This window comes from Megalops cyprinoides, chromosome 8 (genome assembly GCF_013368585.1).
Source record: "Megalops cyprinoides isolate fMegCyp1 chromosome 8, fMegCyp1.pri, whole genome shotgun sequence".
Classification (NCBI taxonomy): domain Eukaryota; kingdom Metazoa; phylum Chordata; class Actinopteri; order Elopiformes; family Megalopidae; genus Megalops; species Megalops cyprinoides.
Window position 1 is genome coordinate 16,624,028 of NC_050590.1, and position 288,358 is coordinate 16,912,385.

Genomic DNA, 288,358 nt, shown 5'->3' on the forward strand with positions numbered 1-288,358 from the left:
TAGTTGAATAGCAGCATGTACTGTCAATAAATGATCTTTTTTTGTCTGTACAAAAAGTGCCAGGTGCAGCATGGCAGCATGAAATGGATTGCACTAGTGCAGAATAGTGTCTGCCTGGTACTATTGGGGGATTAATGGTTCAGTGAGGAGAGGGGGGGCAAGATCATGATCATGATCTTCACAGCCTGGGGTATGAAGCTATTTAGAAGCCTGGTGGTATCGAATGAAATGATTTCTTTAAATAAATAAGATTTGATCTTCAAGAAGTCTTTTGCCAAAAAAAGGTGTTAAAAAATGAGGGGTCCTTTTCTAATCGGGGACATTTTATTATATTCAGCTAATATGGTATGTTCTCTGCCATTTTTCCCATGATTTTGGATTTTTTCCAAATACCCCAAAATTGCACTCCTCCAGCAGCGTTGGCACTTCTCATTGCAATGTCCCAAGAACTGCACACTGCATTTTATGGCACTGCTTATGTTCAAGCTTGACATATATGTAGTGGGGGGCAGTGCAATGGTGCAAATGGGTAGCAGTACTGCCTAACATTATGGAGGTTTCAAGTTCGGGGTGCGTCTGCATTCAGTTTGTACCTTGTCCCTGTGTTCATGTGGCTTTCCTCTGGGTATTCTGTTTTTTTACCACAGTCCAAACACATTCAGGTAATGTCAATTGGATATGCTATATTGTCCATAGGTGTGAGTGTAAGAGTGGATGTCAATGTGTCTGTTCAGCCTGGGATGGACTGATGTCTTGGTCAGGGGTTGTTCTCACTAGTTGTCTACCTGGTGGCCCTGAGGTGCTTGGCCCCTTCATTGCTGCTTGCAGCTATATTTTTAATTGTGATGCTTATGTAACGGGTGGTATCTTGCGTTGTGTTTTTAATATGATGTTACGTGGGTCGGCGAGCGAGCGAGTTTCGAACTGAGGTTCTTACTGCTCGCTGCCAACCCCTTACAGCCAGCGTCGTTGCCAGTTGAGCTAAAGGCAAATTGCCGTTAGCGACAACGCTACTTAACCAAGTCTCAGAGGGAGTGACGTAGCCGCTGCAACCACTCGGCTACCTGCTACCCGCTACCTAAGGCTTTACGCAGGACTCACACGAGCTAATCACTTCAGCTCTGCTACACTCACCCCCCTTTGACCTCCTCTGACTCCTCAGCGACCACTGGCGGCCAAGCTGTGCTTTAGCCAGTGATCCGGGTCACGGCACCAATGTAACGGGTGGTATCTTGCGTTGTGTTTTTAATATGATGTTACGTGGGTCGGCGAGCGAGCGAGTTTCGAACTGAGGTTCTTACTGCTCGCTGCCAACCCCTTACAGCCAGCGTCGTTGCCAGTTGAGCTAAAAGCAAATTGCCGTTAGCCTGTCGGCGACAACGCTACTTAACCAAGTCTCAGAGGGAGTGACGTAGCCGCTGCAACCACTCGGCTACCTGCTACCCGCTACCTAAGGCTTTACGCAGGACTCACACGAGCTAATCACTTCAGCTCTGCTACACTTAGACTACATAATATAGGCTATTGTAGCTGTTGATAGTTAGCCACTGCTGCTAAGGAAGTGTGTGTTCCCATGATTCTTTTTGTTTTTGTCATTACCTTTTCTTTATGATTAATGTTCTTCTTTAAGACTTAATGTAGGCTATGTTACTTTGTTGGGGGTTGGGGGGAGAGATCCCATGTGTTATATGTTTGTTCCGTGTGTTTAGTGAACTACCGTATGTGTGACAGATAGCGGGGCCAGTGACATGCCTTCACTGTCACTTTACTTGTAGTCACTGCTCAAATCATAATGTGTTTTGGCCAGGTTAGTTCAAAACTTGTAAAATGAAGTTGTTTTTTTTTTTGCTTTAGATATAAGTGTGGGTCTTGTTTTCTCAGTGCATTTTTTTTAGTTTTAGCAAATGACATGTAGTGATGGGAATTATGGCTCTATGAAGGGAGCGGGATCTTATGGCACCATTCCTTTCTGTTCTTGTAGGGGGCGGGGATTACTAGGTTTATCTGCGAAATAATCATATTGTATATTGCCAAACCTAATGGCATTGTGTATTTGTGGTTTACAACGTACCCGCCATTACACAATCAGAGGGTGAAAATATTTTTTCTCTTGCGGGGATCAAACCAGCAACCCTCTACTTACAATTCCTGCTCCATAACCACTATGCTACACTAACTGATCTTAGAACATGCAGTGAAATTTGGGCACAACGATAAAATGAGCAGCAACAGCACTATGCTGCTTCCATGCGGTACATGGCTACAAAGATAAAGAGTGAAAACATATGCTATGTATTTTTCAAAGTTAGTAGGTGAGTTAACCATCATATAGATACACATACAGATTTCACTGAAGGTGGTGTGCTCCCACATCAGGTATGACTAAAGGGAAAAAAATAAGGGAAGAAACCTAAAGCTACATACCGGGGATAGCTGTTATTGTGCTAAAAATAGCAATTCAAAATATTGCCTGCCCCGGACTCAAACCACCGCAGCCTAATTTCTCCAACTATCAAACATCCGAAGTAGCTATAGCCAGCCCACACTAACAAATCAACACAAAGGTAGCTTACACAGTATGTCGATAAGCATAGAACAAATAGCCATCAAGAACAGCACAGCAACTCATTATTTGAGTTGAGGAAAAAATTGACTTCACGCAAGTTATCACAAATGACAGGGAGCAAGGTCATTGGACAAACAAATTAGCATTTCCCAGCAAGCCTTTTTCCGTCGTAACTTTTGAGAAGAAAGCAACCAAATTAAAGAAGTGGTGGGTAGAAATAATATTTATTTTTAATAAAACATGTAGTTTTGGAACATTTCAATAAGGATGTTGTTCACCATCTCTGGCAGGTCATAGATGGTGATGGTTGTTCCTGGATGGCTCCGGTGCCATTTGTACATCTCATTGTTCAAATGTCTTTTCAGTGGCCTGTAAACAGTTTTATCCAATGGTTGGAGATGGTGTGTGCAATGTGATGGAAAAGACAAGAGAACCACTCAGTTTTCCGGACATAAATTGATTGCTTCAACTGATACATGGAAGGAGTGGTTGTCCAACAGGAGCAGGACTTTGTTGTCTTCTGTTGCCTGGGTATGGCGAACACAAAGTCCTGCTCCTGCATCCAGCCACTACTGTTGGCTGTGCCAATTGATCCCTCTGGACCGCCTCTGATAAAATAGGCAGGTAGTTCTTCCGGGGAAAGACAAAATGGGGGGGGGGGGGGGGGGGGGAGTAATGTTACCAAGGGCATTGCCTGCCATTGCCATGGTAACTAGGGCCCCCCTCTCCGCTGATGTCACGCTCCCGACTCTTCTCTCTCCCTTTGTAGCAACAATTCGTCCAGGATTCTGGACTGTTGTGAGACCTGTCTCATCCATGTGCCATATATCGTTTCCCTCAAACCCATGCCTAGAAAGGACTGCGGCCAGTTTATTAAAGAAGGGCTCCACATTTGTTGGATTGAAATTTGTAGCCCTTCATAAGCTTGTTGCCTGAGGCCTTCTAATAGAAAGTTGTGGATTCTCATGAAACTGGTGAACCAACTTTCGCTTGCCATGCCATTTTCTATCCATTTGGAAGGAAAAGGCAATCCATAAAAACTAGCCAGTTCAAAGGCCAATTTGTGAACCTGAAACAACAAAGAAATAACTGAGTTGATAATGCAGTTGTACTAGTATAATTGAAGTTCTTTCAGTTTATAATTTAATAATCTCATATTTAACTTCAATGCAATGGTTCATTTATTTACAGAACACAACATTTCTGTATAACAAAAACACTTCTATGTGTCTTTGATGCTTTGGCTTATTAACAATGGCTTCTTAACATTGTGCTTAATCCTGGACTTTTCCTGTTGGTGCTTTAACTTTTAGTCTTCACTGTATTCCTACTCTTTTGGGGTGAGTATAAAGCTGCTGCCTTTCTGACATAAGACTGCAGTTTGAGCTCCTGCTCAGCAGTAAAAACTGCATTGCAGCCCTTGTACCCTACTGAGGGCAGCATGCTTGAACCCTGCTCGGTAAGGTCCCTTTTCTTTTTGACGTATCGGGCCAGGGTAGCAAGGGGCATCCTCAACTCCTGTGCCATGCTCCTAATTGACTTTCCTTCCTCAACTGCTTTTGAGGCCCTCTCTAAAAGATCTGCTGGCACTCCCCTATTTGTGCTCCTAATTCTGAAACAGGGCATCCTGCAACAGGCATAACACACACACATAAACAAAAAAGCCTACATACTATACTACAGTTGTATTTTGCTTGTTAGTCTGTCTGTCCAAACAAATATATATATATATATATATATATATATATATATATATATATATATATATATATTAAAATTTTATTCTCTTTAAACAAACTCTGTAACTGCATACCTTACGAACATAACCACCTAGAAAGGGTGTGCCAACTGTACCCATTTACCACCTTGCATACTTCACAACATGCCATAATATCCTTATATCCCTCATGTTAGAAAATATGTTAATTATTAGTAGACGATTCAAATATGACATACATCAAATTTTGTTTTAATTTGTCTTCCCACGTTGTCTAAATATGACTCTTAACTTGTAGTCTGAAACCGTGAAACTAAACAGCATGTGACGCAATAGGATTCTACCGCGGGTACAGTTGATACATTGTGTTTCAACTGTACCCCGCTGACCACCGCTCACATTTCTCTAGATTCTACGATAACCTTGAATGACACCAAGTCATGAAATATGTAAGTTTTTAGAGCACAGATTAAAGATTACAATAATCTAAATTCAGTTTAACAGTCATATAATGAAAAGAAACTATTCAACGTGAAAGGGACACGGTGAAGTGAAAAACTTGTGCGTACGTGAAAAGCGCACGTACTTCAAATTTCCCACGATCAGAGGACGCTAATACGCATGCGCTGAGGAAAAATCACACGCGCACGCAAGTTATTTAACGTGTTTCAACTGTCCCTCTGTTCCAACTGTGCTCGGACTACTCTACCCCAGGGGCAAACTCCAAAAATGTGCATCATATTAATATCTGTGTTTTAAACATCAATTTCACCTTATATAATTGATTTAACTGAGAGTTGCCATTCCCTTAAGGGATAAAACATACTTCAATTCACAATATTTTAATATATGCATACAATATGACTACATGGTTGACATCTTAAATTTACCAGTGCTTCAAGAGAAACGATAGGTATGTCTACAGGTATCCAAACCTAACTCAATCGGACAGCTTTTTCACATACTACTGTACATATCAACTATTTTGGCAATTAAGTCAGACGTTATAATATCTCTTTCGCTGTGCTGTGCCAAATAGCCTAACATTACCTGTACAACTGCAATATTACTCGCAGTGAACCTACACCCTCTTGACGCTTCCGACGGAAAGTGTATATGGTATAGTTTATACGTATACTTTTCCTTGTTTGGATGGATCTCAAGGCATTTTCCCACGGCGTCACAATAAAACGGCCACTAGGTGGAGCTCCTTATGAAAGTGGCCTCAATGTTCTGGAAAATTCTACAGGACTCACGAACAGAAGACAATGTTTAAAGTTCAATCCTTTTTCAAATACTAAAAAACAGACAAGCTCTTCACATTTTGTTTTACGTGAACCATGTACACAGAAGTATTTAAAAGACTGATCTTGTTTCCAGAACGACTTTATTGTCCTTGAAGAACCTGTTCATCTTTCATAGTTATAGTAGCCTTTAAAGTACATACTGTTTAATACTACTTCTTTTATTATTATAAATGTGATGCATTATACATGCAACATTTGCCAGTGCGAGTATATGAAGGCACCACACAGTAAAGGGGCTTTCTTTCAGTAGTGATGTAACCTTTAACGTCGCCATTTTCTCGTAATCCTGTTATGTGTTGAGAGAAAATGGCGGACAGAAAATTTGGCTCCGCTCCAATACACGTTTCGGTGTTCTGCTTAGTTAATTGTTACCGAGAATACCCAAAACAACGTATGGAAAACTAGGCAATAGAGGAATGTGGAATACATCAGTCTATACGTTTCAGTGTTCTTACCTTTTACGAATTTCTTTATAACGGAGCTAGAGATCCTGTGTAAACTGATCGACGATGTATTGTGTTGTATTATACAGATTATGTATTATAACTCAGATATACGAGGGCATTCTATACAAAAGTATTTCTTTAATTATTTTGTCATTCAGAGAAAATTGTCATTGCGCTGGCGTGCATTGATATGAACAGAAACATACGCTATCACAGCTTTTTGTTCATGTACTTGAACTGAATTACGGACTCCGTACAGTCGTATTACGTGTTTGGAGAAAACGCGGAGTTGGAGAGGCTACGTAAACTGATGGAGTGTGTATTATACTATATAACGCACTTATATGCGTGCGTTTTATAGAATACTACTTGCTCAATAGTATATAACGCACTTATATGCGTGCGTTTTATGGAATACTACTGGCTTAATAGTCTATAACGCACTTATATGCGTGCGTTTTATAGAATACTACTTGCTTAATCATTTTCTTATATACTCGGTTATGACAAGTTGTACAAATGCCGAGTTCATATGTATTGATAATATGGGAAAGCAACTATTCGTACGGACTCTGCAGCCCGTCTCATCCTTTGTTAAGGGAAAACGCAGAGCTGCTGCATTGCACCATCCAAAGCATCTGAGCTGGACTGACTGCGTTTCCTTTGCTTCGGGGAGGAGCTCACTGTGAAGTGTTACACCTACTCATCCTACTTCACAACGACAGGTTGAACACGGCCACGTGATCCGAAAGTGGGCAGAGTTTTGACGTCACAGATTTACAGTACCGCCCTCATGCGCAAGCTCAGTCTTACCATTAGAGAACAATCACGACTCTCTCTCTCTCTCTCTCTCTATAACCCCACCCACCTTCTCCAAAGGCCGATCGGCCCATCGTATGACTTCTGTAAGAAAAAGCTTATTCAAAAAAAAAATACATGTATCAAATTGATATCTGTTTTAAACATCAATTTCCTCTTATATAATGGATTTATCTGAGAGTTATCTCAACAATTACCCAGACACAGCTCAATGGCACGTTCTTCTCAAAATACTGTATATTAGGTATATTGCTAATCAGCACAAGATTCGGTGCCCTCAAATTGCAATCTCACCTTCAAAAAACAGAAAACATTACAAAGGCATTTTTAATAACACAGGAAACGAAGAAGTAAAGCAAGTGTTATACTATATTAATGGATTGAGTCAGACGTTATAGTATCTCTTTCGATGCTCTGCCAAATGACACTACCTGTAAGATTGCAAAATTACACGCAGTAAACCTATACCCTCTGACGCTTCCGACGTAAAGTGTATATGGTGTAGTTTATACCATATATACTTTTCCTTGTTTAGCTGGATCTCAGTATTTTTTCTCACGGCGTCACAATAAAACGGCCACTAGGTGGAGATCCTCGTGAAGCTGACAATGTTCTGGAAAATTCTACAGGACTCACGAACAGAAGACAATGTTCAAAGTTCAATCCTTTTTCAAATACTAAAGAACAGACAGGCTCTTCACATTTTGTTTTATTTGAAGCATGTACACAGAAGTATTTAAAAGGCTGATCTTGTTTTCAGAGCGACTTTATTGTCCTTGAAGAACCTGTTCATCTTTCATAGTTATAGTAGCCTATAAAGTACATACTGTTTAATACTACTTCTTTTATTATTTTAAATGTGCTGTATTATACATGCAACGTTTACAAGTGCGAGTATATAAAGACACCAGACAATAAAGGGGCTTTCTTTTAATGATGAAGTAACGTCTAACGTCGCCATTTTCTCGCAGCCTTGTTGTGTGCTGAGAGAAAATGGTGGACAGAAAATTTGGCTCCGCTCCAATACACGTTTCCGTGTTCCATTTAGTTAATTTTGAGTTTAAATAGCCTATCTAAAACAATGTATGGAAAACTAAGCGATGCAGAAACGTCGCATACATCACTGTGTTGTAGTTACTTAACGTGCTGCTACAGTAGCCATTGTTACGCACTTTACAGGCATGTTAGCTGATAACTTTTACAAATTTCTTTCATATCGGAGCTAGAGATCCCGTGTAAACTGACCGTCGATCTATTGTGTTGTATTATACAACCCAGATACACGAATGTATTCTATACAAGAGTATTATTTTAACTACTTTGTCATTCACGCAGTTGTCATACTTGTTCACGTGCTTTGATGTGATGGGATAGAAACATACTATCACAGCTTTTTGTTCATATACTAGAACTGAATTACGGATTCCGTGGGAAGTCGTATTACGTGTTTGGAGAAAACGCGGAGTTGGAGAGGCTACGTAAACTGATGGAGTGTGTATTATACTATATAACGCACTTATATGCGTGCGTTTTATAGAATACTACTTGCTCAATAGTATATAACGCACTTATATGCGTGCGTTTTATGGAATACTCCTGGCTTAATAGTCTATAACGCACTTATATGCGTGCGTTTTATAGAATACTACTTGCTTAATCATTTTCTTATATACTCGGTTATGACAAGTTGTACAAATGCCGAGTTCATATGTATTGATAATATGGGAAAGCAACTATTCGTACGGACTCTGCAGCCCGTCTCATCCTTTGTTAAGGGAAAACGCAGAGCTGCTGCATTGCACCATCCAAAGCATCTGAGCTGGACTGACTGCGTTTCGTTTGCTTCGGGGAGGAGCTCACTGTGAAGTGTTACACCTACTCATCCTACTTCACAACGACAGGTTGAACACGGCCACGTGATCCAAAAGTGGGCAGAGTTTTGACGTCACAGATTTACAGTACCGCCCTCATGCGCAAGCTCAGTCTTACCATTAGAGAACAATCACGACTCTCTCTCTCTCTCTCTCTCCCCTCCATAACCCCACCCACCTTCTCCAAAGGCCGATCGTATGACTCCTATAAGAAAAAGCTTATTCTCAAAATATAAAAAAATTACAAATATATGCATCAAATTAATATCTGTGTTTTAAACACCCATTTCCTCACATTTAATTGATTTAACTTACAGTTATCTTTCCCTTAAAAGTCTACAACAAACAGTTGAATATACAATATTTTAATATATTCATACAATATCACTCGAATTAATGTTTGATATCTTTAAATTTATTGGGATTGGTACTGTTTTAAAGAGAAAGAGTCCATCTTTTACCTGTCATGCCAACAAGCATTCAGACACTGCTCATTTGCAGTTTTTTGGTAATCAGCATGAGATTCGGTTCCCTGAAACTGAAATATCACCCGTTAACAACAGAAAACAACGCAGACAAATGTATGTTTGAAAAAATAAAGCAGTAAAAAAAGCAAGTGTAGGGTATATTATCATTCATTAAGTTAGATGTTAAAGTATTTGTTTTCATTCTCTGTCACATAACAGTACCTGTACAATTGCAAAATTGCTAACGATAAATTGATACACTGAGGCCTCCAATGCAAAGTCTATTCCATGTACTTTATACGGTATACTTTCTCTTGTTTCGATGTATCTCAGTATATTTTCTCAGGGCGTTACCCCAATACGCCCATTAGGTGGAGCTCTTCATTGAAGGTGACCTTGGGGTTTCTGGAAAATTCTGTAGGAACCACACACAGAAAACTGTTCAAAGTGGAAAGTCATTCAAATAATACAAAAACATATCTGCTGCTCACATTTTTTAATTTACACCATGTATGCAGAAGTATTTAAAAGGCTGATCTTGTTTCCAGAACGACTTTATTGTCCTTGAAGAACCTGTTAATCTTTCATAGTTATAGTAGCCTATAAAGTACATACTGTTTAATACTACTTCTTTTATTGTTATAAATGTGATGTATTATACATGCAACATTTGCTAGTGCGAGTATATGAAGGCACCACACAATAAAGGGGCTTTCTTTCAGTAGTGATGTAACCTTTAACGTCGCCATTTTCTCGTAATCCTGTTATGTGTTGAGAGAAAATGGCGGACAGAAAATTTGGCTCCGCTCCATTACACGTTTCAGTGTTCTTAGTTAATTGTGACCGAAAATATCCAAAACAACGCATGGAAAACTAGTCGATGCAGAAACGTAGAATACATCAGTCTACATTGCAGTTATTTAAAGTACTGCTACATTACTCTGTTACGTACATGGCAGGCTAAGCATGTTAGCTGATTGCTTTTACGAATTTCTTTATAATGGAGCTAAAGATCCTGTGTAAACTGATCGACGATCTGTTGTGTTGTATTATACAACCCAGATTAACGAATGTATTCTATACAAAAGTATTTCTTTAATTACTTTTGTCATTCAGAGAAAATTGTCAATGCACTGGCGTGCTTTGGTGTGATCAGATAAAAAAACATACTATCACAGCTTTTTCATGTACTTGAACAGAATTACGGACTCCGTACAAAGTCGTGTTACGTGTTTGGAGAAAACGCGGAGCTGGAGAAGCTACATGAACAGATTGTATAACGCACTTATATGCGTGCGTTTTATAGAATACTGATTGCTTAATCATTTTCTTATATACTCGGTTATGACAAGTTATACAAATGCCGAGTTCATATGTATTGATAATATGGGAAAGCAACTATTCGTACGGACTCTGCAGCCCGTCTCATCCTTTGTTAAGGGAAAACGCAGAGCTGCTGCATTGCACCATCCAAAGCATCTGAGCTGGACTGACTGCGTTTCCTTTGCTTCGGGGAGGAGCTCACTGTGAAGTGTTACACCTACTCATCCTACTTCACAACGACAGGTTGAACACGTCCACGTGATCCGAAAGTGGGCAGAGTTTTTACGTCACAGATTTACAGTACCGCCCTCATGCGCAAGCTCAGTCTTACCATTAGAGAACAATCACGACTCTCTCTCTCTCTCTCTCCCCTCCATAACCCCACCCACCTTCTCCAAAGGCCGATCGTATGACTCCTATAAGAAAAAGCTTATTCTCAAAATACAAAAATACAAATATATGCATCAAATTAACATCTGTGTTTTAAACATCAATTTCTTCTTATATAATGGATTTATCTGAGAGTTATCTTTCCCTTAAAAAGTCTACAAAAAACATAGTTGAATATATAATATATTCATACAATTTCACTCTACTACATGTTTGATATCTTTAAATTTATTGGGATTGGTACTGCTTTAAAGACAACGAGTCCATCTTTTATCTGTCATGCCAACAAGCATCCAGACACTGCTCATTTGCAGTTTTTTCCCCCTCATAATACTGAGGTGTTTTGGTAATCAGTACGAGATTCGGTTCCCTGAAACTGAAATATTACCCGTTAACAACAGAAAACAACGCAGACAAATGTATGTTTAAAAAGACAGGAAAAACTAAAGCAGTAAAAAAGCAAGTGTAGGGTATATTATCATTCATTAAGTTAGATGTTAAAAGTATTTGTTTTGATTCTCTGTCACATAACATTACCTGTATAATTGCAAAATTGCTAACGATAAACTGATAACACTGAGGCTTCCGACGCAAAGTCTATTCCATGTACTTTATACGGTATACTTTCTCTTGTTTCGATGTATCTTAATATATTTTCTCACGGCGTTACACCAATACGTCCATTAGGTGGAGCTCTTCATTGAAGGTGACCTTAGGGTTTATGGAAGATTCTGTAGGAACCACACAGAAAACAGTGTTCAAAGTGGAAACTCATTCAAATAATACAAAACAAATATGCTGCTCACATTTTTAATTTACACCATGCATGCAGAAATATTAAAAAGGCTGATCATGTTTGCAGAACAGCATTGTTGTATCTGAAGAACCCTTTCAGCTTTCATACTTGAAGTATTAAGTACATAATTTCATATTGCTTCTTCTACTGTTATGAATGTGCTGTAATATAGCCTACATACAACATTTACAGGTGCAAGTATATGAAGACACCACACAATAAAGGGGCTTTCTTTCAGTGGTGATATAACTTTTAACGTCGCCATTTTCTCGTAATGCCATTATGTGTTGAGAGAAAATGGCGGACAGAAAATTTGGCACCGCTCCATTACACGTTTCAGTGTTCTACTTAGTTAATTGTGACCGAAAATCTCCAAAACAACGTATTGAAATGTAGGCGACACAAAAACGTATAATACATCAGTCTACATTGCACTTATTTAAAGTGCTGCTACATTAGTCTCTGTTACGTATATGGCAGGCTAAGCATGTTAGCTGATGGCTTTTATTAATTTCTTTATAACGGAGCTAGAGATCCTGGGTAAACTGATCGACGATGTATTGTGTTGTATTATACAACCCAGATAAATGAATGTATTTTAGACGAGTATTTAATTATTTTCTTGTTCAATCAGTTGTCGCACTTCATAAAATGCAGCGGTAGCATGTATTGATACGATGGAATAAAAGTATACGGTCCCAGCTTTTTAATTCATGTAGCCTACTTGAACTGAATTACGGACTGTGTACAAATTCTTATTACATGTTTTCAGAAAACGCGGAGCTGGAGACCCTACATGAACTGATTGACGGTGTATTGTAGTATATAACGCACTTATATGCGTGCGTTTTATAGAATACTACTTGCTCAACAGTATATAACGCACTTATATACGTGCGTTTTATAGAATACTACTTATTCAATAGTCTATAACGCACTTATATGCGTGCGTTTTATAGAATACTACTTGCTTAATCATTTTCTTATATACTCGGTTATGACAAGTTGTACAAATGCCGAGTTCATATGTATTGATAATATGGGAAAGCAACTATTCGTACGGACTCTGCAGCCCGTCTCATCCTTTGTTAGGGGAAAACGCAGAGCTGCTGCATTGCACCATCCAAAGCATCTGAGCTGGACTGACTGCGTTTCCTTTGCTTCGGGGAGGAGCTCATTGTGAAGTGTTACACCTACTCATCCTACTTCACAACGACAGGTTGAACACGGCCACGTGATCCGAAAGTGGGCAGAGTTTTGACGTCACAGATTTACAGTACCGCCCTCATGCGCAAGCTCAGTCTAACCATTAGAGAACAATCACGACTCTCTCTCTCTCTCTCTCTCTCTCTATAACCCCACCCACCTTCTCCAAAGGCCGAGCTTATTCTTAAAAAGAAATTACAAATACAGGCATCAAATTAATACCTGTATTTTAAACATAAATTTCCCCTCATTTAATTGATTTAACTGACAGTTATCATTCCTTGAAAATGTCTAAAACAGTCATACTTGAAAGGTATATTTTAAAAACACAGAAAATAAAGCACTACGTAAAACAAGTCTAGGCAGACGTTAAAGTATCTATTTTGACGCTCTGTCAAATGACATTATCTGTACATTTGGAAAATTGCTAACGGTAAACCTATGCACTAACTCTTCGGGATTTACACGGTATGCTTTTCCTTGTTTAGATGTTACCATCTCAATATATTTTCTCTCGACATCACACCAAGACGTCCACTAGGTGGAGCTCCTTATGAAGGTGACCTCTGTTCTGGAAAATTCTGCAGGACTCATAAACAGAAGACAGTGTTCAAAGTTCAAACCTTTTTAGATACTAAAAAAACCCCATGTGTGCCGCTGATATTTCTCAATTTAAAAAGAATTACTGAAAAGGCAGGTCTTGGTTCCAGAATAGCGTTATTGTATCTGAATAACCTTTTCAGCTTTCATACTTTAAGTATGAAGTACATGATGTTTAATATTACTTCGTTTATTATAAATGTGCTGTATTATACATGCAACGTTTACAAGTGCGAGTATAAAAAGACACCAGACAATAAAGGGACTTTCTTTTAATGATGATGTAACGTCTAACGTCGCCATTTTCTCGCAGCCTTGTTGTGTGCTGAGAGAAAATGGTGGACAGAAAATTTGGCTCCGCTCCAATACACGTTTCCGTGTTCCATTTAGTTAATTTTGAGTTTAAATAGCCTATCTAAAACAATGTATGGAAAACTAAGCGATGCAGAAACGTCGCATACATCACTGTGTTGTAGTTACTTGACGTGCTGCTACAGTAGCCATTGTTACGCACTTTACAGGCATGTTAGCTGATAACTTTTACAAATTTCTTTCATATCGGAGCTAGAGATCCCGTGTAAACTGAACGACGATCTATTGTGTTGTATTATACAACCCAGATACACGAATGTATTCTATACAAGAGTATTATTTTAACTACTTTGTCATTCACGCAGTTGTCATACTTGTTCACGTGCTTTGATGTGATAGAAACATACTATCACAGCTTTTTGTTCATATACTAGAACTGAATTACGGATTCCGTGGGAAGTCGTATTACGTGTTTGGAGAAAACGCGGAGTTGGAGAGGCTACGTAAACTGATGGAGTGTGTATTATACTATATAACGCACTTATATGCGTGCGTTTTATAGAATACTACTTGCTCAATAGTATATAACGCACTTATATGCGTGCGTTTTATGGAATACTCCTGGCTTAATAGTCTATAACGCACTTATATGCGTGCGTTTTATAGAATACTACTTGCTTAATCATTTTCTTATATACTCGGTTATGACAAGTTGTACAAATGCCGAGTTCATATGTATTGATAATATGGGAAAGCAACTATTCGTACGGACTCTGCAGCCCGTCTCATCCTTTGTTAGGGGAAAACGCAGAGCTGCTGCATTACACCATCCAAAGCATCTGAGCTGGACTGACTGCGTTTCCTTTGCTTCGGGGAGGAGCTCACTGTGAAGTGTTACACCTACTCATCCTACTTCACAACGACAGGTTGAACACGGCCACGTGATCCGAAAGTGGGCAGAGTTTGACGTCACAGATTTACAGTACCGCCCTCATGCGCAAGCTCAGTCTTACCATTAGAGAACAATCACGACTCTCTCTCTCTCTCCCCTCCATAACCCCACCCACCTTCTCCAAAGGCCGATCGTATGACTCCTATAAGGAAAAAGCTTATTCTTAAAAAAGAAATTACAAATCCATGCATCCATCCAAATCCATCCACAAATTAATATTTGTGTTTAAACATCAATTTCCTTTGATATAATTGATTAAACTGAGTTATCATTCCCTTAAAAGTCTACAACAAACATAGTTGAATATACAATATTTTAATATATTCATACAATATCACTCGACTAAATGTTTGATATCTTTAAATTCATTGGGATTGGTACTGTTTTAAAAAAATAGTCCACCTTTTACCTTCCATGCCAACAAGCGTCTAGACAGAGCCCATTTGCATTTTTTTTTCTCACAATACTGTACATGTTAGGGGTTTTTGGTAATCAGCATGAGATTCGGTGCCTTGAAATTGCAGTCTCATCCATTAAAAACAGAAAACAACACAGACAAAGGTCTGTGTCTGTCAAATGACATTACCTGTACAATTGAAAAATTGCTAACGGTGAGCCTATACACTCAGACGCGTTGGAAGGAAAGTACATTCGTTATAGCCTACTTGTTTACACGATATACTTTTTCCTTCTTTGGATGTGATTGTGTCAATATATTTTCTCACTACGTTACACCAATACGTCCATTAGGTGGAGCTCTTCATGAAAGTGACCTCAGGGGTTCTGGAAAATTCTACAGGAATCACGCACAGAAAACAGTGTTCAAAGTGAAAACGTATTCAAATAATACAAAATACATATATGCTGCTCACATTTCTTTTTTAAATCATGTATGTACTGACAAGACTGATATTGGTTCCAGAACAACTTAATTTCTGACGAACCTGTTCAGCTTTCCTAGTTTAAGTATGAAGCACATACTTTCATATTGTTTCTTTTATTACTATATTACCTACGATATATTGCGGGGTATATATTACCTAGACGTACGAACGTATTTTATACAAGTGTATGTGGTCAATTACTCTACTATTCACTGTCCTTTGATTGTATAAAAATGTAGCGCTCGGGAACATCACAACTTCTTGTTCATGAAGGCTACTGGAACTTAAGACTCCGTAGGAGGTCGTATTACGTGCTCGGCGAAAATGCGAAGCAGACACACGGAAACTGATCGACGGTTATATATACTGTAGTACCCTATATAACGCGCTCATGTACGTGTTTTATTTAGGAATATTCCCTTAGTCATTCAGTTATATACTCAGTTATCACAATTTGTACAAATACAGAGTTCATATGTATTGATAATATGGACAAGAAACTATTAGTACGTGCTCTGCAGCCCGTCTCATGATTTTTCAGGAGAAAATCTGGGACTGGTTTACTGAGTTACTCAACCCCTTCTAGGCTGGACTGACTTCTCCTATACTGCTTCGGGAACAAACTCGATGTGAAGTGTTTCTGGCAGGTATCCTACTCGACAACGAGAGGTTGAACACGGCCACGTGATCACAAAGTGGGCAGAGTTTTGGCGTCACAGCTTTTCCGTACCGCCCTCAAGCGCAAATTCTCTCTAAAAAATAGAACAATCAAGACCCCCTCTCTCCTCCATTACCGCACCCATCTTCTCAGCAAGCTGATCTCATGACTTACAAGAAAAAGCTTATTCCTAACAAAGGAGTTGCAAATACATGGATAAAAGGAATATGTGTGTTTTAAACAATAATTTCTTCTTACACAAATGATTTAACTGAGAGGTGTCATTCCCATAAAAGTCTATAAAACACATACTTGAATGTACAATATTTCAATATATTCATACAATATGACTCGACTACATTGTTGTATCTTTAAATTAAGCTGGATTGGCAGTGCTTCAAAGAGAAAGGGTCCATCTTTTACCTGCAATGTTTACAGTCATCTACACAGCTGAATTCCACAGCTTTTTCTAATAATACTGCACATGTTAGGTGTATTGGCCATCGGCACGACATTCGGTGCCCTCAGATTGCAATCTCACCTTTTAAAAACAGAAAACATCACAGACAAAGGTATATTCTGAAAACACAACAAATAAAGGAGTAAGTGAAGCAAGTGTAGCATATATTATAGATTAAAGCTCCGTCAAATAACATTACTTGTACAATTGCAAAATTACCTGCAGTGAACCTATACACTCTGACACTTCCGACGGAAAGTGTATTCGGTACAGTTTATGCCGCATACTTTTCCTTGTTTGGATGTATCTCGATATATTTTTTCACGGCGTCACACCAAAACGTCCACTAGGTGGAGATCCTTATGAAGCTGACCTCAATGTTCTGGAAAATTCTACAGGACTCACGAACAGTGTTCAAAGTTCAATCCTTTTTCAAATACTAAAAACAGACAGACTCTTCACATTTTGTTTTATCTGAGCCATGTAAGCAGAAGTATTTAAAAGGCTGATCTTGTTTACAGAACTTTACTGTCCTTGAAGAACCTGTTCATCTTTCATAGTATAAAGTACATACTGTTTAATACTAGGCTACTTCTTTTATTATTATAAATGTGATGTATTATACATGCAACATTTGCCAGTGCGAGTATATGAAGACACCACACAATAAAGGGGCTTTCTTTCAGTGGTGATATAACCTTTAACGTCGCCATTTTCTGGTAATCCTATTATGTTGAGAGAAAATGGCGGACAGAAAATTTGGCTCCGTTCCAATACACGTTTCAGTGTTCTACTTAGTTAATTGTCGCTGAAAATGTCCAAAACAACGTATGGAAAATTAGGCGATGCCAAAATGTAGAATACATCCGTCTATACCGCAGTTATTTAAAGTACTGCTACATTAGTCTCTGTCTCCTACGTGGCAGGCTAAGCATGTTAGCTGATTGCTTTTACGAATTTCTTTATAACGGAGCTAGAGATCCTGTGTAAACTGACCGGCGATCTATTGTGTCATATTATACTACCCGGATACACGAATGCATTTCATACAAGAGTATTTCGTTAATTACTTTCTTATTCAGGCAGTTGACACACTTCATAAAAATAGAGCATGCATTCATACAATGGACCAGAAACAAAACTACAGTATAACACCACGTTTTGTTCATGTAGCCTACTGGAACTGAATTACGGACTCCGCCAAAGACTTTGGAGAAAGTGCGGAGTTGGAGGCGTATTATAATATATACCGCACTTATACGCGTGCGTTTTATATGAGAATATGTTTTAAAAGTTCTGTTATTTATTCAGTTGTCACACTTTATACAAAGGCAGAGTTCATATGTATTGATTATATGGGAAAAGCAGTTCGTACGGACTCTGTAGCCCGTCTCATTGTTAGAGGAAAATGCGGAGCTGCTGCATTGCGTTATCCTACGCAATTGAGCTGCACTGACCGCACCTTTGCCGCTTGACGGACGAGCTGAACCGAAAGTGTTTCGCGTAGATATGCTAGTTCACAACGAGAGGCTGGACACGGCCACGTGATCATAAAGTGGGCAGAGTTTGGACGTTACCGCATTCAGTACAGTCCTCAAGTGCAAACTCTAAAAAATAACCACCACTCTCTTTCTCTCCTCCATAACCCCGCCCACCTTCTCCAAAGGCCGATCGTAAGGCTCCTACAAGAAACAGCTTATTCTTAAAACAAGGAATTACAAATATATGGATAAAAGGAATATCTGTGCTTTAAAAAACAATTTCCTCCTATTAAATAAATACAATTGAGACTTGTCATGAGCTTAAACGGTCTAGGGAAAAAACATACTTGAATGCATGTTTACATACTAATAAAATGCAACTAGAATACACTCTGAGGCTTCCACTGGAAAGTGTATTAGGCATGATTTAAACGATATACTTTTCCATAGCCTATTTGGACGTGCATATCTTCATATATTTTTTTCATGGCGTTACACCAAAACATCCGCTAGGTGGAGCTCCTTATGAAGGTGACCTCAATATTCTGGAAAATTCTACAGGACTCACAAACAGAAGACAGTGTTCGAAGTTCAAGCATTTATATATATATATATATATATATATATATATATATATATATATGTGTGTGTGTGTGTGTGTGTGTGTGTGTGTGTGTGTTTTTTAAGAAGTATTGAAAAGTCTTGGTTCCAGAACAGTACTTGAAGTATGAAATTATACATACTGTTTAATATTAAGCTACTTCTTTTGTTATTATGAATGTGCTGTATTATACATGCAACATTTACAAATACGAGTATATGAAGACACCACACAATAAAGTGGCTTTCTTTCAGATGTAACCTTTAACGTCGCCATTTTCTCGCAGCCCTGTTATGTGCTGAGAGAAAATGGTGGACAGAAAATTTGGCTCCGTTCCAATACATGTTTCCGCGTTCGACATAATTTTGTTTTGTGCCCGGACATGTCTCAAACAACGTATTAACGTACTTTCTTTCACGCAGTTGTCATACTTAATAAAAATGCAGCGCTCGCATACCTTGTTACGAAGGAACACAAAGGTATACGATCACAACTTTTTGTTCATGTACTTGAACTGAATTACAGACTCCGTAGGAAGTCGTATTGTATTCGGAGCTAGAGACACTACGTAAACTCATCGACGGTGTATTATTGTAGCCTATATAACGCACTTCTCCGCATGCGTTTTATGTAATATTTCCTTAATCATTCTGCTATATACTCAGTTATCACAGTTTATACAAATGCAGAGTTCATATGTATTGATAATATGGGAAAGAAACTATTCGTACGGACTCTGCAGCCCGTCTCATCATTTGTTAGGGGAAAATGCGTTGAGTTACTACATTGCGTTGACCAAAGCATCTGAGCTGGACTGACTGCGTTTCCTTTGCTTCGGGGAGGAGCTCATTGTGAAGTGTTACACCTACTCATCCTACTTCACAACGACAGGTTAAACACGGCCACCTGATCCGAAAGTGGGCAGAGTTTTGACGTCATAGTTTTCAGTACCGCCCTCAAGCGCACACGCTCTCTAAAAAATAGACCGATCAAGACCCTCTCTCTCCTCTATAACCCCGCCTATATTCTCCACAAGCCGATGGTATGGCTAACAAGAAAAATCTCATTCTTAAAAAAGCAATTACAAATACATGAATAAAAGGAATATTTGTGTTTTAAACAATATTTCTTCTTACACAATTGATTTAACTGAGAGCTGTCATTCCCTTAAAACATACTTGAATGTACAATGTTTTAATATAGCTATTCATACAATATGACTCGACTACATTGTTGGCATCTTTAAGTTTAGTTTGATTGGCAGTGCTTCAAAGCCATGTTTTACCTGCAATGTTTGCAGTCATCTACACAGCTGAATTGCACATCTTTTTCTAATAATACTCTACCAGGTGTTATGGCAATCGGAACGACATTCAGTGCCCTCAATCTTACCACTTAAAAACAGAAAATATCACAGACAAAAGTTAGTCTTAAAAACACAGAAAACACAGGAAATGGTGTTGTACTCTCAGAATTGCCAGAATTGCAGAAAATCAACCTGTATAAATGGGTAACGTGTAAAAAAACTAACGTGAACATCATTCTCTATGAGAGTTTCTGTTAAATGCCAATAATGTAATGTAATGTCATGAGTAAGTAAAGCAAGTGTAGCATATCATGGATTAAGACAGGCGTTAAATGATCTGTTTTGATGCTCTGTCAAATAACATTACCTCTGTAACTGCGAAATTGCTTGCAGTAAACCGATACACTCTGACGTTGAGTCTATTCGATATAGTTTTCAGTCTAGTTTTACTGTTTTAGATATACTGCAAGTACCTCAATATATTTTCTCATGGTGTTATACCAAAACGTACCGTTAGGTGGAGCTATGAAGATGACCTCAATGTTTCTGGAAAATTCTGCATGAATCACAAACAGAAAACCCGTGTTTCACTGTTCAGTGTGTCTTCAGTATGTCTATACCGATATACTGGTATGTCTTCCTGGAACACAGAAAGAATGTACTTGTAAATCAGGACATTGACAAATGCAATCCTGAGCGCAGTATATCATCTAATTTCACAGAATTTAGAACTAGCAGCACTGAAAGGGATTTGTATTGTATATTGCAAATACAACCATGATGCATCTCTAGGCTGCAGGTAAAAGAAATAACAGAATCCAAATTGTAGCACTACACCATCATCATATATGATGCAAACCATATGCTTGCCTTTTTAGATTGACTCACTGAACCTCAGCTAGGTCTCCTCCGATTGAAACTTTATCCTCATTGTCTTCTTGAGAGGGATAGAGGCATTTAAAAGTGACATGATTCCCCAGGCCTGTACTGTCTCGTGTGTAAGAGCAGGCCTACACTGGCCTGGCCTAAACACAATAAAATCAGTGTGAGTTCTTTTCCAACCATTGTGCTCTTAATGGTTTCATATGAACCCCCACCCTCACCCTAAGACCATCAACTATTCTGTCCCAGCGGAAAGATAATCGTGCTGAAGATCATAGTTATTCATTGAAAGCAATAACTAGCTAGTAAATACAAAATTAGATCATTTTACAATGTAATACATTGTACTTTGGAATTGTCATTTGAAAACAGATTGGCATAATGATTCAGTCCTCCACTTGACAACAATGCTCCCTATTATTTAAATGGTGGCTATAACTCCAGACAGGATGTGGCAGCCTACCGTGACATAGCTGGCACAATCAAAAAGTGTCTCCAACCACTTTGCTAGCTAGCTATCTAGCTGTGGAGAAGCAAATATTCTCAAAAGAAAAAAAATCTCTCTGTGGGACTGTAGCGAAGGGCAAGAGCAGTCACTGCACTCAAACCGCCTCAAACCTGGGTCTACGGGGTACCAACCATGCCACCTTGACCGCGACGCCAAAGAGCCAGGCTCGTTGGTATGGCAGTCGGAGCGCATACTCAACCGTAGTGACGGCACTCCGTCACACTGCCCTCCCCTTCGGGAAGTGCGCCCATGCACTTTACGCACCATGACGTCCCTCACGAGGTGCTCTCAAAATGCAATCTCACCTTTTTAAAACAGAAAACTGTATATTTTAAAATCAGGCAACAAACGAGCAAGTAAGTAAGTGTAGCCTATATAATCATGGATTAGGTCAGAGATTAAAGTATCTTTTGATTCTCTGCCAAATAACATTACCTGTGTAATTGCAACATTGCAGCCACGACACATATTAAACATATACACTATAGACGCTTCCAAGGGAAAGTGTATTCATTATAGTTTACTCAGTATCGCCTACTTTTCAATGTTTGGATGTGAATGTATTTTATCGTCGCATGACACCAATGATGTCCACTAGGTGGAGCTCTTTGTTAATGTGACCTCCGTATTTCTTAAAAGGAAAAGAAGATTGTGCTTCACTGCTCAGTTTATCTTCAAGAGAGAATTGCTTGTAAATTGAGGCAAAGACTAGATCATGTCTTGAATACAATGTAACGGCTAATTTCACTGCATTTAGACGTAGCAGCATTGAAAAGCTTTTGTATTGTATATTGCAAATGCAACCATGATGTGTCTCTAGCCTGAAGGGCAAATAAATAACAGATTAGAAATTGTAGCCATACACCATCACCATGTATGATGGAATTCCGCATGCTCACCTTTTTAGATTGACCCATGGAACAACAGCTAGGTCTCCTTAAACAGAAACTTTATTTCCAGCGGAAAGATAATCGTGCTGAAGATCATAGTTATTCATTGAAAGCAATAACTAGCTAGTAAATACAAAATTAGATCATTTTACAATGTAATACATTGTACTTTGGAATTGTCATTTGAAAACAGATTGGCATAATGATTCAGTCCTCCACTTGACAACAATGCTCCCTATTATTTAAATGGTGGCTATAACTCCAGACAGGATGTGGCAGCCTACCGTGACATAGCTGGCACAATCAAAAAGTGTCTCCAACCACTTTGCTAGCTAGCTATCTAGCTGTGGAGAAGCAAATATTCTCAAAAGAAAAAAAATCTCTCTGTGGGACTGTAGCGAAGGGCAAGAGCAGTCACTGCACTCAAACCGCCTCAAACCTGGGTCTACGGGGTACCAACCATGCCACCTTGACCGCGACGCCAAAGAGCCAGGCTCGTTGGTATGGCAGTCGGAGCGCATACTCAACCGTAGTGACGGCACTCCGTCACACTGCCCTCCCCTTCGGGAAGTGCGCCCATGCACTTTACGCACCATGACGTCCCTCACGAGGTGCTCTCAAAATGCAATCTCACCTTTTTAAAACAGAAAACTGTATATTTTAAAATCAGGCAACAAACGAGCAAGTAAAGTAAGTGTAGCCTATATAATCATGGATTAGGTCAGAGATTAAAGTATCTTTTGATTCTCTGCCAAATAACATTACCTGTGTAATTGCAACATTGCAGCCACGACACATATTAAACATATACACTATAGACGCTTCCAAGGGAAAGTGTATTCATTATAGTTTACTCAGTATCGCCTACTTTTCAATGTTTGGATGTGAATGTATTTTATCGTCGCATGACACCAATGATGTCCACTAGGTGGAGCTCTTTGTTAATGTGACCTCCGTATTTCTTAAAAGGAAAAGAAGATTGTGCTTCACTGCTCAGTTTATCTTCAAGAGAGAATTGCTTGTAAATTGAGGCAAAGACTAGATCATGTCTTGAATACAATGTAACGGCTAATTTCACTGCATTTAGACGTAGCAGCATTGAAAAGCTTTTGTATTGTATATTGCAAATGCAACCATGATGTGTCTCTAGCCTGAAGGGCAAATAAATAACAGATTAGAAATTGTAGCCATACACCATCACCATGTATGATGGAATTCCGCATGCTCACCTTTTTAGATTGACCCATGGAACAACAGCTAGGTCTCCTTAAACAGAAACTTTATCATCTTGATGGGGATGGAGGCATTGTCACGTGACTTCCCAGGCCTGTGATGGCTTATGTATAAGAGCAAGCCTACAGAGAGTCCCCAATACCCACATCATGGGATATAAAAAATAATTACAGCTTTACAAACAAAGAACCATCAGAAATTGCAGTCAGGTGGTAACTGATCTCCAAAGGTTGGGTGATAGCTTTAAAAAACAAAAGCAGAATCTACCAGTACACTACACTGTACCTGTACTTCAAGCAGTTTCTGTGTCGGACAATAAAATATCTCTACATTCCGTTCTGAAGTGAATGTTTTGTACAAATAATTTACCAGTATGTTTAAACATTGCATTACGAATTCCTAGAGCGTATATACAGCCTTCCACATTGTGTATTGGTTTTGCTGTATTATCTATCGATGTTTGCAGAAATAGTGAAAAGGCTCATCTTGATTCCAGAACGGCTTTATTTTCTCTGAAGAAACTGCTCAGCTGTCACAGTTAAAGTATTAATTGAATACTGTTTATATGGTTTTTTTCATTGTGCGTTTGTGTATTATACGCCCAAGATAACATAGAGTTAAGGGTGTTGGAAGCCACCTACTGGTCAGAGGGCGTTATATCAGTGTTGATATAGCCTTCATCGTTGCCATTTTCTCGCAGTCCCATTACGTGTTTGGAGAAAATGGCGGATGGGAAAGTTTTCTCCGCTGCAATAAAACTTTTCCGTTTTAAATCTGCTTGTAAAATGTCACCAAAATGTCTAAAGCAACCGATTGAACATTTAGCAATGAAGTAACATCGAATAAATCACGACATGTGTTTGTTATGATTAAGTGGGTACCTATTTCTGGTAACTGCTAGCTTGGCTATTATGTCTAACATAGCTACTGCACAGTAAGGAGTTGACGTGCTGCCAAATGATCCATTGTTACGCACATGACAGGTTAGACGTGTTACCTGATTTCGTTTACAACTTTCTTCTGTTGCGGAGCTGAAGATCCTGTGTAAACTGACCGACGATGTATTGTATTGAATTATACTACCTAGATACACGAATATATTTTACAGAAGAATATTTCGTGAAATATTTCATTATATACGCGGAATTGTCAATGAAATGGTTACCGTTTACTTACGGTGAACATTACGTAATATTCTGAAGGTGTAAAGTGTGTAGCCACAGAAATCAGAGGAAATCCATCACAGTGTGATGAACGCCGTTGATTAGTGGACATTTGATAGTTAACTAAATCAGTGTCAGTTTTTTCCCCTACCCTAATACTCTTACAAATATTCTTAAAAAAGAAATTAAAAATATATGGACTAAATGAATGTCTGTGTTCTAAACAACAAGTTCCAAGTATTTAATTGATTTTATTTAGAGTTGTCATTCCTTTTAAAATACATCATTGAATGTACAATATTTTTACACAGTCATACAACTTGACTTGATTAATTACATCGTTGACATTGTTGGGATTGGCACTGCTTTAAATAGAGAGTCCATCTTTTACATGCCAGGTCAACATGCATTCAAGCACTGGCCTCAATTGTACAGCATTTTCTGAAAATACTGCAGATAAGTAAGTGTTTTGATACTCAGGACAAGATTCGGTGCCCCCAGAATACAATCTCACCTTTTAAAGCAGAAAACAACACAGGAAAAAGTATCTTTAAAAGCAGGAAACAGAGGAGCAAGTAAAGCAAGTGTAGCCCTTGTAATAATGGATTAAGTCAGAGGTTAAACTATCTCTTTTGACGCTCTATCAAATGATATTACGTGTAAAACTGTAAAATTGCTCACAGTAAATTTCTATACTCTGATGCTTTCTGTGGAAAGTCTATTCATTCATTGTACTTTACACAGTATACTTTTCCTTGCTTGAATGTGAATTTCTCTATATATTTTGTCCTCACATTATAGCAACATGTCCACTGGAGGGAGCCCTTTATTCATTAAACCTCTCTACTTCTGGGCATCTGTGTTTCACTGTTCAGTGTATCTTCGAGATAGTGATAAACCTGTAGGTCATTGCATGAAAACATCCGGTGGATGAAGCTCATTCTTTTAACGTCCATATTTTTGGAAAGTCTTACAGGGAATCAAATACTGTCTTTCACTGTCCAGTGTATCTTTAGGATAGTGATACACTGGTAGGTCTTACTGTAACACAGCAACAATGTGCTTGCAAATCAAGGCAATGCCTATATGCAATACTCAGTATAGTACAACAGATAATTTCACTGGAATTAGAACTAGCGGCACTGAAAAGCATTCGTATTATAAACTGCAAATACAACCGTGATCTATCTCTAGCCTGCAGGTCAAAGGAATAACAGATTGGAAATTGTAGCACTACACCATCATCATATATGATGCAATTCCTCATGCTCCCCTCTTTAGATTGACCCATAGAGCCACAGCAGATTGAAACTTTATCATCGTCACAGGGGTGGAGGCATTTAAATGAGACTGGATTACCTGTGTTAGGCTATCATCTGGGAATACTGGTAAAGTTTTTCATGAATGTGATCATTTAGAGGCTGATTCAGACTTGAGATACGTATGTGTAAATCCCACTTAAGTGCTTCCAGAGCTGCGCGAGTTACTCCTAAGATAATTCAGATGTGGGCTACTTAAGTTGCTGTGTCGGAGATGCACGTTTTGGGTGGTTTTCCCAAAATGGTGACGTTTTCCTTGAAATGATGTTGCTCCCAATCATTTCCCAAACACACGTTTTTTTTTTCTGTAAGAATAAGTCACCATGTGTCTCACACTATACACTTTTATGATCCTGAGGTAAGCGATTCAGTGGTTAAGATCGCAGGTTTTCCTTGACAGAAATAACAGCCCAATAAATACAAAACTAGATGATTTTGTTGAAATATATTGTACTTGGGAGTTGTCATTTGAAAACAGATTGGCATAATGATTCCATCTTCTCTTTGACAACAATGCTCCCTATTATTTAAATGTTAGCTATAACTCCAGACAGGATGTGGCACCTACTGTGAAATCGCTGGCACAGTCAGAAAGTGTCTCCAACCACTTTGCCAGCTAGCTACCTAGCTGTAGAGAAGCAAATATTCTCAAAAGAAAAAAAAATGCTCTCTTTGGGACTGACAAAATCAGTGGCGATTTGACACAGCTCACAGTGGGTGAGATGAGGGTGAGGCACTTATGTGTCCAAAGGCCTTGTTTAGTTGGTGTGGGGCTGACAGGTGTGTATCCATTGCTTTTCACTGGCCTTTTTTCTGATGTCCTGGAAGTAACATATCCACAATGGAATTGCAGTTATACTGAAAATAAGCATCACTCTTGGTCCTGGCCACATAATCATTCCTAGAAAGTCCTTGCTCCCAAAATAGTCAGAAAGTAAGGGCCACTACACAAGCAAGCTAACTAGCAGAGGGGATAAATTGAATTGTTCAGACCATGGACAACCTCTTATCCATCACTGTACATGTACTTCAAGCAGTTTGTGTGTAGGACAATAAAATATCTCTACAATCCGTTCTGAAGTGAATGTTTTGTGCAAATAATTTACCAGTATGTTTAAACATTGCATTACGAATTCCTAGTGCGTATATACAGCCTTCCACATTGTGTATTGGTTTTGCTGTATTATCTATCGATGTTTGCAGAAGTAGTGAAAAGGCTCATCTTGGTTCCAGAACGGCTTTATTTTCTCTGATGAACCTGCTCAGCTGTCACAGTTAAAGTATGAATTAAATACTGTTTATATGGTTTTTTTCATTGTGCGTTTTGTATTATGCGCCCAAGATAACATAGAGTTAAGGGTGTTGGAAGCCACCTACTGGTCAGAGGGCGTTATATCAGTGTTGATATAGCCTTCATACAGTGGAAAAGACTATCCAGGTGTACCCGAACCAGAAGCCGTGGATGACCAGCCAGGTCCGCTCACTCCTCCGGGCCCGCGATGCAGCCTTCAGATCTGGTGACAGAGCGCTCTACAGCGCAGCTCGCGCCAACCTGAGGAAAGGCATCAAGACCGCCAAAGCAGACTACAAGGAGAAGATAGAAGGGCAACTCAACAACCCCCGACAGGTGTGGAAGAGCATACAGTCTCTTACCAACTACAAGGGCTCTGCAGCGACGCCTGGGGTCTCAGACGCAGCACTGGCAGAGGAGCTTAACAGCTTCTTTGCACGCTTTGAGACCCAAGCTCAGAAGCCAGCCACACCACTCCATCCCCCACCACAACCCACACCAACCTCAGCCACCCCCCCACTCACCGTGGAGCTGGAGGACGTGAGACGTGTGCTCCGCGCCGTCAACCCCAGGAAGGCCACAGGACCGGATGGAGTACCAGGGAGAGTACTCAAGGCATGCGCTGACCAGCTAGCTCCAGTCTTCACTGACATTTTCAATCTGTCACTGGAACAAGCCACCATCCCAGCCTGCCTAAAATCGGCCACCATCATCCCAGTCCCCAAAAAGTCACCCACAGCCGCCCTCAACGACTTTCGCCCCGTTGCTCTCATGCCAGTCATCACCAAGTGCTTTGAGAAACTGGTGCTGAGACACATCAAAGCTTGCCTTCCTCCCACGCTTGACCCGCATCAGTTTGCATACCGGCCAAACACATCCACTGAGGATGCAATAACCACCGCACTCCACTCTGCACTAAAACACCTGGAGAAAAAGGGGAGCTATGTCAGGATGCTATTCATTGACTACAGCTCAGCCTTTAACACAATAATTCCGGACATTCTTATCCCCAAGCTGGCCAACCTGGGACTCCCACCCACCACCTGCTCCTGGATAAAGGACTTTCTAATCAACCGTCCCCAGCATGTGAAGCTTGGTCCCCACCTCTCATCCCCCCGCACGCTCAGCACCGGTTCGCCACAAGGGTGTGTATTGAGCCCACTGCTCTACTCTCTCTACACACATGACTGCAGACCCACCCACCCTGAGAACATCATTGTGAAGTTTGCAGACGACACAACAGTGGTGGGGATGATCACAGAGGGGAACGAGGCGGCCTACAGAGATGAGGTCCTTAGACTCAGTGAGTGGTGTGCCTTGAACAACCTGGCGCTGAACATCTCCAAGACTAAGGAACTCATCCTGGACTTCAGACGGAGCAAAGCCGCCCCTGCCCCCCTGTACATCAATGGCGAAAGCGTGGAGCAGGTGGAGACCTTCAAATTCCTGGGGGTCCACATCGCCGCTGACCTCTCCTGGACAACCAACAGCACTGGTCAAGAAGGCGCAGCAGCGACTCCACTTCCTGAGAGTGCTCAGGAAAGAGCAACTCAACACTGACCTGCTGGTGTCCTTCTACCGATCAGCCATTGAGAGCCTGCTGACCTAGGCTGTGTCAGTGTGGCACTCAAGCTGCACAGGAGCTGACAGGCACAGACTGCAGAGGGTAGCCAACACCGCACAAAAGATTATTGGCTGCCCTCTACCTACCTTAACCACCATCGACAACTCCCGATGCCTAGGCAGGGCCAGAAGCATCATAAAGGACTATACACATCCCGGCTTCCACCTCTTCAACCTGCTGCCATCGGGCAGACGCTACAGAGCCATATCAGCCAAAACAAACAGACTCAGAGACAGTTTCTTCCCAAGAGCTGTCTCCATACTCAACTCAAGTTTGCACTAAGAAACTGACATGCCCGCTCACCACTGGCAATGTCATCACCACCACAAAGCTGCTAAGAACTTGCACCGACTCATCATAGCAGATTTGCACTATTATACCATAACTACCTGTTAACTGCCCTTTTGCACAATCTGTTTTAGTTGTCTCCTTCCAAACTGCATATCTAGCCACTTAGTCACTTTAGCACAACCTTTGCAGAGTTTATGTACAGTTGTTTGTAGTTTTATATTTTATGCTTTTATAGTTTTATATTCTACTATAGTTTTATATTTTACTTAGTCTTATTGTATATTTCCCTATGTTTAAGTTATGTGTGCACTGTATAGAGAAGCTTTAAATCTCATTGTACTTTGTATAATGACAATAAAGGCTTTCTATTCTATTCTATTCATCGTTGCCATTTTCTCGCAGTCCCATTACGTGTTTGGAGAAAATGGCGGACGGGAAAGTTTTCTCCGCTGCAATAAAACTTTTCCGTTTTAAATCTGCTTGTAAAATGTCACCAAAATGTCTAAAGCAACCGATTGAACATTTAGCAATGAAGTAACATCGAATAAATCACGACATGTGTTTGTTATGATTAAGTGAGTAACTATTTCTGGTAACTGCTAGCTTGGCTATTATGTCTAACATAGCTACTGCACAGTAAGGAGTTGACGTGCTGCCAAATGATCCATTGTTACGCACATGGCAGGTTAGACGTGTTACCTGATTTCGTTTACAACTTTCTTCTGTTGCGGAGCTGAAGATCCTGTGTGAACTGACCGACGATGTATTGAATTATACTACCCAGATATACGAATATATTTTACAGAAGAATATTTCGTGAATTATCCCAGATATACGAATATATTTTACAGAAGAATATTTCGTGAATTATTTCCATATATAGGCGGAATTGTCAATGAAATGGTTAACGTTTACTTACGGTGAACATTACGTAATATTCTGAAGGTGTAAAGTGTGTAGCCACAGAAATCAGAGGAAATCCATCACAGTGTGATGAACGCCGTTGATTAGTGGACATTTGATAGTTAACTAAATCAGTGTCAATTCTTTCCCTACCCTAATACTCTTACAAGCATTCTTAAAAAAGAAATTAAAAATATATGGATTAAATGAATGTCTGTGTTCTAAACAACATGTTCCAAGTATTTAATTGATTTTATTTAGAGTTGTCATTCCTTTTAAAATACATCCTTGAATGTACAATATTTTTACACAGTCATACAACTTGACTTGATTAATTACATCGTTGACATTGTTGGGATTGGCACTGCTTTAAATAGAGAGTCCATCTTTTACATGCCAGGTCAACATGCATTCAAGCACTAGCCTCAATTGTACAGCATTTTCTTAAAATACTGCAGATAAGTAAGTGTTTTGATACTCAGGACAAGATTCGGTGCCCCCAGAATACAATCTCACCTTTTAAAGCAGAAAACAACACAGGAAAAAGTATCTTTAAAAGCAGGAAACAGAGGAACAAGTAAAGCAAGTGTAGCCCTTGTAATAATGGATTAACTCAGAGGTTAAACTATCTCTTTTGACGCTCTATCAAATGATATTACATGTAAAACTGTAAAATTGCTCACAGTAAACTTCTATACTCTGATGCTTTCTGTGGAAAGTCTATTCATTCATTGTACTTTACACAGTATACTTTTCCTTGCTTGAATGTGAATTTCTCTATATATTTTGTCCTCACATTATAGCAACATGTCCACTGGAGGGAGCCCTTTATTCATTAAACCTCTCTACACCTGAGCATCTGTGTTCCACTGTTCAGTGTATCTTCGAGATAGTGATAAACCTGTAGGTCATTGCATGAAAACATCCGGTGGATGAAGCTCATTCTTTTAACATCCATATTTTTGGAAAGTCTTACAGGGAATCAAATACTGTCTTTCATTGTCCAGTGTATCTTTAGGATAGTGATACACTGGTAGGTCTTACTGTAACACAGCAACAATGTGCTTGGAAATCAAGGCAATGCCTATATGCAATATTCAGTATAGTACAACAGATAATTTCACTGGAATTAGAACTAGCGGCTCTGAAAAGTATTTGTATTATAAACTGCAAATACAACCGTGATGTATCTCTACCTTGCAGGTCAAAGGAATAACAGATTGGAAATTGTAGCACTACACCATCATCATATACGATGCAATTCCTCATGCTCCCCTCTTTAGATTGACCCATAGAGCCACAGCAGATTGAAACTTTATCATCATCACAGGGGTGGAGGCATTTAAATGAGATTGGATTACCTGTGTTAGGCTATCATCTGGGAATACTGGTAAAGTTTTTCATGAATGTGATCATTTAGAGGCTGATTCAGACTTGAGATACGTATGTGTAAATCCCACTTAAGTGCTTCTAGAGCTGCGCGTGTTACTCCTAAGATAATTCAGATGTGGGCTACTTAAGTTGCTGTGTCGGAGATGCACGTTTTGGGTGGTTTTCCCAAAATGGTGACGTTTTCCTTGAAATGCTGTTGCTCCCAATCATTTCCCAAACACACGTTTTTTTTTTTTCTGTAAGAATAAGTCACCATGTGTCTCACACTATACACTTTTATGATCCTGAGGTAAGCGATTCAGTGGTTAAGATCGCAGATTTTCCTTGACAGAAATAACAGCCCAATAAATACAAAACTAGATGATTTTGTTGAAATATATTGTACTTGGGAGTTGTCATTTGAAATCAGATTGGCATAATGATTCCATCGTCTCTTTGACAACAATGCTCCCTATTATTTAAATGTTAGCTATAACTCCAGACAGGATGTGGCACCTACTGTGAAATCGCTGGCAGAGTCAGAAAGTGTCTCCAACCACATTGCCAGCTAGCTACCTAGCTGTAGAGAAGCAAATATTCTCAAAAGAAAAAAAATGCTCTCTTTGGGACTGACAAAATCAGTGGCGATTTGACACAGCTCACAGTGGGTGAGATGAGGGTGAGGCACTTATGTGTCCAAAGGCCTTGTTTAGTTGGTGTGGGGCTGACAGGTGTGTATCCATTGCTTTTCACTGGCCTTTTTTCTGATGTCCTGGAAGTAACATATCCACAATGGAATTGCAGTTATACTGAAAATAAGCATCACTCTTGGTCCTGGCCACATAATCATTCCTAGAAAGTCCTTGCTCCCAAAATAGCCAGAAAGTAAGGGCCACTACACAAGCAAGCTAACTAGCAGAGGGGATAAATTGAATTGTTCAGACCATGGACAACCTCTTATCCATCACTGTACATGTACTTCAAGCAGTTTGTGTGTAGGACAATAAAATATCTCTACAATCCGTTCTGAAGTGAATGTTTTGTGCAAATAATTTACCAGTATGTTTAAACATTGCATTACGAATTCCTAGTACGTACATACAGCCTTCCACATTGTGTATTGGTTTTGCTGAATTATCTATCGATGTTTGCAGAAGTAGTGAAAAGGCTGATCTTCGTTCCAGAACGGCTTTATTTTCAATGATGAACCTGCTCAGCTGTCACAGTTAAAGTATGAATTAAATACTGTTTATATGGTTTTTTCATTGTGCGTTTTGTATTATGCACCCAAGATAACATAGAGTTAAGGGTGTTGGAAGCCACCTACTGGTCAGAGGGCGTTATATCAGTGTTGATATAGCCTTCATCGTTGCCATTTTCTCGCAGTCCCATTACGTGTTTGGAGAAAATGGCGGAAGGGAAAGTTTTCTCCGCTGCAATAAAACTTTTCCGTTTTAAATCTGCTTGTAAAATGTCACCAAAATGTCTAAAGCAACCGATTGAACATTTAGCAATGAAGTAACATCGAATAAATCACGACATGTGTTTGTTATGATTAAGTGAGTAACTATTTCTGGTAACTGCTAGCTTGGCTATTATGTCTAACATAGCTACTGCACAGTAAGGAGTTGACGTGCTGCCAAATGATCCATTGTTATGCACATGACAGGTTAGACGTGTTACCTGATTTCGTTTACAACTTTCTTCTGTTGCGGAGCTGAAGATCCTGTGTGAACTGACCGACGATGTATTGTATTGAATTATACGACCCAGATATACGAATATATTTTACAGAAGAATATTTCGTGAATTATCCCAGATATACGAATATATTTTACAGAAGAATATTTCGTGAATTATTTCCATATATAGGCGGAATTGTCAATGAAATGGTTAACATTTACTTACGGTGAACATTACGTAATATTCTGAAGGTGTAAAGTGTGTAGCCACAGAAATCAGAGGAAATCCATCACAGTGTGATGAACGCCGTTGATTAGTGGACATTTGATAGTTAACTAAATCAGTGTCAGTTCTTTCCCTACCCTAATACTCTTACAAGCATTCTTAAAAAAGAAATTAAAAATATATGGATTAAATGAATGTCTGTGTTCTAAACAACAAGTTCCAAGTATTTAATTGATTTTATTTAGAGTTGTCATTCCTTTTAAAATACATCCTTGAAGGTACAATATTTTTACAGAGTCATACAACTTGACTTGATTAATTACATCGTTGACATTGTTGGGATTGGCACTGCTTTAAATAGAGAGTCCATCTTTTACATGCCAGGTCAACATGCATTCAAGCACTAGCCTCAATTGTACAGCATTTTCTTAAAATACTGCAGATAAGTAAGTGTTTTGATACTCAGGACAAGATTCGGTGCCCCCAGAATACAATCTCACCTTTTAAAGCAGAAAACAACACAGGAAAAAGTATCTTTAAAAGCAGGAAACAGAGGAGCAAGTAAAGCAAGTGTAGCCCTTGTAATAATGGATTAAGTCAGAGGTTAAACTATCTCTTTTGACGCTCTATCAAATGATATTACGTGTAAAACTGTAAAATTGCTCACAGTAAACTTCTATACTCTGATGCTTTCTGTGGAAAGTCTATTCATTCATTGTACTTTACACAGTATACTTTTCCTTGCTTGAATGTGAATTTCTCTATATATTTTGTCCTCACATTATAGCAACATGTCCACTGGAGGGAGCCCTTTATTCATTAAACCTCTCTACTTCTGAGCATCTGTGTTTCACTGTTCAGTGTATCTTCGAGATAGTGATAAACCTGTAGGTCATTGCATGAAAACATCCGGTGGATGAAGCTCATTCTTTTAACATCCATATTTTTGGAAAGTCTTACAGGGAATCAAATACTGTCTTTCATTGTCCAGTGTATCTTTAGGATAGTGATACACTGGTAGGTCTTACTGTAACACAGCAACAATGTGCTTGGAAATCAAGGCAATGCCTATATGCAATACTCAGTATAGTACAACAGATAATTTCACTGGAATTAGAACTAGCGGCTCTGAAAAGTATTTGTATTATAAACTGCAAATACAACCGTGATGTATCTCTACCTTGCAGGTCAAAGGAATAACAGATTGGAAATTGTAGCACTACACCATCATCATATACGATGCAATTCCTCATGCTCCCCTCTTTAGATTGACCCATAGAGCCACAGCAGATTGAAACTTTATCATCATCACAGGGGTGGAGGCATTTAAATGAGATTGGATTACCTGTGTTAGGCTATCATCTGGGAATACTGGTAAAGTTTTTCATGAATGTGATCATTTAGAGGCTGATTCAGACTTGAGATACGTATGTGTAAATCCCACTTAAGTGCTTCTAGAGCTGCGCGTGTTACTCCTAAGATAATTCAGATGTGGGCTACTTAAGTTGCTGTGTCGGAGATGCACGTTTTGGGTGGTTTTCCCAAAATGGTGACGTTTTCCTTGAAATGCTGTTGCTCCCAATCATTTCCCAAACACACGTTTTTTTTTTTTCTGTAAGAATAAGTCACCATGTGTCTCACACTATACACTTTTATGATCCTGAGGTAAGCGATTCAGTGGTTAAGATCGCAGGTTTTCCTTGACAGAAATAACAGCCCAATAAATACAAAACTAGATGATTTTGTTGAAATATATTGTACTTGGGAGTTGTCATTTGAAAACAGATTGGCATAATGATTCCGTCGTCTCTTTGACAACAATGCTCCCTATTATTTAAATGTTAGCTATAATTCCAGACAGGATGTGGCACCTACTGTGAAATCGCTGGCACAGTCAGAAAGTGTCTCCAACCACATTGCCAGCTAGCTACCTAGCTGTAGAGAAGCAAATATTCTCAAAAGAAAAAAAATGCTCTCTTTGGGACTGACAAAATCAGTGGCGATTTGACACAGCTCACAGTGGGTGAGATGAGGGTGAGGCACTTATGTGTCCAAAGGCCTTGTTTAGTTGGTGTGGGGCTGACAGGTGTGTATCCATTGCTTTTCACTGGCCTTTTTTCTGATGTCCTGGAAGTAACATATCCACAATGGAATTGCAGTTATACTGAAAATAAGCATCACTCTTGGTCCTGGCCACATAATCATTCCTAGAAAGTCCTTGCTCCCAAAATAGCCAGAAAGTAAGGGCCACTACACAAGCAAGCTAACTAGCAGAGGGGATAAATTGAATTGTTCAGACCATGGACAACCTCTTATCCATCACTGTACATGTACTTCAAGCAGTTTGTGTGTAGGACAATAAAATATCTCTACAATCCGTTCTGAAGTGAATGTTTTGTGCAAATAATTTACCAGTATGTTTAAACATTGCATTACGAATTCCTAGTACGTACATACAGCCTTCCACATTGTGTATTGGTTTTGCTGAATTATCTATCGATGTTTGCAGAAGTAGTGAAAAGGCTGATCTTCGTTCCAGAACGGCTTTATTTTCAATGATGAACCTGCTCAGCTGTCACAGTTAAAGTATGAATTAAATGCTGTTTATATGGTTTTTTCATTGTGCGTTTTGTATTATGCACCCAAGATAACATAGAGTTAAGGGTGCAAGAAGCCACCTACTGGTCAGAGGGCGTTATATCAGTGTTGATATAGCCTTCATCGTTGCCATTTTCTCGCAGTCCCATTACGTGTTTGGAGAAAATGGCGGAATGGGAAAGTTTTCTCCGCTGCAATAAAACTTTTCCGTTTTAAATCTGCTTGTAAAATGTCACCAAAATGTCTAAAGCAACCGATTGAACATTTAGCAATGAAGTAACATCGAATAAATCACGACATGTGTTTGTTATGATTAAGTGAGTAACTATTTCTGGTAACTGCTAGCTTGGCTATTATGTCTAACATAGCTACTGCACAGTAAGGAGTTGACGTGCTGCCAAATGATCCATTGTTATGCACATGACAGGTTAGACGTGTTACCTGATTTCGTTTACAACTTTCTTCTGTTGCGGAGCTGAAGATCCTGTGTGAACTGACCGACGATGTATTGAATTATACTACCCAGATATATGAATATATTTTACAGAAGAATATTTCGTGAATTATCCCAGATATACGAATATATTTTACAGAAGAATATTTCGTGAATTATTTCCATATATAGGCGGAATTGTCAATGAAATGGTTAACATTTACTTACGGTGAACATTACGTAATATTCTGAAGGTGTAAAGTGTGTAGCCACAGAAATCAGAGGAAATCCATCACAGTGTGATGAACGCCGTTGATTAGTGGACATTTGATAGTTAACTAAATCAGTGTCAGTTCTTTCCCTACCCTAATACTCTTACAAGCATTCTTAAAAAAGAAATTAAAAATATATGGATTAAATGAATGTCTGTGTTCTAAACAACAAGTTCCAAGTATTTAATTGATTTTATTTAGAGTTGTCATTCCTTTTAAAATACATCCTTGAAGGTACAATATTTTTACAGAGTCATACAACTTGACTTGATTAATTACATCGTTGACATTGTTGGGATTGGCACTGCTTTAAATAGAGAGTCCATCTTTTACATGCCAGGTCAACATGCATTCAAGCACTAGCCTCAATTGTACAGCATTTTCTTAAAATACTGCAGATAAGTAAGTGTTTTGATACTCAGGACAAGATTCGGTGCCCCCAGAATACAATCTCACCTTTTAAAGCAGAAAACAACACAGGAAAAAGTATCTTTAAAAGCAGGAAACAGAGGAGCAAGTAAAGCAAGTGTAGCCCTTGTAATAATGGATTAAGTCAGAGGTTAAACTATCTCTTTTGACGCTCTATCAAATGATATTACGTGTAAAACTGTAAAATTGCTCACAGTAAACTTCTATACTCTGATGCTTTCTGTGGAAAGTCTATTCATTCATTGTACTTTACACAGTATACTTTTCCTTGCTTGAATGTGAATTTCTCTATATATTTTGTCCTCACATTATAGCAACATGTCCACTGGAGGGAGCCCTTTATTCATTAAACCTCTCTACTTCTGAGCATCTGTGTTTCACTGTTCAGTGTATCTTCGAGATAGTGATAAACCTGTAGGTCATTGCATGAAAACATCCGGTGGATGAAGCTCATTCGTTTAACGTCCATATTTTTGGAAAGTCTTACAGGGAATCAAATACTGTCTTTCATTGTCCAGTGTATCTTTAGGATAGTGATACACTGGTAGGTCTTACTGTAACACAGCAACAATGTGCTTGGAAATCAAGGCAATGCCTATATGCAATATTCAGTATAGTACAACAGATAATTTCACTGGAATTAGAACTAGCGGCTCTGAAAAGTATTTGTATTATAAACTGCAAATACAACCGTGATGTATCTCTACCTTGCAGGTCAAAGGAATAACAGATTGGAAATTGTAGCACTACACCATCATCATATACGATGCAATTCCTCATGCTCCCCTCTTTAGATTGACCCATAGAGCCACAGCAGATTGAAACTTTATCATCATCACAGGGGTGGAGGCATTTAAATGAGATTGGATTACCTGTGTTAGGCTATCATCTGGGAATACTGGTAAAGTTTTTCATGAATGTGATCATTTAGAGGCTGATTCAGACTTGAGATACGTATGTGTAAATCCCACTTAAGTGCTTCTAGAGCTGCGCGTGTTACTCCTAAGATAATTCAGATGTGGGCTACTTAAGTTGCTGTGTCGGAGATGCACGTTTTGGGTGGTTTTCCCAAAATGGTGACGTTTTCCTTGAAATGCTGTTGCTCCCAATCATTTCCCAAACACACGTTTTTTTTTTTTTCTGTAAGAATAAGTCACCATGTGTCTCACACTATACACTTTTATGATCCTGAGGTAAGCGATTCAGTGGTTAAGATCGCAGGTTTTCCTTGACAGAAATAACAGCCCAATAAATACAAAACTAGATGATTTTGTTGAAATATATTGTACTTGGGAGTTGTCATTTGAAAACAGATTGGCATAATGATTCCGTCGTCTCTTTGACAACAATGCTCCCTATTATTTAAATGTTAGCTATAACTCCAGACAGGATGTGGCACCTACTGTGAAATCGCTGGCAGAGTCAGAAAGTGTCTCCAACCACATTGCCAGCTAGCTACCTAGCTGTAGAGAAGCAAATATTCTCAAAAGAAAAAAAATGCTCTCTTTGGGACTGACAAAATCAGTGGCGATTTGACACAGCTCACAGTGGGTGAGATGAGGGATGAGGCACTTATGTGTCCAAAGGCCTTGTTTAGTTGGTGTGGGGCTGACAGGTGTGTATCCATTGCTTTTCACTGGCCTTTTTTCTGATGTCCTGGAAGTAACATATCCACAATGGAATTGCAGTTATACTGAAAATAAGCATCACTCTTGGTCCTGGCCACATAATCATTCCTAGAAAGTCCTTGCTCCCAAAATAGCCAGAAAGTAAGGGCCACTACACAAGCAAGCTAACTAGCAGAGGGGATAAATTGAATTGTTCAGACCATGGACAACCTCTTATCCATCACTGTACATGTACTTCAAGCAGTTTGTGTGCAGGACAATAAAATATCTCTACAATCCGTTCTGAAGTGAATGTTTTGTGCAAATAATTTACCAGTATATTTAAACATTGCATTACGAATTCCTAGTGCGTATATACAGCCTTCCACGTTGTGTATTGGTTTTGCTGTATTATCTATCGATGTTTGCAGAAGTAGTGAAAAGGCTGATCTTCGTTCCAGAACGGCTTTATTTTCAATGATGAACCTGCTCAGCTGTCACAGTTAAAGTATGAATTAAATACTGTTTATATGGTTTTATTCATTGTGCGTTTTGTATTATGCACCCAAGATAACAGTAGAGTTAAAGGGTGCAAGAAGCCACCTACTGGTCAGAGGGCGTTATATCAGTGTTGATATAGCCTTCATCGTTGCCATTTTCTCGCAGTCGCATTACGTGTTTGGAGAAAATGGCGGATGGGAAAGTTTTCTCTGCTGCAATAAAACTTTTCCGTTTTAAATCTGCTTGTAAAATGTCACCAAAATGTCTAAAGCAACCGATTGAACATTTAGCAATGAAGTAACATCGAATAAATCACGACATGTGTTTGTTATGATTAAGTGAGTACCTATTTCTGGTAACTGCTAGCTTGGCTATTATGTCTAACATAGCTACTGCACAGTAAGGAGTTGACGTGCTGCCAAATGATCCATTGTTACGCACATGACAGGTTAGACGTGTTACCTGATTTCGTTTACAACTTTCTTCTGTTGCGGAGCTGAAGATCCTGTGTGAACTGACCGACGATGTATTGTATTGAATTATACGACCCAGATATACGAATATATTTTACAGAAGAATATTTCGTGAATTATCCCAGATATACGAATATATTTTACAGAAGAATATTTCGTGAATTATTTCCATATATAGGCGGAATTGTCAATGAAATGGTTAACGTTTACCTACGGTGAACATTACGTAATATTCTGAAGGTGTAAAGTGTGTAGCCACAGAAATAAGAGGAAATCCATCACAGTGTGATGAACGCCGTTTATTAGTGGACATTTGATAGTTAGCTAAATCAGTGTCAGTTCTTTCCCTACCCTAATACTCTTACAAGCATTCTTAAAAAAGAAATTAAAAAATATATGGATTAAATGAATGTCTGTGTTCTAAACAACAAGTTCCAAGTATTTAATTGATTTTATTTAGAGTTGTCATTCCTTTTAAAATACATCCTTGAATGTACAATATTTTTACACAGTCATACAACTTGACTTGATTAATTACATCGTTGACATTGTTGGGATTGGCACTGCTTTAAATAGAGAGTCCATCTTTTACATGCCAGGTCAACATGCATTCAAGCACTAGCCTCAATTGTACAGCATTTTCTTAAAATACTGCAGATAAGTAAGTGTTTTGATACTCAGGACAAGATTCGGTGCCCCCAGAATACAATCTCACCTTTTAAAGCAGAAAACAACACAGGAAAAAGTATCTTTAAAAGCAGGAAACAGAGGAACAAGTAAAGCAAGTGTAGCCCTTGTAATAATGGATTAAGTCAGAGGTTAAACTATCTCTTTTGACGCTCTATCAAATGATATTACGTGTAAAACTGTAAAATTGCTCACAGTAAACTTCTATACTCTGATGCTTTCTGTGGAAAGTCTATTCATTCATTGTACTTTACACAGTATACTTTTCCTTGCTTGAATGTGAATTTCTCTATATATTTTGTCCTCACATTATAGCAACATGTCCACTGGAGGGAGCCCTTTATTCATTAAACCTCTCTACTTCTGAGCATCTGTGTTTCACTGTTCAGTGTATCTTCGAGATAGTGATAAACCTGTAGGTCATTGCATGAAAACATCCGGTGGATGAAGCTCATTCGTTTAACGTCCATATTTTTGGAAAGTCTTACAGGGAATCAAATACTGTCTTTCATTGTCCAGTGTATCTTTAGGATAGTGATAACTAGGGGCACTGAAAAGCATTCGTGTTATAAACTGCAAATACAACCGTGATCTATCTCTAGCCTGCCGGTCAAAGGAATAACAGATTGGAAATTGTAGCACTACACCATCATCATATACGATGCAATTCCTCATGCTCCCCTCTTTAGATTGACCCATAGAGCCACAGCAGATTGAAACGTTATCATCGTCACAGGGGTGGAGGCATTTAAATGAGACTGGATTACCTGTGTTAGGCTATCATCTGGGAATACTGGTAAAGTTTTTCATGAATGTGATCATTTAGAGGCTGATTCAGACTTGAGATACGTATGTGTAAATCCCACTTAAGTGCTTCTAGAGCTGCGCGTGTTACTCCTAAGATAATTCAGATGTGGGCTACTTAAGTTGCTGTGTCGGAGATGCACGTTTTGGGTGGTTTTCCCAAAATGGTGACGTTTTCCTTGAAATGCTGTTGCTCCCAATCATTTCCCAAACACACGTTTTTTTTTTTTTCTGTAAGAATAAGTCACCATGTGTCTCACACTATACACTTTTATGATCCTGAGGTAAGCGATTCAGTGGTTAAGATCGCAGGTTTTCCTTGACAGAAATAACAGCCCAATAAATACAAAACTAGATGATTTTGTTGAAATATATTGTACTTGGGAGTTGTCATTTGAAAACAGATTGGCATAATGATTCCGTCGTCTCTTTGACAACAATGCTCCCTATTATTTAAATGTTAGCTATAATTCCAGACAGGATGTGGCACCTACTGTGAAATCGCTGGCACAGTCAGAAAGTGTCTCCAACCACATTGCCAGCTAGCTACCTAGCTGTAGAGAAGCAAATATTCTCAAAAGAAAAAAAATGCTCTCTTTGGGACTGACAAAATCAGTGGCGATTTGACACAGCTCACAGTGGGTGGAGATGAGGGTGAGGCACTTATGTGTCCAAAGGCCTTGTTTAGTTGGTGTGGGGCTGACAGGTGTGTATCCATTGCTTTTCACTGGCCTTTTTTCTGATGTCCTGGAAGTAACATATCCACAATGGAATTGCAGTTATACTGAAAATAAGCATCACTCTTGGTCCTGGCCACATAATCATTCCTAGAAAGTCCTTGCTCCCAAAATAGCCAGAAAGTAAGGGCCACTACACAAGCAAGCTAACTAGCAGAGGGGATAAATTGAATTGTTCAGACCATGGACAACCTCTTATCCATCACTGTACATGTACTTCAAGCAGTTTGTGTGTAGGACAATAAAATATCTCTACAATCCGTTCTGAAGTGAATGTTTTGTGCAAATAATTTACCAGTATGTTTAAACATTGCATTACGAATTCCTAGTGCGTATATACAGCCTTCCACATTGTGTATTGGTTTTGCTGTATTATCTATCGATGTTTGCAGAAGTAGTGAAAAGGCTGATCTTCGTTCCAGAACGGCTTTATTTTCTGTGAAGAACCTGCTCAGCTGTCACAGTTAAAGTATGAATTAAATACTGTTTATATGGTTTTATTCATTGTGTGTTTGGTATTATGCGCCCAAGATAACGTAAAGTTACAGGTGCAAGAAGCCACCTACTGGTCAGAGGGCGTTATATCAGTGTTGATATAGCCTTCATCGTTGCCATTTTCTCGCAGTCCCATTACGTGTTTGGAGAAAATGGCGGATGGGAAAGTTTTCTCCGCTGCAATAAAACTTTTCCGTTTTAAATCTGCTTGTAAAATGTCACCAAAATGTCTAAAGCAACCGATTGAACATTTAGCAATGAAGTAACATCGAATAAATCACGACATGTGTTTGTTATGATTAAGTGAGTACCTATTTCTGGTAACTGCTAGCTTGGCTATTATGTCTAACATATCTACTGCACAGTAAGGAGTTGACGTGCTGCCAAATGATCCATTGTTACGCACATGACAGGTTAGACGTGTTACCTGATTTCGTTTACAACTTTCTTCTGTTGCGGAGCTGAAGATCCTGTGTGAACTGACCGACGATGTATTGAATTATACTACCCAGATATACGAATATATTTTACAGAAGAATATTTCGTGAATTATCCCAGATATACGAATATATTTTACAGAAGAATATTTCGTGAATTATTTCCATATATAGGCGGAATTGTCAATGAAATGGTTAACATTTACTTACGGTGAACATTGCGTAATATTCTGAAGGTGTAAAGTGTGTAGCCACAGAAATAAGAGGAAATCCATCACAGTGTGATGAACGCCGTTGATTAGTGGACATTTGATAGTTAACTAAATCAGTGTCAGTTCTTTCCCTACCCTAATACTCTTACAAGCATTCTTAAAAAAGAAATTAAAAATATATGGATTAAATAAATGTCTGTGTTCTAAACAACAAGTTCCAAGTATTTAATTGATTTTATTTGGAGTTGTCATTCCTTTTAAAATACATCCTTGAATGTACAATATTTTTACACAGTCATACAACTTGACTTGATTAATTACATCGTTGACATTGTTGGGATTGGCACTGCTTTAAATAGAGAGTCCATCTTTTACATGCCAGGTCAACATGCATTCAAGCACTAGCCTCAATTGTACAGCATTTTCTTAAAATACTGCAGATAAGTAAGTGTTTTGATACTCAGGACAAGATTCGGTGCCCCCAGAATACAATCTCACCTTTTAAAGCAGAAAACAACACAGGAAAAAGTATCTTTAAAAGCAGGAAACAGAGGAGCAAGTAAAGCAAGTGTAGCCCTTGTAATAATGGATTAAGTCAGAGGTTAAACTATCTCTTTTGACGCTCTATCAAATGATATTACGTGTAAAACTGTAAAATTGCTCACAGTAAACTTCTATACTCTGATGCTTTCTGTGGAAAGTCTATTCATTCATTGTACTTTACACAGTATACTTTTCCTTGCTTGAATGTGAATTTCTCTATATATTTTGTCCTCACATTATAGCAACATGTCCACTGGAGGGAGCCCTTTATTCATTAAACCTCTCTACTTCTGAGCATCTGTGTTTCACTGTTCAGTGTATCTTCGAGATAGTGATAAACCTGTAGGTCATTGCATGAAAACATCCGGTGGATGAAGCTCATTCGTTTAACGTCCATATTTTTGGAAAGTCTTACAGGGAATCAAATACTGTCTTTCATTGTCCAGTGTATCTTTAGGATAGTGATAACTAGGGGCACTGAAAAGCATTCGTGTTATAAACTGCAAATACAACCGTGATCTATCTCTAGCCTGCCGGTCAAAGGAATAACAGATTGGAAATTGTAGCACTACACCATCATCATATACGATGCAATTCCTCATGCTCCCCTCTTTAGATTGACCCATAGAGCCACAGCAGATTGAAACTTTATCATCATCACAGGGGTGGAGGCATTTAAATGAGATTGGATTACCTGTGTTAGGCTATCATCTGGGAATACTGGTAAAGTTTTTCATGAATGTGATCATTTAGAGGCTGATTCAGACTTGAGATACGTATGTGTAAATCCCACTTAAGTGCTTCTAGAGCTGCGCGTGTTACTCCTAAGATAATTCAGATGTGGGCTACTTAAGTTGCTGTGTCGGAGATGCACGTTTTGGGTGGTTTTCCCAAAATGGTGACGTTTTCCTTGAAATGCTGTTGCTCCCAATCATTTCCCAAACACACGTTTTTTTTTTTTTCTGTAAGAATAAGTCACCATGTGTCTCACACTATACACTTTTATGATCCTGAGGTAAGCGATTCATGATTAAGATCGCAGGTTTTCCTTGACAGAAATAACGGCCCAATAAATACAAAACTAGATGATTTTGTTGAAATATATTGTACTTGGGAGTTGTCATTTGAAAACAGATTGGCATAATGATTCCGTTGTCTTTTTGACAACAATGATCCCTATTATTTAAATGTTAGCTATAACTCCAGACAGGATGTGGCACCTACTGTGAAATCGCTGGCACAGTCAGAAAGTGTCTCCAACCACATTGCAGCTAGCTACCTAGCTGTAGAGAAGCAAATATTCTCAAAAGAAAAAAAATGCTCTCTTTGGGACTGACAAAATCAGTGGCGATTTGACACAGCTCACAGTGGGTGAGATGAGGGTGAGGCACTTATGTGTCCAAAGGCCTTGTTTAGTTGGTGTGGGGCTGACAGGTGTGTATCCATTGCTTTTCACTGGCCTTTTTTCTGATGTCCTGGAAGTAACATATCCACAATGGAATTGCAGTTATACTGAAAATAAGCATCACTCTTGGTCCTGGCCACATAATCATTCCTAGAAAGTCCTTGCTCCCAAAATAGTCAGAAAGTAAGGGCCACTACACAAGCAAGCTAACTAGCAGAGGGGATAAATTGAATTGTTCAGACCATGGACAACCTCTTATCCATCACTGTACATGTACTTCAAGCAGTTTGTGTGTAGGACAATAAAATATCTCTACAATCCGTTCTGAAGTGAATGTTTTGTGCAAATAATTTACCAGTATGTTTAAACATTGCATTACGAATTCCTAGTACGTACATACAGCCTTCCACATTGTGTATTGGTTTTGCTGAATTATCTATCGATGTTTGCAGAAGTAGTGAAAAGGCTGATCTTCGTTCCAGAACGGCTTTATTTTCAATGATGAACCTGCTCAGCTGTCACAGTTAAAGTATGAATTAAATGCTGTTTATATGGTTTTTTCATTGTGCGTTTTGTATTATGCACCCAAGATAACATAGAGTTAAGGGTGCAAGAAGCCACCTACTGGTCAGAGGGCGTTATATCAGTGTTGATATAGCCTTCATCGTTGCCATTTTCTCGCAGTCCCATTACGTGTTTGGAGAAAATGGCGGAAGGGAAAGTTTTCTCCGCTGCAATAAAACTTTTCCGTTTTAAATCTGCTTGTAAAATGTCACCAAAATGTCTAAAGCAACCGATTGAACATTTAGCAATGAAGTAACATCGAATAAATCACGACATGTGTTTGTTATGATTAAGTGAGTACCTATTTCTGGTAACTGCTAGCTTGGCTATTATGTCTAACATAGCTACTGCACAGTAAGGAGTTGACGTGCTGCCAAATGATCCATTGTTATGCACATGACAGGTTAGACGTGTTACCTGATTTCGTTTACAACTTTCTTCTGTTGCGGAGCTGAAGATCCTGTGTGAACTGACCGACGATGTATTGTATTGAATTATACGACCCAGATATACGAATATATTTTACAGAAGAATATTTCGTGAATTATCCCAGATATACGAATATATTTTACAGAAGAATATTTCGTGAATTATTTCCATATATAGGCGGAATTGTCAATGAAATGGTTAACAGTTTACCTTACGGTGAACATTACGTAATATTCTGAAGGTGTAAAGTGTGTAGCCACAGAAATAAGAGGAAATCCATCACAGTGTGATGAACGCCGTTTATTAGTGGACATTTGATAGTTAACTAAATCAGTGTCAGTTCTTTCCCTACCCTAATACTCTTACAAGCATTCTTAAAAAAGAAATTAAAAATATATGGATTAAATAAATGTCTGTGTTCTAAACAACAAGTTCCAAGTATTTAATTGATTTTATTTGGAGTTGTCATTCCTTTTAAAATACATCCTTGAATGTACAATATTTTTACACAGTCATACAACTTGACTTGATTAATTACATCGTTGACATTGTTGGGATTGGCACTGCTTTAAATAGAGAGTCCATCTTTTACATGCCAGGTCAACATGCATTCAAGCACTAGCCTCAATTGTACAGCATTTTCTTAAAATACTGCAGATAAGTAAGTGTTTTGATACTCAGGACAAGATTCGGTGCCCCCAGAATACAATCTCACCTTTTAAAGCAGAAAACAACACAGGAAAAAGTATCTTTAAAAGCAGGAAACAGAGGAACAAGTAAAGCAAGTGTAGCCCTTGTAATAATGGATTAAGTCAGAGGTTAAACTATCTCTTTTGACGCTCTATCAAATGATATTACATGTAAAACTGTAAAATTGCTCACAGTAAACTTCTATACTCTGATGCTTTCTGTGGAAAGTCTATTCATTCATTGTACTTTACACAGTATACTTTTCCTTGCTTGAATGTGAATTTCTCTATATATTTTGTCCTCACATTATAGCAACATGTCCACTGGAGGGAGCCCTTTATTCATTAAACCTCTCTACTTCTGAGCATCTGTGTTTCACTGTTCAGTGTATCTTCGAGATAGTGATAAACCTGTAGGTCATTGCATGAAAACATCCGGTGGATGAAGCTCATTCGTTTAACGTCCATATTTTTGGAAAGTCTTACAGGGAATCAAATACTGTCTTTCATTGTCCAGTGTATCTTTAGGATAGTGATACACTGGTAGGTCTTACTGTAACACAGCAACAATGTGCTTGGAAATCAAGGCAATGCCTATATGCAATACTCAGTATAGTACAACAGATAATTTCACTGGAATTAGAACTAGCGGCTCTGAAAAACATTCCTATTATAAACTGCAAATACAACCGTGATCTATCTCTAGCCTGCAGGTCAAAGGAATAACAGATTGGAAATTGTAGCACTACACCATCATCATATACGATGCAATTCCTCATGCTCCCCTCTTTAGATTGACCCATAGAGCCACAGCAGATTGAAACTTTATCATCATCACAGGGGTGGAGGCATTTAAATGAGACTGGATTACCTGTGTTAGGCTATCATCTGGGAATACTGGTAAAGTTTTTCATGAATGTGATCATTTAGAGGCTGATTCAGACTTGAGATACGTATGTGTAAATCCCACTTAAGTGCTTCTAGAGCTGCGCGTGTTACTCCTAAGATAATTCAGATGTGGGCTACTTAAGTTGCTGTGTCGGAGATGCACGTTTTGGGTGGTTTTCCCAAAATGGTGACGTTTTCCTTGAAATGCTGTTGCTCCCAATCATTTCCCAAACACACGTTTTTTTTTTTTCTGTAAGAATAAGTCACCATGTGTCTCACACTATACACTTTTATGATCCTGAGGTAAGCGATTCATGATTAAGATCGCAGGTTTTCCTTGACAGAAATAACGGCCCAATAAATACAAAACTAGATGATTTTGTTGAAATATATTGTACTTGGGAGTTGTCATTTGAAAGTGGAGATTGGCATAATGATTCCGTTGTCTTTTTGACAACAATGATCCCTATTATTTAAATGTTAGCTATAATTCCAGACAGGATGTGGCACCTACTGTGAAATCGCTGGCACAGTCAGAAAGTGTCTCCAACCACATTGCCAGCTAGCTACCTAGCTGTAGAGAAGCAAATATTCTCAAAAGAAAAAAAATGCTCTCTTTGGGACTGACAAAATCAGTGGCGATTTGACACAGCTCACAGTGGGTGAGATGAGGGTGAGGCACTTATGTGTCCAAAGGCCTTGTTTAGTTGGTGTGGGGCTGACAGGTGTGTATCCATTGCTTTTCACTGGCCTTTTTTCTGATGTCCTGGAAGTAACATATCCACAATGGAATTGCAGTTATACTGAAAATAAGCATCACTCTTGGTCCTGGCCACATAATCATTCCTAGAAAGTCCTTGCTCCCAAAATAGCCAGAAAGTAAGGGCCACTACACAAGCAAGCTAACTAGCAGAGGGGATAAATTGAATTGTTCAGACCATGGACAACCTCTTATCCATCACTGTACATGTACTTCAAGCAGTTTATGTGTTGGACAATAAAATATCTCTACATTCCGTTCTGAAGTGAATGTTTTGTACAAATAATTTACCAGTATGTTTAAACATTGCATTACGAATTCCTAGTGCGTATATACAGCCTTCCACATTGTGTATTGGTTTTGCTGAATTATCTATCGATGTTTGCAGAAGTAGTGAAAAGGCTGATCTTCGTTCCAGAACGGCTTTATTTTCAATGATGAACCTGCTCAGCTGTCACAGTTAAAGTATGAATTAAATACTGTTTATATGGTTTTTTCATTGTGCGTTTTGTATTATGCACCCAAGATAACATAGAGTTAAGGGTGCAAGAAGCCACCTACTGGTCAGAGGGCGTTATATCAGTGTTGATATAGCCTTCATCGTTGCCATTTTCTCGCAGTCGCATTACGTGTTTGGAGAAAATGGCGGATGGGAAAGTTTTCTCCGCTGCAATAAAACTTTTCCGTTTTAAATCTGCTTGTAAAATGTCACCAAAATGTCTAAAGCAACCGATTGAACATTTAGCAATGAAGTAACATCGAATAAATCACGACATGTGTTTGTTATGATTAAGTGAGTAACTATTTCTGGTAACTGCTAGCTTGGCTATTATGTCTAACATAGCTACTGCACAGTAAGGAGTTGACGTGCTGCCAAATGATCCATTGTTACGCACATGACAGGTTAGACGTGTTACCTGATTTCGTTTACAACTTTCTTCTGTTGCGGAGCTGAAGATCCTGTGTAAACTGACCGACGATGTATTGAATTATACTACCCAGATATACGAATATATTTTACAGAAGAATATTTCGTGAATTATCCCAGATATACGAATATATTTTACAGAAGAATATTTCGTGAATTATTTCCATATATAGGCGGAATTGTCAATGAAATGGTTAACATTTACTTACGGTGAACATTACGTAATATTCTGAAGGTGTAAAGTGTGTAGCCACAGAAATCAGAGGAAATCCATCACAGTGTGATGAACGCCGTTGATTAGTGGACATTTGATAGTTAACTAAATCAGTGTCAGTTCTTTCCCTACCCTAATACTCTTACAAGCATTCTTAAAAAAGAAATTAAAAAATATATGGATTAAATGAATGTCTGTGTTCTAAACAACAAGTTCCAAGTATTTAATTGATTTTATTTAGAGTTGTCATTCCTTTTAAAATACATCCTTGAATGTACAATATTTTTACACAGTCATACAACTTGACTTGATTAATTACATCGTTGACATTGTTGGGATTGGCACTGCTTTAAATAGAGAGTCCATCTTTTACATGCCAGGTCAACATGCATTCAAGCACTAGCCTCAATTGTACAGCATTTTCTTAAAATACTGCAGATAAGTAAGTGTTTTGATACTCAGGACAAGATTCGGTGCCCCCAGAATACAATCTCACCTTTTAAAGCAGAAAACAACACAGGAAAAAGTATCTTTAAAAGCAGGAAACAGAGGAACAAGTAAAGCAAGTGTAGCCCTTGTAATAATGGATTAAGTCAGAGGTTAAACTATCTCTTTTGACGCTCTATCAAATGATATTACATGTAAAACTGTAAAATTGCTCACAGTAAACTTCTATACTCTGATGCTTTCTGTGGAAAGTCTATTCATTCATTGTACTTTACACAGTATACTTTTCCTTGCTTGAATGTGAATTTCTCTATATATTTTGTCCTCACATTATAGCAACATGTCCACTGGAGGGAGCCCTTTATTCATTAAACCTCTCTACTTCTGAGCATCTGTGTTTCACTGTTCAGTGTATCTTCGAGATAGTGATAAACCTGTAGGTCATTGCATGAAAACATCCGGTGGATGAAGCTCATTCTTTTAACATCCATATTTTTGGAAAGTCTTACAGGGAATCAAATACTGTCTTTCATTGTCCAGTGTATCTTTAGGATAGTGATACACTGGTAGGTCTTACTGTAACATAGCAACAATGTGCTTGGAAATCAAGGCAATGCTGCAATACTCAGTATGGCATAACGGATAATTTCACTGGAATTAGAACTAGGGGCACTGAAAAGCATTCGTGTTATAAACTGCAAATACAACCGTGATCTATCTCTAGCCTGCCGGTCAAAGGAATAACAGATTGGAAATTGTAGCACTACACCATCATCATATACGATGCAATTCCTCATGCTCCCCTCTTTAGATTGACCCATAGAGCCACAGCAGATTGAAACTTTATCATCATCACAGGGGTGGAGGCATTTAAATGAGACTGGATTACCTGTGTTAGGCTATCATCTGGGAATACTGGTAAAGTTTTTCATGAATGTGATCATTTAGAGGCTGATTCAGACTTGAGATACGTATGTGTAAATCCCACTTAAGTGCTTCTAGAGCTGCGCGTGTTACTCCTAAGATAATTCAGATGTGGGCTACTTAAGTTGCTGTGTCGGAGATGCACGTTTTGGGTGGTTTTCCCAAAATGGTGACGTTTTCCTTGAAATGACGTTGCTCCCAATCATTTCCCAAACACACGTTTTTTTTTTTTCTGTAAGAACAAGTCACCATGTGTCTCACACTATACACTTTTATGATCCTGAGGTAAGCGATTCAGTGGGTAAGATCGCAGATTTTCCTTGACAGAAATAACAGCCCAATAAATACAAAACTAGATGATTTTGTTGAAATATATTGTACTTGGGAGTTGTCATTTGAAAACAGATTGGCATAATGATTCCATCGTCTCTTTGACAACAATGATCCCTATTATTTAAATGTTAGCTATAACTCCAGACAGGATGTGGCACCTACTGTGAAATCGCTGGTACAGTCAGAAAGTGTCTCCAACCACATTGCCAGCTAGCTACCTAGCTGTAGAGAAGCAAATATTCTCAAAAGAAAAAAAATTCTCTCTTTGGGACTGACAAAATCAGTGGCGATTTGACACAGCTCACAGTGGGTGAGATGAGGGTGAGGCACTTATGTGTCCAAAGGCCTTGTTTAGTTGGTGTGGGGCTGACAGGTGTGTATCCATTGCTTTTCACTGGCCTTTTTTCTGATGTCCTGGAAGTAACATATCCACAATGGAATTGCAGTTATACTGAAAATAAGCATCACTCTTGGTCCTGGCCACATAATCATTCCTAGAAAGTCCTTGCTCCCAAAATAGCCAGAAAGTAAGGGCCACTACACAAGCAAGCTAACTAGCAGAGGGGATAAATTGAATTGTTCAGACCATGGACAACCTCTTATCCATCACTGTACATGTACTTCAAGCAGTTTGTGTGTAGGACAATAAAATATCTCTACAATCCGTTCTGAAGTGAATGTTTTGTGCAAATAATTTACCAGTATATTTAAACATTGCATTACGAATTCCTAGTGCGTATATACAGCCTTCCACGTTGTGTATTGGTTTTGCTGTATTATCTATCGATGTTTGCAGAAGTAGTGAAAAGGCTGATCTTCGTTCCAGAACGGCTTTATTTTCAATGATGAACCTGCTCAGCTGTCACAGTTAAAGTATGAATTAAATACTGTTTATATGGTTTTTTCATTGTGCGTTTTGTATTATGCACCCAAGATAACATAGAGTTAAGGGTGCAAGAAGCCACCTACTGGTCAGAGGGCGTTATATCAGTGTTGATATAGCCTTCATCGTTGCCATTTTCTCGCAGTCGCATTACGTGTTTGGAGAAAATGGCGGATGGGAAAGTTTTCTCTGCTGCAATAAAACTTTTCCGTTTTAAATCTGCTTGTAAAATGTCACCAAAATGTCTAAAGCAACCGATTGAACATTTAGCAATGAAGTAACATCGAATAAATCACGACATGTGTTTGTTATGATTAAGTGAGTAACTATTTCTGGTAACTGCTAGCTTGGCTATTATGTCTAACATAGCTACTGCACAGTAAGGAGTTGACGTGCTGCCAAATGATCCATTGTTACTGCACATGACAGGTTAGACGTGTTACCTGATTTCGTTTACAACTTTCTTCTGTTGCGGAGCTGAAGATCCTGTGTGAACTGACCGACGATGTATTGAATTATACTACCCAGATATACGAATATATTTTACAGAAGAATATTTCGTGAATTATCCCAGATATACGAATATATTTTACAGAAGAATATTTCGTGAATTATTTCCATATATAGGCGGAATTGTCAATGAAATGGTTAACATTTACTTACGGTGAACATTACGTAATATTCTGAAGGTGTAAAGTGTGTAGCCACAGAAATAAGAGGAAATCCATCACAGTGTGATGAACGCCGTTGATTAGTGGACATTTGATAGTTAACTAAATCAGTGTCAGTTCTTTCCCTACCCTAATACTCTTACAAGCATTCTTAAAAAAGAAATTAAAAATATATGGATTAAATGAATGTCTGTGTTCTAAACAACAAGTTCCAAGTATTTAATTGATTTTATTTAGAGTTGTCATTCCTTTTAAAATACATCCTTGAATGTACAATATTTTTACACAGTCATACAACTTGACTTGATTAATTACATCGTTGACATTGTTGGGATTGGCACTGCTTTAAATAGAGAGTCCATCTTTTACATGCCAGGTCAACATGCATTCAAGCACTAGCCTCAATTGTACAGCATTTTCTTAAAATACTGCAGATAAGTAAGTGTTTTGATACTCAGGACAAGATTCGGTGCCCCCAGAATACAATCTCACCTTTTAAAGCAGAAAACAACACAGGAAAAAGTATCTTTAAAAGCAGGAAACAGAGGAGCAAGTAAAGCAAGTGTAGCCCTTGTAATAATGGATTAAGTCAGAGGTTAAACTATCTCTTTTGACGCTCTATCAAATGATATTACGTGTAAAACTGTAAAATTGCTCACAGTAAACTTCTATACTCTGATGCTTTCTGTGGAAAGTCTATTCATTCATTGTACTTTACACAGTATACTTTTCCTTGCTTGAATGTGAATTTCTCTATATATTTTGTCCTCACATTATAGCAACATGTCCACTGGAGGGAGCCCTTTATTCATTAAACCTCTCTACTTCTGAGCATCTGTGTTTCACTGTTCAGTGTATCTTCGAGATAGTGATAAACCTGTAGGTCATTGCATGAAAACATCCGGTGGATGAAGCTCATTCGTTTAACGTCCATATTTTTGGAAAGTCTTACAGGGAATCAAATACTGTCTTTCATTGTCCAGTGTATCTTTAGGATAGTGATAACTAGGGGCACTGAAAAGCATTCGTGTTATAAACTGCAAATACAACCGTGATCTATCTCTAGCCTGCCGGTCAAAGGAATAACAGATTGGAAATTGTAGCACTACACCATCATCATATACGATGCAATTCCTCATGCTCCCCTCTTTAGATTGACCCATAGAGCCACAGCAGATTGAAACTTTATCATCATCACAGGGGTGGAGGCATTTAAATGAGATTGGATTACCTGTGTTAGGCTATCATCTGGGAATACTGGTAAAGTTTTTCATGAATGTGATCATTTAGAGGCTGATTCAGACTTGAGATACGTATGTGTAAATCCCACTTAAGTGCTTCTAGAGCTGCGCGTGTTACTCCTAAGATAATTCAGATGTGGGCTACTTAAGTTGCTGTGTCGGAGATGCACGTTTTGGGTGGTTTTCCCAAAATGGTGACGTTTTCCTTGAAATGCTGTTGCTCCCAATCATTTCCCAAACACACGTTTTTTTTTTTTCTGTAAGAATAAGTCACCATGTGTCTCACACTATACACTTTTATGATCCTGAGGTAAGCGATTCAGTGGTTAAGATCGCAGGTTTTCCTTGACAGAAATAACAGCCCAATAAATACAAAACTAGATGATTTTGTTGAAATATATTGTACTTGGGAGTTGTCATTTGAAAACAGATTGGCATAATGATTCCGTCGTCTCTTTGACAACAATGCTCCCTATTATTTAAATGTTAGCTATAATTCCAGACAGGATGTGGCACCTACTGTGAAATCGCTGGCACAGTCAGAAAGTGTCTCCAACCACATTGCCAGCTAGCTACCTAGCTGTAGAGAAGCAAATATTCTCAAAAGAAAAAAAATGCTCTCTTTGGGACTGACAAAATCAGTGGCGATTTGACACAGCTCACAGTGGGTGAGATGAGGATGAGGCACTTATGTGTCCAAAGGCCTTGTTTAGTTGGTGTGGGGCTGACAGGTGTGTATCCATTGCTTTTCACTGGCCTTTTTTCTGATGTCCTGGAAGTAACATATCCACAATGGAATTGCAGTTATACTGAAAATAAGCATCACTCTTGGTCCTGGCCACATAATCATTCCTAGAAAGTCCTTGCTCCCAAAATAGCCAGAAAGTAAGGGCCACTACACAAGCAAGCTAACTAGCAGAGGGGATAAATTGAATTGTTCAGACCATGGACAACCTCTTATCCATCACTGTACATGTACTTCAAGCAGTTTGTGTGTAGGACAATAAAATATCTCTACAATCCGTTCTGAAGTGAATGTTTTGTGCAAATAATTTACCAGTATGTTTAAACATTGCATTACGAATTCCTAGTGCGTATATACAGCCTTCCACATTGTGTATTGGTTTTGCTGTATTATCTATCGATGTTTGCAGAAGTAGTGAAAAGGCTGATCTTCGTTCCAGAACGGCTTTATTTTCAATGATGAACCTGCTCAGCTGTCACAGTTAAAGTATGAATTAAATACTGTTTATATGGTTTTTTCATTGTGCGTTTTGTATTATGCACCCAAGATAACATAGAGTTAAGGGTGCAAGAAGCCACCTACTGGTCAGAGGGCGTTATATCAGTGTTGATATAGCCTTCATCGTTGCCATTTTCTCGCAGTCCCATTACGTGTTTGGAGAAAATGGCGGATGGGAAAGTTTTCTCCGCTGCAATAAAACTTTTCCGTTTTAAATCTGCTTGTAAAATGTCACCAAAATGTCTAAAGCAACCGATTGAACATTTAGCAATGAAGTAACATCGAATAAATCACGACATGTGTTTGTTATGATTAAGTGAGTAACTATTTCTGGTAACTGCTAGCTTGGCTATTATGTCTAACATAGCTACTGCACAGTAAGGAGTTGACGTGCTGCCAAATGATCCATTGTTACGCACATGACAGGTTAGACGTGTTACCTGATTTCGTTTACAACTTTCTTCTGTTGCGGAGCTGAAGATCCTGTGTGAACTGACCGACGATGTATTGAATTATACTACCCAGATATACGAATATATTTTACAGAAGAATATTTCGTGAATTATCCCAGATATACGAATATATTTTACAGAAGAATATTTCGTGAATTATTTCCATATATAGGCGGAATTGTCAATGAAATGGTTAACATTTACTTACGGTGAACATTACGTAATATTCTGAAGGTGTAAAGTGTGTAGCCACAGAAATAAGAGGAAATCCATCACAGTGTGATGAACGCCGTTGATTAGTGGACATTTGATAGTTAACTAAATCAGTGTCAGTTCTTTCCCTACCCTAATACTCTTACAAGCATTCTTAAAAAAGAAATTAAAAATATATGGATTAAATGAATGTCTGTGTTCTAAACAACAAGTTCCAAGTATTTAATTGATTTTATTTAGAGTTGTCATTCCTTTTAAAATACATCCTTGAATGTACAATATTTTTACACAGTCATACAACTTGACTTGATTAATTACATCGTTGACATTGTTGGGATTGGCACTGCTTTAAATAGAGAGTCCATCTTTTACATGCCAGGTCAACATGCATTCAAGCACTAGCCTCAATTGTACAGCATTTTCTTAAAATACTGCAGATAAGTAAGTGTTTTGATACTCAGGACAAGATTCGGTGCCCCCAGAATACAATCTCACCTTTTAAAGCAGAAAACAACACAGGAAAAAGTATCTTTAAAAGCAGGAAACAGAGGAGCAAGTAAAGCAAGTGTAGCCCTTGTAATAATGGATTAAGTCAAAGGTTAAACTATCTCTTTTGACGCTCTATCAAATGATATTACGTGTAAAACTGTAAAATTGCTCACAGTAAACTTCTATACTCTGATGCTTTCTGTGGAAAGTCTATTCATTCATTGTACTTTACACAGTATACTTTTCCTTGCTTGAATGTGAATTTCTCTATATATTTTGTCCTCACATTATAGCAACATGTCCACTGGAGGGAGCCCTTTATTCATTAAACCTCTCTACTTCTGAGCAACTGTGTTTCACTGTTCAGTGTATCTTCGAGATAATGATAAACTTGTAGGTCATTGCATTACATGAAAACAGACAACAGATAAGTACAACAGATCATTTCACTCGAATTAGAAGTAGCGGCACTGAAAAGCATATGAATCATACACTTTAAATACAATCACTATGAATCTCGAGCCTACAGGGCAAATAAATAACAGAATGGAAATTGTAGCACTACACCATCCTCACATGTGATGCAGTTCCACATGCTTTATCATTACCTGTATAACATACACTCTGACGCTTCGAATCGAAATTGTATTAAATGTAGTTGGACGTGAATTTCTAAATACATTCCATCATCGCATTGCACGAAAATATCCACTAGGTGGAGCACTTCTGAGCTCCATATTTCTTGAAAATTATACACAAAACATAAAACTGTACTTCAATGTTCAGTGTATCTTCAAGAGAGATTTTTTTTCCCCTAAACGCGGGGTTTTGCTTGAAATGAAGGCTTCCCAAAGTATTTTCCAAGGCAGACGAATTATGACTTGTCTTTTTTGTACACGTGCCTATACCGGTTTTGGTGTAAGACAGTAAAATCTGTCCACATTCACTTATAAATGGACTTTTTCATATAAATAATTCATTAGTGTCTTCAAACATTTCGGTAAATTTGATTCGTATGCATATACAACTTCCACATTGTGCATTGGTTTTGCTGTATTATTTATCTACCTATGTATGCAGGAGAATTGAAAAGACTCATCTTGGTTCCAGAATGGCTTTATTTTCTCTTAAGAACATGCTCAGATTTCACAGTTAAAGTATAAAGTAAATGCTGTTCACATTATTTTTTTCATTATGTGTTTTCTGTATTATACGCCCCAGGTAACATAGAGTTACGGGTGCAAGAAGACACATAGCCTACTGGTCAGAGGGCGTTATATCAGTGTTGATATAGCCTTCATCGTTGCCATTTTCTCGCAGTTATGTGTTTGGAGAAAATGGCGGATGGAAAAGTTGTATCCGCTCCAAAACAATTAGTGTTATATTTAATGGTTAATTGTGATCAAAATGTCTAAAACAATGTATGGAACATTGAAAATGTAGTAACGTCAAAAAATCACATCACATGCGAGCCTATTGTGTTTGTTTAAGTGAATGAATATTTCAGTTTGCTGCTATATTGGCTATTGTAGCTAGCAAAGCTATTGTAGTTAGGGTGCTGCCAGATTAGCCATTGTTTCGCGCAGGGCATGCTAGACATGTTAGTTGATTTGTTTTATAATTTTCTCTTTTAGCGGGACTTGAAATGCTATGCACAATATATTTCATAGGTATGCAAATGCATTGTAGCCTATAGAAGAATATTCTGTTAATTATTTTGTTATATGCAAAGAATTGTCTATAAACGGTGAGTGTTTACTTTTGTCAAACATGGCATAATATTCTGAGGGTCTAAAACGTGTACCCAGAGAAAGCAGATGGAATGTATCATCATCGAGATGCACGACATTGCTTATTGGACACTGGATTATTAATTCAATTGGTGTGATTTGTTTGCCAATCCCAATGCATGCAGTGGTCATACGTGCACACACCCCGCTCCCTAATCGCTTCTCGCTCTTCAAAATAATGTCCCCTGTCATGTGGCCTTGTGCAAGAACAAATCATTACCTGTCCAATGCTGTTGTGTTTCTGTGGAAAGTGAACCAGTATTTAAGATAACAGGTTTTCTTTCAAAACAATACATTTTTAGCAAATACAAAATTAAATACCCTTATAATACACTAAACTTTCGAGTTCTGTTTTGAAGGTACTTCAAGACCAAGACACAGCGATGTTTTTCCTTTTTAATATAAAAATACGGAAGCTGAGAACGGCCGTGCTTGCAATTATTTTTTTAATGCTGCCATCGAGTTAATTATTTCGTTTGTTTATTATTTCGTTATCTCGAGAAAACAAAAGGCCGATTTCTCGAGATAATGACATAGTTTATCACGAGAAAACGACTTTTGTTTTCTCGAGATCACGGGAAAATGATGGAGAACTCGAAAATGAGTGTCTGGTTCATTTGACCACACCTGATTTCAGCCTTCAAGATCAGAAAGCCACAATGCAATTTCTTCCTGTGTTAGACCTTGACTGAAGTACAGTCTGATGCATTGATCAGTAATGGGTACTCCTGACATTTTCATCTTAAATCAGTTGCTACAGTTGTCAAGATGCCATCATATCAAATATATCAACTACATATCATATCAACTACATCATATCAAAGGACTTCTAATACAAACTCAGCTGTGAAACATGTTTAACACCAGCTGTGAGGGACAATACGGAAATATTCATTCAAGCAAACTGAAATATTCATTCACTTAAACAAACGCAATAGGCACGCATGTGATGTGATTTTTTGACATTACTACATTTTCAATGTTCCATACATTGTTTTAGTCATTTTGATCACAATTAACCACTAAATATAACACTAATATATAGCATAACATAATATATATATAGAAATATAACATGCTGGCATGGCACTCCTGATCTCTGATAAACATTATAAGCAGAGGTGGACACCCCAGCTTCAGAAAGTAAAAGTCCTGCCACCTGTTTGTTCCACCCATGCACTACACCAGCTGATTTTAATTAGCACATCTCTTCAGGCAGGTAGAGGAGCTAATTAGTGAAATCACCTTTTTTAGTGAATGGCTAGAACAAATACATGGTAGGACCTTTGCTTTCTGAAGCTGGCTATAAGTAAGGAAATACTTATAATATAAGGAAGCAACCTTTTGATTTCTTGTGATAATAAAATAATTAATTCGTTATCATGAGAAAATGAGCTTTGTTATCTCGAGATAATGAGATAAATTAACCCGTTATCTCAAGAAAACAAGCTTCGTTATCTCGAGATAATGAAATAGGGTAGGCCGAGTACCGTTGGAGCACTTTTTGCTTTTTGCATTACCACACAAAAACTAGTAATTGAAAACATGTGATTTTTCATATGATATTTCCTTTGCTTGTCTACTAAAAAATTAATGATCAATAATATCTATACGTAGTTCATATTTTCCACAATTAGCTCATAAACACAAGGAGCATTTTTGTTCCAACTGTACCCATGACAGCCTCCATCGGTGCATTCTACATGCGACCACATGCCACAGATGGAGCAAGAAATCCATTGCTCCCCCGGCCGGGACCTTGAATACCATTCATCACAGACAAGACACTGAATGTCCTCTGTACTTTTCTTTTTTGCTTTTTTCCTCCCTCCTTTTGTTCTGGTAAGATTTTACGTTTCACCTTTTGGGAACACTTTTTTTCCCCAAAGTCTAAAGCTGCTGCCTTTCTGACATAAGACTGCAGCTTGAGCTCCTGCTCAGCAGTAAAAACTGCATTGCAGCCCTTGTACCCTACTGAGGGCAGCATGCTTGAACCCTGCTCGGTAAGGTCTCTTTTCTTTTTGACGTATTGGGCCAGGGTAACAAGGGGAATGCTCAACACTCTGTAACTGCATACCTTATGAACATAACCACCTAGAAAGGGTGTACCAACTGTACCCATTTACCACCTTGCATATTTCACAACACGCCATAATATCCTTATATCCTTCATGTTAGAAAATATGTCAATTATTAGTAGACGGTTCAAATGTCACAAACATCAAATTTTGTTTTAATTTGTCTTCCCAAGTTGTCTAAATATGGCTCTTGACTTGTAATCTTAAACCATGCAACTAAACAGCATGTGACACAATAGGATTCTACCGCGGGTACAGTTGATACATTGTGTTTCAACTGTACCCCGCTGACCACCGCTCACATTTCTCTAGATTCTACGATAACCTTGAATGACACCAAGTCATGAAATATGTCAGTTTTTAAAGCACAGATTAAAGATTACAATACATTTTAACAGTCATATAAGGAGAAGAAACTTGTGAAAAAAAAAACTTTTGCCGATATCTTCGGACCAGGGAAGCGCACGTACTTCAAATTTCCCACGATCAAAGAGGACGCTAATACACATGTGCTGAACAAAATCACAGATCAGGCTTGTCGCACACGCAAATTATTTAACGTGTTTCAACTGTCCCTCTGTTCCAACTGTACTGGGTCTACCCATTAACTCGCGACCCCTAAAGACCTGTAGCTCATTAACATCTGCCTGCATGATGAGTTTGACCCCAGGTAAGTTAAATTCTGAAGGTCCCTTGTCTGACCTGAGGACCTCTGCTGACATTGATTTATTGTCAACACTTTTGCATGTCTCCCCCTGCAGCTGAGCTGCAATGGACTGACCAATCTGACTGCCTGTGTAATGTAAGCTGCATAATGAGATTTCCCATATCAACATTATTAGTGGGTGAAGATATCTGTACATTGCTGGGAGGGACCTGTACATGAGTAGAGCTAAACGTACAGGTTGTCAGTGCACCCACCTAGGGAGTCTGCACATCTTTGAAAAATCACCCTCTCCCAAAGCCTGTAGTGGTGTATACCGCACTCTCTGGAACCTGAGCCACTGACCCTTGACTGTTGCTGAGTCCATGTTCAATGCACAAAGGAATACAAAGAGTATACCTCCTCATAATTATTCAGACTTGACCCTAACTTACTGGATTTGGTTATTATTTACAAATATGTATGTATTACATGGCCAAAAGTGACCAAACTGGGAGGCAGTATTTGATGATTGAGCTGGTGTTGATGCTTGATTGAGGAATCCAGAGGTCAGGGTATCAGTGTGGCTGGCATGCAGTTCCCATGTGTGGTGGGGCTCTGCATTGTGCTCAGGCGCTGGTCAAATGGGCAATAGAAATACACCACACAGTGTAACAGCTTTACATTGTGTTCATTCCCCTGCCGTTTACACAATTAAAACTTTAAATGAGTTCCTGCACGCGAGGCTGATGTCATACCAGAGCCCATAGCAAAATAACAGGCAGGGATTCAACGGAAACAGGATTAATAAAAGAGGGGGTGATTTTGTGAAAATGCATAACATATTTACTCCTGTTACATTTGGCAACAACATATGGAGCTCTGTGAAATACAAAGGAGGAAATGTTTTGTTTTAGGGATGCTTTACATATTCTGATGTAAGGTTCAAGGAATGGTGGATTCAGATGAAGCTCTTAAAATATCCTTCAGATTTGTATAAATTCATGCTTGCCAACACAAATGATTATCCTTTTTATCTGGCCACTTTACTGTGACTTTGTTTTCAGTTTTTCTTGTATTTCTCCACCAGGGGATGCATGTGTTTCATAAGAACTGCCTCAAATAGTACACTTGTTTAAAGCAAAAAATGTGAAGGAAATGCAGAATATTTTTAAGGAGTTTTGAAAAACCTCTCTTCAGAAATCTGTCAAGTCAAATGGATTTGACAGTCTGATATTTAATTACCTTGTGCAGTATTGGTAGTATAAAAACTACAATCTTTACAATCGGTTGTGAAAAAAATACTTTTTTGTTACAGTTTACCAATATCAAATGTATGAATGCATTTGGAGGCCAGGGTGTATGTACAAATCATCATAGTTATAGTCCCTTAAAATTCATACAAATGGTTCTTTAATGCTTTCATGACTACCTAGTATGCAATACATCATTGGGGAAAAATTTTAGATTTCTCTCTATAATTCTTGCTGTACCCATTTCAGAATGTTTATTTTTTTTTGGCCTCACAATTCTCAAGAGATAAGACAGAATATTATGTTCATGCACTGGGTTCCACGAAGGTGTTGTAGTAATCTTGCTTGATAGCACTGGTCTGCCTTATGACAGGGGCATTACTTTACAACTGCTAGCCATGTACTTTTTGGAAAAACCTGAGAAAATAAATGTGTGCGGCTCTGCAGTCAAGTCCTTTCTTCAGCTGTAACACTGAGAGGAAAAGAGGTTGATACTGCAGGCCTTGAAGAGGTGACTCATTTTTTTGACATATACATTTAAGTATTTAGGATTGGTGAATTAACAGTAGTTTTGTCTATTCCAGGTGCGTTGCTATAACTGCTATACAAATGAACAAAGCTGTAGGGTCAGCAGTGACCAGACAAAATGCAGTATGTATCATCATATGGTATGCAAAACGATAAAGGTGTTTGGTAAAGACCAATGCATTGCCTACTGCTTGTGCAAGACCCAGCCTGGGGTTCTGAAGTTTTGTGGTTAAAGTATCTGTTTTGATGTTCTATCAAATTATATTACCACAACACAATATGACTCGATTACATTGTTGATGCCATTAAACTTGCTGGGATTGGCACTGCTTCAAAGAGAAGGAGTCCATCTTTTACCTGCCATGTCAACAGTCATCCAGGTGCAGCTCAATTGCACAACATTTACTCAAAATATTGTACATGTTAGGTGTTCTGGTAATCTACACGCGATTCAGTGCCCTCAAGTTCCAATTTCGCCTTTTTAAAAAGGAAAACAACACAGAAAAAAGTAAGTTTTAAAAACACAGGAAACAAAGGAGCAAGTAAAGCAAGTGTAGCCTATATTGTGGTTTAAGTCAAAGGTTAGAGGATCTCTGTTGATGCTCAGTCAAATTACATTACCTGTAAAACTATAAAATTGCTCACAGTAAATTTCTGTACTCTGATGCTTCCTGTGGAAAGTCTATTCATTCATTGTACTTTACACAGTATACTTTTCCTTGCTTGGACGTGAATATCAAAATATATTTTATCGTCGCATTACTCCAACATGTCCACTGGAGGGAGCCCTTTATTCATTTAACCTCTGTACAACTGTTTCACTGTAAAGTGTATCTTCAAGATGATAAACTTCAAAATGTACACTAGATGGAGCTCTTTATTCATTTAACTTCCATAGTGCTGGAAACTGTTACAGGGAATCAAACAAATTGTCTTTACATTTACATTTGACAGACGCTTTTATCCAAAGCGACTTACAACTGAGATAGAGTACAACACACTCAAACAACCATACGGAGTCAACAATATTAGAAGCACTGCATGACCATGTTTCTGGTTGGGCAGGCAAGGTACAAACTAGCAGGTAAAGCTAGCGAGAGCGTTATACCATTGGATTACATTATTATACATAATATTATCATTTTATAGTTTAGTAGGAAAGCGTTTTGAGACATGAAAAGTTCCTTTAGGGAGTAGTTTTTCAGGGGCTCAGGTGAGAGCAGAGGAGGTGTGTCTTCAGATGTTCCTTGAAGACAAAGAGGGACTCAGCAGAACAGATGAGGTGTGGAAGTTCATTCCACCGTTGGGGGTCAATGGCGGAGAAAGTCCTGGATAGTGATTTAATGCCACGATGCGAGGGGATCACTAGACACCAGGGGCGGAGCCGATGGCTCAGTGCAGATGGGGCGAGGGCCTGTAGTGGTCCCTTATAATATACAGCCTGTTATAGGCTGTATGGAGATGCAAGACAGATCCAAGGGGAAACTTACGGAGACAGAAGGGCGGAGGGGAGAGAAATGCGGATTACAATGAGGTGTGCTATTTAAGCACACCTCATTGCGTGAGACCATTTTTAAATACCGCGGCTCCGTCAGCAGTGACGGCGATGGGAAACAAGACAGCCGGCGATCGCCTAGTTCCTATACTTTGGGACTCGAACAGATTTTTCTGTTTGTAAACTTACACAAGGACACTGGACAGCAAATAAAGTTTTCTGTAACTCTATTATGTGTCTGCTCATTCAAAATAAATATCGCGGCGAGAAATTTAGCTAGGGGTCGGTCGAAACCATTACGCCCTCAGTCTGACTTTTCTTTTTTTTTGCCACAATCAACACACACAAACAAACTTTATTAAAAAAATATTCAACTAAACAACAAAAATGCATGTTCAGTCAGGCAGATGTGGCCCCTTTGTAACTGGAAAAACCGTGGGCCCGGGGCAGCCACACCCTCTGATCCCCCCTCCATTCGCTAAGCTAAAGCCAGACACCATTTGGTATAGTAGAGCGTAGCGGTCGGGAGGGAACATTGGGTTGCCGCAGTGAGTTTAGGTAGGTAGGTGTAGTTTTGTTGGTCACCCTGTACGCAAGAATCAAGGCCTTGATCATTATGCGAGCAGCTGCAGGGAGTCAGTGGAGCGAGACCAAGAGAGGAGTAACGTGAGCCCTTTTTGGTTGGTTGAAAACCAGATGTGCAGCTGCATTTTTCACTGTTCAGTGTATCTACAAGATGGTGATAAAATAGTAGGATTTACTGGAACACAGAATGAATGTCCTTGCAATGACAATGGCAATGACTCTATGCAATATTTACTACAGTATGACAGTTATTTTCACTGGAATTAGAACTAGTGGCACTGAAAAGCATTCGTAAGGTATACTGCAATTACAACCATGGTACATCTCTAGCCTGCAGGGCAAATAAATAACAGATTCCAAACTGCAGCACTACACCATCATCATATGTGATGCAATTCTACATGCACCCCTCATTAGAGTGACCCATGGAACCACAGCTGGGTCTTCTCAGGTTGAAACTTTATTGTTGTCGTCCTCTTCACAGGGTTGGAGACATTTAAATGTGAAATGATTCCCCAGGCCTGTAATGGCTTCTGTATAAGAGCAGGACTACAGTGAGTGCCCTATTCCCCATCATGTGTAAAAACAACATTTTAATTAGACAGGCTACGTGCTCTGAAAATACATATTTCATCACACTGGACAGAACTGAAGAAAGTGGTGAATGCTTACTTTTATTGAACATGGCATAATATTATGAGGGTCTGAAATGTGGAAGCACGGACAACAGACGGAAAACATCTTTGAGATGCATGCCATTGATTAATGGACATTTGATAATTAGTTCAATAAGTGTTAGTAGTTTGCTTACCCTGAAGTACTCAGTTGTAATACATGCACACACCCTGCCATATAGTGTCCATTGCCATATGGTGTTCTGTAAAAGCAAGTCACCATGTGTCCCACACTATGCACTTTTATGTTTCTGAGGTAAGTGATTCAGTGGTTGAGATTGCAGTTTTTCCTTGAAAAGAGTAACTAGCTAGTGAGTACAAAAGGAAATAATTTCATTGTAATACATTTTCCTCTGGAGGTGTCATTTGAAAGGGGAGATCAGCATAATGATTCAGTCGTCTACTTGACAACAATGCTCCCTATTATTATTTAAATGTTAGCTATAGCCTGTTAAATCGCTGGCACAGTGAGAAAGTGTCTCCAACCACTTTGCCAGCCAGGTACCTTGCTCAGCGGGAGCATACAATCTCAAAAGAAAAAAATTCTCTCTGTGGGACTGGCAAAAGCAGTGGCGATTTGACACAACTCACACTGGGTGAGGCACTTATGTGTCCAAAGGCCTTGCTTAGTTGGTGGGCTGACGGAGAGTATCCATTGCCTTTCACTGGGCTTTTTTTCCTGATGTCCTGGAAGTAACATATCCACAGTGCAATCCAAGTTATGCTGAAAATAAGAGGCACTCTTGGTCCTGGCCACATAATTGTTCCTTGTAAGTCCTTGTTCCCAAAACAGTCAGAAATTAAGGGCCACATTGCAAGCAAGCTAACTAGCAAACAGTATATACTGAATTGTTCAGACCATGGACAATCTCTTATCCATCATTGTATATGTGCTTCAAGTAGTTTCTGTGTTGGACAATACAATATCTTTACATTCAGTTTTAAATGGACTGTTTCATCTATATAACTCATCAGTATGTTCAAATATTGTACATATGTGCTCGTATACATATGGCTCGTATGTATATACAAAATTCCATGTCATGCATTCTTTTGGCTGTATCATTTATCTTCTAATAAAATAAGATAATCTTTGAACGAAGCACACTGTGTTTTTCCTTTTTAAAATTAGAAAAATATTTGATACTGATATTTTTACTTGAACCATGTAGAAAAGACTGTAAATACTGTTCATATGACTTATTTCATTGTTATGTTTTCTATATTATACATACAAGATAACATACAGTTATATATGGTTATGTGAAGACACCTAATTGTCAGAGGGCATTATTTCCATGCAGATATAGCCATTAATATTGCCATTTTCTCCTAGTTCCATGATGTGTGCAGAGAAAATGGAGGGTTGAAAAGTTGTCTCTGCTCTAATACAAAGTTTTAGTCTCATATTTAAGACTGTTAATTGTGGTCAGACATGTGTAAAAACAACAGACAGAACATTCAGCAATGTAGTAATGCTGAATAAATGCCCTTTTATGCCTGTTTGGATTGAATGAATATTTCATTTTGCTGCTATCTTAGCTATTGTTGCTAGCATGGCTAGTAGACACGCTGCTGGAGTTGTCATTATTACACACATAGATAGCATCTTAGACATGTGAGCTTTTTTGCTTTTTTAATTTTCTTTCATAACAGAGCTGGAGGTGCTATGTCAGCTGACCATTCTAAATTCTATAGAAGAATGTTTATTTAATTATATTATGACATGCAGCTGTCACACTTTATAAAAATGTAGAGCTCATACACATTTATAAAATGGGATAGAACCAAAATTGTATGATCATAGTATTCGTACAGTCAAATTCCCTTTCCAAATATCTACATAACACATACTGGTTGGTTATTTTTGCATTAGAAAAAAGTTAATCCTTTTTGAGGATGTCCTTAATACTGGCAGTCCTTATATAATTCAAGTTAAGGTCAGTGGTGCAGAGGATGAATATGGATGTGCTGCGGGCAGAACAGGTGAGTTCAGCAGTGAAGCAGGAACAGGTGGGTGTGCTGCAGACAGAGCAGGTGAGTTCAGCAGTGAAGGGGGAGCAGATGGATATTTCTCAGGTATGTCAATGTATTTATGGCATAATATTTAGTTAATTATTTTTTACTTTCACACCGTTTGTTACACTTTATCAAAATGTACAGCTCATATGAATGGACAAAATGGGATAGAACCAAAACTATATTATTCCTTCTTGTTCATGTATTGCAGTTGGAATATGGACTCAGTAGCCAGTCCCATTATCTGTTGGGAGAAAATGTGGAGATAGAGATGTAAACTCTACAGTGTATTGTGTTGTATTATATTGTCCAGTACCCAATAAATGCATTTGAGCTTGACTGACTGCGTGCCTGCTACTTCCTTGATGAACTGAGTGACAAGGGTTACATTCAATTTGTTACAGCTCTCCATTGTGACCAATACCCTCAAAAAGTGTGGATGTTCCTGGACCAGCCTCTTGGATATCATTCAGGCTCTTGGGGATATTTTTGAGTGTCACGACAGATGACCAGTAATCATTGATACCCACTGGTATCAGCTAGGGACAAGGTGGATTCTCTAATCCTGTCTTTGCAAGATCCATATGCAGGATGGATGTCAGACTTGAAGAGGCTGACAGGAGACTGATATTGAACTCATCAGAGGCAGTACAGAATGGATATCAATGATTACTGGTCATCTGTAGAGTCATTGATGTAACACTACTTTCTCGCACTTTTTGCCTCTGACGTATGATCTCTGGCACAGCAAAACACTGGAAATGCAACACAAAGCATGACATATGCATGAGGCTACCACAATGTTGGAAAACTTGCTGAAAACATCTACAATTTGTTGAAGGTATTGTCCACAACAGGGAACTAAAACCAATTGAGCAGCTTGTGTGTCACCTCTATGTCACATCAGTTGAGTTATCAGATGTTGACCATGCAAGGCTCCAGTTTTTGTTGAGAGGAAATAGAGGTCCAGAAAAGTTACCATCACCAGAGATGCTTTTGAGCTACACACTGTTCATGTAAACTATCTGGTAGCAAACCCATATGGGGGCAAGGAGACTACACTGATGTTTCAGCTCCAATGGAAACCTCAGCCTGGACTAAGGTTACCTGCAGGCTGTTTTGACAAAGCTACTCTCTCTTCCAGAAACCTGAAGGTTGTTGCATGTGGTAAAGTCAAATTGCAGGACAGCAAAATGCAAATGTGTCAAGAAAGGTTTCAAGTACACCTTCTATATGTGCACATGTACACATGTATGTATGTGATGCAATTAATTGTTGCAACCTAAATGAAAGAGAAACCGTTATTAAGGCAGAATAATGCAGACAGGTGGAAGATTATTAAACATCAACCACAACAGAAAAACTCACAATTAATAAATAAATCAGTTTCATGCAGTTAAAGTACAAGGAAAGAGAATGTAGAAAACAAAAATTAAAATTAAACTTTGTTCCATGCAGGTTTGGCACAGAAATGCTTCTCTGCTTAACATAGAGACAGATTCACTATTCTTACAAAAGTTTGTTAGCGTATAATGTGTGTACACTCAAAATGGCAAACATTTTGGAATTCATAAATTACTTCTTCCCTGGAATTTTTTACTACGTACAAATGAGTTTCATGTCTGATGCACACCACTCATACCACACAAGCAAGCAGACAACTTTGAGAAAGATGACGATTTTACTCGATTTAATTAAAACTCGATTTAATTTCAAATTTCAAAAAACAAACCAAAAATATACTGACTAAGCATATCTGTAAATTTCTATTATAATTAACTAAGTTGCCACATTATACTTGGGAATCTGTGTATACTGTGGGTGTCAAATGTTATGTGTTGAAAATTCAATTAGGCCTATGCACTAACAAATGAACACTGATCTTAGCACTTACTACAGGATGAGGGAAAACAGCTAAGATACAATAGAAAACCCACACACCATTACTAACTGCAGTGTTGTGCAAGTTCACACTCCACAAGAGCTTGCTCAAAGTTCAGTTCACACAGATTAAAATGAACAAGTTCATGTTCATAGTTCACAATTTTGAGTTTTGAACAAGTTCACAGTCCCAGTTCATTTCTTTCATTTTTTAATGGGATCAGGATTCTCATGTTAAAGTAATTAGAAAGATAAATGCGGGACAGGACACAATTTTTCAAAATTCCATGTTGTTAAAATCCACTTTCAGATTAGGCATGTGTTTCAACAATGTCAGCTGAGATTCCACTGTGATTTCCAGATGTCACCACTTCTTATGTTTCCATAGTTTCATGTAATTGCTTTGGAGTCAGTCTTGTTTCATCATGAGCCATGGTACTGGAATGATGACAGCAGAATGGGTCTCAAACACTTTCTCAAATAACACCCTTCCCTTTCCTACTTAAGTAAATGCTTGCGTGATGCCATATGAGGTATGCACTTGCTCAGTCACTTGCAGATAGGCTGCAGCTCTTGTTTTAACTCTTTGTTACAAACAATAAAGGGAGAATTCTCTAACTGTGATGTGTTACAGAGAGGGAATAGGTGGAACCATATGCATTGTTAAAGCATACAGCTCAGTTGTGCCATAGAGACGACACAATCTGCTCACATAACAAACTGAAAATATGTTGTGTGCAGCTTGCCAAAATACCGTTCATATCACTTATGATCGCTGTCAGGCAGAAACCTTGTATGTCCAAAATCATTACTTTACAAGAAATGAAAAAAAAAAAAACATTGTGTTTTTAAAATTGAACACCGCGTTGTCAAAGTTGTTGCTGTGTCTTTATACAATGTATGGTCAGATATTTGCATGTGTCATTATATTATTAACATTTTACCAAAATCAAGTTCAAATGGAGTTACAATGTTTTTGACCAGCGAATGTCGACATACGTGTTTTGTCTGTCATTGATTATAACGTCTGAGGCAGTGAGTGCATCGCATTACGTTATCATCAACTTACAGGTTATAAAGTTTACTGTAGCTATGTGTGCGCTCAGTTTTTCCTGTCATTGAATACATTTGGCCAAAATCTCTTGTTATAACAGATTAAGTGCTATGAACAGGCTACTGAGGACAGTATTGGCTATGCCTAGACGGCAAATGCTAAACTAAACTGCACTCTAACCTACCGTAGTTTGCTTGCACTATTATCCGCTCCCTCATGTCCCAGCCCTTAAATACATAAAACATTAGCCTTTATAGACTTAGTGTTTCTTGAGTAAAGAAAATGCTGTACTTATTCAAACGACAAGTTCTTTATTTAGCCTTGCATTGCAAACAACCAGAGACTGTCTCCAAACTGCCTACTACTGCTGTGTATTCTTCTACAGTATAGCTAGCTGCTATACTTCATTTATCATCGCCGTTTCAATAATGGACAGAGTTTTAACTGAGTTTTCTAATAAGTATTACTTTCGATGAAGTAGGGATTGATTTAGCTAGCGAGAGAAAGGCTAATCTGATAATGGATAATGGATAATCTGATCATTTCTTGTCATATCTTACCACCACTTAAAAATCCCATAGAGACAGTGTCTGTTCCACGACCCTCCGTCCCAAACTTCTTAAAAACATCCAGTAGGGGCATTTGTGCTGATAATTTGATAAAAATTAAGTCTGCCAAACCTGAAAGTACTACCTGTAGACAAATGGTCCTTAAGATTGGGTTAATAAATATCAGATCGCTACAACCTAAAGCTTTATTAATAAACGAATTGATTACTGATCACCAATTTGATATCTTATGCCTGACTGAAACATGGCTTAAACCTAATGACTTGGCCCTTACAGTGTTTTCTTATCGGAATTTGCCAATTTTCTATCTGACCTGGTTGTCAATATAGAAAAAGCTGTAATAGTAGGCGACTTTAATGTCCATATGGATAATGAACATGACCCGTTCAGAACAGCATTTTTGTCCATCATCGAATCCATTGGACTCTATCAAGCTGTGGACAAACCCACACATTACCGCAACCATACTCTTGATTTGGTCCTCACATATGGAGCAGACATTAACCAGGTGGAAATCATGCCACACAATCCTGTGTTATCCGACCACTATCTCATCTCTTTCAATTTACCACTAACGTGCTTCACATACTCGGAGCCTAGATTTTCTTCCAGGCGCACGTTTTGCTCTCTTACAGCAAATGCCTTTATCGACGAGCTCCCTACATCATACTACCTGAACATAAATCTCCTCTAGTTTATGTTCAAACCCCAGCTCAACTGAAATTAATCTACTCGCGGACAGAATCGACTCTACTTTGCGTAAAACTCTAGATGCCGTTGCTCCCCTCAAAAGGAAGAAAATCACAGACAAGAAGCTAGCACCTTGGTATAACGACCATACTCGTGCTCTCAAACAAGCCACACGAAAACTCGAAAGAAAATGGCGCTCCACCAAACTACAGGTTTTTCTCCTGGCGTGGAAGGAAAGTCTCCTAAATTACAAGCATGCCCTCACAGCTACCAGATCCAAATATTTCTCTACTCTAATTGAGAGAAACAAGGACAATCCTAGGTACCTGTTTAGCACTATCGCCAGATTAACCAAGAGTCCTGCATCAGTTAACCCTACCATACCAGCAATTTATAGTAGCAGTGACTTCATGAACTTCTTTGACAGTAAAATCTTAAAGATAAGAGACACAATACAAAAATTCTCATCAACTTCTGGTTCCTGCCTGGCCAGTCCCGTTCCAGATTATGTAGACATGTCTATTAGGCCCACCTCGCGCTTTGACTCTTTTATACCCATTGAATTTGGCGACTTTTCTTCTCTTCTTAATTCATCTAATAACTCTACCAGCCAACTTGACCCCATACCAACTGGCTTCCTAAAACAGCTATTGCCTGCAATTGGCACACCACTATTAAATCTTATCAATGCCTCTCTTATGTCTGGACACGTACCTCAGCCCTTCAAAGTAGCAGTTATCAAGCCTATTCTGAAAAAGCCTAATCTTGATCCCAATGACCTGTCAAACTATAGGCCGATCTCGAACCTTCTCTTCCTCTCAAAAATTCTGGAAAAAGCGGTATCAAAGCAACTCTGTTCCTTTTTACACTCTAACAACATTTTGGAAGTTTTCCAGTACGGAAACCGCTCTCCTGAAAGTGCTCAACGACCTTCTACTCTCCTGTGACAATGGCTGTATCTCTCTTCTTGTGCTACTAGACCTAAGTGCAGCCTTTGATACCATCGATCATTGTATCCTCCTTGACCGCCTCGAAAACCTGGTTGGCATAAGTGGACATGCCCCATGCCCAGGCAATCAGACACTTAACACCGGGCATCACAAGCACAAAGGACATACAAACAAATAAAAAAAAAAGAATCTAAATCCCAGTACTGTGGTACATCACTTTTTTGTGCCACCCTCAACACTGCAATCTTTACAGTAATATACAAAATTAATGAGGAAAAAACCAACACCAAACCACGCAAAAATGTGTGCTAAAGGAAATTATGTGCTCTTACCCAATACAGCGAGATGGCTTCAACAAAGCTGATATTGCTAATACTGTGGTTCATCAACCTGCAATTTACTGCCATTAATCCCTAAAACACAAAACCTTAAAATAAATCTCCAAATTGCACAGCAGGGAAGAAATATATATGCATATATAGACACACACACTCCAGACCACTGCTTACATACAGTAACATGTCACTTAGCGGGGAAGAGAAATCAAATCAGTTTAAATTCAACAGATGGCAGCAGCTTATCCAATCTTGTGGACTCCTTACAAATTTAGCCAACCGGCTGGTCAACCAACCTGAACACCCGCATTTTAAAAGACGTGATTCAGTCGAGTTGCTGTCTAATTGTCTGAACTGTCACGCCTACTCTCCCATCATTTTAATAACACAAATTATTCCAGTGAATAAACTATTTTTAATCCAATCCAGTTCATCCATACAGTTCTGTACAAATAATGACATAAGAACATAAGAACATAAGAACATATGATGACGAGAACAGGCCATTCGGCCCAACTAAGCTCGCCATTTCTTAATTAAAGAGTATCCAAAACTGCATCAAGTCTAGACTTGAACACAGCAAGGGTCTCTGCCTCAACTACACGACCTGGCAACCTATTCCATGTATTGATAACTCTTTGTGTAAAATAATATTTCCTTACATCAGTGCGGAACTTACTCTTAACTAGTTTCCATTTATGTCCTCTTGTTTTACAGACTGAACTCACCCTAAAGAATCTATTATAGTTAACCTTATTGATTCCTTTTATAAATTTAAATACCTCAATTAAATCACCCCTAAGCCTCCTCTCGCTTAATATAAATAGGTTAAGTGACTTGAGTCTTTCCTCATAGCATTTATATTTCATGCCAGGAACTAATTTAGTTGCCCTTCTTTGAACCTTTTCTAAAGCTTCAGTATCTTTTTTAAAGTGCGGTGCCCAGAACTGCACACAGTATTCCAGGTGCGGTCTGACTAAGGCATTGTATAATTTCAATATAACCTCTTTAGATTTATACTCAATAGTTTTGGCTATATATCCCAGCATCCTGTTGGCCTTTTTTACTGCTACAGCACACTGCCTAGATCCTGTTAAACTTGGGTCAACCATTACTCCCAAGTCCTTTTCAAATTGAGCACATTCTAGTTTTTTTCCACCCATGAAGTAGTCTTGTTTAAGGTTCTTATTTCCTACATGCAAGATTTTACATTTATCTAAATTGAAAGTCATCTGCCAGGTATCTGCCCATAGTATTAGCAGTTGTTATTGTAATGAAAACAGACTGGGATCCAAGTGCAGTCAATAAGATTTAATCACAGAAGCCAAAAACATAGTCATGGACGAAACAGGTCGGTAACGGGAAGCAGCAGTACAAAAACCAGATCCAAAAACACAAGCAAGGTTCAAAGAACAGGCGAGGGTCAAACACAGCAGTCAAAACACAGAGTGGCAGAGAGCAGGCTTGGTAGTGTCACAAGAAACAATACCTCACAATGGGGCAACACAAACTGAGTCCTTATGTAGCCAGGACCTGATTGAATAACGAGTCACAGGTGCGCTTGATGAGTGGGTGAGGTTGAGCTGGGCTCAACTAGGTGTGGCTGAACTGGCTGATTGGGAGCAGGTGTGACAGTTATACATTTTAGTTTAGTTCAGAAGAGGTGAGCCTTCAAGAGATTCTTGAAGATAGAGAGGGACGCCCCTGCTCTTATAGCCTTTGGTAGCTCGTTCCACCAATGGGGAACTGCCTGCGAGAACTGCCTGGTCTGGGCTTGCCTTGTGCATAGGGAAGGCAATGCCAGGTGATGTTCATGTGAGAAACGCAGTTATCGATTGGGAGTATAAGCTATTAAGATGGAGTTCAAGTAGATGGGAGCGGAGCCGGCAAACACTCTATAAGAGAGCATTAGTGACTTTATACGGGCGGCTACTGGTAGCCAATGGAGCTCGATGAGTAGCGGTGTGACGTGAGCCTTTTTGGGATCATTAAAAACCAGACGTGCTGCTGTGTTCTGGATGATCTGTAAGGGTTTCACGACGCATGCTGGTAGGCCAGTCAGGAGAGCATTGCAGTAGTCGAGGCGAGAAATAACCATGGCTAACCATGGATAAACTGCATTACCTGCACCCTAGCTGACATGTTTCTATTGCAAACATTCTCAGTGTTTTGTGGAGGAATCCCTGTAGAGGTTTGTGTACATTACCAACAATGTTAATCTATGAGGTGGTGATTATCAGCTTGGATGATCTGGCCATTGAATGTTTTTAATAGCAAACATAACTCAAATCAAATAGGTGTAGAGAATAAATGAAACGACAGTCTGCAAGGAAGCTGAAATAAAAATGCAAATATTAAGACTCAAAAGATTACCATTCTTAAAATGTTTAAAAAGATAGATTTTTAAAAAAAAGTTCATTCAAATTAGTGTGAAAAATTTTGATTTTTTTCTTACATATTATGTCTGTACTCTTCTTTAAAATGATACACAAGCTTCACTAGAACAGAAAGACCTGTAACAGAAAGACCTCAGGCCTGTTGGGAAAATGAAAAAAAAAAATTCTATGACCCTAGGAAAAGGTAGTTGAGAGACTCCAGGAAAATAGTAGGCAAGTTAATATTGGGATAACACATAAAAGCATCAGTCATTGCAACAGTTCCATTCAACAGTCAATGTGAAGGACAGGGGATGGTATGGTGGCCTCAGACAGACTATGAGTGGGGACCCTCTATGTGACAGTGGGTGGTGTATCAATGGTAGCTGGTAGATCAGCAGGTGGTCATGCCATGCCATAAGGCTTTGGAAGCATAACCAAAGGATGGGATGGAGATGACCAATACAATCATGAGGGTAGATCTGAGGTCGTCACCACCAGATCACACAGGGAGTTACCATGCTGTGATATAGTGATAGGTAGGATCTGAGGCTTGACAGAGATCATCTGCTGAGGCCAACAAGGTTTTCAAGTCTGTTTATTAGGATAAGTGTGACCATTGTCATTAATCTCTTTATTGCTGATTCAGTACTGTGATGACACCTGAAGCCTAACTTGAAAATGTCTGTAGTATTGCTGGAGTGCAGGAATGGGTCAAGTTGTTGACTAGGAATGGAAGTTTTGAGATGGGCCTGTAGTTCATTAAATCATTGGGTCAAGTTTGGGCAAGTTGTGCGAATTACTGGTAGCAGTTCATTCAATAGCTTTGTAGGTATGGGGTCTAATAAACAAGTAGATAATTTAGAAGAAGTAAGTAAGTAGTAAATTAACTAAATTCAACTGGAGCAAAGGATTTTGACCTGAAACTGGTCTTGGGGACATCTCAGTATCTTTCTGTTCTGAGATCAGTTTAACTTAACTTATATAGAGGGTGGTGGGAAAGCTGGAATGCAGGGATCAAATTATGCATGACTTTTTTGTTAGTCCAGCAACGGCATTGAACAGGTATCTGTGGTTATACATATTTTCTTCTATTAGGGTACAGAAATATGATGCAATAGTAGTAGAGACAGCATCTGTATATCTTATAAGACTAGCTATCCAGACAATAAAGAAGACTTGTAGTGTAGTCGATTGCCATTTGCTTTTAAGATGACGGGCACGGTACAAGGCTACCGGGCCTAGTGTGAGTATGCCCTAAGAATACAAGTGTAAACATTATAACAGGGTAATAGCTTCTTACGACAAACTTTATTTCTGAGGTTTGAAGCAGTGTCCAACTTTTCGCATGAACTAGTGTTACGATGTTTGCCAGTCAATCAATTGCTACTGGTTAGTCTTGTGCTGGAGCTGAGAGACTAGCCCAAGGAGCTATTAGTATGACTGAAAGAGTATTTATAAAGTAAATGGTGTCACAGAACAGACCAATGATAAGCTAAATGTAATGAGAGAATAGTAAAACTGATGTATGCATGAGGAAATCCATGTTCATCCACCAAAAAAAAATGAAAAAAAAAAACAATAAATTAAAAATAAGAGCAACCTTGTTAAACACAATTATAATGTCAGTGTGAGCATTTCACCCATTAATTTATTTTATTTAATACACCACTTGGTGCCCACTTGTTGCATTACTCAGAGAGATCCTCATTTATCGTATAAAACACAATCTCTAGCAGAAAACTAAGAAAAAAACCCGCTACCTATCTAGTACTTCGTGTGATCCACTACAATAATCTTCAGATTAGGGTTGCCAGGCACACTTGGAGTTCCATATTGTGGAAATCACATTTGACAATTTTAAGATGTTTCCCAAATCTAACCTTTTCCCAAAGAATGGTCGACTAGTTAAACATTTGTCTGTCTATATGATAACATAATATCACCAGCTGTCATCTTAATAAAACAGCTTTTTAAAATGCGGGTTAACCGTAGTTTTTTTTTCAATGAGATATTTGCTAATTTATTGGAAAGGAAAAGTGTCCATTTACGAGAGAAAAAGTTCTTCTGCAATATGGTTTGTTTTAATTAAGGAATTATGGTTGGTGATAACTACTCAATTTAGAAAATGTTATTGGATCTCAACAGTTTGCATCTACACACATCCCTAGAGAATGTTTCTATCAGAAAGCTGTACCAGAAGAACCTCAATTGACCGGTTTTTTAACTTTAACGTTGGAAAATTAAAATCCCCTATAAAGATGTTTATAAACCAACATGGCAACGCCGTCTCTGCTCATGTGACAGGACTCTGCCTACTTTTCATCACTGACGCGCCTGCGTCGAGAAAGGGGGAGTGACTGAGAGAAAGGAGGGACGTATCTCGGCAGTTGCTAAGTGTGGACGTGTTGTCAGTTCAGGTGAAAGGAAAAGCAAGAAAGACGGTTATGTACTCCGGTGTTATAGCATACGGTTGAGTAAAGACACGTTAAAGTTTTTGCGAACTTTTCTATTTTTATTTCCTCAAATTTTATTCCTTTTATTCCTCCTGCGATACAGCGACAGCCTGCTAACTAACGTTACGTTTCTTATCAAGAGGGTGTCCGATTTCCCCTCCTCAGAGGCATTGCGATGCCCTCTGATTTCATATCCCTACTCAGCGCTGATCTCGACCTCAATTCCCCCAAATCCCTATATTCTAAAGGTAAAATTTAAATTCCTATTTAAGCGACGTGTGTGTTTGCTGTTATTATGAGCTGAGTTATTGTTTGTACTAGTAGAGGCCTTTTCTCTGTAACGTTCCATTTGCTCGGAATGTGTGTGTCTGTGTGTGCGTCGGTCAGTCACTGAGGGAGTGTGTGTGTGTGTGTGTGTTTGCGCGCGCGCACCCACTTACGTGTGCGTTGTAGTTATCTGACGTTAACCATCAGCGTCTTGCGGAGATGTCGTTTCTGTCTCAGCCCCAGTTGGCAAACTGTCTACCTTACCAATATTTTCTCTTGTCTTAACTATTTAAGTTTGCCAGCTGGCAACTTGTGACGTTTTCTGATGTTAAGCTCGCCAGGTAGCTAGGTATCGTTAGGTATAATAATGCTATTTTCAGTGGCTAGCTAGACCAGCAGCTAGCCAACCTGCTTAGTTAGCTGTCGGCCACGACCCCATGTACTGGTTAGCTGTAGGTAGATGGTTGACCAGCTACCGTTAGCTATCTAGTTGGCAAGATGGAAAAACGACAGCTCAACTGATGTTAGTCAGTTAAATTCCTAATTTACACATGTTGTATACCTGTGTTGCTAGGAAAGATGTGGATAGTTCAGGGTCAGTGGTTGAATAGTTTGTGTTCTTGTCTTTGTGCACAAGCATTACTGGGACGTTGAAAGTAGAAAATCAAAAATTAAAAGGGGTAGCTGGTATTGGGTTGCGTTAGTTTGTCATTGCTACGGCTAGCTACCGTAACAGTGGCTTATTTTAAACTCATTAAATCTCTATCACTTAATGTAGCTGTGGAATTATGAAAGAATTGCAGGTAGATACCTGGCGAAGGTAATTATCCTAGATATCTTGTTTTGGATTAGTTACACATAGTATTATCACCAACAAGCTGGCTAGCTTGTTATTGTTATTACTAGTTAGCGTACTAGCAGTGAGGCTCAAATGAATCATTCTGATGCATGTCGCATTGCATAGACAAGCCAGACAAACATTTCCTTCACTAACTTATGATAAAACTACCTGCAACACATCGAAAGAGGGTGGAGAGTCAGCTATAGTCAGCTGCCCATATTTATAAAAGTAAAAAATCCTACTCCTCACACCAGCAACCAAATAGGATGTTGTCACGCACATAATTACATTGAATGTTTAAAACGTAACCCGCATTTCAGACTTGACACAAATTGTAAATACCCAGCCACATCATCTGAGCTGGTATCAACATTACATAGAGCAATTGCATTGACAAGTGGGTGCCACACCTGGCTGCGTACGTATGGGTTCAGTGGGCCAATTTGCCCAGAGTGTAACAGTACGCTATAGGTTGTGAGTAGTTTGTCAGAAAATGCCTGTTGTCAGTGGAGACACTTGCTGAGGTATGACAGAGAGGCTTGTCATTAGGCCATAAATGTGTTCCAAGGCAGAAATATCAGTGTTTTAAATGTAGTATTAATGGCTTGTTTTTGGCCTATGTCTATTGATACTTTGGTATAAGATGAATCATAAAACTAAGGGTCCACAAGTATGAACAGCATGTACTGAGTCCTTGGCATTCTTTCTGGTAAGAAAACCTTACATTAATGTTGTACACAGAGCTGTGAAAGGCTTCTCCAGTACTTTGACTTTAGATGGAATGCAAAATTGAATTTGACTGATGTCAGTTGTCTTGTAACAGGTGTGCAGACAAGTTCTGATGTTGAGATTTCAGTTCTCTAAGGAAAAAAAGAGGTCTGGTAATTTTACACAGAAATGTGATTGTTCACTATCTGAAGGAAGGGTTCTTCTGCTGATGTTCCTGTTTGTTAGATTATTTGCTTGGAAAATGTGATGTGGTAGGTTAATATCCACATGCATCTGCACATGCTGCCCGTTACAGCAGACATGTACTGTGCTGTATGCATATTGAGTGTAGACATGTGCAGTGCAGGCTTTGGAAAAATAGCTATGAGACACACACAGAAGCAATAACAATAACTGTCACAATAAGACAGTGCAAGGGGTAGCATTTTGAACTTTTTAAAAATATCACAGGCTTCAAAGACTGTAGGTCTCTGCATTGCAGCCGTGATTGTTCTGTGAAATTTAGGCCTAGGCATAGATCACAGAAAGCAGGACAGAACACAGAGACAGACATACAGAATTCATGTGAAATTTTCACAGCTGAATAGGTCTTAGTTTTATTCAGGTTATACTGCCCAGTCAGGGCTCAACATAAACAATTGCTCAGTTGCCTGGGGCAACCAAATTTCACAGATCAAGAGGCTTTGGCAACCATTTCCTGTTGCCAATCTTGGCAACCAAAAATAAAACAAATAGTTTGCAGTCTTGGTTTTTTTCTTAATCTATTTTTTATCTTTCTGTAAAAAAGTTTAACAGTGCACAAATCCTGACAGGTTACTTCCTCCTGTCTTCCCTAAAACACAACAATATGTAGGCTGTTTTCATCTGAAAATAGCAGCATTCATAAGACCTTATGAATTCTGTGTATGAGTTTGTGATTGCAATTTCCAGGTTGCACATTGGAAGTCGCTCTGGATATGACAAAATGTAATGTATTTCATCAGACTACTGTGTGACTGCAAGCTACTGTGTTAGCCATGTTGGTAGTTTTGAGACTGAATAGTGGTGACTGTTGCTGCTAGTAGCAAGTTGGCTAGCAAGTGTGGCCAGAGGCTAGTTTACTGTGGGATTGTTGGCTTGATATTGTAAAGTGTTGAGAAGAACCCAAAGTTTGGTCACACTTTTATTGCAATAAATGCAATAATAACAGTAAAAAGTACAACTCAGCTTGACCATCTGGCTGAAACAGATGCAGATGAGCATTCTTTTGTCAGCAGCTACTCTTTCAGGGTTTTTTTTTTTTGGGTGACCACATTTTAAGCATTCAGCCCTGTTTCACTGCCCCAGTAAATGTCCAAATGTATAAATGGATATGTTAAAATGTGAAAGTACACCTACTGCTGTCTTTTAGGTTCCATTTGAAAAGAAAGTTTTCTTTCCTGTACCACCTTGCTGTGGTAGCTATGTTTGTTCTGTCTTTCACTATTCCCCTTCATGAATATCTGTAATGGGGTAGCAAATCAACACAACCTTAGCAGTGGCAGACAGAACTTTCACTTTTAAGCATACAGATATGATGATTTGTGGCCACTGACTCCAGTGAAGGCAAATGAAAGACAATGGGTGCTTAAAGGGGTTCAGCAGGAAAACAGGGTTATGCTTAGAGCGTAATCTGACAACATGGTCAACAACGATGACATACTCTATAGACTCAATGCAGAAAGCGGGGTCACCATTAACAGCTCTTGCCTTGTTGTAGGTCAGAAGACAGACAACGTAGTTTGAGAACTCATGAAGACCCGCATAAGTACAAATCTTTGTACAGTATCAGTGATTCAGCTACAGACAACGTTTTAATTACCTATTTGTTTTGGGCTATAAATATCTTCATTTTGTGCATCAGGGTGCAGTGAAAATAAGTCCAAAGATAAGACTGACTTCTCAGATGATTCATATTCAGTGTGAATGTTATTGATGACACGTGACTATTGCACTGAAGATGGCGCAGCAGCCTGTCTTCATTCACTGCAAAACAGCTGCTGAGGCTGCTCGAAATGTGGTTTATATCACTTTTACAAGTTAACTTGTTTAAGTCAGTGTGTAGTTTTTGCATCCTATTTTTTTTTAAGTGAATAGTGATGTATTTAGTTCTGACTTCCATGTGTAGATATGATTCTAGGTTTCTTTGTTCTTTATTATGTTGCTGACTTTGTTTTTAGACTCAGTTTTAATAGCCCTTGGCACTATTGTAATCTCTTCCGAATCCATGAGAAGAATAGTGAACAAACATGAAATCTGAAGCCTGCAGTGATGGATGTCTACTGTTTAGACCAGTTTGTGTCTCTTTGCACTTCTGTTCTTTTTCTTTTAGCTGCTGCTGCTGTGGCGGAGTTATTTTTAAGATCTACTGATTTTTATCTTGCTTTTAATGGTCCCTGATGCCCTCTGTTGCTGATTACAGATTCTGATTGCTATCCACCTCTGATTTTCTTCTCCGTCAGGAAACGGGAAGAGATTTTCAGTCAGCCAGTTGTTGTGGCATGGTAGGGATCCCACTGGTTTATGTTAAAAATTTTATTTGCTACAAAAGTAAAATTTTGCTGCTTGTTTACTCTGGGTCAGTTAATTTACTTTAATGTACTAGTTATAAAATTGCTAGGGAGATGGAAGTACAGATAACCTAGATTTTTTAAATTGAATCTTAACTTGGAGAATAAACTCTAGCATTCACTCTGTTTATTAAGCTCACTTGTGTTGCTAGGAGGAACATGAGCCATCAGGGGTGTACATTTTCCCAATACAAATATCTTAGTATCTCTGAGAATGAAGCCCCTTTGTAAAGAGGTTAATATTAATAAAATAAAGGTATAAACATACACAGTTGGTAAAAATATCCAGAAATAAACCATTTCAAAGCAGTGCAAATATATAATAGTAACAGATGTACGTGTGGTTATTTATTTTTCTGGCAACTGTATTCCTGATCATGCAATGTCTTTAACTGCATCTTCTTTGATCTTCGTTAACTGAGGTATCCCATTGGTATCTGGTTATATGGTTGGGGAAAAGGAAATTTTGGTGTTGACCCACAAATATTCCTGCACCTTTTTTATTGTCTTTAAAACCTTTGTAATGAAGAAAGTGAGTTGAATGCTGTCCTTGTAGTCAGGCAAAATGGTTCAGGTTACTTATTTAGGAAGGACTGGTCTGTTTTTCTAAATTTGTCTCTGTGGAAGATTTTTATTTTTGAAGGATATTACTTTGTCAGTTTCATGGTTTTAAATGTATAGGCCCATGAGATGCATGGGTGTTCAGCTTCATACAGAGAATTCCATTATTTAATTTATTTAACCCAAAAGAATCTGTAGTAGAAGGGAAAGAGGCTGTTTCCATTGGCAACAAGAGCAGTCTGTGACACACACTGTCATGTTTGTGTCAGGCTTCCAAAACCTCTGTCTGCCTGACATTGACTCCAAAGCCAGTATGAATTTGTATGCCTAAACTGTCTAGTGTCTGCCTATGCATATTAACTGTGCACTTCCTCAACATAAACACTTCAAAAATTAACCATCTTTCAAGAAGTTTTGCCAGTCTGGAGATTTAGGAACAGTGGTAACCCGGTGAGATTTTAAATTGTTGAAAATAGTTTCGTGGCATTATCCCTGAAATGATGATATGGCGATGGACAAACCAAAGCTTGGGAGGCACATACCATTTACCTCTGACCATTCACTTATAGTTGCTGCATTGTGTGTCCACCAGAATGATGCAGCTGACAGTTTTGGGGTAGGTCTGTGTGTTAATTTGTCATCTGGATGGTGCTGTAGAAATCGGCAAGCTGCAAGAAATAAATTGCAGTAAGCTTAACAAATACGGGAGAGAAAAAATTCTGTGGCGACAGCAGGGGTGGTGTTAAAGACACCATTGACTCCAGTGGAATGTGATTGTATTTTTTTAAACTCAGTGAAAATTGCTTGTTGGTCTAGAAGGCATGTAGTGTGGCAAAGCTGTTGGAGCCTGCTTTTCTATGAAGGGACTATGTTTATTGTCCTGGAATGCAGTCATTGTGGTATAGACATTCTGAAATGGTTGTTATGGAGGTTTTTCGTCTTTGAGCTTTGTGGCTAGAGGACAGAAACCCCACTTTAGAGCTAAACACATGCAATATTCTAAAATTATGATATTCCTAGGTATGGCAGAAACATCACTGTGGAGCAGCTGGCGTATTCCATTGCAGACCTGGATTTTGACAACAACCAGCAGTAGACCTAATTCAGTTCATATAAAAATTGGATTAGGCAGTGTCTGGCTATGAAGATTCACACCATCAGTCTCACATAACTGTGGTGTATTGTTTTACTACACAGTTTGATTAAGATTTTATTTCATATCACTAAATCTTGACTAACATTGAAGTCTCTCCCACAGATCCTCCCCTGGATCAAGGGAATGCTACTTTGAAGTATATACAAAACCAGTAAGCAATCACAAAAAGATATTGCACTTGTCTTTTGATCATCTCAGAATTAGCTAGATACTGTGCAGCTTTTCTCTGCTACCACCTGGCTGATCTTTCCACCTTGCCACCAACCCAACGATATAGAATCACAACTCAAAGAATGTGGATAGTGAGCTAAGCTGCCAACCAACCAGCTAGTTACCTTGCATATTAGCTAGCTATTAAGGATGCTAGAAGTTCGTAGCTAAATGCCAAGACTGCTGAGCATTGCACTTGCATGCATGTAAGTGTGGGTTGGAGCTGCAGACACCTCTGGTTAATGAACCACAAGTTACTGTTTTGCACTGCTGCTATTCTACTGTACTTTGAAAGAACAGATATGTTTAGTTAAAATGCTGTTGTGGTGTTTGACCTTGGTCTTAATATTCTGAAACTACAATTGCAATACGTTAAGGCTAGCCAGCTAGTTAAAGCTGGAGTTTAGCCAAAGACTTGGCTGGTTTTGGAAATTAAGTCATGCTCTCCTTTCTGTTTTTCCTCATGTTAGTGTAGAAATTAGCTTCCCAGCTAACTTGCCACACAGTAATGTCCAGTTCAATACAAAATTATATAATTTGTAAATCTATCCTGGCTAGCTGGCTATTAGTGCACATCCATTTAAAACAAGGGCGTGGCTTCAAGTCACGTAAAGGTTATAGACTTTCACAATTTTCAAAATGTGTACCGTCTAATTTATATTTGGCTGCTGGCTTTGAATACGTTGAGCTCTGAAGTTTTTAAATGGCCTTTTTCATACATGGGTATTACTAATTCATGTTACTGGGTGCATTTCCCCCCTTTGTGCATTTCTATTTATTTTTTGTGTGAATGTTACATTTTGTACAGTCTTTGCATCAGCACAGAAATGCATCCTAAATGGGATGAAATAAAAAATAAAAATCTCTCTACTCATTTGTTTTTTAATGCTTTTTGTAAAATATGTTGTGTGTCTTCACTGGGGAAGATTGTTGGATATAGGTTCAGAGTGATATTTTTGTCTTTTTGAAAGATGATGTAAAGCATTAATAAGGACAAACACTTTTGGTGTAAAAGTGTGACGGAGTGCCGTCACTACGGTTGAGTATGTGCTCTGACTGCCATACCAACGAGCCTGGCTCTTTGGCGTCACGGTCAAAGTGGTATGGTTGGTACCCTGAAGACCCGGGTTTGAGGCCGGGTGGGGTGACTGCTCTCGTCCTTCGCTACAAAGTGATACAGTAAAACAACTGCTTTTCTTCCTAGTAAGCTTACATGTATCACTTTGTACATCTGCTGATTTCCATATTTCTACATAGAAATGGTATGCATTAATTCTTGCCCCACTTCCCCAGTTCTAGCCTGGGCTTTGCAAAACTCTCAGGACCTGTGTGTGATAATGAAGTTATGAGTCATGTGATTCAGTGATGCAAACATAACTACTGAGATGGCATTGAGCATATGGCCATACTGTCCTAAATGATGGCGAACTGCCCTGGAGATGGTGCTTATAGATATATTTTTAGCACTTACTCATCTGAAGGGTGTGGAGGGTGTGGAGGTATGTTTCTTTTAATCAACATTTCCAGCCTCACGAGTAACTTGGGGTGTAAAGTAGTTTATGGAAACACCGGTGTATCTGCTCTACAGTCTAATGATGCTGATGGTAAATTATCCAGAGAAAACTTAGTTCCAGGAAAGGCACAGTCTGGATACAAATAAAATATGAAATTTTCCTAATTTTTCCTCCACGTTGCCCTTTTTGTTGCGTGAAGTGCACAGCTGCATGAAGAAAGCCGATATTTTAGGTGTGGGTGAGATAGGAATTGGTGCCAAACCACCAGATATGGTGGGATTATTTTGTTGCGGACGTCAGGTTTTCAGATCCTGAGCTGAGGGTGTCTCTGTCTGCTGGACCAGTTCTCCCAAAGCATAACGATGGTTTATCATTAACCATCACATGGGAATTGGGCTGGGTGGTGTGTAAATCTGTACGTGTGCTCTAATAATATTGACTCTGCTTTGTCAAACAAACTCAACACAGGATTTACTTGACTGTCCACAGATCCTCACTTACTGCTGAAAGTCTTGAAATAGTTTTGACTGGCAATTAAAACAAAGCTGCTTTCATCCGACAAGACACAGGCTTACCCTGTGATTGGTATGTTTGTTTCCAGTTTTTGCTTCCTTTCATTTCCTAAATCTGTAAGCATGCACTAAGAATCATAGGGAGGATTAGCTGTGCCCTTCTTTTCAACCTTTTGAATTAGGCTGAATTTTGAAAGAGGCTTATATATGTAATAAAATGGCTCTTAGGTTTGCTGTGTTCCACAAGGGCTTACTCAACAGTTAGTGGTTTCATACTGTATTGTTCGAGGCAGGACAGTTTAAGTGAGCTGTAACTTGGACAGCTATTTTTTGATTTTAGTTTTGTATGTATGCCTCTGCCTTTTTTTTTGCTTTCTTCTTCAGCTGTTTTGAAAGGCTTGCTTCTCAAAGAGCAGTTTTGCCTGGATGCTACTTTTTGTGACATGACAAAAAGGTGTACCACCACTCACTTTTTATGCTTTTTTAATCTTGACAGATGAAATTGACTTTTCATAAGACTTAGTCTTTATTGAGATTTACTTAAGAATATCACTAAATTAGGCTGTGATTACGTAGCGGAGAGACACAGTGCACTATATGCAGAGTATGACGTATTAGTAAATCTGTGTCAGCTGAGAAAGCAATCCATGAGCAGAGGTATGCTGTGGAGGGGACACTGGTGTAAGGGAGGTATTTTGCATGTAGGTATCCCTATCAAGCCCTCAAAGGAGGTCTGTCAGTGTAAGATTAATGCTACTTGCTTGAAGCAAATACTTGCCTCTCTGCCAAGTTATACTCAGCTGAATCCTCTGGCTATGATTTCCAAGCCTGGTCATGTGATCAGCTTATGTTCTCATGGCATGCACTTAAGTTTTAAGACTGCAGGGAAGGAAATGAGAGATTTTTGGTCCTTGTCAGTCAAATTTCTACTCCCTTGGCTCAGATACTACTAGCTGAGGTCCTTACCCAGTGCCATGCCAAAAGCAACATTTTGAATGAATTAAATCGACAAGTAAATTATTTGTTCAAGATTTGTATTTACTTATGACTCAACATTTTAATGTGCCATCAGGAAGAAAAAGGTCAGTAAAGAAAACATATGCATGTACATGATTTGCAATGGGTGATGATTTGCAACACCTTAATGAAATGGGGGTGGGGTGGGGGGTGGGTAGGAGTTTATAATTTCTCAATGATAAATAATTCCCTTGTTTTTTAGCTTCATGGTTAATGTTCGCATTTATTATGAAGGTAGATGATCAAGATGTGAAAAAGGATGTCAAAATCAAGTCTAAATGCTTTACAAATAGAAAGGAAAGGGAAATTGCACGGGTTTCTACTTTGAGTTGTGGTATTTTTCTCTGAACAACGTTGTGCTGTCTTCTACATTTGTGATTGGTTACTTGTACATTTAAGGTAAAATCAGTACAAAATCCTGATTCTAAACAGTTTTCCTTATGTCAGGCTGTGATGCCCTGTAGGTCAGTGGATGATTCCAGCCATAGAACCACAGCATGACACACTGGTATGGAAGAGGAGAATGCAAACAAATTTGTAAAAGCTAAAAATTTAAAAAAAGGAAAGTTAAACTATAAAATGATAAAAATGGCATTATAAAAATATTGCTTGAAATGTGTGTTGTTTTGGCATTCCTCGTCTTAATGTTTAAGCTGTGATTATTCTTGTATTGTTTCTGCTACCTCTCTGGTGTAACAGTTGCATCCATGTGGTTGTGTGGCAACAGGGCATACATTGTGGTGAGAAAGCTGCCCATTTTACCCTTTTCCTGAAAGAGAACATTTAATGAAATGCCCAGAGAATAAGGAAGTAGGTTATCATGATCTACTGTGTCCACGGCAAAATTGAACTCCTCGTGTTTATCCAGTAATGGTTCACAGTCCCCTCCCCCACAATCATGGTTTTCTGAGACTTGATCATATTCAGTCACTACAGGGGTTCCTGGGTGACAGGGACTCCTGCTGGTTATGTAGCTTTGTGTTTGCTCTTGATCTCTAGGTCTTAACATACAAAAGAGAAATTACAATCACTGTTAATTGGAGGAGGTTTCACTGAGAAACTGGAGTTCCAGGTCAGGGCAGGCTAAATTAGACCATCTGAAGAACAGTATGGTCCCCATGAGCCATGGTGATGGATTTGTATCCCCCGTCCCTGTGCACGCAGGCCCCATTAATGGGTGCGGTTCTGTTTCCTGAACGTGCTGTTGCTTAGGAAACGTGAAACAAGCCTGGAATGATTGCAGTGTAAAACTGGGCGCTATGGGTGAGCGCCATGTTGTGACCAGAGGCTAAATAGCACTTTGGAGGAATGGCATACGTCATCTACGGAGGTGGCAGAATGCCCTGTTCGACCATCAGTTACTGTAATTGAATCAGTATGATTTGCAGGTGTTGATTCACTTAACTTGGTGTGGCTGTGATGTGGTTTGTCAACTGAAAGGCAAGGGCACTGTTCTATGTGGAATATAGTTGTCCATCACCTGTGCCATTAAACGTTAGAACTACAGAATATAGTATCTGTTTATTTAATCATGTGATGTGTAATTGTACATGTGTATGTGAAATCCTTGTGGCAGAAAAGACCATGTAACACAATGGATGAAATAACGAGTTCTCCATAAACACTGCCCAGTATTTCAAATTTTCTTTTTAATGTCTGCATAGATTTCTTGAGAATGTGAGACTGGTGTTAGTGGTGAGAGAACTGAAGATGTCTTAGAGAGATGGCTAAATGTAGCTTTGGCTTTCTCTTGTGACTTTTGAAATGGTCTCAGATAGTTAACTGTTAATGCATTTAATTAAATAACAAGGTTTGAGTTTCTAAGCATATTAGTAGACATCTGAAATGCTTCCACAGCTAACTGCACCTCAAGATAATGTGAGAAACTGCAGGTTATTTTTTAGAGGGGACCCATATTCACTTAGGATGGACATGGGTCCCCACTTCAGCTTGGTAGGTGGAAACAAGCCATTAGATTAAAGCTCAGATAAATGGTGAAGTATGGATGCTAATCCTCTATAAAGTGCAACTGACACAATTTCAGGGGCACAGGTGGTACTGGTGCCCCATCACCAAGAAAGGAAAACCCCAGAGCACCACCAAATTTTTTTGGTGGAAATACTCAATTTAAAAACTTTGCTTCACCAATCTTAGTGGAGGGAAGGAATTTATTACCCACTTGAAACAAGTTAAATTGCTGGTGCAAAATAATGTGGTATAATTGTAACAAATTGCCATGAGGCTAATTTCAGTGCAGTACGGTCTGTATGTCACCAAATGTCATAATAGAATGGCACTCAGGTATAGTTATTACAGTTAAAACGGGTTAATGGAACAATTTTTAAAATAATTTTTGTTGCAAGCTTTGTCCTGTCTAAATTCATAATTCATATGAAATTGCTAATGTGATGATTCAAATGCTAAATCTAGATTTATAAATGTTGGTAATATAGCTTTCCCATTTCCAATGCTGTCACACGCATTCATCGGATAGTTGACAGATTTCCCAGCTGCATACTATTTAATAGGTATTTCAAAGGTCTCTGCTTAAGGTTGCTCCTTAAAAGTATTGTAAACTTGGTTGTGCAAATTCTGTTTCTGTGTTTTCATTTCTTGTCCCTGAATCATCTGTACAAGTGAATCACAAAAGAGGATCAAAAGGTGGCCATAAAATATAAATTCATGAATGGAGACTGACTCCATCATCATCAGTCCTCATAGCTAAAGTAATTGTGGCAGTAATTCCAATTACAGTTAAAGACTCATTTGCAAATAGTGTTGGTGTGTATTTTTCTGTGGTCTCGAATTCTACCTATAGTTTGTCAAAAAGGTTTTTTTTAATCTTTCATGTGTGTGAAATTTATTGATTCTGTGTGTTGGCTATGGTCAAAAAATATACCGGTTGTTTCAGTATAACACTGCACAAGTGTACTAGGTTGTGGTTTCTGATTCATGTTAAGAGAGAGTTTCCTCCAGCAGTGCAAATACAAGATGGTTATATGTGACAACCTGTTCATGGTGGACGAGTGGACAGGATGAAATGTGGTTCTTGGCAGGACCCTATTGGAAAGCACAGTAATGAGTGTTTATATTTAGTAGACGCTTAATGGGGACCATGTGATGTTTATAAATTAATGCCTTTTGTAGAAAAATGGGTTTGGTCTTATGACCACTGAATGGTGGCACATAGGTGATAAGCTTATCTGGTTGTAGTTTTGTATTTAAGAATCATTTTTGCTCCCCTGTTCTATTTTTGAAGGGTTTTTGCTTTCTTCCATAAAATCTAACCTTGTTATATCCCAAGACATAACAAGCACAACATAATTTTACAGTGTATTTACAGGAAATTTAATATGTTTCTGATTGTTTCTGTAGTCTTTCGTTAAAGTTTTGTAATTGGAGAAAATCTCCATTCAAAGCTGGCTCCAGTACACTCATGGTAATAAACATGCATTGGCCTGAATTTTGTCTCACTAAAAGATGGAGATAACAAGTGAACATTCCTTAAATTATACATTTCAGAGATACATATCCTTTAACTTTATTTTAATAAAAACTCATCATGCCCACACAGTGGTCACATCTTTGTGTCTGGTCCAAAGTTTCATCCCTGATGTGTGTTTGGAAACTAATGCATCTAAGCATCAGGAAGATTGCTCGCTTGTGGGTTTCCTGCTTCAGGCATTCAGAGATATGAAGCATCTATCTCTGGAAAGGTCATTAATTCCCACTTGCTGTATTGCTCCTGTTTCTGTTAGTAAAGATTTAAAATGTGTTATCAGCTAATGATGTAGCTTATTTATTGTATTATAGGTAGTTATTTTGAATGAAGTAAACTGAAGTACACTGAAAGTGGATGTTACAAAATAGACATATAATTTATATGATGAACATAAAAACATGTTTAATATATTTATATAGTATAGTATAGTGTTTTCTTTTACCAGTCCCATTTCTGGCAGAAAATATGCAGTAAATAAGGAGTAAGTAAGGATCCTCAACTCTTGGATGGCGTTAGCCCCAAAAAGGCTTTGGGGAGCACAGAGAGCGGGATAACCTGAGGCTTGGTTTCTGTTTGTATTTCACTCACTTGGAATGGGATAGTCAAGTGTATATACCTACAGAGTATGATCACTGTGATTTGACTAATTAAACTTTATAAAGTTATTTCTGCTAATACCACATCCAATAAGGATGGTAAGGAAGTTTGTTCAATTTGTGCTGCTTTTCATTTCAGTTTCTTTAATATTCACTTGCTAATCTGCTGATGAGTGTTGAGGCTGTGTTGTAGAAGTTCAGCAGTGCTGTCAGTTAGCCAACTGATCATTGCTGTCAGTTAGCCAACAGCAGCAATCATTGTTGCTTAACTGCTCTGAGTGAAAGAAGTAACAAACAGTATTTGCTAGATTTGTTGTTTGTTTTTGTTGTTTCTTTATCAGTACCCCAAGGTCAGGTAAGACCTGTAATTCTTGCCAGTTTTGAGCGTCAGTCAAGTTATCTGATCCGACTGGGTGGTGTCCAGTCATCTTTGGATTAGAGGGAAGAGAAATGCAGTGGTCATGAGCACTACCTAGTGAGGCATCAGAATCCCCTCATCGTCTAACTCTTGGCTGCTGTTCATTTTGGAGCAACTATTTAAGGGGTGGGCTATTTAAGACTTAAAAAGATATTAATGATATCCAGCCATCAATTTCTTATGAAGTTACTTCTGGATCTTAATGGTTTGTTATATTACATTAAGTTGTTTGCAAATGGATGCTGCAGAGTTTCTGTTTTCTTTGCTTGTGTCAAGAACAAATTACAAATAAATGGAACCATATGGCAGAAACTGTGGAATGAAATAAACATCCCCCACTCACCCTCTCTAAACCAGTGCTAGTATTTTTGTTAGACACAGAGCAGGCCTGTTACCCCAGCTTGTGTCTATGTATTAGGGTAAAATTTGACTGAGAAGTCATGTGTAGGTTGATGACAGACCTGCTGGCAGGACTAGGTGGTACACGCTGTATGGTACACGTCATGCATAGTAAAAAGACTGAGTTCAGCAGCCACCGCCGCACTCCAGGGTTCTTCCCAGTCAGTCATCTCCCTTAAGCATGTGAGATGTCAGACAAATTTGGTGATCATTGATTGCTGTTTTGGGACATTAAACCACATTAAGCTTTTTCCTTATAATGGGAGTCAATGGAGTGGAAAATGCTTAACGTGAGATAACGACCAAACTCCTAGGATTTCGGTTTTTGACAGGAGGAAGTGTTTCTGACAACAGATGTCCAAGAGAAATTTGGTGATCACTGATTGCTGTTTTGGAACATGAAGCCACGTTAAGCATTTTAGAATGTCCAGGCTTTTGTATGCCTTCAGGTTTTACTTTGTGTACTCCCGGTTTCCCCCATTAAAGGCAGCTATGTTGCAGGATGTTTTGCCACTCAGTCCGACTGAGGGGGTGTATTCTTGCGGGAAAGTGACGTCAGTGCATACCCTCTATACTCATATGAAAATGCAGAACATTCTGATCAAGTTCTGTGAGTTAGTTTGTAAATAATTACAAATTATTTATCTACATTTTTGAATTATTATTTATGCTTACACAATAGGTTCCATCTCATAGAGAATTACAGAAAAGGTAATTGTCATGATATGTTTAGCTGATTTTTTTGGTGGGAATCTTTTTATATAAATGCTGTTGTCATGGGCATCTTATCTGTATCGGTATGCCATTCATAGGAGACTAGGACTAAGATAAAGATTGAAGATTCTTAACAGAAACCTTGTTCAGTGGAAAAGTGGTTTGTTAAATATTCATTGCACAGTGCATTGCAATAGGGAGAAAGGGTTCATGTAACAGACCGCGTTAAAGCTGTGCTTCAGAAAGTTTGAAAACCAGGCTTACCCTGCACTCACACCGGCAGTGACAACAAGTGACAATGCAGCCAGAAGTCATTCATTTCCAATGATCGCTGGGCTACACTGAGCGACATGGCGCAGCGAGGCGCCTGGCGACAAAATCACCGCGACTTGGTGATAAAAAGTTGAGCAAAGTTCAAATTTATGCAAATGAGCAGGGACAGAGTTGAGCGACGGCCAATCCGAGGGCAAATGTGTTCCTCTGCATCCACAAGCATCTCCGGCAGCGTTGTCTCTGCACATAGATAGCAGCGATTGTGAATGCTACTTTGCGGTCCATGGTGAAATGGTAGTGTTTGAAGCAAGATCACACTATTTATAGGAAGATAAATTCCCTCCAAACATATTTTTCAGCGGGAATTTGTGGGTTCATGCATATATTGGGTGATATATTAATAGGCCTGCTTCCTTAATAGGAAAATACAAACATACTCCATGATGAATATAACAAAGACAATGTAAATATAACATAGAAATATATATATATATATATATATATATATATATATATATATATATATATATATAATATTTAGTAGTATATACATTTTTTAAAGAAAAGTGATGCATCTCCTGTCAATACATTTGTAGCCCACTTCCTCAAAACTACATTAGCAACACCCACAAGCTGGCTGCAAGCGACAGCAACACAGCGACTTGGCGACATACAGCGACAGAGTCACTACCAGTGTGAGCGCAGGGTTAGTGTGTAGAAAGACTTTATCTGTGCATGTATTTTGTGTCTCTGCTGTGTTTTGAGGTCAAGTGTCTATGGAATGTGTTGTTTTGCATTCTGAGTACATTGTCTCTGCAGCTGTCTAATATGCCAGAATGCCTGTTCATCTGTGAGGGTGGATGGGCATAGGGTGTTGTGGCAACCTGTGGGAGATAACCAGTGTGAGAAAGAACCCGAGGTACTTGTTGGATTTGTATCTGGGTAATCTTTATTGAAACTTGTTCCACAACACTGATTCTGTCCCTTTTTCAAAGTCATTGCTGGCTGTATTCCACTGAAATTACATTTTGTCTGAGTGAGATAATCGATTGATTTTTTTTCTCCCTCCTAGGGAGTTAGTTTATAGCATGATTTCAAATGTGCTATTGATAGCATGTGCCACATATGATGGCGTCACTGGACAATGTGGTCTTGCTTAGGTCTCTGAGAAATCATGCGGCAGTGAATGGAGATGTCGCTCTATGAGCTGGTCATATTGGAGCAGCTTTGGCTGCATACTACCAAAGTGACAGGACCATGCAGTCTCTGAAATATGGATACATATGGATACATCATATTTATTGCCGAAGTGCCACACCCAGTTTGCAAGAGCTAGTAGGAGCATGTAGGAGGAATGTGAGCAAAATGAGTGACAGAGAAAAAGTTGTCTTTCATATTCTGAATGGTGACACTGTACTGATGCCTCAAATTCACTTTATTTCATTGTATGAAAGTGATGGCAAAACGATAAATGCCAGTTTTTTTTTTTCTTTTTCCATTTTCTGTAAATGCTAGTTCTGATGCTGCTGTGCTGTTTGCTAAAGTAGTTAGTTATTCTCACATGGTAATTTAAATGGCAGATTAAAACACTCAAATTTGCGATAATATGTAGTTTGTACATATTTGTTGTAGTGTGTCTACTTTCAAGTAAGAAGCAGGTCAGATCAAATTTCTTACAGGGAAGCCTGAAATAAACTACAATGCTCCACAACAGATCTCTTGCCATGCAACTGCATTTTGTAAAAAAAAAAAAAAAAAAGAAATGCCCCAGTCTTCTCAACTTACCAGGATATTGTCTATAATTCATTTTGTAAATAAAGACTGCAGCATTAAATGTTGTTAGCAACTCTTAACATTTAATTTTGCGGTGAGACTCATTATTGTGCCAAATTTACTAGCCTGAACTTTGTACTAGTGTTCTTTATCTGTATGTACCTGTTGGCTTATTCAAAATGTGACAACTATATTTCTTAAGGTGGACTGCTGTATTCTAGGCTCCTCTGCATTTACGGTTTTTTATCTGTATGTGTCTATCATGCCATTGAGTGATTACATTATAGCCTGCTTTGACGATAAATTTGACGGTAACCTTAGACTGTGGCCACAGTGTTTGTTTAAGCTGCTCCCATGACTTTAGACAATTTTGCCCTTAGTTTCAGTTTCTGGTTGGTGACGTACAGGCCAGAGAGCAGTCATTCCAGAATGCTTATAAATTCTGTTTACAAGAATTTGGTTGGTTTAGAAAAGCTGTGTTTTTGAGTTACGTTAGTGTTAAAGGTGCTAATGTCAAGCTGTGCAAAGTAAGGAAACCTTGGTCTTTTATTAAATCTGTTTTCTATTACTTAACATGAGGCAACCATGAGTTGTAAAAAGCAAGTACAATTGGTTTTTTTTTGAGACGGGAAACGATGCAGCAGAATTGGAATTTTTATTCAGCATTGAGGAGACTTTGGAAACACATTGAAGAGGCCAGGCTTTGTTTCAAAAGGACCACTACGAGCCGAGTACATATTTTCTGTCTGTGCAGTTGGCAGTCTGCTCACTGAATAGGCCTGTGCTGGGCGTACATGCTCTTGCATGTGCTGAAAGTGCAAGAAAGGATTCAAGAAGGCAGGAATCAGAGGGGAGGAGAGAGAAAGTATTTCTTTCGGAAGACACTGACATTTCCTATGCCGAAACTCATATCAAACCTTGTCATTCAGATACAGAGAAATTAGGGAAAAGTGTATCTTATGGCAAGAGAAAAACTGAGATTTTAGACAGGCACAATGTAGTTTAGAAATGTTTACTTCATACACAATGGGTTTATGACTCATGAGGCTTGGTGCTGTTGTAAACAACTAGCTGAGCTCTGTGTGTCTCACAGGATTGCTTGTTAGGCAGCCAGTACTTACTGAAAGCATGCTGAGTATCACCAGTCCTTGGGACCAGTTGCAGTTAATTAAAGCTGGCAGTTGGCAAAGATTCAGGGGAGTGTAATTTCTGTAGTAAGTACATACCATAATAGTTGGATCATGAGCTCAGATGGCAATAAAAGTATTGTCATATCGTATTAAGACGTCTAACTTGTCTCCTTGCATCTCATTTACCCAAAGCATTGTTTTACATGACATTATCTTCTGACAGAACTGTGCCAAGCCAAGGTATGGTGGAACCTAGCTGGGTCTGGGTGATGAGGGTTATTTGATTTTGTGTTGCTGTACTTAGGCTGTAATATGTCACATTTATTTGAATAGGAGAAACACATGCTGTCCATGAGACCCATGGTTTTCAGCAAGCTAGCAAGATGGCATTGTAAAAATAGTTCCTGTTTATTTTGTGTGAATCCTTTCTGGAGTGGTGCTATTTATAAGTGTTTATTTGTCTGGGCTTTCTGTGATGCATTTTTAAAAAAATGTACAATATGTTCATTGTGAAACACAAGAATGAATATTTGATGAAAGAAAACAAATTATGGAGTTATGGAGTGAGATCTACATACAGTCTTTGAATAGCTTAATAGCTGCGTAGCCGTCACTATGTTTTTGGAAGACATTTTTGAACCATGGGAGTACTTTCCATACTGATGGCAGTAGGTAGGACAGTAAGCTGTGTTACTTTTGCTGGGCTGTGGGATAAACTCAGAGCCAAGATTGGACAGATTCATGATGGATGCTTCCATGCCAGAGGGGGACATACGTTGTATTATGGTTATTGGAAATCGGAAGTGGTGAAAAGTAGTCATGCTTATTTATTTGTAAACTGGCATTTTTTGCTTAAATTGTTTGTGCACATCCAAAAAGGAAACTGTCGAGAACATAGCCACATATCACATCTTTGCAACATCTTTGCAATTTAGTTTTTCCTTAAAAAAACTGCTGATACAAAACCACTAGCTGAGTGACATGCAGGTTTAAATATTCTGCCATATGATAGGCTGAACATTTATTGAGAATGTAGCACAAAGGCCATAATTCTCCCTCCCCTACCTTCTTTTCTTTTTCTTTTACCGCAGAATCAGTCTATGACCTTCTCCCCAAAGAGCTGCAACTGCCATCCTCCACTGAGAGCAACACAGCAGCCATGAGTCAGAAGAGTGGTGGAGAGGCAGGTCCCCCTCCTCTGACAGCTGTTGCTTCAGGTAAGAGCTTGTTGCCTCTTTCATCTGCTGTGGTATTTTAGTATTAGTGAGCAGTGCTCGCAATGGTTCCATACTGTTTCCTGGAGTTTCCCCTTCTTTAGGCTACCTGCAAGACCTTCTAATGATAGACATGAACTGAATCCCGACATGAGCGTAGATAAGGCTAACAGGTTTCACTGAAAATCATGCATTTATTTTGAATGATTATCAAACTAAAAGCTGACAAGACTTGGAGTGATGAAGCATTAGTACCTTCTCCCTGGATTGGTCTGCATCCCTCAGTAAATACGCAGTCCACCTCACTTTGTGGCCCTGGATTTGGTAATGGACTACAGTTCATCTTTAACCATTTTTGAAAACACAAATACTGTGCTATCAGTTCTGATGATGAGTAGTTTTGTGCTGGGTTGAAAGGTATATATTGTATTTTGGTTTGTTTGTGTTTATGATTTTTCCAGTGAGGCTTACAGTACAGTTACTGATCAGATGAGCACCCTATTAGTTTCTGACTGTTAGGGTTTTTTGAATTTCAGCAGAAAAGTTGTACTGAGCAGGCTTGACTGGCTACCATCTGAACCAAAGTGCCTGGATTTGTATTGTTAATGCACTGTGATGCAAAAGTGTTAAAGAGAATGTATCTGAAAATATATTGCGTATATCTGAGGTTGAAACACACAGGTTCAAAGTAGAAGGTTAAGGTCATCAAGGCCAATTTTTCTATCGGAGTAGTGGCATTATGTAAAGAAGATTATGATTTCTCTATTGATTCACCTAAATCAGATCACTTTTTGTGTCTGTAAGTAGTGGATTGTGACTTTACCCTGTTCCTCAGTATCTTGTGTGAATACTCAGCCTTGCAGTTGGAGTCTAAGGAAATGCTCCTTTAATTGTTCATATGGAACTTTATTCCTGCAAGAATGCAGTCCTTTTTCTTATGAAGTCTAGACGTTCCATGTCATGAGGCTGCCAAAAATGATCATAAATGGCAGCTGCATTTGTTTGGGCTAAAATAACAAAAATGAAACTATAGCAAATTCCATAAATTCATCTCAGCTTCCCATGAATATCGCAGTTGCAATTGGATCACACTTAAGTGAAACTTACCATGTGCCTGTATTTGAATGCATACATTTTCAGTTAAGCTGAACTGAACTGAAGCTGTGAAGCGCAAGCTGGATACAAAACCATTTCGGGACTGCTCACAAAAACATTGTTTGTGATCCAAAATTGTTAAGCACTTGATCAGACCTTTTGAAAAAAGAAATTCTATTAATGTCTTAAACCATATCTGGTGCAGCTAATTTTGTATTTGCCACATTTTATCTTTCAGTTTGTCAAAATGGCTTTTTATATTCAGATCTTTGAATTCGATATATAATCACACAATACTGTAATTGTTATTTATAAATAAATGTTATTTAAATGATACAGTGAAGTAATTTGAAAAAAAAAGTGAAAACATTTGCAAGTATTAGGTTTTGCTTAACAATATTTACATGTCACATAGCTCAAATGAGTTTAAGCAGTTATGTCATTTTCAGTGTTACCTTACACATTTTCATAGTAAATTGGGAAAAAAATTGTACAAAACAATATACAGGCAGAAAACCCCACAATCGTCACAGTTCTGATTTGTACAATATGAAAATTCCAAATGCAATTCACTTTAGTTTTCTTACTTTGCCCCTTATCAAAGTGCCCAGGTTTAGAGTGAGTTTCAGTAGAACCAGAAGTCTGTTGCCTTTGGACACCAGTACCTAACTGCAGCCAATTGCATCCCTCTGACGAGGCGGGACATTCTGGCTGTAGCTGAAGGAAGGTGAAGTATTTTTCAGTTTAAATAAATTGAAATCGGGACTGCAGGTGGCACAAATTGGCCTTATTTCTCCTGGCTATTTCCTCCTCTTTTTTCTTATTTTATATCTTTTCATCCCAAATCCTGCAATCAAACATGTGTATGTGTGGCTTTTGTTAGAAGGCTTTTAGTGTTACAGCTGGAGTACCTTTTCGTTCTTGGGTTCTTAGAGAGGACGAATCTCTCAAGTGTTAACTGCAGTAGGTTTCATAAACAGATTTTGGGAGGGGGGCAGAGAGGAGAATAGATTGAGGCCTGTCCCCGCTGTTTGCCTCCCCAGTGTGAGCTTCTGCACTCCTCCATGTTATTATGGCATCATTCACACTCCCCTCACTGCCATGCTCCTCAGTCTGCCCCTTCAGTCTGTTGGTGGGCAGCTCTCTGATGATGCACAGTCTCCGCACTGTAGTTGCTGCTGCTCCTGCATTCACCCTGCTGTGCGAGGCTGCCCGCAGTACTGCGCTTCTGATGTATGCCTGCATCCATAAGCATGTCTCTCTGTCCGCCTTACCTCCTAATCCCTCATTCATGAATTCAAATTTATGGCTTTGCCTGTTGCCACAAATGCATCACACATGTAACCTACACCTGTATGTGTAGATCTTATTAGTTTTTCCCATCCTTGCTCCCCCATCCCTCCTTGAACCCTGTCCCAAGCTTTGAACCTTGGCTTTCATGGCCCAGTCTTTAGTCTTCTTCCTCTTTTGCCTTTTCTCTCTGAAAGACAGCGAAACAGTATTTATAGTAGCTTCCTATGCTATTAAGAAACATCCACCTCTGCAGTTCGTAAACTGTCTGCTATTATTTTATTTTATTTTACTGTTGCAGTCCAGCTTGGAATACCTGATACCCTCTTTGATAAATTGCTACAACATGTTACTGATGCATGAATTTGTTCATGTCAAACTCTCTCCTTTTCCTTTCAGCCAATTCTTTATTGGTTTTTCAGAAATTAAAAAAAAACAACCAGCCAAAATAGGTTAGGTTAGGCACTTCAGGGAATGTGAGACATGACATAAGGAGTAGTATTTTATATGGAATACAGAATTTGTCTGGCAGATCATTTTTGAGCTGTGGGTGCTTGTAGGGGAGCACTGCTCTGACTCGATGACAGAGTAGACTGAGGTTCTGTTTAACAGGTCCTGGCCAAGAGAATGGCTCTGTTCTCACTGAGCTTACTCTGGTGTCTCTGTTGACTGTGGGTCTTCCACGGCATCCTGTGGGTCCTCCACATTAAGGTCACATATCGATGCAGCCTTCTGTACACCCACTTTTACAGGACCAGGGTTGGCTGGTGTCAGGTAGAGGTGCCAGATGGAATCAGACTTTTAGTTCTTCCAAGCAAGGTTTGTTGCATGAGTTACCAGCGAAAATACCTTTTTTGTATATTTTGCAAGTTCCAAATTTTCAAAATGTAAGTAAGATAATACATTAACAATGGCGCAAACGTATCATAACAATCACCCAACAGCATAGTGAATGGGTTCAATTATTTGAAATACCTTTAACAATATTTATGAAAATTACACGTATGTTTTAGTTATACTGAATTATTTTAACTGCATTGATTTAATGTTTTAGGTGTAAACTGAACATGTTGGAAGGGAAAATTAATTGCTTTTATGTTAATGGGATGTTAGTTGTTTGCTATTAATACACTTGACTTGCATTCTAGCATCGATCCTGAGAAACAGGCCTCGTGATGGGTTGTGTGACAGTGTCTGTCTATCAGTAGTGAAGACATTTAGTCCCAGGGACTAATAACCCATCTGCTCTCACCCAGGGTACCGAATAGGTCGGTCTAACTTTTTGTTGTAAAATTTTTTTCATTTTGTTGCATTTTTTGTATATTATTGCATTTGATCTCTTATTATTGCTATTGCTGAATGAAATTTCGTCTCCCAAGCTTTGAAATTATAATATGAGAGAGTAAACTTTGTGTCTTGTAAGCAATAAGGTCTGCCTGCATTGGGTAGTTGGATACACCCACCATCCTGGTACAGAAAGTGACATCATTGCAAAGACATGGTCTAGCTTACCTTGTTTAGCAACAGCTCATAACTGAGATAATCTGGCAATTGTAACAGAACTCACATTTTCTCTGTAATGTTTGTAATCACTCACTGGCTAAGGAAGTCTTTGAAAAGAATCTAAAATGGGATGCAGTTTACTCAGCAGATAATTTACACATGGGCTGCTGGTCACTGACCTCTGCTCTGTTCTGCTCAGTGAATTAAAAGTCCCTCTCAGTAAAGCAGCTTCATAGCTGTCTGTAAACAGAGTTGCAACTGGCCATTTTGTCTAAAATATAATGGCCAATGTCAAGTACACAGGAAATCTTAATATACAGATATCAACTGATATAATGAAAGAAGTATTGAACAAACTTTGGAATTATCTTCAACTAACTGTTTAACATATTTTCAAGGTAGCTGTTGTTTCATAGTGTGGCCCAGTATTACAGTACAGTATTTCCCATAGGCATGGTTGGTGGTGACCACCCATCCTGTATCAGACTGTCTTTATATAACCAAATATCATATGTATCCAGCTGCCTCCTGCAGGCAGACCTCTGTTATAAAGGCAGTAAGGCAGACAGTGTTATCTGCCATTGGACACAGCACAGGTGAGACCCCATACCATAGGTGTAAGCAAGTGTTCTTGGGAATGTGGATCTGGAGTGTCTCACAGTGCTGACATAAACTGTCACATTTAGTAGATGAACTATCCAACAGAGCATTGCAGGAATAATCTTAAACTGTAACATGAATCAGTTTTAGTAGTACACAGAGCCTTCTCATCTGATGCAGAAGTACAGTTTTGCTCCTGCTGCCTGATCTAGTGTGTTTGATCTCCTTGAAAACATTGAATTGCCAAGTGCCAGTTGGTTTGGACTGTCTGTCACACTGTGGGAGTCCAGCCTCATGTGACCTTGTAACCCATTGCTTCCATCTGTTAGGGCACTTGGAATGATCTTACAGGTTGCAAGAAGGTTTTTTTCTTAACAGTGCACCAATGGTCTGAAGTAAAGTTAAAACAGGAACAATGTTTGCAGCCACCTTGAGCTTTTGAATTTATTTCTTCTGTTATATTTTTGTTTGCTTAGAGCCCATGAGAACATGAGAAAAATGTGGTGCAGGAAGTGCCAAGTCACTTTGGCACTTCCTGTACCACATTTTATACTACTGGCCCACATTTTTGCTTGTTGAGTATCCCTACCACTCCCTCTCACACGAGCCAATGGAAGCAATGGATACAACACTGACTGTTGTTTTGAGGAAAATGTACCATTCTTAATGTGTTAAGGGTTTCATTAGGTTGAAAACGATGATAGAAATAAAAAAAAAAAACACAAATTGGACATGATACTTTCCGTTCAATAAAGGTGTGAATACAGCGACCACTAAACATTTTTAAAGGGTTAAGGAGAAATTCAGTCTGAAGTGTTCTGGTTCCTAATATTCATGTATTTTTCTTCTGAAAGATTGTATTTGTCACCTTTTTATTATTTTCAGTGACAAAAGAATAAAGATGACTACTCTGAGGTAGTGATGGCAGGCAAATGAAGTGAAAGCAACATGAGATCTGGAAAGGGATTTGCTCTGTTTGCATTCCCCAGGCAATCCACTTGCCCTGAATGTAGATGCAATCATTCCTCCATTTGGTAGCCCTTGGTGATTTATTAGTGGGACCTTCCTGTTTAGCACACAAACAACCCTGTAATGATCTGAAGAAATAAACACCATAAAAACCAAGCTAGATTTAGAGGGAGAGCTCCTGTTCCACATTCTTGGGTTCATTTACACAAAGCCCAAATTGTAATAATCCTTTCCATTGCCTTATTTCTTGCTAACATCATACCATATCTTGTTTCCTTGTTGTTTTGTTTGATCTAAAGTGTGACTCTGGGACCAGGTATGATTCCCCAAAATTTTTACTATTTTTGTAAGCTGAGCAAGAGCCCCCTTTTCAACACTGAATTGTATTTTGTGCATTACTGTTTCATTTAATATGATACTTAGTGTATCAGTTCAGTTAGCTCAGTGAAGGTGAATAAGAGCGACCGGTTTTTGGTTGTCATCTGAAACCTTTGTCTGGCTGAGGAATCATGTGGACCTCCACAAAAAATAAAAACAAAACAAAAAAAAAAAAAAAAACACCGGACATTTTCTAAGTTTTTATGAAGGAATTTTACAGATTTAGAGATGACATTCTCTTGTGAGTTTTTTCCACAGTCATGCCAGAACTAGGCTTTCTGAACCAAGTATGGCCATGTCTGAGTAACTAATATATTTTTGCAGGAGCTGAAAACCAGCTCTGAAATCCTAGCCCCATGGTCCATCTGGCACTGAGCTTGGTTTGGAGCAGTTTTTATCATGGAAATGGGACCTTCTTCCCTTTTAAAGATCTCAACTACCAGTGTGCTCATGGAGTAGGTCTTTGTAGGCACCCCCTCACTCCAAGTTATAACAGACTCTGGGAATGGACACACTCAGACAAGGTGCTCATGGTGGCTGCAAATCATTCACCATCGTTTTCTGTTAGTTTTGTTGTTTCAAGGTATGCTGCTCTTCAGATTAGTTTTTTTTTTTTTTTTTTTTGCATGATGAACGTCCTCTTTACCAAAACCTTCAGGTTGAGCTTAAATAGACCTTTTAAGTTAAATTTTTGTTATTTTAAACTAATCCCTCAATTTCTCAGAGCCACTTTAGTTGCTCCCTTTGTGCTAATGGTAAATGGAATGTGTGAAAATGGAACTAGCTGTGTGTTCTTTGTCAGCTCAGGAATTACCTGTTGGGTTGTTGAGTTGGACTGAGATGGCTGGGCTCTGACTTTGGGGAGGGTGTGTAGCATGACACACTGTTTCCTCAGTGGCAGAGGAGCTACTGCTGGCACCCATTCGAATAACTTCTCTCTGTATATTCAGTGTCTAGGATTCAACTTCTGTTTGTCATCTGGGTGTGAATGCACAGCTGCATCTCACAGTTCACCCGTCAGAGGTAGTTTTTCTACATATCAGAACCAGTACCATCAAGAGTCCCCATTCCCCATCCCCCATCCTAATCCCAGTCTGAGAGAATTTTTTCATCTTTCAGTGGGTTCACTGTGCCTTTAAGAAGCAAGTGTTTAATTTAGTTCCCGTATATGTGTATATGTAGTTACACTTGAATGTGTTTAAATTTTCTAGTGATTAAAAAATTGCCATTTTGCATTCAGTTGTCTTCAGATAACAGAATCATGTTACTCTGGCCCTCATTTTGTATGTAGAAATAGGGAATGAGACGTGCTTTCACATCTTTCCAGTAACTTAGTTCAAGTCTAAATAATGCCTCCCTCGACCTTTTTGTTTGTTTGTGTCTTGTAATGGGCATCTTAAAGGTACAGTTTCTCAGGGTGCTTTGGGAAGCCATTTTCACTTTCGGGTGTAATGGTACTAAATGTAAAGCAAAGTGCTGCACAGTTGGAAAGCATTCTTGTACATTACAGTACACCCCAATTTCTGGCTCTGCCTTTGTCACTTTTCCAACTGTTCATTTATCAGGTATAGGTTAGCTAGCACACTCTACTCATGTAAACTGTAAATTGTTCCATTGCACGTCTTTATGAAGATTTGCTTAAATTAAAAATGGATCTTTTAAAACTCATCGTTTCACAGGGAATAGGAAAAATGGTCTAGTAGACAAATAGGCACATACTGCTGGCTATTAGTGGTTGTAGTAGTTTATAATTAGCTAGGTAGATTCATATAATGAATGTTGCTCACAAGCCAGGTAGGTATTAATAACCCGCATAGGCATAGAGGTTGTTTAGATGTTAACAGTTAGTTACAGTTAGCAGATTAGGTTACCAAGCAGATAGACTAGTACATTTATTGTATTTGATATAGCCCAGTCACTATTCTGTGATCTACTCTTATAACTAAGTTGTTAAGAGAGAGTTTGTTAGCAAGGATTTTCCTACAGCAGCTATATAATGAACTGAAAAAGTGTACAAACTAAAACAAACGGATAATATGTCCCCTCATATTAATAGCAAAAGTTATAGCCAGCTTTCTACAGTAGCAATATGCAGCTACTGAAGTGTACACTGTGCCTGGTTATAAGCTTAGTTGAAGATAGGCCAATGCAGTGCATCTCCAGTGTTTTCAGCCAGAAATAAGAATTTCCTTGTCACCCCATGCCAGATCATACGGCCTGAAGCTCAACCCTAAAACTGCTTCTTTTGGTTGTTTTAAACGCTGTTAAATTCCCCAACTTAAGGATCTATGATAGTACACTGCATTTTGAGAAAGATAAAAAGATCTGGGAGGTTTGACAAGCATTCAGGAAATGATGTAAAAAGGATTTCTCTTTCCTGGGCTGTAGCATTATAGCATTATTCCCATTTATTGGACAGTTTGGAATGGGAAAATTCAGCTGGTATTTTTGAAGCAACAGTGAGCTTAAGATGAATCGTTTATAGACAATGCACCGCATGATGTGAGATGCTTTGCCATATACCACAGTTGGATTTTCACAGTACCCAGCTAAATCTCTCCCAACAAGGTTCCCCATTGTGTAAAGACATTTAGCCGAGGGTTCAAATACTAGGAGTCCCCATTATCACACATTCTCCCTTACTGGCAGAGAGCACTCAGAGGGGGAACCCGTAGCATAGTAACACTGTTCTCCTCTATGCTTTGACTGAAATTTCTGTGATTCTGCTGCTTCTTTGCTGCTTGTTTGGCTGCTTTTAGGACACTGGCCCAGTCCTCTCTCTGTGTCTGTGGTCCAGTAGACCATGTGTTTCACTCTCTGGTGTTGTAAAAAGGGTCCAGTCAGTGCCACTGCGTTTCAGTGCTTGTTGGAGACATGGAAAGGTGCAGGTACACTGTAACATTGTCACATTAATATTTGTTTGGATAAAGGCTTTCTCTGCACTTATTCAACGTGTATTTGAAAGCTTTGCTAATTAGGCTCTAATGTCCTACCTTGAGGAAGTGTTTCATTTGCTCATTTTGTAAGGCTCATGCTTAAAGGAGACCTGTTGCAACTATGGTAGAACTCCCAGTCCACCCCCTGCCCTTCAGTAGATACCATTACTGCCTGCTTGAAGACAGCATGAAAACACCTTGCACCTTAACCTTCATTCAGTGTGTGAAGCGTACAGGAATGCTTTCAAAATGCAGTCAGCTTTTGCCACCATGTACCTACCCTCTTAGGGTTTGCAGAGGGCTTGAGATGTGCAAGTCGCTATATCAGGTGAGATAGGAGGAAAAGTTGATAACTCTGAGTGTCTGTTCCATTTTCACAAAATTGGCTTTATTTTTGACAAAAACTATTTATTGAATGACCAGCTTTTATTGCTCATTCATTGTCTCATTTTTATTCCAGGAAGTTCCCTCTGAAGCAGGGAGTGTCTGCATATAAAATGGTCTGCAGTTCTCTGCTTCATAGGTCAGAAGCTTGTTTATTTTGTTTCTGTGGCTACGCTCAGTCCCAACTAAATTGTTTGAACCTGTAAGAGAAAACTTCCAATTGGCACGCATCATCTGACACATGGTAGTCATCATTAGCTCTGCACAATATTGGTTCATTTATTGTATATTTAGAAATCTATACATACATATGTTTTATATTATATATACACAATGTACTGTCTGTGTATATGTGTATAATATTTAATATCTGTGATTTTGGAAAAAAAATAACTGTCTCAGTTATCCGGGAAATATTCAGCACAACATATTAAACTGAGGCATACATTTTCCAAATTGAACCTAAGTCACAACACCTACAACAAACTTGCTTCAATTGTTTTTTTATAATCACACACACACACCCCATCACACACAGGCACACAGACACACAAACATACAAACACACACTCACAGACCCATGCACATACACACATATACACAAAGTTATGATGCAAAATAAAATGGGAAAAAAAGAATTTGAAATTGGGAGTCAAAAAAAGCGAAGCGATCATGCTCAAATTTCGCTGCTTGAATGGGACTGCTAGCCAACGCTGGCAAAGAAGCCTTTATTTACTGTTCAATTGTGCACTGCAGATGCCACCTCCACATCCTCTTCTATGCCCATGGGAGGTCCTCGCTCTGCTTTTCCTGCCTCTTCCAGCCCCACCATACACTCCTCTACCTCAGCCACCAACCGGGCCTCCATTCACAGCAGCTGTGCTCCAAGTGATGGGGTAAGTAGCCGAGGGATGACAGAGATGCTGGTCCTGGAGGGCCAGCAGTCTGGAGCCGGAGCGGGAGGCAGTGGTGGCTGCAGCGGAAGCAGGGTCGGTGCTAATGGAGGAGGAGCAGGATCTCAGCAGCACCAGACAACACCCTCCAAGCGCCGGACGGTCCTGAATATCTCGCCACCCCCGGAGGATCTGTTGGATGACAGCCACATGTCCTGCCAAGATGAGCTGCTCCAGGACTCAGAACAGAGCAACAGCATCTGGATGGAAGACTCTGCTTCCAACTTCAGCATCATGAGCTCCAGCTCTTACAATGACAACACTGAGGTCCCCCGTAAGTCTCGCAAGCGCACACCACGCCAGCGTCCTGGGCCTAAGCCTACAACCACCGAAGAAGCCAGTATGGACGTCTTTGATGCAGACAGTGCCAAGGGGCCACACTTTGTCCTCTCCCAGTTGGGCCCAGACAGCAAGGCTTGTCCCAAAGGAAGGTGGGTAGTCTTGCTTTAAATGCAAGAAGAAATTCATCAGTGATGTGCTGACATTTTAGTGATTTTGAATCCATTGAAAAAATTGCTTTGGAGAGGAAAAATGGAAAAATGACTTACAGATGAGTCTTATGTAAAGTCCAGTTTTCACTCTTGTGTTTATCTTTTTGGCACTCACATAGAGTGATGCTCAAAAGCAAACTCTTAGAGGAGAGAACCAATGACAGAGTGGGGCAAGGATACTTTTGAATGGGAAACACCAGCATTTTCATTTCCTCCCACTCCTGCGTCATCTCTTCTGTTTTTGAGAATGACCATTTACTTCCTTATAATTACTTTTCAAATTAACCAGGTGTCCAGTGTGGCTAAACTGGTTAAGCAGTACATTATCAGCCAACTAATAAAGGCTGCAAGAAATGATCCATACCAGGAAGAACATGCCATTTGCCCAGTTGTAACTTCTTCTTGTATTCAGAGGGAAGTGTTAGGCAGAATGTCTATACCAGTCACCACATTTCATTTTGCAAAGCACTGTTTTGAAAGCACTATGAGGTTGGTTGCTTCCTTATGCCTAATGTCATGAGAATAGCACACTATCAAAATGGATTTAAAATAGAATTCCATGCTGTATTTTACTAGTAAGATTATGTCTTAAAGTTGTGGGTCTTGGGCCATCTACACCTGCACTACTCAAACAAAAGAAGAAATATGTTTTACCCACCAGCCTATAAACTATCATGCAGTGCTACAGAAATATTGTAGAAATGTTGAGTCTGAATTTCCTCTTCCTTGCAGCTCAACAGAGGGTCCTCAGACACCCAGTCAGAAACCTGGGACACTGTCAGGTCAGTACCCTTCAAAGGCCGAGGGGAAGGAGCTGAAGATCCTGGTGCAGCCGGAGACCCAGCACAGAGCCCGGTACCTGACAGAGGGCAGCCGGGGCTCTGTGAAGGACCGCACACAGCAAGGCTTCCCCACTGTCAAGGTAAACAGACCGTAGGCCTACTCACTCCCCTGAGTGCTTTGTTTGTGGACAGTGCCAAGCACACAGAAGTTTGTGGTGTGTTGCCTTTTTAGTACACCCTTATCTGCTTCCAGCTATTGCCACTATCCGCACAATACCAGTCACTGTGGTAAAACCTTGAATAAATGCACATGTGCGTAACAATTCAAAGCTCAGTTAAAACTTATTTGTAGGGTAATGCAGCCAGCCACTTCTCATTTATTTGTTGCCTTGAAATGAAATGTTGTACTTCTGTGCTCAACTTCCCTAAATGGTAATAATGCAGACATGTCATCAAAATGATTGTCCTGCATCTTATTTGCATTTTTTGCAACGTACTACTCATAAGTACAGTTTATAAAGCAACCTTGTTGGCCTCAAAGTGAAATATTTGCCAATGGTGACTGAAATTTCAGCTGTCTTTTTTGTCTGTTCTTTGTGATTATTTAACGTAAGAATACTGGGTTAGCCAGTTTGTCTGTGTTCTGTATTTTATGCCCTTGTGCATGTTTTTGCTCTTAACAATGGATCCATTTCTCCCTAGTTGGAGGGTGTGAATGAGCCAGTGGTCCTGCAGGTGTTTGTGGGCAATGATGCGGGTCGTGTGAAGCCACATGGCTTCTACCAAGCCTGCCGGGTCACGGGCCGCAACACCACAGCTTGTAAGGAAGTGGATATTGAAGGCACCACTGTCATTGAAGTATGCCTGGATCCCAGCAGCAACATGACCTTAGCGTAAGAACCTGCTTCTCAAACATTCTGATTTGAAAAAAACTGTAGTGACCACTGCTTAGGCACCGTTTTGTTGATTGGTTAGCTTTGTTTATTAGTATTCTGTAATATTGTGAAAACACAAAAGTGAACAAAAGCTTGTCCGGTATGTTCTGTTTCCTGCTGCTACAAGGTTGAGCTCCACAGTGAGTCATTTATGTGTTGATGGGGCAGGCCATGCAAGCAGGTGGAGCCAGCTGACAGGGCTGACCGCTGTGTTTCACTTCAGGGTGGACTGTGTGGGCATCCTGAAGCTCAGGAACGCAGACGTAGAGGCACGCATTGGGGTTGCTGGTTCCAAGAAGAAGAGCACGCGGGCCAGGCTGGCGTTTCGAGTTAACATCCCCCGAGCTGATGGTTCTATTCTAACATTACAGACCCCTTCATCACCCATCCTCTGCAGTGAGTGGCAGTTATTTTGGGGTACTTTGGGGGGGGGGGTAGGGGGGGGGCACTGTGAGGGATTAGACAAAAGATAGTCTTAATAGCTTGAGGTGCGGTGGGTGGGGAGGGAGACAAGTGTTTGTGTTTTGGAGAAAATGTGTGAAATCACTTCTCTGTGTACAAGTGTTTACTCTGCCAACAAGAATTTTTCTGTGTTATACATTGGGCTGATGAAATAAAAGAAACATTCGATTTAGATCCAGTCCAGTTACGTTATGATTTTGAAATGTATAATAAAATTGAATCATACAGCATGCAATGTCTTGGAGAAAAGTGTCACCACTGATCTGGTGTGACAGCTTGTATGTTACTTTCCATCAATTTATTGAAACTGTACACTGACTGAAATAGAATAATTGTAAGGGTTTCAAACTTGAGGCAGACCTTGACTGCAAAAACACATTGACATTAAGACATTGGGTAATCCTACCCCTACATAAAATGTCATGATGAATAAATTAATAGGTATTAATTATATTAATAATAATATAGACATATTGTAAGTCATACAGTGCTATGGCATTAGTTGTTCCATACATGCTCCCAAATTTTAGTTTTTGGTGGATTTGTTACATTTGCACACATTGTTGTGATTTCACTGCTGGTTCAGACATGCTAATGTTCATTCTTGTGGTGTTATTTTGGCAGTGCTGTAGCACAGCCTGCTGTATTACAGAATGGTGGCGAGTAAACAGAACAGTTCTTGTTTTACAGAACAGGCCTGTAAAACAAGCTGGTTGGAATATTGAGTAACCATAGTAACAAGGACTGACTACCAGATGATGACATCAGAGTCTAACAGTATTAAATAGTTTATGTAGTGATCATACTCCTTTTTGTGGTCTCGTACATTCTGTGACAGTAAGTTCAACTTACCACATTTTCATGCACTGTTGTCTCTCTGAGAAAACGAAGAAAAAAAGACTTGGAAAAGGAGCAGCTGGTTTAAATTCATGTCTTAAGTTACTATGTGACTGCAGCAGTTAGCGAGGGTAGCACAAGTCATGGGCACAAGAGATGCCAAATACTGTTAGTCATGGATTTGGGAAAACCATTTCACTGAGGAGGGGGGCTGTGGATAAATAAATGACAGGTGTAGGGTTTTTGTTAATTTGTACAGGGCCATAGCATTATTTGAGTGAAACTGAGTGAAATCTCAGTGAGCCATTTCTGGTCAGATACTAGGGGTGTCTTGACAAGACTCCCTCTGCTGTTAATTTGAAGCGGCAGGGGTATGGGGTAACAGGGTGCATGGGTGTGAAACAGAAACCCAAGCCTGATCTGACCCGCGCACTTTAATGCCTGAACTGAACCTGGCCTGAAGATAACTATCTGTTACCTGACCCAAACCTGACCTGATGGTGGTGGGGGTATGTGCCTGCCTGAAAACACTAGCAGTTACAAAACCAGCTACTGCTAATAATGAAATCAAATCAAAATCATCAGCAGCTTGCATATATCCCAATTTGCTGAATCAGTAAGTGAATAAAGGCCTGTACCGGGGAAAATGCATAAATCCCATTGTATGTAACGGTACAGAAGCTTTACAAATGAACACAGTACAGTCCGTCCTTGTAGGGAATGCAGTGCACTATGTGGTGAATGAAAATCATATGATTAAACAAATGAAAATAGAAAATTGAGCTCAATAGTTCAACAAAACAAATAGTCTTTTTTGGGAAAACAGTGTGAAAGGATGTGATGTCTAAATAAGTATATGAACTAATCCTCCATTCAACCTTGAAGGTTTTGGAAGCCTTAAAATAGTGATTAATTAGTTTTCAACTCATTTTAGCACTGTTTTTCGACAGCAGTGCATTCAAAACCTAATATCCAGGAATTTTTTTTGCCTGACCTGTCTCAAACTCAAAGGCTATAGCACAATTACTGACATGAGCCAGCTGACATGAGCCACCCGACATGTTTCATTGGGTCCCAACAAGCTTGGGTTGTGTTGCAGGGTTTTGGTATGGGGAGGGGCTTGTGAAAGAACATGGGGAATGGAGTGAGGGTGAGGCTCATCCTTTGCAAAACATTTCAGCAGTCAAGATGCTGTCTGGAGAAGTAGTCCCATCGTAGTCTTGCTTTCATGGCGTTAATAACACAGTTGTACTTATAATTTATTGCAGTGATTATAACATTAGTCCTAGTATTTTTCATAATTGGCTGACTGAAACAGGAATTTAATTAAATTACCAAGACTGAAACACAGTCCCTAGCTGGGACCAGACAAAATTATCCATGGCTAAGACTTTTTTTCTGAACAGTGCAATTAGAGCAAAATCCTCTTTTCCACAAATGCTAACACTCGCCTTCCAAGAAATCATGAGAGGGAATTTGTCAAGTAATTGGTTTAAGCTGTTCTGTTGGCATTCCTCTTCATACTTGTGGATTGTGAACAGAACTGAGTAGCTGAGAGCTAATCTGTGTCACACATACACATATATTTTCTGTCTAAACTTTGAGGTGTAAGAGAGGGTCCATCCCTGCAATCTGTCTTTGTACACTGCATGTGCTCAGAATCTGGGTTTTTTTTGTCAGTCTATATTGCCTTTTGGATTTTCACAGCCTCTGTGTGGCCTGTGTCACTCTTCATATCAGAGATGTATTTGTGGTCTCTCTGTGTGAGGTGTAAGTGAGTGTTATTGACAGCATGCCTGTGTTGTGTTCTGTCCACAGCACAGCCTGCAGGAATTCCTGAGATTTTGAAGAAGAGCCTGCACAGCTGCACCGCGAAAGGAGGAGAAGAAGTTTTCCTCATCGGGAAGAACTTTCTCAAAGGAACAAAAGTCATATTTCAGGAAAATGCTTCAGGTATGTTTGTAGCATCCACTGCATCCTGTGTAGTTGTTTTTCTGATGCCTATTGTTATTTTTCGTAACACAATTCACTGTTGTGGTAACTGATGTTCTTGTCCTTCTTCAAGATGAGAAATCCTGGAAGGCAGAAGCAGAGATTGACATGGAGCTTTTTCATCAGGTAAAAATATGTGTTTGCTCAGTATCCTTTATTGAAGTCATGTCCCTGCTAGCAAATTAGCTGGAGTTTATATTTGTAAACATGAATTAAAATTTATAAACACACGTATACTGAGTTTTGAATATTTTCAGTATTTTTAAGACCCATCAGGGCTCAACACTTACTTTAAAATGTGGTTGTCCATCCAGGCAAACATTCATCAGATTTTGCTAGCCTCAATGGACAATATGGTTGCCAGATGGTCAAGTTCAGCAATAATTTTTCTTGCAGTATAAGTGCATCCAATCTACAGGTTCCTCTTTTTGGGCAAATAACACTTTAGAAACATAATAAAGATGGCAACTTCATAGCCCTTCAAATATTTGTGATATACCATGGGATTGAGTGCCCATAATGCTTTTATAAATTGGATCCATAGTTGCCTGTCCTTTCCAGTGTCCTGGAAATTTGTCTTTGTTTTTGCAACCAAGGGTGTACCCTTTTTATCTTGGACAGAAATGTTTCTTGGCTGTGTCCTGGTTCCAAGTGATGGTTGTCAGTAACTTTGAAGTGACCTCTCTGCCTTGTGGTCACTTACTGACATTATTTCCCTGATTTGCATTCACCAAGCTAGCTAATTAATTAGGCTATTGATATCATGAATATTTGCACGGCTTGGTGTGTTTGTTAGGCAGTACATTTACATATACAGGCAGTACATGAATGATGTGTCTTACATGAAAGACGGTTCATGTAATCAGTAAAACTTGTTAAATTTAGTCTCTCCTTTTCAGGCTATGTAGTCAGTTAAGTAGCAAACCTTGAATTCATTCAACAGTTAATTTGTTTCATAAAAGTGCTCAGTGCACAAGGGCACTCAATGGACAATGTTAAGGGGCTCCCGAGTGGCTCAGTCGGTAAAAGCATTCGTTCTAAGTGTAGACTGAACGCTACAGCCCGGGTTTGGACCCAACCGTGTCACTAGCCGATAGTGACCGGGAGCTCACAAGCGGAACACATTGGCTTCATTCCACCAGGGATGGGGTGGGTACGGGGTGGTAGCAGGGCTTCGGTTCCATTAGCAACAGCGACCCCTGCTGGTCAATTAGGCGCCTGTGGTCCATGTGCCAAAGCTGCATACGAAATGTCTTCCTCCGACTCATCTCTGTGCTAGCTTATCTTGTGGGCCACAGTGCGAAAAGAAGCAGCAGCTGACGTCACATGTCTCAGAGGAGGGCACGTGCTTGTCCATGCTCTCCCGGATTGACAGTGGGGGTTGTGCAATGGGACTGAACATCGATGACAAATTGGGCATTCCCGAATTCGGGGAATTGGCCATTCCAAATTGGGGAGAAAATGGAAAAAGGAAAATACATTTAAAAAAATTATTATTTTTTTTAAATGCACAATGTTAAGATCTATGACAATTCCATTTACCCATGGTATATTATGGAATATTGTCACGGATCAGATAAAACGCTAAATGACCCGTAACAGATCGGAACTAACCATGTTATAATGTAACATCAGATTGCCTCAAAACTATTTCAGGGGGAGAAAATTGGAGGCTTTTAGATTTCTCTCCCCAAGGTCAAATCTCTTTTTTACCAAAAAAAAACCAAGGCCACGACATGGTAACTGTCTGTAACAGTAATAAGTGGATGCTGTATATTTAGCCTATTTCATAGCTATTAGCCTCCATGAGTATAAAAACACAAATACATATTGTCAGGTTTTTTGGTTTTGGTTTCAGTCATGTTTGTGGTTGACAAGATGGGCAATGGGCAACACAAAATGGTTTCCACATTCTCTTCGTCAGTGCAACTTGGCAACCATTCATGTTGAGCCCTGCCCATGTAGCATAGTCACACTTTATCTTACCAGACAACTTCCATATAGTGCTCTACTCACTGTACTTTCTTATTTTTCTGTCCTTGGTTGCCATGACTTGTGCCTCTTAACCTCAGCTCTAATGGGTCCATAGAAGAAAGTCTATACATTTTGAAAACAAGCTGTTTCTGCAAAATTTTTAAACAGATTGTTGTGGAATTTCCACAGTCTTGCATGTGGACCAGAGCAAACTATAGAGAAAGTACTGGTTCCCTGGTGAAGTCGTCATTGTTCTCATTTTCCTGATATAGAATCATTTAATCGTGAAAGTCCCTCCATATCAGAACCTGGCAATCTCATCTCCTGTGTCTGTGGGGATCTACGTGGTGACAAATGCTGGGAGATCCCACGACGTGCATCCTTTCACCTACACACCAGAGCCAGGTGAGCATTTCGCCTGATCCCCTGCTCTAGAGCATGGTCAGTTTTCCTACCTCTTCTACTTTACTACTACCACTGATGCACTGCTTGATCTCTTCACCATTGTTCTTTTATCTCATATTTCTTGTGCATGTGTGTCATGTTTGGTTGGTGTACTGGGCAATAGAAAAGTATGAATCACTCATCTTAAAGTCATCAATTAGCTTCAATTATAAATCAGTTGGAAATCAGAATGAATGAATACTTAGCAACAAACAAAACAAAGTCTGTCTGTTTTCGGCAGGGAAAGCAGTGGATGTGACTGTGAAGAAAGAGGCACAATGTCCAGCCAAGCCCTGCTCGTTTGAAGAGCAGATGAAAGGTAAACACCTGAAGCTCTGTATATGACTGCACTTCAAACTGTGGCAAACCCTTTTCCTTTTAACATTTTATCTCCAGCCCTGGAAATATTGGAAATATTTTCAAACTCTTATGTGTGTGTTAATATTAAACTACAGTAGGTAATTGTCTCTAGGAGGCAGATTAATAGTATGGTTATGGAAAGGGAAAGTAGGAAAACAAACTTTTCTGTATGTGATGAAGTTTTGTGTTGTTTTGTTTTTAAATGTGATGACTTTGTAAGATTATTGTCTGACTTCAATCTCACCAGTAATACAGAGCAGCAGCTGTAGCCTGGATAGTGCTTTGATAGCCCCATTGATGTCCGTTGTCAAGAGGGAAGATGTCACCCCAATGGAGGTCTCCAGCAATCCTTCTGCAGCTGGTATCTTTAAGGTAAGGGCAACAGAAGACTGGAAAAAATAATCTGCTTTGATCTGTCATTCATCTGTAATATTTTTGAAGTCTAATTAATTAAATATCATCCTAAAAATGAGTTCCAAGTGTGTTGTCTTTTTCTAAACAAATACTACCATTTCTTTTTTCCTTTGCTGGATTCTCTGTAGAACTCAGATGTCATTGGGTCGGCCCAGCAGACCCTGGACATAAGTTCCAGTGTTCCCACCAACAGCAATCCCTTCCCCAGTGCTATGCCTTGTCAGCCAGGGGACCCAGAACAGCCGAAGCCTGCTGTCTTTGCTAATGCAGAGCCCCTGAGCACCATACAGAAGCAGGACATCGCTCCCAGCGCTTCCTTCTCTGGGGCTGGTGACTCCCTGCTCCAGCAAGTCCCCCAGCAGTTCCTCCTGGAGCCCAGAGAGAGCCTGCCCCAGGAGAGGACCAGCAGCAGCGCTGGAAGTGTGGTGGACTTGTCTGAAATGGTGGAGGCCCCACAGCAGCAGCCCCAGCTTCCCATCTTCCCACAGGACGGGGTGGCCCAGCTGGAGAGGGCAGTGCGGGAGCTGCAGGCGGGGGGATTCTCCACCACCGGCTCAGGCAGTAACAGCCTAGTCCAGCAGGTCCTGGAGGCAGCGGCACAACAGCAGCTCAACTCAGTCCTGTATAGCCCAGGCCCCTCTGCCGACAGCATGCAGCAACAGGTCCAGGATAACATGAATAGCCTGCAGCTGCAGTCGGCAGAAAGCTCTCTTGCTAAGCAGCAGCAGCAACAGCAACAGCAGCAGCAGCAGCAACAGCAACAGGTCCTGGAGAACCTGCAGCAGCAGCTGCAGTCAGAGCTGTTCCAGCCACAGATCCCCATGCAGTGTGGCATTTTCCAGGGGGGTGCTCCGAGTGAGACTTCTGAGCAGCAGGCTTCCCCCCAGTCCATGGTACAGAACAACAGCACGCTCTTTCAGCCGTCTGAAGGCTTGATCCGTGGTGCCTCCCACCAACAGCAATCACAGCAACAGGCAGCGCTTTTCCAGCAAGCAGGAGAGCTCCTGTCCATCCAGACCTCCAACTTCCTCCAGCAGCCTCCCTCTCACCCCTCCCCTCCTCAGCAGCTGTTCCATACCCCCAGTCCAATGTCCGAATCACAGGATCCACAGGGGTCGATGTTCCACGCTCAGCAGACCTCCCCCACCCAGGAGCAGGTCCAGGCAGCCATTTTTCAGAACACCCTGACTGTGCTGACGGGCTCCACGCTCTCTCCAGAGCAGCAGCCAGCTGCCTCTGGTCTGTTCCTCTCTCCCACCACACTGCCTGGCCAGCTTACCGCAGACAGCAGTCAGCAACAGCAGCAGCAGCTGGCCTTCCTCACCTCCCTGCAGACGTCTACCACAGAGCCTCAGTCGGTGTCAGTGTTCCAGGCCCAGCCCCAGCTGTCCCCTCTGCAGCAGAGCACCCCCATGGAGCAGCAGCAGCCATCTCAGCAGCAGCAGCCAGCACAACAGCAGGACTCCATATTTCAGAGTATCTCTCCCCACCCCCCTGCCAACACACATGCCCCAAACCAACAGCAGCAACAGCAGCAGCAACAGCAGGCTGGCCTCCTGTTCTGCAGCAATGCCCTGAGCCCCCAGGAACAGCCCCCCACTCTGCTTTTCAGTGGACAGGCCCAGATACCGCCCATGAGCAGCAGCAGCCTCCCCTCTCAGGTACCCCAAAATCCCCCTCTCCTGTTTTCCCAGGCCAGCACGGTGGCTGTCAGCCAGCAGGAGCCATCAGAGCCCATGTCCTTCCAGGACCAGAGCTCTGTGGCTGTTAACCCCCTGACCAGCGAGTCCACCCAGCAGAGCCTTTTCCAAGACCAGCAGCCCATGCAGGTAGCACCAAGCCCTAACAGTGCCCCTGAGCAGCCTGTCACCATCTTCATGACCCAGCCCACCATATCGGCCCTACAGGGGGGCATGGGTACTCAGGAGCTCCCCCAGACGGCCATATTTACCACGCAGAATGGGGTTGCAGGTCTGCAGACCACCACTTCCTCTCCAGTACAACAGCCTGGGTCGCTCTTCCAGACAACCATAAGCGGGACCATGAGCCAGCCCAGCCAGTCTCAGCAGCCTGGCCTCTTTCTCTTTGGAATCCAGAATGGTAAGACCTGAAGCCTTTTTTCATGACCAGGGGCCAGTGTATTTCAAAATGACATCTCACAAACAAGTCTAAAACTTTAAAATTCATTTTAAAATAAACAACCAAAGATAGCATTACCATGTGACAAACTGAACAAATTTATTGCTAAAAAGCCTAATTCATATATTAAATAATATTATAAATTTATTCTCAAAGTTCATAAGTTTTATTCTAATACATTCATGTTTTTTTACTAGGTAGGATTGACACTACCAGATCATTTGTCAACTCTCCAACTCATTCTTCAGTTTCTGACAATTTGGATATGTCTGACAGATGTTAAATGTCAGATCAATACATATTTCTTATTTCCTGATTTCCATGTGTAGTTCATTACTTTCCATCTTGTTTTACCAACAGTTAATATAATTCTCTACACACTTCATTGCATCTTAAGTAAACAAGCGTCAGTATAACATCAACATTTCAGAGTGGTCATTTCGGTTACATTCAAGTTTTGATCGATGGGAATTAATTGTCATTGTGTTAGTTTTATAAGTGGTTTTCATCATTCAGTGATTAAAAGTTGAATCTCAGCAAACCTACATAAAAAGCCAATAGTTTTTATCCAGAGCTGCTGACCTGAGACCTAATGCTCTTGGATCCTAATCCTAGATGTAATTTTATATTGTGTAGGAAGATAATTTACCTCCATTTCAGCTGTGCTGTATAATTTGTCATAAAAAAGGTTATAGAATTTACCAGATGAAATTCTAAAATTATAAGCTTGTGCCAGACTGAAAGCACTCGTTAAACACATCTGAACAAATTCATAATGGAATGATATGTGTTGAATTTGATGCAGGCTAAATAGGTCAGAAGCAGCTACATTATCTGTTTCTATTTATGTAGCAAGCTGTAGTCTGTTCCTGAGAAAGGGTGGTGCTATGAAAAGGGCTGAAATGGATCCAATTAACAGGCTGCACTTGACCCCCCTAGTGCTGAGTTTTTCAAAATGAAACATTTTCCTTCAGAAGCAGTGCAGCAAATAAGGAGGTGGTAATGATGAGTGGTAACTATTGGTAACCACTACCCTGTTTAAAATTGTCATTGGACTAACGATAATTGTAAAATGGAGTTTCTTCATTTTACTCATCTATCTTGGTTTGATTTCTGTGGTGTGAGCAGAGTCTATATTTGAAAATCTCTGATGCCACAAGGTAGATGTTTTCAGTCAGGGGTAAAGTGCACTTTATCTTGATCAGTGTCTATAGCCGGTAAGCGTGTGACTTCCTTTTCCTGTGTTTCCCTCAGAGTGTGGCCAGCTTATAAATTCCCCTGGGCCCACGCTGTCTGATCAGCTCATTGCCATCAGTCAGTCGGGTCAGAACCAAGGCGAGAGTGATTCGCAGATTCAGTCTCTGCTCAGCCAGTCCATGTCAGAGTCCGGGACCATGCAGGGCAGTATGAGCACCTCCCAAAATATGGAAAAGATAGATGATCTGCTGGTGAGCCTTCAAGAGCAGGGGAACAACATCTCCCGTTCCTACTAAGGTGGCTGTGAGACACAGGTAAGAAAACCTCTTATGAGCCTCTGCATCACCATGAATCCTAAATGGTGCTTGCCAAGCAATTTCAGAAAAAGGCTCTGATGTTGTAGTTAAGTCTCATGACCAAATACTCTGCTGTGTATTGGGTGACCCCATGGTAAAAGACACCACAAGATATGAGAATTCTGGAGAACACTTTGTTAATATACTGATGTATGAGCACCTCCCTGTCTTTAATTGCTTTCAGGCAAATGAAACAGGCCATAAAAAGGAAAAAGTCACTGAACATAGAGCTTCCTAGGGACAAAGCATACAATCTTTCCAAATGCATACAGCAACCACCTTAGTTGTAGGTTTTTGGGTCACTCATTTCAGTGTAAATCTAGAAATATAATTCACACCATTTCATTATATTGGACAAGACTGTGGAGACAGAGTAGAAAATAGTAGCCAAAAAGTATTTCATAGTAGCAAATTCAGCCAGAGAAATGTAAGGAAGAAAATGCAAGCTATAATGCTAAATAAACAGGTTGACTGATCGACCTTGTAACTGTCCTGGTAAAGGCTTGATACATCCGAAAAATCTGCATCCCTGAGGTTTATTTTTTACTTTTCCACAAAATGTGATCTTAATTTAAAGCTCCAGTCACATAAGCCATATAATTGTAAAAGAAGGTAAACTACTAGGTGCCCTTAATGAATAGCAGATGATGTTAAGATATTCAAGACTCTTTCCAATCCTTTTTGAACTTATACGTAAAGCACTTTTTACACATTGTTGGTCTCCTTTCAGGGCCTGTGAGGAGTTTAAGGAGGTTCAGAAGAACAAATCAACCAGGTCCTGTCACAGCTACAAGTGGCATCAAAGCTTCAGCTGCTTGTGGTTCTAAAATCTGTTCCTCATGTAGATGTGCAAAAGGAGGCAAAGAGGGCAGTGCCAGCGTCAACCAGATCTGGTGCAGAGTGTAGAGCACAAGGGTCGCCAGTCTGACTTGTGCTACGGACTGTAAAATGAACAGCATCACTGTTGGGTAGCTCCCTGCTGTATGGCTATAGCTGTGAATGAAATGTATCACCTGTTGGAGTGTGAGTTAAACTTATTAGTTCTCAGTGCAGCACTTTGCAGTGTAGTTTTTCAAGGTGTTGCAGCAATCAAGCATACAGTCATCCTGAATTATGTTGGATGACACTGTGTGCTTTAGTAACTGTTTATAAAGTATTGCGCTTCTCTCTTTTTTTTTTTTAAATAGATCTCTTTGGGGTAAATCAGATTGAAAGACAATACACAAATCAACAAAAAAAAAACCTTTGATATTTTTTAACATTATATGTTGAGCACTTTATAACCCTTTTCTTTGTGACCAGTTACTCCTTGTATTGACATATATAGCTTTCTGTGGATTCTGTAGTTAGCTATATGTTCTTTTTACAAAATAATTTATAAGTCTTGATTGATATATATGGATATCTACTCATGTTTAATGTATATATTAATACTATTTTCTTACTCATGCATGTTTTTGAGTCATGTCTTAAATTTTATAAAGTTAGTTTCATTTAACAAAAGAAATCTCCCAGCGCTAACCCATTCCTATCTAAGGATTAATTTTACAACATTACTTTCTTGCCCAGGGAGCCCCTGATGATACAGAAGGACATAGTCAAAGGATGGTATGGCATATGAGACAAGTTAGGGAAAAAAAGAGACCAGACCTGTGTTTTGGTCATTCATGTCCATTAGAAATACAAATTTCTTTTCAGTGAGAATGTTTCTTTGTCCATGTGTATATGACAGCCTTCTTATATTTTCATAACTGTGTATGTAACAGTATATGAATAACTTTTGTGTAATGAAATAAATTATTTCCTCTTGTTATTTGTACTGTTTAAGTACAGCTGTATATAATTTGTTAGCTGTAGCCTCATTTCTGTGGTTGATGTTGTGATATGTTCTCTAAATGTCTGGCACTTTTGTGCTGAGCAAGTATATTGGTATCAGATTAGTGAGGTTTCCAGCCCCTTGTATTATCAGTGGGACATTCAGAGGGCAGTCTTGTTAACAAATGCAACATTTTTGTTGCATTGTATATTTTTACAATTTACTATTTTCTTGTAGTGCTGCATGGTGCTACATACAGGAAGGGTGGAGAGTTGTGTCGTGTGTCATTGACATAACTGTTCATATTTATATTATTATGAAATATAAAAATTTCTCTCATGCTGATGTGAGCTCCCTCTGCATTTTGACCTCGCAGAAGGCTGACAGAGTCTATGTCTCAACCCATTTCAGGCTTTTCAGGTTAAGGCCACATTTATTCACCATCACAAGACTCAGTCAGTGTTAGAGCTGCAGCGAATTGATCTGATCATTACGCAAAGGGGAAATGATCCATTGTAATTTGCACTGTTGTGCATATGTAACTGTAAATGTCAATGTCAAGTGTGTATTGAAGCTACCAAACATGTTTGTTTGTTTTGCCGTACTTGCAAGTTTATAGTATCTGACTGGAAAGGAGCCAGGACAGAGGTTGTGTTTCTAGTGAGAGTCTACAGTTAAGTGTTTGCTTAGCCAAGGGGCTGGTCTCTGTAATGACAACTACAGGGATAGCTCACTGAAGCCTCTATTTTGATGTCTTTGCTGTGTTGGTTGTTGTTATTGTTACTCCACTTTTAACTTGTCACTATCTTTACTAATTTTGTAAACAAGCAGCTGTTTGTGGAGGGTGTGTTTGGCCTCTGACTGGTAAAGGTGATTTATAAGGGACATGAAGTCCTCTGTTCTCCTGACCTCAGTGATCAAACAGTGTTCTTTCAGATGTTTAAAGGGACCTTGTGCAGGATGATGAGCCACATGTGCACTGGAGAAAAGAGCCATCTATATCCAGCCACCTTCAACTTTTGTCAAATACTGATGGTTTTTCTACCTGTCTCGGTTATTTTGTGTGATTATTTTTATTTATTTTTTATATTTTAAAATATTTTAGCATCATGTTCTTTTACTGGTTAAGTTCTTTGCAGTATCATTTCCATTAACCATATCTAATTTATGATTTCAAGCATTGTGTCCCAACCATCAGTTTACTTACTACAGTTTACTTATATTCATGGTTGGTTTTTGGTATATTGTAGTCCTTTTCACTTCTTTTTCTCTCCTCTTTTTCATATATACGCTCTCCCTGCTATACACTGTATTTGGTTGTTGAGTACCCATGTAAATATGTCATATATGAGTATAAATACAAATATGGAGTAAATGAGAGCAAGAAAGATTTTGTCATAGTTTTCCTCAGTACATTATGTTGAAAATGCCTGGCTAAGATCAGTTACAGTATATGGATTTTTTTCACAGTTAGAGAGTAACAGTAATGATATTGATTAACACTGACCCCCTAATGTCATGTCTTGTATTTCTAGGACCTTTTATAGTCTGAGAAAAGCACAGAAGGTTTTGGGAAAGTAGTGCCAAACATAGAGCCAAATCACACATAATCATGATCCATGAAAACTTATTTCAATGGGAAATTTAAAAACGATACAAATGTGTATTACCTCACACACTGTGGGCAGCATTTGTTGCAACTAGCAACTACATCTGATACTGGACCAATTAAGATGTTACAAACATTCTGTATATTGTATATATATATTTGGGCAGCATCTTATGGAAGATATTTTGATATGTTAAACATACCCAGTTTTTTTTTTTTCAAATGTCACATATTGGTCAGCAATTTTCGATAACGTTCAGTTCTATTTAAGAGGGCCAATTTGGTTTTTCAGGACACAGATTTTTTTCTCTGCTTCACAGCCACATAAAATGTTTGGACTTTACAAGATGTACCCAGCCATTAACACAAGGAAAGATTTTAACAGTTTTCATATACTTATACACTTACGTCTGTACACATTGATTTAACTAATTTCATTACAAGTTGACATAAGGTTACGTATGTTATCGTGTGGAACAGATGGCAAGTGTAATTGAGGGGTATCAGCCATTACCTTGTCTTTTTATCTTTCTTTCCTTTCTTTTTTGGCAGAAATACATGTGCCTTGACAAATCTTGTATTTTAACAGATTCCTGTACCATTGTTGCCTACTTAAATTCAGTGGTACAGTTGTTGGTGGATGTTGCCCTTTGTTGGTAAATGACTGACAAGCCTTTAGACTTTGAAGTGGATTAATTTTTTTCCTCAAAAATGTCCCAAAAATGAGTGACCATATAATATAGTTTTGTAAAAATGTTTGTACGTCTACTAATTTTTACTAAAACATTCATTGCATTTATGTTGAGACTTAAATGCAATTGAAGTCTCATCTCAAACTGCTATGCAGCTTGACCCACATGTATACCTGTTACTGTTTAAAGATATTTTTTCTAGCCTTTTGTGATTCTTCATTGCAAGGGGAAGAGGAAACAACAGCTAAAATTAAATGTTATGTTAACTACTTAGTCTTTTCTCCAGAGTGGTTGCTGTATCATGTTTTTGTAAAGAAAATAAATAATAATAATAATAAACTTAAAAATGTAATTTTTGGGCTGTCCTCACATTGTGATGACAAATTTCTGCTTTCTAAACATACTGGTCACCAGCAATTTGTGTATTTTTGTTTTTATTTTTTATACATAACTATATCATTCATTCATTCATTTGGTCAGGTGGTTTGCACACTATTTTCACTGTGTGTTCCTTTTAACTGTCTGGCTGCTCTTTGATGTGAATGCTAGCTTTATTACGAGTAGAGTTGTCCTTTCTTTCTGGGCTTCAGTAATTGACATCCAGTACTGACACAGGGTGGGTCAGGGAAGCCTGTTTTTTCAGCTACCATGTGAACAATCTGTTAAATATTAAATTTGAAAAATAAAAATATGTATTTTGCTTTTGTGGGGGCATTTGTATAATCTTGCAATATATTTCTGTAAACCTGCTGCTATCTATATCAATAAAAATAGATTTTAAGTTTTCCTTTTCATCTTCACTTGTTTGTTCATTTAATTATTCTTCATAAGGATATGTGAGAGATGTTTGTGTGTTTTGGTGCCTTTAGAAACAGTTTTCAAAAGACCATTTAAATTAATGCCCAGTGAATATCTGAGAGGTGCTCAGATGGGAAATCAGAATTTAAGATAATTTTACAAGATTCCACATATGGCATTAGTAAACTGGATGGAAAAAATAAGTGGTTTTTTGCGCTGTTGAATGTAAGAGCTCTTGAGTAGGTTTTAGACATCTATTGTGTTCGCACTTTGGGTGAAACACAAATCAGTAGCCCTTGGTTCAATTAAATTAATGAGGTCTAGTACTACAATTTCCCCCATGTTCCTGCTGATTATAATGAGTCCTTACAGATTAAAAAAAACAACTCAAGAGTTTCCAGGTAAGAAAGAGTCTGTTTATTACTGCATTAACCCCAGGATCAAGTGTGTACTATATGGCTTCTTAGTGCTGTGATTATCGATAAATGTTTAAATTGAAGCCTATTGGCGTGTACATTATAAAATAGAAAAAGAAAATATCCAACATTTACAGGGTAAAATGATAGTGTTCTTATTCAAAACAAATGAATTATATTCTAGAAAAACACCTTATTCTCTATAATTTAGTGGAAAACTTGCAAAAGTAGATCTGCCATAGCAACTATCAAAATGAAGCCAAGTTACAGCACCAAACACTTTGGGCCACATTTCCATACACAAGCTGAGCAAGTACTATTCAAAAACAAACCTAATGTTTTTTTTTTAATGTCCTTATTTCTTGTTACTTGGCCCTGTCATTTTCCATACTACATTCCATACATACTATCTAGAGAGAATGTAGGCGTGGCATATCATATCCAAATGCCAAGTGTCAGGGTACAAGACATTCTCTATTGATGGAATGTACTAGTGTTTGAAAAGTTCACTGCAGATGTGATGTGTGTGTGCTTACTTTCACATTACAAAGGACTTTAAAAACCTAAAACAGGGCATAACATTCATTTTTTTAGTAATGTTATGCGCAACAGTTGAAAAAATGGCACTTCAGTATGTATGCTTTTAAATTGCTGTAGAAATTTAACACTAGGAACAGGACAGTACTGAAAACAGAACATACTACTACAGTACACTGTACAAGATATTGCTTGCTGCAGTTGTCAGGTTGTGCCTTTCAAATATCGTGCATCACTCTGGTAAACCATAGCAACTGAAAACAGCAAGCACTGAAACAGAAGCAAGTGTCTATTGCTGGAGCTTCAGAAACCAAAACTGCAACAAATGCACCATCCTTGCCAGTTCCCCACAGTCCATAGTGGAGAAACTGACGATCTTTTTCTACAAACCTATGAAATCCATTTTGGTGTTTCCATCCCACTTATTGATAATATGTGTAACAATAAAGAAACATTTTGAGTTTTGTCCTGACAAGACCACGTAATATGGTTTGGGCATGTTGCTTTTCACTGCATGGACCCAAGCATTGATTAGCCCAGATCTCAAAAGTGCGATGTTGTGATGAGTGGATCGATGAATAGAAATTGAGAAATGACGGCGTGAAATGAATTACATCGTCGTAGCCAGAACAATAGTACACTTTGGTGTTTGAGGTAATTTAATTAAAAGGTATGGCTTCATTCACATACCATGTTTGGTTTGACTTATAAAAATTGTCCGTGTTTGCCATTTTAATGAACACGTTATGTTCGAAGTGTGAGGATCCACATGGGATAGATACGAAATACATAGATATAGAATGAGTCGGACTGAAAATATCAGGCGGTTTAGACAACCAGAATTAAAAGGTATCTTTTGTATAAACCATTCAATACCTATTTATTCAATGAACATAAAAAGAACAATAAGGCGAAAAGGTATGTGCGAATGTGCCTAGTTTGCTTTACAGTTTTACTCGCTCATTGTTGCTGTATAGATTTTCATTCATTTTTTTCTCAAAATGTGCCTTGTAGTTGTACAGATTTTGTCTCTTAGCAATGGTGCTCACAATATTAATATTACCAACAATGTATTGCTTATTGTGGTAAGAACATACAACAATAAACATGTACACAATCATTTGTCTGGTAAATTATATTTATATTATATATTATATTTAAGGCATTTGCAAAACATAAGCCAAGATTTGTCTACAGGAACCCAATGAAACTGTACATGTAAGAAAGGCGACTTTCCTATTGTGGAATTTAGGACAGTTGGCTCCAGAACTTCCATTAGACGTTGCCAGCTACCCAAACGGCCACAAATATGTCCAGCTAGCTAGTAAGGTTGCCATCCAAGGTGAACCACGGTACGTGCCAAATCCTCCGATACAGCAGGCCCCCACTAAGCTATTCATGGCGCATCGTATTTCCAAACAGAGTGTAGATTTAGTTCAATTAAAGTGTTACAAAAAACAATGCTGCCAAACTTCGTTATGGAATCTGTCGAGACAAAACACGTTTCCCATTCTTATACTTATGAAATGAGACTTCATTACAGTAACAATGTAAATGCATTCCTATTGTAGAAAAATACTATAGGTTCTACGCGTCGCCATATTGTTATCTGTAACCTACATCCCCGCCTAACCCATCCACGTCTTGAGGTCACTAGGTGAAACTTTCGATGTGACGAGATGAAACAATACGAATTAAACCCGCCTCCTTGAACTTCTGCGCATGTTCCAAGAGAAAACGGAGACAGTCCGGAAACGGTTCGTTTCGCTTTGCAGACCGGCGAAGATGGCGGATGCGGCGGTGATGGACGGAGAAAATAAACTCAGTAAAAAGTAAGCAAATGTTATCGCTTTTTGGTACTGCTTTAAAGGTGCGGTGCATACTACTTGCGAAGACTTTGTGCGTGGGTCATTGAGTACACTCAGTAGCTAATTATTTCGTACAACAAAAGATGTTGCGCGCAATCAGGGTAAATGTTGCACGATGGGACAATGAGTACAACACTGTAATGCACTTGATTTTGAATGTGACAAGTTACAGCGATCTCTACGGCTGAGTGGGTTGGTGCACACGTTATATGTAGTTTTCTGTTCTAGCGTTGCTCGCCTGTGTTGGAGTCGTCCGTCGGAAAATGACCTATAACTCCCATTTGGCATTGCGACCGCGTGCACGTTGTCAGCGCTTTCTTGGGTTTTTTATGAGACGTTTCTGACAAAATTGGATACTACATTTACCTGTGATCAATTCGTTGTCACGGTAGAACCACGCTTTAGGAGTATTATCTATGTGCGAAAAGAGAAATGACCTGCAACCGCCTTTCATGGAAATGGCTACAATAACTCAAGCTAGTACAGCTAGCTAATGTGAATAAATTGGGCTTGTCACTACCTGGGCCATGTCATTTGTGCTTCATTCGAAGCTAATAATTGGCAACAAGCTTACTAACTAGAACTGATTTTTTGCCTGACTTCATACATTTGTGATCTGTTAACATAACTGTAGCGAGGTACCTAGCTGTGAAGACTAACTTTATAATTGTGCTTGTCTGTCTGTCCTAGCTAATATTACTTAAATGTGTCTTGTTGGCTGGTTAACATTCGCTAAATGGTTGTCGAGATAGACTTAGCTCGGTGATTGTAATACCTTCTTTCTGTTTACATTTACATTTACATTTATTTATTTAGCAGACGCTTTTATCCAAAGCGACTTACAAAAGTGCATACAGTAAGTACAGCGACAGTACGGGGACAGGATGTGTACAGTTCCACAATGAGACAGTTCTCAGCTGAGAGCAAGATCTGTTTGAGGACACAGTACTATCAGTGTTTGGAGTGGATAGCTGTTAGATGGATGATACATGAGTACTAGAAAGAACTGTACATTTCCTCGCCTCATTTTACATAACTTTACCTCACTAACCAGGTTACGTGCAGTAGCCAAGTAACTACATCACGTTGAATACAAGCGAATATCGAGACTACAATATGATTCCATGACATCAGATAAAACGTTAATCATTGGGACCTCAGCACACAGTAAGTGAAAGCTAACTAGTTTCGTTTCTGAAGAAGTCACAGCACCACGCCTCCTCTTGCGCAGTTTATTTAATTGAGCGCTTTCACTTTGACAAAAGGTTGGTGGCTTTTCTGTTTGTCAAGAAAAACAACCAACCTTTTGTCACCATACTGAAAGATTCAGACAGGGCTTGTATGAGCACGTGCAGTAGATATCTGCGTATGTGCATAGTTTGCTTTACAGTTTTACTCGCTCATTGTTGCTGTATAGATTTTCATTCTTTTTTTTCTCAAAGTGATTGTAATACCTTCTTTCTGTTTGGAGTGGATAGCTGTTAGATGGATGATACATGAGTACTAGAAAGAACTGTACATTTCCTCGCCTCATTTTACATAACTTTACCTCACTAACCAGGTTACGTGCAGTAGCCAAGTAACTACATCACGTTGAATACAAGCGAATATCGAGACTACAATATGATTCCATGACATCAGATAAAACGTTAATCATTGGGACCTCAGCACACAGTAAGTGAAAGCTAACTAGTTTCGTTTCTGAAGAAGTCACAGCACCACGCCTCCTCTTGCGCAGTTTATTTAATTGAGCGCTTTCACTTTGACAAAAGGTTGGTGGCTTTTCTGTTTGTCAAGAAAAACAACCAACCTTTTGTCACCATACTGAAAGATTCAGACAGGGCTTGTATGAGCACGTGCAGTAGATATCTGCGTATGTGCATAGTTTGCTTTACAGTTTTACTCGCTCATTGTTGCTGTATAGATTTTCATTCTTTTTTTCTCAAAGTGATTGTAATACCTTCTTTCTGTTTGAAGTGGATAGCTGTTAACTGGATGATACATGAGTACTAGAAAGAACTGTACATTTCCTCGCCTCATTTTACATAACTTTACCTCACTAACCAGGTTACGTGCAGTAGCCAAGTAACTACATCACGTTGAATACAAGCAAATATCGAGACTACAATATGATTCCATGACATCAGATAAAACGTTAATCATTGGGACCTCAGCACACAGTAAGTGAAAGCTAACTAGTTTCGTTTCTGAAGAAGTCACAGCACCACGCCTCCTCTTGCGCAGTTTATTTAATTGAGCGCTTTCACTTTGTCTGATGTTGCTGTTTCTGTAGATAGTGTCCTGCAGCATGGTGTCTGTATACTTCTGTCTAGCAAGTACCATTATAAGTAAGGGAGTATGCAAGACGTCAACACACATGCAAAAATGATTTGCACTTGAAACATTTTGTTAATGAATACAAGACCGCAGAGCGTAAACGGAACCAGAACCCAGAGGTGCTCACCTCTGGCCTCCAGTACAGTCTCATTTCAGAAGGGGGTGAACCAGATGGCCTGTACTGGGCCTTGCATTGTGAAGGAGGAGAGGGCCGGGGCTGCTCAGCTTAATTTGTGCCTATGTGTCTGTCTCTCCAGGTCTGGACAGTGACTGGAGTAGCTCAGTAGCACAGCTCCTATCGCCATGCTGACTCTGGTCAGAATTGCCAGGCAGCAGGTGTTCCGAGCCTCTGTGATCAGGGCTCAGAAGTCAAAGTTTGCTCTTCCCAGCACAGTTGTCATTCCCATACAACTCCAGGGGAATCGTTGGCGTAGTGACGAAAGGTTGGTGGCTTTTCTGTTTGTCAAGAAAAACAACCAACCTTTTGTCACCATACTGAAAGATTCAGACAGGGCTTGTATGAGCACGTGCAGTAGATATCTGCGTATGTGCATAGTTTGCTTTACAGTTTTACTCGCTCATTGTTGCTGTATAGATTTTCATTCTTTTTTTTCTCAAAGTGATTGTAATACCTTCTTTCTGTTTGGAGTGGATAGCTGTTAGATGGATGATACATGAGTACTAGAAAGAACTGTACATTTCCTCGCCTCATTTTACATAACTTTACCTCACTAACCAGGTTACGTGCAGTAGCCAAGTAACTACATCACGTTGAATACAAGCGAATATCGAGACTACAATATGATTCCATGACATCAGATAAAACGTTAATCATTGGGACCTCAGCACACAGTAAGTGAAAGCTAACTAGTTTCGTTTCTGAAGAAGTCACAGCACCACGCCTCCTCTTGCGCAGTTTATTTAATTGAGCGCTTTCACTTTGACAAAAGGTTGGTGGCTTTTCTGTTTGTCAAGAAAAACAACCAACCTTTTGTCACCATACTGAAAGATTCAGACAGGGCTTGTATGAGCACGTGCAGTAGATATCTGCGTATGTGCCTAGTTTGCTTTACAGTTTTACTCGCTCATTGTTGCTGTATAGATTTTCATTCTTTTTTTCTCAAAGTGATTGTAATACCTTCTTTCTGTTTGAAGTGGATAGCTGTTAACTGGATGATACATGAGTACTAGAAAGAACTGTACATTTCCTTGCCTCATTTTACATAACTTTACCTCAGTAACCAGGTTACGTGCAGTAGCCAAGTAACTACATCACGTTGAATACAAGCAAATATCGAGACTACAATATGATTCCATGACATCAGATAAGCACACAGTAAGTGAAAGCTAACTAGTTTCGTTTCTGAAGAAGTCACAGCACCACGCCTCCTCTTGCGCAGTTTATTTAATTGAGCGCTTTCACTTTGTCTGATGTTGCTGTTTCTGTAGATAGTGTCCTGCAGCATGGTGTCTGTATACTTCTGTCTAGCAAGCACCATTATAAGTAAGGGAGTATGCAAGACGTCAACACACATGCAAAAATGATTTGCACTTGAAACATTTTGTTAATGAATACAAGACCGCAGAGCGTAAACGGAACCAGAACCCAGAGGTGCTCACCTCTGGCCTCCAGTACAGTCTCATTTCAGAAGGGGGTGAACCAGATGGCCTGTACTGGGCCTTGCATTGTGAAGGAGGAGAGGGCCGGGGCTGCTCAGCTTAATTTGTGCCTATGTGTCTGTCTCTCCAGGTCTGGACAGTGACTGGAGTAGCTCAGTAGCACAGCTCCTATCGCCATGCTGACTCTGGTCAGAATTGCCAGGCAGCAGGTGTTCCGAGCCTCTGTGATCAGGGCTCAGAAGTCAAAGTTTGCTCTTCCCAGCACAGTTGTCATTCCCATACAACTCCAGGGGAATCGTTGGCGTAGTGACGAAAGGTTGGTGGCTTTTCTGTTTGTCAAGAAAAACAACCAACCTTTTGTCACCATACTGAAAGATTCAGACAGGGCTTGTATGAGCACGTGCAGTAGATATCTGTGTAGACCTGCCTCATCCAGGGCTGACCCTGTATTGAGTGCCTGACTGATTTTTCCATTGCTGCGTCCTTAGTGAGCTGAAGAGGCAAATGAAAGCAGAGAAGAAGGCAGCAGAGAAAGAGTCTAAGATCAAAGAACAGGTGGAGCAGAAGCAAGAGACCGATGACAAAGGGGATCAGAACTACTGTGCAGATGAGGAGACTCTGGACCCTAATGTGAGTTATACTGGGACTGTAAATCGCTCTTGCATTGGTAGTGAAAATAGAACATGTTGTTGATTAACAGTTGATCTCTTTGAAGATTGAAAATGTATTTTAACTTCTTAAATATTAAAATTTCTCTAAAAAGGTTTATGTCACTTATTAAAATGGTCTAGGTAATTTTATTGTTTTGTAATTATATTAAAATGATTTTAAAAGTCCTGAAATTCTATACATTTTTACACAAAACTGCAGCACAACTGTCATTAATTTACAGTCTTGTATACAGCTTTGCTCTATAACAGAATTGAGATACACAGCTATACACTGAAAGATGATTGTATATATCCCTCAGAGAAATGCACAAATGTAGAACCAGACTTTCTAATCACAGAGTAAAAACACACCTCAGACATTAGGTGCTTTACTGATGTCAACAGGCTTATACATTACTGATCATTATGTTTCTTAATGCAGCAATATTACAAGATACGGACCCAAGCCATCCAAGCACTGAAGGGCACCGCAGAGGATCCATACCCTCACAAGTTCAATGTGGACCTTTCGCTCACAGAGTTCATTGAGAAATACAGCCACTTACAACCCGGGGAGCAGCTAACAGACATTGTCCTCAGTGTGTCTGGTAGGCAGTAGGAGGAGCTTTTCAACAGTGTGAATCTTTTAGTATACACTGGGGTTGTTGAAACTGCATTGTCCTTGTTACACTCAGTAAAAGTAAACGCATGTGTACAATTTTGCTGTGCAGGTCGCATTCATGCAAAAAGAGCCTCAGGTGCCAAGCTGCTGTTCTATGATTTGCGAGGGGAAGGAGTCAAGCTTCAGGTGATGGCAAACTCCAGGTATGGAACTCTGAACTTTTCTCGCCTGCTGTTACCTTAAAATGACTTATAAAAGGATTAATTAAAAGCATGTTATACTTTTTGACACTCACTGTTTACTTAATCAGGAACTATAAGTCAGAAGAGGAATTTACACGCATCAATTCCAAGTTGCGCCGTGGTGACATCATTGGTGTCCGTGGTAACCCTGGGAAGACCAAGAAGGGAGAGCTGAGTATCATTCCCATTGAGATAACCCTACTGTCCCCCTGTCTCCACATGCTGCCACATCTGCACTTTGGCCTCAAGGACAAGGTGAGCTACTGACATATCTGTTAGCTTAACATATAACAATCAAAGGAAAGACAGTCAGTTCCAGTGAGTGTTCTTTGAGCTAACCTTTCAGTTGATTACCTCATATGTAAATCCTTTGATAAATTGGAAAAAGCTAGTTAAAGGTATTCAATACTAATGAGCTTCTCACATGCAAAAGAAACTACCCTTTCAAATCTCTGTCAAAGGAAACACGGTTCCGTCAGCGGTATCTGGACCTGATCTTAAATGACTTTGTGAGGCAAAAGTTTGTGACACGTGCGAAGATCATCACCTACCTGCGCAGCTTTCTTGACCAAATGGGCTTTCTGGAGGTGAGGGCTTTGTTCCCATTGGAGGGTGGGGGGGTGTGCGGGGAGGGCTGAGAGCAGGAGGATAGTACTGATAAAGTGTCATGCCACAATTTCAATCCTGTCTTGAATAGGATGTCGGCAGTCGGCAGTATGTGATGGAAATGCACACACTTAAGTTAATAGGTTATAGATATCTGTACACTAAGAGCATGTTCACTTTTAGAGCTTTGTTGTTTGTTTTTTTTAAATGACAGTTTGTTTGGGTAACATGCTAAGACTATCTAAACTGGTGATGGCTTGTCAGGGAGGCTCCTCATTGGTTACTTAAGGAGCATTCTGTGTATATTGTAGTAGCAGGATATGCTAGTGTTCGGGCTTAGAGGAATAGAGGAAGGGAGAGTGTGAGGTCAACAGTTGTTTTTGTGACAGATTGAGACGCCCATGATGAACCTTATACCAGGAGGTGCAGTGGCCCGACCTTTCATCACCTATCACAACGAACTGGACATGAACCTCTACATGAGGATCGCCCCGGAGCTCTACCACAAGGTAACACACCCACCTTATTGTATGTGTATCTCAGTTACTTACAAAATGCTTACATTGAGAAGAGATTTCATATATACGGTAGTTCATGTGTCACTGTTTAGAATGTTTTAAAGAATTCTAGAGCCATCTAAATAACAACATGAATAATGTGTATCCCCGTGATTGGTCACACAGCTTGGTACGATAAAAGAGAGACTAAACCTCAAAGTGTGCAAAATGAGTACAATGAATTGAATCGAATTGAAATTGGGAACTCTCCTGTTGGTGTCTTAGTTTATACTAATGAAGCATCAGCATGCTACATCTCACTGTTCCAGGAAGGGAGAAGTCTATTTCACTGTTGTGTCCCTCTCTTGTCTGTGCTCAGATGCTGGTGGTTGGAGGAATTGACCGTGTTTATGAGGTTGGGCGGCAGTTCCGAAACGAGGGCATTGACCTTACCCACAATCCTGAGTTCACAACCTGTGAGTTCTACATGGCCTATGCAGACTACCATGACCTGATGGAGATCACAGAAAAGCTGCTCTCAGGTCAGTGATGGTAGACGATGTAAAAGCTAAAGAGAAAGAGGGGTCTTTTCAAAGCATACTTAGCACAGCTAGCATGGGATTGTTTGAGAGAACACATCCAGTAAAGTTTGCAATTCATTGATTCCAAATGATTAGATGTAGAGTGAATGTGTTAGATACATGGCTTCCCCACACAGTCAGTATTCATATTTTTATTTTATACCACTCTTTTGAGGCTGGTGTGTCAGTGCCCTTCCTCTGTCCCACAGGAATGGTCAAGCACATCACAGGTGGATACACGGTGACCTATCACCCAGATGGTCCTGAAGGGCAGGCCTACGAGATAGACTTCACACCCCCATTCAGGAGGATAAGCATGGTTCATGAGCTGGAGAAGGCGATGGGTGTGAAATTCCCAGCGCCAGACACCTATGACAGCAATGGTGAGAAGTGAACACTCACAAGACTTCACTGTTGCTAAGCCACTCAAGCACACCCCGAAACTCTGTGCAAATGCGTCAGTTTCCTTTAAAACAGTCACAAGTCATGCAAGTTATTTTCTGCATTCTGGCAAAAATTGGTTTGGCTATATGCAGGGGCTTACGTTTCAGAAAGGTCATTTGGGTGATTTAGATATGAGTAGTCTTTTTCCATGTTTTCCAGCTCTATGTAAGTGGCATAAGTCTACCTCTGCTACCTTGCTGTAATCTGTGGATGCACACCATGCTTATATTCCTTCCTCTGGTGGACTTCCCTAACTGTTACTCTCTTTTCCAGAGACCCGCAAGTTCTTTGATGAGCTGTGCAACCAGAAGGGTGTAGAGTGTCCCCCTCCAAGAACCACTGCCCGCCTTCTCGACAAGGTACACCTCATATGTATTTCACAGAGGCCTCATCTGATTGACTGAAATGGCATTACTAACTCAGGATTGTTTGTGCTCTTGCAGCTGGTTGGAGACTTCCTGGAGGTTACCTGTATCAACCCCACTTTCATCTGTGATCACCCGCAGATTATGAGTCCCCTGGCCAAGTGGTAAGCTGTCACTCTAAAGAAAGCAGGCAGTCAAGACTCATATGCTGTTCATGTTGTAAGGGGTTATAAATCTTTGGTGGGTTAAGGCACATTTCCTGGACCAGACTGACCTTGTCTCTCACTCACCTCCCAGGCACAGATCACAGAAAGGGCTGACTGAGCGCTTTGAACTCTTTGTGATGAAGAAGGAGATTTGCAATGCCTACACTGAGCTGAATGACCCAATCAGACAGAGGGAGCTTTTTGAACAGCAGGCCAAGGTTTGTGCTCCTTGTGAGAACTTTCCCTCAGTAACAGTAGCTAAGGATAATCAGTTGGCTCATGGAGTTGGATTTGTACATTAAAATGAATAATTTATTTCTTTGACTGGGATAAAAACAATATTGATGTATCTGCTTGAGCAGAGACTGATGTTAAGGCTTTCACTTTCAGTCTTGATGATCTATGCTGGTTGTTAATGGTGTGTCAGGTTAAGTATGTTTGTTCCACAGGCAAAGGCAGAGGGCGACGATGAGGCCATGTTCATCGATGAGACTTTCTGTACTGCACTGGAGTATGGCCTGCCACCTACTGCTGGCTGGGGCATGGGCATTGACCGCCTCACCATGTTCCTCACAGACTCCAACAACATTAAGGTATGTACCAGGGCACATAGAGGTGACTGTGCTACTAACCTTGTGTGCGCACAAGTAATATGAATGCACACTGCACCTGTAACACACATACACATCACATACGGGTATACAAATGTGCAAAACTGATGTAAATATTCATAAAATGTACAAGTGTGCTAACTTGCAGTGCACACACATACAAACAAACCAAATATAAAGACTGTTGTACTGTGTGGTCACAAGGGCTCAAACCACAGAGTAAGTGCAGCCTGGTCTGTATCAACCCTTCTCATCAGACTGCTCTTTTACAGGAAGTCTTGCTCTTCCCTGCAATGAAACCTGATGACAACAAGACATCTCCACCCACTGAGGGCACCTCTGTGTAACACTGTAACCCTTGGTTATCCTTGCCAGCAGAGAGAACGCTGTTGGATATGGATCTAATGTGGGAAAGGGATCTGACTGTTCTATTTGCTTCTTGGTGCAGATTGTCTATCTTCTGATTATCAAATGTGGCACTTGAGGGTAATGGTCTAGCAGCTTTGCGCTTGAAGGGAAGAATTAATTTTACATATAATTTCCTAAAAACGAATCTATATATGGAGTGAAGATCTTATATCTCTTTATTTTTATTTTAGAAATGTGTTTGTTAAGTTTATAAGTGTTATTTTGCTTTTGGTGATATGGATGTTTCAGCCAATGTTTTGAGGAAATGGACTGTCTAAATGAAATTTTCAATCTTAAAATGTAAGATGGAAATAAAATCTTCATGATAAAATTGGGTGGTACTCCATTCTTCATGCTTCCTATATCAAACGTTTGTCCGGCAGCCTTTTTTCCTTTTAAGGTTTGCTCAGACTGCAGTGAAAGTCCTGGTGTGTTCTAAGGCTGATTTACAGGTAGTGGTTTGAAAGCTTTTAATGCATAAAGACTTATCTGTCCTTCTAAGGGGGCTTTATATACAGTAAGTGATCTGATGGCACAAGTTGAAGGAAGGACGAGTGGCAGGAAGTGCAAGTTTCCAAAGTACAGTGGAGCTCTAAAAGTGAAGCCTATGTATGCACATGTATCACACAGAGCAATATTGTATTTGTTTCACTTTATTTCAAGCAAGAGATAGAAATAAATGTTAGACCTGAAGGTTTAATTACAAATGAGCTTTAGTTTGATAAAAAATTATACAAAGTGGCACACTGAATATTGTCTGGCTTGAGAAGTCTTTATCACTTGTGTAGGGCAGTGACTCCTGCTGGTACCACAGAGAAGACATCTTTGCTGGGGGTTCTCCTGGCCCTACTGCGGGTAGCAGGGGGGTGAGGCAGCCCCTCCAGTGCACGCTGGTCCCGCTCTTGCCTGTCCCTCCGCTGGGCATTCTCGCTCAGGACGCTGGCTGTGAAGTCCCGCTCGTTCAGGAAGGCGATGGTTTCATCCCTCTTACGACTCACATAGCCCTTCAGCACTGCGTCAAAGGGGTTGGACTTGGCATCAGCGTCATGTGCCTGGTGCTTAAACTCCATTCGGGTTATGACGGGCAGGAGGAAGCGACTGCCACTCTGCATGAGGTCCCCTCCGCCCAGGGCCTCTTTCACCAGGCGGTCTGGCAGGGGAATCAGGTCACACCCAGAGTGCCTATCCACATACTGCCCAAACTGTTTCCGCACCACTGCCACGTCCTTCAGGGACTGGGCACGCCGCTCCTCCAAGTCTGTCACAATCCGGTCAGGGTAGTTTTGACCCAGCACCACTCCTGAGATACAGAGAGGGATAGAAATGCAACTTTCATTAAACTAGTTGCCTGGTTTAGTACACATAATTAATTTCCCCCATTAAGTTGAGAATGCAATGCACACTAATATATCCTTCTCGTAAACAAGAAAGTATTCACAATGAGTGAAATCATTTAAATAGTCTTCCAAACTCAATGTTTGGCAATTAACAAATGTGGCACTTCACAAAGGTAAACTGAACATAAAATGAACTGAAGTCACAACATATAATTGAAATCTGTGTTGTGCTTTCTGTACATCACATAACCTTTTTTAGAGGGACCTTGACCTTTGCCCTCTTATTGTCAAAGGTTGCTGTCATGGGCTGGTCAATAAGCTGTGGGGTGTGGCCTCACCAGCTCGACGCAGCAGGGAGGTGGGGCACTGCCATGGCTTGTGGATGAACTCATCAGGAAGCTCTGCCAGCTCTGGACACCATTTTCGAACAAAGGACCCACAGGGGTCACAGGTCAGTGCAGCAGAGACAGGGTGCATGACAAAATTCCAGTGGTCCAGTCCACACATCCCTCCATTCTGCCACATCATGGCATCTATGGCAACATCAGCATCCACCAAGGTGTCCTACAGGCACACAGTTGGAAAGGAAGGCTTAGTAAGAAACATTCAAAAACATTCCTTTCATCACAAGCAGAGACAAAACAGCTAGGGATTTTGCATCTCAGTTCTCTTCAGAATGGTTTTGTAGTCAACACTCCCCCCTACCTGGAACCAGCGGTAGCCCTCCTGCCATGGAAGGTGCAGGTAGGCAATGAGGAAGGAGGCCACTACGTGCCGCATGTAGTTGTTCATCCATCCAGTGAGCCACAACTGCCTCATGGATGCATCCACTAGAGGGTACCCTGTCCTACCCCTCTGCCAGGCCTTCAAATGGGCACGGTCTGTGCTCCAGCGCAGGGCCTGTGGGGGAAAAACACCACAAAGTCAACTCATGGTACTTCCTTCACAACAATGGTCTTCTTATCATTATCTTCATGACAAAAGACTAGACTTGCTGCTATCTTACTAATACCTGCATACATTCACTCCACTCCTAAATAACATAACTGCAGCTTGGACATTAAATGTATCTGAACATTACAGTGTGTGACATGCACCCTTGTGTGTGTGCTAGTGCTCCCACCAGGGCAGCTCTAGCCGTGTTGTGAAACCTGCCTTGTAGGGAGGGCGCAAGGACTCCCAGGGCAGGTCAGGGAAGAGGGTGAGCTGCCAGTATGCCAGGTCCCTCCATGCCAGCTTGCGCTGGAACTTCGGTGGCCTGCATCTGGCACTGCGAGACCCAGAGAGCAGTGAGCGAGGGCTGATCTGCCCATAGTGCAGGTAAGGGGACAGAGAGCTGGTGTTGGGGACATCCGCTCGACAGGATTCCTTTTCATACCGATAGATACCTGAGGAAGGGGACAAATGCTGCATCTCACTGGTTCACCTCACTTGACGTTCCCATTGTAGTAGTGTTCCTACAGTACAAGCATCACTTGCCACAGACCATGATAAATGTTCACATGTACTGAAGTCCCATCCTATGCAGTAACTTTAAATCAGGATTTTTTGACAAAGTTATGTGACAAAGGTAATAATGCACAATAATAACGTGTGCAAATCAGTGTATATATCAATATGTTGGGCCTTCACAATCTGACATAGCTAAATGAGGTCCCATAAACATAATTTCCTTATATCCTGAATAATCATAATTCTCAGTGAATAATATAAAACCATGCAGTACTTAATAAATCGCATATTGTGAGTCCAGGTTAGCCATTTTGTTATATTGCTGACAACTGCTGTCATATACAGGATCATGCTGCCTGTTTACTGCGTTACAGACACCTGCTGCTTGATGACTCTGAAGATACTGCGGTGGGACCTATACCTTCTATACTGAGGCACATTCTTATATACGAACACCCATTCAAACTCTTTAAAACTCTCATTATTTCAAGCTGTACAACTTTCTCATACAGAGAGTGTGTTGACAGTTTCACACTGCCTGTTTTATGTGCGCTTAATCAAGAAAAAAACAGCCCTAAGTTTTGTACTGTAGTGCCATCTTGTGTCTAAAAAAATACTGTCTGTGTATCTGCTGTGCAAGACGAATTGGTAATGGTAGGAAAGTCTTACCATCTTGAAGGAAGGCTTGCAGGCGTGCTTGGGCTCCCTCCTCACTAAAGTCCCAGGAACTACGTATATTTGTTGCCCAGTCGACCTTGATACAGAGGTGTAAGGACACATAATCTTTGGTTTTACATGTGTCAATGTAACACATAATTTAATTCTCAGTTTGACATATGTAAATGTAACACAATATTTAATCACCTCTGAATGAGGGTCAATGATGGAGTAAACTTACTACTGTGCCGTCTTTCCTTTGTGGCATCCTGGCCAGACCCAGCTGAGACAGGTGAGAACCCTGTGGCCAGGCTGAGGGCACTGGGAGGCACAGAGGCGCATCCACAGGTGTACCTAGCCCAGGCCCAGGATTCTGCTGACAGCAACTCATGAAGTGGGAAACTGAGCCAATTCCTACATATAACACACAACAATCAACATTTCTATCCCTACAAAGACACTTATCCAAGGAATAGTTGTTATCTTTGACAACAGTTTGTCCACTGCAAATAAACTTACCTCTGAGTCCCACCCCCTCAGTACTGACAGAGTTCGGATCCCTAAGGCAGTAGGAGTGGTAGAACTGGCACTTCACCCCCTGGCGCAGCAGGGCTGTGAACACCAGGTCATCCCGTTCTTTCAACCAGGGTTCGTACAGGGCGGTGGTCAGAAGTGTGCCTGCCCCGGTGTCTGCTACCAGTCTCTGTAAGGCCTCCTGGGAAGATGTCTCTACTTTTACTGTCACAAGGTGGCTGCCCAGTCTTTCCAGGGAATGGTTGAGGCTCAGCAGTGCATGATGAAGCCAGTATTTACTAGCTCCGCCCACTGCAACAGTCACACCAGGCCCCTCTTCCTCCTCAGGGCACCAGAGAAAAACTGGAATCACGGGCCCACCCACCTCCAAGGAGCTAATTAAAGCTGGGTTATCATTCAATCGCAGATCTCTTCTGAACCACAGTAGGACAGGTCTAGGGGAGGAGGGGGACAGAGACATGGCCAACTGCTGTCTCTTCCGCTGACGCCTCCGCCTGGACCTCTTTGACTTCTCATCTTGGCTTGAGTTTATTTCCACTGGGACATCCTCATCACTTCTGGACAGTGGTGGGTACATCACCTCTGTGACAGTGACACACATATTCTCATTCTGACAATTAGTTATTTTCCCTATAAGTCCCTCTGTATACCTCTCTGTCTGTGCCTGCTCCGTGGCACAGGGCACAGGAGCCCTGCTGCAATGAGAGTTGCCATTCCTTTGGACTACTTTCCCTCCTCTTATTGCCCGCTGGGCATAGCTCAAATCTTGAACATGTGACAGTGGCCCCTGTGCTGCCAGCTCACCCTCTCTCATCTCCTGCATGGACAGGGTTAGAGCCAGCTCTAGCTCCTCTTCCTCCACGCCTTTACCAGACTGTACCTGTGTCACAGAGATGTGCATAAGACTGAGAGACTTCTGACCAATGGCAATTCGATTTCACTAGATAAATCTAACAAGAAAGACTGTACTTGGAGGTGTATCAAGTTCAGTAAGTAGATGGTTACTTTCATTAAGGCTGGAAATCACACCAACCTGCAGCATGAACACATGATACATGTAGCAATGGTTATAAGGACAGACAGTGCTGAGCAGTATGCCTGAACTCACCTTGGTAAAGTAATCCAGGAAGATGGTGACAAGACAGGCATGCAGCTCCTCATGTCCCTCAGCTAGGGGCTCAATCAAGTCCAGAAACTGCTCCTGGGTGTACTGGTGTCCAAGCAAAGACAAGCTCAGACAGAAGAATTCTTCAGGGTCCTGTCTCCCAAGCAGCAACTCTCTCATAAAATGTTTCACATGTGCAACAGGCTTCACTTCATCTTTGGTAGACATCTTTCAGATGGTTATTGCTTTGTGATATTCTGTAACTTCTAGTGTTTATGCGGTTGACTTTTCCTCTGAAACTATCGCTTTAGAGGAAATACTGCCCAAACACTAAATCCAGCTGACTGTCCAGCACAGTATATGAGGTGATGATACTGAAGACAGGTCCTTCCAGATGGAGTTCCGCTGTATTACCGGTAAACTTTACAAATCCCGTGCAATACTCAAGGAAACATTTCCTCTTTTCAAGCAAAACATAACTACATAACATCTGCTCATATAGCGTGTGCTACTCTAAACAGGCTTACGTTATATATTTCAGTCTCACCGCTGTACATACGAACTCAGCATTGCATTTCTTTTAAAAAGACCTCTGTTATTCAATCAGAATTTAAAGAGTTACACAACCTCCTAACCCCTCCCACCACATGTTTTGTAAGGCCGGTTTTGACACCCTACGTCATCAGTGACTTGTCCACAATGACAAAAAGCACCAACCACAGCTAAGAATGCATTAATCCACACTGGAAAAGTTACAGTATATTATTTCACTCATAATTTATGTGTGGTTAAATTGAATATGACGGTCTCCCTAACACCGCCCTGAATATGCGGGTCTAAGTACGTACCACTGAAATAAGAATGTCCATAGGTTGTTTAAGTGCTCTTCAATGATCATATTGCATAGCAGATCAAATATTTTTACTTACCAGAAACAGTCCTGCACGATAATTTAGTTGTATACCTTTGGATTAAATATACGTTTCCTGACACAAAAAACGACAGGTAATAATACCACGTTAATACCAAGGACAACATCGTTACGTGCAGTGCGTAAACAGTTAAATATGCCACTAGTATGTTGACTGACTAAACGCTTTGGGTAAGGGATTTGAAGCCAGACTTGCCAGTACTTTGAATACTTCCGGTTTGCCTTGCTGAGTGATTACAATTGGTTGGTCGTTGTAATATCCCACAATTCTTACACGAGCTACTTCCTCTTTCCTTTTGGCCATAGCTTACCTGAACGGTACGTGAAAATGGTCCTGTGTAATTTCAATGAAATCTTTCCCAATCCTGTTTTTAATGATGCGACGGGGTATGATACCACCTTAGTATCATAGCTGAGATGAGGTAGTTTCGAAAAAACACATTATTGATGTGGTCATTGAATGGATGAATGTGTTGGAATGGTTTGAAATACTAATGGATTAGATCTCTGTTATGACTGTTAATTCCCACTACGGACCTGTACTGACTAGCTTTGTGTACTGTCTCGAACTTTTTGCTGCCATTAGACAGCACCCTTGTGCTACCAAATGGCTTGCTTAATGGAAGTTAAATAAAGTTTATTCGTTGGCTACCTGACCACTTTTTGCCTGCGTGATACCAATAACTTGGTACCTAACTTGTTAGCTTGCAGTTATTTCCACTTGAAGTCATGAACAACTTTTGAAATGCAAGCACTTGATATCAGACTTGATAAATGGTTGAAGTAGTGGAACACAGCGCAGTTAAAGGTCCGTAGCGATAATCAGCGAGGGTGTTATGTTTGCAACTCCTGCAGTTCCTGGTGGTCATAATGTCACATACCGTGGCAAAGTGAAGGCTGTTAATAACAAGTGTATCTTAAGCCAGTTTAAACGGAAATGTTAAATCTAGACTTCCAGGTTTTGTCGATGGGTAGGTACAGAGCTTTCTTGAAACTCAGGTGTGCTTATACATGATCTTAACTTGTTTTTCTTAGTTTTTGTTTGTCTTTTTAACCATAACAGGGAATTAGGTAACGATGGCTCCTAGTCGGAATGGAATGATCTTGAACCCTCACTTCCATAAAGATTGGCAGAAGAGGGTGCGAACCTGGTTCAATCAGCCAGCCAGGAAGGTCCGCAGGTATGGTAAATCCAGCGTGGTGTAGTGGGTATGGTACTTGCATAGTTTATTTGAACACATTATGGTGATGAACTAGAAAATGTGTGTCGGTACTGATGAATTAAAAAAGGAAATTCAGGTGAAATTCAGTCATCTTGTGACAGTAATGAAATTTTGGCTCGGTGTTTACGTCATTGGTGTTGCGGACTCCTCTCCGGTCCTCTCCCTACAGACGAAAGGCCCGTCAGGCCAAGGCCCGCCGCATTGCACCACGTCCAGTAGCTGGCCCACTGCGACCTGCAGTCAGGTGTCCCACCATCAGGTATCACACCAAGGTGCGCGCTGGACGGGGATTCACCCTGGAGGAGCTAAAGGTATGAGCCATCACAGTGTTCTTTTCAGAGTGATCAAATTAGGACAGCCCGTGAGAGTCCTATTATTAGAAGAAATTCATGAATTAACTGATTAACAATAGGAATAATGTGGAAATTTCAGTTCCTGTCAGGCATCCTGGGGAAGTGTTTGTAACCAGAATGGTGAAGTCTATGTGCTGTTGCACAAGTTATCAAACCAAAATTGCTGCTGTAAACAGGTGTTTAAATGGAAAATTCGTAACATTTGAGCTGTGTAATTTGTGCCCTGTAAAGTAAGCTATGCCGATAAGACTACAGAGCCTGTAAATGACAGAAGCTGCCATGTTTACTTTACAGTAGAATGCGGTTGTGTTAGGGGCATTCTGAAAGATCTGTCAGGTTGAGGGTAAGAGCTCCAGCAGTCAGATGATGACACATTCTCCGGAATCTCTGTACCTCCTTGATGATCTCCCTTGAACCCTTTTGTCTGATGACTGCCTGGTATTGCCTTTGTAGTGTAATTATTGTGGACTAGTTCATCTAGTGCATCTGTCTGTACTTGTGAAAACCTGTCTGCATGCATGTTAATGTTCAGATTTTGATTGTATTGTGGCAATTATGGCATGAGTCATGTGAAGGTCGTTCTGGGGTGACAATTTTCTGTGTTTCTACTGTATCACAGAATTCCAGACATGTGTGGAAAATCAGGTAACCGAACAGAGTATAGATAGAATATTAGGTCAGATAAATACTATTTGGAACCCCATTCCGATTGGTGAAAAGATGTACAATATACACAGGCATACTTATCTCTGAATGTGAAATGGAATGAAAAGCAACAGTTGCTGAAATGAGGTGGTAAAGTAGCAAGTGGGCTTTTGAGACATTGTTTATTTGATGTCAATATGACAGAGTAGAAGACAAATGCTGTTATGACAAGAACTCTTAACTACTCTTTGTTGTAGGCCAATACATTAATTTGTGCATGTCCATTATTTGCATCAAAGGGTGCACACATTTTGTTTCAGGCAGTCAAAAGTTACTCTGCTGTTTTCTGCTCTCAGGTGATGGTTGCCAGTTACTTTGGGGTGAGCTCTCTGCCCCATGGCCTCTTACTGACATTATTTGTCTGGATTGGATTCACTGTCTAGCTGGCTAGCTTGCAGATTAGGCTGTTAATCACAAATATGCATGGAAAGGTGTGTCAGACACTTTGCAAATGATGTTTCGTATAATCAGTAAAACTTGTTAAATTAAATCTCTCCTCTTACTTAAGACTGTGTAGCTTGTTAACCAGCTAACCTTAAATGAATCCATCAATGAGTCCTTTTAAATAATAGACAGGCCCTCAGTGCGTCATGATATTGAAACAATGTACAAAAATTCCATTTAGGTATATGCGGGAATATTGGCATGGATAGAAGACAAAATGACCAAAAGGAACAGTGGGTCACAGCTACCCATTTAATAAGAAAATCATATCCAGTCATCTTGAGACTGTTCAAGAGGAAAAAATTTGGAGTCTTGTAGATTACGCTCCTCAAGGTAAAATATTTCTCAGCAGTCACTGTCCGTAAGGTGGTAGGTAATTGCCTGTAACATTAATAAGGGGATGCTGTGTATATAGGGAGTTTCTTGGCTAGTAACCTACTTGAGTGGAAAAGCAATAATGCTAGTAGTGCTTTCTCTGTTGGAGATTTTATTTAACTAGGCTGCAGATAACCTTGTCAGTTTACATTTTGCATTATTCAACAATTTCCTTGAAAGTAAGCTAATTTAAGGTAGCTAGCTCACCAGCAAGCAAGAAATAAAACAAAATCGCAGTGTGGCGGGGGGGATTCCCTGCCATCTGTCCATTGGGGAGACAATACACTGTAGGCACGCATAAAAGCTAGTTTGCTTGCTTGTCCCTGGTAGTTGCTTGATTAAACTGAAGATGCCAAAAATGAACCTTAAAATACCAGTGCAAAGTAACCAACATGGTAATCTACTTATATTCTAATGACATAGATTCAATAGGAGATGGTAAGATGTGCATGCTAAGGAATTGATTGGTCAGTGGGGCGGGGTCTGAAGGGTGTGAGTTGAGTGATACACAGTGCAGAGGCAGGCAGATTAAAGATGTGTTGCCTAAATGCCAATCACAGTGCTCATGTACTGAATGGCAGCAGTACTACAAATTACAGAGTTGCTAGATTAAACAGTTAAAACAGTTAAAAATTTTGGTCATGGGCTTCATAAGGTTTAATGAATAGTGCATTTTTTAATTAACATTCCGTTTTGGGTCATATTTTGTGGTTTCAGACTGAACAGACTGGCTGCCAAAAGCTCTTCGTTGGTGAAATATGGTTGCTCGTGGGCAATTGTACAAGCTTTAAGCCCTGTGTTAGTCTACCAATTTTTACCCCTAAATCCAGGTTGTGTAAATGTTAGCAAGCAAAGATGCCATTGTCAGGAAACCAGTGGAACATTGGTATTTTAGAAGTGTATAGTTAACTACCTCTAACCTGTTTGTAGGTAAACAAGTTGATTAGCACCATTCCTACTTCATTCATGCCAGTAGCTAAATAGTTGTCTTCTTTTTCTCATTTAAGGCTGCTGGTATCCACAAGAAGGTGGCCCGCACCATTGGCATCTCTGTTGACCCCCGCCGGCGAAACAGATCCACAGAGTCCCTGCAGGCCAACGTGCAGAGGCTGAAGGAGTACCGCTCCAAGCTCATCCTGTTCCCCAGGAAGGCTTCTGCCCCCAGGAAGGGAGACAGCTCTGTGAGTGGCCACACTGGGCTGGGGAAATGAGCCCTTCTGAGTGAGATTGCAGGGCTGGGAAATTCATACAGCTTTGGTGGCTTGACGCACATCTTACATTTTCGTTTTGTAAATGAATGAACGATTGCATGTTCTCAATGTAGGTGTTAAATGGTTCAAATGGCAGTTTTTACATTGTGGACATTAATGTTTGATGTTGACTGATTACGTAATGGAATAGATGTAATGTATATACTGTGTTCCTCTCCATAGCACATTCACTGATTTAGAAAGTAAGAAACAATTTGCAGTCATGTGATGACAATTTCTCCGGAATCTCTGCACGCCATTGATGACTTCCGTTGAACCCCTTTCCAGCTGATGACTGCATAGTCTCCCTGCTTATAGCAAAAAGCTTAGTAGAGTGGGAATGAGTGTTCTGCATGGTCAGTTGTTCCCACTGTGACCTCCCTTCACCTCTCTCCTCTCCAGGCTGAGGAACTGAAGATGGCAACACAGCTGTCAGGCCCTGTCATGCCCATCAAGAATGTAAGTACCACTGATTTCTTACTGAATCCAAAAGATGGCCAGTGTAGAAAGGACAGTTTGGGGTTTTAAACAGTGTTTCCACTGGCTGTGTTCCTGTATTATGCAGGAGGTGGGTACTCCTAGGCACTGTTCACACATGGCTCTACAGCAGCATACTTCAGTCTGTGCAGTTTTTTTTTTTTTCCCCACACGCACATATGCAGCTGTAGCCAGAATACTAGCCATGCGTACCAGGAAAAGAACTCTCATTTTAGACAGCTATGAGAGTTATGGTAATACTAAAGCCATGTTGAATAGCGTGTTCTGCGGTGTCATTGTGAAGAGAAAGACCTTTATCTTCTTGTAGTATTTTTATTCATTCTTTTCAATCATTTTACCCTAATCTGTCTGGTCAAATCACCATGGCTTTATCCCTCAAATAAAATGACATGGTTTAAATGATTGATTGATTTTTGGTTAGCTGTTAAGCTCATTTTATATCACTTAAAGCCTAACTAGTTAACTGTGAGTAGTGAGCAGGGCTTGCTGGGCACGCATGTCCATTGGCATCAGTCTGTTACCATAGCTTTTAGTAGGCATGATGCACACCTGACTGTAGTGTCTGCCCACTAATTGAACCCCTTGTTCACAAAAGCGGAAGTAAAATTGCCCTGCTCACCCTCCCCACTCCCCCGCCACTTTAGTCTTCCTACAGCTAGTTTACCGTGTTCTGTATACCTACTATACATACAGCTACTACTTACAAATATTTAAACATTAATATTACAATAAAATTATTATTTACTGTAAATTAACATTAAACATACATACATCCAAACACACTAAAGCATTAAAAATAAATATTTTCCTGCAAGATACTATTTACATGTCTGGACAGTGATTGAGAGATTAAGCTATGTTCTTATGATTTCAAGCTAATTTACATATCTGCATAAAGAAGCCTATTTACCTTCAGTCACTTAGTCAGTTGCAATAGCCATATTTTCAGTGGTTTGCCTACATCCAATGTACTTGTTAGGCTGATGTTACACAAAGCAGCTAGTCACATACACTAGTTGCATGTGACATTGCACACAACTTTACTGTCATACAAAGCAATTCACAAGAAATTCAAACATAATCTGAAGCACATTCGACGTAAGTCAATGTTGTACGTAATTTCATTCCTTATATTCTGATTATATTATTGCATTGATTTTTTTTTTTCCAAATAAAATAGCTGTGGAAAAATTGTATTTGCCTATATTGACCTAGCTACTGTTAATTTCAAACCCATTCTAGCTAACTTAAAGATCACTCATACAGGAAGATGACTGGTTTCTTTGTTACCTAGCTTGCTAATACAATTTAACATAGGAGTTTAATGTAAGCATTTCATTAACCGCTTGTAGAAATGTTCGTAAAGCTCAATGAGAACGATTTCTTTCCAGGTCCATTCAGTGTAGTTTTTCCTTTCTCAGTGTGTCAGCAGCTGAATATGAATAACATCTAGAACTAGATGGGCTATTGTCTGCATGAAATCTCTTGCTTGTTAGTGTGTTTGGAATGAATTATTACTATTTATACAGCTGGATATTTACTGAGGCAATTGTGGGTTAAGTACCTTGCCCAGTGGTACAGCAGCATTGCTCCAGTGGAGAATCGAACCAGCAACCTTTCAGTTACAAGTCCTGCTCCTTAACCACTAGGCTGCACTGCCGTCCCATCACATTACATAATGCAATAAAGGTACAGCCTTGTTGCAAGCAATGAAATATGCATGCAAGTTGCTTTGGGAAACCTCAGCCGAAAGCATCCAAGCAGGACTGATGCAGTCCTTTCTCTCACTTGTAACCAGACTGTGTGTAAACTTAAGAGCAAAAAAGGGAGCTTACAGCAATAGTTACCCCATTCCCAGTTCTTTGTGATTGAGGCCTTGGTGACCAGACTTCAGGCATATACAGTGTAGACTTGCTTTTCATACTCTAGCATGACCAGTAGGTGTTTGCCTAATCCATGGCCTGTTTGTGTTACCCCATCAGCTTATCACTGCTTGCCTCTTTCGCAGGTGCACAAGAAGGAGAAGGCTCGCGTGATCTCGGAGGATGAGAAGAACTTCAAGGCGTTCGCCAGCCTGCGCATGGCTCGTGCCAATGCCCGTCTCTTTGGCATCCGCGCCAAGAGGGCCAAGGAGGCCGCAGAGCAGGATGTAGAGAAGAAGAAGTGAAAACCGTTTGTATGGAACTTTAGAAAATAAAGACATCGCTACAAATTTTGTTTGTGATGTCCCTCATTTTTCTTTGATTGATTACTCCCTTATCTATCAGGGAACTGGAAAAGCACAGGAAAAATGTAGCTGTGCAAACGCATTTCCTTGGTGGTGTTATAGTTTTGAGTCGCCACAGCAATTTTTGAGCCAAGTGATGCTCACCAGCTGTGGTGGCAGAAATTTTCATGTTTGGGCTATAGTAGCAGCTAGTGCATATAGCACAGTAAATGTTGGGACTTGTGTTGCTGTACCTGAGAGATGATGTTCACATGGGAAGACTGTATCCCAGTTAGAAGTCGATGTATTTCACCATATAAATGTTTACATGTAATCTATGATCAGTTTTCTTGTTAAATCAACTGAGGTGCTTTAGGTATTTTAATCTTAATATTTTTAAGCAGTTTTATTTTAATGGCAATTTGTCAGCTGTAATCCCCTTATGGCTGTGCATATAGACGTAGGTAATTCTGGAATTTTCCTGGGCGACAAGTTTGTTGATCAGGACGTGTAGTTGAGCATTCATTCTTCCATTGTTGGAGTGGTGAATTGAAAATGATTCAGCTTTTTTGGGCTGGTGGGGAATGAAAGCCATTTTCTCATTGAAGTTTTAAACTTCATTAAAAGTGGTTGAACAGATGAATATTCTCTTGCTCACCAGCTGATGGCAGTAGCAGCAAGATTTTATTGCAAGGGAAGCTTGCCTGATGTATGTGTTATAGGTGGGTGTTGTGGAGATTTCAGTATGTTTGTGCAAATGTGTATGGGGTTAGAGGTGAATTCCTTATTGATGGCAGAATGGCGTTTCTACATGCAGTTGTCAGGGGAGTCAGCTGCGTACATGTCTTCAGTATTAAATGAAGCCTGTGATTGATTGGAAATGAGTGTTGGGAATATTGCTCCCCCAGGCATCTGGTCCACACCACAGATGTTTGTTTATCATGATTATATAAGGAGGAAAGGTTAACAGTAATTCTGACCATTCTGTTTGTGTCTTAGTTTTGGCAAATGGGCGTTGTCAGGCACCAACCTGGCAGCTAAGAACGTACTTGAGTCATGAATGGTAGGCCAGTTTTCTCTGCTCGTATATTTAAAAACGCTGGATCTGTATAGAGAATATATTTGCGGTTTTGATACTAATGAATTTACGATGCATAGTAATATGTTTGGAGATATATTTGTGTGCCATTTGCAACAGCTCTACAGTTTGTTCTGTTAAATAAGTTTCTAGCTTTGATTTAGTGACCAAGCGTGTGTGTGGCATGAGTGTCCCATGCTAGTGTACCTCCAGAAGATGTTTTTACACCAGTTGTAGGACTTGGATTTATAAAGTTAGGCTACAGAAAGTTACAGAAAGTTAGCTCGAAGTCCGATCGAAGCCAAAGGCCACATTTTAAGTGCTACTGTTAAGAGGACAGCAAGTTGTGCTTAAAGAGGAATCATTGGCAGTGCATGTCAGATAGTAAGATCACCTTTGAAGACCTTGGCAGAATTGAAAGCCGGCAACGATCGGACCCATTCTCATTTTTCTTTCTGACATTTTGTATCTAACTGCTCCTTTTTTAGAAATGTCGGTGACAGTGTGAATTTTACTGCAGTAAATGGTGCACAACCTTCAAAATCAATCACAATTTGTATAACCCATTCGTACAAGTGCATTCTCTCACAACTTTGGACAGAAAACATATTCCGGGGTGAATTAAGAAATTGGAAAAAACTAGCCAGTTGGAGGAAAAAAAACAGTTTTAGCCCAGGAAAAGGTGGTCAAAAAACACTCCTGGAAAATGAGGACTGGACGAATATTGTATTTACTATATATATAATATATTCATTGTCATTTTACACCATAATGTTAGGTGACTGGAGGGATGGCAGTCAGTGGGCTTTGGTGGGCAGTAAGCGGGACAAGGGTGTCAGGAATTTTTCATACTAACAATGGCCTGGGCTTCCAATCCAGTGATACAAGGTAGTACAATGATGTAGGCACAGGTGCGTTTGGTTAAATGGGTGCTCCTCACCCTTGACTGTAGTCATTAGAGGTTACAATAAAAGATGTTTCATCAGCTTGAGGTGTTAATAGTTTTACATTTTCCTATTGTAAGTGATGTCACTTTTACGGTATGATTGTTCTGAGTCATGCCTTTCCATTCAGACACATTGTTGGTGGATGCTTGTAAAGAGGACAGTAGGAGTATTATGCAAACATCTCCACACTCCTCTGTATTGTCTATTTGTGGTATATCCCTGGTGGGTCAGAGATCATTGGGCTCAAACATTCTGAATCAGCTAAAAAAAATAAAAATAGACAAGTGAGTTCATACACGCCATAGACCTCTTATACTGTATGTGACATGCCTGCAGTCTTACATAGACTCTGGAAGGCTGAAAGTATGGTTGACCTGCTAGCTTTGCCCTTTATCTCCCAGTTGACATCATTTGGAGGAGGCTGATTCTTAACTGCTAGAGGCAAGGTAATAGGTTGCAGAGGGGTTACAGAGCAGGAGAAAAGGACATGTGAGGCTGTGTGGTTTGTTTAATGAACAACAGGGAAATTAGGTATTTATGTTGATTTAAGAAAGACTGATTTCATAACATTATTAGCAAGGCTGAACTACTAGAGCCACTGTGACCAACAGAGGAGGTGCCATGTTCAACAAGGTTGCAGTATCAACACCTGATCATTCAGAAATCAATGTCGCCAAGACTAGCTTAAAACAGGAGAACTAGACTAAGAGTGAATGAAAGACTGCTGTCCCAAGCATCGTGCAGAACCTGCTGCTCATCAGATATAACACGTTGTTTTGATATTTTTTCTGTCTGAATGACTAAAAGTCTGGTCATTGTACACTTGTTACATATTGGAAAATCACATGCAAAGTGTCAGTCACTATTGCCAAAGTAAACTGTAATATTAAAATTTAATTAATAGAATACTGCAAATTATTTGGCCACATGTGAAAGGGTCTTTGTTTCATTATTTTGTTATAATCTACTACTAGGAATTATGTCATTCTGTATGGCTTGGATTTTGAGCCTACAGCTTTCCTACTTTGTCCCTGCAATGATATACCCACTTTTTACTCTGGTATCTCCTTGTGTCAGGCCCTACATATGTTGCTGAAATCAGGCTACTTGTGCGTGTTTTCCACATCAGAATTTGTGTCAAATAATACATGCATGAACATGGGAATAAAATTACCCAATAGGCTTTTTTTAAACCTCCAGTTCACAACGATAGATGACAGATGGCTGTGATCCTGGGATATAGCAGGATGGCACTCAAGTGGAAATCCCAGAGCAGTCACCCGCGTTCACTCCAAATTCCCATGGAGGGAGGGACACAGGTGGTGCAAACAGGAAAAAAGCTGGGATTTATGGGAAGTGAGAGAGAGAAAAAAACTGTGGCTTTGAAACACAGTGATTCAATTGAATTGAATGTGGTGGACAAGTGGCACATGAAGATCAGTCCTTTGATAAATCTTACTGTAGATTTGAATCTGTGATCCACAATGATAAGATACTTAGCTAATTCGCAATTGATTAGGGTTCTGAAATTAGCAAACGATTTGAGTGCATAGCACTTTTTGATGGAAAGGTGAATTGTTATCCTAAAACAAGATTTAAAATGTGTACAGTTTAATGATAGTTTCTATCAGAATTTTTTATGATGAAGAATTAATGCAACCTCATGTAAAATATAATAAAGATGTAACCATGTAACCTTACCACAGACTACAGACTGAATGTAATGAGTGAACTATAAAGAAATCATAAATTCTGATGTGGAAAGCATGCAAAGTACCCAGATTAAAAAACTTCGTAATTCAGCTCAGTTGAGTTCAAAATTAAATATGTAGAACAATTTCAGGGTACCTGCAGGTGTTTGGGGGGTAGTGAAAGAATAGAAAATGTACTAAACTATTTGCATGTACAGAGTAAGAGAATAAAAATGTGCCATTTGGTATGGAAAAGTTAGAACAGCAGCTATATTTATTGAAAACTAACACAGCTGGTTCAGACAACCTGTATACAACATGAAAAAATACCTCTGAATTTCAATGGAGCATAAAGAATCTATATTATTTCATGTTTGCTGGCTGGATTTAAAGGATCTGGTTATGGGTTGGAAATGGAGTTGCAATAATGTGAACTACAGAAGCATGAGGAACTGGAAGGTGTTCCCCATGGACCTAACTATAAGTGAAGTCTACATGCTTCCCAGCAGATGCACAATGCCTGGCTCGAGATGATAAAAATAGAATACATTTATTCTGGGTGAAATGGTGAAAGGGAGATATCTTACAGGCATTATTTAATTGCCAGTAGCTGTACGATCTGGTTTTCAGCATCCTTATCATCCTACTATTTTAAATGTATACACGTCTATATATACAGATAAAGAGATAGATAGATAGATAGATAGATAGATGGATGATGTCTCCATCAAGGCTTGTCTTTATTTTTCCTTTACAGCAAGATGAGACAGATAGGGGCATGGCATTCTCTTCCTGTCTCATGAGCTGGTGCCTGTGAAATGCTATGGCTCCCTTGCATGGAAGCAGCAGTGATGGATTGCACAGCTGGTCAGAATAGCTATAACAAGTTTTATATTTCTGCTCTTTGGGTACCCCTGTGTATTCTTGACTGCCTTAAAAACATTAATAAAAAGCTCTTAATTTATTTCATTTGAAAACTACTCATTTAAGTAATACCTATATATACTTACCATCGTTTAGCCATCATAAGTTAATATATTGTTCTTTGTATAAAAACTGTATAGTTGGCAGTGGTTTATGTGGTAATAAAATGATGAAGGTCAAAATATTCCCGCATACCAATTTCTGTTACTTTGTGCTTTATCCAATTAATTTAACTCAATAACATGAAACCATAAGAGATGTGTCTGTGTAATTCAGTGCTGATACTTTCTTGGTACAGGAGTTGACATGGATCAACGAATTTAGTCACATACTTATTTTAGTAATTCAATCAAAAATGCACGTGCACCAATACAGTATGTGATTTACATAATCTCAGCATTATATCATCTCTGGTTGTATCTATATGCTCTATACCACAAATCTGTTGTTGGGCTGAAATGGGTGCAGAGGAACGAATACAGTCCTCTGCATGTATTTATGAGGAAGTCATTGTGAAGTGCTCCATATCAAAACTTACTGTTCACTTTGAAGTCCACCTAAACCAGAGTGCCATCATTAATCGCAATATTGTAACGGAAGATGTCCCAGACATTTCCATGAAAATTCTAGTTTTTATGAAAACTTCTCCATCTTTGACGGCTGTTTTTATTTGTTTAAAGCATGCTTTATATTTTGTTAGTATCAGTACGCAGGCCTAATTTGAGGTGCTCCATCCATTTGATTCAAGAGACAGTGGAGTGATGTGTCCTAATTACCATCCCACACAGTGTCCAATGCTGTATGACCAGTACATGTGATGCACTAGTGATGGATTGCAGTTAAACATCAAACTGCCTCTGATTAATTACAGGTGATGATAGCACAGCAGGAGATTTTCATTGAGCTGCTTCTCTAACACCTGGAGCGGTGTCTACCTGCAGCAGTTTTTGGATCACAGATATTACTGTGGCCCTGACAACCCCAGGGCTGTCTGTGCAACAGTGAGCTCCACATGGGACACTTTTAATGCTGGGTTCTCAACAAGTGGGAGGTAGAGGGGGAAATGGTGTTTGGGAGCTAGGTGTTGATTGGAGCTATAAGCATTTGAACGTGGAGCCTGAGAATGTATCCGTGTGTGTGTGTGAGGCAGGGAGCAGGGATTAATGAACTCATAAACTGTAATTTTGATTTCTGAGCAAAACATGCTCTTGGGAGTCAGTGACGCCCTCATTTCTTCCCATCACTCAAATTCTGTCACACTAACAGCAGTGGTAGCAATAGATCACAATTCAATCTGTTCCACATTTGAGTTCACACAGAATACTTGTAGTAAGACCTGGAGACTAAATATGTGATTTTCCCTGAATTGGTTCCTTTTTTAGTGGTCATTCAGCTCCCGCTTTATTTATTAAGTGTCAGGAGCCGTGCTGACAGTATCTGCAATACATCATTAAGTAGTCAGCAGCATTGATGTCTGGCAGCTCTAGTACTTATGGAAAGGTATTTTGTCACAGAAGAACTAGGTGGCCAAAATACTTCGTCAAATGGACCACTGGCTGAGATAAAATGTGTGAAACCAACATATGGTTGGATTCAGCAGGACTGCCATGATCTACCACTGATGTGAGTAGTGTGATGCAAACACTATAAGAGTAATGTTCCTCTAGAATAAATTGATCACCATGTGTGATGTGTTAGGTCAACTGTAGATTTTTTTTTTGCCTATCTGAATTTTACACTCTTTCCCCTTTTTTTAAATTTTGTTTGACATCCCAGATTATTATAGAAGCCCACCCAGGTACAGACCTGAAGTCCAACATTTGTGGATTTGTGTCCAATGCAGAATACACTTTCATCAGCAGAAAGTAATTCAAACTCCCAACACATTTTTTATACATACAATAGGTAAGCAGGACAGCACAGTATGTATCAGAATTGAAGACAATCAGCCAATGGTCCTACTATCTAGACCTTTTATTATTAAACTAAATTTAACTAAAGCCTGATTAGAATGTCAATAATTTCAGAAATACATACTTTAGAGATATCACAACTGGTTTTAAAACATATAGGTTTTTCCAGTGAACAATGTACTTTATGCATAGACAGGTTAATATACCATTTCTGAGAACAGACTTCAAATTGTGCAGATACTGCTGTATACCCTATTTGCAATCCTCACTTTAAACAGAGTCTGTTGGTAGTTTTTTGGCAGTGTACCCAGGGTTAGTGGAAGTCAAATATCAGTAATTATTTTCAAATGTTCAGAACCAAATGCAGCTCACTTGTTGAGAATGAAAAGTGCATGGGAGAAAGTGTAATCCAAGGTTAGGCACAATGCAGATTCATGATATAATGAGGTATCTGGCACTAGCAGAAGATGGGAAAAGTTATGATATCATGATATTGTTAAAACCACTCATTAGAAAATACGTCTTTAAATGAACTGAGTTTAATTAAAACCCTTGGGTACAATGCTATACTCATTAACAGCAAGCACAACTGCTAAGTTATTTGAAGAAATTCTTAGGCTCCCTTTCCTTTGGCAAGACCCCACTGAATTTAACAACTGCTAGGAAGGCAATTAGTAAGACTCTGCTCATCTTTGAGGAGATAATGGGTTCTGCCATAAGAGGTTATACAATAGGCGGAATTATAACAAATCAGTTAGAGTGGCTCCATAAAACACTAAAGCCCAGGAAAGTGGTTTGTTGTACATACCATCACTTATTTCGAAGCTTCCGATTTGGTTCATGCTTGGCTTAATAAGAAAAATTTTTTTTCCATTTCAAATGCTTAATTAAAGGTCATGAAAGTGATTTGTTGTCCATATCATTGCTTTAAAATACATTTTAGAGGGTTCTGACATGGATTCTTTAACACTTATTAGCTTTTACTTTTCAATGTGAAATTGAACCATTAAAGTTAGACATACCTGTCAAATGATACTTACAAGGAAAACTTCTTATAAGTACTGTTTTCTAGAGAACCACAATTGCCCTTAAAAACACTTTAGGTATTGCTAGGCATTACATAATGCCTACAAATTACATGAGTAGAAAGTACGGTTAACTTTAAGAGCATTTTTTCTCGTCGTTTTAGGTAGTTATGATACTGCGCGTACGGCGAAGGCCGAACAAACGAGGTATCTTATAAATGTCCGTCTCAGTGTCTCACCCCAGCGGATAACAGCGGAATAGCGCTTGTATTGACAGCAGTAAAATATTCCTCTTTCTGTATCACAAACTCCTCCCTTCCGCCTTGCTACCCTGAGTTTGTGGAGGAAAGGTTTAAATAGCAAGTGCACGTTCTTGGGAATACAGCAGGTAAGAAATATTCTTTATTAAGGTGAGCATAGACAATTGTGAACGTATAACTTGGCTCTGTATTAAATTCTGATTTACATAATTCATTTAAAATTCCGAAGTATTTTACAAAAAATAATAATAATAATAATAATAGCCTTCCATTTCCAGGTATCGCATAGTGAGGTGCAAGGTGTTGTGTGACTTGTTGTTATGGCATGTTTTGTAGCGCTCAAAGATGATTAAATTATTATACTTAAGTTTGATTTTCGTCACGAGAAGTGTATACATGCATCTTCCTCCATGTTCAGTTATTGCACGTTGTTATGTATATTATGTCTATGTGTTAAACTATGAACCAAGAGGGTCCAAAGTTTGAACTAAAACCTACTAAGTGGCAGTCTTAATACGGTGCGTGATTTTATGTTTTTGGGTATGAGGGTGAAGATCTTATAAATGGTGGGAACTCAAGTCCTACAGAGTTAGTCCTGGAGTTTTGTCGTTGTTCATGAATCGCTAATAATGTTGATGCAACGCGTAAAATGTATGTTATTGACATGCGAAGCATTTATAGGCATCCATGAATTAAATCTGACTTTGTTAGCTGAACATTTGGCCACGCATTTCCAATCTTTTCAATATCTGAATTGCAGTTTGAAAATAAATGATCTACATCTACGTTCTGTTCCATGCTACAACTATTTCAACGATACCTCATACTATACAGTGATTTCCCCTCACGTCCGCCCTAAATTAACGCGGATTAATTAGAACACGATTTTGACTGGTATCACATCCCCGGTGTATCCGGGAGATCTCCCGGAATCTTTTCCATGCACTCTATCGAATGAGCGTGTAGCCTATAAGACCACACTCCTATCGGTTAGACAATACGGTACAGAACACATTTTAAGCGAATGTAACTAGTATTTTGTGAGGAAGTTTGGACCGGTTTTCGAGGAGGGTGTAAAAATGAATTCACAAATGCAAATTCCTACTTTGCCACATTCGGATCTGTTTTTTTAAAAAAATCTGCTTTATGTGATAATGTTACCCGCTCAGTTATTTTCGATGAGCCTTTACAATGGGAGGATTCAAAATTGAGCCATTCTCGCGATTTTGGTTAGGATAACTGCCTTGCATACCAATAACTATACTGCAACCGCATTTTAACGGTGATATACATATCCTGGTGTAGTTTTGAAGTGATCAATGTTAACAGGAGCTGTCCGTCGGCGATGGTGCTGACAGCAACAACAACTCACGTGAATTCATTTTAGACATTGTAGTAACTGGGAAAACACTGGTATCGTTTGAAAACATAAACTGCCTTATTGTGAATTTAATTTTACCTGTGGATATATTAAAATCTGCCTGCTAACATCAATATCAATTTCCACAGAATGACATCTAAGCAGTGAGCAGAAGTCATTTTGCACTAAATAGTTGAGAAACTGAATAGCTTTTAAGATTTAACAGGTCTGATTCAAGATCTAGTGTAATATGGGTCACCACATCATGAAAACACTGAAATGCCCGATTAAAACTACATAATGTAGAGCACTAATAGCTAAATATCCAGTGAAATGATACCTGATAAAACCCGAACACAGAGCATCTTTAGACCAAGTAGCTATTACTGAATTAATTCTAACACAATATTGGAAACATTCAATATAATGGGTTACTAAAATAAAGGATGGTGGAATCTTGTCTTAGAAAATCACTTATCAACAGCCTTTCAAATTCAGGAAGCTTTCAAAGTAGTCATGTTGTCAAACATGTCATAGTTATCAAGCTAGTTCAAGATTCTGCTTTTTTGCGATTAGCCTCTGTGTACATCAGAAGACTGTCAAGTGTGGATTCGTTGAAAGGGTAGATCATTACGTTTGAACTTCAGATATGAATTTCAATGTATACTCACTTGTCAGACTGAATAGCTATATGTTTAGCTTGTGGAAACAAAATCCCTCACACAAATAAGGGAAACTATGGTGAAACCTTTAGGCAAAGCAAAATCTGCACAAAATCATCAAAGATGGGTCTGTGCTACCAACATCAAACAGTATCTGCTTCTGCATTAGGTTTAGTCATATATATTTTTGTATCAACTAAGAGCAATTCTAGAATCCTTCAGGAACACTGATTAGCATTACAGTTTTCACTTGTACTTGTACTGATTATGTTAAATGTACTTAAAATTCAAACATTGTGATTTGGCTGAGGTCAGCTATGCAGTTGTGTTTGTTGACTTCTGTATTTTAACCAGAAGTTATTATTGATTTACTAATACAATGTTTCTTTTTTGTTATTTTGGTAGGCTGATTTGAATGGGTCGACTCTAAGCAATCAGCCATCTCCAGATTGGCGGGGGAACATTATATATCAGAAGATTTACGGACAGCAATTCATCTGACAACTTGAATGCTTATCTCTGAAAACAAAACAAAACAAATCAATAAATAAAACAAAACAAAACATGTCCAACATTGGCTAGTGCTTTGGAATCTAGGCTTGAGCCATCTGCTATCTGCTGCCTTTAAATAATCAAATAAGTATTTGTGCACAAATTCAGTCTTTTCAGTGTGAAACAATCTGAAATTACTGTCCACCAGTGTTTGAAAGAAGGCGTTGCTCTGGCCAGTGAGCAGTGATACATTCTACAGTTTACATATCCTTGAGCAAGGATCTAAGACGGTTGTAAAACATTTGTCCCAGGATTTTCCTTGATTCAAGGTTATAATTTAGGATTAGCAGTGTGAGACATTTCCTGCGGCCCAGGGCAGAGATCTAGTAACTGTTCTTGAAGAACACTTTAGCTCTGGACCTTGAAAGTAGGTCTTATACAATGGAGATGTCCACCTCTCCTATATCTGAAGCCAGGATGAATGAGATCCAGGACTTGATGTCACCTGCAGCCGCCCTCAGCGTGGTCCCCGCTGCGTGTGTGACCAAAGTGGAGCTTCGGGTCTCCTGTAAGGCTTTGCTGGACCGTGACACATTGAACAAGTCTGACCCCTGTGTCATCCTCATGGTGCAAGTGCAGGGGCAGTGGACTGAGGTGAGTGTCCTACCCACTGCTTTGCTGCTCTTATAGTAATACAGGTCAGTAAGAAATGAGTGGTTCAGATGGAGAGAAAAAAACAGCATTTGACTCACTATATCTGGATTTTCAATACATTACAATACGTTATTGTTATTTAGCAGATGCTCATATCCAGAGTGACTTACATAGGTTACAGTTTTTACATGTTATCCATTAATACAGCCGGATATTTACTGAAGCAATTTTGGGTTAAGGACCTTGCCTGAGGGTATAGCAGTAGTGCCTTTGTGAGGAAATTGAACCAGCAACCTTTTGGTTGCAAGACCTGCTTCTTACCACTATGCTACACTGCTGCCCATTTTCAGTTGGAAATGCATGTTTGGTTGAACATATCAATGTTATATTGAAACTGTGTAGTGAAGAGATGTAGCTGAGATGAACAAGAGAGCTTTGATTCACTGAAAGGAATTAAGGTTGTCAGGCAGAGAGAACCTCTCTTAAATTTTTCCTTTAAAGCAAAATTACACTTCTGTTTTTCAAATAAATATGCAGAACAACCAATAACAGCTTCAAGGCTTGACTGAAATTCAAGGAAAAATCTGGCCATGTTACAGCCTCAGAGTGGGGACTGCTATCTTAATCCTGCCTCCATTATCTCAACAGCTGTGCTCTGCATCAGATCAGAGAGAGGAGACTAGAGCAAGGAGAAGTAGCTCTTGAAGGTTTGGAGAAATGGTTGCTGTCTGACTTTTTTTAAAAAAATGGATTATGCAGTATACAAAATAGAAAATGAAATTATGATATTCTGACTTAAAAATCATTTGTTGATTGCTTGGGAAATACCAGGTACTTTGGTTTCATACACCCTTGTTTTCATTTCACCAGTAACCTGTCTCAATTATAAACCAGCTCAGGCAGAGAAGGGTGTAGATATGTTTGTAGCAACGATTTTGACTGTGAGGGACTGAAATGTAAGAAAACCTCCTGGAGGATGATGTAATAGTGACAGTTTATCCCACCAAAATACATTTACAACAGGTGTAGATGTAAGCTTGGAATTGGAAAGGACTGTTGCTGGTGTTGCCTTCAGGATTTTACCAGGCTCCAGGATGACAAACAGAGGGATAGCATATACGTTATGTATATATGTAGCATACTATCCAAGAAGCGCAAGAGCATTAATGTTGGACAATTATGCACCAATATTCTCCTCTAAGCAAGGCAATAATAATAATGCAGGAAAAAAAACCTAAGTTAACTTTAAATCTAAGCTAAATTTGGATACATTTGCTAAAACATAGCTAAAACATAGCAATTATCTTTATGCGACAAGAATGCTACAGTTGTGTATAGCTGTGTGGAATACATTTGTTGTATAAAACAGAAAAGAAACAGTGAAAAACATTTAAGAAAATTTGCTTTGGTTAGGCATAAATACAGCAATTACTGACACTGAGAAAGAAAGGAACAAGTATCTGAAAAGGCATTGAGTAGAGCATGCAGGTTTTTACAACATGAAAACCCATGTGTAACAGGAGTTGAGCTGGCCTTTTCAGAATGTTGATGTAGCATCTGATGAATATGAGGACAAAATGCATGTGTTACCCTTTAGAATGAACCCCTGAGTGCTCATTTTGTTCCATTTCTATGCATAGTGATACAACAGACACCATATAGTAGGCAATGAAGGCTGAGGAAGGTGGTTTGCAATTTCAAAGAAAGTGACCCTATTTTTTGAACAGTTGTTACGGTGGTGATTGAAGGTGCAGGTTGTTACAGAATTGAGGTACTTTAAAGGAAATAATGGCCACTGGGTTCTTTTGTCATTTTACATCATTTGTGGGTTGTTGTGCACAATTAAAATAGTAAGTAAGGTAAAGCAAAAGCCAGAGCTTGCATTGAAGTTGTTGGGAATTTCAATTTAGGTGAAAGTTGTATTTGGCTTAAACAATCTGACATGCCAAATGTCCATATGTGTATATCAGCATAACTGGCTGTTTTTATGTGCAGTCTGCAACTGCAAACTGCTCTACCTTCTGTGGATAAAAGTAATCACCTGCTATGTTTGCTAGGCAGAATTGAATAAAAACACTGTTTGCTTTTTCATGTCTCACCTCCAAAGTTTAGTCAACATAAAAAGTGCAGTGGAATATAAATCTTTAAAATCTTCATGGCAGTCTTGGTGGTGCATTAGTCTTTGATCAAGCTGCTCTGTATTCCTCATGGGATAGTTAGTTTATTTAAAGACCAGCTAAATTATTTGAAAGTGAAATTCGTGGTTTTATTGGCTTGTTATTCCCCAGTGGATTGTAGGAGAACTGCTCTAGGCTTTCTAGACATTGTGATTGCATACAGGTCCTGAAGGTCAACAGCTGATTCCCCCGGTCCATGTAAATTCTCACAAAGAAGGTCTGAAGAGAGGGAAGGTTTGGGTTTTTAGTTCTATATGTGTGTCTATATTTATATATGTAAAGTCTCATTTATACTGCAACAGGGGTTAATCTGAAATCTGGACCAAACCTCAGAAGTGGCTGTTTGACCCCTTATGTCTGCACAAAGAGGGCAAAGTTGACTGCCATTGCCAATCAAAAGCAATGGACAATAAGTCTTGCTGGGTAGCATCAAAACTACCATTTCCACCTCCCAGTGGTTTCCTTAGCTATAGTAACTCAGTATCGTGGTAACAGTGCTCATGTGAGAAATGTAATCTGTGCCCTGGCTGCTTTACAGCAAATGGATCACTTGTATTTACACAGACACTCCTGCCTCTCAGCAACTGTCAATCAGTTTCAGATGGGACACAATAAGGGAGGGGGAAGCAAAGAGTCAATTTTGTGTATGTGAGTATAGCATAATCAGCTCCTTTTTTAAAAATTCCCCCATGCATATGCAACATCTTTTAGTCCACAAGGGCTATCTGACAATGAGTTCTGAGGCAAAGAGAGGTCAAGGGACATACAGTTTCAGAGCAGTGGAGGGGATACATTTGCACACTTGAGTTTTACTGATTATTTGCATCACTGTGGATTGTGTTATATAATTATAAGTACTGTATTTTTTCACATGGGATGGTAGGTCGCACTGCTTTGTTAACTCAGATGTATTTAAATATCGCGCCATCAGCTCTGATGTCAGGCACTACTGTTGTGTGCAATACAAGGGAAATGGGTGTAGTGGTATCAGGGTTGTAACTGCATACACATGGTTAACAAAGCTCTTGAAAACTTTTAATATGATGAAAATGTGTCTAAATAATGGCAAATAGAAACTAATTTTCAAAGGAAAGGCCTTTTTACTGTAACATACAGAAAAATAATTCTTTGGAATTTTTTTTTTTGCTAAACTTAATGCACAATGCCCTGATGAAATTCAATGCTACAGGAAGAGGAAGTGGATGGTGAATGTCCCCTCATGTCATCAAATCTCATGTCTCTCACTTTCAGTTGTTTCATGGTATAATGGGGTTGCAATTGGGTCCATGTCTGTTGAGGATTCCAAGTGTTTAATGTACTGCTACAACTACAGCTATTATTATTATTAGTAGTAGTAATACTAAGTGAATTCTTTCAAACACAGCCTATGTCCCATGTTATAGAAATTGTGTTTAAACAGCAGCACCTCTGTATAAAGGCTCCCAATTTGATTTGCCCTACTAATGACAAAATTAAAATACAAACCATTGAGCAGAACCCAAAATATTTTCTTGCATATTGAACAGCTGCAACATAATTTGTGTGGTGTTTTTATTGAATGGCTGTAAAAGTGTTACTGTGCATGAAAAACAAAGGGACACAGACTAATTAATACAGCTTATGGTGAAGCAATTAAAATATATCCATCATGCACACATAAAAAAATATTATGTCTATTATCTGGACACTTTCAAAAATGATCTCAGCTCACCAAAGTTACTCTGAGGCTCTCCCTTACCCTTTGAGAGCATTGCCAGAAGTAAAGAAAAGAAAGTAAAGTAAAGAAAGCTCATGTCTGGCATATAAATCCACCAATATGTTACAGCTTTCCTATATGAGACAGGGCTGGCTGATCAATCAATCAATCAGATCAAATTTTAATTTGACACAGTGGAATGGAACTGGTCACAAAGCACTGAGCATAGGGTGTAGTGCATTCGCAGAAGTAATTGAAAAACCAGAAAATCCAGAATCAATTGAGACATTTAAAAAAATAAACACTGTTTTCAGGGAAATTATTCCCTGACCCTGGGAAAAGAAGGTTGAGAATCCTGGAAAACAGTGGAAACGTGAAATAGCATGACAAAATACATCATTTTCTTGCATATGTTTGAGTCCAGGGACAGTTTGGTCATCAAGGGATGCTGTTGTGGGCTCAGGTAGTTTCCTCCATTGAACAGTAGCCACAGCAGGGGCATCATGAGTTTCACTGATGCATAGCCCATGATAACAGCAGGAATAGCACTTTTTTTTTTTTACAAAAATAAAAATGATTTACTTTAAAAACAAAGTTGTCTTTAAAAAAGCAAGCTGTCCAGGGGCTTATAGTCATATAGGGGAAATGGGTGCTACTGGTGGTGGGGGTTTGGAGAAAACAGTCACACACCTGTATTTAAAAAAGGTTGATTGGACATTTATTAGTTGATTAGATAGCGAATGGCTGGCTTTCTTCATGAACCCATTTGCCCCTCACACACACACACACACACACAGACACAGACACACACACACACACTTGACAATGGCAGAGCTCTTAGTCTCAACTTGTTTTCATGTATGTACTTCAGTCCTCCAACACCAAGAGGTTGACTACTTGTTAAACAATTATCCCATTGCATCTCCCCAATCATCTAACTTACGAAATTAATTACCACAAATTATTTAAATTACAGTGATGTTTAGATCCTACATTGTTGTGCGTTGAATTCAGTCCCGACTATTTAGAACAACAAATTATGCAGATGTGTGTAAAATGTGCAGGGACGTGTTGGCAACAAGCCTCGGAGGATGTTACTATATGCCTTTAACATATAGCTTGCCTTTCCAATTGCTAATTCATGGTGGGAAGGTGTCAACAAGGATGACTTTCAAATTATGAGTGATTTTTCTCTAAACAAATCAATCAACATATGTGAAACATAATGGTGTTTCCCATCTGTTGATTGGTTTGTCTGTGACTGTAGAGAGACTGTAGTTTGTTTTTATGTAAATCAGCTGTCCGCAGAAGAGAATTCTGATCGGATTTTCCCATTTTCTCTTGATGTTTCTTCCATGGCTACTTTGCTTTCCTCCTCCCTGTACGCGAAATGATTGTTATTTTTTAAGAATGTCACCATTAGCCATTTATTTTATAATTAGTCAGGTGACTGTGTCCGTCATTTTAACTGATAACTGACTGACTGAAGCCGTTTTCACATATGAACACCCGACAAGGTCCGGAGAATCAGGTCCAGAACTTGGCCGGAATTGCCCTTTCACACATGTAGCACACAACAGGAGATTGTCCGTAACAGACCGCGTTCTCACCTACAGGAAATACTCCGGTTTGGTTTAGGAGAAGGGCGGCGCCTGGGTAGAGCATGCAGGAGGCAGGACATGACGCAAAAAGTACGCTGCAGATATTTTTCAGTGTAGTACCCAGGATGCGACCATAAATAACTACATTTGTAGTATGTTACATCGTCGCTTGAAATCATTGCGAGTTTAGAAGCGTCCAGATTTCCTCGTGGTATTTTCCAGTTAGACGCTACTTGCATTTTCACGAGTGAAAAGTGTTGACGAGTTCACGAAAAGCAATCGCAAGTTGAAGAGTTTTCTTTTCAATATCTTACCATTCGGTGGTACGGGCACATAATGTGGCACGGAGGAGGAGAAGGCGAACATAGCTATTGTACTTTTGGTTAGCCTATAAAAAAAAATCACACATAGCCATCCAAAAGGTGCTACCGGCACACATAATTTATTAATTATACATGAATTATAACAGCAAGGTAAGTTTTTGTTGTTCGCTATGTAATGTTAGGTCACCAGTTCACCTATCTCACTACCTATCACTATCGCTTAGCTACATCTTAGCTAGCTACTAACCAGATAATAAACTACTAACCAACGTTATTGATCATCGTAAGAGACAAGATTTATAACTATAGCTAACTATCTCTTTAACGATCATTGGACTCAAAATAGCATGTATTTGGACGTATCCGCAATGTCAACGAAACAGTGGAAAGCAATATACAGGCACGCAGAAAAGACTACGAGGCAGATGTTTGTATTCTTCCGGGCTGCATCCGAATACTCGGTATGCACTAACGTCGATTAAGAACGTACTACCCGACCGTTACTACAGTGCGTATGATTGAGTATGCGAGCGAGTAGTAAGGACACAATTCGGACATACTCCGACGCCATCTTACCTGTCCTTTGACCCGGATGTTTAAATGTTTACATGATTTGAAAATCAGTCTGCTTTACTTAGCTGACTGTCAGCCTGAGGTGAAACGAAAACCTAACGTTACATAACCAGCCAATTGACTTGTTAGCTTAACCAAGCAGGCTACATCGCCGTATTCTTTCTCTTTTTCCCCGGGGAATTATTCTTCTTCGGTTATTCGGGCTCCAGCTGACTTATGGGATAGCGTAATGTAGTACGTTGTAAGAAGTAAGAGTATTGGGATGCAGCCTCGGTTTCGCGCCAGTCGCATGACAGAAACGTAATCAACACGCCCACTCGGGTGGATTCTCCGGAACGTTGCCTGCTCTGTTCACACATGGGCTCACTCCGACACGTGGCGGAATTTTTACTAGGGAGCTGGCAGAAAGAAGTCTGTCACATGTCTGGTCCAACTGATTCGGACATTTGCGTTCTCACATACAGCTCCTCCGGCTAAGGGCCGGATACGTTCCGGCGTCCAGTGCATGTGTGAAAGGGGCTTGAGTGGCTACAGCGACACCTGGAATGTCAGATGTTGAAATACAGGTTTAAATCCATGCAGGTCACATGGTCAAGAAAAACTTGATAGCCGTAGTTATTGATGTGTTTGTTAGTAGACTGTGAGGTTCCTTCAAATTAAACATGTCAATGTTTATTCTTTGTAACGTTCTCATTTTAATATAAGGAAAACAAAACATGTGAATGACAACTTTACAAAAAAAATCTTATTGAAAGTCAGTACAGTTACAAAATCCCAGCAAAGGGTGAAGGATTGTCACTTTATGACAGAACGTTTTGAGAATCCAATTATAGTTTGAGGATAAAACAGTGCTGCATTACCCAGAGAGCCAAAATTCATAGTAAACTTTATTCCAGTTTCATTACTGCTTTGCACTGGGAGTACAATTCAGCCTCAGTTGGCAGGTGAAACCAGGGGCGGACTGGCAACAAAAAGCAGCCCCGGAATTTTCTGTCAAGCGGCCCCAATTTGATACACCAAATTCGAACTGACACAACATGTTTGTTGATCAATGAATCATTAATAATAATTAAAAAAACCACAATCTTTTGTGTTAGGCTAATATATAAAATGATGAAACTAATTTTCCAAGGTTTTTCTCCCCATGTTTGTGTGTACAGAAAGCAAAAATTCAAAGCTGAATTAATGTAATGATCATCTGACACCTAATTTTACTTAATAGCCTGATTTTATTATCATTGCCTATTTAAAATATTGCAAAACAGTCAACAGTGTTTAAACACAGAACTTAATTAGAACCAGCAGACTCTATCCACAGGAGCACACTATATTCACACTACATATTCACACAAAGCACACTATATTTACAGCAAACTAAATTCACATAAAGAACACTATATTTACACAATATCACACTAAGCATATTATATTCACATTATATCACCCAAAACATGGTGTATTATGCAACATACTTGCCATTCATTCTATTTCTTGTAATGCAACAATAAATAGCTTGAATGAAGTAGTCCAACCTGATCATATGAATGATGTATTGTGCTCTAATTTACTTCACAGTCACACAATAACATTCAATAGTGCACCTCTAATTGGATCTGTGCTGGTTCCTGCTCCCTCCTCCTCCATCCTTTCCCTTTCTTGTTCAGAGCCATGTTTACCTGTTTGTTTAGATGGTAGAGTAAGTATTTAACAAATCATTTTTATTGCTGGGATGCTGCTCAAATATTATATGCCTTATAGACTATAATGCGAAAAATAATTTATGAGTAATCTTGAAGAAAATGATCAAATTTACATCTTTATTTTACCCATTTACAGTCGAAGTTGATGAACATTTTTTTAAACACTTTAGATAAACTTCTCTAAATGTTTGTGCACTGAGTCTGACTAGTTAAACCTTGGAAATGGTCAAACCTGCAGTGGGACTCTAGCATTGAAACCCCAAGGTTAACAAAAACATTTTGTTGTTTAGTTAGTTCATTTAGCTAGTTCACAGCACATAGCATGTAAGCATGACAAAGCACCTGCTCCCTGCTCACTCCTCTTTGATGTTTCTGCCTCTTTGCCACTGTCCTCATCATCAACTGCAGACTCCGTTATCTTAGCACACTTTGCGGCGTCAGCCAGCAAAGCCTTTTTCTTTTTTTTGGCGCACCTTCTCTGCAATGCTGGCCATGGGTTTTCTCTTTCTATCCATGTTTCGGCAACGAGTGCTAGATACTTTTAACCAGTGCTAGATACTAACTGCCCGAGTGCTAGATACTTTCAGTTGTGATGGCAACTGCTACCTGCTATTACAGATTGCACCACCCTTGTCACTACAGCTAACATGACCTATTGAATATCTGTATATAGGCTATATGATACGGGGGTTGGGGAAAAAAGACCGGCTCTCACAAGACCGGCCCACTGGGAAAATTCCCGAACTTCCTGATGGTCAGCCCGCGCCGAAATGGAAGCCTGATGGGCACCTGTGTAGCTCTGTGGTTAAGGCTTTGATGCCAGCCTTCTCATCAGCTGAGAATGACTGGGAGCTGACAGAGGAGAGAATTGGCTTCATTCTGCCTGGGATAGGGGTTGGTATGTTGGAAGGGGTTGCTCATCTCACTGCTCTCAGACATGCTGTGGCTTGTCAGGTACCTGTGAGTAGCTTGGATGATGTCAGTGGAGTACTGTCGCCTGTCTACTGTATCCTCCAATGAGCCCCCATTCTGATGTAGTGGGCTATGTGACTTGCAGTGTAAAAAAATTGCTGTTGGTTGTGTACAAGTGCAGAGGTTGTTATGTTGAGATGAACCTACTATTGTGTACACTGCACAATTCCAAAATAGGGTTGCATAAAAGGTAAAAAGCATAAAAAATGGTAGCCTAACATACTGTAGAAAATGTATGTTGCTATCTCCCTTTCCATATAATTTAACAAGAGAGTGGTCAGAGGGGTCAGAAGAACCTCACTGTACTGACATGAGACCTAGGTGTGATGATAAGGTGCTTGCCTTCTAGCCACTTGCTTAACAGAAATGCAATGTGCCAGGGGTGGGTGGGTGGAGGCAATGAGCTCAGCCACACTCCTCCCTCCCCAGACAAGCTTCAGTCAGATAGGCTCAGCGCTGTGTTCTCTGGGGAGGAGGATTTGTGCACAGGGAAAGTAAATGCTCCAAAACCATTTTGTCTCTTAGTGTCACAGGACAGGGGATGATTATTACTGGTGGTAAGTTTTTACTTCTCTCCTTTTAAACTTTTTTAATGGCTCCATACTTCAAACTCTTTCAAAATGTATGAAAACCTGGCTTTTGTTTAGTTTTCAGAGATTGTATGCATAGGGACCAAAGATACTCAGTGAAGTGAAGTTATAAAGGGTAGGATAAATCTCAGTGGGTGTACTGTCCTCTACATACCTCTTGGGAAGTTAGACTTTGGGATATACATTTTTCAGATGTAAATCAAAGCGTATCTCATTTTAGGGAGAAATGAAGGTCATGTTTAAAAGATCAAAAAGTTGCATGTTTAATTACTGCACATTAGAATCAATAACTGTGTGTTGTATATAAAGTGCAAATACATATTAAAAGCTCTTATGTGGTGTTTCCCATCTGGTATTTTTTTGTCTTTAATGTTTTAATACTAAGCTTTGGGGCAAATTTTCCTCTGCACTATCCAGCATGGAAATGAGTTTATTAGAGAAACCCAGATATTTCTCTTTTTATGAGTTTCCAAATGAGGCTAGCTGCAAAACCCTGGTACAGATCAAATGCAGGATGAAAATGAAATGATACCCTGAGACCGCACAAGTCTCCTTTTCGTCAGTCATTAGCATATTATATCTTCTGAGATGCTCCCCAGCCTATCTAGTGGCCAGTACATATCCCTCCCTATCTCTGAGTTGATTTCACTGTGCAAATAAACACATTAGTGTTGACAAAGCTGTCCAGGCAGATGGAAGATAATAAAGGATAATTAAGCTGTGTTTCTGCTATCACTTCCCTCATGAAATGGTTTGCTCAGAGTGAAGGCTCATGCAGCAGTGATTCATCCTTGAAATTGTCTGCTTCTTTCAACAACTTGTTTGAAACCTCTTAGGATTAAGTGTTCCTAAAGAGGGATGACATTGTGTGCTCTTGGTCTACCTGTCTGCCCCTTGATTGAGAATCACTGTGTTCTTACAGTTCAGGTTACAATTTGCATTTTTGATGTTACATTATTAATTTGCTTTACAGATGTATTTATGTGAACATAACTTACACTATGCTACCCATGTAAACAATCAGTTACATTGCTAAAGAAATTTAGATTAAATACCTTACTCAGCAGCAGTGCCTTTCCTCAGATTCACAGCTGAAATGAGCCTAGTCTTCTCATCACTACACCCTGTTGTCTTAGGTTCTTATATTAATCGTGTTCAGTAAATACAAGGGTGCGCTTGTGGCATAGAAAGAACATAAACATTAAAAACATTATATAAAAGTGATTAAATGTGAGTGAAATTTAATTTCAGTGCAGGTAATGAAACCATAATACAATTTGTCCTGAGGTCATTAAAATTTTCTGATAAAGAGAATGTAATATTTTGATACTTGTTTTTGAATTTTTTTGGAACGCAATTCACAGAGTCATGTTAGGAATTTTGGTTTACCTCAAAGATCTCATTATGGTATGTTGAGCTGATGTTGGAGGTGGTTGTGGGGCTTGACAGTGGCAGATATGTGGGGAAATCATTATATGTCACATAATTTAAAAATGCATTCCTAGATGTGAGAGGATGATGATGATGATATTGTCAGTAGTAGTTTAGCATGTGAGGGGAAGCACGACACTCTAAATTTTGTTTTTAGATGTGGAGGACATGGAGGGGAGAACTTTTTTGTGTTGTGAATTGCATTTTAGAAAATGCAGGGGCATTTTGTGGAGTAGAGTTTTATATTGCCAAAACGATACAGAATATGGCTGTCTTCAAACTGTGCTGGTAATGTTAATATCATAGGCTGGAAAGTGTCATTTAATGGGGGACCTTGATTGCAGGGTCAGCATATTTTGCTGGAATGAAATTTTTACCTATTGTCGTAACAGAGATGAGTTTGCATAGCTGAGACCATTTTTTTCCTTTCGGATACAGCTGGACAGGACAGAGGTCATCAAGAGTAATCTACACCCAGTTTTTGCCAAGGTCTTTACAATGGACTACTATTTTGAGGAGGTGCAGAAGCTGCGTTTTGAAGTCTTTGATATCCATGGAACGCACAGCATTGGCACCCGTGAGGATGATTTCCTGGGGGGCATGGAGTGTACGCTGGGCCAGGTAGGACAGCACTCAGCATTCCTTTCATCCTCTTGCTTTACTCAGTTCATAAACCTGCTATTAACACAGCCTCCCAATTATGGGTTCTGCTGGATTAATTTGCATGTAATGCTCTGGTTATGTCATTGTCTTATAGAAAGAAATATCAGGGTGCTGTAGTCCACCCTAACCACAGTCAGCTGCTGCAAATCTGATTAACAGCGTTTTTCTCCTAGGCCTTATGTTTAAGAATTTATTCATAATAATTCAGCAAGCTTGCTGAATGAGGCAATTTGTGAAGAAAGTGTGTTACTGCAAGCATCATTGAACACAAATGCCAAGAGCACTAAGCATTCTTAAAAATACATAATTTGGCAGGGAATTAAGTTGCTAAAGTTGTCATGCTGAGGCTGATAAAAGTGTGAGACCTTGTGATGGTGGTGGGTGAAGTTCCACTGAATGCTTCACGGGTGGAAGGAAACAATAATTTTTACATTTGGTTGAACTGAAACAGTACAGGAGGGAGTAGGTTACTCAGTTACTAGGAAGAATATGTGTTGAATACTTGTTTCTCCTCTAGATTTCAAGTGGTCTCATGTATATGGAGTAAACTGGGGCTTTACAATGTGGTGCAGAAGAGCAGACTGCAGAATTCCCCAGGGCTGTTTCTTTTCTGGCCTCAGTTTGGACCACATTCATGCATAGTACAAAACTATGTAGGACAATCATTTTCCATAAATGTATGACAAGAAGCAATATATGTAGACTTCAGAGATTTACTACCCTCTCTCACATTCAATTTATTTTTGCACTGTTGATAGAATTGAGCACAGAATTCATATATTTTAACACCTTTAATAACTGTAATAAATGTACATTATATGATGAAAACCTGGTGCCATTTCACTCCCTTCTCTTATTACCAAGGCTGTTTTGATTGTTAGGTAACTGATGAAGACTGCTGAAGCCTGCTTGTTTACTCAAGATGCAGTTCTAGCATTAGCTATGCTTTGTTGGTAACTAATGGGTTACACATGATGAATAATTTTATTTCTTTCTCAGACTAGGGAAGTGATTTCTTCTCTATTCTCCCTCACAGAATGCTGCATCATCCTGCTAATGTCTGGAAAACATTTGAATAAATTCATAAATTTCATAAACCTGCTCTGTCCCTCAGATTGTTGCCCAGAAGAAGATGGTGAAACCCCTTTTCCTGAAGTATGGGAAATATGCTGGGAAGTCCACCATAATAGTAAGTTTAACGTTTTATTGATTAATATAATGCTGTGAAAATATTATAGTAATTACACTTTGTCTGATTCATTAATTCTGTGACTTTGGACAGGGTCGAAGTTTCCAGTTCTACGTGGTGAACAATGTCACACATGCATTCAGGGTCATTAGGTCAGCAGCTCGACAGCACGTTTACCAATAATATAGAGGAATGCAGTGGTGAGATTGAGAGTACATATTGAGATTCCTGCCGCCTGTCATAGACAGGAATCTTAGGCAACTGTGATTGTAACCATTTGGCAGCATGCTGCAAGTGAGTTCCAAAGAAATAAGAATAGCTCTCTTTTTTGGGAGGGGGTGGGTCTAAAAACAAAAGCCCTCATAATTAATAATCAAAGCGCGATTCTTTTTCATTTCCTCTCCATGGATCTTTGGACAAATCTGGTATATGGCAGGTTAGAAACCGCTAATATGTGTATAGTATGCATGGAACTAATCTCTAGTGAAACAGTGGGTAAAAGGATGCTAAAACATCACAGCTTACTGTTGATGATAAAGGCAACTTTCCTCTGCAGTAAAGCCTCAGGTGGATCTCTTGATTATGGCACCATGTAATGCTTCAGTGCAGTGCAGAGTGACTGGGTTCTGTACCCTGCTTGTAGCGGTGATACTCAGAGTAATACAGAGTAAGGACACTCTGTGATGCCCCACTCGTTGAACTTGTTTTTTGCATCAACTGGGCAAATGGCATAAAAACTCAGCTGAAGCACTTCTCCTGTGCATCAGAAACTTAGGACCGCAATAGCTGATAATTTCTTGTCATTATAAATGATGTTGTGGGTTTTAGAGCAAGTTTAATGACTTACTGAGGATTAATAGATGCATAAATAAGGTAAGGTTTTCTGAATGGTCTCGTTCTTACAAGTACATCTACGCTTATTTAAATCTGTACGCATGGGATGTAGTGTTTGACTATCCTTGCTTTGGTGTGATTTGTCAGGTGTTCCTAAGGGTTTATTAATTAGTGCTCACTTTACACATTTTTCTTTAGGCCAATTATTCCCAAATGTGGGTTTATTGTCAACATCACTGATAACAACATTATAAGCTTTGCACTGTACACAGACTTTTGGAAGTAATAATTACCCCTGTTGAAATGCTTATGGAAAAAAAGCAATATAAAATATGCTTTTTGCTGAGGTGATGGCACAGCTGTAGAATATTAGTCTTCTCAGTCTTCTGGTCAGAGTCACTGTGAAGACAAGACCTTGCATAGATATCATAAGTTAAACAGTTCCAGGCCTAACCAGATGAATAACTCTATGACTTCTTCTGACAGTGCTTTCTTTACATGAGGGCCACATTTCCTAATCTCCCAGTGCAAATTTATTAATTTGTTCATTTATGCATAGAATGCCATCTTACTTACCATTTATGTCTGATAAATCCCACACATTTTTTGTGGGCCCTTACCAACAGCAATGCACAGAGAGTCCTTTGGTAAATCTGGGCCCCTCTCTCTGTCTCCATTTCCAGTTTCAAGTTGCTTTATTGGCATAGCAGAAGAGAGCTTTGTCATAGCAGAGGTAACAGAAAACAACAAAGCACCTACACTGTCTAGCCTCCTAATTATACAAAGAACATTCTGGCCCTGCCTCTGTCCCTCTGTGTGTTATTTTCCCTATTTCATTATCTGTATCTTTTATTCTTTTACTCTGTAACACTTTCAGCAGGTCTTGGTCTCTTTTTCTCACACTGTCTCTGGACTCTCAACTTCACAATCTCTTGCTCACGCGGCCAAACGCACGCACCCACGCACGCACACACACACATACAGGCACGCACGCACGCACACACACACACTACAGGTTCTGTGTGTCCACTCTACAGCACTTCAACTGTGTGAGCTTTCCATCTCTAATAAAAATGATTTGAATAAATTAAAATGTAAATAAAACAAATTCATGTTTTTTTTTTCACAGGTTCATGCTGAGGAAATTTCAGGGAACAATGGATATGTTGAGCTGTCTTTCAGTGGAAAAAAACTGGATGATAAGGTAAGGTTTCTTGCCAGTTATAAAAATCAATAAGTCATACTGTAGTTGGGTGATAATGAATGAAGCTTAGGGCTATTCCCCTTTCTCAGCACATCACTCTTCTTAAGATGGTGGCCACAATTCATTGCTGCCTTTGAGAGAGGGATTTTTAAAGTTTATTATGAATTGTGAGCATAATGACGATGATTGGCATGTAAAAGGTGTTTAAACTCAACTGACTCTATCCCTTCCAGGCTAATATTTTATGTTTTGTTTAATTATTATTAAAATATAAAATGTGTGTGCTGGTATCATTCAGTCTCAGTTTTATATGAAATTAATCTAAAATAGTAATTTCAGTTGTTCAGAGTGATTCGCTTGGATACTGTGCTTGGATTTACTCGAAACACAAAGTAGCAAATAGCATGCAGTTTTTATCCATTAACACATAGAGACAGTCAGATGACTTCCTGTCAATGGAGACAGAGTCCATGCCCAGGTTTCTCTCCAGACAGGAAAGTAGTAAGGGCTCCATTGAGCAGATCACAACTGTTAAAATTGGAATGAGTGAGGTATGCACTATATGGCCAAAAGTATGTGAACACCTGACCATCACACCTATATGAGCTTATTGGACATCCCATTCCAAAACCATAGGCATTAATATGGAGTTGCCCCCCTCCTTTGCAGCTATAACAGCCTCCACTCTTCTGGGAAGGCTTTCCACAAGATTTTGGAGTGTGTCTGTGGCAGGGTTGGGGAGTGACAGAATACATGTAATGGCGTGACATATTTAAAATACAAAATATGAGTAACTGTATTCCGTTACAGTTACATTTAAATTGATGGTAGTCAAATTACAGTTGCATTTGTTACTGGGAGCATTTTACTTTCAAATTTGGCAAAGGTCGCAACATAACAGTACAATGCTGCTATCCGCTTCAAAAGAGTCAACCTCCAACCTGAAGAAGCATCTTGGAAGTAAGTTCTCTTTTTCATTATTTAATCTAATATTGGTCACTAGCTAGCTATCTTACATAGTTTGGCTGCACTGGATTAGCTATTCAGCTAGCTAGTAGCCTAGTAGGTAACTAACTAGCTAACGAGCAGATACAGTGACAAAACAAGTAAAATTTCGCATGTTAACTAGCTACTCCTTTCTCACTCACAATGTATATATTAGGGTGACTCGTGCCTTTTCTAACTCATGTTTTCGGGTAATGTACAGTTTTTGAATTAACATTTACAATTCTGGAGAAACTGCTTTGAAATGCCCATAGACTTAACATTGGGGTGCCAAAATGTTAGCCACAACAGTGGTAAGTGAACATTTTAAAAATAACCATTCAGAACCTTAATCAGATGAACATTCTTTAAAAAACTGTTAAAAATTAAAAACACAGTGTTCAGAACGTAATCCAAAGTATTTAGATTACGTTACTTACCTTGAGTAATCTAACAGAATACGTTACAAATTACATTTTAGGGCAAGTAGTCTGTAATCTGTAGTAGAATACATATTAAAAGTAACCCTTCCATCCGTGGTCTGTGGGAATTTGTGCGCATTCATCCAAAAGAGCATTTGTGAGAGCATTTGTCGGGCACTGATGTTGGATGAGAAGGCCTGGGTCGCAATCGGCATTCTAATTCATCCCAAAGGTGTTTGGTGGGGTTGAGGTCAGGGCTCTGTGCAGGTCACTGGAGCTCCTCCACACCAAACTCGTCAAACCATGTCTTTATGGACGTTGCTTTGTGCACAGGGGCAAAGTCATGCTGGAACAGGAAAGGGCCTTCCCCAAACTGCTGCCACAAAGTTGGAAGCATACAATTATCTCAAATGTCTTTGTACGCTGTAGCATTAATGTTACCCTTCACTGGAACTAAGGGGCCTAGCCCAAACCCTGAAAAACAGCCCCAGACCATTATCTCTCCTCCACCAAACTTTACAGTAGGCACTGTGCATTCCGGTAGGTAGCGCTCTCCTGGCATCCGCCAAACCCAGATTTGTCCATCAGACTGCCAGATAGTGAAGCGTGATTCATCACTCCAGGGAACGTGTTTCCACTGCTCCAGAGTCCAGTGGCGGTGTGCTTTGAACCACTCCAGCCGTCACTTTGCACATAGTGGTGTTGGGCTTGCGTGCAGCTGCTCGGCCATGGAAACCCATTTCAGGAAGCTCCCGACGCACAGTTCTGATGTTGCAGCCGGAGACAGTTTGGAACTCTGTAGTGAGTGATTCAACAGAGGATAGGTGGTTTTCATGTGCTACGCGCTTTAGCACTTGGCGGCCCCGCTCTGTAAGTTTGCATGGTCTACCACTTCGTGGCTGAGCTGTTGTGGCTCCTAGATGCTTCCACTTGACAATAATAGCACTTACAGTTGACTGGGGCAGATCTAGCAGGGCAGAAATTTTGCAAACTGACTTGTGGCAAGGATGGCATCCTATGACAGTGCCTCGTTTGAAGTCACTGAGCTCTCCAGTACGAACCATTCTACTTCCAAGGTTTGTCTATGGAGATTGCATTGCTATGTGCATGATTTTATGCACCTGTAACAATTGGTGTGGCTGAAACACCTGAACTCAATAATTAGGAGGGGTGTCCACATACCTTTGGCCATATAGTGTATGTGTTTGTCAGTCAAAAGAAATAAAATAGCCAATTACTATAATGAAGAAGTACAGAAATACTTTAATTATTTAAATTCTTACGTCTTTAAATTCTTCAGAATGAGCTATTTTGCATGGGCTTTTAAGATTTTAAGTACACAACACATAAATAAAAAACGTATATCCTTCACTCTATCCTGCATTATCTTTTTTGCTTAGTTGAGGTCCGCTCTGGCTTAGTGGATTTTTTTTCCTTGCTCTGACTGCATTTTACACCTGGTGAAAAGACATGATATTGTATGGCTCCCTGTGTGAACAGAAAAACTGTCACCCAGCCTCCAGCCTGTCTCCTTAGAAGCAACCAAGTTAAAATAATGCCATGTTTTGGATATCATGTGTTTTAGCTACCTCTCAAGTTAAATGGCAACTTGTTCATATGTCATTTGGGAAAACTGGGTTGCATTGTGGGCATTGTTTTTTCTGGGGTGTCTTGATCCCCAAGGAACATATGAGGCAGAGCCTGCTCTGAATATAAGGGGTGTGACAAACTGCTTTCCCTGGGCTCTCTATGTATAAACAATTCCTCCCACACAGTACACTGCAGTGCTAGGGTGGAGCTCTGGCAGAAGCTGTGGCCAAACACCCCCATATTCCTCTTGAGAGATTATGACCCTCCCTTTATTCTCTTCTACCTGTTTTCCCCTCACTTTCTGAGGGCCTGAGACAAAACCTTCCTTTCATTACTAACTACTTATAATCTTTGATTTTTTTTAGTGCAAGATGTGAGTTCATAAGAGATAACATAGAACACTGACCTATTTGCTTCATCTCTGAACCCTGGGCCTATAATACCACATCAATGAATGTGGTGTTTTGGCCTAGCTGAAGGTAATTCTACAGCTTGCTCTCAGAATGCTATGAAGAAACAACTCTTCTGATAAAACCTGTGCTTTAATGAGGGGAGTTTATTGTCTGGAATTGAAAGATGAAGCACTACTACATACTCAGGTAGATCAGGTAGAACCTTTGTATAGGACAAAAAGTCTGCCTCAATTCTCTAACATGAATTTTTAAAGCAAAATCAGCTATTTTTAATGGTTTTGCTTCCCTAACAGCACCTTAGGAATCTAGAGCAATGTTGGCAAACTGGTCAAAGCTTTCTGCCAATATTTCATACTTAAGATGTGGCAATTGACAGTCATGGAAGCTGACAGCAGTAATACTGCCAGTCTAAAGATGAACAAACAGCCCACATTACATTTCTGATAGCAGCTGTGAGGCAGCAGATTTATAATGCCTTTTTTCCATGCTTGAAGCTTCCCCTTGGGAAGTAGAACAGTATTCAGTTTAAGCGTGAAATGGTAATGAAGCATTTCACTGGAATATAAAAATAAATGCCCTGGCACACTATTTTTTGCTGTTTTATCAACTGTAATCTTAAAACTAACATCATATGCACAATGCTGTAACTGTTATTTCACAACAGGCACAGGATAGCTTCACTGTTGCTGTGATGGCTAATCCTTCTTTCTGTTGCATTGCATAATATTACATATCTCTGGCCCATTTATTCATGTCCTTTTCCCCACACAATATAATTGAACTAATACTAAATAATTCCAGCAACTATAACATAAAATATCTATTGCATTTAATTATCTGTATTTACTGAAGTATAAAGTGGTTCAAGAGTAAGACACAGGCAAGGAAGGTTATGTCAGCAGTGCAGAATGGTAATTGTACTGGTTGAAAGCTCACCATTGATAGCCACTTGTGTAAGAAATACATAGAGAAATATAGATTCACAGCAATTTGTTTACAACTAAAAAGCATGCCTGAGATCCACTTTATGTCTTGGTCAATAATTTATGATCTATGCTCAAACATGTTGGGGTATTAAATGGTTAATGAAATTTTACACCTAACTAATAGCAGGGTAGGGGCAAGGCAACCGGAGAAAACAAAATCCAGCAAAAAGGAGAGAGGATTAGTTCACCGAAAGATAGGGCAGATTAATCACCCTGCTGTAATCTGTAAATGGGATCTGTCACTTAAAATGACTTTGAGGATCTCATTAGGCAGGAAGAGTGGCCTTTTAAAAGTCTGTGTACATTATCTGCGCCACACAGGGGACAAACACAATTCTCTACACTCATTTGTTAGTACATGCACCCTAACTAACAATGCTTTGTAATATTGTATTTGATTTTAATGATACAGCCAGCAATGAGCAAGGATAATATTAATGGGAGAAACGTAATTGGCCCAATGATACAGCACCTATCAGAATGTACCCAGCTGAATACTGAATATATGCTGGCAAGCTTCAGAGGCACTGTTCATTTGTATGGTAGCTATTACTTTGTTCCAGACGACTTGGCCTTTCAGACAGTGACATTTCTTTTGTCATTTAAAATATAGCTTTCTTTAAATAGCACCATTTATTTGACGTGGTGGTTTAACTTTCTCAGATGATGAATATTTATGTTTGAGTAGAATTTCACTTTTGCTAAATTTCTTATTCCTAATGCATTAAATTTTGCAGTGACACTAACAGTCAGTATTCAAAATTTGTAAACTTAGGTCTGTGCAAAATCAGTGCTTAAAACTCTGACAAGTGGCAAGATAAATTTGAAAGGGCAGGGCTAACTTCACAGAATCAGCACTGGTTGTCAATGGTGTGAATTAGCCAACCTTTAGTGTTTTCAGGACGAAGTGTAGGCAAAACCTGGTCTGTTTCTATGACAACAAGATGGGGACTACCTGGTGTTGTCTCTCTTTCTACTATGATGTACCAGATTAATGTGGTGGAAATGAGGACATAAATGGTTAGATTTGCCAAAATGTAAACAAATTTACAGGATTTACTTGCAACCCAGGAAAATATGTCTGAGATCCATTTTGAATCCTGACCCATAATTTAAGGATCACTGCACTAATATGTAGTGCCACTGAATGGTTAATGAAATATTTAACAAGGCCACTTTTGTGCAATTCAGAAATGTGCGTGTTCAGTAAGGCTACAATAAGCCTAACACTAAAGACCAATTTACTGGAATGAGTAATGGAAAGCATCTAATTATGAAGTCATTCAAAGGAAGCAGCATATTGTCACATTTAGTGATGCATACATCAGAAAACACAATGGACAGCTTCTTACCTGCTCATGAGAGTCATGAGAACTAATGAGGACACAAAAGTTTTCTTAGGGTACATAGCTTATTAAAATGCCAAAATATGACATGGAAATTGTAGAAGCAGACGTTGGAATCCAGTAATACAAAATGAAGCCTCTCTGCATTATAAAAGGAACATCTGAGGAGAGAAAGATTGCATGATAGGGCACACACTGATATAAAATGTAAAAAATTGAAATGCTTAAATACTTAAATAGGCTAACAGGTGTATACAGTGCAACTGGGAAGCAGTTTATAGTAGACTAGAACTTATTTTATGGGAGCACATCATGCTGTTTCAATGCTGTTACATTGCATGATTAAAAGGCTACAAATGGTAGGTTCAGAAGTGCTCTACAACTTAAATATTTAGAATTAATGTCAAAGCTCTTAATCCACTAATTGATAATGCATAATTTGATCATAATTTACACAGACAAAACAGATCTAAAATATTAGTTGGCAATATCAACTTAGGTAGGATAAACTACCAAGGAAGTAAACCTATGAAGTGGCACGTTCTTCAGTTGCCAATAGGCATATGACCAGTGTTGTGCAAGTTCACACTTCACAAGAGCTAACTCAAAATGAACAAGTTCAACTTCATAGTTCACAATTTTGAATTTTGAACAAGTTCACAGTCCCAGTTCATTTCTTCCATTTTTTTTAAATGAACTGCTCTGAGCTAATCAACATCCCTCTATCAGCACTTCTCTGTTTGCTTATTTGCTTTACAGGATCTCTTCAGTAAATCTGACCCGTTCTTGGAGATCTACCGGATCAACGATGATGAGTCTGAGCAGCTGGTCCACAGAACTGAGGTTAGGGTGGTTTCCAATATTTCTTATTGAAGGACTTTTTCATGGGTGTTCAACTTTGCAGTGGTGATGGGTGGGGAATGATTGGGGGGGTGGCTCTATGTGTCTGATGCACCTGTTATCTTTTGTAGGTAATTAAGAACAACCTGAATCCGGTGTGGGAGTCCTTTAAAGTGTCACTGAGCTCTCTGTGCAGCTGTGACGAGGACAGGAAGCTGAGGGTAAGCACTGCACCATGGACACAGGTGGCGCTGGTGCAATTAAGGAGCTCCCAGAGCATGACCTAGACACAGGGGAAAGGAGGGAATGTCTCTGTCTATTTCTCACTTTTTCTCTGTCTCACAGGTCTTTCTTTCTCCTTTTAGTCTGTCATCACTTTTTCATACCAGATTTACGTTTTGAAATGTGTATATGAATGAATGAATAACTTGAATGTATATTTTTCCTTTAAAGTGCTTATCCTGCGGGTTTGTGTGGAATTGTCTGAGATATTTGTACATGCTTCTGTGCTTTTGTGTGCACTTTATCTATGTGTGGACTTGCTGTATGCTTGCTTTTACATGAGAAAAAGAACTTGCACAATAGTTACGCATTATTAGGCTGAAGAATCATTGAATGACGAATGGCTTTTTTGGTTGTAACAGTGTCTGGTCTGGGATTATGACTCCAGGGGTAAGCATGACTTTATTGGGGAGTTCTATACTACGTTCAGAGAAATGCAGAAGACTTCAAGTGGAAACAAGGTCAGTGGGCTGAAAAGTCCAATTGCAGCCTCCTATTTATTGTACACCATTAATGCACCTCCTTATGTTGAGGACTAAACATACTTGTTGCCAGATTCTTGCCAGACATCATTTTATTTATGCTCTCCTGTCATTGTCATACCCCAAGGTCACGTGGGATTGCATAAATCCAAAGTACAAACTAAAAAAGAGGAACTACAAGAACTCTGGTGTGATCATTCTCAACGATCTGAAGGTAGGAGCCTGCAGTGAGATGTGCACCCATATTGACATCCCACCGCTCAGAGAGTGAAAAGAGCTGTCATCACATTGTTTTAGTCCTCATTTGTGCTGAAGAATGACATGTGTTGATTGATTCAACAACTGACCAGCAGGCCATGTCCTCAGTGCAGAAATCAAGTCTCCAAAATGAACACAGAGTTTATACAGGCTGACTGTATCACAGTGTTGCCCTGTCATGTTCAGCATTGCTCTGAAAGCCACCTATTCACTCAACTTGTGCTTGTAAATTTATATGATTTACATACCTTCATGACATCCCACCCCTCCGTTTTAATACATGAATGGAAATTCCGACATGATGCTGGGTTCTTTGGACAGGCTGCATATTCTCATCGGTGTCTCACTTGTTGTTACAACAGCTGTTGTATGGTTTGTATAGACTACTGTTAATTCAGTGAGTTACTGCTTCCTTAAGTACTTAAACTCTAAGGAGATCAACATTATTAATTTTCCAGTACTTACCATTCATCTTTCCCCTGCAGCTACATAGAGTCTATTCCTTCCTGGACTACATCATGGGGGGATGCCAAATTCACTTCACAGTAAGTGTAGCGCTTAATGTAGAGCAGTGTGTCATTCTGAGCATGAGATCATGTATCACAGTGTAAACCAAGTGATTAAGGACTCATTTAATGCATGGATATTCTGCTCCAATGATTAATTGCATGCACAAAGGCAACTATTTTTTTTCCACAGTATTCAGCTCTGTCATTATCAGATGCCAATTTTCAATCAAAATTATTCTAGATTGTAAACAGAACAGGTCAATCTGACAGAATTTGTTTGATGTGGCTTTTTTCCTTCTGACAGGATGTTGTTGGTAAGAGTGTGGATAATTGGTCAGCAGATCATGTGTTTGCCAGAAGCAGCTGCTCAGAATCAATTTGAATCCCTTTTAAACTCTGCCCCCAGGAGCCACTCTTATCCCTGGACTGGATTACTCCATCAATAATGGATACTGTATTAATTATGGGGCATGCTATAATGCTATGCATGTTATAAACCTGCCTCATAACAGATGCCATAAAAAATGTACATACTTAGAAACCCTTTGGCACATGTAAATATTCAACAGTCAGAGGTCTGGTTATATATGAGTTGGCAAACTTTTTTTTTTTTCCTTTCGGCTATCGTGCATCTTCCCATGTGTCTGTGAATATAATTCTCTTCAAATGACAAACATTTTATTCTTCAGATCACAAAGTGCTAATTATCCACAGTCAGAGCAGTGGGACATTCATTTTGTGACAGGCAGATGTGATATTTTTTTTTCTTAGATATGCAAGTCTTGGGGTGTCAGTAAATGTACAATAGGCCTGAAGCTGTTCTGTCGATCTGTCATTATTCCAGGTGGCCATTGACTTCACTGCATCCAATGGGGACCCTCGCAATAGCTGTTCTTTGCACTACATCAATCCCTACCAACCAAACGAGTATCTAAAGGCCTTGATAGCAGTGGGGGAGATCTGCCAGGATTATGACAGGTAAGTTGTCACTGTGAAATCTTGCTCACTTCCCATGAATGAATATTAAAAAGGCAGACACTGATTTGCAGTGATTTACGCTGGTTTGCTTTTTTAACTTGTGTGCAAAATAGCACTGCACATAGTGCATTGCATATCATGCAACATTTTATGTGCAGCTTTTGCACTTCATCTGGTCAGCAGTTTGGAAGGCATCTTAAATTCTTGAAAATGAAATGGTGTGCTAGAAGTGAGAATTAAAGGAATTGTAGAACATATACATTGTGCATGATTTCCTCCTCCTGCTGTAGGCCTGGTAGAGTAAATGCCTACAATTAGGTTCAGTCCTTGGATTCAGCAGTATCAACATAGCACAAGGAGAAGATGCCCAGTCTATCTGAATTGTCAGAGAGGGAGGGAGAAAACAGGATCATGCTTTGATTTGAAAGCTGAAATGCACACAGGATTTATATTACCTGTGGGCAACAGATCTGGATTCCTTTGTAATGCCATTGAAAACATGCATGCTCCTCTTTCTATGGAATCTTTATGGTATTATCCTTGTCACCATGGACTCAGTTGGGCAGCTGCATGTCTGTGTCTTTGTAGAAACAACAGGGTGATTGATCTCCTTGACATAATTCTGTTAGTCCACATTTTGAAATTCCTTCAGGATTACTCTAAAGGACATATTTAGACTCACTGTATGATTTCTTGCTCCCATTTTTTTTATTTTGTTTTGTGTTTTAAATATTACAACTCTGACTGTGTTGACTTTGTTTTTGCCAGGACAAATGCATTGAGATGTGACATTTTAAAGCCACTGGAATACATTACAAAATTACAGTGAAATATTATCTTTTTAGAAATGTGTATAGGTAGCTTTTTTACATGGAAATTGAAAAAAGTGACTACTGTTCAATAGTTAGCAAGAGAGTAGAGAACTAGATACTTTGTATGTGTATGTAACTTGCCATTTTTGTACCCTGAAAGCATTTTTTCTTTTGGTTAATATATAACGTTGCTGGTCAGATAAATACCTGTAGCTAGCTATAGAAGACTAAGTCAGTTAGTCAGTTTGCTTGATGCAACACATACTCATCTTACAAGTTAACAAGCAAGGTAGTTTTGTCAGCATTCCCCACAACACAGTTTATCTTCAAAACTCATAACTTGTGTATATAACTAATATTAATCTAATTTCATTTTGGGTAATAAATGAATGAATACATGAATATATGTAGTTAGATAACTATAGCTTTGTGCACTTACTAAGTAATTTACAGTATTTTCCACTACATGTGCTTTAGACATTATTCTCATGTCAATTCAAAATGTCTAATGTTCATAACAGACTGTTGTTAGCACTTAATAGTTGGTAGTTATAATATACTGTGTTAGAAACATGGTACACGCAAAATCAAATATACAGGTAGGGTTATATTTCTTTGGTGTTTGAAAATGACCTGTACCATGTAAAATGATTATTTATGTAGCTGTTCGAACTTTAGGGCTTACGTGAAGATGCGCAGGAATGGGTGAATTAAAAAAAATATTTCATTTTGTACATGTGGGTATATGTGTGTACTGTATATTAAAAATATCCTCCTCTAATTTTGCAAAGCCAAATGAGGGATTTCCACATTAAGTGATTTCACATCTGGACCCTCCTGCTAAACAAGTGGGCATGAGACATTGCCATCATTGTTCGTGTTGTACATTTGATGAATATCAGCTACTGTCTAGAAAAGCACAATGTAAATTAATTTTTATGCAAGTCCACAGAGTACAGCTGCACACTACAGAATAATGAAGATACAGTATATATACATGTATAGTAAAGAATCTGTGGATCCTATGGGTTTGTTTGAAAGGTTAGTCTTTCTATTCTTGTGACTCACAGTAAAATATTTTGGAGGCCACAGATGAACTCACATTGTCAATGAAAGCAAAATCTGAATACATGGAATATCATGGAAACCGCCCCCCCCCCCCCCAAAAAAAAACAAAAAAACAAAAATGTAAACTCTAAAGAAAAACTATTCAACCAGAAAAGTGTTTGCTTTCTCACAGAGAAAAATATATCTATGTCCCATTGGATTATGCTTCTCTGTTTAACACATAAGATTTCTTGTCATTTTTTTGTCTGTCATGGGGAGACTGTTTTTTGTTTATTTCACAGAGAAGCTGGCAGCAAGTAGGAGAAAAGTGACAAACACCACTACAACTGAGAATATCTTGTTTTCCCATTTTGTCAATGAATTAAATATCTCATATTAGGCTCATTTTCTGCTAGTAGTGCTGACATTGTACATGACATCCATGTTAAAAGATATAAAAGCATTAATTGTTCTCTGGGAAATCACATTTACTCCATGAGAATTTCTACACACAGATTGACACATGTGGCTGTGGATGCTGATGATATATCCTCTCCAGAGACTGGGTGAATAATTTGGCCTGAACCTTTTTCCATGGGAGGAAAATCTGACAAACGCATGAAAGAGCTGGCCATGCATGTCCTGGTGTAAATGTGAGGGAATCATCTAAGGTACAGTTAGTGGGACAGAAACATTGTCTCAGTCGCTCTGTACAGTCAGGGAAACACTACTAAACACTAAATGTAATATCCATTAATATTATATTGTGCCACATACCTTCACACCACCATTTCTGAAGCAGTCCACTTTTGAAACCAAGCATGGATGGTCCCTCTCCTCACAGCTGCGGTACATTGTCTGCCTTCATTTGTGGCGGTACAGACTGAACCATGACTCAGCTTTCAACATAATACTGGGCCAACAAGTGTTTAGGTAGTTCATTTTGAAATGTCTGTCCTTTCAGGCAGAATGTGTTGGCTCTTGTCAGTTATTCAGTACTAAACTGGAAAACATACAGTAGGCTCTTACACCTTCATCCTGGAGCTACTGTCAGGCTGTACAGTGGCTTATATGGTCATGGAAAAATTCACATCTCTCTGTCCATTTGGGATAATGGAAGAAATTGACACCAGACACACCTCAGTTGGTCATACAAATCTTATGCAGGGGCAATGATGTCCTGGTCATTGTTGATCAGGAGCTGAACGTATGTGAATGTATCATGACTGAAGACTTGATATTGATGTCTGGTGGCCCTGGAAGCTGTCATTACTATCTGACCTCTTCCCTTCCTTTTTGTAGTGTTTTGGTTCAGCTGTAGTTATTACAGTTTTTCTCCAGCTCACTGTCACAGGTGCAGAAATGCGAACATTTCAATGATCCCATCCACCTTTGTGTGTCTGAAAGCTATTCCTCATTTGCGTTTCAAATAAGTATGTGTGAATGATGAGATCTTCAATCTTGATTTTTAGAATCTGAACTCACTTAAAGTATTTTAATAATATTGATGACATACTTTTGAGAAAGCGTTAAAGCCAAAATTATTTGTAGTACTTTTAATACATGTCAGCATATTTCACCAGTCATCACAAATAAATAAATAAACAAACAAAAAAAATACATAAATTGATCTTTATCAAGAAATTAAGTAAAGACTCATATTGTTGGTTAGTCCGTATGAAGGCATCTTCTCAGACTCACATCAATACCCTGCTTCATTTGTAAGAACAAAACTGCACAACAGGTACTTGCTTCGGTCACTGCATGCCTTTCATTCTGCATTTCCTTTGTACTATATGACTTATTTCCAGCTGGTTGGGTTTCTCTGTGAAGTAACAGCGTTAAGTGGGAGCAACATTATGGAAAGTACAGTACTTCAGGGTAAGCACTTAGTAATTCACGTTATCGGGAGGGAAAAAAGATGAGAAAAGGATCAGCTGTATTTTGCTGGGATAATGCATCCTGTAAAAGGGGGAAAAAAACTGAATCAAAATTATTCAGACAGGGAGAGGCTTGTGGGAGGATGTGTTACAGGTCATTGGCTGTGGTGTTGAATCATTACTGTTCTGTATTCTAATGAGTTTTTCCCTTTTAATCAAGTACACACATCCACATAAAACAAGGCGGTATGACTACACAAACAGACAAGACAGAAACACTAATATTTAAGTGTTTATATTTCATACAGTCCACATCCATTACATCAAAGATAAGAGATTCTATCAGCAGTTGCCCCTGACATTACAATTGAATACGTTTTTATGATATTTAATAATATTTAATTGGTTTTGATATACTCCATTTGAAATTTGCATGTGATTAGCGGGATGATTTTCATTTTCTGCAGATGGTTCGTGGCATTTGGGGACATCCGACACTGCTTGACTGAAACATTGCCAAAATGGTGACGTGCTTTTCAGTGTGAGGCCCGTGGGTTTGAAAAAACAGAGGAAGTACGCCTACAGAGAGTGTGTTGGAGTCGGATCCCTCTTGCCCCCAGCACCGTGACTCACATGCATCACGAAAATCTGCAACACAAAGCTGCATCCATCCCTCAGACGTTCTCATAGCCTTTGATGTGGTTTATTTATGCATTTATCATAATTTTCTGTCAAAGGAATTGCGTTTGCTGCTGTGTTCTGACGTGGCCGATTTCACTGAAGTGCATCTCCAACTCCCTGCTGGCTCTTTCCAGCTTTTCCTGGGTGTCTGTGTCCCATGGGGTTGATTAGAACCAGGATTAGCCACTTTCAGCAGTCTGGGAAATAGCTCCCTGCAAGGCTGCGGGGGAGCAAAATTGACTGCTCTTTGCTGCACATTTGGGTGGTGTCTTCCCCAAGAGACAAACAGAAGTGCCAGTGAGAAGAGACAGTGAGAGGATTCTGTGCCTCAACTGGTGAGAGAAAAGCACTATTGCATCCTCTTTTTCTTTAACCTAACCTGGATCTCAAAATATGCCAGTTAGTTTTATAAATAGCTGGCATTTGGTTCCAAAGAGGTTTATTGTGCATTATGAGCTATTGTATTGCCATAGGGAGTATTATGGTGGTATACTTACAAGACTAGATTTTAAGACAAGGTTAGGGTTAATGGGCTCAAATGAGAGCTCTGCTGCAACCTGTTCATCAGTGTAATCCAAGCATGCTTGATAATAAAAACATGGGTTGTGAGCAATATTTTACTTCTGGAAAGCATTCTTTGTTGTGTTGTAATCAAATTTATTTAGTCAATGCTTTTTCTGCAGTGTGTGACCATTTTCCTTTTCAACTGATCCAATACCATCGAGCACATTTTATTAGATATTTAATGTAGCAATTCAAATTTATACTGTGATCAGCAAGTCAAGGACTGCAAACGGCAATGCTTTTAGAGAACCACTACTCCACACTGCTACAGAAATCTTGATATTGACCAAATCCAATGCCCACAGCAGTAAAGTACATACTGAATCTTTAACATAAGAGCTCAGGGTTAAAAGGATCATATAATTCCGCTCTCTATTCAAGCAGTAACTTTTAAAATGGATTAAGACTTTCCATAACCTGTTACAAGTGAGTAAGTGAATCAGTAAATTTGTCTGTGTGGAAGGCAGATGATCAGTTTATTAGACAGTGGTTATTGGTATTTTACTTACCCACCCTTGCCACAGAATATAGATAGTACAGCTAATTGAACATATGGAAATCTTCTGTATCTTAGCCTTCATTAAGGCGATGTCATTTGACATGTTGAGAGATGGTCATTGACTGATGATTTTGAAAGGAAGATCATAATGGCATAAACAACATCTGCGATGCCTGACAAAGATGCTCCCCTTTTGTGATGGATGAAAAAAGAGATATTGTATATATGACTAAAACCTAACACAGCAGGAAGAATGTGAGGCAACAAGTGTCTGCTATGTGAGATAAGACAGTTATATTATCCAGGGTGAACAATAGATTATTTAAATGGTTTTACTCCCCTAGAGTACTTTGTCAATTGGTGAGAAACAGTAACAGTGACATTTCTCAGTGCAATACATTTATGTATGCACTGTTTTTATTGCAATTACCTAGGCCCCTCTGTAGAGCACCAGAACCAGAGAGATGTTTCACTTTCCGTATGATATATCATTTGATAATGCAAACCCATTTGCACCTTTCTGATCACTACCCTGGCCTCCTTTAGCTCCTAGTTCTCTGTCCCTGTATCTCTCCCATTAGCTCCCCCATCTCCCTGAGGTGTGGCGTACCCAGGAAATGTCTGCTCATTTATTCAATACTCACATGGTGTCAGAGCTGCTGACCAGCAGAGAGAGAGTGAATCCATGCTGATCACACAGTCATGTGGACGACTGTGTGATCAGGCCTATGTCTCACTGCTTTTCCCCGCTGATTCTACCTCTGTACTACTGTGTGTTGTTTTATCTCTTTAATTCTGTCTCTCTCTCTCTCTCTCTCCCTCTCCTTCCCTCTGTAATACTATCCTGTTGAGCTCCCCTCTTTCATTATAACTGTATCTTGCTACCTCTGTCCTGTTGCAACCCACTGTGACTCTTTCTGTTTGTTCTCAGATGAATTTAATTTGGTGTCTAAAGCCTTGTCAAATGCTATATGCAGGCTTTTAGCAAATATAAAAGTGGTTGAGAGTGTAACCATAAAGGGATTAAGATCTGTAGAAGTGTATTACAATACTCTATTTTGGCTCTTTTCATGAAATGTAGCTGACATTAACATGTAAATAGCCTTGAAGAACTTTGGTAAACAAGATTAGCACATGCGTTGCTGAAAAAAATGTTGGTAGTATTAATCTAATTTTTAATACTGCAAGTCTTTAGTATTGAAAATGACGTCAGTACTATTATGAAAAATTGCTAAAATTATTTGCACTTGGGAAATGATTTTTACCAATTTAAAAATTACATTTATTAATTTATACATTCACAGCTCTACTGCCTTCGTTCCACTGAAGTACTAGTCCAATAACATGTTGAATATCTTAATTTAGCTGTTAGCCAGTAATGGACTTGCATTATAATGACTGAAATAGGTAACACAGGGGTGTCCTTAATTTGATTCACTGGATGTGACAATGCAAGTTACGTGTATACTGGGGCTTTAGGCCCTGTTTACACTTGGTTTTAAAATGCATCTTGGGCGATCGGATCACAAGTGGACAGCCGAGACACATTGCCGTTTACACCTGTGTCTAACATGCATCTCCAAGGGGTCCAGTTTGACCACTTGTGTTCAGATTTCGTTACTGCCTACGTCACCCCACCTACGTCAGTCTCTGTTGCCAGATTTGTTTAGCACGGGCTAGCTAAGAAAACAAAAATGTTTCAAGAACTAATATACATGTACAGACTATTCCAACTGTTGAGATTGGCAGAACAAAGTCATTTGTGACTTGCAAAAGAGCGCAGGAAAAAACAAAAAAGGAAGAATGTTAGAAAAGCATTTTTTCGAGCATTGGCGCGCTGTCACCAAAACAACCACCACGTCCTGCATTGATGATGTATTTTCCTGTTACGTCCTTGTCGGGGACGCGTCAGGACGCATTAGCGTTTACACTACAAAACAAGTGGTCAAGTGCGTCCCAGACCACCTCGGCAAGTGGATTGAGTGATCGGATCACAATGTGTCTTGGTGGTCATTTACACCTGTATTTAGGGCTGTCCACTTGTGATTCGATCGCCCAAGACGCATTTTGTAAACATGTAAACAGGGCCTTAGATTAATAAACAACAACAACAACTTCCTGTAAAGCAGAACCATCCTACATCAGTTACAGTACTGTATGTGTTAGTCTCCTAACCAGAAAACAGATAATTAGGGGTGCAAAGTGTTTCTTTTTCTGAACAGTGTAGGTGAATTTGCAATGATTAAATCTATAATATGTTGACTTCTATATTGTTGGTTGGTTTTCCCAGTGACAAAAGATTTTCTGCCCTGGGCTTTGGTGCAAGAATTCCACCAAATTATGAGGTAGGCAATTTTTTTGATGTAGTCTGCTGTATGAGGCCTTCTCCAGGAAAATAAAAAGCAATTTGCCCTCCTGATTCTACCCTGCTCATCTGTTTACCTTCTCATCTTTTGAGGAAGCCAGCTATAAAGACCTCTACAAGATGTCGATGAGGTCCTAGAAAAAAGAAAATCACATGTATCTTTGTTGTTTCACTGGCAGTTGCTCTTAGTACCTGTGGTATGTGTGTTTATTTGCTGACATGTGTCTTGATTTATTGGTAGTTATTTGTATTGAGCTGACTTTAGTTTCCAATCAATGATTGTATTATTTCAACTAAAATTTTCAGGAATGAATTTCAATTATGAAATATTTGCATTTCTTTTGAACTGACAACTCTCAGATTGCAATGAAGTTGAAAGGTCTCCATGATTGTGTTAGGAAGCCCACAGAAGTAGAAAGAAGATAATGTTCCAGCTATTTTTTGCCTCTTTCCGTGCCATTCCCAAGCTGTTTAAGATCACCAAGTTTTATGTCATGATTGAACAGAATCAGTTTTGGTCTGTGTACCACATTGCTTTGGTCCTCAACTTCCTTGATCAGTTTTAGCCATATGACTTTGTAGCCTTCCTTTTCTGTTAGCATTCAATTTGTACAAGCAGTGTTCTTATCTCACGACCTGTATTTGCCCATCCTCTGAGCCTACATATTTGATTGCCGGGTTCCATCTCCCTGCATCATTCTTCACTCTGTCACAATCTCATGCTTAATTGACTTTTTGTATTCACAGCTTTCTCTTGAGATTTTCTAACCTGTCTAGAATAAAATAAAGTGGCCATCCTAAATTAAAATAATTGTCTGGCAGAGCAGTAGTCCCCTGGTGTTTGGGGAGGGTTGTAATAATATTTTATTTTCAAGGCACACATTTATTTAAACAGATTGGACCTTGAGAAGAAAAAAAAAACATGCAACCATTTTAACTAGCACCCCAGGGAGGCAGAAACCGAAGTGCAGTGAGGAGGATTCTCTACACAATCTGCGGAGAGGAGAATATAATTTTTTTGTAGCTTTATCAAGTAAAGTGCTGATCAGAGGAATGGTTGGTGAGACATTCTCTAGACATTCTCTCAACTGATCTGAATGGAGTCTTGTGATTGTAAATGAATGTAATTATACATTCAGGTGAAGTGTTATACATATATAATGTATAAGATATATTATAGGTAGAAGAGCTTTTTCTTTCTGTCACTATTAAAAAGCATATTTTTGTCTACAGCACAGGTGTTATTGCCATGCTTCATTCCTCAAACTAGTGAAGTCAGTTTGTTGTTACAGTATGCATAGTAATTTTGTTTTTGATCAGAATCTCCCAGCATGCTAATGACCCCTCTGATTATGCATTACCTCTCTGCATCCAGGTCTCTCATGACTTTGCTATCAATTTCAACCCAGATGATGATGAATGCGCAGGTAAGAGAATTCCTTTTCTGTAAATTTCTATAAATTCCTTTTCCTACCTTCTTTTAAAAACAGGTCTATCCTTCTTTCAGTATTTTTTCCATATAATATATATATGTGGGAGCATTGACCTTATTTCATTTAAGACCACAGGAAATGATGCTCTTTTGAGAGAATCCTGAGCTCCAGAACAGCTTTCTCTCTACCCCTTTGAAAAATAAGCCTAATCATCTCTCACTATTGGCATAAAGCTTTTATCTCTTACACCGGCTCTTTCCTCCTCCAAACCTATCCCCATCGAGTGCTGTCAGACTGTGTTCACCTCAAGAGGCTATCCGCTTTTTGTGTTGTCACTGACCAGAGATCCAGGGTGTTGTGGAAGCGTACCAGAACTGCCTCCCCAAGATCCAGCTCTATGGGCCCACCAACGTGGCCCCCATCATCAGTAGAATAGCCAAAGTGGCAGCAGGAGAGGAAAGCACCAAAGATGCTTCTGTGAGTTTCCTGTCTATATGTGAGAAAAGACACTTATAAGGTCCACAGTGGTACAGTGGTACAGTGTAGAGAATGGCCAGTATGGTTTTTTTGACCAGTATGAGATCAGGTGGTTGATATATGCCGCAGTACAATATGCAGGGGTAGTAAACAAAAAACTAAATGTACTGTACATTTTACAATTATTTTCACTTTGGAAAAATACTGCTTTTACTACATTCATCTAAAAATGTTCCCTTTTGTACAAAATTGAAGAAACTGCTAGCTCACTACCAACATGCAGAAAGTAGACCATTTTGGTAGACCATTATGTACTTGGTTACATCATTTACAATTAGAGCAAGTAAGTGCCTTAATAAAATACATGTTCCATTTCCTGTAGTTCTTAATTAAAAAAGAGCGGACTTGGACCAGCCATGAAACCAGGAAAAGAAAACTGTAGTTTTATTTGCAATGTCTGAAAAGCCGTCGTGCTGCAAATTGTGTTTTAACTACATATGTATGTTAGTCATATATGAATAATAAAAGCTGAAGCAAATACTATGGGCTAGTGTTTGCTCAACACAGATGCTAATCCTACTTACCAGCCATATGTCAGGTTAGTTTACACATATCCCTTACATTGTTCTAGGGTTTATAAAATGTGATGGATGCACTTCAATTGCCCTGCATGTGTAGAAATATAATTGGAGGCATGTTGCAGCATTTCTGTTATATTCTATAGCCTTAGATGAAAGTTGACTATGCTAGTTGCTGCTGATTCTGTGCCTAAGACTTAACCAGTGTAGCAAATTATGTAACCAATGATAACATAGTATTTCACTTTTTCTGATGTCAGTTGATTGAAAAATTAGCTTAATAATTGTTCATAGTGCAATCAAACTGTTCTACAGCTCAGTCACTGACTGAATATAAGAGAGCCAAAACTCCACAGTTGGTGGGGGGAGTCATTATTGGCACATTATGAGCATGTTTTTGGCTGATTCCAATACTACAGGAAACTCTTCAATCATCCACTGGCAATATTGGCTGCCTGATATATTGCTCTATATTGGTCTTAAATCCAACTGATATTGCTGGATTTATTTCGGTGAATGCAGATAATATTACAAGCATTGAAAATATAAACACTAGAGTGTGTATTTTTGTATTCACTGAGGCTGTACAGTACAAGAAATAAGTTGATCTAAGGGGTATATGGTTTTGACTGTATTCAAGACATGGTTACCACTGCAAACTGAGTAAAATTATTGCTTTGGTTAATGGCCTCTTGGGATATTATTTTGCCCGTGGTACAAACTAATTGATGTAGAATTTTATTGGGATTTGATTGGATAATGTGAAATATTGGTGGACTTTACCCAATTTATCCTAAAGACATGAAAAATTATGAAGACATCTCTTGACAATAAAATCACTTTCATGAAAAATTCCGACATAGCGTGCAACATTTTTCAAAACACATTACCAGTGAAGTTCCCTGAGGCAACATGCTGTCCTGAAAACAATGTAGTTGAATGCAAGGCTCAGATCTGTAGATTGTATGTGTCAAGCAGAAGAAAATATGCTTGCTGAGTGTGATCCATTTCCTTACAGCGATACCACATTCTGCTGATCCTCACTGATGGGGTGGTGACGGACATGGCAGACACGCGCGAGGCCATCGTGCGTGCCTCCTACCAGCCCCTGTCCATCATCATTGTGGGTGTGGGCAATGCTGACTTCACTGACATGCAGATCTTGGACGGTGACGATGGGGTTCTCCGTTCACCAAAGGGGGAGCCTGTCCTGAGGGACATCGTCCAGTTTGTGCCATTCAGAGAGTTTAAAACGGTCAGTGCACCTGTCTTTGCTCCACGCCTACACCTGCACATTTAACACATACCCTTAAAACAGACAATCAACTCAAATGTACCACTCAGAGACATATACACAATCAGTAAATACATCAGTAAATGCAGAGGAGTTAACGAGAACAGGAAATGGAAAGTCTACACCTCACAAATACCGCTCAGAGATGTAAAAGTGAGTCCACCTAACACACTTCACATATTCATATACAGGCTTGGCAGGATTCATTTTCTCTTTTCAAATTCAATACTTAGTATTGGTTTATATATATATATATATATATATATATATGTATATATATATTCAGATTTTTTTCAACATTAATTTACATGCCATCTGACAGTCTGCCATTAATTCATCCTTTGTGTAGAAAAGAAAGGGCTTATGAAAAAATACATGCTTTTTATGAATTAATACTTACAACAACATTAATACTTACAAACAATTCAATATTACCTTTGCATTTGTTCATATTAAAGTGTAAGGTAGAATACAAAACAATGCATGCAATAAACTTATTAGTAGCATTGCTTCTATTTTAAGAGATTACTGTCTGTACCAAATAGAGACACCATACATAGCTATGCTATTTCAGAATGCATATTGACTGGAAACTTGCATAACCATGCAGGGATGAAAAAATGTATCAGAAACTTTCTCAGGTAGAGAGTTTTCTTAATGTCATCCTTTCAACATCTGAAATCAAGCCAACCCCACGGGCACCAGCAGACACTTGAACTGAATGATAAGCGGAAGATTCTGAAATATTTTTAGCTTCTTGGTGCCACAGGAGTTACATCCAAATGTGAAACTGAGCCAGGAGGAGTTTCATTGGTCTTTTAATTAGCATGTTTACTGATGGCTAATTTCCTCCGAAGGGTAGCTGGAGTTTTGAGGAACAAAGCTGATACAAATATAATACTGATATAAATCTAATCCTACCAAGCCTACTTATATATGTAGTAAGGGTAGGGTCTGTTGCCTGTCCCCCATCTACCAAAACACTTGTTTGAAGCCCTGTCACTGAGCTTTCAGAATCAAACTCATTTAAATCAGGCTGCTGCATTATCTTTTGCTGAAAGGGGTAGATGTAATTTGAAATTGCACACATCAAAGTGTTGGGGGTTCAAAAGGCTTCATGTGTTTCATAATTGCGGTATTGGCTGTCATTAACTTCAACAATGTGACCTCCAAAGTCCTTTAGCAAATGGTATTACCCTCAAGTGGAGCCATGACGAAGCAGGCAGGCAGCCAGGGATGGAGAAAAACTGACAAGACTCTCCCTGCCAGTGGTGCAGATGGGTAGTCTGTTATATAACAACTCCCCAGATTGCATGCTGAGAGCAAACAAAGTAATCCATTCATTTGGAGCATGAAGGTGAAAAAATGGTTAACAAAATGCCTCCATTCAATTATGACATTTTGTATCCCCATGTCTTTCCATCCATTTTGTATTCAGTTTTGTGTGCCTTGCATTGATGTTACTGCTGCTATTTTTACTGAGCCGTTGATCATCAGGACATCATCCTTGAGATGATGTGCTGTGAGGCTGGCTGTGCCTGTCTGGTGTGCCTCTGCTGTAGTTGTGCATTTTATGTCTCAGGCCTCCCCTGCTGCCCTGGCCAAATGTGTCCTTGCTGAGGTGCCCAAGCAAGTTGTGGAATACTACAGCCACAAGGCCTTTGCACCCAAATGCCCAATTGCAAATTGGTCCAACTCTATCCCAAACACCCCTGAATAACAGGAGATCGGGAAACAACCCAGTCTGAGCTTCAGTCATCGGGTGAGTGAGTAATGGAATGGGTGTCCTGGAAGAATGCGAAGGAAGTTTTTTCAGGATTTTTTCATCTGGACGAAAAAAATATATAAAGTTACAATTCTGTTTTGTCAACATGGATTAGTGCCTGTGCCTGGTCTGTCTGTTCAGCATGGGCGTTGGAGTTCTCTTCCTCTTGGGTGGAGCTATGGTGTCACATGGGGGCTGCATGTGGGGGAACCTCAAACACTTATCCGGAAGAACTACAGAACTCTGATCTGTGCCTCCTGACAGCTGCCTTTCCTCTTCTGTTGTTTCTCTGTGCTGTTGTGAACTGCCCCAGGCTGTACTACTACTGTGACTGTGCTCCTGTTTTTCCCATGCTTAATTTTATTCCCCTGCTCTTTGTCCTTTTTTTTGGCATATTGCTGGCCTTGTTTGAAGAACATGCTGACTGAGGTAATGGTGGCAACTCACATTGTTTGAGATGACCTAAGAGCTCAAACCAGATTACCTATGAAATGCATTATTCTTTGGTTATAAAAACATGTGTAGTATATATTGAAAAAAGGGATTTTGTTCATTATAGCAGTAAGGAGACATGCATGCCCAAAAACACCACTCCTGTTTCAACTCAGTAATTCCAATTTGACAACAGACCTTTTGTGACAGGATTATTTATTTTATTGGTTCTAACTTCTGTGTGTTATTGGCAAATAACAGAAAGGGATGAAGGCCTGGTTCAAGGTTTTAGTACTGAGTTTGTCCAAATATATGATAAAAATATAAATATATGAAGTGTAAACAGTATTGGCCCTTGCACAGTGTCTCTGAATAAGAAAGGACTTTAACAGTCATCAGGTTATATAATGAAAAACTGGGAATGTTTCTGTTTGAAGTCCTTTTATTTAAAATATGTGAGTTAATGTTCCATTCATATTGCTGTATTTCTTTGAATGTTCTGTTCTTTCTAGCCTGTGATACAAAGCCTCTCTGAGGTGGGCTATTGAGCTAATTTGAAAGTATGACAAATTGTTCCCTCCAGAAAGAAATCAATTACTCTCCAAAGCAGTGACCCGATGACTGTGGAAACAGATGATGGAACTTCTGTTGGGAAATTTTCTTTATTTGATTTGAATTTTAGTCAATAATGCAACAACAGCAATCAAGCCATAATCTAATGTATGTTGATTCATATGCTGCTGCTGGGTTATGGTTATTTTCAATATAAATGTGTATTACACAGCATATATTCATCTGCACAAGGAAGATTTTGGGGGGATTGCGTCAGTGCATATTTCCGAGGCTGCTCCAGCCTAAGAACCTTGCAGGGAATGGTGGGTGATCTATGTAGCTTGAAGTAGACTGACTTTTCATATATGCTTGCATGAAAACAGGCGGTTATTGGAAATCCTAAACTCTATTAGGTGAACAGCTTAGCCAATAACAAAGGTCCTATTATGCTTCACAGGCAAACAACACCGCAACACAAATAGCATGAAAATTAGTCAGGTTAACCTTTCTCTTGCTTTACAGATTTGTGAGATCAGTACTCATGCATTAAAATGTTGGCTATGTTGTTCTGAGTAGCTCCTGTTCCTTAATCTCTGATTGGTAGTTTCCTGTGTCCATTCCTTTTTCTCACTGGGGGGAAAATAATGGGAAAACAACCATTTCTGTTTTTTTCTTTTTTTTTTTTTTTTAATGCACAATGTTTTTTGAGAATGCAACCCTTAGTATCATAAATAAATGAAAAACTGTAAATATTATCAATATTATTTGCATTAACGACAGGATTATTTCTTTGAATTGTTTGAATTATTTTATATTTAAAAATGAAAGTTTTATTAAAGTATTATTACTCAATTTCCCTATGATGGCCCTTTCCCAAATAGTGTTTGTGTCCTAAGGTAATAAAAGAATTGCTACTGAAGTGTATTAGTGCATGAGAAGCAATGGAAACAAAAACCCATTCTTTTGCTCACACAGATATCATTCAAAGATGTTATCTGTTACCACCAGGTAGACTGGTAGTTTTGCAAAATGTTTTCAACCGTGACTGTTTTCACATTGATTGCCAAGTAGAGGAGTTTTTAAGAGTTCTTAGAAGTATGTTGAAAGAGATTTGGTTCAAGCTCTTCTTATGGAAAAACAAGAGGTGATTAAAATAATTGCAAATGTATTGTATTATTTCCATGATGTGGCATGGAGGACAATTGTTTGTAATTGTGAAAAATGAAATAGAATCAACAGAAAAACAGATTTAAAGATGAACATTTTGCTTATTTAAACAGATAACATCTGTTAAGACTGATTAACCTTAAACAGCAGTGCAACATTAAACCATACTTGGTTGACCTGGATGCATGTGGGATGATATTTGTATTATATGTTAAATCACATCTTAAGTTTCCTCACTTTTTGTGCTTGTGAAAAAATTAAATGTACATTAGCAATTGTATGAACATAACAGTGGGCTTGACAACAAAAACAGGAATAAAAATAATGTCTTCTTAATCTGCATGATATTACCCTACAAGGAAATTGTAGACTTCAGTGATGAGCTGACCCAGTCCTGACATTTCATAACTTACCATACTGACAACCAGAGTCTCAACCAGAGTCAGAGTGAAATAAAAGCACACAGTTGTCAAGGAGACATTAAGGACTCAGTTCCTTTTGCCAGCTTGATCCTTAACACCCTTTGCTACTATGATCTTTACACAGCCATGGCCATGTTGGTACACAGTGAGACAAGGTGGTCTTGTTTGAGACAGGATCAATTACCATTTTCCTGTTATCAGCTTGTTGGTATTTAAAATGTCTTTAATCCACCTGTGAATTCCACAAGATGATACACCTATATTCATCAAAAACACACAGAATTTAAGATCAGTATTAACTTCAGTGATTACTGTAAAATTTGCAAATGAATACATTTTAGCAGGTCTTGGTAAACATTTGTACAAGTTGTGGGAAAAAAATTGTGAGGATCTCTACAGTACATTGTCAATGCATTCATTCTCATGCATTTTTTCAATGCACAAATGTTACGAATTTCATAGTAATCACGAATGTCTCTTTATAAATATGCATTATTGAATGCATATGCTTTACAACACATGCTCAATAATATTTTAATTGTATTTCGATCATTTCAGTATGTAGGGATAATAAAACATTCTCTAGGTGTTGATGATGTGTAAACTCAATCCTTTCTGTATTTTTCTTTTTAGAAACTGCAACCATAATTCAGTCAAAACCAAAATCTTATCTAAGTAACTAAAAGTGCAATTCAACCAAACAAACCCAAAATCCCAGAATAAATAGCTAATGTATTTGAACAAAGTGACTTCTTGAGCTGCAGTGCATTATGGTGAAGGCAGCAAGGTCCTGCAGCCAGTGATTTTTTTTTTTAAGAAGAATAAAATGAATTTGTCCAGAATAATGAGCTAGAAACAGCTTTTGACTAGACTATATTATCATTCACTTGTTTTGTGCAACTAACTGCACTGTTCATGGTATATAAAGCACTTACTGCAGATTACATTATTTTTCATAGCAGTGCAAAAAGGTGACAATAGAGAACTGTGGCTATATGGGGCATACTGTATAAAGAAAGAAGGTAAAGAAGTATAATATTATATTGATTTTTTTTATCTCTTTCAAAGAAATTGTCAAGATTCTAAGTTATAGCAAACCAATGTTGAAAAGTTGATATTGGTATTTAGTTATGCACATATTTGTTAAAAAGTAGTGATAACAAAAGAAACTGGTCCTGTAAAGACACAAATGGGTAATGCATTTCTTGGAATTCTTATTATAAACACCACTGGAAAAAAAATCACAAACTGAATTACAAGAGCTGTTTAACAAATCAAAGAAATGAAATGAAATTATCTTTAGATAGTGAGTGCCCACGCGCACTGTTAATGTACATTCCCACAAACAAACTCAAACTAACTGTTTGAAATTCTACCTGTTGAGACCTCCTTGAGAACATCACACACTGCTCACCTCAAGCTGCTGCTCATTTATATTATTGTTTACACACGGGATCTGCAGACATATGTGGTGTCATTACTGTAATCTCCATAGTAACATCTGATACCGTAGGCTATGTGTAGGTGAAGTGATTGAATGTTTTATGAATTAAATTGAAAGCAGAACAGAATGAAAGCCCCTGACATTGTTATCAATGGACTTTCATTTCTTTTAACCAATGACACTATTTCCATTCTCACTGAGTAGAATTGGGTCCCTAATTTTAGGGCATTACAGAGTATAAAATGCAATGACTGGGGTATGTGCTACACCAGGGTTTCTGCCACATCAAGGTGGCATAAACACAAGTGCAAAAATACAACTGATCCTGAATATTTATAACTATCCAGTAAATGGTTTGACCACCACCCACTATCCTCCTACACTAGGCCAAGCACTAGCGTTATCAGGATGAAAATTGCAATCTTTGCACTGCTGTCATGTTTGCCAATTTTGCTCACATCAAATTACCAAAAAATTTTGTGCAAACACTATTTTCAGACTGTGCTGCATTCTGGCTGTGCCGTGTTGATTTGTGCTGTGTACTGGCAAAGCTGGGCCCTTTATATGGAATGCTCCATCTGGATCAATGATAATGAAAACGACTTCTCATCAGGGATTTTGTGTAAAACCATGATATGAAATAAATATGTTATGAGCACTATACAAATTAAATGAAAGGTATGATTTGTGACCTCCAACCTTCATTCCAAGTAAACTGATAAACACACAAGACACCTTTTGCCATGAGGGGGTGTATATTTCATTCTAAATCCTCAATGGGAATGATCAATTCTCAATTTATGTCAGTGTATATGATTCTGAATTTATAGTTCTTTTGTTTTTTTCTTGGTGACTCCATCTCAGGACTGTTGTTTAATTACTGTTTCTGCCGGCCCTTAGGAAAGACCAATGTGTCCGTAGATATAAGTATAGGAAGGTATCTTAGGGAGTCTGGATTTAACACTTTAACCATGACCTGAACCATGACAATCTACCTGAGATTAACCTGGGGGAACATGGCAAATGCCAGACCCTCTGCTTTCTTAACTAAAACTGAAGTGATACAGATTTCAATAAAAGCAAAGGAAGACTACAAGGATACAGGCATTGCACAGCAAACACACAGATAATCCAATTAGTTTGTATTGGAAACTGCCAAGACAGGCTAAGGTACCAGGGTACAGATATGCATATGAAAAGAAAAATGCATTAACATTTTTACTGCATTCAATTGATAAGAAAGCAGATTTAAAATTATGTAATAAATTGTTTAAGAACGGCATATGAAAAAGTAAAAATTTTATTGCATGCTTAATTCTCTGTGTTTGAAATGTGTTGGCAGGTCCTTTTTGAATATGATTCTTAGAAAATGCCCACTTGCCTTTACACAAACCCTGTTATTGTAGTGTTATCTCCTTAATTTGTATTTCTCTCAACCAATTGACTGCATGACAGTGTTTGTGATATTGTATTTGTTTGTGAAACACCTAAAAAGTTATCTTCTGCACTGTTGTTGTGTTTTTAACAGGAACAACAGAATAAAGATTAAATATTTGTTACTATTCGATATTTTTCTTGTTTTATTCTTCTGTTGGCTGTCACAGGATTTTGACTTTCATTCCTGTATTTGGTTGTGGCTGCTCACAAAACTCCCAGACTCCCTGCAAGGTGGAAGATCTTGAATATTTGAATACATTTTTAGGGTTTGTTTCACTTTAACTAGTTTAGTATATGTGAAGGGGAAGGGCTAATCTAATTCAACTGCCCTCTTTCATCTTGTATTTGTCATTGTGTGACTGTCACAGCAACTTGCCTAACTTACTGCATGAGTGCATTCATTTTCCAAAGCATGCAGAATATTTACTCCTTATGGAATGAGTCGTGTGTTTCATTTAGGGAACATGGGTGAGAAATAGTTTCTAGTTTCTAGTATAGATGCTTTTTTCACAAGTCCATAAAAAATGAAAATGTCCTTCAGCATTACCTTATGAGCCAATTACACATGCTATGTACACATGTTGCCTGAGGCACGATCTCTGTAAGAGAGGAATACATGTGCAGAGATGTGCTTAGTGGGAGCACGTGCTTGCTAAGACTAGGTGCAAAAACAGCACAATGTTAGATTATATCAATCAGCAGTAGAATATATATTTTATCTGTAACATTGTGGTTCTATATTAGAAGGAAAAAAGGGAAGAAGGAATCCTTTCCTAAACCTGGCATTCAGCTACTGTGGCCTTAACTTTGTCACAGAATTAAATGAGATGGATGTGAAGAAATTACAGGGGTCATTTCATACTATGCATTTTATAAAAGACTTTGTATCAATACATGAAAAAGAATGTTAAAAATATGACATTCAAATCAAAAGTTCCTGTAACCTAAGTGCTTTCTAATTTCTTCTGTTTCCACATTTTTCAGATCACATAAGCATCTATTGGAAGAAAAAAAATCATAGACTAGGAGCTATCTTGCATCTCTGCATGAATGTGTGAGCATTATTCAATGTGCAGATGAAAGTTCACCGGTACTAGATTTTTTGCATTATTGAGACTGGGTTGACTGCTGTCAAAATTAGGCTTCTTCTCTGAAAGAAGAACAAGACTCCACTGCTCTGTCCACAATAACTGTTTGGTTTAACTAAAGTAGTGAGTAGGGAAGTGAGACCCAAACTTTTGTTTTTGATAATGGTTTATTCCTTACTATTAATGCTGAGTCTATTTTCCCCATGCTGGCACATGTCATAGCCTGCTAGCTAACAGGTCAGATTTAACCTACACAGCTTGCGACCTAGCTATGGACAGGATTGCATTATTTAGGTAACGTAAGCTAAGCTGCTTGTCAGCAAATACTCTTGTTTTTTTAGAACTTTTAAAAACATGGCAGAGATGTCATGAACACAAATGTAAGTTTGCTGTCGGTACTTCAGTTTGATGTCTTGCTTGTATTGTGTTTCTGTCTTCATGTCTGTCAGTGTGGGTGTGTCTTTTGTTTGTTTTTTGCATACATGTGCTTTTGTTTTTGTTTACTGCGTATGTACTCCATAGGCCCACCTCCTGTCCTGCCTATCTGCCCTTCTGCCACACTCACCACCTGAAGCCCGTCCTGCTCACCTATTCCCTGTTAACACATTAGCAGCCTGAGTATATATACCCCTCTATCTTCTTTCTCTGCCAGTTTTTCTCAGTGTATTTGTCTGTTTCGTTCCTGCCTGTTTATATCTGCTTGCCCTGGTTTTTGACATTCTGCCTGTATTTTTTGGATTTTGACCTTGCCTTGTGATTTTGGATTTCTGGCTGTGTTTTGACACAGACTATTTTATGACTACTGTTTTTTTTGGCTTGCTGCCAAATAAATACCTGGTTTTGCATTCTGGTCTCTGCCTGGGTCCTTCCACCTGAAAGCCTGACAATTGCATGCCACCAGTTCTTAAAAGAGAACAAAGAACCACAACACAGGACCAATTCACAACAAAGTCCACTAAAAGATTAGCTAGTGCAGGCAGAACAATCAACAGGGCAGGGGCCTGTTTCATGGAGAAAGTTTATCTACTTAAAGGTTGTCTTGAGTGAGCTTGATTAAATTAGCCCGTTAGGTGTATTCAGGATGTCTCTCTTTCATGAAGGTGAATTTTGAATAAGGTGATCTAATGTTAGTAAGCTAAAATGAACTTGAATGAACAGACTAATTATATGTGCCTGTTGACTTCAAAAAGCTGAGTGCTACTAGTCATATCTGTCAACCTGCAATGATGGTAGGAGCTGCTATCATAAAGTCTCCTGTTTTGGTTCCCATGAACAGAAAATGTTAATGGACCTCTATGAAGAGTATTAAATCCACCATAAATACAAAACATAATGCAGCAGCTAAAGCCTAGCAAAAAATCACAAGCTAAAAGTTTTGTTTATTAATCCAAACAAACTTTTTGGATGAAAGTATAAATGCATGCAATCTGCTGGATTTTGTCCTGTGGGCCTAGACTTTCTGCTTTTGATCTTTTCAGATGCCCCCGAGTATAATGAGATCCTGAATGTGTTAAGGAGGATTTCTCCATGGTATCATCTCTGCCTCCATGTGCTGTGATTTAGAATGCTGAACAACACTAACACTAGCATCTCTGTTCTCTGCCTCCCAACACATTGTCCATCTCTATGACAGCTGACTTTGACATTGTAATTCTTTTCACATGCCCTTCAGGGTGAGTACACTGAGGGGTAAAGAAAATAGCCTGTGATACACTACCTAAAACAAGGTCTTAACAAGGTCAGAATAGTTGATGCCCCTGAGCCAAAGACCACTTTGAAATCTAGTGTGAATTAGCATGCTCTATCCTTCTGGATGAATTTTTCCCCAGTAACTGAAGATAGAGAGGCAATCATATTGTAGTGTTGCAATTACATGCAACAGGATATGTGGATAGTGATATCCAAGTCTTAATTAATGCAACTCCTGGTAAGCAACAAGAATTTGCATTGTATCTATCTAAAGTCTGGATTAGGCTGTTTGCAGAGAGATAGATACACACACACACACACACACACACACACACACACACACACACACACACACACATACATACATACATACACACACAAGGGGCTCACATGCTCACTATGGTGTGTTAGTGACAGGGGTCCCTGGTTAGTCCCCAGTCGCTGGTGACAAAAGATAATGCAGCGGTGTCAGGACAGCCCTGGAACTCCTTAAAATAGTTCCTTTCATTTACTGACCATTCCAGCAGGGAATGTGTGTTTCCATGGTTACCATCATTGTGATTTATTGGTTAGAAAAGAGTTCTCATTTGTGTTTTCTGTCACAAACATGATTAGCTAACGAGTAAAGATCAGAAGAACTGTGCTGTGAAAAAAACACTTTATGTTTGCATTTATGTCATGAAATACTGTTTAACTGTGTTTTACAGTAAAGGTAAATTTGGCTAGAATGCACAATTTCACACAGCTTTCCTAGCAAAACAGTTGTTGGTTTGCCATTTCTGTAAAAAAAGGTAACTGTGCTTTTTGATTCCATTCAAAAAGGCAGACAGTGTAGTTGGCAATACAGGCCTACTGCCTTCTCTTGGTTCAGGAGCATTAGTGAGGCTATAAAACTCTTTCATATGCCTACTATAAACCCCCAAAAAAGACAATGGAAAAAGTTGTTTAACCATAGTTCCTATGAGTTACAATTATGATAATGGAAGTGAAAGCAAATTGTTTCTAACATGTCAATGTATTGATTTATCTGAGTAACCAAAGAACCAAAAGAAAATTGATACACATGAATCATTTAGGCTATCAAATATAAAACATTCAATCTTAAATATAAATAAGTTGCATTGATTTGCATTGATACCTTTGTAAGAATATAGGCACTCACCAGGTTTGTCTCATAAATGTCAATGAGTTTTTATAAGTACAAAAGACCATTTAGATGACTTACATACCTTGTTACTGTATATTTAATTTTTAAAAATCATGAGATAGGGGCTAATGCGCTGCTTCTGGTGCTTAGATCCATCTGCACCTCGTTTTTGTTGACATACAGCTCTAGAACGATGTCAAGGTAGCCAAAGTGTTTGCATAAATAACATGTAGAGAGTTTGTGTCAGACTATTAATTCCGTATTGTGTGCAGTTTTAACCAAAATTACACCATTAATATCAGACAGGATTTCACATTTGTGTGTCAAGAAGAGCACAGGGGACAGGATAGAACCCAGACTCCAGTGTTTAATTGGTTTCATTAAAGTTCATACCATTAACATGGAGATGCTGTAGCCTGTCTAAAATTCCCTGACCCAAAAATCTGATCTGATCAAAAAAAAAAAAAAAAATCCTCTGAGCTGAAGGTTTATTTGCAATATTTAGCCAGTAAATGTGGAGAAGTACTGCAAGCAAATAAGCAATCCATCAATAAAATGCATACAGACAGACATCTAAATGTTGGCATACTTAGAGCATTCAGGTGTTTAAATACTGTTAAGCTTGCTCAACTCCCCACAGCATCACAAGCAAAAACTGGAAGGGATCAAAGTCACCATAGCTGTCCGTTGGCTGCAGACAACCTTTTCCATATATTAAGATTGAAAAGACTTTATAGCCATGGTTATAAAATTATTCATTGAGTCAGCATTATTTTCTTTGGTGTAGGGTAGTAATGGCTAGGTATATCTCCTCTTGTTGTGTTACAAAATCAGGGGGGACTTGCAAAATCAAGTGTATATGAATGTTGAATACTATGCATTTTTGTATTCCCATCACAATATTCCGTCCAAGCCCCCAATCATTTTCTTCTATTCTTCTGTCCCTTGTGTTTGTAATTCACTTTGGCAATTTTCATCTCATCTTCAATTTGATCTCCAAGGCAATAACATTATGTTTAACTCTGAATGAAAATTGTCTTTGTTTTTTATTCAAGCATTGCTTTATCACTTATATTTGTTTTATTGCTATGATAAATATATGAATTGGATTCTACATGGAAGACATCATCATAGAATGTGTCAGGTAGCCTTGGGCAGATGAACAACTGACAAAGACCATATCCCAATCTTTTCTTTCAAAACAGCCTCTAAAATATTCTCTAGATTATTTGTTCAGGTTCAAATAGTTTTTGTTGAGATGTCTGATACCTGGGGAGTAAGTACACAGCAGTGTAATCTGTTTGGAAAAACTCACAACCATGCATGGAGCTGTATAGAGCTAGTCTATTCAGCCTGGAGGTGATCAATGCATATTGGTCATGTATTGTTGAATTTATAGTGAACTAATAAATAATACATTCTCCATCTCCATCATTCTCACCCTTCCATTTTCTGTGCATAAACATAGGCAGAGTAACAGTTATTGGCTTTTTTTTTTTTTTTTTACCTTAAACCCCTTTTGCCAACCCTATTTTGGAACTGCCAGGCATATGCCAGAATTGTATCACTGAGACAACCTCTGCAGCCTTGTGCAAGAACACAAATGCAATACATTGGCATGCTGCCAGCAGCTATTTTTCATACTACAAGTCGCACAGTGTACTACAGCAGAGCGGGCACCCAGTGGAGGATAGGTGCTACTTCCCCGACATCTCCTGAGCAACCCATGGTTGAGTTGTTCACAATGCCTGATGAGTTGCAGGGTGTCTGAGTGTTGCACATCCTGGCTGACATACCCACCATTATTCTTGGCAGAACAGAGCCAATTTGTTCTGTGGCTGGAGGCTCCTGGTATGTTTGAATATACTATTTAGAGTGTGTAATAACTGACTGCCCCAACCCTACAAGGTCACTCTTCTCAGACATGATCCCTGTCTGTACTGGTCCCTCGGGGTGGAATGAACTCTCCCTGGAGGTTAGGATAGCAGAATCACTGGCCATCTTCTGACACAGACTGAAGACTCAACTCTTTAGACTGCATCTCGGTTCCACTTCTATCCCCATCCCCTAACACCTGCTACTTCTTGCATTTGATGTTAATTTTATATGTAGTATTACGATGTATTGTGATTTTTGTGTTCTAGGGACTGTTGTATTGTAGTATATTTGGCTTTTGTCAAAATTCACAAGTTAACTTGTGGTAGGGCTTGAATAGTGTTATGCTCACACTCAGTGGTCTGGGAGTTTTGTGAGCCTGGTCTGACACTGTTGCTCATTTAAATTGAATGGATACACTTATGTTCTATTGTGATGGAAGTTGCTCTTGATAAGAGCATCTGCTAAATGCTTGTAATGTAATGTAATTTAATACATGTTTTAACATGCATCACGTGATCCACAGGTTGAGTAAACTGGTTTAGTCTACCAGTGCTAGCACTCCAAGCAAGAGTTGGATTAAATGATGACTGCTAAAAATGGCACAGCTACATGCCGTTTCTGAGAAATCATAGTTAAGCAAGTCTGAAATGTATTAATAGTTTCATATATTTATTCTCATAGAACATTTCTGAGTGCTGTATGAACGCAATAAGTGGTGCATATTAAGCCTGAAAGTTCATTTTAAGACCAATTTTAGTAGGTGATTCACAACCGGAAGGGTTATGTTATTTTACAGCTACATTGCTGATGGTGAATATAAATGAATATTCTTATAACTTAATATAAATTAGTAGTCGGTTTTGATTTGCCACCCTAACAGGCTGATGATGTAAAATCTCTTTTATATGCTGTTGTACACGAAAGGATAGTTTTTATGATTGGCTTCTTATTTATTAATTACAGTTTAATTACACATATGCCTTGGAAGTCTATGTGGCTTAGTATGGCTTAGGTGAATTCTCTGACGGATTTTGAGGAGAAAGCGCCAGAGTGTGGTATTGATTCGTGAAAGTTTTAATGAGAATAAGTGCTGATTATATGTGATGTTGAGACAAAATAATTAAGCATCTCTGTCTGCTCAAGGATACGGGATGCATTGTACCTTTGATGCATCTCCAGCTTGGTCTCAGTGGTGCTCAGAGCAGATCATACACTATCTCTCTAGCTCTCTTTCTCTCTATATCTCACACAGAGTGACATCACAGACATCCTTTCATGAAAAAATTAAGAGTGTGTTGCAAACACTTTGAAGTCCAAGGTTGTGAATGCTTGACTGATAAACCTACGGGCCTTGGCCAAGTTTTTCTCTTCCTACCTATAGTACTTTCAGAAAGTATTCAGGCCCCTTCACTTTTTTCACATTTTGTTATGTTTCAGTCTTATGCTAAAATTGTTTAAATTCATTTTTCCCCCATCAATCTACACTCAATTGCCCATAATGACAAAGTGAAAACAGAATTTTATAATTTTTGCAAACTTATTAAAAACAAAAAACTGAAATATCACATTGACATAAGTATTCAGTCCCTTTGCTATGACACTTGAAATTTAGCTCAGGTGCATCCCATTTCTCTTGATCATCTTTGAGATGTTTCTACACCTAGATTGGATTCTACCTGTGGTGAATTCCATTGATTAGGCATGATTTGGAAAGGCACACACATGTCTATATAAGGTCTCTCAGCTGACAATGCATATCAGAGTAAAAACCAAGCCATGAGGTCGAAGGAACTGCCTGCAGAGCTCAGACACAGGATTGTGTCGAGACACAGATCTGGGGAAGGCTACACAAACATTTCTACTGCATTGAAGGCTCCCAAGAGCACAGTGGCCTCCATAATTCTTAAATGGAAGAAGTTTGGAACAACTAGGACTCTTCCTAGAGCTGGCTGCCCCACCAAACTGAGCAATTGGGGGAGAAGGGCCTAAGAGAGGTGACCAAGAACCCGATGATCACTCTGCCTGAGCTCCAGAGATCCTGTGTGGAGATGGGAGTCAGACTCTGAGCTCAGACATATTGTCCAGAAGGACAACAATCACTGCAACACTCCACCTCGGGGCTTTATGGCAGAGTGCCCAGACAGAATGACACATGAAAACCCGCTTGGAGTTTGCAAAAAACCACCTAAAGAACTCTCAGACTGAGAAACAAGATTCTCTGGTCTGATAAAACCAATTGTAAGTGTCATGTCTGGAGGAAAACAGGCACAGCTCATCACCTGCGCAATACCAGCCCAACGGTGAAGCATGGTGGTGGCAGCATCATGCTATGGGGGTGCTTTTTAGCCGCAGGGACTGCAAGACTGGTCAGGGTTGAGGGGAAAGCACAAAGTACAGAGAAATCCTTAAAGAAAACCTGTTCCAGAGCACTCAGGACCTAAAACTAGGCCAAAGATGGACCTTCCAATAGGACAATGACCCTAAGCACACAGCCAAGACAATACAGGAGTGGCTTCGGGACAACTCTGTGAATGTCCTTGAGTGGCCCAGCCAGAGCCTGGACTTGAACCCAATTGAACATCTTTGGAGGGACCTGAAAATGGCTGTCCGCCGACGGTCTCCATCCATCCTGACAGAGCTTGAGAGGATGTGCAGAGAAGAATGGCAGAAAATTCCCAAATCCAGACATGTAAAGCTTGTCGCATCATTTCCAAGAAGACTCAAAGCTGTAATCACTGCCAAAGGTGCTTCAACTAAGTACTAAGTTACGGGTCTGAATACTTATGTCAAAGTGATATTTCAGTTTTTTTATTGAATAAATTTGCAAAAATTTGTAAAATCCTGTTTTCGCTTTGTCATTATGGGGTATTGAGTGTAGATTGATGAGGGAAAAATTGAATTTAGCATAAGGCTGGAACATAACAAAATGTGAAAAAACTGAAGGGGCCTGAATACTTTATGAATGCACTGTAAATTTGGAAAATGGAAGATCTTTCACTCTTTGTGACCGTGTTCTGAGAGGACAAGCGATTTAAATCAGATTTAATCCAAAAACAAAAAAATATTTAGTTTAGCATCTGTTGTCTTAAAACTGATCTGATTTTAACAGTCTTGCTGGCGATATATTTAAATCAGTTGCATTATGATTCAGCTGACTTCTTTATCAAAGCAGGGAGCTTTAACAGAAGGGTACTGCACAGGGGAGGAGCAACTGATGACAGTAATCATATCATATTTTTATTGGATCAGTCTTTATTGGATCAGTCATTTAGTGGTCTGCAAGGGGTTTTGGCAGGTAGGCCTTTATCTGAGATTAATGGAGGAATATGTGTGAAGCCTGCAAAAAAAGTGAACTGTAGGGGGATTGCAGTTTATCTCGCGCCTTACTAGAATGTGGATGTAATTGCTAGCTTGGCAGACAGCTAAACAGGTTCCTTCATAAACATCCAGGAGATAGCAGGTGAGTTTAAGATGTTTACTGTCAGATACACTGTGAAAAGACATATGTTCTTTGGGGTTCAGACAGAGAAAAATGAACAGAGGGGAAAGAACAGCAGCTGTGCTTGAAAAGCTTTTTCAGTGCAAATCAAACTACGGCATGTCTACATGGATAAACAGCGTTGCACAGTCAACATTCAATCAACTCTCTTAAAGGGGCAACACAGCAGTATTAGAGTAAAGCTTGCTCTGGTGTTGGCTGCATACAACATGAGAATAGATGTCAAGGAAATTTATTGCTATCTGTTCTGTCATGAGTCAAAAGTAATATATGTTCTGTTCACTAGCAGCTGTTGCTTCCAGACACTGTAGAGGTTGTACATTTGTGTGTGTGTGTGTATATATATATAGTACCTTTGGCCATATAGTGTGTGTATATATATATATATATATATATATATATATATATATATATATATATATATATATATACATATATATATATATGTGTATAAAATACTCTGTATAATATGTAATATATGTATATATAATATATATAAAATATGTGTGAATGGGGCTATCTTTAAGTACATCATAAATAATCAAAAAGGTATATGCTATCTGAAGACAAAGAAATTAAAATATTTTTACAAGGAGATCAGTGAGTCCCTCTGTGGAATGGCGGTAGATAATTGTTTATTAAGCTAGGACGTCAACAAGCTTTTAGAAATACATAAAAGTGTGAAACAATGACTTGCTAAAGAGACAATACCTGTTTATTGCAGGAAATAGTATGAAATGTAATACAGTGATTTTCTGTGAACAGGGCATTTAAAATGAGATTAAACGTATGCCATCATGTCATTTAGTGAGCTGGCTACCTTTGGAAATCTTTGCAAAGTTCTTTTTTACTGAGAATTTAAATTTATTTACTTGTACCATGATAGTTGAAATAAATTTGAAATTTTCCTATTTTTCTTTTCTGAGAGGCCTAGATGAGACTGACGTTTCCCTGTTGGAATTAAAACATGAAAGGACAGAGAGAGAGCCTCCTATGATTATCAATTAACTTTAAATGGAGTGAAGTGTTTTGGGAAGTTATGTACTGATTAAACAAGTCCAGGAGTTATGCACTGACTTTGCTGCATTAAATGTTGCTCTTTCCCCAAATTAGTACAAATAACGGAGCGGCAGAAGTACAAAAAGAACTACTTGTGTATATTGTACATATTGTCCTAATTGGGGCACTCCAAAATTAATACCTAAATAATCAAACTGCAGATGATGTGCTAAGTGTTTAATGTATTTGATGTCAGACTTAATACCATACTTTGCCATAAATGATGGCTTCAGTCCTCTCTCTAAATCATAGAGTGCTTCTGCCTCCATCGGTGAAAAAGCACAGGGCATTATACTCTGATTTCAGACTCCAGGATGAGCTTCTGCAGTGACCTTTTCTGGTAAACACTTTCAGGTAAAAAATGGATAACACATTGCAGGGATAATAGTGTCTGCACTTCAAATGCCACGGCACAAAAGACTGTCTTCCTCCTTTCAGAGCCTGATAGCCTTCTTCATTCTTTCTGATTCTTTTTATGTAATGGTGATCACTGCAAAACTGGAAGCTTAGGTTATTTCATGTTTTTTTTTTCCTTCCCAGTGGAATGTTGAAAATTGAAGCACTTATGGATCAAAACCAAGGAATGAAGTTTGAATGATTAAAGTATGTTCATTTATGCTGCATGTCACACTTTACAATTTTAAACATCAATTTATAGATCAGATGCATGTGTGGAAGCAAACTACCATTTTTTCATTACCATGAAATTTTAAATTAAAATTAAAATGACGTACACTATATGGACGAAAGTATTCGGACGCCTGACCATTACACCAACAGGGACTGTAATGACATTGTATTCAAATACATATACTTTAATATGGAGTTGGTCCCCCTTTTGCAGCTATAACAGCTTCCACTCTTCTTGGAAGGCTTTCCACAAGATTTTGGAGTGTTTCTGTGGGAATTTGTGCCCATTCATTCTGTAGAGCATTTATGAGGGCAGGCACTGATGTTGGACGAGAAGGCCTGGCTCGCAATCTCCATTCCAGTTCATCCCAAAGGTGCTCGATGGGGTTGAGGTCAGGGCTCTGTGCGGGCCAGTCAAGTTCTTCCACACTTCAATCAAACTCATCAAACCATGTCTTTATAGTCCTTGCTTTGTGCACTGGGGCACAGTCATGTTGGAATAGAAAAGGGCCTTCCCCAAACTGTTGCCACAAAGTTGGAAGCATAGCATTGTCCAAAATGTCTTGGTATGCTGAAGCATTAAGATTGCCCTTCACTGGAGATAAAGGGTCTAGCCCAAACCCTGAAAAACAGCCGCATACCATTATCTCTCCTCCACCAAACTTCACAGTTGGCACAATGCAGTCAGGCAGGTAACGTTCTCCTGGCATCTGCCAAACCCAGACTCGCCCATCTGACTGCCAAAAAGAGAAGCGTGATTCGTCACTCCACAGAACACGTTTCCACTGCTCCACAGTCCAGTATTGGTGTGCTTTACACCACTGCATCCGACGCTTGGCATCGAACTTGGTGATGTGAGGCTTGCATGCAGCTGCTCGGCCATGGAAACCCATTCCATGAAGCTCTCTGGAAAGTCACTCAGTTTCCGAAATGATAAAATCTGCACTAAAAGCTTTGATATCAATTGCAGTAAAACAATCATTACAACCTAACCTTGTGTCCAGTGGCCTCAACTTTACAGACTATGAACAAGGTTGCCAAAACTCTAGGAATACATAGCTCTGGACCTTCCTCAGTGCCCTTTGATATTTAAATGAATGCCTGTAAGCTACTACTAACAACAAATGAATAACTCCAATTCAGCTTCTGTCAGAATGCCTGTTAAGTTTTGTTGGTTCATTTTTTAAATTTTCTAGAAAATATACAGAAGTTAAGGGGGTTATACCTGAATCTCACCATTTATCCTGCTGATGTATATACTAACTGCCAGCCTTGGGGCTTCAAATGGGGCATTATTGCACTGCCATGTGGTGTGAGATGTGGTGAAATCCATTTTCTTGGGTACAAAGGAAGGAGGGGTTTATTGTACAAGGACAGTTCTCCTGGTGTGTCTATGTGGAAACTCCAGAAAGCTGACATTAATAAACCACAATAAATTCTAATTACACCCCCAAGGAAGGATTTAGGCCATGCATCTAATCAATGACATTGATCACCCGCTGGTTCCACATGTGAGGTACACTATATTGTATATCCCACTTCTGTGTCTATGTCACGAGTGTCATAATTTCCCTGACCATGGATCTTCAGCTAATATATCCTTCTTCATAATTAAACATGCTCATCTTAAAACAGCCACTCTCTGTGCCTAATATAGTGAAGGCATATCAGCCACTGCATTGAATATGCTGTGCTTAAGATAATACCATTAAAACTTGCAACAATTACAGCAACGTTGAACACAAACACCTGAGCCTGCTTTGTATTATTTAATAGGTCGTGTAACTATGTAAAGATTAGCTATGGATGACACTCAATGCTTTTAGGAAGTGAAGCAATGACTTGTGGGAATGCTCTTGTTTTCACCCCTGCTCACTTACAGGTACATTGTAGTCGACTGGTTTTCCTTTTAATCTATCTCTGTGGCTAGACAACTATTCCATGCATGAATAAACAAATAAGCACTGGGCAACTTCAGCAGACCTTGCTGATTCAACCTTCATATCAAATCAAAATATGGTGGCACTCAGGCAGAAAACAACTGCTCCCACAGGTGGTTTGAGGACAGTGTTGTGATTGGCATAGTCAAGCACAAGACACCTAATCCACTGCGCAAACACAAGTTTAGGGCAGTAGACTTATTTCAATTCTTTCCACTGATTTTTGGATAGTTAATGTTAATAAGGAATCATTTGGATACAAAGCTTTTGTGCCACACAAGACCGCCCATACCATATGTTATTTTACTAAAGCATTAAAATATTTCCTGGTGTTTTATTCTGGAGCCACAGTGGCAGACATCAGAACAATGCACATCTCCAAAGAGGTTTTTGTTATTTTCAGCAGAATAGTTACTCAAAAATTCTGTTCAGTTTGAGGAAGGGTGAACCCTCTGAAATATAGGTCTGACTGCAGTTAGGTGAGCAGAGTTCCGTTGTGTTTGCTGTGACTCTGTCAGTGCAAATCCCTGATGCTTTATTTTTAAAATAAATGATGTATTTTGTAAATTGCTTCTTCCTATGGGTGTTGCATCAACTAGCTCTCTCACAACTGGCAATTAGGGTTTTTTTTTTTGCTAACTGAGGAAGCCTTCCTCTTCCTATTAAAATCTGAGGTGATTCAGATTTAAGATGTAACAGCTGCAGTAGATCCTGTGTGAACCTGACATCTCACATTGTAATCAGGCCATGTGGTATGTAAAGAGACTGCAAAAGAACAAAGTAACCTGCTTAACATCCCATTTGCTTTGCAGAACAAATGTGATGTTAAGCTGGCAGTGGGGTTTAACAAGGTTTCAGCATTACCCAGTGGTGCTAAAGTGGTAGAATAAAGAGCAGCATATTGACTATTATTCCTGTGTTTTACACACTTAGAAGAAAATAATTGCAATCTGCACTTTTCATTACCATACTTGTCTAGTATTAAATGCCAATTTATTACTTACTGCTTGAGTCCTACCAAGCTGAAGATCTCTTCTCTGTTTATGTTTAAATACAAACTTGACCTCTTTTCATTGTGCTTGTCTGATTGCTGTATTTGAGAATGAGTGTAGGATTGCTGGTGTAGCCAGTAATGCAGTTAGCAGAACATTAGCCACTAGTAACATAACAGCATATCACTAGCTCATGGTGATAAGACATCTTAGATGTGATATGAAATTAAGAATCAAACGTTAACATTACCTTGCGTTTGTCTTTATTCAGAGCAGATGTTCATTGTTGACTGCTTGAGTTGAGTGAATATATAGATATGATTGGCACAGCTATGATAAGCTTGCAGGCATTTGTTGTTTAGCCAGTGCTGTCCCTTGAGCATGACTTTGTAATGGGACCTCGCTAAATTTGATTAACTGTTCATGTCAGGAGTGGCGTTGGCTCGCCCCTGAACCCCAACCGGTTCTTTACCCTTTTGGGATCTACCCACTACAAAGGACACCATACACAAACACACAACAGGAAATACAATAATGGTGGGATGTAGCTTGGCCCGCGCCTCACTGCTGGGCCTTACTACATCCCAGAATAAAAACCAAAAGAAAAGAGCACACAGAGGCAGAGGGCATGCTCTCGTTCTCGCCGTACGGCCTCCCAGCGGTTGCCATAGTCCCTGGTTGTCGGCTCCTCCATGTCAACGCCGCACCGTCGGGTCTGGAGCTCTGCTACACCGTACTGGAGGAAGGGGGACGGCAGCAAGGCACTGTTACCCCGTTACCCCCCCCCCCCGTTAATCAGGAACAAGGAGCAGCTGCGAGCCCACACTCCAGCCAAAGCCGCCGCCCAAAAGCCAATTGATCAATTATTCTATTTGCCCTGGAATGCGTGTTCCCGGCGCCTCATCAACCTACCTCCAGGGAATCCAGCCTGGCCAATTAACCCTGTCAGAACTCCTGACATTCACAATGTCTCTGCAGCTTAGTTTGGTATTATTGGTGCGATCAATTATTTTAAAGCTATGTACCTAAGGGCAAAAAAATCATTCTTACAAATAAATTGGAGGTGATAGTAAACAAAAGGTTTTCAGGTGCTATTAAGAATACATTTTACATTCAAACCAATGGAGGAATGGAAAGAAATAAAAGTGACATTAAGATTGACATTATTGGGCTACTAATTGTACTTGCCAGCTCCTTCTCCATATGCACTCTCTTTTGAAAATGTCATAAGGGCAGATGAGCTCTCACTTCCACTCAACTTGACAAAACAACCTTGTGTTCTGAATCACTTTCAGACATTGTAGGACCATCGTTCTTTTCTTTTTGTCATTTTCCATTTTCTCCCCATTCTCTTGGAATGGCCATTTCCCAGAATTCTGGAATGTCCAATTCATCATCATCAATGTTTGGTCCCATTGCACAACCCCCACTGTCAATCCGGGAGAGCTTGGAGAAGCATGTGCCCTCTGTCCGAGACACATGATGTCAGCTGCTGCTCCTTTTCGCACTGTGGTCCACAAGCTAAGCTAGCACAGAGATGCGTCGGAGGAAGACATTTCGTATGCAGCTTTGGCATGTAGACCACAGGCGCCCGATCAACCAGCAAAGGTTGCTGTTGCTAATGGGACCGAAGCCCCTGCCGACGTACCCACCCCTATCCACGGCAGAACGAAGCCAATGTGTTCCACCTGTGAGCTCCCGGTCACTGTCGGCTAGTAACTGAGCCACTCGGGAGCCCCAAGTTCATCGTTCTAATATAAAGTTGTGGAATGTGTTGCCCTATCCTGACCCCACTCCCTCAGATATTTGAGACAAAGAATGTGCCTTTTAACATGAGATGAGGGAAAAAAAAGAAAAGACACAGCAAATCAATGTGTGAAGCACCAGTTTGATTTTCCCCATTGCATTGTAGCCCAGTGCTTTTCTCTCATCCAGACACAAAAAGATTCATTTTCAGCCTTTGATGTACCTGACTTTTGGGAATTTGTCACTCAGTCCTTCAGGTTTCTCTATCCATACCAACAGATGCATAACGTAACTGTATTTCATGTTAAAAAAGGTGTCCCTCATGAGTACTATCATGCTTGCTACTCTCAAGACACAAAGAAGTATTATATTACAATATTACATTATATTACAAAATCAAGCCATTTTGATCATGAAACATTTTCTGGGAGAAAGCAATGGCATATTGGTATTTCATGACCCTATACACACAACTTTTCAGCGTTTTTTATAGGGTACAGCAACTGACAGCTTCCTGAAAGTGATTTTGTCTCTAAGACAAAGGATGACCTGGGGACATTTTTGATAAGCTAGAGACTTAGTGCTAATATTACACAACATTATATGTTCTTTCCTTTCCCAAAAACCAGCCCCCATGCTCACATTTTTAATAGTTTACACTGGATGCGCTGTAGCCGAAGGAACAGGACCAGAACATTTTCTACCTTTTAACAGTTTGTGTTCCAGACACCTATTTACATTCCTGATATTTTTAGCACAAATTGGAATAACAGTTAATCCTATGACATAATACAGGTAATTGAACAGGACAAGTGAATGATTAATATGATTCACAAGATATCTAGGTATTTGCCATTACAGACTTGTGAAATACAGTGATAATGATCCTATCACACTAGTGGTTTCTGTGCCTCTTGTGTTAACCATTTTATTTATTGTTATTACTTGAATGGGGGCAGGAGTCTTGCTGAGATAGTGGGCTTGTTTTTTTAGGCTCCGTGCTACATAAACCCCTCACAGGATGTTCATTGCATTCCAGTTTTTGGGGAGTAAATGCGTAGTGACTGGTTGTCACGATAACTTTTCAATCCACGATTTTGGCTGCATTAAATTGGTGTGACCTCAAAAAATAACCTAACAGTGTATGCTTTTGTCCTGCTATAACACAGCCTGCTTGTTCCCACACTTAAGTTCAGAGATGGCACTGTTTTATGGATGCATCAATTTCCCATACAGCCCATACAGAGGACATAGAGATCAGTAGATCTGCACAGCACATACTCTGAACCGTGACCATGAGCAAAATGTGCTGTACTAGGCCTGCTTCACATAGTGGGATGTTTCAGATAATTATGGCTGCTGATGTAGAATGGAGAGAAAAGTGGGAAAAGTGGGTAGGAGGGGTCGTAGGAGGGTGTGTTGTTAATGGCAACTTGCCTGGGAGACCTAAAGGGTTTTAGGACAGTGAGGTCATTGCTTTTCTAGTTCAAAGCATTTGAACAAAGTTTGAAGGAATCTCCATTGATGTTTGCTGCATTAAAGTAGAAGGCTATTTATTCACTGTATAATTGTTAAATTAAACAGAAAACTGAAATGTCATTGACAAGTAGAAAAAAAAACAAATTTAATTCAAGTTTTATTCCAAAACATTGGAATTTCATTTTATTCATTTTTAGTTCTGCTCATAGATACATTTTCTTTAATTACATTTACTGTGTTCTACTCCCTGCCACTGCCAAAGATTTGAAAGAGTAAGCACCAATCTTTGCAGACATAAAAACAATACAGTTATGAAATTAAGGTTAAAATATTGTGGGCAAATAACAGGGGTGTAATTCTCTGAAGTAAGAATGATATGATACAATATCACTAACTATGCAAAGTTATATCACAATATATCTAATAATTCACTTTGATATGATGCAATATGATACAATTCTATAAAATAAAATAAAAATTATTGTATGTGTAGCAGCCACTTGTTCTCTGTGACCTTATACTGAAATGCATGTAACTAGCCCCATAAGTAGTTAACTTATAATTTTGAACATACTCAACAAATATTTGTGTTTGCATGCTAAGAATTGCTTACTTGCTGTTATAGAAATTTACATTTTACTATAGATTTTATTTTGTTTCATATATCAAAATTTATTCATGGCTTACTAACACAGTCACAAGAGCAAGCTTGAGCAACAAGATTGTCTGTCAACTTCTCATCCTGTTTGTGTCTTTGGAGTTGTGAGTAATAAACCCTAATCCTAACCCTAAATTTTTGTGAGATGTCTAGATTGCACATATAGTGAGTAATAAATATAATTTGTGTGTTATGTCATGGTCCTGAAGTTTCACTCTGCAAGTATGCTAAATTTTATGACAAGTGGATATATGTCAATTGTCCAGCAAGCTAAGTGGCTACACTGGAATAGAAACAAAGTTGCTGTTTTATGCTTTTGAAAAATTTATCGTATCTAAGCATTAGGTCATTATATGCAATTGAAATAACACTCAATGGTCAGGGATAACTGCAGGATTGTTGCAAGTGCTCTAGTTTCATCCAGATTACTGCATTATTATGAATGGCAATAAATACATTTAAAAAAAATCAATAGTACAAATTTATTCTTACCAGTAACATCGATGCAACTGTATTGTTACTTTTGGATTGATGCATCCATATGAATCAATGTACCATTACACAACTGGTAAGTATTTAGAGAGTTTAAGAGAGAGATTTGAGTTGTTGTATTTGACAGTCATATTGTACTGGGTTACTCAAAAGATGATACTTTTGCTCAAAAGATACTAACAGAAGGGAAATTTCTAACAGAACGGATTACATTGTTCTTTTTCATTTAATAAATCCAATGTTATGAGCCATGCCAACAGCTCCCTTCTGTCTGACCCACAAATCACCATTAAACTACAGACCTTGAAACAATACTGTATACTATGTCAGCTGAGGCACTACAAGCCATGAGATGAGAAAGACAACAAGGAAGAGTCCAAGAATAAAGAACTCACCATTCATTCAGTCTAGGGAGATGGCAATCAGGTCAGCACCAGTGAAGTGATAAATTCTATATATGTGTGTGTGTGTGTGTGTGCGTGTGTGTATATATATATATATATATATATATATATATATATATGTATGGTGTAGCTGGGAATGTTATTCAAGGTTACCCAAAGACTGCTTTATGGGGAATGGGGTTGAAAGAAACATATTCCTTTGACTCTCAAGCATCCCAAGTGTACTTCTAATCATTGATTCTCTCCAGTACTGGAAGCAATTCTGTGTGGTGTGTTTGATGACAAGCACTCAATTTTCATTCAAAATAAGATACAGTGGATGAAACATTTAACCGTTCCCTCATTTGGATTACCCATCAACATTTAAATAATTTAACTATGGAAATGTCCCTTTTCCCTACGTATTGTTTGCTCTACATCAAGAGGCACACAGAAAAAATTACTTAAAGAATAACATTTCATGGACTGGATTATGCATGGAAAATGTTTCCCAGTGATGCACCATCTAATTAAACATCATACAAAAATTAATTAGAAATAAGACACTCTTGCATCTGAACCCTTGCATCAAATTTGATTCTGTGACCCTGTCTTATAATGTAGCTTTATTTATTTATTTATTTATTTATTTATTAATCCAAAAAGCGCCCAAATAACATTAAGCTCCTTTCTATAGAATCAAGGCACCCTGACCTCCACCACTCCCATGGGAAAACATGAGGACACCTCTGCTTTAGAAGCACCTTGATTCATGTTACTGTGACTCAGCAACAAGATTTCTTTACTGGCCCTGAGGCAGAGCTACCAGAGTCTTTCACACCATAAAAATGATACTCTCTGTGTTTCATTTTAAATGGGCCTTTGCACTGTACAGTTATCACCAGAGGAAATGGTACCAAATTTAAAACAAAGGGTAATTTAAATAATTAAATAAAATAAATAATAATAAAAGAGGATGAGAACTGAAGAAAATACATGTGGAAAAAAATACATCTCCAGGAATGTAAGGAAGATGTTTAAAGACAAATGTGTTTGTGTGTTTGAATGTGTTTGAATACAAAATTACCAGATAGGTTTGAACAGCATGACCTTAAAGAATTCAGCTGAGTAATAGGCTGTGGTCAGCGACAGATTTGGGCATGGCGTTACTTGAATGAGTAGTCATTGCAGATGTACATTTTAATCAGTGTTTCTTTTTTGCAAATAAAGCACCCCAATTCCACTGATCCAAACTAATTTGTGCATAGCTTACCCACTGCTAATGATATTAACTATGAACGTGTCTTCATAAACTGAGACTGTCCAGTTATACCCTAAAAAGGAACTAGCTGAATGTAGGAAATGAAGGACCTTGATAATTGTTCTTTTTTTCAGCTGTTACACTGTCTTTTCATGTTTTCATGTTATTGTAGAAATGAATGCCTTGTCATTTCTTCCATTCATTGAGTGGCCCTAGACAGTACTGTGTCTCGTAGCAGTCTCCGTTACTATTTCTTTGGTTTATTCTAGAGGCTGATCACCATGGTGATCCCTGGACAAGGCAGTGCAATAGCCTATTATTGACAGAGGCTTCATACACTGCAGTGTCTTTAGATTCTTAAACTGGATGTCTCAGAAAGTCGGTTATTGTAGAAAGTTTTGTGGGTTGTATGCATTGTATTTATCTATGAGGCATTTTCTGGATGGATCTGAAAGGACAGAAGTATGTGTAGTCTATCAGAAATTCAGGAGTAGTTCTTGAAATAGAATCAGAAGGTTACCTATGTGAAAGCACATTCATTATCACATGGAGGGAGTATGATGAATCTAAACCTAGTTATAGGCCTGTCCTGCAATTTTCCCTATACCCCAATGGCTATTTTTAATCACCTCAGCCTGGCAGGCCAACTGAAACCATCATTAGAGTTCCAGTGTGAGGATAAGGGGTGTATCTCTCAGGAAAACGGTGTTACAGCCTGACCATTACAGAGGAGGGACCAGTGTAATTATTTCCCTTTCACCTTCTTCATGAACTCTGGGTTTCCTAGTGCTCCTGACAAACCATCACTGAGTTATCATCACTGAGTGATGATAACTGGGAGACCAATGTAACTATTGTTTGGGGAACCATTGGGTCATTTTGTACAGTTGATATATAGCTGTGTGATTTGCAGGTTAAATGTTCAGATTTCCTACTTTGAGTTTTTTTGAACATAGCTTTAGCTATAGAGATTTATTTTACCACTGTATTATTAAATGATTGCAACATTTCTTATTTATAATCACAGATATAATTTGGGTTAATCACATTGGGCTGAGGGTTTGGGACAGAGTGATATAAAGCCATATACAATAATTGGAAGGAAGCCCAACAAGGTACAACATCACCCCAGGGCCAATAAACCATTGTATGTATGTCAGTATCGAAATGTGTTATTTAGATGATATTGAAATAACATTGTCAATTTTAAAAAGCCATAACATTCATAACATTGCCAATGACAAGCTAAGAATGTATGAAACAGAATGTCATTGAATAAATCATGTTCTACTATGTTTTATCTAATATTATTTTTTCACAAAGGAAGCATTGACTTTGATCTGGAAGGGTTGTGAAAATGAAATAAGCCTAATTAGATGCTGACATATTCAAATGGCATAAAATGGCATATTTGCATATGCAGATAGCAGTGGTAAGAGCTGTAAGGGGAAGTGGTTTCATGCACAGACTGACATGTCCATTTGCCTTTCAGAACAGGGTAGTCAGGAAGCTTACTGTTGCTTTTCCAGACGCCTTGGGCTGAGCCATGGTGTGCTATTTTTTGTTTCAATTGCATTTTTATTTATGTTATTTTTATTTTGTAATGGGTTATCCACTGGCACCCTGTAGCTACCCCCATCATGTTCAAGACCTTGATGCTTGCGTACAGGACGACCAACAAAACTGCACTTACCTACCTGAACTCACTACTGCAAGCCAATGGTCCCTCCCAAACGCTATGCTGTGCTACTGAATGGCGTTTCGTGGTCCTGTTGCATCGGTGTGCAAGATCACTATCCAGAACTTTCTCCGCTGTTGTCCCCTGATGATGGAATAGTAGGAAACAATTCTAAGACATGAGAAATATTATTAATATTATTGACTCCTTATGTTTTTTGCTTGTGTTGTACTGTACCCTACTTATAAGTCGCTTTGGATAAAAGCATCTGCCAAAAAAGTGTAAATGTATTTTGATATTGTCCTAACTGGCAAACACACTTCAGCCTTTTCCCCTCATTTGATAGCTGTCTTTATCAAAATTACTTATTAGAACCCTACTCCTGGTAATTTGTAACAGCTGGCAGGAGCAAGAGATAGTAAGGAGCAAGGCTAATGCTGGTTAGGGACAACAGTATAGCATAGTGGCAAGAAGCAGGACTCATAACCTAAAGCTTGCTGGTTTGATTCCCCACTACTGCTGTACCCTTGGACAAGGTACTTCCCTAAGAATTGCTTCAGTATAAATGGATAACAATTGTCTCAATGGATAAGTGCATCTACTAAATGCCAATCATGTAATGTACATGACATGCACGTACATAATGGATGATTGTATGTTTAGTTTAATGGCATATCATGCATCTCATCCCATTTCATAAATGGAGTTTCAACAGGCTGTGGACAACCGACTTCACCTAAATAAATATTGTCTCAATTCACAATATGGTTAATTAAAGGCTTTCCATCCCTGCCTCAGTGTTACACTGCATCTGATGATTGCAGTGCTTGGCTTCTGTCAGCCCTGAATTTTAAAGCATGCTTTTACAGGCTTAACTTTTAATGTGCTGCATACTCCAGGGCTTTATGTTCCATTTATAGAAGCATTGGTTCCATTGGTCTGCTCAACCTTTGCAGATGACCATGTCATCTGATCATGTTATTAGTTGATATACCACAGTGGCTGTATGAGCTTTTTTAAACAGAATTTTAATCGGAGGTCAGCTCTTATCACTGGTGTTTATGAATGCTAGGTTCGGCACTAACCTGAGAGAGATTTGCTTGTGCTCTTGCCTTTCTTCTCCTCTTGGTATATTTAAGGGTAGTTATCCATCATGTATCTTCCTGTGGCAGTCTGATAATATGACAAGCCCATTGAACTAAATAAACATGGACTCAGATTGCTGAAATAATGTCAGGGACAAACAGTCTTAGAGCAGGCAGCACAGCATGGTGTCTCTTGATTCATCATAGGGAACCTTACCACTCTGACTTGTATGCCTCATGGTAGCTTGCTTTTAGTGACCTTATCTGGACAATTTATTGTTAAATTACTTCATGATCAGTGCAGTAGAGAGCAAACACTTGAGTGAACATTCACATGAATGAATGTTGGAGTTGATTATGAGGTTATTACTCTATTACAGTGGTAACATAATGTGCAATAAACATTTCTGGGTTATTGCTCTCTTACGCTGGTAACATTTTCTGCGTCAGATGTCATAAGCCAGTGCTGTATGCTTTCACACACATCCATTTGCCCCTATGGATTTTCTGTGTGGTATGGTATCACAGGTGTGTGTTGTCTTTGTGAGACATCACAGAATTGCACTGTGGAGGAGACAGGCAGTGTGGGCGTGGGGCCGTAGGCAAGCTTCTAGACCAGTCTCACCATCAAAAGCCTTACCAAGGGCAGTCATCTCACCAAGCACCCAGCCCACCAATCTGCCAGAGGGAACACACACACATACATGCACACACAGGCACACATACACCTCTTTGCACTTATGCACAAACAGATACTGGCTCTGCTGTTAAACAAGAATGTACTGTACTGTACAGTATTTTTTATGGTTGCTATATGTTATCAAGCAGGGATATCATTCAATAACATTTCATACAGTACAATTTTACAATAATTTGGCTTTTTTTTGAGGAGAACAAATGTGCCACTTTTAAGACTTTTGTTTCTTTAAATTATCTACCTAATTCCACACACCCCAATCAGTGCAAATTATTATTAAATACGACAACTAATGAACCTGAATATTCACCTATTTTGAAGATGCAGCGCATGAAAAGGTTTGAAATATGGAATGTGTCATTGCTCTCCTTGGTATATTTCAAAGGTGCTCACTGGAGCAAGGGTACTTATGAAACTGTGAAAGCATACTTAGGAAAAAAATACCTGAAAGAAGCATAACAGAAACTGAGACCCACATTTTGTGTTTAGACTGGTGCAATTTATGAATATGCTGTGGCTTGTTCTTTCAGTGAAACATGCTGAATTATTGTGGCATAGCTCTTAAAAGCTATAATTACCTCACACCAGTATTATAAGACAGAACATAAATGAACGCTTCACAAGAACAAACAAAAAGTAGAAACTGATAGCCGAATTGCTAGCAACACTTGACAGAATAATGACTGAATCCTCCTTTGACATTCTGTGCTTACCCACAGGTTTGGCATTGACTGACACAATGCCACATCTCAGTTCTACTTGCAGTAATGAAAGCACTAAATGTAATTCATGGGCCAGAGTTTTGCTGCTGGTTCTTGCTTGGCTCATCCAAATATACAGTGGAATACTGGATGGAGCTGTAGCTGGGACAGTGAACTTGAACAGTGAACAGGTATAGCACAAGAGTGGAAAAAATGGCACTAGAGTTTGGAAGAAAACTAGTGCTGGGTTTGAGGGCAGATACCAGAATCATTGTGAGTGTCTTAAAAAAAACTGAATTTGCTCTGCTTGCCTTGGGCCCATAGGGGCTGTCACACTGGGAGTCGGTCCGTTCTCGCTTCACAGGCTCTATGGTACACTGGGTCCTGCTGACAGGAGAGATGAGAATGCAGTGAGTAATGGGGGTGCAGGAGAGGAGACATATATGGGAGGGAGTGCACTGTTGCTCTGAGGTTTGTTACTGAACTTTCACCCTCTGGGCCGTCAGCTCATCTATTGATGCGGTCAGCTTCTCTGCCATAGAGTTGCCAAGCTCCCCAGAATGCTGTCAGTAACATCTCACTTCTAAACTAACTCTCCACTTCTTTTTGTCAAATATCTGATAGGTTGTTCGTCTTACACACCAAGGAATAATAAGCTGTGTAGTGATTATTTCTATAATACTTAAGACTAGGTCATGATGAACTCATAGAAAGAAATTAACAGGCTGATTCATGAAGGATTTATGACCATTATTCTAAAGAGTTCTGGTTTTTACATGATGAGAGAAAATATTTCTTCATCATCTGGTGTGATAGGCCCAAGTCAGTGTATTCTGCAATGAACGTAGCCTGTTCCTTCTTCCTTCTTCTTTAGCCTTCTTCAGAAAAAAAACTCCTGTGGGATTTCAAGCTCTCACTATTACTCTTTTGACTAATTTTGCTTTGTTGCACTTGTCTGTCATCTTCCTTTGAGCTGAGAAATATCAATGAAGCATTACATAATGGGAGGAAACCCGGCCTTACCTACCACTAAGAGGAACTCATGTTGAACGACTGTGAAGTGGTGCATTGTGTACTTGTTGCAAAAGATAGAGAATGGACTCTTTTAAAAGAGACATGTATTCAAAAGCTGGGGGTGTTAAGAAGCTTTGTGATGGTTGTGGTCTTTGGTATGGATTAAATGCACACTAAATGCACAACATCCCTACATTAAATGTATTAGCTATTTTTTTTTAGAATCATTAAAAAAATCTGATTTGCATCACCACACTTTACCACCAGAATAAACATATAATAAACAGATAGCTCTGTTCTATCTCTCCCAGTGTCCTTGTCTATTTTAGCTGTTCTGTTTTTAACAGGAAAATCCATTGTCAATGTCATGACAATCTTAATACTTAACTTTAATACAGTATGTCTGAATATCATTTACATAATTTACTCAGAAATGATGAAATGAAGATTAGAGAAAAAAGAACAGTGGTAGATATTCATCAACACAAGTATTATAAATTCCAGTTATGGCTATTGATGTGTATTATATTAAGGCCTATGATATTTTAAATGCAATTTATAGCCCCCAAAAGGATCGCACATGAACAGGCAGCCAGGCCAAGATCTGTTGCTGTAAAGTGATCCCAAAAGCAGTATCATGCAGTATCACGTAAGCACATGTGGTCAATAAAAGCAATAAGGTAAAGGAAGAGCCCTTGTGGAGGTAAGCAAATTAAAGTACAACTAATCTTTTGGATCAACTATTTATCATAATTGCAAAAATGCTTTACCTGTGTTTAAGTAATTTTTCCCTAGCAAGTGAAAATATAAGTAGGAATGATGCTGGAGCTCCATTACAAGGCCAGCATAAAATCCATTCATATCACCAGTCCATCATATTACCAGCCAAGCAGTGATTCCCACTGACATTAACAGCCGAAAAGCCAAAACAAGACCAAAAGATAGAGCAATAAAAACAGACATTGACAGACTAACTACTCTTTACAAGAAATGGATTGGAATGGATTGGCATGTTGCTCCACCACTGCTAAATTATATATGTTTTAATCTTTAAATAATCAATACAAACTTGACATTTTCAGGATAATGTTGCTATAATTAAAATCTCTTTTATTCCTCCTACTTTACAAAAAGTGTTATTCACAGTTCATGGCTTTGAGCCGCATTCACCATAACAGAATTCAAAGCCAAGTGCCACCCACGTACAGAGTAAATATGCATCCTGATTTTTCTAATCAAATATTAAAAGTTTGCCAAAAATTAATCACAATGTGAGGTTCTTCTGACAGACAAGTGGAAAGTACCTGTACCTATTCCCTAATGTGAATTTACAGAAAATATTCCAGTTCAGCACTCCAGTTAACAACTTAAAAGCCAGCTGTAATTGGCATGTGTCATCTTTGAAACTCCAAGGAACATTAACAACATAGCATAGATGAAAAGGAAAAATGGGCAATGATCCACTTATCATTGTTTAATCACTCTTAAACACACACACAGAAATACACGTGTTTCTGTTGTTCATACTGAGACTATTGACCTCTGAAATCAAGTCTGAATTCAACATGATATTTAACTTGTTTTTCTCTCTGCCCATAAATGACATTCACACAAAACAGCTCAATGTTGACTGAAAACAATCCTTCTACCAGACCACATCCGCTTCATAGATCATAATGCCTTAGCAGTCACAGACCAACGGGTAGACATTTGTAGCAGAACATAATGATGACCATAACAGCTCAGCATGTACTACTCTATAGTTATGTGCATGCTGGCAGACATCCCGTATAGTCATGAATACAAAGAAACATCAGTCACCACATACTATGTAGTAGAAATAAAAGAATAAGATGAAAAGGGGACAAATTATTAAACCAGAGCCATTTTCTTAACCTTTTACATTAAAAAAAAGATTGACCGCTATTCACCCTGCATTCCATTGCCTTGTAATGTGAACACATCTCTTCTTTTCACCACTTCACTGCCAATCTATTTTAACATAGCTGGGCCCATAAACAATGGCATGTGGGGGATCTCTACATACCATTCATAGCCATTTTCAGACATTGTGAACTATTTTATGAGCAGACATCAACATAATAAATACATAAACTAAGACATAGTGTCAGATGGAAAATGGCTAAATGAATATGGTCATCACTATAATGACAAACTGAACTCCCTGCTTGGTAACAAATGTTGGGTGACAAGACATTAACTGAATATTTATATTCCATTTGAAAACTGAGATAAAGTCATTTACAAGAACAATTGTCCACCTCAACACCATAGCTACATCTGTATGAAGTACATGAAGTAATCTCATTCTATAATCTTTTTTGAAATGTCTTAATCATGAAGAACAGCAATTTTAGCACTCCCATTAAAAGTGATGTCATTCCACAGTGTGGTATCCTCTTGCTCTCTTATTTGTCATGTATCTGTCTTCATAATTTTAAATTTCTCTGATCCAAGAGACTGGCAAGATGGACTGCTATTTTAGTTGTTCCGATGATTTTTTTCAGTTATGTTCAAATGCATTCTGTGTTCTGCAGACTCTGACAATTACATGATCAAAACAAAGGATGGCTTCAAACAGTGATAATTGTGGATGTCATTTATGTACATGTATAATCACATTGCCCCATATCCCTAATGTGTACCTTTGACAAAAACAAGGAGCATGATGGATCAAATCACATTGGGTATATAATTAGGCAGAAAATAACATTTTCTCTCCAGTCTGCATGAAAATGCAAAGTACCAGCCGTCCATCAAAAGGTGTGTAGTTCTTGAGCTTATCAATAAAGGGCTTAATCATTTTAAGGTGGATTTTTAAATGCTAAATCCATGGGAGGAGGGGGGTTCCATCAACTGTGTCTCAGTTATGATGTCCTGGTACACAGGAACACCATTGTTGTCTGAGAGATAGAGGCATTTTTAGAAATTATACTGTACCTCATTACTGGCCATCACAACCCTTCTGGGCTAGGACATAAAAAGTTGCCTCTGTAGACATTACTGCTTTCCTGCTTTTAATCTTACTGCATAGTCTTTTGAACATCAAATAAACCATTTCACAACTGTTCCACTTTGATGTTCCCATTCAGACAACCAAGGGGACTCTATCTGTGATGTTCACAGAACCGTTGAATTCATAGGTAGATTTAGAAGCTGTGCGCAAACATACCTGGTATCTTTCCATTTAATAGGTAGCATGATTGAGAACAAGAATTACAATATTAAATACAAAACATGTCTTTGCAGAGAACTAATGTAATGCCTTTATCTTTGTCAAGTACATTTGTACAGTGACAGATGACACCTGGCAAGTATTTGATTTATTTTATGAGCCTGTAATTTGATTGAATACAGGCTGGTTAATTGTCTGCGTAAAGCCATATAAATCCTTTTATGGGTCTTACCACCTAAGGGAATGTCCAGGTAAAGTCAGGAGGTGAGGTACGTGTGATGCCTAGCATTCCTAATGTACTGGAATGACAAAATAAGTGAAATACACCAACATCTGGGTGGTGAGTAAGTATATTCTTTCAAATCATATTCAGTAGCCTCCCTCAAGCTTGCACTGATGCCTGTCAGTATTAAATGCTTTCCATGTTTACAGAAATCATATGAGGTTCATGTCGATTGTTACTTTAAACCATTACAGAGTGTACTACATATTTACAGCTAATTAAGAGCATATTTCTGCAAGTAGAAAGGAACAGTGGAGTGACAAAAAATTACTTGGCTTTTTTTTTTTTTTTTTGCTCCTCTCAAGCAAAAGAGCCTGAGCTGGTTAAATGATGAGGTAGCATAGTCAGTTATTTCTCAATCCCTTTAACCATTCATGCCCACTGTAACACAGCCACTATGTTTCATGACATACTGCATTAGACACTGAAATGTGTATCTTGCATTACCTTTAAAATAATAATAATAGCAACATTTATACAGTACCTTTCAGCCTCTCAATGTTCTCAAAGCACTTTACAGTGCATGGGGGATTCACCTCATTCACCACATTTGCCATTTTGTGCCAAAACACTCAGCACATATCAGCTGAGGTGGAGAGGGAGAGAGTTTTTAGCCAAGTACATTAGAAGATTATAAAATGGCCAGGGTGAAAGAGCCTGATTGGCAAACACCAGGGAACCCTCTACTCTTTGCATGAAGTACCATGGCATCCATGACATTAATGTCTCATCTGAAAGAAGGCATCTTCTACAGTGTCCCCATCACTGCATTGAGGAATTATTCTCCTGTTAGGTCTAGACTCTAGAGGGAAGACTGTCACCTATTGGTCCACTGACATCACTTGCAGCAGCAACCTAGTTTTTCCTAGATGGTCTCTCATCCAAGGACTAACCAAACCCATTCCTACTTAGCCTCAGCCATTAGACTGAAGAGAGTTGCATAGTGGTATGGCTGTGGGTTAGTACCTTTAGTGCAGTAAATGCTTGAAAGGGATATCTGTGAAGTATATTGGACAAATGGACAGCATTAATCATTGGGTAAAGCTGAAAAGGTTTTTTATGTTACAAATGAACTGTCTGCTCTGTAAATAAGCAGGGCATTGGTTAAGCAGGTTATCAATGACTTAAGCTGGTAATGAGTATAAATGTGGGATAATTCAATTGCATGGGGCAAAAGGACTTTTACAAGCCCTTTAATGATTGCTGACCTCCAAATGGCAAGATCAGAATGATTGTTGGAAAGCAGCAGGGTCATCTGCATTGGTGTAGTGGTGGGTTGGTGGAAAGCAGAAATTTTCTTCTGATATATCAGTAATATCCCCTGAACCCAGACATTAATAACTGAGATGAGTTCACACAAATATTAGTGACATCACGACCTCTTAACTCAGGATTTTCCTCTCTCATTATTTCCCCTTCTAGAGCATTTCCATGTTCTCTGTAGTCTAATTGGCAATATCCATGTTAATGACAATGGAATAACTCTGTTAATTGGCAAGGTTATTTCATTTAAACATGAAAGTAATTTAAATATGAAATTCATTTAAATATAAAGTACTCCCGGTCTCGCTACGGACAGCTCCTTCACCCCAGTCCTTCAGACGGGGCCTGAAGACGCACCTCTTCAGACTCTACCTGGACTGACCCAGCACACAATTGCTGCCCCCCCCCCCGCCCATCAGTGCTGTCGTAAATTGCTGTGCTTTTTTAAATTGTGCTTTTAAATTTTGTCTCTTGTTGCCGCCTTTACCCTGATGCTCATTGTGCCGTTTGAAGTTGTTGAAGTTTGCCGTTCGAAAGTATATCGTACTAGTTGCCCTTTAGGCTGTAATTGTAAAAATCTGATAGTACTGCGTCCTCAAACAGACCTTGCTCTCAGCTGAGAACTGTCTCATTGTGGAACTGTACACATCCTGTCCCCGTACTGTCGCTGTACCTACTGTATGCACTTTTGTAAGTCGCTTTGGATAAAAGCGTCTGCTAAATAAATAAATGTAAATGTAAATGTAAATAAAGTCTTGCCATCCCATGTTCTCACAGCTTTGCAGTAGAAGTACCATTATTCCTCTTTGGTTGCCTTCCTGCATGTGCAATCAAACCTCTACAACTAATCCAGAATGCAGCTGCGCAAAGTGTCTACAATCTCCTTAAATGTAGTCAAGTTACTCCCCTCCTCATCTCACTTCACTGGCTTCCTGTTATAGCTCGCATCAAGTTCAAAACCTTGGTGCTGGCATACAGGACAGTGATTGGGACAGCCCCCTCATACCTACCACCCCTCTGCTATGTTTCCTCAACATCACTGCGCTCTGCATCCAGAGGGCAACTGACTGTTCCGACCAGATGGGGTCACTCTTTTCAGACATGATCGCTGTCTGTACTGGTCCCTCAGTGGTGGAATGAACTCCCCACAGTGGTTAGGACAGCAGAATCACTCGCCATCTTCTGACACAGACTGAATGCCCACCTCTTCAGACTTGATAAGTGCGTCTGCTAAATGCCTGTAATGTAATGTAATGTAATGAGTAGATCAGCTAAACCACCAGTTTCCTGAACTTGTTAGTAACAGCTGGAAATTCTCAATCTGAAGACCTCTGACCTCAACCTGACACAAAGCGTGCCTCAGACTGGGTCACGTCAGCAATCTTCAGCACATATCCAAATGGGTTTTTTATTACACTGAATCTCACCACTGCAGGCATTGTAAAATAAGTATATATATATATATAAAAAATAAGTATACTGGCGATAAGATACTGACTCGATGCTGATTCTGTAGTCCATTCAGGAGCAAAGCCATTCTCTGATAAAGCAGTCCTACCGTCTGACTTTCTTTCTCCCCCTGACCCCGCAGAACATTCATCTCCCACCCTGACCCAAAATAAAAATGAATAGAACAGGATGAATAATCCTCATGATATGATGGAAATTAAAGCCCTATTAGAATTCATAACTGTTTAATCTCAGGCTACTGAATGCAGCAATCGCACACAAAGAAAATTGCATTTTGTTATTAGGTTTTGAATATATCTACTGGGCCCAAGGCTGGGTGTTAATTATGTTTTCTTCCCCTCATTCACAGTTCTCTGCAGGTGAAGATACATCCTGTGTACATGTGGGAGAAGTGTGAACATTGATGCTGCCTGAGCACTGTTTTATTTTGCTTGCTTCAATGATGCCTTTATAGACAATACATTACCCCTATCATGTCTGCAGTTCATCATTCTTTAACACATTTTCTCCATCTACATCTACTGTAGATATAATAAGAAGTGCCTGTTAGTTGTGCTGGACTATCGAGCAATCTTAAGGTACAGATAAAAGTCCACGAAAGCAAAGGCTGCTTGAACTTTCGACATTAGTGTTTTGCTTTCGTGGACGGAATGCCTTCCGTCAGTTACAGAAGGCATTCCGTCCACGAAAGCAAAACACTGATGTCTACGAAAGTTCAAACAGCCTTTGCTTTCGCGGACGGAATGCCTTCTGTAACTGCGGAGTCACGGAATATATTGTGCTAAATCCCTTTCGCGCACATCATACTCTCAGTAATATAGCAAAACAGTTACGTGGACAAAATGAACATTTGATGGCACGGAATGATGATGGTATAGCGCATTCTGCATTTCGTGCCACAACAGCATAAATGCTGACCTAGGATCTATTACGTGGACAGAATTACTTTTGTCTACAAAATGAGTTTCTTTTGTCCACATAGTGCGAAGTGCATTCCGCCTTTTGTCCACAAAATGAAAAGCACAACAGTCAATTCAGTACACGACAGTAATCATCCGTTTTGTTTTCTGTGCACGAAAGTATGTGCTCTCTTCAATATTTCGTGGACACAATGCTAACACATTTGTGTTTTTCGTGGATAAAACGCGTTACGTGTTACATGGTTTCGTAATGAATTTATGCGTTTCGTAGCACAGAAGGCATTCTGTCTACGAAAAAAGGTCTGTTACACTTGGCGCCCCATATAAAAGGTCCTGCAATTAATATTCTTCAAAAGATGACTCAATTTCTAACGTCCACATGGCAGAATTTTAAGTGCACAGCAACGCAGAATAATCATAATAAAATGGATAAAATAGATCTGTGTCAAGTTTATCCACAAAACAGCCTTCTTTCAAAGACAACTAAAACATGAATGATGTTGTCACTTCACTATAGCCAAAACACAGATATTATCATTCTTTTATGAGAGGACTGCATCGGTTCCCTGTGGGCCCATTTTTTGTAGTTATTATTATTATGTAGTGAGATTATTGAGGATACTTATGAGGTATCTCATTCAGTTTGCACAATGAGAACATATTTACCCGAGTGTTTCAAAAATGATTGCACTACTTGCTGTAGATTGCCAAGAGTAAAGTGAAAAAAAAAACTTGTTCTGGATCATATTCTTATATTATTTCAGTTCTTCTCATTTTGATTTATATCCTCTCTTTCTTGAAATACAGGAATATTCTTCATTTTCAGATCACTGTGGAGAATTGATCTACAATCTTTAATGCACAAAGGCAGAGATGAAGACATTTTCAGCGTGTGCACTTCATCAATACATAATTGCACACATACCACACTAACAGGTGAGTAACAGGAATGATTCAGAGGTGCAGAGGGAAGCACTGGGATTTCAGCTGTATGGAAGTCTAATTAGGTCACATGAATAAGGTGAAAGTGAGGGTTGAATTACAGCCTCCAGCTGAAATTAGAATCTAAAACAAACACTGTTTCTTTTTCTCCACATTCATTTAAAGCAGCAGAAGATTTGAGCAGTACTCTGTGTCAATGTCTTATTTGTAACTTGTCTCTTCTCACAATTCATGGGTGAGGTGAACAGTGTTCACCACAGCACTGATCCAGTCTGTCCATTTAATCACTACATTGATATAGATTGTTTCCATTTTAACTAACACACCTAATCAAACCAGGATTGAGCCATATCCTAAACCCATTACCTCCCCTGGACCCTGGAAAGAGTGGGAAGCGTTTCTAGAGTTTCAGACAATCTCAAATGCTGAGAACTAGATGCACCAGTTCCTATGGATTATATCTTCGATCTTTTAAATGGAAAGGAGGTTGATCTGTTAAAGATGTGGGCGGCCTGCGCTGATCTTTCTCTCACCTGCATTTTTTTTAAAGAAAAATGCCATGAAATATTAATGCACAAGATCTGCAGGCAAAAACCTTATCACTTTATTTATTATTTTTATTACTCATTGTTTTATTTATGCATTTTTATTGGATTGTGCAGCACAGGCCAAGAAGTCAGCAGAGATTCTGACCAGATCTGTCTATTCTTTACATAAGATATTAAAGACAGTGAACCAATTGCCCTTCTGACTCTCTTTCTCCATGCAGAGCAGGGGGAACTTCAATGGATGTGTCAAGCAGTGGCACTGAGTTTGCGATGTACCACAGCACATTCCTGCATCCTGCAAGCCACTGCAGTCCTCAAGCACACACATGCCTAGAGGTTATGGCATTGGCATAACACGAAGGGGATTACATGAAATAAATGTAAATACTTCAGACTTCAGCAAACAGATGTTTTGTAAAGAGTTTATGTAACTTCAGTAATATTATCCTCTTAATGGAACATATTGTTGGTACACATCTGCCTGTGCTGGGGGAGCGAAGTACCCTTGGGGAAGATGCAGGAAGAAGTGCAAGACCTCTTTCAATATTAGTGTGGGCTGAACTGCTCAAATGTCAATTCATAACATTATTATTCAATGATAGTTAAAGTTAGAATTAAAGTTAAAAGTTAGAATCCATATCTCAGAGAATTTCTACATTTACATGCGCATAGCATTCCAGAAATGGTCCTTACCATTATATTCCTTAAAGCTTATAGATATATAGACAAGTTTATATGAGCAATGACTCAATATTCTGTTTAACATAGGAATATCTCAGATGTCATATTCAGGTATTTCATATCTGAAACAGACTTATTTGGGTCATGGTTATCACAACAAGGTTTTACACCACTCATGTCATAGTTGAAATGCATGAATATTTGCATTAGCATTACATTACATTATGTCATTTAGCAGACACTCTTACCCAGAGCGACTTCCGAATAAGTGCATCACAATGCTAAGAGTAGTTACCAAAAAGTACTATAAGAGGTCAGAAAAATACCAAGTTAAGTGCTAAACTAAAGTGCTTTTTGCTGTAGAAAATAGGAATAGATACAACAGATAGAGAAGAAGGTAGACTAGAGATAAAGCTTGAAGCTTCAGCTTTCTTTTGAAGACACCCAAGGAATCTGTTCTATGAAACTCATTCCACCAGTGTGGACCAAGTACTAAGAAGAGGCGGGTCTATGAGAAGCTGCCCTTGTATTTCGGGACACAGACATGACCCGAGGTAGCAGAGTGCAGTGCTCGTCTTGTCAATGTTCAGTTTGAGCTGTTGCTTGTTCATCCAACCCAAGATATCAGGGAGACATACTAATATTTGAGGAGTGATATCCACTCCAGAAGGGAAGGAAATAAACAGCTGTGTATCATCTGCATATATACATGATATGACAGGCTATGTGCTGTTATGACCTCTCCAAGTGTTCTGGTGTTGAGAGAGATTAATTGCAGAATATTAATAATAATGTACATGTAAATGTAGTCAATGAAAGACTGCCACTAAAATCACTTTGGTAGGAAGAGTTTTTGTATCCACCCATTTACCATTATTACTTTTGTCAGAGGACAAATTCATTTCAGTATTAATTTTTAAATTAATTTAAATAAGAAAGAAAATAAAGTTTAAGAAAATAACTTCTATTACACCACCAATTAAGACTGAATTAAGATGTCAGATGACATGCTATGGGGATTCAACAATGAATTTCCAGGTCTTCATGCACAAAATAGTTATTTTTATCTAGAAAAACATGCAATTCTTAACATTGATTCCTACAATGTGTTCAACCCGTATCAGTGGAATAAAGACTTTTCTTACAGCACCTTCCTAGAATAATATACATAAGCTAAAACCATTGTTATGGCTGTGTCCAAAATAACAGAAATGACAAAACAAACCAGTTCATGACAGTGATTTATATTTGATAGATCTGAGCTGGTAAATCTGCTGCTCAATGTCACAATTCTCTTATATGATAATTTTTATTTAAAACTTAAAAAAAGACAAATACAGTTAGCTTTTTCCTATTAAATAAATCCATAAGAAGGATTTTTTCTAAATCTAGAATGATGAGCCTTGTTTCTTGTCATGTAGCAGAAATGAAGACATGGTGATGCTCCTTCTGAGCTCAGATGCCATTCGGAAATGAGTATTAGAGTCTGGGTTTCCTCCTACTGCACATATACACAGACTCTTTCCAGGACATACAACTATATAGTATCATTTTCTGATATGCTTTTAAAAATATGTAATTTCCCCCAAAACATTTTTTCATTTGTATATATTAAATACTGTATGATGACATAAACAAGGGTTTAACTGCATGGCCTCGCAGTGCAGTTTTTACAATGCTACTTGTTTTGAGAGAGTAAAACAGTTTCAGAACAGTGACCAATGTATCAAAAAAGTGTTTGGGGGATGAAATCCTGAGAAGTATGCTGAAGAACTCATTTTGAACTAGTCTGTAAAAGAGTGAGGTGAATGTGAATCAGTGCATGCTTTTACATTCCACAGATGTATACCATCCATATACAGATCAAATTGCAAATTAGTTTGAAAGGACTTGACGTTACTGTGCATTGTTAATTGCGGATGCTACACTAAAATCAAAATCCTTCAGTGTAATTTTTACAAGTATAATGTGAAGGGGCAATAGGGCACTGTCAAAGCACAGTTAAGTGTATCAAATATCCAGTTCATTGTGCCCACGCAAGGCCACTATTACTGTAAATTCGTGAGTCTGATAAATAACCTGAAGCAGGGCTTTTTTTGGTTCTTCCCTCTATCAGGATCATTCTCTGAAAAGCCCTGCATCAGAGCAGTGCGATCACCTGTTCATGCTTCTGTCCATTCATATCTTTGTTCACAGGAGAAGAGCCTGTCAAACTCAGAGCAGAGGGCAGCATGTTCTCTTAGGCATAGTGATAATGAAAGTCAGTACTAAACACAGGGTCCTCTGCTACCCACAGCACTATCATCTAGTGTCTGCTGTGCGTCACTGACCACTTGTGAATCACAGAGAGAAGTGGGGGGGGGGGGGGTAGGCTCAACACAATCACTGCCAACCCCTTCATAATGACAGGAGGTATGTGTGTAATACATCTACTCCAACAAATGTGCATGCTGTCTGTGTGTACACTCTCGCTGTATCTCTCACGCCTACACATGAGCAAGTATCCTCAGACAAAAAACATGGAATAAAATCATTCCTGGTTCCTGTTCCTATGTAACGATATTTATCTACATCACTAAACATGATACTGATAGATACTTATTTAGGTGACATTATAACCCTTCAAATATATACTCTCTACATCTCTTAGGCTTAACTTAATATCAATAATACATAGGAATAGAAATATTACGTATTACCTTAAAAATATTAAGGAGGAATATATCCTACAGCTCAGATCTAGGTTTCAGTCCAAATTGTATCATATGCTAACACTGATTAGGGTCTGTTGTGGCAAAACACAACTTTGTTCTTGCTACATTGATACATGGGAAAGATGGATTTATGAATCTGCATCAGTGTTAATGTGCATTTGTGTCAAGTGATTTGGTAGTTGTCATTGTCATTGACGTTACGCTACTTAGCAGATGTCTTTATTCAGGAGAAAGTTATAGCTTCCCTTACAGTGCCCCACCGGAGAGCTGTACCTGTATTTTTTTATTGCATCTCCAGTTTCTGTGTTACTATGTTACCACAAACACTGTGTCATGTATTTAATTTACAAAACCAGTTGGTAGAATGTTAAGTAATATTTGCATACTAATGAAAAAAAGAGCCAGATATTAATAAAGTAAGGCTAGTAGGTGTCAGTGTTCCTTCTGGACCTAACAGGAGACCAAATCCCCAGTACAGTGATGGGGACACTTGTAGGAGACGCCAACTTTTGAATGAGGCATTAAACCAAGTTCCTAACTCTTCTGGTCAGCAAGGATCACATGGCACTTCTTGCAAATAGTAGGGGGTTCCCTGGTGTCTTGGTTAAATTCCCCCAATTTGGCCATGTAATAATCCCCCAATTTAATTGGCTAAATAATCCGCTCTGTCTTCATCTCATCTGATATGTGGCACATTACTGGTGGCTTCGATGGGTCCCTCCCTTTACTGTAAATGTGGTTGTATTTCACCAGTTTGGTGCAGCTCTTAGTAAAAAAGCTGTTGTCCAAGCAGATAAGCAGACTAGCAACATGGCAATGAAGCTTAGTGCCAGGTACCTGTGCGGGCCTCAGACAAGTAATGTTGTACAGTACTTCGTCTGATGCATGTGCTTGTCATTTCCATAAAAGCAAATCATAACATCACTGTAACAGTCCAATTGCCTGGGCTCTATCTTATGTTAATGCTATAGAATACATGTCTGCAACACTGACTTGAGCCATCTCTTTCCTTTGCCTCCCCCATGTGGGTTCTCTGTGCCTCTCTTACAGCAAGAGCGCAAATCAGAGTCTTCATGCTTGCTTCACAATGTATTAATACTTCCAAGTGATAACATATGGAAGTGCTCAGATGCATAAGAAGTGGAAACATTCAAAATACAGGCATGTTATTCATGCTGCACATGTAAGACACAGGGGGAACAGACCAGCAAGGGGTACATAGAAGCTCGCAGGCTTTAACGTAGGGTGTGTATGCTTGATCAGGGTAATTAATATGAATAACTTTAATTGCTTCAGCACATTTCCAGCACCACTAATGTGAGAGAATGTGCAGAGAGTGAACTTGTCAGTCACCCTGGATAATGCAGTCTCCAAGCAAACAAATTATATTGAAAGTAATGATGTATTATAACAGTTGTATTAGACTCTATATTTGAAAAATGATTACTTCATTAGGTTTTGGTATGCATCATCTTAGCCAGCTTTCTGATTAGTTGTGGCACTCGAAAAATAAAGTCTTCATATATTTCCAGGGTATAAAAATCATTGTTTTTCATTGTCAAAGCCAGACCTAAAAAGTGTTTCTGTGAGCATCCAAAAGAAAAATGGACTTCAGGCTTATATTTTAGTTCTGTTTTTGGCTTCTCTCATGAATGATTTCTATAATAATGTCATTTTCAAACCCTTAATCTAAATTCAAATGAAATCGTCCAATACTGGGGTGTAAACATAATCCTACACCCAAATGATCTGCAAAGCATGCCAAACACATTATATGTGTCAATAGAATCATTACAATTGGAAGTCAAAAAGTAATATAAGGCCTTAAAAATCACAAATTTAAAGTAAATAACACAGCAGTATGATAGAAAGGGCACATTGTTTATATAACCACATATTTTTATAGTTGCTTGGAGAAGAAAAGATAATTTCAGGTCTGAAAATCAATACTAGTGCAAACACGCTATATTAAAATGGTTTCCATATCTGTCAGCACCCATTGGCTGGCTCCTGTTACACCTCCTAAATCACCTCCTAAATGCCTGGAGGTTGGTTCATCTCCAACTATTGAACTATTTATTTAAGCATGTGCCAAGATTGAAAGATGCTGTATATCCTGGGGTCTTAACTATTTTGAGATTTTTTTGTGAATTACAGTTGTTTGAAATAAGTGCCCTATGTGGACAACAATTGTCAGATATTATAAATGGTAGCTATGCTTGCAAGTCCAAACTTTATGTAGTCAGGGTAAGTCATAGAAGACTACAATATGAGCATGGAAAGCCAAAGACTTGTGGAACCGGTGTATAGCCTGGTAACATATGTATCATGTCAGTTTTCATGGTTACATGGGCAACATGATGGGGTGTGACTTTCTTGGTGTATGGGTACCACTCTTAGCACATTTAAAATTGCACTTTTAAGAACCGATGCCATCTCTTGGCTGATTAACATCCCTCCGAGCATCTCTCTCTGTTTTGTAAAGAACTACACTGACAGGCCAAAATCATTCTTTTGTGCTATGGCATTTTTCAGCTCCACGATGTATGCAGCATGCTTGTATGTTAGAGACATTTTTATGTCTTTAAAGGTACCTAGCGGTTTTTATGTGCTGAAGTATTTCTTAATGATGATGAGAAACAGAATTTGATTTTTGAATTTAAATGAACATTTGCTTTATTCTTCACACCTGTTTTGCTATAACACAATTCCTTCCTTTTCTTTTCCTTGACTCTTTCATTTGAATTGATATGAAATTCATCCCATGTTATTAATCCCATTAACATGTTGACTTCTCATAAAAAGCTGGATAATTTCAATAGTCTACATATAATTCCAATATAGATGTTTTTTACAAGGCAAATATACTTGATTTCTTATAGGTACCAAAGACCTATATGCTACAAAGATGAACTTGCTAAATTCAAACAGGGCCCAATATAAAACCCCCAAGCTACCTGCAAGATTTACGTTTCACAAATGCTGTTATATACTGTTAAAAATATTTCTCAAATATATCTGAAAGGATGAAAAAATACTGTGAAAACCAAAGAATGTCTGTAACAATCTCAAGGATCAACAGATGACTGTTTACATGCCGGGGCTTTCTCCCCAACAGTTTTGCCTCAGTGCCTCACTGGCTCCCCTCCCTTGTGTTTCTCCACTTGCCCTTGCACCTGAGTTTTGCAGTCAGTGGCTGTTTTTAGCTGTGTGGTTTCCCATCACTAATGGTTTCCACATATGTATCCTCTACTTCTGAACAGATCACAGATTCCACAGGAAGTGTAACCTGCTGATGCTGTGCCTGAAACTCTGCATAAAAGGTTACTGGGGGCACAGCACAGTGTCTGGATCAACAGCAGCAGGCTGTAAAAAACACTCCAGCAGCAACTCATCATCCTGAAACCTGCTGACCCTGGCCACTAAGACTCACATCAGAGAGTGCTTTTGTCTTCTGACCTCAAATGTTCAAAACAGACCTGTAAAGTCACCTACTCACCGCCTATGTAGAACATCCATTAACATCGCTGATAATCTTAGAAGATGCTATATTGATCTTTGTATGACCCTTTATTCTCAACACCCAGATAAGATATGAGTGGTAATGAGCACCCCTGGGAGGCTGACAGATCCTATGCAGTGAGCCAGTTCTGTCCCACAGCCCTTTCAATGTCAGAGCTGTTTTGTCTCGATTCGTTTTTCTTCCATGTTAACCCTCTTTCAATGGGAAGTCATTCTGCGTTCCTCATATCCAGGGCACAATTTGCACCACATATACCATACAGACACCATGTGTATTTTTCATCTTATCCTGCTTTCACAAAAATCTGTTGTGCTCATTTGAGATACATACATTTAACTGAATTTGAAATTGACTGAAAACATGTATCAGTCAGGGTCTGTTAAGTATCAGACCTGACTGATATAAATGCACTGTCAGAGACTGTGGGTGGCTCTATCCTTTTCGCACATCTAATTTATGCAGTCAAGGGACTTGAACCCATACTTAAACTACTTTGAGTTCTGAATTATCTGTTCTTTCCCCTCTCAAAATGATTGCATGACTAAGTGGACAGGTGTGTGGTTTGCATGAATAAATGGACAGATTTGACAAACATTTGTGAAAGAACACAGACTGTCAACATGGGGTGTAACCAACCTCAAAGCCAAATATACCAGCTTGGCAAAGTTAACCTGCAATTGGGCAATGCACCTGCATGGCAGTTATCATTAGAGATAAATTCCATTAGGCAACTACAATGCAAAATGTACACCTGTATGTACAGTAATAATTATTTTTTATTAACTTCAGTTTATAGGACATTTTGATTGCAATTTAACTTGTGTTAATCATGACCACTTTTTTCTTTCTTTGAAAGAAAAAAGTTTTTTAGCAGGTGCACATAAAAGTCACCTGTAAAAAGAGAAAAGTGGAGGATTCCTTCTGAATGGGGCACACAATATGAGCAGGCACCCTCATGCCCTCACAGTAATCATGGACATGAATGCTACACCTTGGAATGGCTCTTTCTCTATGTTCCCTACTACGAGTCTCTTCTAAGCCATGCTAACAACTGTTACTGCATTGTGGACAGCTGTTAGCTGACAGCTTAGCTTGTTCAGATGATTCTACACCTAGGCATTTAGTCATTAGGTCAGTGTTATGAGCAGCAGGGTGAATACAAAGGCAGAGATGACTCAGACACAAAAGTTGGTTCCAAGAAAACAAAGTTTTTTTAACTGAAGGCTCCAGAAGCAAAAAGCAGGCTTGGTACAGGGGTGCGTACACAAAGCATGGCAACTAAAGACTGAGCAACAAGCAAGGGAAAAGTCAGGGCATAAATAACAGAAAACACAGGTAACTAACTCAACACAGGTGGAACACATTAACTAAATGAGAAAGAGAACAAATAGGTTGTGAGGCCATCCAGTGGTTGTCCCAGGAAGCAGCAGACGGGATACTCCAACAGGAAGTTATGAGGCTGCCTGTTGGTCATTTAAGGAAGCAACAGCCGAAACCCTGACAGACGGGCTCTTCCCTAGCTATTAGAGTCACAACTCTGGTTGAATTAAGAAAAGAGACTTTCCAAGCTCACTAATTCTCTGGGCAATCATGAAATTTCTGGAGGCCAGAACTCACTACTTCATGGAGAATCAGGTACCTTGTGAGGTCAGTTGCACCTGCTCTCCAAAGTAACAAATCATTGGAGGAATATGCAGAGTGTTGTGGGGCTGCTGGGAGTGATATTGATCTGTATATTTCACGTTTCGTCACTTTTGATCCCTTGGTCTTTTAAATTACCACGCTGGTTGTCAGTGTCTTGGTCATGGTGTATAGGTGGGTGACGGTTTTGCAAAACAGAATGTGCTTTCAGTTGGGAGTCTGGCTCTAGTGGCTCCACTCTAAAGGGCAATCTCTCAAAATAAAACCAAGAGTGGTGCTGAACATACTCATGAGTACGTTGCCCGGGGCCACGGGGTCATGCAATGTTGTCAGGTTCCTTTTGAAACTCTCCATCTTCAATTTCTTCCTCTTCTTCATGGACTGCATCTTCAGCCATAGCTGCAGCAGTAGCTTTTTCATTTTGAAGACCATGTAGAAATGGGTTCGTTTGTGCCCTTTGTTTCATTCTGCTGACTTCCTTTTCAGCATAAGAGAGTTGAGTGCATGCTGCTTCTGCTTTAGCTTGTGCTGTGATGCATATGCAGCACTTGAAGATGTTCATCTGCTGGACCATTGAGAATACCTGGAGCTTGACCCCTGAGACCTGGTTTTTGTGTTTTGGAGGGGCTTATCTGCTTCCTTGTGTTGCTCTCTTTCTCTGTTTGGCTTTTTCATTGTAAGCTGACTGTCCTCTAAAATGTGTCTGGCAACTGAACGTAGCTACATGAAAAACTTTCCTATATTGAGCCAACAGTGATGGTTTCTTCTGTTCTGCCCTCCTAATGCATGCAAAGCTAGACAGATAGCTCACATTCACACTAGTTTCCACACTAGGTCCAAAGCCACTCTATGCACCATAAATAAGTTTTTGTTACTTAAAGTCACATATTTTCCAAGGCTAAAAGGAAGGGGAAAAGCTATTGAAATGTGCAGTATTCATTCACTTGCTTGCTTTACAAAATGAAGACACTTAACGTGGTGCTGACGCAACATCCCAGGTACCTTAATTGGGCGGTACTTAACCCAGAATTGCCTCAGTAAATATCCAGCTGTATAAATGGGTGACATGGGTAACCTATGTAAGGCGCTTTGGATAACAGCATCTGCTAAATGCTAATAATGTAATGTTAAATCTCTAACAGAGTATTACTTAACAAGGGAAACATAAACCTTAAAAGTAATAATTGCACTTTTATACATCTAGCTAAGCACATTCTATGCTAAAATGTCCATTTTCTCACTGATAAAAAAATAAACTGTTGAACAAAAACGAGGACAATGACAACAGGAACATGAAATATATAGAATTAAATAAGGTTGATACTGCCTGACTGGCTAAGTTATTTATTACACAACCTTGATTTAGACAACCTTTATCAAGTATCATTTGCTCTATACTTACATTGTCTAGCTGCACCTCTATGGCAATATCACTAGCTGAGGAAGCCCTTTAGTTATGACTTTGACAGCCTGGTTTATCCAAAACAGGTGTATAAGGAAATGTAGTAACCTATGTGGCAACACAGACTAGCTAGATTATGCCAATCAGTGCAAAGTAAGTAAGTAGTGAAGTGGCTAACTGATATAAGTAACTGGACAGATTATGGCATTTCCTCATTTTCCTTCACACAGGAGTCATAACTAGCTATGAGAAAATCACATCTGAGTTAGATATATCTACTGTACATTCATTGTACGCTCCTCGAGCACAGCTAGATAGCTAACTATATATAGAAACAGCACACTTCAAATGTTTCTGATATGCATTGTGACTTGGCTGAGTCAATGTAGCTAGCTAGGTAGACTATCTAGACTAGCTAGTTAATTTTTTAACGCACTTAACACACTTAACTCACCTCAGATGCATCCATCAGAATAAAAATCATACTAAAGGTCATACTTTAGAGTGGATTGGCATGCTGAGGGAAACAAAAAAACATGCGCATGGGGAGAGCCCCATTTTACTACACAGAGACTGGACTAGCACAGATATTAAGAAAGAATGATTTTAGGAATGATTGTCAATGAGAGGGGAAATATTTATTCTGAGCATACGAAACAGCGTGAGAGTGTATTAAAATAGACCCTGATTTAGCTAGCTACAGAGCTGGCTGTATTGCCAGCATAAATTTTGGCCCAGTGACAAGCAAGAAATCTTATTCATAATTTGCACTGCCAAGTGAGCTTGCTAGTCTGCCACAAATACACTGAACCACAAATGGACAAATTCATCAAGGTTGCCATAATTACCTCATGTAGCAGCTGTTATGCTGTGTAGTGTATTCTAAATGACACACTTTCACGAGTCTGCGTGGGTTTTTGTGTGTACCTTTACTCGAACCCTTTGTCTTCTACATTCCCGTCCGTTCCGCCCATATGCCCGTTGCATTATGGGAAGTGCAGTTCTTTTGTGTATATAACAACACAGCAGCTAGACAACAGGCTACCTTCACAGGAAAGCTAGCTGGCTGGCTTTAGCAGCAGACATAAAAGCCCTCAGAATAACCCAGTTTTCACATTAGACCACCTATACTATCACACAAGTTGGCTCGCAACCTGCAGTAGTTAACAAGGCTATACATTGTAGCTAGCTAGTTACTAACATCCGCTAGCTATATAGGTATAGGTCTATATAGGTCTAGCTATATAGGTACTATCAATTCTTTTAAACTCAAATCAACTCATCCATACAATTCTGTACAAATATATGGTATTAGCAGCTGTGGGCAGTGAAACAGACAAGAAAGTCACAAAGTATGGAAAGGTAGTCACTGAACTCCCTTTCCCCCTGTGGAGGGCAGAGCACACAATGTCAATGAAACAACAGAAGGTGATGCTAACGTTGGGGAAGGTGAGAACTCTACAGGAGAGAGAACTCAAAGGATGAATGAAAAGGGAGAATGACCCACATTTTACTGTGCAGACAACAGAAACTTCAGGGGTTGTAGAGAGCAAGGAGGTGAGAGAAACATCCATACCTTCAAGAATCTTGTTGATGGTTGAGGAAACCATAGGAGGGTTGTACATAGAAGCACCCAAAGGTGTTTTTAGGAATGACAAATAGTGCAAAAAAACTGCAAACATAGGAGAATGGACATGTGGGATTTATATAGCTATAAATGCAGGCATAGCTGGATTCAAGCAATTGGCTTGGGATTGCCTGTAACCCCCTCTCCTGAATCTTTACTTGAACATTTCCAATTAAATTGGCAGCAAAAATACATGAAATTAACTTTTGTATGTACTCTAATAATGACTTAATTTGAAATGTGTTTCAAATATGCTCTTTGAGGAAATTAATCATTTCATGTTAGGTGAGTAGCTATATAAATTTAAAAAATAATGTTTGCACTCTGCACTCTGCTCCCTGCTCAGCATTCAACAGCAACTCAATATGAAGACTCTACAACAACACACCTCTAGCTGCTCACTAGAACATGAAATATAATCATGTGTTTTTTTCAGATAAAAAAAACCTAATAATCCCTTGGGCACCATTTAAGACCACTCCCATGTTTGTTCACTCCTTGATCCTAACCATAAATAAAACTCCCATACCACATAGCATCTCTGTTTGAAGAAGAGGATTTACTATGCTCATTGAGACGGAGTGGAGAGCATTCTTGGAAATAAACAAGACCCCTGACCACTCCGTCTCCACTCAATAGGAAGCAGACAAGGCAGTTCTCAGGGGCAAAATCATATGTTATTCCTCGTACGAAAGGAAGAAAAAGGATGACAAATGACAAAGGCTGTGTCCCAAATACCATCCCCAAAACACCTTTCCCCCTGTCTGCAAGAACAGGATATACCATATTTATGTGATGTCAGGTAAAATGTGGACTCATTCACTCATTCACCTGGATTGGGAGGCCACAGGAGCACCAACAGGGGAGGAGACAAACTGGTGTGGGGTTTTTACTGTATGTCCATGGAAAAACAGCTGAGAGAATCTTTGCATTACATTATTTTAGCAGATGTCTTACCCAGAGCAATTTACAAAGCTTACTGTGGTAGAAAAATGTGAGTGTGAATGCTGATGATTCATGAAGAATGTATATGATAACCTTTTTCTCTATCTCTTGAAGCTACATGTAGCCTGTTGCTGACCTGAGAACTATGTTGTGTAACTGAATGTACTGCTGATATTAGCAAGGTGCCTCCCAGCCGGGAAGATAGCCAACTGTGTAATACTAGCGTTATTTACGTCTCTCGGTAACAAGGACACCTGTGAACCCAAACCAATTCTGAGCAGTTCTATAGTACCAAAACAGGAAGATAAGAAAGAAGTCACATTGTGTATGTGTGTGTCATAAATCACGTAGTAAATAATGTATGCTCTTGAAGGAAAACCCTATATAAGAGAATGTATCTAATAACATAGCAGAGTTAACTGCATCACCCATCTAGTATGCATGTGTTGACTCTCTCCACATGGATACGAGAATAAAGCTTTGCTCCTCTAAATCAGAACAACCACTCCACCACTTCAACACTTACAATCTTTATATGTTAGCCATCGTGAGGCAAGTTAAGTAAAATATCTTGCCCAAGGGTACAATAGCAGTGCTGCACCTTGGAATAAGTCCAGCAACTTATATAATATAATATGCAAAACCCTTGTTTGAATCAGTGGCATGAAAATGGATCCATCTAGACTGGTTTGAATTTGTCAAAGGCAAGTACTGACAAAACACTAGAACACTAGAGGACTTTTCCACATTATGCGCCTTAACAAAAACAATATTTAAATTAATTATTAATTAATTAAGAGTTGCTATAAACATCAAGCTCCTCCCCACAGATAAGTGGACTGGTGTACACCATGATTGGTCCACATGGCTCTTTGTGTGCAGTATCATTAAATGTCTTTAAAACTTAAGCTCTTTAAAGTAATGAACAACAAATAGTCATTTAAATCATTTAAGCTTTTTGTATGTTTTGCTGTATTTATATAAAATAGTGATACAGAAACAGACATGGTGAAATACATTGAAAAATATTAACTGGTATTTAATCTATGCTCCAATTATTTAGAATTTAAGTAGGTGCCTGTTACAGAAGGAACATGGACAAAAAGTTGGTGTTCTATGAGGAACCAGTCAGGAAAAAAAAAATCTATTTCTATTCATTGACTCTCAGTCAGGCTAGTTGGGTGATTTCCTTGAGATACAGCTCACAGAACACAGAAGGACTCTAAGAATCATTTGTGCTCAACAAATGTGTTTCTGAACATGACTATTTCACACAGCAAAGTGTTGAAATAGCATGCAGGTGCTGCGCTTCATTTAGTGAGATAGGGCCAAGCATGCATCTGCCTTATTGCACTTCCTGTTTAGTGAGATTTAGCAGCCAACTCTTGTCTGTCAGCGAAATTGAGGGGAGCAGGTTTTGATGTCAAAGGGTGTGAGGCTTAATGAAGATGTTTAGGGGATGACAGTGTGACGGGATGCTGCGGTGACAAGAGACCTTGCTTGGCGGCTCCAATATCCACATGGCTCAGTGAGCAGAGATGTGGCATGCACCACTGCTCACGCGAGAAGCCCAAACTCCTCCAAACGGACTGATGATATTTATCAAGGATGGGTGTGGACAGAGAACATGTTTTGCTCAAAGCCCAAAAACAGTGATCAGTATTGCATCAATACAGCTGCATAATGCTTATATAATAGCTACAAAAGTCCATTGTGTATTGGAATGGATACCCTCTTGTACATAAAGGCATCTAGAGCTCTGTTTCTCTCTAGCATTGTGTACTGCATCATATTGAGTTCTACATAAACCTCTGTACCTAATATTGAGTACCCTTTATAAAAAAGAGGTACTGAGGTTTCTTATGCCATTCACACCAGAGACTGGCCCATGGGTTGTTGACAATAGCTGTTCTTATGCCATGGGAGCTTGCCATTAAGCTCTTTTCCACTGCAATCATATCATATGGAAAATGAACATTTAGTCTTTCTGAGAAAGTTCCCACTCTGTTCCTTTCTAGTGTGTAATCTGTATAAAATGTGTGCCCACCACCCCTTTGATAACCACCACTTTCCTCACACCTCAGTTTAGAAACAGACCTCCACAGACTTGTTTAACCTCTGCTGGTGTGGCCTGATGCTCAAGGTTAAGCAATTCAGGAACACTGATGGGCTTATTTGATACAAAAGACATAATTTCTCAATTATTATTTCATGTAAAATAAAAACAGACAGTCAAAGGACAAGAGAATGATGGTATGAGGTAATATATTTCTGACTGTAAAAATGTCATTCCCCCTGATTTAGACCACTTAACAAGTTTGGAAGAACATTGGCTTAGTCACTGCAAAGACCTTCCTCCTTTTGAGCATCATGGAATAGCATTGACTATGTATGATAGCAATGACTGACATTGTTGACAGCGGAAAAATAGAGAAGAAGATTACGCAGCCTCTTTTGATGTGACTGGAACTGCTCTCAGATATGAATAATTCCTCTTGAAATTATTGTAATATGCAATTCCATATGGTAGGGCAAAAATATTGCAGATACCACTTTAATTTCTCATGCAACATATGCAGCTGTCTGGTCCAGAATATATATTTTACCTGCACTGTAGGTTGTCTTTTTGTAAATTGTGACTAATTCATGAACAAATGTAAATTATTATAGTTCTATTACTATAATATACTTTATCACATTTCTATTTTGCATTCAAGAAGCAAACAAGCAAGTCCCTTCCCATGTTTTAGCACAGCCTCCCCCACTCCCCCACTTGTTCCCCATTCAGATCAATCAGCAGCCCATGCACCGTGGAGATCCAGCGGGTGATTCTTTAATGAGTCATTGTGAATCAGAGTTACTGGTCTGGAAATCAGAATTATGCTAATCAAATTTTCTTCTATTGATTTCCTCTCTGACTAAGTTTAAAATAGGAGCCCCTCAACAATGGCTTTCACTGTATTTCAGACTGAAGGCAAAATGAGCCTTCTGACTGATGGATGACTATCAGAGTGTTGATAATTGGCTTGTCTCAATTTACAAGGGTGAATTTATACTGGGGCTTTGAATTCAGTGTTGAATGAATAATTAAGTTAGGTACAGCAGTTGTGAAAGTGAGATTTCATTTCAGAAGGAATGGAACTTTGTCTGTACTTGTTTGTAATCTTAGAGGTTTAATTAACACAGTGCTGGGATAGTTCTTCACCCTTTTGACACCCTGCAGGGCTGTGCGGGATGGTTACATGGCACCAGTTCATGTGGGCGAACACCAACAGAGAGACACAAAATTAACTAGCAAGTTTATGAGCATTTATTCCCCTGTGTAGGAAAGGGAGGAGAGGAAAACAATAATACAAATATAGCAAATAAAAAAAAAACAACTGAAAAGGACAGATCAGCAACAAACAACCCCCCCCCCCTCCCCCCAATTTCATCCACATTGTCTTTAGTTGAACAGATCCATTTGTCCAAACTGTTTCACTGCTCTACCTTTGCGTTTTGAAATCCAGTAATTACGTTGGGTGGGGGTTATTGTGAAATATATGTCCATTCGGGAAAACACTCGTCTGTTTTTAAGATGTAGTACCAAGCACAGCCACAGCACAGTATTGGTGAGTCAGTGCTTGTTGACATGAACTGCGTGTTACACATGGTGAATGAGTGCTAATTCCACATTTGGCTCTTGTCAGGGATGTGGGTGGCCCTGCATTTCCTGTTTCAATCATTGCCCAAGCGCCTTAGGAGGGAAAAAGTGACAGGGGCAGGTGTTAGGATAGCCTGTTCCTCAGTGTTCTAATTATTGTATTCTTAAGAGAAATAACTGCTTTGTATAGTATGCTGCTTTGGAGTGGCTGACAATGTTACCAGTGCTAGCCAGCTTCATTGTTGAAATAGAGATCACAGTCCAGATAATTTTTCTCATAAAGAATAATGTGAATTGGCTTGTGGCAATGTGAATTACCTAGGTAGGTGGTTTTTAAACAAATTTCAAGTTAATGGTATCTGTATTTTTATAAAATGAAAATGAATTTGGTTATTAATGAATTGCTATTTTATATTGTAATGGGTAAATATTTTAAAATAAGGCCCTGCACATACTGCAGCACTAACCTTTCTATAACCTTGAAATTTATGTATTAGTGTTTCACTCCCTCATGTACACTTTATGGGGTTTTATGTTTGAATCATACAGAGAGGGAGTTGTTATGCTGGGGTAATAATATTTCCTTTCTGAAATGTAATGACATTTTTGTCCTGGTGGCACTGTACACTTTGTGTTCTCTTGTGTTTCACCTGCTTGGGTTCTGCAGAAAATGGCAGCAGAGCTCTGTAGACAGACATTAATTTGTGGCAGTCTGTGTTTCTCATGCTCTTTTGGGTTATCCCTTTCAGTCAAAGCTCTCACATTTGTTTGTCTTCTTTGTTTTTGTGGTCTTCGGATATTTGGATTTCTTTTGCTATTTGGATTTCACTGCTATTTCTCTGCAGTCCCAAGCTAACATTGTGAAATACATACTGTGAGAGACCGGTACATAGAGAGAAGGAGACAGCAGAAATTCCTATAGAAATTTGGCCATTGTGATCATCACTTCATCATTGTGTATGCTAGCATCACTGATTTGGACCATGTGTGTAGAGAGACACTCTGGGACAGGAATTGATTTAAACCTAAGCCATACAAGAGAACATTGATGAAACAGTGATGACAGAAAAAATATTAATTTTTTCTGTCTTCACTGTTTTATCAGCTAATACTGTAAATCCCCTCACTGCCAATATATTAAACTCCACCAGCCAAGTCAAACAAATTATATAAGTGAGTAGAGTGAATTTTTTAGTTTTATAGCATGTACTTTAATCTAATTTAAATCTACTCTAGTTTAGCAAGTGAAGTGAGTGCCGTTAAGTAGTGATTGATTAGATAAAAAGTTACTAATAACAATGGGTTGGTGCTATCTACAGTTTTGTGTTACCTGGAATTAATGGATTAGGCATGAGAATTCTGACAGCAAAAGAGGGAACAACATCATATCACCTTTAATTCAATAAAATGTGCAGCGATATCCACTTATTACAATGTTTTGGATGGATACAGCATATTTTGGACAGGCTGCAATTTATCTTTGGACTGCAACTGATAATCAGTGATATCTGAATATTGTACATTGGGGAAAACACAAAACAGAAAGACTCATTTCAAATGAGTTCACATTGCTGCTTGTAAAAAGCCATATAAAGCCCATTAACTGAAAATGTAGGAATGGACCTACTTAATGCAGAGTTAAAGAGTTTTTGTTACTGAGAAGCCTTCTGGATATTCAAATTAAAAACTATGTCCCCAGAAGGGTTAAATGAAGACTGATATAATTGGTGCAGATTTTCCCACTGGAGCAGGAGCCATCTCATTGTGTTATTCTTTTTTTAATCAGCCTCGACTTGATGAATGAACAGTTGTGAGCAGTTATGCATAAAGATATAAAGGAAACCATCTTCCCTGTGGCAAAGTATTGGACTGTTGCCACTGAGTGGTTTTTGTAAAATATTAAAATTAAGTTTTCACAGTTTGTCTCCCTGCTCCCTGTATTCACCTGGGTATACTGGCAGGTTAATTGCACAGATTATGTCACAGGGAGCATGGCCTGGTAGCGCAGTGATTTCTGTTTCCCCCAGTGTGAGCAATTAGTCTGTTAGGGGAGGAGAAGGTAGGGATATTAATGACATGGTGCTCCACTGCTTTCTCTGTGTACCACTCAGTCTGCTACCTGGCACTGGTTCAGCTCCCTTCACACTGCAGCACAGCACTAAACTCTACACCTGGTTACATGAGTGTCATAAACCACGACCTGACCATTCAGCGTGTCCCTGCCTCCAGTGGACCCAACTGAGTATATTTTGAGTTGCTTTTCTTACAGGCACTTAAAATATGCATCATGTCATCTATACTGTATGTCACTGAGTTTGACATATAAAATGGCATGTACAGAGCTATTTCTGTCTATTTATTATATTTGCACTCAGAGTGATTGTGACTTTTGATATAGTCTAGTCTTTAACTTTTTCTTGCATTCATGACACTAAGAAAATAGTAACCGGCTTCTAACTATTTTCTTTATACTATATGTATACTACATATGTATGCTATTCTATGAAGTGAGTTGATTATTAGGAATGTATCTGCATTAACAATTGTTCATATCAAAAATATTTAAAAATATAATAAATCAGAAATATTTTAAAAGATTCTGGGTAACAAACAAGTAATGTCATGGAGATGAGCAATTCTTACAGTATTGCTTTGCCAGTTGTTTTTATATGACCAGTAGTTAACATGTACACCTTGTTGGATATCACTAATAAGCTACTAAAGTGGGAAATCCAGCATTATAATGTACATCATACTCTACATGCCCACTGCTTGCCTGTCTCCTTTACATAGTGTTGCAGTGTGTCTTTCAAACAGCTGAAGTATGTAACTTGTACATACTTGTAATGTGTGTAAATAATTAAGAAGAAGCTGACAACAGGAACAACTTGTTTTTACAATACATTTCCCATGTGTTTCCAGTTCCCATTTACTGATAATTAACAGCAAAATAGGTGGTGGTACAGACCCTGAAGATAGTTACAATTAAAAATAATTAATTTCATTGCTCAGTAAAGTCTGACATGTACATATGAGACTGTAAGTAATCAAATATAGTGTTTGAAATTAATAGCTCTGGAAGATTATACAGTAAAATGCGTCTCTTCTCAGTTCCTGTTTAAGATTGAAGGTAGTTTCTTGGTGTGATTTGATATACATCCATATATGAGTAAGGTAATTGGTCTGTGTAAGTTGTTGGTATTCACTAGGAAAGGTGCTGCTTTCTTCTGTTTCTGTGTAATTGCAAACAGATTTTTGACAATTTACTTAGCTGTTGACAGTATGTTACCTTACTCTTTGTGTAATGATAAATCCTCCAAGGGAAGTTTACCTTATTATTATTTACCTGTTTCATGAAATTGACCATATTAATGTATTGAATTACTGAAACAACCTTTTTGATATGATTACTGCATTAAAAGTAAGTGCTACCTTTATTTTCATATTTTAGACAATAGACATTCTCATCACAATGCCACATTTTTACATGTAAAATGAATCTCTCCAGTAAAATGAGAGTTAACTTGTAAACTCTGTCCTATTACATACCTATACTTACAAGCTGAACCTCAATCCACCCTGAGGAGGTCTATCACGTTATTTTATAGTGGAGAGAAGCTCATTGTATCTCTAAGAGGCAAAGGCTGAGAATGGAGCCCATTCTGTGAAGTAGTAGAGGGGTAGAGGGGACAGAAAAATAGCCATCATGGTATATGGTGGAATATGTCTGAAGGCATATTGGAGTGCATGCAATACCAGCGCCAGAGTTTTGAATTGGCTACAGGCAGCATCTGGTTACTAGCTGTAGAATGTGGGTTGAGAGGAACAGTGGGAGGAGGAGTCCAGAACGATGAACAGATGAGAGAGTCTAGGTTATTTGACGAAGTCATACAAGTGTTGCCAAGAAAACCAGGAAAGAAGTAGAAAAACATCCAAACATGTCCTGAATGGCCTTGATTAAGGGCTGTGGATATGGATTAGGCTGATTAGGCTTTTTTGAATAAATCACAACTGATGATTTAATAAAAAGTGGCTATGAAAAAGAAGAAAGCTGTTTTAATATAATACTCTATTGGAACTTTACTCCTTTTTTGCCATCTACTGGCAATACATAGACATTACAAGAGAAAATGGTGTCAAAAGAACATTTGCTGTGTTAAAAGCAAGCACAGTATTCCCAGACCTGTAAATGTATACTGGTATGCATTAAAATACAATGAAACAATTTTGACGCCAACATTTTGCCAGCTGTTTATATTCACAAATTATCAAAAAAGCCTAACTGGCATAAGGAAACACATCATGCCAGGGCACAAAGTTAAGGCTAAACTGGTCAAACTCAAATTGGTGCAATGTTGAGCTCAGTGATGCATCACAGTTTAATCTGCTCTGGCACTATTGTTTGTAGAAATGTACCATAGACACAGGGACAGTGCCCTTCATATTTATGAATGCCTCTGATTAAACAGAAACAAAAAGATACACTCAGTGACCACTTTATTAGGTACACCTAATAGTGGGTAGGAGGACCCCCTTTGCCCCCAGAATGGCCTGAATTCTTCATGGCATGGATTCAACAAGGTTCTGGAAACATTCCTTAGAGATTCTGCCCGATGCTGACATGATAGTATCACGCAGTTGCTGCAGATTTGTCAGCTGCACATTCATGCTGCAAATGTCCCGTTCCCACATCCCAAAGGTGCTCTATTGGATTGGATCTGGTGACTGTGGAGACCATTGTAGTACACTGAAGTCATTGTCATGTTCATGGAACCAGTTTGAGAAGATGTGTGCTTTGTGGCATGGCGTGTTATTCTGCTGGAAGTAGCCATTAGAAGATGGGTAGACTGTGGTCATAAAGGGGTGCACATGGTCAGCAACAATAGTCAGGTAGGCTGTGGCATTTAAACAATGCTCAATTGGTATTAAGGTGCCTAATGTGTGCCAAGAAAATGTTCCCCACACCATAAGACCACCACCTCCAGCCTGAACCGTTGACACAAGGCAGGATGGATTCATGGATTCATGTTGTTTATGCCAAATTCTGACCCTATCATCTGCATGTCGCAGCAGAAATCGAGATTCGTCAGACCAGGTGAGGTTTTTCCAATTGTCTACCGTCCAGTTTTGGTGAGCCTGTGCCCACTGTAGCCTCAGGTTCCTGTTCTTTGCTGACAGGAGTGGTACCTGGAAGGGTCTTCTGCTGCTGTAGCCCATCCACCTCAATGTTCGACGTGTTGCATATTCAGAAATGCTTTTCTGCATAGCACTGTTGTAACGTGTGGTTATTTGGGTTACTGTCGCCTTCCTGTCAGATTTGACCAGTCTGGCCATTCTCCTCTGACCTCTGTCATTAACAAAGAGTTTTCGCCTACAGAACTGCCACTCGCTGGATGTTTTTTGTTTTTTGCACCATTCTCTATGCACTCTAGAGACTGTTGTGCATGAAAATCCCAGGAGATCAGCAGTTTCTGAGATACTCACCCCACCCCGTCTGGCATCAGCAATCATCCCATGGTCAAAGTCACTTAAATCAGATGTTCTACCCATTCTGATGATTGGTCTGAACAGCAACTGAACCTCTTGACTATGTCTTCGTGATTTTATGCATTGAGTTGCTGCCAGATGATTGGCTAATTAGATATTTGCATCAACGAGCAGGTGCACAGGTATACCTAATGAAGTGGTCACTGAGTGTATATAGTTTACATATACCAAAAACAAAAAAAACAAGTTTCAACATATGTGTGTTGGATCCTTTTTAATTGTTTAAATTATTACACTTTAATCTAAACAGCATTATGCAGAGCAAAGTCATATTGTTTACAAACAATGATTTTTTGACTTGTATCCAGAAAACATAAAGATCACATTTATTCATACTGCTGTGGTATTATGTTTATTCCTTCTTTGAGACGGACTACTCTGACAAGACACTTTCTGGTGTGTTTTATGGCATTTCTGAGGATAATTTGCCCTGGTGGAAGAGGTCCTTCAGATCTTTCTTGAGTTTACACCATCAATTGGATTCAAGTTTGAACATTTATTTTGTTCTGTTAACCATTTTTTGTAGATTTGGATGAAACGCACTGTGTGCAGTGTGAGGTTTTTCTTCACCTTTAAAAGCTTCACCTTTATTATTGCACTTTTGTTTCATCTGGCCATAAGATATTTGTATAATTATCAAGTGTTAGCAACATATATTTTTGAGGCCTACCCACCAAAGAGGCAGCCAGGCTATGAGGCTGTGGCCATGAGGCTATAGAGCTGCTGTAAGATGGTACTGACAGTTTTTATTTTGAAAATGTTAGTGTTGGAGATCTTCAACTGTTGCATTGGGATTTACAATTGCCACTTCTCTTTGTGGTGGTAAAAACACACTTAACACACTTGTCTTCTTTCTGGCAGTGTCACCAGTGCGCCAGTAGCCTTAAAGTTCTTAATAGTAGACACCACAATGGAGAGCAGTTGAATGAGCTGAATTCTTTCACTGGCATCTCCCAGCTTCTGGAGGTCACTGACCACCTGCCTACAACCTTGAACATGATGGTCTTGTTTCAAATACATGGAATATATGAAACCTACATACTTCCATTGAACTTCAAAAAGCAGAATGCTGGCGTACATTTGTTCTTGGGGGGCTTGGTGCATTGCCGTTACTGTTATAGTATAGCTCTAATGTTATTTTGGGTATTGATTAATATGCAAGTCACTGTAAATGTGATGATTGTAGAATTACTTTTACTGCCTTTCAAAATGCATCACATAAATGAATTGTAAGGATTTTAAGCTGTCGTTATTTCAACGGTTTAAAGTATTAGCTTTGTCAAAATGCAGCACACTCTCCCAGGACCAAAGCAATTTCACTTTGCGTGCATCATAAAGTAATTAAGTTGCTGTTCAAATACCATTTACTCATCCATTTTCCACTGTGGCGCAACAGTAAATTAACACAAAGGTAAGCACTTCTGAAAAGTTGGTAAATTGAAACATAAACCTTCTTGTTAAAATAGGCCTACAGTATGAGGAATTCATTCATCACCTGCCACTGCAATACAAAATGAGAGACATTTGTGACTATGTCTGTTATCTTGCTCACACGCTAGCAAACTGCACTTTGGTAGGTCAACATGCCGAACGTGAGCCCTCCTATCAGGCTAATCAGTGATGTGCACACACTCTCCTCATCTTATCACGACTGCTGAACGCAAGCAAACGTACATTTGACGCCACACTCCGCAATAAGTATGGAGTCGGCTATGAGTCTTGAAATGTAAAACAAAAATAATCTCATAGATTGTTAGAATATTTTCGTTTTCAGTATATAATTACGGAATTCACGTTTTTATTATCACTTTACAAAACGAAGCCCATCACTTGACGCTATCCGATGGTTTTTATTGCTCTTAATGTACAATAGCAATACAGCTAAAGTTTACAGGAAGCATACACAGTAATAAAATCAGTTCCACAAGTCATATAGAGTCATACAGGCCTGGGGAGTACAACTACACAGAACCTTAAAAACATACGGAAATTCAGTTTGGTAATAGTATAGTATGACATTGTTTTAAGATACTGTTCAGCTTCAATTTGTAAGACAAGACAGGTTTTTATCCACAAATTCACTTATAAATATGGTCATTTTGCAAATAAGTAATACGGATCATAATAATTTATTACAGTACTATACTATAATTTACTATAATTAGTGAAACTAAACAGCACATTCTGCAATAATATAGTGAGGCCAGAACAAATGTTAACGAGTATAAATTTCCAAATGTCTTGCCATATGTTGCGAGAGTATGTATAGTGCCAAAATAAATGCATAACAGTTTTTGGGCACATACCTCATAAAGTACAATTAACATTAATGTCCAGCTGCCGTCTGCGGAATTTGCAGCCTAATTGTCGTTCGTTTAAAATCGTTTTTTTAATTGGTTGAATGTATTAGAACATGACTAATTTCATTGGCTATTTCACATGTCAGTTGACGAAATGGTACGGCGGCCGGGTGGGGTAAAATGTGTTTTCTAACTGTTGTTTTCACTGTGAAACGCACACCAGTGTAACCGAGGAGCTGGTGTCTTCTAGAATGCACTTTGTGGTCTAGGCTTTCAAGTTAAGGCAGTGCCTTAATTATTAAATATAGACTTATCTTACTACGATCGGAACGCAATGGAAGAAGAAAGTAACAGTGACGCTATGTCTGAAAGTAATGTAAAATACTATACACTTGAAGAAATCAAACATCACAACATGAGCAAGGATACTTGGCTTATCATCCACGATAAAGTGTATGATATCACAAGCTTCCTGGAGGAGGTAAGTAGGGAAACAGCGCGGCAGCCAGTTAGCTAAATGGAAATCCTTTCGGTGAATTTGCGGACAGCAGAAGCATTCCCGCTTTCGTTCTTCTGGATATAATTTGCTATCTTGCGTGAAAAGGAAACGCGTAAGTTTGCTAGGTGTCAGCAAGATACAGATGCTTCAATACTGCTAGCACCAGCCACCCAGTATCCGGGTCAGTTAAGGTAAGCGTCAAAGCATACAGCACAGTGCTAGCCCGCCCTAGATCTCCCAGGTTCTATCTAATTTAACGAGAGCTGGGTTGCTCGTTACGGAAATTGCGCTAGCTGTCGAAACATTTTCTGTCAGCAGTATGTTTGTTGCCAGTTATTTGGAAACATTTGAAAAGTAGTCAAATAGGCTTATTAAATAACGCAGGAGGTAGCTAGCCAGAAATAGAAATATGATTACTGGGGACCTTGCCATCAGTCTAGCTAATATTAGACATCTAGTTGCTGTATTGAGACTGATAGATACACTAAACAGCTCATTGTCCTTGAAATGCCCTCCATTACGTTCTGTATAATTACTGCCTAGCTAATTAAAAACGATCATATATTAGGTTAACCAACTGTAACGTAAATACCTGGGAACGTGTCACAACAGTAACTTTGAAATTGTCTTTGAAACTCATACTGAGAGTTACTCTTTTGTACAGTCGTGTATATAACACTGGTTATGGATCTTATTAGAACAAAACTAGACTTTCAACACAGAACAAGAACGTGGCCATACAATGGAGACCTTGAGTTCAAGGCTAAGACTAAAAACAGGGTCATGAGACTTAATGCCATAGGCATTTTATCACGTGACAATCATTGAACCTGATGTTGAGTCAATGTAGGCACGTGATTTTCCCGATTTTGTAATTGCTTTTGGTGGTGAGAATGATCGCTGCTGAGATGATCGGTTTTTGTGAAAGCAGTATGCAGAATACAGCAATTAACCAACGACTGCTTGTAGAATTAGCCTGGTGTTGAAAGTGAATGAACTGTTATAGACTACGTATATTTACTGTTTATGCGTGTGATTTGAGGTCTATGTGATTAGAAAGGAGTTATGATGGCTGTTGTCAGCAGAATGCGTGTGTCATTTCTGTCCTTGTGTGTCCAGCATCCAGGTGGTGAGGAGGTGTTGCTAGAACAGGCAGGAGCAGATGCAACAGAAAGTTTTGAAGATGTTGGCCATTCCACAGATGCCAGGGAGATGCTTCAGCAGTACTTTGTTGGGGAATTGCATATGGTATGGACCGTTTTTTTTTGTACATTCATACAGTCTGAACTGGTGTTGCTTAGGACATGAAAACTTTGAACTCTACCAGCTGTCCTAATCCTGCTTTCTGTTATTGAGAAACAAAGCAGGCCTTCTACATTTAGAAGACCTTTACTAATAATGATGAGGTGGCACACTGTCATTCAATCTCAAATCTTTAAAATTGGACTTTTTGCTATTCATTGTGTATTTGGGAAGGGCTGTTCTATCTATTTCACTTTAATAAAAGGTCAACATACATTGTATGACATTTTAGATAAAGAGCCAAGGTTAAGTTGCTACCCTGTTATCTTGTACTTGGAGGAAGTTATTTTTATATGCTATACTGTAGATTAAGGAACTAATTTGGCATAAACTATAACCCTTCTATATGCTGTTTTTTCAGGATGATCGCAAAAAGGAAAGCGCAAAGGTACAGTTTAACAATGTGCACACTTAGCAGTGTCAGAAAGGATTCCATTATTGGATTGTTTACTTTTTTGGATTTATCTGCCAGCTCTAGTAACTTAATTGACTGTATTTTTTTCCTCCAGGATATCTACATAACAACCTCAGGTGAATCTAGGTAAGCAATCAGCTAAGATGAAATCATTAACTTGAAGAGAATCGGGTTATCTCTCTTTGATTATCTCTCTTTGAAATGTATAATGGTACATTTTACAGCCTGCTGGAATCTAGGGTTGGGAAATATTAAAAATTTATGATACTTGTCATACTTTCCAGGGTTACACAATGTCATCTTAGTTGGCAAGAGGTGGATCCATTATTACAAAATGTGCTGTAGGGATACATCATTTCAGTTTAAGTTGTTTTTATATTTGCATTGAAGAAAGACAAACCAGAATGAAGATTTGAAAATGAGTGACATATTCCCATTTTTTGATGAAACTAGCTTTCTGGAAGGATGACAGGGAGCATCGTAACCCTTTTTTCATTAGTTCCTGCCCCAGCAAGTCACTAAAAGGCCATGTTTTTTTTGCTGCAAATTTATCTTTATCTAAAATGGGTCATGTGTATACCTCAGAGGTCACACTTTCTACAGGCTCTCTCTGTTATGACAACAAAAAGCAATTAGGGTGTAAATTCATCTGCCCTCCATAAACAGTGGCAATTCTGTGTGCTTTGATCACTCCCTCATCTGATACACATGATGTCAGAAAACTTGTGCTGCCTTCAGCCTAGTTAATGCAGATGAATAAGAAAATTTGTTGTCATTCTGTTATTGAATATGACAGCAGGCAAAAATAATACTCTTTTTAACCATTAGCTCAACTAGTGCACACATTGATTGCAGAACATTGTACTGATGTAAATACACATACTTAAAATCGTTAAAGCACTTTTTAGATGATTTTTAAAGTAATACCAGTGATATCTTACTGTGTCTGATACTATCGGCTATTGTTATTTGATGATAAATTGCGTGAATCCATAGGGTTGGCCACAGATAATGGATTATATGGTTACCTGTACGTCATTGCTCAAGTAATGACAATATACTGAAAATAACAGATTGTGGCATATAAGGTTGTGGATTGTACCTGGTGCATTGTACCATGGCTACAGATGTATCTGTTTTACCTTTCCTGGAAAATAAAGCTATTTCATATGCAACACAGTTTAAACTTCCTTGTCAGACTTGCTGTGCTGATATTGAAGGCTCAGGTATTTCCTGCTCTTGACAACAGATGTAAGGTCAGCTTACCCACAACCGATCCTAACTCCAACCTTTAGTGTAATAAAAGTATGAATAGTAAAAGTAAAAGTGTAAGAATAAATGTTGAGCCTGAGCCACCTTGGTTTCAGAGGGCAGAAATGCCTACACCACACTGCAATGACAAAAATGTTAGATATTACCTCAGCCATCCATCTAAATTTACAGACCAAATATGGGAAAATATTAAAATCTGTCAAGGGGCGCTGGGTGTAAATGGAGTATACAGCTGACATCCATTTGATGCCAACTTCACCTCACTGTGATGTAGGAAAACAGGTATTTTATGTTTAAATCTACCCTGGTATGCTGGGGCTGTTCATCCACATGGAAATGGCCTTTAAGTGTACAGTGCAGTGTTCCTGCACAGGTCTGGAAAGTATGGAAAAATAATTAAAAATATTGATGAGTTTCAGACCTGGAAAAAGAAAGCACAAGTTTGGGAAAACCTTATGCTAGAATGCAGCTAATGTGAATATCAGGATATATCTCTGCAGCAAATTGGTCATAAGCTGTAACCTAGGGGTTTCTTACCTGCATGGTTCTTGACCTCCAGGGGAATGCAGAGACAAAAGGGGTTGGAAGGAGGGTATTCCAGAAAAGTGTGAAGGTAGAAAGATGGGCATCATATAGTATTTAAATTAAGAGAATCAACAATGTGAGTCAGGGTATAGTCTCTACTTTCGATCAGAGCTATCTTTTTGAAATGAAGATTCTCTTAAATGGGCAGAAATGACTTGTAGCCAGTCGTCAAGGTGTTGACCACAAGCTGAGCTCTACTGCCCGGGTCTGGTCCCAGCTGTGTATTCAGTTGCTGATAGACTGGGAGTTCACAGTGGCGGAACATGTTGGCTTCATTCTGCAGGGTATAGGGACGGGTAGGTTGGCCATAAGTTTGTCCATTTCATTGCACACCAACAACTCCCTCTGATCAATTGGGTGCCTTCAATCTGCCTGTGTAAAGCTGTGCATGAAATCTCTTTCTTCGACTCATATCTATGCAAGCTTTGCATGGGGACTATGGTGTGAAAAGAAGTGGCCCTTGACATCAGATGTTTGGAAGGAGAGCATGTGGTTGCCTGTGTGCTTCTGTTGGTGGGGTTGTGTGGTGATGACCCGCATGTCTGTGATATAATTGGACGGAGAGAATAGGAGAAAAAGAGGAAAAAGCATTGGGCACATTAAAAATCAGTAAAAAATGACTTGTAGCTGAAGCTGCCAAAGCACAATCCAAAAATCTGTGCTAAGCAGGTCTGTAAATTGAGGTTTGGAATTTTGAAATGTTCTGGAACCCATGTTTTGGGCTTAATGGTTTATTCTCCCCCGACTCTTTAGCTCATGGACGATCTGGTTGATCCCTGCACTGGCAGCTGTTGTTGTTGGCCTGATGTACCGGTACTACCTGCTGGAACACAGATCATCCTGAGCCCTAGGTACTGCATAGCAGCCATCTCACATCTGTCTGTGTGGAGGCCTTGACTTGTCTGACCGGACATTGCACATCAACCAGCCAGAGGATTCTCCCATGCTCCCGAACTCTCAAACCTCCCTGTACCCTGAAAGGGGAGCTGCCTCTTCAACTCACCTCCACTTTGCATTCCAGTCCCCATCTAAGGAGGTGTGTGGAGATGCACTGAAAACTAGCCGTCCGTTATGGTGCCTGTCTGGAATTGACATTTTTTCTACATTTAATCATATATTGTCCTTTTTCTGATATGCATTCACTTTGTTTTACTTGCCATTTTTGAGGCACAAGCCATTTACTGAAGCTTGTGAAGGTAGTCTCTTGGTGTACCATTTTACGTCAGTTTAGGTATATTTTAACATGGAGCAATTGTCTACATGAGGTTTACTTAACCGTTTGAATGGTAGGTAGAACTAAACCTCTAAAATAACAGCATATTGTTAAATATTGTTGAAAATGGATAATGGGAGATGAGTGAAATTAAGAATTTCAAATGTAATCTAAAATCAGAAGCTCAGAAATTATAATCAATAATATAAAGTGTGCAGTTTAGTATCCATTCATGCATCCTAGGTTTTCACTCACTGTAAGCATGAGTGCCTGCAAAGGCTGCTGTTATCTTATGCATGTCAAGGCAAACACAGTGTAAAAACTTTAACCAAAACAGAAAATATTGGATTTGAAAAATATTTGGATTGGAAAGATTATCTGTGATATTCAGTTCAAGTCTTGATGGTGTTCCAACCCTTCCTAATATCAGTCAGTGTTTGGCCTGAGTGCTTTTTTAAACTGCCATTTATAGATTCATCATTTTTTTCTGTTAGAATCATTTTCTATTGAAGTATTTTATGTTGAGAACATGCATTGCATGCAAATCCTGTCGAAGGCAAGATCATAACTATATGCAGCCTCAGTTTGATGAATGGCCTTTCAATTTTTACACCTCATGGAAATGTACACTTTTTACATTATTCTTGTGCACTTGTTTGATTTAATATTTAGTGGGTTTTTTTGTACTTTTCTGACATTTTCATTTTATGTATGCATTTGTTTAAACTTTGGAATACCTTCACTGAAAATATTAATTGTATAGAACAAATTATGATATAGCAGTCAGATCTACAGTTGAATATGAGATAAAAATATATTTTATTTATATATATGTTTTTATTTTTGCAGTTTAACATTGATCAACAGTGATTTGATTTTATGTGTAGTTTTAAATGTTACTGCAGCTACACTACATGGATGGTTTTGTCATGCAATTCAAAGATAAAACTAAAACAACAACAAATGTTGTTAATGACCTGATAGTCTACCAGAAAAATCACAGGCTTGAAGTAGGAGTTGTAATACCATGAACCATTACTCTTGATTATTGGCTTGGGGCATGAGCATGTCCAACATACTGATTTGTCCTCTTAGAATAAAACAGGTGTTTTATATCAACTTTTTGCCAGCATTTGTACCTGTTTAAGTGAGAATTAAAGTGTTATTGTACAACTAATAATATCCGCTTCATGCAGTTCATTCCTCACCATAAATCATAGTCTTTTGACATAATTATTTACATTAAAATTTACATAAAAAATTAAAATGTGTAAATTGACAACATTCTCAGTTAACTAGAAACAAATATCGCATGCCATTACCTTCAGGTTATGTTCTTCCAAAATTGTTTTTTTTAAGAAAGATACTTTGGCTGGAGGTTGATTCCCTAAGTACCCTGTCACTTACTGATGTTAGCAAACTTCTCATTTGTCATACACAACTATGTGAATGTAGAAACAATAATAATATGTAATATAATATAATTTGTATAATAATAATCACTGACACCTTTACATCTGAAAATGTGCCTTTTTTCAAGCATTTAAACAAATGAGCCTAGATGAACATTTTGAACTTGCTGTCAGAAGACAGTCAGAAGAGTCACATTTCTTGTTTAAATATTTCACATGGACACCATGTATCTTAAACATATCAGCAAGCATCAGAGTATTCAGGGAAGTGTCCTTTGAAATCGGTTGGAAAGACCTTGATTTCAGAGTAGTGAAATCTGATGTATATGATTTTACATGAGAAAGCTGATTTCCAGATTTTAAATGTACATATTTATGACTCTTTATTGTAAGCACTAAACTCCATCTCAAGTATACAGTTTTGAAAGAATTGCACTCAGCTGAATGAAACAGGGACTCCAACATAGGGAAAATGAAGGGGCACCATGACGATGACAACTCCTTCACTACACGGGGTGAAACGCAAACCTGTAGGTGGGTACACATGAAGAAAAGGGGCAAACAACTAACTGACAAATCCACCCCGAAACAATAAAACCATTCCCACAAAACTCCCAAATAACATAAAAATACAGTGCAAAGGCTCATGGGAGCAGCCAGTCCAGTCCAGAAGCAGCGCTGAGCCAGGCAGATTACAGTATACTTATAGTACCAAACAGCAAGTGTTTTTTAATGTCAAATCCTTTGTTCCAGAGTCTCTTGTACTGTTTGCATATAACACTGCGAGAAACACTGGTACCAGATTCCTTGTATGCGTAGAGGCATGCTTGGCCAGTAAATTCTGATTTTGATTTTGATGTTAGGATTACAGCTACACCTATGGGAAATGCTTGTATGTTGCACCAGTATGTCAGTATGTTAGTCTTTATGCTATGAACTATTGATCAGTTTTTTGTTGACAAACTAATCGCTGATTATTTATTGCCTATTAAAGTTAATTTATTGTCTATTTAAATGTAAGTTTACAGTTCTGTCCCAAACCTACAGTGTCCTCACAATCTTTGAGTGTTTGTGGTTGCACTTTAATGCAGCATCAGACTCACTCACTTCCATTTCAGGAGACCATATTCTCTGTCTGCACACTTGTGAAATGCAGTCTACAGACTTATATTTTGGATATAATATAAAAGTTTTTATTTTCCTCTTCATAAAACAAATTTATTGAAGTCATATTTATATTTTTAATTATATTTTAGTTTTGACCACTGGGATTTCCTAGCTATTTATTCTAGTATTTACACATGATATGCATATAAATATATGTTATTTATGTGTGCATATTGTATGTGTATGTAAACGTCTCATTTAAATGCAGTTTAATTTATGTCATGGCGAAAGTTCGGAATTGGAAAAATGTTCTATTACGGTACGCCTGTCTGACTGTCAAGACAGTCGTCTGTTGATAAAGTTTTGTAGCTCACAGAATTGTGGGATTCCAATGGCGGCGAGTATGAATGCGTGAAAGCGTTCAAAATCTTTAAACTTGTCGTCACGAACGCGTACGGTGGTGTTTCAGTGAATGCAGTTGCCATTTATTTGAAGGTAAGCGATTTCTATTTTTTTACCTTAATGGTTATCGAACTATAACTGCAACGGCGTTTTATGGTGGTGTATGTTGAGCTCGTCTGAAATATTTATCGTGATAGGTTAGCTGCCTGTTTTGTGCCACACGGGTTGCTATTTAGTTAGCTAGACTCTCTGAGTTATACTGCGTAGTCGTATTGCCGGGTAGCCATCTAGCTAGCTTGCTAAACTTTCCAGTAATTTTATCTAACGTTAGGTAGTCGGCTGATTGACGTAACATTGAGGTATGTCTGTTTGTAGATACGTCGCTAGTTGTTTTTCTAATGTTGTCAAAAAGTACAATACAATATTTAGCGAGCTAACTAATCAAGCAGATCACCGGCTAGCTAACATAAATACATTTAAAGCAAACTAGCGAGCTAATACCAATAACGCAATTTAGCTGACTTTACTTAAGGAAATGTTTGTTGTATGTAAACCACTAGATCATAGCTAGCTAACGTTTGTCAAGGCGTCTTGTCACGGATTTGCCATTTGCCAGTGAAGTTAGTCCAGCAGTTTCCCTTGTTACTACACTGTCAGCTGTCTGGCTATATGCTAGTATTAATCGCCGTAACTGAAGTGTTGCATTTGTTTTATAGGTCAGCGTTTGGACCAACGGAGTGCAGAACTACATAGCTGCTACGGTACCAGTACAGCTTCCTTTATATTCTTCTAGCCAGGAATGGGCTCTTCCAAACACAGTGGACCCGTGTTGAACGCTGAATCTGAACGTTTGTGTTTTTCAAATTCATACTTGTTTTAGAAGGAGAGTTGTGGAGATCTCTGTGACTGGACTGTACTGTAGACTTGTGAAGTTGCATTTTCTGAGGGGATGGAAGATGATGTCTCATTGCATAGGCTGGAGGGTAGTGACCCTAGCGTGCAAGCTGGTGGGCTGATAGTGAAGAAGAAAAGTGCGGCCGCAGAACCTCACATCTTTAGGGCTCCCACACCACGCACATCCTTGCTGGGTCTGGATCTGCTGGCAGCGCAGAAGCGCAAGGAGCGCGAGGCAGAAAATGATGACAAGAAGACCAAGAAGTCCAAGGTGTCCTCATACCGGGACTGGGCAGAAGGCAGAAGTGACTCTGGATCCGATGAGGAGGAGGAGGTGGTGGAAGAAGGTGGGGGCGATAGGAAGGAGAGGTGAGTTAAGAACTATTGGGCCCTTCACAGTCCTGTTATCTTCACCTAAGAAATGGAGAGGTGTATGCTAGGCTTTAGATCTCTCATTTATCTTCTGAAAATGCTTCTGTCAAACATTTTGAAGGCCTCTTTGTCCTCCTGTTCAGAAAATACCGTATGACAGGCTCGGAAACGCCCTCCAACCCAGGTGGAGTCAGTGAAGAGTTCCGGCGCAAACACCAGCAGAGGGAGAAAGAGCGGCGGGAACATGGAGTCTATGCCTCCTCCAAAGAGGAGAAGAAACGAGACAAAGAGCGGGACAGAGACAGAGACAGGAACAGGGACAAGGACAGAGCAAGGGAGCGGAGGAGTGAGAGAGGTGTGTTCACACTTTTAAACTTTCAATATGCTTTATTTCTTTTTTTTGATGTTTGGTAGCTTAAAGTTATTGATTGTAAAATGAATCTCCATTAGAGCAGAAATACTACATTTTTCCGGATGAAGCTAAACTACTGACTGTGGTTTTGATGTTGTTGTTTTTTTGCGCGGAAGATGATCGAGAGCGCAGCAGCAGCCGCTCAGAGCGGGGTGAGCGGAGTGAGAGGAGTGAGCGTGCTCAGAAGGACAGCTGGTCTGAGCGCAGCAGGCGGGGGAGCAGGAGAGAAGAGCCCGAGTCACCCCGCCACCGGCCCAGAGGTCTGTACATCCAGCTTGATGAGGGACTGGTCACTAATGATGTTGGGACCTTTTCAGAACTAACGGTAGTGTGTTTATCCGTGTGCATGCTCAGATGCCCCCACACCTTCACGGTCCAGCTGGGATGAAGATGACAGTGGGTATTCCAGCTCCCGATGGTCCCACTGGGAGTCGCCCTCCCCTGCCCCCTCCCACCGGGAGTCAGACAGGTCGGAGCGTAGTCACCGCTCGGGGCGTGAGAGCGAGAGGAGGGACAAGGACAGGTACTCAGCCACAGCCTGGCACTCAGCTACACATGGACCCACCCAGACTACAGTGACCTATTAAATTACATTGTATTATTGTCATTTTGGAGACACAGCAACTTACATAGGTTGCAGGTTTTTTACATGGGATCCATTTATACAGCTGAATATTTACTGAGGCAATTGTCCTTGCCCAAGGATACAGCAGCAGTGCCCCATTGGGGAATTGATCCAGCAACCTTTCAGTTAAAAGGCCTGCTCCTTACCACTATACTGCACTGCACTATATGCTGTTGCGCACCTCAGTGCCACAGAGGTTCATCACTCACACTGTTCCTAGCTATTTCTGCAAAACAGTATGGTTAGGCCTCGGTAATACATATTTTCAGTAGTTTCTATGGTAGTGATCAGCTTTAATTTGACTTTAATTTAAAGCTTTAATTTAAAGAACCTTATGTTGTATTGTTGATTTTTATCATGGGGTGCACAAAACTGACAACTGCTGATGTGGGAAAAAATGTGATAATGGTTATTGTAAATGACAGTTCATGGAATATCGATTTAAACTGGAACTGGACATCTAAGCATGATTACAATAATGTGACGCATTTGTTGTAGATCTTTTTAAAATGGTCTGTATAGGTGTGCTGGTTCTTTTTTATTGAACTTTGCCTCCACTCCCAGATCTGTAAGGAGCCGGTATCCTGATGACACGCCCCTGCCCACACCCTCATACAAGTATAACGAGTGGGCCAACGACAGGAAGCACCTGGGCTCTACCCCCCGGCTCTCACGTGGGAAAGGTACAGTATGCTCATGCCCTCCAGCAGTCAATGCTGACAAGTTGTGATTTTCTTAATTCTCAATGCTCATGTTGCCTGACTGAAATGCTGTCTGTGACTAATGCTGTCCGTCTGTATAAGTTAGGATGATGATCAGAGATTAGTTTTACTTGGTAAATTCGACATTTAAGTGTAGCAGTGTTTGAAAAATGCTGATGGAGACTTGCTGTAGAAAAAAAAAACTGGAGCTGTCTTCATAAAAGTGCTCAGTCTGAGTGCAGGCTGAGCCTTACAGCAGCTGGACAAAGTTAGCGGCTTATACAGGATTCCTTGACTTGCCACTCATAAATTTCTCCTTGCATCTTGTCAGGCACCTTTAAGTTGCTGAAATTTATGTGAATATTTTTTATTTGGGGAAATAGCTGGTAGACTTTGGCCATGGATGTGAGGAATGTGTAGGTGAATGCTTGGTCTTGTGTTGCAGGTAAAAGGGAGGAAGGGGAAGATGGCATTGAATTTGACAATGAGGAAGAGAAGCAGCAGTGGGAGGAGGACCAGCGTGTGAGTGCTGAACTATTCTACTGCACAGCTTTTGAATGAGCTTAAAAATAACTTTGTGTACAATAATTGTCAGTCTGTAACTGGGTCTTGGTTTTGCAGCAAGCAGACAGAGATTGGTACATGATGGATGAGGGCTATGATGAGTTCCATAATCCACTGACCTCAAGCTCAGAAGAGTATGTGAAGAAGCGGGAGCAGATCCTGCAGAAGCAGACGCAGAAGCGCATTTCTGCGCAGAAACGGCAGATCAACGAGGTACAGTCACACTGTTGGCTTCCTGACCCAACGCTGTCCTTCATCCCTAGGGTTGAGTGGGGGTCAGCTGTTTCCTGTCTGTCTGTACTCTTTCACATGTTCAGCCCCTCACGCTGCTATGAGGACAGTGAGACTAGTGGAGAGTGCCATGTGCTGTACAAATTAAATGTTCTCTTTACAGCTAATCATGCACATTGATGGGGAATCTTTCTGTTATTGGCAGTGCTTTTACATGCTTGGAAATGTCCTGTTGTATTGATTCAGTTGGCACTTCTGTATTAAAGCAGAAGGGTGTTTTCAGTAGTCTTGGTGAATACTTTTAAAATGTGTGTTTTTATGATACTCTTTTTGTTTCTCAGATTTTCAATCTGTTGCTGCACTCACAGTATTAATAACTTGTTTTGATTGTAGTACAGAGTTTGGCTTACAGTGTAGGGCAATTTGTGTATTCTATTTGTACTGCTAGACAAATAAATAAACAGTAAAGAGCCCTGTTCTCAGATCTGAAGATCCTAGTCTGAATGAATGAGAATTTGGAGACGGTAAGTAAAATAAAGTGATTCTGTGTATGTTTTTGGTCTTCATAGGATAGTGAAGTGTGCTGTAATGGTGTCGTATTTATTGTGTGTTTATATGGCCTCTAGGCGAGTAGTTGTCATGTGTGTATATTCTTTGTGTTTGTATTGTGTCTGTAGGACAATGAACGCTGGGAGACCAACCGCATGCTGACCAGTGGTGTGGTGCAGAGACTGGAGGTAGATGAAGACTTTGAAGAGGACAACGCTGCCAAGGTCCATCTGCTGGTTCACAACCTGGTCCCTCCTTTCCTGGATGGAAGGATTGTCTTCACCAAGCAGGTAACCATTCTGACAGAAGTTACACAAATTGTGGGTGTAGTGTGACAGAGCTGCTAGAATTTCTGTGTGTAATGGGCGTTGCTGATTCCCCTCTGTCTATGTATAAGAGCTGCTGCAATCCCACTGTCTAAGGGTTGTTTGTGGTAGATGATGTATGATTGATAAGACAGGTCTTTCTCCAGGTGGTCCACAGTGACAGGACAAATTTGCCGCATTTCAGATGCTTAGAGTTGGAGATGTTGCTGTTGTTGTACTGGTCATGGCTCCCTGCAGCTTGTGCAGGCGCCTCTGTTGCACAGGTGACATCAGGGAGACGGTCCTGTCCTTCGTTTGGTGTCTGCCACTGCCGCTGCATTGGGAGACTTGTAGTGTCAGAAATGGTCACAGTTGGCTTATGTGTGTGTTGGAGGATTGCATTTGCTACACCCTGCACTTCCATGGGAGTGTAGAGGATATTGACAAGCTTAATATGCAATTCGTGATTACAAAAAGTTGGGTGGAAAAAGCAGGAAAAATGTAAAAACAAAAAACTTTCTGTGCGTGGTGGACATGATGTGATGAACAGGGCTGATGTCTCCCTCTCTCTGTACTTCAGCCTGAGCCGGTAATTCCTGTGAAGGACCCTACCTCTGACATGGCTATCATCTCCCGTAAAGGCAGCCAGCTGGTCCGCAAACATCGTGAGCAGAAAGAGCGTAAAAAGGTAAAGCACACCTCTAAAACCTGTTCTGAACTCCTAGAAACCATGCTCTGCTCCTCTCTAAACCCTTCACGTTGAACCCCTCCAAACTCTGCTCTGAACCCTTCCAAAGCCAAAACTGAACGACTTCAAACCCTGCTCTGAAGCCCTTCAAACTCCCAATCTGATCTTCTCCTTTTTTCTGTGTCCCACCTGTGACTCTACTTGAAGTTGTGCACTTCCTGTCCCCCTTGTCAATTTTGTGTTCGTTCTTACGGTCCTCAGCAATGGCTGTGCAAGAATGTGAATCTGAGTTGAAGGACATGCGTGAGCATGAATCTGTTCTTCAGTGTTGGTAGTGTGTGAGGGTGAATGTGTGTCTCTCATTGTTGGTAGTGTGTGATGGTGAATGTGTGTTTCTCAGTGTTGGTAGTGTGTGAGGGTGAATGTGTGTTTCCCAGTGTTGGTAGTGTGTGATGGTGAATCTGTGTTTCCCAGTGTTGGTAGTGTGTGATGGTGAATCTGTGTTTCTCAGTGTTGGTAGTGTGTGATGGTGAATCTGTGTTTCCCAGTGTTGGTAGTGTGTGATGGTGAATCTGTGTTTCCCAGTGTTGGTAGTGTGTGATGGTGAATCTGTGTTTCCCAGTGTTGGTAGTGTGTGATGGTGAATCTGTGTTTCCCAGTGTTGGTAGTGTGTGATGGTGAATCTGTGTTTCTCAGTGTTGGTAGTGTGTGAGGGTGAATATAACTGCTCTGTAATGTTCTGTGCTGGCAGGCTCAGCATAAGCACTGGGAGCTGGCAGGCACCAAGCTTGGTGACATCATGGGCATCAAGAAAACGGAGGATGATGATGGCACCCAGGGAAAACCTGTGGGTGAAGATGGCAACGTGGACTACAGGTGACTTTTCAGTCCTGCTCATTTCTTAGCCTCTCTCTTCTCTGAAAATCAGCCCACCGAACATATGATTCTCTCAACAGCTGAGCTCTTCTGTAATGTCATTGTCCCTCTCTCTCCCCAGGACAGAGCAGAAGTTTGCAGATCACATGAAAGAGAAAAGCGAGGCCAGCAGTGAGTTTGCGAAGAAGAAGACCTTGCTGGAACAGAGGCAGTACTTGCCCATCTTTGCTGTGAGACAGCAGCTGCTCAACATCATCAGGTACTGGGCTAGATATTTACAGTATTATACCTGTAAACCTCACATACAGTACATGCAAACAGGATGTTTTATGCAGATGTAAGGCAGTAGTCATCTCGCTAGATGTAGCTATACTTAGCCTGACAGAAAATTGAGTTCATAGCCATGCTAAAAATGAAAAAAATGAAGACATTTGCAAAAAAACATTTTCCCAGTAAGGATGACAGTATCTTAAAAGACAAAAAAGTCAATCAGAATGTAGGCTTCTCCCCTCCTGTGCTATCCGTCCTGTGATTGATGATGGCTGACTGTTTGTCTTCAGTGTTGACATTTATCTGAAAAGGACATGTTAATCATTAGTTCTTTCTAGAATACTGTTGTAAATGCATGAAAAGAGTGATTCCAAAATTCCTTGCAGAAATGCTGTCTGTCGAGGCTTCTAAAGGAAAGTAATGACATTTTGTGATTGTAATGTACTCTTTAAAGGTTTTTGTCTCAGTCAGATGTAGAGGGTGTTATTTTGTCTGTAGAGCATAGAGCTCTCAATACCAACAGTGTAGTTGTTTCTTGATAAAACAGAAATACCAGCCATGGCAGCAGTTTAGAGATTCAGTAAATGTTTGGGATTGGGTCAGACATGGATGTGGAGACTGGAAATAAGTTGTTTGGAGATTGCACAGTTTTTCTCATTTTTAAATTTACAATACAGGACAAAAAAATACAAAAACATTTTTGTATTGATAGTTACTTTGGTAAGCATTGAACAAGTTCATTAGCATCTCTATGACAAATATACGGTGCCCACTGGAACATTACATGTAGAACATATGGAATCCAAGATATGGAATGATTTTCTTGCCAGCATACCTGCATTTTCCTATGTGCTGTCCTGGGATAGTGCTCTGCTCACAGGGTCATGCTGCTGTATTTCAGGGACAACAGCATCGTGATTGTGGTGGGGGAGACAGGCAGTGGGAAAACCACGCAGCTGACACAGTATCTCCATGAGGATGGTTACACAAGCTACGGCATGGTGGGCTGCACACAGCCTCGCAGAGTTGCCGCCATGAGTGTGGCCAAGAGAGTGAGTGAGGAAATGAGCAGCAACCTGGGAGAGGAGGTGAGCATCATCTGTTCCAGTTCAGCCTGATACAGCACAATTCAGCATGGCCTAGCACAATTTACAATTATCTAGAATGACTTGCATATGTTACAGTTTTTACACATCTTCCATTTATACAGCTGTATATTTACGGAGGCAATCCTGAGTCAGATGCCTTGCCCAAGGGTACAGCAGTAGCGCATCCTACATCCATGTGTAGGACTTGTAGCATGTGGTACTACACCTTTCTGCACTTGTTAGATGTGGGTGTTGCATATGCAATTTTATCAGTTGAGCTAATTTAATTTATAATGATTTTATTGAATTTCCAGGAGATGACAGGTTCAACAGATCAACAGACTTGTCAACTACATTTTTAACGAATATATATTTAATAAATGCTTACAAATATAAAACATTTGCGGACTGTAAATGATAGACATGTTAGCTGCCAGTAGCCCGTCATTGCTCTACTCTTAAAACCAAGGACATAAATTCAGAATGTGTGCCAACAGCAACACCTAGTGGACAATATGACTCCATCTGCTCCTTTTGATTTACTTAATGCTTCATAAATGTTTCTTAAACAGCTACATCCATTAATGATGGTGATGAAATTGTTTATGCAGCTTTTTTAACTTGGTCACACTTTCTACAAGTATTTTTTAGTAGAGTTTATCTATCATCGGGTATTTTTCCCTTCTCATTGAAGCGTTCACCATTTTGAAACATTCATTTGGCTAACCCTTTGCCTGTCCATGTCCAGGTGGGCTATGCTATCCGTTTCGAGGACTGCACCTCAGAGAAGACTGTGATCAAGTATATGACAGACGGGATCTTGTTGAGGGAGTCTCTTCGAGAGTCGGACCTGGACCACTACAGCGCAGTCATCATGGACGAGGCCCACGAGCGCTCCCTCAATACAGATGTGCTCTTTGGCCTGCTCAGGGAGGTGAGAACGCTAGGGAACAGGGGACAGAGCACAGACCAGCTGTTCACCAGCACAGGCTGAGAGTCTCTACAGATACCTTTTCTCTCTCTACATTCTATTTGGGACCAGCGGTAGAGTCTCTCACCCTCTGTAGGTTGTATAGGTAGTAGAGTCTCTGAATGCCTCTCACTGTTACATATCTGCCACAACTGAGTCTTTGATGCCCACTGTGTCTGTGAAGTGTGTATATTACCAGCAATAGAGTCTCACTAAATCTGCTCTGCAGGTGGTGTCCAGGCGTTCAGACTTGAAGCTCATTGTCACGTCCGCCACCATGGACTCAGATAAGTTTGCTGCATTCTTCGGCAATGTTCCAATATTCCACATTCCAGGACGAACTTTCCCAGTGGACGTCTTGTTCAGCAAGGTATTGTTCTTATGTGATTTAAATAGCTGAAATCAGAGTAAAGGACTTCTGCGCAATTGATGGAATATGTTTGTATTATGGCTTTTCTTTTATGAGTATGATTCCTGCAGTTGAAAATAATCACATATTTTAATCAATATAGGAAATAAACCATTTTTTATATTGTAATTTAGGTGTCTGATTACACATTCTGCCTAATGGATGCGGGATGTCTCACAGAATTGTCAGCACAGTGATCATAGGTGGAACTGTCCTAAACATCATATGGTGATGGTGATGTTTGTGTGTTTCAGACACCTCAGGAAGATTATGTGGAGGCTGCAGTAAAACAGGCCCTGCAGATCCACCTGAGTGGCATGCAGGGGGACATCCTCATCTTTATGCCTGGCCAGGAGGACATTGAGGTACCTGCAAGGCATTCAGATTAATTAAGATATTGCATAGTGTTCTTAGCTAGTATTCTAACAAGCACCAGTTGGTCGCTAATGGATAGTTGAGGGTTAGAAGGCAAGGGCATCTAATTGAAGTGTTTAACATTTTGATATTTCGTTAGTCTGCATCTTGTGTTCTGTGCAGGTCTGCTTTGCCATTGTATGAAGCAGCGTTATTTTCTTTTTTTCCATTAAGTTGCTTCAAAAAGTCGCATCAAAAAACTGTAGGCAACCTTATGGTTAACCCACAGTTAGCCTGTAACAACCCCTTTCTTTCATCCATGTCTGGGCCAAACCAAACTGCACTTCACACTGCAGTATCATATCTTTAAGCGACGAACACTTTGGCTACATTAGGCAGAGGTCTTTGACGGCATCCTGTGGAGGAAGGGCTGTCGTGACATTCCTGTTGCTTCTGCCCTCATGCATCAGGTGACGTCAGACCAGATAGTGGAGCGTCTGGAGGACCTGGAGAGTGCCCCCCCACTGGCTGTGCTTCCCATCTACTCCCAGCTGCCCTCTGACCTGCAGGCTAAGATCTTCCAGAAGGTACAGCCTGCCCCCAGACACCCTTAACCTAAGGCCCTGAACCCTGAAGGCCTATGTGTGTTAGTCTTTCTAATACTGTGCAAAGAATTTTCATTAGTGCCTTCCCAGTTCCCCACAGTCAAAATGAGGGAATTGACATATTTGTGATTATTCTCATGCTAAGCACACATGAATACAGTAGCATTGTATTTAGCTGTTAGTTTGTTCTTCTAAACTCCTAATCATGTTCTTATTTTCTACAAATAAATGCTATGTGTTACAATTGTTGTGTCTGTGTTTTATGCTCAAGGCTCCAGATGGTGTGCGGAAGTGTATTGTGGCCACAAACATTGCTGAGACCTCCCTGACTGTGGATGGGATCATGTTTGTCATTGACTCTGGATACTGTAAACTGAAGGTAGTGCACACTTCCTGTTGCTTTGCCGAATGAATAAATGTAAATGTAATGTAAATGCTCTGAGGGCTGTGTACTAGGGTTTCCAGTCCTTGTGTACCAATGTGAGCCTTCATCTGTCGTGCAGTGCAGTTCATCTGTAGTGCAGTACTGTAGTGCACAGCAGTTCCTGGTTTGCATTTGAATGTAGCTTTACACTTTTCCTCGTATTGCTGGTGAACTTGTGTAAAGCTACATTCAAATGCAGACCAGAAACTGCTGTACACATGGAATAAGAGTTACTATATTCTGGGTCATGTCTTTCCTCATGCTGAAATTGTTTCTGTGTGGTTTCTCTGCCTAGGTTTTCAACCCTCGGATTGGTATGGATGCCCTGCAGGTGTACCCCATCAGCCAGGCTAATGCCAACCAGCGATCGGGCCGAGCAGGCAGGACTGGGCCAGGGCAGTGTTACAGGTAAACTGGCCCTGTGAGGCCTCCAACTGTCTGACTGCTACAGTAGCACTAAGGTAAATGAAATGGAGAGATTGAAAGCCTCAGAGAAACCCACATGTACCAGTGCAGTGTAGAGTGTGGAGTGCTTGGGGAATCACACAGCTGGTTGTCTCCACGCCTGCATACCTGCTGAAAAAGGAATGCTGTGTTCCCTCTCTGTGTCTCACTCATGGAGTCTGACACACATCTCAGTTTCACCCTTTCGCTTTCATAATTATCCAGTTTGGAAGTGCAGAATTTTAGACTGGTAAGCATATATTGTTCCTTTCTAAATCTCACAGAAACCATCCCTCCACACAGAAGATAAGTTTTATGGTTTGTCTCATCCCATCAGTGATATAAATCTTAACACTTTCTCAGTTTGCTACTCTAGCCCTCTGATCTGAAAGCTGGCCCTTTTAAATCCCCAGAAAGTCTGGAAAGGAGAGCAAAGGGATGTAAAGAGACAATCTTGAGAGGATTTCATGGAGTTGAATTCTGTTTACAGTAGAGAAAATGTGACACAAAGGCTGTTTTCTGCAGTTGATGATGACCTTTCAAGAGCCACATTTCCAAGGCGACACGGCGCACTTTTTTCTTGCTTCCGAACACATGCGCAATTGTTTTGGCTCCATGTAAATGTGTCTGGCTCCACTTGAAAGGCCACATTCATTGCAGGATCAGACGCATCCACCCCAATGCACATCTGTGAAGAATCAATTACTGTTTTCAAAGTGCTTCAGTGGAGAGGACCCCGAGAGACAGTGACCAGCCTCTGTCACACTGTGGCACTGCTGCATAAATAATCCACTGCAAAAAGCTACTCTGACTGCTACGGAAAGTGATTGACAGCATTTCATTTTATTTCTCACAGCCAAAACATTACATTATCGTCATTTAGAAGAGGCTCTTATCCTGAGCGACTTAAGTAGGTTAAAATTTTGTCCATTTATACAACTGGATAAAGCTGGAGGTAATTGTGCATTACGCACCCTTTCCAAGGGTACAGCAGTAGTACCCCAGTGGGGAATCGAACCGGGAACCTTTCAGTGACGAGCCTTGTTCCTTACAACCGTGCTGCATTGCCGCCCATGTGGCATATGATACCGCCCCAAAGCAAAACCATAGTGTGATAAGTGCTACTTGCCAGTGAAAATCATTTCTTTTTGGGGTTGAATAATTTCTTGTACTTTTGTGCATTTTAAATGGAGGGCATTGCAAATGGCTCCCTCATTCCTCTGGTTCAGTTTTACAGCTTTTTGAAATTGGAATATTAAACATAATTCCAAAAAACAAAATTTAAGATTAAATGTAGCTGTTACATATGCAGTTATATATGCAATCCTGACATGTTGCACCTCAATTTCGTATTTACACATCTCTGATGACCATTTTTACCTTTCTCTGACCCTCTGTTTGACCTGGTTGTGCTCTGCATTGAGGGTTCAGCTGTTCAGTTTACTACTTGTATTGTTAGCCAAAATGGGAGTCTCATAATCCAGATCCTGTTACATATAAAACCTCTGGTCATTCACACAGCAAGAAATTCAGTCTGGCTCAACAAGGACAACACAAATCCAGCCATGTTTCTGATATGCATGCAATAGCAGTATAAAGCCTTGTTCTATAACTTCATCCACATCAGAAGTCCTGTGTTACTCCAACAATGATAACTTCTTAAAACAGATTGTTAGAAATCAGGAATATAGTAGTTTAAGTGGTTAGGAAAGTGGATATTTTTATGTACATAGATTTTGGTTTCTGTTGAGTGTGGAGATATGGAGGGTGTGTAATCAATCTAATGTTGGTGGACTGCTGTAAAATCTTTCCATCAGATCCATGCCTATATGTGGTATACCTTGAGATTAAACTCTCTCTTGTGTCTTTGTGTCAGCTTGCACACGCTCACTCTATGGCCTCTGTTTAAGCTTTTTTAAATTGTCTTATGAGTTGGCTGCAAATGTCAAATGTGAAAGGATCCAGCGCTTTGACAAACTCTTCTCTGTATTCAGTTATGCATACCTTCTTACAATGGGTTTTCCTTATTTTCCTTATTGTGTCTTTATATTCTATGTATAAGCTGCATGTTTTTAATTCTGAGCCTCTTTGCCAAGTAATCAGTAACTTGGATAAGTGAATCAAATCTGAGCGTTGAACAGTCTGACAGATGCTTGTCTTTCCCCCATGGTAGACTGTACACCCAGAGTGCTTTTAAGAACGAGATGCTCACCACCACCATCCCAGAGATCCAGAGGACCAACCTTGCCAACGTAGTGCTGCTGCTCAAGTCCCTAGGAGTGCAGGATCTGCTGCTTTTCCATTTCATGGACCCACCACCTGAGGACAACATGCTCAACTCCATGTACCAGCTGTGGATCCTGGGGGCCCTGGATAACACAGGTGAGGCATACTGCAATGCTTGATTGTATCTCAGTTGTCTTCCCAGGTTTATAGTGTGGTCAGAGCCTGAAATGTTAGACATTTGAAGCCATATTTTCTGTATTCAGTTGTTCCCTCCTCCTTACGATGACGCCTACTAAAGAGAGGCTGTGTATGAAGTGTTCCGCCTCTCTCTCCTTGTTCCAGGTGGTCTGACACCTACTGGCCGCCTCATGGTGGAATTCCCGCTGGACCCAGCTCTATCCAAAATGCTGATTGTGTCATGTGACATGGGCTGCAGTGCTGATATCCTCATCATTGTCTCTATGCTGTCTGTTCCAGCTATCTTCTACAGGCCTAAGGTGCAACCTACATAGATGTGTGTGTGTGTATGCATGTGTGCGTGCATGTGTGTAAATATCTTCCCATTTTTCAGTCAAGGCTCTTAGGGACCTGCCTAGTTTATTTTTAAACAAAAAAAAAAGGAAACACACAAAAACAATCTTACATCTTTTTCATTTTGCATCACTGTATGGCTATTTTTCTTCATCTTTAATTTCCTCAACTTGTGTCATGTTTTAAAGAACAGTTTGAGTTTATGCCAACACTGTGTAAGCAGTAATGTCTGTGATTGTGCTCCTGACTTGTTGCTGTTCCAACAGGGCCGTGAGGAGGAGAGTGACCAGGTGAGGGAGAAGTTTGCCGTGCCTGAGAGCGACCACCTCACCTACCTGAACGTTTACCTTCAGTGGAAGAACAACAACTACTCCAGCATCTGGTGCAACGAGCACTTCATCCACACCAAAGCAATGCGCAAGGTAAGATTTCCCAGACCGCTGTGCAGCCTTCTTATCCATCGTGTTTCCCACGCCTACTGGGGACGGAGTGATTTGCCAGCATCCTGTGCCTCTCTCTTCGCTCCCTGCTTAGTGTTCCTCGCTCTCTACGTGAACACTTTCCAACGGTGTCCTGAATCTCTTTGACACATTGTAATATGGATGTAAAATGGTGCTGTTTCGCTGCATCAACCAAATGGTGTTTCATTGAGACGATGCAGCACTGCAGACTAGTGGTCTGAATGGATGAGTGCATGTGTGTTGCAGGTGCGAGAGGTTAGGGCCCAGCTCAAAGACATCATGGTGCAGCAGAGACTCAACCTGGTGTCATGTGGCTCAGACTGGGACATCATCAGGAAGTGCATCTGTGCTGCGTATTTCCACCAGGCCGCCAAGTTGAAGGTACAGAGGAACTTGTCGTTTGCGTCATGGTCTTGCTGAGACAAGAACTAACAGACAGGTTGCAGGGGTATTATAATCTTCTGTAATGGATGTTTGTGTGTCCACAGGGGATTGGGGAGTATGTGAATGTCAGGACAGGCATGCCCTGCCATCTCCACCCGACCAGCTCTCTTTTTGGCATGGGCTACACCCCAGATTACATCACCTACCATGAGCTGGTGATGACCACCAAGGTAAGTCTGCTGTAACATTGAGTCCTCCTATGAACCAAATGAACCAAGAAAGTGTTGGGTTTGACATTCAAAGCACATACTGTACCAGTTTTGTGTGCGTAAGATTCCTGTCTTAGATGTACATACAAGGGGTAACAGCTGTGGATGTGTATGTTTTGTGTCACAGGAATACATGCAGTGTGTAACAGCTGTGGATGGAGAATGGCTGGCAGAGTTGGGACCCATGTTCTACAGTATCAAGCATGCAGGAAAAAGCAGACAAGTAAGGGCAGTTCCTCCCCTGTCCACATTGTCCCTCTCCTCTCTCCATATCTTCCCTCTCTGTCCATAGCCCCCTTCTCCCTGTCCGCATTCTCCTTCACCTCTTTCTGTATCCTCTCTGTCCACATCCTCCCTCTTTTCTGTCCAAATTCTCCTCTTCCTCTGTCCCTTTCAACTCTTTCCTCTCAGATGTGTTTGAGTTTGTGTTTAAGTTTTTTTCCCCAGTCCCCATTACCTCTGTCTGTCCTGTCTTGTGGCCCTCTCTTTCTGTCTTTCACACTTTCTCTGGGTCTCCTTCTTTAGGAGAACCGGCGTCGGGCAAAGGAAGAGATCTCCATCATGGAAGAGGAGATGTCATTGGCAGAGCAGCAGCTGCGGGCGAGGAAAGAGGAGCAGGAGAGAAAGAGTAGCCTGGGCAGTGCCAGGTACAGCAGCCTGACCCACTCCCCTTACCCACACTCCTCAAACTCCACACATCAGTGTACATTTTCAGCTCACACAGCACTGACGTACACTGATTAAAGTGAAAAAAGTGAGGTTTGGAGTCTTTGGCTTTGCCACTCCCTTTTTCGGATCTTTGTGTATCTGTGCTTTTCTCGTACAGTGTTTGGCCAGCCTTTTTCTGTCTCCTTTCAGGTGTGTAGCATAATGGCAGTCTCTTCTCTTCCTCTCTCTCTCTCCTCTCAGTCTGTCTGTCTGTGTCTTTATGTCTCTCTTGCTGCAGTGCTCTGGCCCCGCTCTCTGTCTCTTCCTCTTGATGAAGAAATATTGAATGAGTTTCTCTCACCTCTTCTCTCTCCATCCGAGAGAAAAAGAAATGATATTGACCCCCAGCTGACCCCTATTACTGTAGCAATTTAAATTGTGCCACAGCCAGGGAGAAAAAGCATGCGTTAATTTAAAAATTATACTGGAAAATTAATTCTACACACATCTGCCAGCTTCAAAAAGAAGAGACAGGCTTTTTAAAAATATATTTTCATTATTAATTAATCAACTAATTTATTTCTGCATCAAAACCTTTGTCTGTGTGCCCACCCACACTGGAAGACATCTTGACAATAATGTGGAAGTAAGGGATTAAGATTCAGATTTCTGTGACTCTGAAATGCAGTATTTAATGCGCTCCTCTCCCTCTGTGTGTGCTCAGACTTGTTTTGTGCTCCGTTGTTATGTTAATGACTCTGACCTTTTGCCCTGGTGTGACGGGTGGAAATGCAACATCTGTGAACATTAGTATGTGGTTCTGCAGGCTCACCTGGTGCTCACTGCCCAGGTCTTTGCATCCAGTGGGGACTGAGAAAGAGAGAGGGGGTGTTGTGCTGTGTGCTCAGTACTGAGCTTTAATGTAGGGACTGAGAAAAAGAGAGGGAGATGAGATTGCTTGCAGTCTACTGCCAGGCCCACACTAGACATGCGTGGATTCACCTGGTTTTTCCAAAAGAAACCATGCTTTGGAAAAAAGCTTTTAAGGCACTGGAGATGTGCCTCGAGATGTGCCACTGGAGTTTTTTTTTCTTTGTAAGAATTATGTAAAGACAGAGCCATTAGGTCTGATATAGCTTTAATCTCATGGAACAAAGCTTAATGTCCTTCATGTTCCTGATGACTGTCAGTGGTCCTTACCACTCATAGAATGGATAAACATCAGGGTTGGCTGTAATAAGGATGCCTCAGTCTTCTTTAGTTTTGAGTTTTATGAAAAATCTGTGTGAACAACATGTAGAGTAATGTAGCATACACATGTAACATCCTATATTTATTATCCAAATCACAATCTCAGTTGCAGTGAAACCATGAGAAAGAGAGACCCCTGCTTTTGCACATGCACGCACACATGCAGACACACACATACACACATATACCCCTTCAAAAATGAAAGGCACTACCAGTTAGTTGGTGAGGGCGCTGGCATGAGCAGAAGGTGTTGGCCAGGGGTTGTAAAGGGGGGGGTCATGGCCCAGTGGGTGTAATTGGAGGTTGCACATGTAGACAGAATGCTGGGTGTCGTCCGGGTGTCGAAGATGTAATTAAAGATGATTGATCGTGCTGTCAGTGCCTCAGCCCTGTGCACTAGCCGTCTCCGCAGAGATACAAACGGCCTTTTTATTTCTGTCTATAGCTGGCTCTCGCACTCTGCCCAGACTTAACCCTTCTGCTTTGAGCCCTCTAACTTCTCCTTCTTACAGTATGTGAGAGTATGTGACTGTACAAACCACACTCCTTTTCTTATTGCCTCTTTTTTTTTTCTTTTTTCACCCTGACAGGTCAGTAAAGATCTACACCCCAGGCAGGAAAGAAGATGTGCCCATGACCCCAAAGAGAACGCCTGCACGATTCGGCCTTTAATTCAGACACTTCTGTTGTAGAAATATAGGGACCTGACAAAATATATAGTCTCCTGTTGATATCAAAGCTTCCTATCCTCTGGAGCTAAGCAAATACTTCACTATTACAGTGTGAGCATTGTTGAAAGGTCTGACAATTATTTTTGCCAGTACCTTCAAAATATGAAATTCAGTGGCTTAACCAGTAGAGGGAGCACATGTATAAGGCCAGGGAGTTGGCCACGTTGACTCATTCCTTCAGCTGAATAAAATCACATCTGTTTTCCTCAGTGAGCAACAACATTAAATTTTTGCCTTTCACCATTTGAATCCTTGTGATATGCAAAGTAATGATATTCAAAATGAAGGCAATTTGAGAATGTTTTCTCACTGCTGTAACACCAGGAAAGTAACTGGTATTTAACTTCAATGCTGTTTACTTGTGTTTTAAATTTCACTTGGTTTACAATTTGAGTCTTGGTCTTGTACCTTGAGTTCTGGTTCAAGATACTTCCATTAAGAATGATTTCACATCATGGGGATCTTCCTAAACTGTTTTTGTCTGCCATCTGTTTTTATTTTTTGTTTTATTTTCCATTAAAATGTGTGTATTGGCTGTGAGACTAGTTCTTAAATGTTTCTGTTGTATTTTTAATCATGGGTTGGCAGAGCTGTTCTTTTACTAAATTTTCTCCATATACATTGAAACTGCATTGCCTCAGTCTTGCATCATGTCAGCAGATACATTGTTTGCAGAGGGCTAGTGAGTTGCATATTTTTGCCTCATGAGAGGATTGAGCACCACAGCCCAAGGTATGTTCCTCAGTGAGAGGCAGGTTATGTAGCAGCAGTAGATGGTGAGGTGCTCTATTGTGTAGTGGTGCTACTGTAAATCTGAGAACATACTCTGCCGCTCATTTGTTCATGCTTACAATGTTAACATGCCAATGTAGCGACAGTATTTGAAGTAACATTTGTACAGATGAGAGTTTCAGGTGGTTGGACTCACTGATTTTACATAGATATACAGACTTGTGCCAGTTAAGCATTTTTCAAGCTCAAGGTTTGTGAATCTGCCTGATCAGTCTGAATGACATCACCTTTCTTTTCATTCTAAAGCTTTTTTGGGCAATGATCCAAGCTGTGTTTTGTTGTGCTTTTCATAACCTTATTTCTACCCCTTGACTATACATTAGCCAGACTATTGGCTTTTCACTTAAACACATGTGCTTTAGTTTCAGTTTCCCAGTGGCTTAGTTAACATAGGACCCACTAATTTACACTGTGTGTCCCTCAGCAGCCTCTTAATGAAGGTCCCAGGGTTTTTAGCATCATATCTCTCTGTGTTGTCTAGGTTGTAGGGATAACATTAATCTGGAATAATGGGCAGTGGTCATATATTTCTGTAAAAAGGTCGTGTTGAGATACAGAATGAAAGGAATTTTTTAGTCATCACTGATCATCATTACA

The 288,358-nt window shown here is 39.4% G+C and overlaps 7 protein-coding genes and 2 non-coding genes across 15 annotated transcripts; 8 read left to right on the plus strand and 1 right to left on the minus strand.

Annotated features, from left to right (window-relative positions):
* Window positions 1-77,838: 77,838 nt before the first annotated feature.
* Window positions 77,839-121,099, plus strand: nfat5b (nuclear factor of activated T cells 5b). 5 transcript variants are annotated; one of them, XM_036534599.1, is made up of 14 exons: window positions 77,839-78,169; window positions 97,213-97,338; window positions 107,247-107,874; window positions 108,667-108,856; window positions 109,419-109,609; window positions 109,875-110,047; window positions 112,769-112,903; window positions 113,016-113,068; window positions 115,189-115,321; window positions 115,602-115,679; window positions 115,968-116,092; window positions 116,263-118,234; window positions 119,528-119,784; window positions 120,557-121,099. In XM_036534599.1, exons 1-13 carry the CDS (start codon window positions 78,097-78,099, stop codon window positions 119,764-119,766), a joined length of 4,116 nt encoding a protein of 1,371 aa, XP_036390492.1. In that variant the 5' UTR covers window positions 77,839-78,096; the 3' UTR covers window positions 119,767-119,784; window positions 120,557-121,099. The 5 variants fall into 5 exon arrangements, with proteins under 5 accessions (XP_036390492.1, XP_036390494.1, XP_036390493.1 ...); XM_036534601.1 differs by lacking the exon at window positions 77,839-78,169 and adding an exon at window positions 106,567-106,629 and having other exon boundaries at window positions 97,275-97,338; XM_036534600.1 differs by lacking the exons at window positions 77,839-78,169; window positions 97,213-97,338 and adding exons at window positions 98,818-99,157; window positions 106,567-106,629.
* Window positions 121,100-127,453: 6,354 nt separating this feature from the next.
* LOC118781822 (lysine--tRNA ligase-like) lies at window positions 127,454-136,989 on the plus strand. Of its 2 annotated transcripts, none has more exons than XM_036534918.1 (14): window positions 127,454-127,526; window positions 132,008-132,149; window positions 132,612-132,777; window positions 132,901-132,994; window positions 133,102-133,288; window positions 133,495-133,620; window positions 134,029-134,148; window positions 134,516-134,678; window positions 134,927-135,100; window positions 135,435-135,520; window positions 135,605-135,690; window positions 135,824-135,950; window positions 136,182-136,325; window positions 136,616-136,987. In XM_036534918.1, exons 1-14 carry the CDS (start codon window positions 127,480-127,482, stop codon window positions 136,688-136,690), a joined length of 1,737 nt encoding a protein of 578 aa, XP_036390811.1. In that variant the 5' UTR covers window positions 127,454-127,479; the 3' UTR covers window positions 136,691-136,987. The 2 variants fall into 2 exon arrangements, with proteins under 2 accessions (XP_036390811.1, XP_036390810.1); XM_036534917.1 differs by lacking the exon at window positions 127,454-127,526 and adding an exon at window positions 131,656-131,835 and having other exon boundaries at window positions 136,616-136,989.
* Window positions 136,990-137,514: 525 nt separating this feature from the next.
* On the minus strand, window positions 137,515-142,064 carry si:ch1073-390k14.1 (deoxyribodipyrimidine photo-lyase). The gene is made up of 8 exons (XM_036535606.1): window positions 141,840-142,064; window positions 140,717-141,611; window positions 140,439-140,611; window positions 140,210-140,294; window positions 139,244-139,476; window positions 138,794-138,988; window positions 138,427-138,652; window positions 137,515-138,051 (listed from the first exon to the last, which is right to left on the minus strand). The coding sequence occupies exons 1-8, from the start codon at window positions 142,062-142,064 to the stop codon at window positions 137,528-137,530; spliced, it is 2,556 nt and encodes an 851-aa protein (XP_036391499.1). The 3' UTR covers window positions 137,515-137,527.
* Window positions 142,065-143,032: 968 nt separating this feature from the next.
* Window positions 143,033-149,827, plus strand: LOC118782033 (60S ribosomal protein L13). The gene is made up of 6 exons (XM_036535249.1): window positions 143,033-143,085; window positions 143,831-143,948; window positions 144,160-144,301; window positions 146,875-147,048; window positions 147,520-147,576; window positions 149,624-149,827. Exons 2-6 carry the CDS (start codon window positions 143,845-143,847, stop codon window positions 149,780-149,782), a joined length of 636 nt encoding a protein of 211 aa, XP_036391142.1. The 5' UTR covers window positions 143,033-143,085; window positions 143,831-143,844; the 3' UTR covers window positions 149,783-149,827.
* Window positions 144,708-144,789, plus strand: LOC118782511. The gene has a single exon (XR_005005153.1). It is a non-coding gene; the product is annotated as a small nucleolar RNA MBII-202 (small nucleolar RNA).
* Window positions 147,344-147,427, plus strand: LOC118782512. Its single transcript, XR_005005154.1, has one exon. It is a non-coding gene; the product is annotated as a small nucleolar RNA MBII-202 (small nucleolar RNA).
* Window positions 149,828-157,728: 7,901 nt separating the features above from the next.
* Window positions 157,729-199,045, plus strand: LOC118781849 (copine-7-like). Its single transcript, XM_036534966.1, has 16 exons — window positions 157,729-157,787; window positions 160,087-160,827; window positions 172,329-172,511; window positions 173,668-173,742; window positions 175,706-175,780; window positions 182,281-182,364; window positions 182,493-182,582; window positions 183,006-183,104; window positions 183,253-183,339; window positions 183,869-183,928; window positions 184,737-184,870; window positions 192,644-192,698; window positions 194,094-194,145; window positions 194,495-194,628; window positions 196,225-196,461; window positions 198,083-199,045. The coding sequence occupies exons 2-16, from the start codon at window positions 160,615-160,617 to the stop codon at window positions 198,218-198,220; spliced, it is 1,716 nt and encodes a 571-aa protein (XP_036390859.1). The 5' UTR covers window positions 157,729-157,787; window positions 160,087-160,614; the 3' UTR covers window positions 198,221-199,045.
* Window positions 199,046-261,703: 62,658 nt separating this feature from the next.
* LOC118782119 (cytochrome b5) lies at window positions 261,704-267,407 on the plus strand. Its single transcript, XM_036535374.1, has 5 exons — window positions 261,704-261,961; window positions 263,099-263,227; window positions 263,643-263,669; window positions 263,791-263,822; window positions 266,307-267,407. The coding sequence occupies exons 1-5, from the start codon at window positions 261,815-261,817 to the stop codon at window positions 266,395-266,397; spliced, it is 426 nt and encodes a 141-aa protein (XP_036391267.1). The 5' UTR covers window positions 261,704-261,814; the 3' UTR covers window positions 266,398-267,407.
* A 2,269-nt stretch (window positions 267,408-269,676) lies between these two features.
* dhx38 (DEAH (Asp-Glu-Ala-His) box polypeptide 38) lies at window positions 269,677-287,287 on the plus strand. Of its 2 annotated transcripts, XM_036535499.1 has the most exons (27): window positions 269,677-269,780; window positions 270,404-270,950; window positions 271,097-271,308; window positions 271,482-271,625; window positions 271,720-271,888; window positions 272,555-272,673; window positions 273,137-273,213; window positions 273,313-273,468; window positions 274,164-274,325; window positions 274,921-275,028; window positions 275,780-275,904; window positions 276,026-276,163; window positions 277,076-277,262; window positions 278,011-278,196; window positions 278,462-278,602; window positions 278,896-279,006; window positions 279,466-279,582; window positions 279,872-279,979; window positions 280,320-280,432; window positions 282,642-282,850; window positions 283,037-283,191; window positions 283,492-283,647; window positions 283,933-284,067; window positions 284,175-284,300; window positions 284,467-284,562; window positions 284,865-284,986; window positions 286,829-287,287. In XM_036535499.1, exons 2-27 carry the CDS (start codon window positions 270,637-270,639, stop codon window positions 286,908-286,910), a joined length of 3,768 nt encoding a protein of 1,255 aa, XP_036391392.1. In that variant the 5' UTR covers window positions 269,677-269,780; window positions 270,404-270,636; the 3' UTR covers window positions 286,911-287,287. The 2 variants fall into 2 exon arrangements, with proteins under 2 accessions (XP_036391392.1, XP_036391393.1); XM_036535500.1 differs by lacking the exon at window positions 269,677-269,780 and having other exon boundaries at window positions 270,398-270,950.
* The last annotated feature ends 1,071 nt before the right edge of the window (window positions 287,288-288,358 follow it).

Excerpts from the sequence above, each read along its gene's own strand:
- nfat5b (XM_036534599.1), top strand. The coding sequence starts at position 78,097 with ATGCCCTCTGATTTCATATCCCTACTCAGCGCTGATCTCGACCTCAAT. Across the intron at positions 97,339-107,246 it reads TCTGACAGCTGTTGCTTCAG|ATGCCACCTCCACATCCTCT; the intron begins GTAAGAGCTTGT and ends TGTGCACTGCAG. Across the intron at positions 112,904-113,015 it reads ATTTCAGGAAAATGCTTCAG|ATGAGAAATCCTGGAAGGCA; the intron begins GTATGTTTGTAG and ends TCCTTCTTCAAG.
- LOC118781822 (XM_036534917.1), top strand. The coding sequence starts at position 131,696 with ATGCTGACTCTGGTCAGAATTGCCAGGCAGCAGGTGTTCCGAGCCTCT. Across the intron at positions 133,289-133,494 it reads ACTTTGGCCTCAAGGACAAG|GAAACACGGTTCCGTCAGCG; the intron begins GTGAGCTACTGA and ends TCTCTGTCAAAG. Across the intron at positions 133,621-134,028 it reads ACCAAATGGGCTTTCTGGAG|ATTGAGACGCCCATGATGAA; the intron begins GTGAGGGCTTTG and ends TTTTTGTGACAG.
- si:ch1073-390k14.1 (XM_036535606.1), bottom strand. The coding sequence starts at position 142,064 with ATGTCTACCAAAGATGAAGTGAAGCCTGTTGCACATGTGAAACATTTT. Across the intron at positions 140,295-140,438 it reads AAAGGAAAGACGGCACAGTA|GTCGACTGGGCAACAAATAT; the intron begins GTAAGTTTACTC and ends CTCTGTATCAAG. Across the intron at positions 138,989-139,243 it reads CCTTGCGCCCTCCCTACAAG|GCCCTGCGCTGGAGCACAGA; the intron begins GCAGGTTTCACA and ends TTTCCCCCACAG.
- LOC118782033 (XM_036535249.1), top strand. The coding sequence starts at position 143,845 with ATGGCTCCTAGTCGGAATGGAATGATCTTGAACCCTCACTTCCATAAA. Across the intron at positions 144,302-146,874 it reads TCACCCTGGAGGAGCTAAAG|GCTGCTGGTATCCACAAGAA; the intron begins GTATGAGCCATC and ends TTCTCATTTAAG. Across the intron at positions 147,049-147,519 it reads CCAGGAAGGGAGACAGCTCT|GCTGAGGAACTGAAGATGGC; the intron begins GTGAGTGGCCAC and ends TCTCCTCTCCAG.
- LOC118781849 (XM_036534966.1), top strand. The coding sequence starts at position 160,615 with ATGGAGATGTCCACCTCTCCTATATCTGAAGCCAGGATGAATGAGATC. Across the intron at positions 183,340-183,868 it reads TCATTCTCAACGATCTGAAG|CTACATAGAGTCTATTCCTT; the intron begins GTAGGAGCCTGC and ends TTTCCCCTGCAG. Across the intron at positions 183,929-184,736 it reads GATGCCAAATTCACTTCACA|GTGGCCATTGACTTCACTGC; the intron begins GTAAGTGTAGCG and ends TCATTATTCCAG.
- LOC118782119 (XM_036535374.1), top strand. The coding sequence starts at position 261,815 with ATGGAAGAAGAAAGTAACAGTGACGCTATGTCTGAAAGTAATGTAAAA. Across the intron at positions 261,962-263,098 it reads TCACAAGCTTCCTGGAGGAG|CATCCAGGTGGTGAGGAGGT; the intron begins GTAAGTAGGGAA and ends TTGTGTGTCCAG. Across the intron at positions 263,670-263,790 it reads GCAAAAAGGAAAGCGCAAAG|GATATCTACATAACAACCTC; the intron begins GTACAGTTTAAC and ends TTTTTCCTCCAG.
- dhx38 (XM_036535499.1), top strand. The coding sequence starts at position 270,637 with ATGGAAGATGATGTCTCATTGCATAGGCTGGAGGGTAGTGACCCTAGC. Across the intron at positions 275,905-276,025 it reads GATGGCAACGTGGACTACAG|GACAGAGCAGAAGTTTGCAG; the intron begins GTGACTTTTCAG and ends CTCTCTCCCCAG. Across the intron at positions 280,433-282,641 it reads GGGCCAGGGCAGTGTTACAG|ACTGTACACCCAGAGTGCTT; the intron begins GTAAACTGGCCC and ends CCCCCATGGTAG.